Source organism: Lactuca virosa, chromosome 1 (assembly GCF_052849685.1).
Source record: "Lactuca virosa cultivar CGN04683 chromosome 1, Lactuca_virosa_CGN04683_v6, whole genome shotgun sequence".
Lineage (NCBI taxonomy): Eukaryota > Viridiplantae > Streptophyta > Magnoliopsida > Asterales > Asteraceae > Lactuca > Lactuca virosa.
In genome coordinates this window covers 315,451,353-315,739,710 of record NC_136426.1, presented here as the reverse complement: position 1 = coordinate 315,739,710, position 288,358 = coordinate 315,451,353, and the positions used below count along the sequence as shown (strand labels likewise).

At 37.9% G+C, this 288,358-nt stretch overlaps 2 protein-coding genes across 2 annotated transcripts in view; one reads left to right on the top strand and one right to left on the bottom strand.

Annotated features, from left to right (window-relative positions):
* The window catches only part of ADT1 (arogenate dehydratase 1), a 6,098-nt gene extending 4,526 nt beyond the window's left edge, over nt 1–1,572 (bottom strand). The window contains exons 1-3 of the mRNA XM_079087186.1: nt 974–1,572; nt 210–277; nt 32–124 (exon numbers count right to left, since the gene is read on the bottom strand). Of these exons, the coding sequence (XP_078943312.1) occupies nt 32–124; nt 210–277; nt 974–1,271 (459 nt within the window). The 5' untranslated portion in view covers nt 1,272–1,572. The remainder of the gene's footprint in view (nt 1–31; nt 125–209; nt 278–973) is intronic.
* Nucleotides 1,573–53,485: 51,913 nt separating this feature from the next.
* LOC145131092 (uncharacterized) lies at nt 53,486–54,172 on the top strand. Its single transcript, XM_079065831.1, has one exon. The coding sequence runs from the start codon at nt 53,486–53,488 to the stop codon at nt 54,170–54,172; it is 687 nt and encodes a 228-aa protein (XP_078921957.1).
* Nucleotides 54,173–288,358: the final 234,186 nt, after the last annotated feature.

Below are 288,358 nucleotides of genomic sequence, written 5' to 3'. Positions count from 1 at the left end.
TCAGACAAAAGGAAAAGAAAAAAGATGAAACCTTGAATACGGATTCAAATTGGTCACATGGGACTGTTTCACATTTTGGGTATGCTTTAAGAGCAGCAGCTTCACTATATGCACCTGGCAAACCCTATTGTAACACAAAAAACAAAAAATATTACAACAAAAACAGGATTCATTTAATATCAAATAATAATATATATTATTATTGTTACCTGATAAGCAACTCGTACTTTTGATCCATCATTACCAGAAGAGACAGGATCTGTGGCCGATAAAGGTTCTGCAATTTGTACATTCATTACATTAATATTATAATTTATAACACCCTACTTTCTTTTTTCCTATTACAACATTGTACTTTGAATATAATTGGGTAGATGTTTCAGAATATAATGTCCGAATAAGAAAAAAATTGGAATATAAGGCTATAATCAAGTAGATTTACATGATACAATTACTTAATAAGACAAAAAAGAAAGTACAATCACATAAATAACTGAACAGTGTATTACTATTTCTTGCATTTAAAAAAATTAAACACCATGTCTCGCTTTTTTATGCAAGAGAATAAGTTGTAATTGCTACACCACGACAGTCAATTAATACACTTCTATGCAACTTCACATCAAAAAGATACTGTAGCCAACTTCACATCAATATTATTTCATTAAAAGTGAATAATCTTTCTGAACAAGCGTAATACCACCAGTACTTTTCTTGAAAAGTTATCAATTTTATAAGATTAAATGTAACATTAAAGTAAAGGTGGTAGCTTTTTGTCGAATTGATGAATGGATTATAAAATTAACAAGAAAAACCCAGCACAAATTACCAACTTTCTTTAGATAAATTTCTATATAAACCGAATTTGATTGAGCTAAATTGGGGAAAACCAACTAAAAATCCAAATGTTCCTAAGCAAAAAACCTAAAGTTACAAACACAAAACGCAATCTTTGAAATGCAAGTTAACTTACTTGGCAAAGAATTCAAATCTTTATGAAATCCTGAGGATTCCGTGATCTGGGTCTCTTCAATTCCCCCATCTGTAGAATTCGAACCTAAATCAGATGGACTCAAAGTCTTCTCACCTTCAACATGTGTTTGTGCCCTATCGGGTTCGGCCAATTTCAAACCCAAACACTCCCATTTCCTCAATTTTGCAACATTAACCCTATAAGAACTAAAAGGGGGAATTCTTTTCTTGTTTTGAACGAAATCACAGAGACCCAATTCAGAAAACGAAACACAGATTGGTACAGCCTTTAAAGCCATTTCTTTTTGTACCAATCTTTAAGATTTTCGACAATGTTGTAAATTTGAAGTCTCATTTTCACAGAGGTTGCTTTGTGAAACCTGAGGCCTGTTTCAACGACATTATCAATAAGGGAAATCGTTTTCTGTTTTTGTGATGGTTTTGTCTGCAATACCCTCTTGCGCTGGAGCCTACAACTGGGGTTCTACCAGAAATTACAGTATATATATATGTGAAAGAGAGAAAGGGGTGTCAGATAAACTTAAAACTTGGACCCCCGGGTGGGGTGGGGGAGTAGGTGAGCAGGAGAATCGAGAGAGAGAGGGAGAGAGAAATTGCGTGTATGCACGTATTATTGTATTTAGAGTAAATTATATAAATGGTCTCTTGTTTTTCATAGATTTGCTCTCTGAGTTCAGCTTTCAAAAATTTGGCATTGATACTCTTTAAGTTTCAATTTCTTACTAACACCGTTAGATAACATCTGTTAAATGGTGTCAAATGACCAATTTCCTCATGTTTTGTCTTTAGGATTTCTTCATTTTATAATATACTCCACTTTAAATATTGAGGTCACACCTCTAACCCTAACACCACTCTCTTCTCATACCTCTTCACCATCCCTCCACCCTTACCATTTAGGTTGTCGATGAGCTTCTCCTCCTCTACACCATTTGTTCCACCAACGAAAGAAACCTAAAAACCTCAAAACAAAATTGCAAATACTCTCCATTGAAGACTTCTGATTACACTATCTATGTTTACCATTGGTGGTCCTCTTTATTGTTCCATATTTTGCTACCAAATGGAATTGTATTCCTTAAGAATAAAAATATTCAAAGAGAGTAAAACCCCGTTTGATAGACATTTTTCCAGTTCTAAACAGATCTTTCTGGCTGAATGAGCCAGAAAGACTGTTTGATTTGCAAAAAAAAAAATGGTCTTTCCCGGTAATATATGTATTTCTCATAAAGCCCTAAAACCATATATTTTTGGCTGAATGGGTCGGAAAGAGAATTATGCCCCAAACCTCACATCTTTCTTTCTTTTCTTCTAACATAAGATTTAGGAGAACCATTTCATATATAATATTTCAATCACAACAATAGAGTAATATGGTCATTTTTCATCATTCAACAAAGTCAGTCAGATATACAATCAAACAACATGGTTTCTTTCTCAGTCAGTAAACTTTCCCAAACAACACTTTCCCAAACAACACTTTCCCAGATGACAACTATCAAACGGGGCCTAATATAGTTACTCAATAATCAAAAGCAAGAATTGCAGAAAATCTATATAGTTGATGAATCTTTTTATTGAATAAGTGATATCCGACAATAGCTAGGAGTCATGTACACCATTCCTTTCCATTTTTGAACCATTTGAAAGGGCTTCAATATGTTTCTTTTTATTAAAATTTTATTCTATATGTTAGAATTCAATATATGATAACTTGGTATAAAAGAATCATGAATAAAAATGGTTGAACTGCTCTCTATAAATAAATTGTTTTAGTATATTAACATAATCTCACCTAACCATTTGTCTCTATATCTTGTAGTTCCCCATAGAAACATCTATTTGCATACTTCTACTTTGGATGGGGTAACAGTCTTTTTGAGAACCCCTAAGCGGAGGTTGATAGAGAACAAATCTATAATATTGTGGGAAGGAAGGGGTGGTGGTGTTGGAAACAAAGGATAAACAAATTGCCCTAATTGGATTCTCTAAAATGAGGTAAAGATTGTCTACATGAAAATAAAAAAGAAGAAATTACAAGAAGAAAGGAACTATGCTTTTTATATGAAAAATAATAACTTTTCAGCATTACAAGACTCTGAAATAGAAAAAATCAAACACAACTTAAGCTGTAAAATAAGACATGTAAAGTCCCAAATTTTAAACCAAAATTTTCAATTTTAAATAAGAATAAACATCTCAAACCATTTTCCAAAAGTATAATACAATATCAATTTGTTCAAGACATAACATATCGAGTACCAAAACTAAGTAATAATAACTCATAGTAAAATGATATAAACGGAAGTCTCCAAAACAATTTCCATGGATGTGATACAGTCACGTCGCGCCTTTTCCCTTGCTATAAAAAACAATCTGAAACATTTGAAATTCAAACCGTAAGCACAAAGATTAGCGAGTTTTCCAAGATACCACATGCACATGTGAATGTTATGGTCCCCCTATAGTCTTACACTTATTTCTGCTTGCTACAGTCCCCCTGCAGTCTTTCCTGCTATGCCCCCCACCCCCATAATGTCACACCCCCGAACCAGATGGCGGAAACGTCTGGGGGCTTGTGCGTGACTTCATCTTGAAATATCATTACAGTGAATATAAATGAAACATACATCATCATCACCATGCATAATATAATACAACTGCCATTGTTTACATCAAGTACAATCTTTTAAATTACATGACCAAAACATTCAATGTATGATGTTTAACAGTACACAAAACAAAATCCCATATCTTCCGCTTAACGAGTCCCTGAGAATATAAGTTATTTTGAAAACGTCAACATATATAATGTTGGTGAGTTCATAAGCATATTTGATTGAAAAGTTTTGTATGGTTCGTAAAACACCAGAAAATCCGATATTTTCTGTATAGTAGTTTGAAGGTAATGTGTGAAAATCAAGTATTAATGCATGCGTGTTTGCTGCTTTTGGAATGTATAAATAACAATGTAATCCAGATAAAAACCATGTATTTTCTGATGTAAGTAGAAGGCAATGTATAAATGTATTTCTCCCAGAAAATCCGATATTTTCTGCTTATAAATGTATCGTAATCATAAAATTTCCAAGACCGAGTATCGATGTATGTATGTTTTTAGTATCGTCTAGATTTGTATATATATACCGAAATCTTTGATGAAGTTAGTCTCTAAGTGAGTCGTTACAACCATGCTTGATAATGACTAATTCGCCTGTCTTGGCATTTTCAGGCGCCAGTTTTGATGTAGGTAAAGTTTGTCGCCCTAAACTGGCCTAGTCTAGCTGAAGCGAACAGCTAAGGCGTGGGGGGTCACCCCGTAGAGATCTATACACAAACTCCCGCTCTCCCTCCAGGAAACTCTGGTTATAACTACAGGCTACGATCATACACTCAAAGCTGTCAACCGACAAATCTCACTAGATTCTCAACTTGTTCACGAGTAATGTATTTCACCAGGTAAAATGTTTACGTGTATGTTTTAAGTTTTCAAATCTAAAAGTATGTATATGAATATATGAAGTTTAATAAATATGTAGAGGTATAGCTAAGATCCACTAAGCATGTGATTTTCAGTCCAAGCCCAATTAGCATGTAAATGGACCACTAAGGCCCAATAAACATGTAAAAGGGTAATTTAGGCCCAATAGGCATGTAAATGGACCACTAAGACCCAATAAACATGTGTTCCATAGTTTAGGCCCAAATTAACATGTAAATGGGCCGCAAGGCCCAATAAGCATGTCATGGAAAATATTAGGCCCAATATACACTTAAATGGACCCTTAAGGCCCATTGGCCATGTAACGAGAGTATTAGGCCCAATAAAAACTATTATCGATGTATTTCGTCCATTCGTTATTATTTCGTTGTTTATTTTAGCTCGAGGTTTACCAAGACAACAAAAATATCTAATTTTTGTAATAGTGACACTTTTGGCTCACTAGACTGAAAATATACATTTTCAGCCCATTTTTCACCGAAAATTTTATTTTTAACTCTTGTTTAAATAAAATGACATTTTTGGTCCTTTTTGGTGAAAATAACATTTTTAGCCCATTAGACCATCAAACTTAGCATTTTTGGCCCAATTATAAATTTGTTTTACAATTTCGGTCCAAAATACGTTTATTGACATTTCCAGCCCTTATTTTGTAAAAATTTACATTTTTGGCCAAATTTCCGAAAACTTTACATTTTTGGCCCAATTTAGAAATAGGTGTCATTTTTAGCCTTTATTTTTGTTCATTTCTTGTTTTTGGCTCAAGTTTTGATTAAATAACATTTTAACCCCTAAAAACTCACATTTTTCGCATTTTGGGCCCAAAACCGTAAGGCCCAATTTTTAAGCTCATTATGCTAAAATTTACCCCTTTGGTCCTTTGAAAAGTGTGATTATCATAAAAACCCAATTTTATGCACATATGAACTTTTTGATCCTTATAAAAACTGTAAGTGGCAAAATTTTCCAACTCTTTTGTTTACTTGTCAAAAATGATCCTTATACAAGATGTTTGTTTTGTTTTTCACATCTTAGGCATGTATAACACTTTTATCCTTGTAGTATGATGTTTAGAGTGTTTTAGTTTATGAATCTCACCCATTTTTGTTATAGTGTTCGAGATTCATCAAGATTTATCACATAATCACAACATAAACCAAGAAAATCACACATAACATGCATAAATACATAGATCTACACATAAACACTTGTATTCTCCCCCAAAAACATGTAAAAACCGAAAACAAGGGGGTATGAACTCACCTTGCTTGTTTTGTTCTCGGTTTGGTGAAGATAAGTGTCACAACTAGCATTTTAGCTAAAAAAATTCTATTCTTGTGTAATCATTCAACCATTGTAAAACATATACTCTAAGTAAATATCACCCAAGGCTCATTTAAATTCACCTCTCACGTTCAACAAAGAGTCTGAAAACCCTAAGAATCCCGGTTTAAGTCCATATTGGATTAGGATTTCCTTATTGGGCCTAATGGGCCAATAAGCATTCAATTCAACTATTTTGGGCTTGGAAACCCTTTTTGGATTCTAAATGGACCCAATTCACAAATCTATAACATTTTGGACCATTTGGGCCTAGAGTGATTCATTCTAACCCTAATGGGCCTTATTGGGCCATAACCAATCCAATTAACCCTAGTAAGCCATAAATCCATTCTTTTATGCCATTTTGTGCCGTGAACTACCCTAAAGGCCCAATGGGCCGAAAACTTCTCTACGGGCCTCATAATTTCGAGTAAGGATCAAGATTGGGCCAAAAATAATTCATCTTCTCCTTCTTAATTTAATTCTCGGCCCATAAGTAAAAAAAAAAGAGAAATGACTAATTAATCCAAACCTTGACACATCACTTTTGTTTAAAGGATAACCAAGCTTAATGCATCACATACATCTAGACAAGTCCCATATATCCATGCAAACTCTTCTCTTTCCTCTCTTCTTCTACTCACGGCTGAGAGGCAAAAGACACACACACACTCTTTCAAATCCTCTCCAAACACTCTCCAAGATTATCCTCCTTCCTCCAAGATCTCAAAATTTTGCTTGAGTTCTAAGGATCTTCATCAAGTATTTCCAATCTTTGGTAAGTTATTATCAAACACAAACATCTCCTTTCATTTTAACATGAAAAATTCCTTCTTACATAGCTTTATTCCATGATCACACTCTTGGAAACTTCTTAAGCTCGAAATCTACTCAAGGAGCTTGCTAGAGCCAAAAATCACATCAACTTCTTCCACTTCTTCTTCAAAACCGAAACATCAAAGCAAAGGTGAGTTCATACCCCCTTGTATTCGGTTTTTACATGATTTTTGGGGGAGAATACAAGTAAAATGTGTAGATCTATGTGTTATATGCATGTCTTGTGTGATTTCTTAGTTTATTTTGTAAAAATATGTTAGATCTTAACATATCTCGACCTCTTAAGCAACATTAAGTAAAAATTCTATGAACTAAGACATCTTCTACATCATATTATCAAGCTAAAAGTGTTCATATGTTTAAGACATAAAAACTTAAGGCAAAAACCTTGTTAAGGGTCAAAATTGTCAAGAAAACAAAAGATAAGGACAAAAAGTGACATTTATGTGTTTATAAGGATCAAACAGGTCCTACTATATAAAAATGGATTTTTATGATAAACATGCTTTCCAAAGGGGCAAAAATGTAAACTTTAGCTTAATGGGCCAAACATTTGGGCCTCACGGTTTTGGGCCCAAATTTGCGAAAAAAATGAAAGTTTTGGGATTAAAAATGTTATTTGGCCAAAGTTTGAGTCATAATTGTAAATAAACCAAATTGAGGGGTGAAAATAACATTTATTTCTAAATGGGACCAAAAATGTAACTTTTATCAAAATTGGGCAGAAAGTGTCAATTTTTACAAACAAGGGGCTGAAAATGCACTTTTCTGCAAAACTGGGCCAAAAATGTCAAAATATAAATTTTTGGACTAAACCCGTGAATTTCTAAACATTTGGGACTAAATTACAAATTTTTATAAATTATGGACTAAAGTGTTATTTTTACAAAACTTTGGGCCTTAATTGAAAATTTGAGGCTTATTGACCAAAAATGTCGTTTTTACAAAAAGAAGACTTTTTATAATCAATTTGGTAAACCTCGAGCTAAAACAAACAACGAAACAATAATGAATGGACAAAATACATCGATAATAATTTTATTGGGCCTAGTATTCACATTACATGACCAATGGGCCTTAAGGGCCCATTCAAATGTATATTGAGCCCAATATCTTGCATGACATGTTTATTGGGCTTTGCGACCCATGTACATGTTAATTTGGGCTTGAGCTATGGGTCACATGTTTGTTGGGCCTTGGTGGTCCATTTACATGCCTATTGGGCCCAAATTACCCTCTTACATGTTATTGGGCCTTTGTGGTCCCTTTACATGCTAATTGGGCTTGCACTGAAATTCACATGCTAGGTAGATCGTAACTCTATCCTTTACATAATTATTGAACTTTGTATACTTATATATGTACCTTTGGATATGAAAACATGCAACATACACGTAAACATTAAACATAGTGAAAAACATAACGAACATGAAAGGTTGAGAATCTAGTGAGACTTGTCGGTTGTCACCTCTGAGTGTACAATCGTAGCCTGTAGTTATAACCAGAGTTTCTGGAGGGAGAGCGGGAGTGTGTGTATAGATCTATACGGGGTGACCCCCCTCGCCTTAGCTGTTCGCTACAGCTAGACTAGGTCAGTCTAGGGCGACAAAACATTGAGCAAATACCGGCATTTGAAAAAATGCCAAGACAAGCAACCTAGTCATTATCATGTATGGTTATAACGGATCATATGGAGATCCAATACCAATTTAACATTTCAGAGATTAACCCTTTGAGTGTGTCAATACAAAACAACTTATTTAACGATACAAGAACCTCGACATTATTATAAATTAGAAAATATCAGATTTTCTGGGGAAATATTAATATTCAATTATCACTTACTTACAATACAAAGAAATCTAAACTAGATTCATATATGTTACTACTATGAAATTCACACATACATCTATACTTGATTATCACATCATTTTCAGACTTTTTTCAGAAAATATCGGATTTTCTGGGCTTTTACAAAAGATACAAAGACTTTTATTCAAACATACTTATGAACTCACCAACATTATATATGTTGACCATTTTCAAAATAACTTGTATTCTCAGGTAATCGTTAAGCAGGAAGATTTTCAAGTATGTATGGTTTTATTTTATGTAACATCACTCATTGTACTATTAATACTTTGAACTTATGTACTTTATAACAATGTACTTGATGTGAACAATGATGGTTGTTATATGTAATGTTGGGATGAATGTGTTATGTTTCATGTATATTCATTGTGATGATAATTCAATTGTTAGTCACCCGAGCCCCCGGACGTTTCCGCCGTCTGGTTCGGGGGTGTGACAGGTTGGTATCAGAGCAATGTTTATAGTGAACTAGCATATCTAACCATATATGATATGCAACTATAAACACACTGGGACTAAATAACTCTGAACAAATCAAAAATTTCACACTTATGTGCGCATATTAGAATAATAACCTAACAATATTTAATAAAAGCTTCTGGAGGAAATTGAACACTATGATTAAACCTGGGCAGTTATGTAGTCATATTAGGGATGAATATAGCCTGATCAACTATATTTATTCAGAATATGACCAACATGTGTTCGGGAGTAATCATAGCGGGAAATGAATCCAAAAGCCTACCTCACTCTCCAATAACTCTAGGGAACCCAAACTTAAATAACTAAAAATATACTATAGGGATAATCAAAACGTGATTTATTTATGCACTCTTGTGCCGTCAGTATGGCTGGTTTCCACCTCCCCGAAGATCCTTATTTCCCCAATCAGGGAAATAACGGATGGCTAGAAGAATCTGAAGAGGAACCTGAGGAAGAGGAAGAACCAGAAGAAGAAATCGAAGAGGGACCTGCAGAACCTGTGGCAGATGTTGAAGAAGAAGAGTCTGGGGACGACAACGATGATGATTCGGACGCAGAGTCCGTAGTCATCAACCCACCGTACCCCGTGAGGGTGCCAGCTCACCGAATGGGCCCTAGTGGCCCTACACCTCCCTATCGACATTTGGAGGTGGAGCAGACAACAGGGACAGCGACCCCCATTTGGCATGGCTCGAGAGTTCTATGACTTGAGGGATGGAGGACCAGCTGACCGAACACTTCCAGTCATGGTGAGACGATTGAGGGATACTGGCGATCTGGCTCAGAGCACCGCCGATCAGATGCACCAGATGCGAACTAGGGTTGCGAGGGCAGAGCAGGAAACACGAGAGGTTATCCGGGAATTCCACATGAGGCAGGTGAGGTGGGAGGCTCGACTTCGAGACGCGGAGCGACAGGTGGGTCACCTTCAGGGAGCATCCACTTCCTCAGCACCACCCCCTGGACCATCCCACCATGACTAGGACCAGCCGTATCTTTCGTTAGTATTATGTTTATGTGATCTATGCTATGTACTATCGACTCTATGTTTAAGTGACCACACTAGTCATAGGGTCATCATGCTGCCAGATTTTATATTTCCCCATGTACTGTATGCCTTCTGGCAAATTTTCATGTATCAAAACTATTAGTATTAATGAAAATGCTCTATGTTTTATCATGACGTTGTCATCTTCTATGTGTTTTATTTCCTTGTTTTATGTTAATGTATGAAATTACTTAAATACACACACTATACGCCTAGTCTATGGGATTCCAAACACGCAAAACAATAGGCACTCAACATCTTTCCGTTCCATGACAGAAAGATGCCTCAAAGACCCAACCATGGAAACAACGTAACCCTGACCCCACCTGAGATAAACTCAGTTGCATTCCAGGCAGCAGTGTCCGCTGCGGTCACTGCAGCACTTGCGTAGATTCGCAATGGAAACAACGGAGAAGGCAACGGACAGGGAGCCGGAAGCACAAATCAAGGAACGAACCACGGAGCCGCTCGAACATGCACCTACAAGGACTTCACCAATGCCAAACCTCGAACCTTTAATGGGACAGGAGGCGTAATAGCCCTGAAGCGATGGATCGAGAAAGTAGAATCCGTTTTTGAAATCTGCGGGTGTCCAGATGAGTGTAAGGTCAAGTTCGCAGCCTGCACATTCATTGACCAAGCAATCTCCTGGTGGAATGGCCACATAGAGGCCATGACACTCCCGGTGGCAAACGCGATACCCTGGGAAGAGCTTAAGGAAATGATGCTGGCTGAATACTGTCCAAGAGGCGAAATCCAGAAGATGGAACAAGAGTTGTGGAACCTCACGGTTCAAAACTCCGATATCGACACATACATATCCAGGTTCAGTGAGCTATCTCTTCTGTGTCCCGGAATGATCACCTCAGAAGGGAAAAATATTGAGAGGTTTATCTGGGGATTGACTGCACATATCCAAGGGAATGTCATTGCAGCAAACCCTGAGACGTTTGATAGCGCCAAGAGACTGGCCAAGAAATTGTATGATCATGGCAACAAGAAGGGTGCCAAAACAGCAGAAGCGGAGGTCAAGAAAGAAGGTGAGAACAAGAAAGGGAAAAACAACAAGCGAAAGGGAAAGCAAAACTCAGAATCATCTAAGAAGCAACAAACTGTGACTGTCCATGCTGCAACTCAAGCTACCACCACACCACATGCTCCAGCCTCATCCACGCCAAACGCTCCAAAGCAGTATTCAAGAAATCTCCCCAAGTGTAAAAAATGTAACTTCCACCATCACGGGGAGTGCAGAGAGATGATTTGCACAAGGTGCAACCGGAAGGGCCATACAACCAAGTATTGTAGGGCTCAGCTTCAACAGAACCAGATGACAACAACAACAACAACAGCAACAACAATAACAATAACACCAACGCTGGGGCCAGTTATACCTGTTATGGATGTGGGAAAACCGGGCATTTCAGGCGAAACTGCCCCAACACAAACAATCAAGGGGCAGGAGCAGCAGGGAGATTGCTGACAATGGGTCAGGGTGAAGCAGTGCAGGACCCAGCCGTTGTCACCGGTACGTTCCTACTTAACAACTCGTATGCATGCATCTTATTTGATAGTGGGGTGGAACGAAGTTTCGTTAGTAATAAATTCAAATACTTGCTAAATCAACAACCCCAGAAGCTCAACGAAGCCTTTACCGTGGAAATGGCTAATGGGAAAACGGAAACAACCAAAGATATCTATATAGGATGTACATTAGCACTAAACAACCACTCTTTCCAAATAAATTTGATGCCCGTAAATATTAGGAGTTTTGATGTGATCATCGGCATGGATTGGTTAAGCCCCCATCATGCCGATATTATGTGTCACGAGAAGGCCGTTCACCTTCATCTTCTCAATCACGAAACCCTAATAATCTACGAAGATTAACCTGGCGCAAACCTTCGCCTTATCTCATGTATCAAGGCACAAAAGTGTCTACAAAAGAAGAACTACGCATTCCTTGCTCATGTGGTGGATAAAACCAAAGAGGAAGCGAGCATTCACAACATCCCAATGGCGTGTGACTTCCTGGATGTGTTTCCATAAGATCTTCCGGGAATACCTCCAGAACGACAAATCGAATTCCGAATCGACCTAGTGCCTGGAGCCACTCTAATCGCCAAATCACCCTATAGGTTGGCTCCTGCTGAAATGCAAGAATTATGAAGCCAACTAAGCGAACTCCTGAGTGAAGGATTCATCAGACCCAACTTCTCGCCATGGGGAGCTCCGGTTCTTTTTGTTAAAAAGAAAGACAGATCCTTCAGGATGTGCATCGACTATAAGGAAATAAATAAACTCACCATCAAAAACCGGTATCCACTCCCACGAATCGATGATCTATTTGACCTGCTTCAAGGGGCTAGTTACTTTTCAAAGATAGATCTGAGATCCGGTTATCATCAACTCAAGGTACGACATGAGGACATTCCTAAGACTGCTTTCCGAACTCGTTACGGTCATTACGAATTCGTCATAATGCCCTTCGGTCTAACAAATGCCCCGCTGCATTTATGGACCTCATGAATCGAGTCTGCCGCCCATTCCTTGACAAATTCGTAATCGTTTTCATCGATGATATTCTCGTATACTCTCGAAGCGAAGAAGATCATAGCCAACACCTCCGACAGATTTTAGAAACCCTGGGGGCTGAAAGGTTGTATGCGAAACTCTCCAAGTGTGAGTTCTTGCTCCGCAGTGTGAACTTTCTGTGCCATGTAGTCAATCAGGAAGGGATACATGTGGACCCCTCCAAGATCAAAGCAATCGAAAACTGGGCAAATCCGTCAACGCCAACAGAAATTCGCCAATTCTTGGGTCTTGCAGGCTACTATCAAAGATTCATTCAGAACTTTTCCAAGATAGCCAAACCCCTCACCACATTGACACAAAAAGGCGTACCCTTCAACTGGACCGAGAAGCAAGAGCTTGCCTTCCAAACCTTGAAACAAGCCCTCTGTAGTGCTCCAATGCTATCCTTACCGGAGGGAACCGAAGATTTCATAGTTTACTGTGATGCTTCGAATCAAGGTCTAGGATGTGTCCTTATGCAACGCGAGAAAGTAATTGCATATGCATCCATACAACTGAAAACACATGAAGTAAATTATACCACGCATGATCTCGAACTGGGGGCGGTGGTCTTCGCCTTAAAAATTTGGAGGCACTACCTATTGTTGGATTAGTTGATGGGTTTTGAGCATTCTAACACTCCTATGGTGTACATGCAACCCTAGAAACCTTGGATCAATGTTTGACTAAGATACATGCAAATAATTATTTTTCCAAGGTTCTTATCCTAACTAGCATGGCATGGGATACTTGAATCAAATAAAGCTAGTAGAATTACTTACCTTGTAGTTGTAGTTGATTGCTTGGAGTTTTAGAGCCTAGCACCAATAGTGTGGATGCCTCAAATGGAAATCACAAATCACCACAAACTTGGAACTTTGAGAGAATAGTAATCACCTTCTTGAAATCGGCCCTCTTACTTTACTCACCACAACTCATGTGATTTCAAGAACCAAAGCCTCCTTTATATAGTGTGGTGGATTAGGGTTACATTCATGTAAACCCTAATACCCATGTCTTTTCATTTCCATGAGATCCATGGGTTAAAGCTCCATGGAGTATCCATGGACTTTCCATGCAAGCCTAGCCCATTCCAAATAAGCATTAGCCCACACTATATAAATACAAGAGCCCATATTTAATTAGTCATACTTTTGATCTCTAAATTAATTCTAGATTAATTATAGATCAATACTAATTAAATAATATGATTTTATATTAATATATTAGGACTTATAATATATTAATAAATCATAACTTATACTATTCTCAAACGATTATCCATAAATTGTTCGGGTGAAGTGCAACCCAAATGGACCATGCCGGGTCGGGTCAAGTACATACCAAATATAGTTATGGACTTAGACACTATATCCAACAGTCTCCCACTTGGATAAGTCTAATAACTATAGTTGCAAGTATGACTTCAGGAACCGATCAGCAATCGTAGCTCTTTAAACTCTGTTGAACTATGAAGCACCATTTTAGATAAGTGATCATATAATCCTCTGTTCTAGATATCAGCCGGACAAATACATGGAACATGGTCTTGCTTATTGTCCAGCATTTGTTTCCCGATTTCCGATTTGTTTGACATAGAACTTAACTGAACACATCTTTAGTTCTGACCGGGCCCGGTACATAGGTCAAAACAAAAGCATCGAGGGGCCCAGATATCGCTTCTAATCCTAGAAGGAACAGATAAACTTCGACTCATATGTTTGCTCTACTACTTGTTGAATTACACACAAAAGCACGGTTTATAACATCGAGTTACCAATGCGTTTTCGTGCAATCAATGCATAACCAACTCATAGGCAACAAATCATATCTCTAGGTTTAAAGACTTATATGATATTACCGTCTCACGATCACTCGAGATAAATTTCATGAAGTGATACAAGTGAGCGTGGGTTGAATCCAATACTCAGAACTTATGAGCACTCATGAGTGCTGTAGCCCCGCTTTGTCTAACATCTTAGACCTCTACAAGCCAACCCATGACAGTCTTGATTCATATCTACTTCCAACATATGACCGACTGTGGAGAGTTTGAATAATATGATATAAACCATAACATAATTATTCTGGAAGTCAAAACATGCAAAAAGAAATAATAGTAAACGATTGACAAGAGATAGCAACACTTTACTCATAAATAACAGCTTTTATTTATCATCAAATGTCAATTACATTTTACAAATTTCAAGATTATCTAACTACTAAAACTAATATCATCCTTCAGCCCTATGCTCCGAGCATGCTGGAGATGCTTAGCCCGAGTCAGTCCCTTCGTGAGGGGATCTGCTGGGTTCTCATCCGATGATACCCTCTTTGCCACGAGGATTCCTTCTTCTATTCGATGTCTAATGAAGTGATATTTTCTGTCAATGTGTCTGGATCTCCCATGATCTCTTGGTTCCTTGGCTAAGGCAACCGCACTATTGCTGTCACAGAAAAGCTCCATTGGCTCCTTTATAGCTGGTACAACTCCAAGGTCTCCGATGAAGTTCTTTAGCCATATAGCCTCCTTTGCTGCCTCGCTTGGTGCTATATACTCTGATTCACAAGTGGAATCAGCCACTGTCTCCTGCTTGGAACTTTTCCAAGTAATTGCCCCTCCGTTTAGAGTAAAGATCCAGCCCGACTGAGAGCGGAAATTATCCCTGTCAGCCTGAAAGCTAGCATCACTGTACCCTACAACTCTCAAGTCCTCACTGCCACCGAGGGTAAGGACCCAGTCCTTAGTCCTCCGTAGGTACTTGAGGATATTCTTTACCGCAGTCCAGTGTGCCTTGCCAGGGTTCCCCTGATACCTGCTAACCATGCTTAAAGCAAAGCCTACATCAGGTCGAGTACACGTCATAGCATACATGATCGATCCTACAGCTGAAGCATAAGGTATTCGACTCATTTATGCTATCTCAGCCTCAGTACTAGGGCTTTGTGTCTTACTCAATCTGGCGTTACTCTGGATGGGTAACTCTCCTTTCTTGGAGTTATGCATGTTGAACCTTTTCAACACTTTGTCCACATAGGTGCTTTGACTAAGTCCAATTAGTCTTTTACTCCTGTTTCTCAAAATCCTTATCCCTAGGATATAGGCAGCTTCTCCAAGGTCCTTCATAGCGAAACACTTCCCAAGCTAGGACTTTACTTCCTGCAGGGTTGGGATGTCATTTCCTATGAGTAGTATGTCATCCACATACAGTACCAAAAAGCTGACTATACTCCCACTAGCCTTGATATAGACACAAGATTCATCTTCACTCCTTGAAAAGCCAAATTCTTTGACTTTCTCATCAAAGCAAAGATTCCATCTGCGAGGTTTTAATCCATAAATGGATTTCTCGAGCTTACACACTCTACTGGGGTACTCTGTACTGACAAAACCCTCTGGCTGAACCATGTAAACATCTTCAGCCAACTTTCCATTAAGGAAAGCGGTTTTGACATCCATTTGCCATATTTCATAATCATGAAATGCAGCAATGGCTAACAGAACCCTAATAGACTTAATCTTGGCCACTGGTGAAAAGGTCTCATCATAATCAACTCCCGAAGTTTGAGAATAACCCTTTGCAACCAGTCGTGCCTTATAAGTGTGTACATTACCATCCATGTCGGTCTTCTTCTTGAAGATCCATTTGCACCCAACTATCTTATGATCAGGTACATTGTCAACCAAGTTCCAAACTTGATTGTCATACATGGACTGTATCTCGCTATCCATAGCCTCTTTCCATTTAGCAGCCTCAGGGCCTGCCATGGCTTCCGTGTAGCTGTTAGGCTCATCCAGATTTACCAGTGTGTTATCACTGATAAGTGTCTCACCTTCTGCAGTAATATGAAAACCATAATAATGCTCAGGTGCATTCCTAACTCTGGTGGAACGCCTCAGAGGTATAGATTCTTCAGTCGGCTCAACAGGAGTTTCCTCCTCAGGTTGAGGGCTAGGGTTTAAGGTTCCTTCACCACTTGACTCTTGAATTTCCTTAAGGTCAATTTGCCTCCCACTGTCTCCTTGGTTCATGAATTCTCTCTCTCGAAAGAATCCTCTTCTTGCTACAAAGACCACATTATCAATGGGTCTATAGAAGATGTAACCAAAGGATTTCTGTGGGTAGCCGATGAAAATACACCTTTCGCTTCGGGGTTCGAGCTTATCGCGAGTCTCGCGTCTCACGAAAGCCTCGCAACCCCAAATCTTGATGTGGTCTATATTGGGAACTTTTCCAGTCCACACCTCGTGAGGTGTTTTGGCAACCTTCTTTGTAGGGACTAGATTAAGGATATGGGCGGCAGTCTCTAAGGCATACCCCCAAAATGAGATTGGTAGCGAAGCTCGACTCATCATGGAACGAACCATGTCTAACAAGGTCCGATTGCGCCTCTCAGCTACACCATTCAACTGTGGTGTCCTAGGAGGTGTCAATTGTGAGACAATCCCACATTCCTTAAGATAGTCAAGGAACTCAATACTAAGATACTCACCACCACGATCGGATCGAAGCATATTAATGTTCCTGCCCAACTGATTCTCCACTTCTTGCTTAAACTCTTTGAATTTCTCAAAGGTTTCTGACTTATGCTTGATTAAGTAGACATATCCATATCTACTAAAATCATCAGTAAAAGTCACATAGAACCGATTAGCATCTCTTGTGGCGGTTCTGAAGGGTCCACACACATCCGTGTGTATGAGGTCCAACAAACCTTCACCCCTAGCACAAGTGCCAGTAAAAGGTGACTTTGTCATTTTACCAAGCAAACAAGATTCACAACTATCATCTGACTTTAGGTCAAATGACTCCAAGACTCCATCCTGTTGGAGTTGGCCAATGCGTTTCTTGCTTACATGTCCAAGACGACAATGCCATAAGGATGTTTTATCTAAGCTAGTGGAAGAGTTAATACACAATACATTATTTCCTAGATTATCTACAACAGATACAGTTTCATACACGCCATCACAAGGTAATGCTTTAAAATAAAGAACATTATTAAAGAAAGCATCAATACTACCATTATTATTATCAAAATAAAAGGTAAAACCTTGTTTATACAATGCATGAAAGGAAATAACATTTCTTGCCATTTCTGGCGAATAATAACATTTATTCAAATCTAATGTAAACCCACTATTTAGCACTAAGGAATAAACTCCTATCTTGGTGACAGGTGAAGCTTTCCTGTTTCCCATGATCAAGTTTATCTTTCCCTGCTCCACATTCTCACTTCTTTTTAGTCCCTACAAATCACAACATATGTGAATACCACAACCTGTATCAAGGACCCAAGACTTAGAATGAGGTGAGTTATTAGACAATATAGTGTATATACCTGCATGGTTGGGTTTTACTTTCCCATCCTTCAAATCTTGCTGGTACTTTGGGCAGTTTCGCTTCCAGTGCGACTTTTCATGGCAATAGAAGCATTCAGCCTCATTAGGGTTAGCAGAAGGAGTGACAAAACCTTTCTTGGTTTTGCTTGAAGATGAGCCTTCAAGGATCTTACCCTTGGTACCATTAGAAGGGTTCTTTCTCTTCTTCCCTTTGCCATGCCCGATTGCCAAGACATTGGCCGCAGTTGGAGTAGGAGTAGGAGTAGTAACAACCGACTTACCCTTTAGACCACTTTCGGCGGTCTTAAAGAGTCCTTGAAGTTTGCTGAGGGTGACTTCTTCCTTGTTCATGTGATATGTCATGCAGAATTGATCATAAAACGATGGCAAGGAGTGCAAAATGATGTCTATCGCTAACTCCTCAGGGAAGTTCACATTCAGCTTCAGTAAACGGTCCACATACATTTGCATTTTCTGCATGTGGCCCGTGATGGGTTCACCATCCTTCATTCGGGTTGTTATCATGGAGGAGATTATTTCATATCGCTCTTGACGAGCACTTTGATGGTAGCGGTCCATCAAGTCCTGGTGCATCTCAAAAGGATAATAGTCCTCATAGGACTTTTGGAGCTCGACTGTCATGGTGGCCATCATGATGCATGCCACTTTTGTAGCATCTCTTTCATGTACCTCATATTCAGCAAGCTCTTCAGGAGTAGCAGTTGGCTCGGGTACCTTCAGCTCCTTGTCGAGAACATATTCTTTGTTCTCATACCGAGTGACCATCCTGATGTTTCTGATCCAATCTGTAAAGTTGGACCCATCAAAGATGACTCTCCCACAAAGATTCATGAGAGAGAAGGAGCTAGTAGGGTTTGAGCCAGAAGCATTGTTATTGGAAGACATCTGAAAAGAAGAGGGAATATATTAGATTAGATATAGAGATAGTCCTTAACAAAACACCCAAATGTAATATTAAGGCTAGGACCCAACACAATATTTTATAACTTAGAAGAGGGATGCCGCAATCTAAGCTATAAGATATTTGAAGGTAGGTGAATGACGATTCACCAATTTCCACCATGAAAAACGAAATATTTAATTAGGTTTTAATTGGTTTAGAAACTCCTAGATTCTTTGAGATTCATTGAACTTTCTTCAATGGCATGTTTCAATCTCGAGTGTGCTCTTCAAGTTTTGTGACTGGGATGCCGAGGATCACAAAACAAGGTGTGAAGTAACCATGCAAATTACTTGGTACCCTTAATGTATTACCCCTCAATCGATGTGTCGGTTAACCACACACGCTCCATCGATACTATGATAAACATTAAGTCACCCTTTACCTACCTTGTTAAGTTCAAGTTAGTGTGCCGGTTAACCACACACGCTCCACTAACGACTTAAACAAAGTGTAAAGTGTAATTTCATGGATTAGCACCTTATTCACATTTTCCTAAAATAACTAAGATTGGGAATTCAATAAAGTTTAGTTACTTTAGTATTATCATTATACTTTTAATGAGAATTTATAAGTCCTTGTCCTACCCGTTCGGCTAACGACCCTCCACCGATCAAGGAAGCGGTGGGTGAGAGTGGACACCCATTAAGTTGCCATTTTATAGGCAACAACCTTATACCCCCCTTATAGACTGGCTTCGTGAATGAGGCGTACTAGCGGTAAGACGACTTGATCTTATACATATATAAATATTATTAAACTTATAATATTATAAAGTATAAGGGTTGAATTTTAACTTTTAAAATTCTAGGGGTTGGAACTAAAGTTTTTAATATGACTTTACATGTTCCAAAACTTGAGGGCAAGTTTTGTAAACTTTCAAAACTTTTCATTTCTCATAACTTATGAGTTGATGGTTATTAAAAATGAAGACTCTTCATTTTTTGTAACCTATGTGTTCTTTTAATGGTTATTTATAAATGTGACTTTTGGTTATCCATAACTTAAGAACTATTTATGGACTCCATTAAAACACATAAAGATCAAGAATTAATCTAATCAATTATTAGCACATAATTTCTATGATCTTCTAAACTCATATGTTTATGAATGTTCATATAAAAAATTTCAAGAATCGTAAGTACATATACAAAACTTGAAATTTTGATACGAGCTTTTGAACAAAACTTCGATTTTCAAGTTTTTTTTTTTTTTTTTTTTTTTTTTTTTTTTTTTGCATCAAGTATCAAATAAACAAACCATGCTCTGACACCACCGATGGGTTTTGAGCATTCTAACACTCCTATGGTGTACATGCAACCCTAGAAACCTTGGATCTATGTTTGACTAAGATACATGCAAATAATTATTTTTCCAAGGTTCTTATCCTAACTAGCATGGCATGGGATACTTGAATCAAATAAAGCTAGTAGAATTACTTACCTTGTAGTTGTAGTTGATTGCTTGGAGTTTTAGAGCCTAACACCAATAGTGTGGATGCCTCAAATGGAAATCACAAATCACCACAAACTTGGAACTTTGAGAGAATAGTAATCACCTTCTTGAAATCGGCCCTCTTACTTTACTCACCACAACTCATGTGATTTCAAGAACCAAAGCCTCCTTTATATAGTGTGGTGGATTAGGGTTACATTCATGTAAACCCTAATACCCATGTCTTTTCATTTCCATGAGATCCATGGGTTAAAGCTCCATGGAGTATCCATGGACTTTCCATGCAAGCCTAGCCCATTCCAAATAAGCATTAGCCCACACTATATAAATACAAGAGCCCATATTTAATTAGTCATACTTTTGATCTCTAAATTAATTCTAGATTAATTATAGATCAATACTAATTAAATAATATGATTTTATATTAATATATTAGGACTTATAATATATTAATAAATCATAACTTATACTATTCTCAAACGATTATCCATAAATTGTTCGGGTGAAGTGCAACCCAAATGGACCATGCCGGGTCGGGTCAAGTACATACCAAATATAGTTATGGACTTAGACACTATATCCAAATATTCTATAGCTTGGTGGAAATTGGTGAATCGTCATTCACCTACCTTCAAATATTCTATAGCTTGGATTACGGCATCCCTCTTCCAAGTTATAAAATATTGTGTTAGGTCCTAGCCTTAATATTTCATATTGGGTGTTATATTAAGGACTTTAAATAAACTATCTTGAATTTATCCCAAAAGATGTCTAGTTCAGACATCTATGATCTTCCCAAATCTCTTGGAACTTCACTTCCTCCAACTCCTCCAATTATTCTCCCTAACCCACAAGTTCAAAGTCACTCAAGCCCTATTGGCAAGCAAAGTATATGTGTGCTCACATCTTGGAGATGAAGTCACATATTGACAAGCCGGGAGAGTTGGGTGTCAAAGTCTTAAGAAAGTTGGATGTTCAATCACTTTCTAAGTCACATGGTGAGTTCCTTTGGGACTACTATGAAACAGACTGTGACATGACCCTTAATGATCTTATCTATTTGCTAGGTGCTGTTGAATCAGCAATGATTTGGAGCACTGGTAAAGCAAATTTGATTAGAAGATCAACTTCCCAAACTTCCAAGGACATTGACAATGGTAACATTGAAAATCCAGAAAAGCTTTCTCTTCCCAATGGAAAAGGATCGACCATAGTCAACTCAGTTGACCAAATGGTAAAGAGAAAGGCTAAGTCTCAGACAGTCTCGTGTACCATTCTAAAAAAAGGTCCATATGCTTCTATTGCCAAAGGAATGTGCATCAGTTGCGAAGCTTCCCTAACTACCTGAAAGATCTGAGAGATGGTCTAGTCAAAAAGTTTGACTCTACTTCAGGTAAGTCCACTATCTAACTCTATGAAGTTCCTATTTGGTGATTCTTATTACATGATGTGACTGGGTCACATTTTGAAGTTTTAAGAATCTAAGAAAGGAGAGGAAGCTTAAGTTGATTCTGATCGCGAAGATGGATTTCGATCGCATGGTTCGGTGATCAGAAATTTGAGCTGTTGCTTAAGAGTTGTGATAGATTGCTTAGGAATAAATAACAACATAGTTTTCGTATGCATCTGCATTGTAAGGATAAGTTTTTCCGCAAGTTTTAAAATAAAAGAAAAGTTTTGATTTTATTTATTTTAAGTATCCTTACAATGGCACTTGTGAAAAATTGTTGTTTATATGATTCCATTGATAGCAACATTGGAAAATGAATTTGATTTTGTCGTTTGTGGTAGTGTCATAATTTACCAAATAAGGAAAGATTCTCATCAACCAAGTTTCAGTTGGATAGAAATTTGGAATCATGCAAGTTGTATAGTATGGTGAATGAGAATTTTCATCTTTGGAAAATTAAGACTAATACCTTGTTCACATGTATATGTGAGTCAAGTGAAGGACTAAGGGATCGAGTACACATTCTGGTGCACTGATCAAGTCCACCACAAAAGATCGATAAGACTATTCGTCATGATTTACTAAAGTTTAGTAAATATGGTTATACTTACTAGTTTAAGTATAATTCTGAAACGTTGGAAAAAGTTTCGATGTATGGCAGAACGAATGAGAAGAATCAAATCAGGCAGAAGAATAAAAGTCTCTCAAATCTAAAAGATGGGAGAGTACTTTAGTATCATGTTTTGTGATTATCTTAATGATTTAGAAATCATGTCACAATTAGTCCTCTAAGGACATCTTAATGCATTCATATGGATAAGAAGAGGAATCAAGAATTATGGAAATGGTTAAATCAAGAAGATGATTCATACTTCGTTCCAAAACAAGTCTTAGAGTCATACTCCAAGACTGTAAGTTGAGTAACATATCTTAAAGAAAGGTTTATAACACTTGTCAAATGTAAGAGTAAAAGTGTCCTACTCTTGTACATTTGAAATTGGTAAGTTGTGATGTTTTGGATAAAACAAAGACCAACTTAGGCCAATTGTGTGAAGTGTCTGTCTTGATAAAGAGTCCGCACTATCTCTTGAATATTTGACAAGTGAATCTTATATGTCAAGAGGACAGTGGGAGTCTTAGAGATCTTGGAAAAACTTCAAGATCTAATCAAGAATAAAACCTGTAGTTCGTCACTAGTACACGACTTGAGGTTTATAACCTATCGTGTTGACATATTCCTACTTCTGTGCCCATTCCATTGAAAGTTGGCTTTGCATATGAGTTCTGAGAGTTCTCAATTGGTTGCGTAACAACTTGGAAGCAATGGCAGACCCCTGTGCTGCCAGGTGGCAAGAAATTAAGATTGAGTTCGGTCCATATGAGTTTAGATTTGTCACTAACCTTGTCTTGTGATTATGGTTTGACAAATTCACATGGATAGGAACACATACACCATAAAATCTAATTGTCATAAGGTTTCTCTCCGATTCATGAAAATGATGGTGAGGAAACACTTCCACCAAGTAGATTTTAAGTAAGATAGCAATTGTGATCTTTGCATTCTCAAAGTCGTTAGTAGAGCATGCGTGGTTAACCAGGCACACTAACATGGACTTATGAGAAATGGCAAAAGTCTAAAAAATTGAGACTATGATTACGGCATCCCTTTTCATAGTTCTGAAATTTTTTAGACACACCTGTGAGCTATCTAAGATAAGGTGTATGATTTTGATAAAGTCTTATCAAAGCAATCTCGTATCAGAAATCTGAACTTTGGTAAGAAAGTCAATAAAGTATTGATTTCTAGATACATGTCAAAGCTAGTGGGAGCATAAGTATGTTAGTGGGAGTGTGATAATTATGACAAGTATTGCAAGTTAGCATTGTTAATTATAGAAAACAAAAGTTTCAATTCGTGAAGTTACAGGGGTTGAAAAGTTGTTTTGCTATAAGTAAGGGAGAGGAAATTGTACTTCATTTCAATTCTAAAAGCTTAGATTGAGGTTTTAGTCATATTTAGTCAAGGATATATATATGAATTTTGTGTTGGAATGACTAAACATAAGGAAATTATATATATTGGTCCATTATTTGCGTTCTAAAATTCGATTATGATTACGGTATCCCTTTTCATAATCTGAATTATGAGAACTTGGCAAATAGAAATAGAAATATTGTAGCAAAAGACTGGTCTAGAATCATGTCTTTATGTGAGACATCATGAATCGTGTCCTATTTGCTTTGGGTACATGATCGATTGCATGTGCTATAATATTTGTCCTTTCTAAATTTTCCAAATGCCCAGAGGCATTAAGAAGGGAAAAGGTCTAGAATTGGATATGACTAAAATGGTTAAGCAATTGTCGAGGACAATCTAAGGTTTACCAAAGATTGGTTGCTTAGGGACAGTTGGAAGTATAGTGCTAATTTTGGAAGGACCATATTGACATATTCTGAAAAGAAGCATCTCTTGTTCAGAAGTGATAGTCAAAACATGAGAATATGGAGTTGTCTCCATAGGTGGAAGTTATCTGTGTAAGATTAGAAAACTTAATGCAAGAAGCATGTTCAAAGCAATGTACTTTGAATATGAGACTTAGTTTCCATGGAGTTGATCTCCATTACCTTATAATGACTGTTGACAAGTCTTTGTGACTTTGTACATATTCATTACAAGAGGGTCAGTGCATATAAGTTTAAAATCTAACATATTTCGGTAAATGATAGGAATTTGGAATTCTTACATTTTCGATAAGGATTTGGGAGTGTGAAACTAGAATCATTGAAATTATGTTCAATTGGTTTATTTCACAAAGTAAGGATCATAGACAAACAAAGAGTGCTTACATGGTGTATGGCAAAGCTATTGTTTAGAAGAACATAGTGTACATGCTTGGAGCATGGGAGAACTAGTGTTTTTTTTAATTCAAGTATAAAGTTGATAAAAAAACCGAAACAATGAATAATGAGTAATTAGTATGGTGATAAATAAAAAGTGTTCTATTTTTATTCATAGGTTTTGATACCATACTAGAATAAATTATTCTTGTGTTTCATTTTTGCATGTTTTGACTTCCAGAATAAACTAGGTCATTCTTCCCGAATGACTAAGTTATTCAAACCATCCACAGTCGGTCATATGTTGGAAGTAGATATGAATCAAGATCGTCATGAGTTGGCTTGTAGATGTCTAAGATGTTGGACATAGCAAAGAGGTGCTACAACACTCATGAGTGCTCATAAGTTCTGAGTATTGGATTCAACCCGCGCTCATTTGAATCACTTCATGGATTTTATCACGAGTGATCATGAGATGATAATATCTTATATTCTTCAAACCTAGAGATATGAGTTATTACTATGAGTTGATTGTACATTGATTGCGCGAAAACGCATTGGTAACTCGATGTTATAAAACGTGCCTTTGTGTATGATTCAACAAGTAGTAGAACAAGCCATATGAGTCGAAGTTTATCCGTTCCTATTACCTTCGGTATAAAAGCGATATCTGTGGGCCCCTCGATGATTTAGCGATGACACATGTGAGTGCTTGGCCAAGCCAGGACTGATTTGATTTGTTCAATCAGTCAGTCATCATAAATCAGAAATCGGGAAACAACAAATGGACTGAGAGAATGATTGATAATCCATGTCTCAGTCCATATGATATCTAGAATGGAGGAATATATGATCCCTTATCTAATGGACAAGTCATTGACGAGATCAGAGTTCAGTTACAACGTCAGAGTTCGACAGCGGCTTAAAGAGCTACGATTGTCAGTCGGTTTTTGAAGTCATACTCAATAATAGTTTTAGACTTATCCAAGTGGGAGACTGTTGGATTAGTGTCTAAGTCCATAACTATATTTGGTATGTACTTGACCCGACTCGGCATGGTCCATTTGGGTTGCATGGCATCGGGACAATTGGATAGACAAGATGAGGAAAAAAACTAGCGATTTATATTAATATAGTATAAGTTCTAATATATTAATATATAATCATATTATTTAATTAGTATTGATCAAGGATTAATTTATAATTAATTAAATGATCAAAAGGAACTAATTAAATATGGACTCTTAGATATATATGTGTAGTGGGCCAAGTTCATTTAGGTTGGGCTAAGCTTTCATGGATAGTCCATGGAGCTTTAACCCATGGATACTATGGAAATGAAAGGTCATGGGTATTAGGGTTTAACCCTAAACCTCCACACTATATAAAGAGTCCAATGGTGCATAAAATTGGTGCTAAGAAAATGACTAGTTCATAGTAGTGAGGGCATAACCGATTTTATGAGATGTAAACCAAGTATCCTTTATTCCTTAGTTATTCCAAATGTTCATGGTGTTATGTGAACCATTTGAGGTGTCACACTTGGGGCACTCGGCTCTTAAGCATCAAGGAATCAAGCTACATAAAAAAGGTATGTCTTCAAACTTGTTTTATTACCCAAGTATCAAAGATTGTATGCTAGATAGGGTAATACCTTGGAATAATCATATTTGCATGTATAATAGAGAAAACATTGATCCAAGGTATTTAGGGTTGCATGTACACTTAGGAGTGTTAGAATGCTCAAAACCCAACACCTATATGGTACCGAGTGCACCATATTTACAGACCACAAGAGCCTCCAGCACATTCTAAATCAAAAGGAACTAAACATGAGGCAGCAGAGATGGGTTGAACTGTTAAACGATTATGAGTGCGAGATCAAATACCATCCAGGTAAGGCTAACGTAGTAGCCGATTCCCTGAGCCGAAAGGAGTATTCAAGTCGTCGTGTGAAGACTCTATCAATCACCATCCAATCTCATCTAGCCTCACAAATCAAGGAAGCCCAATTGGACGCATTGAAGCCGGAGAATGTCGCTAGTAAATCACTACGTGGAATGGAGAAGGAGCTCGAAGTTAAAAACGACGAAACTTACTACTTCATGAATAGAATATGGGTTCCCAAAATTAGGGGATTCAAAGAGGTAGTCATGCATGAAGCCCACAAGACGCGATATTCTATTCATCCGGGGTCAGATAAAATGTATTTGGATATCAAGCAGCATTATTGGTGGCCTAATATGAAGGCAGAGATAGCCACTTTCGTGGGCAAGTGTCTTACTTGTGCCAAAGTGAAAGTGGAATACCAAAAGCCCTCAGGACTATTGCAACAACCGGTGATACCCGAGTGGAAATGGGAAAGGATTACTATGGAATTTGTGACCAAATTGCCAAAAACAGCAGACCGATTAGATGCCATCTGGGTAATGGTCGATAGATTAACAAAATCCGCTCATTTCCTGCCAATAAAAGAGTCCTACAAGATGGAAAGGCTGACCCGAATCTACGTCAAGGAGGTTGTGAGACTCCATGGAGTGCCAGTATCTATTATCTCGGATCGAGATAGCAGATTCACTTCAAGATTCTGGCAATCTCTTTAGAGGGCAATGAGAACACAGCTAGATATGAGCACTGCCTACCACCCACAGACGGATGGTCAGAGTGAGCGTACCATCCATACACTCGAGGATATGCTCCGAGCTTGCGTGATTGATTTCGGCAAATGATGGGATGCCCACTTGCCTCTGATCGAATTTTCTTATCACAACAGTTACCACACGAGCATCAAGGTTGCTCCCTTCGAGGCTCTTTATGGTCGTAAATACAGATCGCCCTATGCTGGGCCGAGGTGGGTGACACTCAACTAGAAAAAAGGGAAATCGCCGGCCAGTGCTCTTACAGGACCCGAAATCATCCGCGAAACGACCGAAAAGATAGTCCAAATCAAAGCTCGACTTCAGGCATCGCGAGACCGATATAAGAGCTATGCTGACAAGCGACGAAAGCCATTAGAATTTCAAGTCGGGGATCGCGTGTTGTTAAAGGATTCTCCTTGGAAGGGAATGATTCGCTTTGGTAAACGAGGAAAATTGAACCCGCGATACATTGGACCGTTCGAGATTCTTGCCCGGATTGGTCCAGTGGCTTACAAGCTGCAGCTACCTGCCAAGCTCAGCAACGTACACCCAGTGTTCCACATCTCGAATCTGAAAAAGTGTCTATCGGATGAAACCCTTGTCGTTCCTTTGGAAGATATTGAGAGAAACGAGAATCTCTTGTTCGTCGAAGAACCAGTCGAGATTATGGATAGGGAGGTGAAGCGTACAAAGCAAAGTCGCATTCCGATTGTGAAGGTTCGATGGAGCGCTAAACGTGGACCGGAATTCACGTGGGAACGTGAAGACCAAATGAAGCAAAAGTACCCTCACTTATTCTTTTCTTCACAACCCTAGTTTTCAAAAGAATTTCGGGACAAAATTCCCTCTAACGGGGGGATGATGTCACAACTACCATTTTAGCTAGGAAATTCTATTCTTGTGTAATCATTCAACCATTGTAAAACATATACTCTAAGTAAATATCACCCAAGGCTCATTTAAATTCACCTCTCACGTTCAACAAAGAGTCTGAAAACCCTAAGAATCCCGGTTTAAGTCCATATTGGATTAGGATTTCCTTATTGGGCCTAATGGGCCAATAAGCATTCAATTCAACTATTTTGGGCTTGGAAACCCTATTTGGATTCTAAATGGACCCAATTCACAAATCTATAACATTTTGGACCATTTGGGCCTAGAATGATTCATTCTAACCCTAATGGGCCTTATTGGGCCATAACCAATCCAATTAACCCTAGTAAGCCATAAATCCATTCTTTTATGCCATTTTGGGCCGTGAACTACCCTAAAGGCCCAATGGGCCGAAAACTTCTCTATGGGCCTCATAATTTCGAGTAAGGATCAAGATTGGGCCAAAAATAATTCATCTTCTCCTTCTTAATTTAATTCTCGGCCCATAAGTAAAAAAAAGAGAAATGACTAATTAATCCAAACCTTGACACATCACTTTTGTTTAAAGGATAACCAAGCTTAATGCATCACATACATCTAGACAAGTCCCATATATCCATGCACACTCTTCTCTTTCCTCACTTCTTCTACTCACGGCCGAGAGGCAAAACACACACACACACACTCTTTCAAATCCTCTCTAAACACTCTCCAAGACTATCCTCCTTCCTCCAAGATCTCAAAATTTTGCTTGAGTTCTAAGGATCTTCATCAAGTATTTCCAATCTTTGGTAAGTTATTATCAAACACAAACATCTCCTTTCATTTTAACATGAAAAATTCCTTCTTATATAGCTTTATTCCATGATCATACTCTTGGAAACTTCTTAAGCTTGAAATCCACTCAAGGAGCTTGCTAGAGCCAAAAATCACATCAACTTCTTCCACTTCTTCTTCAAAACTGAAACATCAAAGCAAAGGTGAGTTCATACCCCCTTGTTTTTGGTTTTTATATGATTTTTGGGGGAGAATACAAGTAAAATGTGGAGATCTATGTGTTATATGCATGTCTTGTGTGATTTCTTAGTTTATTTTGTAAAAATGTGTTAGATCTTAACATATCTCGACCTCTTAAGCAAAATTAAGTAAAAAGTCTATGAACTAAGACATCTTATACATCATATTATCAAGCTAAAAGTGTTCATATGTTTAAGACATAAAAACTTAAGGCAAAAACCTTGTTAAGGGTCAAAATTGTCAAGAAAACAAAAGATAAGGACAAAAAGTGACATTTATGTGTTTATAAGAATCAAACAGGTCCTACTTTTATAAAAATGGATTTTTTATGATAAACATGCTTTCCAAAGGGGCAAAAATGTAAATTTTAGATTAATGGGCCAACATTTGGGCCTCACGGTTTTGGGCCCAAATTTGCGAAAAAATGAAAGTTTTGGGATTAAAAATGTTATTTGACCAAAGTTTGAGTCATAATTGTAAATAAACCAAATTGAGGGGTGAAAATAACATTTATTTCTAAATGGGACCAAAAATGTAACTTTTATCAAAATTGGGCCGAAAGTGTTAATTTTTACAAACAAGGGGCTGAAAATGCACTTTTCTGCAAAACTGGGCCAAAAATGTCAAAATATAAATTTTTGGACTAAACCCGTGAATTTCTAAACATTTGGGACGAAATTACAAATTTTTATAAATTATGGACTGAAGTGTTATTTTTACAAAACTTTGGGCCTTAATTGAAAATTTGAGGCTTATTGACCAAAAATGTCGTTTTTACAAAAAAAAGACTTTTTATAATCAATTTGGTAAACCTCGAGCTAAAACAAACAACGAAACAATAACGAATGGAGGAAATACATCGATAACAATTTTGTTGGGCCTAATATTCACATTACTTGGCCAATGGGCCTTAAGGGCCCATTCAAATGTATATTGAGCCCAATATCTTCCATGACATGTTTATTGGGCCTTGCGACCCATGTACATGTTAATTTGGGCCTGAGCTATGGGTCACATGTTTTTTGGGCCTTGGTGGTCCATTTACATGCCTATTGGGCCCAAATTACCCTCTTACATGTTATTGGGCCTTTGTGGTCCCTTTACATGCTAATTGGGATTGCACTGAAATTCACATGCTAGGTAGATCGTAACTCTGTCCTTTACATAATTATTGAACTTTGTATACTTATATATGTACCTTTGGATATGAAAACATGCAACATACACGTAAACATTAAACATAGTGAAAAACATAACGAACATGAAAGGTTGAGAATCTAGTGAGAATTGTCGGTTGGCACCTCTGAGTGTACAATCGTAGCCTGTAGTTATAACCAGAGATTCCTGGAGGGAGAGCGGGAGTTTGTGTATAGATCTATACGGGGTGACCCCCCACGCCTTAGCTGTTCGCTATAGCTAGACTAGGCTAGTCTAGGGCGAAAAAACCTTGAACAAATACCGGCATTTGGAAAAATGCCAAGACAGGCAACCTAGTCATTATCATGTATGGTTATAACGGCTCATATGGAGATCCAATACCAATTTAACATTTCGGAGAATAACCCTTCGAGTGTGTCAATACAAAACAACTTATTTAACGATACAAGAACCTCGACATTATTATAAATCAGAAAATATCGGATTTTCTGGGGAAATATTAATATTCAATTATCACTTACTTACAATACAAAGAAATCTAAACTACATTCATATATGTTACTACTACGAAATTCACACATGCATCTATACTTGATTATCACATCATTTTCAGACGTTTTACAGAAAATATCGGATTTTCTGCGCTTTTACAAAAGATACAAAGACTTTTATTGAAACATACTTATGAACTCACCAACATTATATATGTTGACCGTTTTCAAAATAACTTGTCTTCTCAGGTAATCGTTAAGCAGGAAGATTTTCAAGTACGTATGGTTTTATTTTATGTAACATCACTCATCGTACTATTAATACTTTGAACTTATGTAATTTATAACAATGTACTTGATGTGAACAATGCTGGTTGTTATATGTAATGTTGGGATGAATGTGTTATGTTTCATGTATATTCATTGTGATGATTATTCAATTGTTAGTCACACGAGCCCCCGGATGTTTCCGCCGTCTGGTTCGGGGGTGTGACAATAAGAGAGAGGTTTTGGCTTTAGCAAGCCTTCCTTTAGTAGATCTCGAGTTCAAGAAATGATGATTTTTGATGAAAATTCCCTTGAAAACACTCTAAATCTTTGAAAATTTGGAGAAGGAAGGAGGTTTTCTAGAGAGAGTTTCTTAAGAGATTTTTTTAAAGAAATGAGGTGGTGAGAAGGGTGGTTTGGCCGAGAGTAATAAGAAGAAAGGAGAATAGGGGATTTTGCATGGAGATATGAGAAGGCATTGTTACATGGTGGGTAAATAGCTTGGTTACCCTCTAAATAAAAATGAGGTGTCATGCATTAGATTAATTAATCATTTTCTCTTTTTTTTTACATAGTTGGGCTGAGAGTGGCTAAGAAGAGAGGAAGGATGAGTAGCTTGGGCCTTACATGCTTGGTCATGATCCTATGTGGTCCAAATAATTAGCTCTCGACGCAGTGGGCCCCGTTATGGGAGTTCACGGCCCATTAGAATAAAAGGAGTGGAGTTTATGGCCCACTAGGGCTATTGAAATTGTTATGGCCCAACATGGCATAATAGGGATAAAATGGATTATTTTAGGCCCACATGGCCCTAAATGCTAAAGTTTTATGAATATGGTCCATTTAGAGCCCAATTAGGATTCCTAGGCCCAAAGTAGTCAAGTTGAAAGTTTATTGGTCCATTAGGTCCAACAGGAGAGTCCTAGTCCATAATGAACTTGAACTGGGATTTCTAAGGTTTTCAACCCTTAGTTGAACACATGAGATGTATTTGAATGAGCATAGAGTATGATATTCTATTAGAGTACAAGTTATTACACTAGGTGAATGATTACATGAGAGTAGAATTTCCTAGTAAAAATGCTAGTTGTGACATCATCCCCCCGTTAGAGGGAACTTCGTCCCGAAATTCTTTCGAAAGATAGGTTCATGAATGAGAGAATAGGTGAGGGTACTTCTGCTTCATCTGGTCTTCGCGTTCCCATGTGAATTCCGGTCAACGCTTAGCGTTCCATCGAACCTTCACAATCGGAATGCGACTTTATTTAGTACGCTTAACTTCCCTGTCCATAACTTCGACCGGTTCTTCGACGAACAGAAGATTCTTGTTTATCTCGATCTCTTCCAAAGGAATGACAAGAGTTTCATCTGATAGGCACTTTTTCAGGTTCGAGACGTGGAACACGGGGTGTACGTTGCTGAGCTCGGCAGGTAGCTGCACCTTATAAGCCACTGGACCAATCCGGGCAAGAATCTCGAACGGTCCAATGTATCGCGGGCTCAGTTTTCCTCGTTTCCCAAAACGGATCATCCCTTTCCAGGGAGAGACCTTCAACAGCACCCGATCTCCGACTTGAAACTCCAGAGGCTTTCGCTGTTAGTCAGCATAATTCTTCTGTCAGTCTCGTGATGCTTGAAGTCGGGCTTTGATTTGGACTATCTTTTCGGTAGTTTCACGAATAATCTCGGGCCCTGTTAATGTACTGCTCGGTGTTTGCCCTTTTGCTAGCTGAGAGTCACCTACCTCAGCCCATCATAGAGGTGATCTGCATTTGCGACTGTAAAGAGCCTCGAAAGGAGCAACCTTGACGCTTGTGTGATAATGTTGTTGTGTGAGAACTCGATTAGCGGTAAGTGGGTATACCATGACTTGCCGAAGTCTATCCCACATGCTCGAAGCATATCTTCAAGTGTCTGGATGGTTCGTTCACTTTGACCGTCAGTTTGAGGGTGGTAAGCAATGCTAATGTGTGGCTGTGTTCCCATAGCCTTCCGAAGTGACTGTCAAAATTCTGAAGTAAATCCGTTATCCCAACCCGAGATAATAGATACTGTTACTTCATGGAGTCTCACGATCTCTTTGATATAGATCCATGTTAATCTTTCCGTAGTGTTTGATTCCTTTATTGGCAGGAAATGGGCAGATTTGGTTAACCTATCGACGATCACCCAGATAGCGCCCAATTCAACTCTTATAATAATAAGCTTCGTCTTGTGACTTCGAGAGTTTTATCCCATCCACACAGTGCTTCCTCTACGATATTCTCCGGCTTTGATGCCTTCAAGGCCGGTCGTAAGTGTTGACAGTGTTTTGTTCTTATTTCGTGAGCAGCCGAGTATGTTATAGATGAAATTAATTAAAAGGATGACTAGGAATTGTTGGGAAAACTCGGTTCGTAGGGTCCATGAATACCGTGGGGGCATTCGTTAGACCGAAGGGTATCACAAAGAATTTGAAATGGCCGCACGAGTTCGGAAAGTAGTTTTTTTTGGAATGTCCTCTTCTCGGACTCAGAGCTGATGATAACCGGATCTTAGATCTATTTTGGAGAAGCAACTAGCTCCTTGAAGCTGGTCAAATAGGTCATCAATCCGAGGAAGTGGGTATCGGTTTTTGATAGTGAGCTTATTCAATTCCCTAAAATAGCTACACATTCTGAAGGATTCGTCTTCTTGACGAACAAGAACGGAGCTCCCCAGGGTGAGAAGCTTGGTCCGATGAATCCTTTGCTCAACAATTTTTCTTAATTGACTGGATAACTCCTGAATTTCGGCGGGAGCTAACCTGTAGGGTGAATTGGCAGTTGATGTGGCTCCTGGTATGAGGTCGATTCGAAATCCAACCTGTCTTTCTGGAGGTATTCCAGTAAGGTTTTCAGGAAATACATCCGGAAAGTCGCCTGCCATTGGGATGTCTTTAATGTTGATTTTCTTCTTTGGTTTCATCTACAACATAAGCGAGGAACGCATAGTTCTTCTAGCGCAGACACTTCTGTGCCTTGATGTACGAGATAAGACAAAGATTGGTGCCAGTTTTATCACCATAGATTATTAGAGTTTCGTGATTGGGGAGGTAAAGGCAAACTACCTTCTCGTGGCACATAATATCGGCACGGTGGGGGTTTAACCAATCCATGCCGATGATCACATCAAAACTCCTAATATTTAATGGCATCAAATTTATTTGAAATGAATGGTGGTTTAGTGTGAAGGTGCACCCTACATAAATATCTTTGGTTGATTCGGTTTTCCCACCAGCCATCTCCACCGTGAAGGCTTCGTTTAGCTTCTGGGGTTGTTGTTTTAGTAAGTGCTTGAATTTGTTACTAATGAAGCTTCGCTCAGCTCCACTATCGAACAAGATGCAAGAGAAAGAGTTGTTAAGTGGGAACGTACCGGTAACAACAGTCGGGTCTTGAATTGCATCGCCTTGACCTAGGGTTAGGACCCTTCCTGATCCTCCTGCCCCTTGATTGTTAGTCTTGGGGCAATTGCGTCGGAAATGGACGGTTCCTCCACACCCATAGCAGGTGTGACTGTCCCCAACATCGATGTTGTTGTTACTGTTGTTGCGATTGTTGTTGTTGTTGTTTGGCTGCTGATTCTGTTGTGGATAAGTTCTACAGTATCTGGCAGTGTGACTCTTTCGGTTGCATCTATTACAATACCGCTTCTGGCAGGCTCCCTTATGATGGAATTTGCACTTGTTGCATTTTGGAAGGCTTCCAGCATATGGTCTCGCTGGTGTTGATGTAGTAGGTGTCATGGTCGCATGGACAACCATAACTTGTTGCTTCTTCGAGGACCCTTGAGTTGACTGTCCCTTTCTCTTACTTCCAGACTTTCGCTTCCTGCTCTTAAGTTTGGGGTTTGGAGTGTCTTTCCAAGCTGTCACTCGTTGGTTTTCGGGGCTGCCACTTCGGCTGGAGTGGTCGACACTATTTCCACCTTTATTGGTGTTGTTAGCATTGATTTGTGCCATAGAAACGGTTACGGCAGCTGTTACAGCAGCTTGGAATGTAGCAAAGTCCATCCGTATGATTGGTGTCTCACAAGCATGCTTGTTATCTTTGTGGGATGACATTTTCTGCTGCATGATGATAAGTAAGATCGTAAGTAACGATGGTCATTTCTGGTTGTACTTTATAAACTTCGCGTTTCGTCGTATGATTCACAATGTTCCCACCTACATCCCTATGATGTATTTATGGTAGCGGGTAATCGTAGAGTTGGCACAAATATTAAGTCTATCCATAGAGTATATAGGTTGTTTTGGTTTTGAGGTCCTTGAGCATCTAGCGGTTTCGGGGCTTTCGATTGTGCATATAAGTGGATTCATGCAATAACACGAAATAAGAAGAACAAATAGTTGTTTCATTAGTGAATACCATCTTAGTACACGAAAGAGAGTCATAACGGATAGTAGTGGGGAGAAAAGAAAAGGCTGATCCTAATTGTGGCGGAAAGTGTCTGGTGGTGGTGCTGATGAAGTAGATGCACCCTGCAGATGAGCTACTTGTCGCTCGGTGTCTCGTAGTCGTGCCTCCCAAACTGACTGTCTCGCTTGGAAGTCTCTGATCACTTCCTGTGTTTGTCTCTCATCTCTATCAACAGCAGCCCACATTTGGTCCGTTTGATTTGGGGTGTCCTGAGCTTAGTTGTCAATATCTCGTGTGCACCGGACCATGTCTGAGAGGGCCCGGTCAGCTGGTCCTCCATGACTAAGATCGAAAAGACCTCGGTTCATACCGTAGGGCGGTTGCATCCCCCGCTGGCGACTCCATCTCCAATATCGTGTTACCATGAGGCGTGGGTCCATCGGGGCTCATACGATATGCCGGTACTCTGGCCACGTATGGAGGATCAATGACCTCGGACTCTGCATCCGAGTCATCATCGTCATTGCCCTCGAGCTCTTCCTCTTCGAGGTCCACCACTGGCTCGATGGGTCCATCTGCAAGTTCTACTTCATGTTCCTCCTCTGGTTCTTCCTCTGAATCTCCTTCTGGGTCTTCCTCTGGGTCAACCACCTTGCCTTCCCCTGACTAAGGAGATAGGGGTCTCCTGGCTAATGGTACCCGTCCATAGTGTCTGCACGAAGGTGTATAAATACTAGAAACAAATAGCACACCAAATACTCCTATAGTATTTTATTTTTTGTTTAGGTTTGGTTCTATAAGCCCTTTGGATAATTAGGTGGTAAGCCTTTGATTCATTGCCCATCACAATTACTCCCGAACACATGTTGGTCATATTTTGAATGAATGTAGTTGATCAGGCTACGTTCACCCCCAATACGACTACATAACTGTCCGCGTTTAATCGCGATGTTCAAATTCTCCAAAGACTTTTACTATTCTTGTTGTGTTATTACTCTAAAATGCACACATAGGTATGCATTTTTAATTATTATGTTCAGAGTAGTTTAGTCCCATTGCATTTATAGTTGCATATCCTGTATGATTAGATATGCTAGTTCACTATAAACAATGCTCTGATACCAATCTGTCACACCCCCGAACCAGACGGCGGAAACGTCCGGGGGCTTGTGCGTGACTTCATCTTGAAATATCATTACAGTGAATATAAATGAAACATAACATAATCATCACCATTCATAATATAATACAACTGCCATTGTTTACATCAAGTACAATCTTTTAAATTACATGACCAAAACATTCAATGTATGATGTTTAACAGTACTCAAAACAAAATCCCATATTCTTGTTGATTCTTCCGCTTAACGAGTCCCTGAGAATACAAGTTATTTTGAAAACGTCAACATATATAATGTTGGTGAGTTCATAAGCATATTTGATTGAAAAGTTTTGTATGGTTCGTAAAACACCAGAAAATCCGATATTTTATGTAAAGTAGTTTGAAGGTAATGTGTCAAAATCAAGTATTAATGCATGTGTGTTTGCTGCTTTTGGAATGTATAAATAACAATGTAATCCAGATAAAAACCCTGTATTTTCTGATGTAAGTAGAAGGTAATTTATAAATATATTTCTCCCAGAAAATCCGATATTTTCTGCTTATAAAAGTATCGTAATCATAAAATTTCCAAGACCGAGTATCGATGTATGTATGTTTTTAGTATCGTCTAGATTTGTATATATATATATATATATCGAAATCTTTGATGAACTTAGTCTCTAAGTGAGCCGTTACAACCATGCTTGGTAATGACTCATTCGCCTGTCTTGGCATTTTTAGGCGCCGGTTTTGATGTAGGTAAGGTTTGTCGCCCCAGATTGGCCTAGTCTAGCTGTAGCGAACAGCTAAGGTGTGGGGGGTCACCCCGTATATATCTATACGCAAACTCCCGCTCTCCCTCCAGGAAACTCTGGTTATAACTACAGGCTACGATCATACACTCAAAGGTGTCAACCGACAAATGTCACTAGATTCTCAACTTGTTCACGAGTAATGTATTTCACTAGGTAAAATGTTTACGTGTATGTTTTAAGTTTTCAAATCTAAAAGTATGTATATGAATATATGAAGTTCAATAAATATGTAGAGGTATAGCTAAGATCCACTAAGCATGTGATTTTTCAGTCCAAGCCCAATTAGCATGTAAATGGACCACTAAGGCCCAATAAACATGTAAAAGGGTAATTTAGGCCCAATAGGCATATAAATGGACCATTAAGGCCCAATAAACATGTGTTCCATAGTTTAGGCCCAAATTAACATGTAAATGGGCCGCAAGGCCCAATAAGCATGTCATGGAAAATATTAGGCCCAATATACACTTAAATGGACCCTTAAGGCCCATTGGCCATGTAACGAGAGTATTAGGCCCAATAAAAATTATTATCGATGTATTTTGTCCATTCGTTATTATTTCGTTGTTTGTTTTAGCTCGAGGTTTACCAAGACAACAAAAATATCTAATTTTTGTAATAATGACACTTTTGGCCCACTAGACTGAAAATATACATTTTCAGCCCATTTTTCACCGAAAATTTTATTTTTAACCCTTGTTTAAATAAAATGACATTTTTGGTCATTTTTGGTGAAAATAACATTTTTAGCCCTTTAGACCATCAAACTTAGCATTTTCAGTCCAATTATAAATTTGTTTAACAATTTCGATCCAAAATACGTTTATTGACATTTCCAGCCCTTATTTTGTAAAAATTTACATTTTTGGCCCAATTTCTGAAAACTTTACATTTTTGGCCCAATTTAGAAATAAGTGTCATTTTTAGCCTTTTTTTTGTTCATTTCCTGATTTGGCTCAAGTTTTGATTAAATAACATTTTAACCCCTAAAAACTCACATTTTTCGCATTTTAGGCCCAAAACCGTAAGGCCCTATTTTTAAGCTCATTATGCTAAAATTTACCCCTTTGGTCCTTTGAAAAGTGTGATTATCATAAAAACCCAATTTTATGCACATATGACTTTTTTGATCCTTATAAAAACCGTAAGTGGCAAAATTTTCCAACTCTTTTGTTTACTTGTCAAAAATGATCCTTATACAAGATCTTTGTTTTGTTTTTCACATCTTAGGCATGTATAACACTTTTATCCTTGTAGTATGATGTTTAGAGTGTTTTAGTTTATGAATCTCGCCCATTTTTGTTATAATATTCGAGATTCATCAAGATTTATCACATAATCACAACATAAACCAAGAAAATCATACATAACATGCATAAATACATAGATCTACACATAAACACTTGTATTCTCCCCCAAAAACATGTAAAAACCGAAAACAAGGGGGTATGAACTCACCTTGCTTGTTTTGTTCTCGGTTGGGTGAAGATAAGAGAGAGGTTTCAGCTTTAGGTAGCCTTCCTTGAGTAGATCTCGAGTTCAAGAAATGATGGTTTTTGATGAAAATTCCCTTGAACACACTCTAAATCTCTGAAAATTTGGAGAAGGAAGGAGGTTTTCTAGAGAGAGTTTCTTAAAAGATTTTTAAAAGAAATGAGGTGGTGAGAAGGGTGGTTTGGCCGAGAGTAATAAGAAGAAAGGAGAAGAGGGGATTTTGCATGGAGATATGAGAAGGCATTGTTACATGGTGGGTAAATAGCTTGGTTACCCTCTAAATAAAAATGAGGTGTCATGCATTAGATTAATTAATCATTTTCTCATTTTTTTTACATAGTTGGGCCGAGAGAGGCTAAGAAGAGAGGAAGGATGAGTAGCTTGGGCCTTACATGTTTGGTCATGATCCTATATGGCCCAAATAATTAGCTCTCGACCCATTGGGCCCCGTTATGGGAGTTCACAGCCCATTAGAATAGAAGGAGTGGAGTTTATGGCCCACTAGGGCTATTGAAATTGTTATGGCCCAACAAGGTCTAATAGGGATAAAATGGATTATTTTAGTCCCACATGGCCCAAAATGCTAAAGTTTTATGAATATGGTCCATTTAGAGCCCAATTAGGATTCCTAGGCCCCAAGTAGTCAAGTTGAAAGTTTATTGGTCCATTAGGTCCAATAGGAGAGTCCTAGTCCATAATAAACTTGAACCGGGATTTCTAAGGTTTTCAGCCCTTAGTTGAACACATAAGATGTATTTGAATGAGCATAGAGTATGATATTCTATTAGAGTACAAGTTATTACACTAGGTGAATGATTACATGAGAGTAGAATTTCTTAGCAAAAATGCTAGTTGTGACACATAGTCTTTCATGCAAGTGTCATGGTCCCCCATAGTCTTTCATACAAGTGTTTTGGTCCCCCATAGTCTTTTCATTCAAGTGTTATGGTTCCCTCATAGTCTTTCATACATGTCACAAAGACAATCTATCATATCATGACACATAGCTTCCTACATAGTATAGAGAGAAATCTCACCCGAGTCTAGCAACAAAATATCAACAGAAGCCTTTGCAACAAAACTGCTAGCGCAACCATATAACATCCCAAAACTCATAGAAATATTTTCAATTTAAAATAACAAAACATCGAATGTATTTTTCATAAAAGATCATCATTGTCAACAATGTTTCCAAAAGAAGATCAGAGTATCACTACAAGAAAAACAGCCTTTTACGACACGCAATGTGTGTCGTAAAACGCTTAGACGACACACAAATGCGTGTCAAGGAAGACCCTGTTGTAACACCGTAAAATTTAAAACCAAATTTTCATTTCAAAACACAAATAAACATATGTCACATTTCCTCAAAATCACTAGTAACAAATTATCAACACATTTTTATTTAAAATCGTTTATCACAAATCCAGGATCCTTCAAAAATAACTATTTCTCTTCTTTGTACAATCAAGCCGGCTCCTTCCCGATATCATGAAAGGTACCTGAAACACATATCACATAACACGGTAAGCACGAAGCTTAGTGAGTTCCCCAAAATACCACACACATCTCAGTAGCCTCTCATGGCTATACTCAGATAAGAGCCCCCGGTCAATGTGTCTCAGTGGGACCCTCCTGTCCCATAACTCGGGTGGACCCTCCGGTCCTAACTCTGGAAGCTCATATTAATAATACTCAACATAAATCACAAAGACATAATGCAGAATATCACAATACACAGATAAGCACATAAGACATCTCAGTCGCACAAAGATACCACACATGGTAAGTATAGTGAGAAGACTCACCTCGAAAGCTAACAAGTAATAATCTCGTACACGGAAATATTGAACTAGCCTCCGCCTATCTAATAGGATAAATATCTCTACTTAATACTCTATTCATACTCAATACCAAAAGGTTTCCCTCTATTTCTCTTCTAACTCTTGGATTGGGTAAAAGACCATTTTACCCCTCCATGGTCTCCATTACTCATGTATGACTAAACCCTAAAGTCAACAAAAGTCAAACTCGATTCAACAGTCCATGTTTGACCCGAATCGCCGAGTGCATCTATGTGACTCGTCGAGTCCCCTTGTTTCTTCTGTCATATCGCGAAAGTCCACCTTGACTCGTCGAGTTGTCTCGCCAACTCGCCGAGTCACCCATGTCCAGACTCTTCGGGGAAAAACCCCAGCCGACTCGTCGAGTCAGCTCATAGACTCGGCGAGTCCCTTCGATCTGATTTCTCATTCAGACGATTCAAAGCAGCTCTACTACTCCAAACACTAGATCTAGCATCCCAAGACTCCATTGTCACGTAAAGCTTCAATCTTTACGTTCATGCATGGTAGTTTTGCTCCAACATACCAAAACATGCTATCACAATTTGTTAAGCACAATATCCTTCATATGGGTGAATAAAGTTGGGACTTTTGGACTCTAGGGACCTCACAAGGTCCAGATCTGAGGTCTAAACCTCAAGACAACTCTGTAAGCTCGAAATCCCAAATAAAGGTGGCATAAACCCTAACCTTCCAAAATCAGGAGATATAACCATAAGAATGATAAAGGTATGAACTTTTCACATTTTATAGAAGCTCTTGGATGACAAGCAACAGATCTAACAGCCTCTTCTCGTTCCTTGCTTGAATTCCTTCTCTTCCCCTCCAAAGATGCACCAAAATACTCAATATAAGCTCAACATTCTCTCTTTTAGCTCAACAAGGCGACTAGGGTTTCTCTCAATGAAGTTGGGCAACTCATGAGCCGAAAATGAGGCTATGAGTTCCCATGTATAGGCCCCAAACTCTGTGATTTAGGGTTCCACTACAAAGCACCTACTCGGCGAGTCGGCTCTCCGACTCGTTGAGTCCGCTCATTAAACCCACACAGTCAACTCGACTCTATTCGATGAGTTGGACTCACAACTCGTCGAGTCACTCAATAAACCCCAAAATAAACACACCATTAATATACCTAGGATTCTGGATGTTACAATTCTCCCCCACTTGAATTAGATTTCGCCCTCGAAATCTCGCTCCTCAACAACACATAGATCGAATCGAATAACCCGAAAAGCACCAACGAAGGATCTCATACCACATAACTATCTTCCTCCAAGGACACCTTAACCCAACCAGGAACTCCCAATTCCGAAAAGGACAGACCCCTCTGTCGCTACGAAACCCGTTCTGATTCTCCAGAACCTGGGAACTCTAGTGGTCTGTCTCACTGCCAGACCGCCCTAACAAGATATCACCATGCTAATTGTTCCTCGAATAACAGACCCATATAACTCACTGCCCATCTGATTCTCTTGATGCGACTGATAGAATCAAGTCATTGACCAAAAATTGGCCACCGATCACTCATACCAGATATACTAATTGATCCAGATCATACTCCAAAGGAACGAAAGGGTCACATCTCACCAGGGAGTTATCCTCTGAACTGCTATCAGAACCCATCTGAACAATGAACTCTTAACACCCTGTCCTCAGACACAAGAAAATGATCATGCTCGCTCAGAAGTATCCACTGCCATCTAAAATCATAATCCCCAGCTTCCTCTCAACACTTGAGCACCAGGTCAACTACCGACCCAATAGTTGAACCTCCAAAGATTACCCATTGCATACCCAAAACATCTCACTAGCTTCCTTCTCACAATAACTATCTCGGCCCACTCTGACACACAAGTGACGAAGTCCGCTTTACCCCAAGCGAATACTAAAATCCCAACTGAAATCGTCTCATCCTCGACCTCTGTCGTCTACTACTCATTAGTTCCATGCGTCTCTCGGTCCTTCCCATACCAACGAACTGACCCACTCAGGTCTAAGACGTCAGATGACAAAAAATACCCCTCAAAATGAGACTCATCTCTGAATCCGGAATCTCATTTCTCCTACTCAGTACACCACTAGAGAAAAACTCAAACTCGAGAGTCTGATCCGACACAGAATTGGAACCACTCGTCCCTATGAAGCACTCAAATCATGATCCATGACCCGCTATCCACGCGTACATCACTTCTCCAATTTCTTCCGATTGCGATAACCACACCTTAACTCAGACTATAATGATTCCCGACCAATATGGAGACCCCAGTCTCGCCCCCGGTCCGACCACCAAGTTCCCGAAAACTCAAATAATTAGGCTACCCAAGCCTAAAAACTCTTCTGCGTCATGCTCTGACTAGCGAATAATACGGTTCCCCGTAGTATTATAACATTCCCTCTCATTAACCCGAGGAGGCTACGGCTCCCCGCAGGCCTACGACACTCTCTCACTGACTCATGAATACTACGACTCCCCGCAATATCACAACACTCTCTCGCTGACTGATAAACACTACGACTCCCCGCAGTATCACAGCACTTTCTCGCTGACTCACCATGGGCTCACTCCATGGTTTTTCCTGATAATGCAAAGTGATTACTCCCACTCATATCCACTCACCCTCTTATCACCCTATAATCTCATTCTCGAGTCATCACCCCACTGAGTTTACTATCGAATACTCCACGGTCCTACATAGATAGGTACACACACCCACCCGGGTTAAGCAACACCACTCCTGACGACAACCGTCGTGACCAAACACTTTTCTCGCTGTAATTTACACTCTTGGATACTCCCGTTTGATGACAATAGCTGAAGGGCTCCCGCTGGAACCATAGTCACTTTATGCTCCACTTGCTATCTCATAACTCAAGTCTCAAAATGATCCGAAATTCAGGGCATCATACTCGGATACCTCGGTACACCATCACAGAACTGTTGGATTAGGTGTCTAAGTTCATAACTATTTCTAGAATGTACTTGACCCGGTTGGCATGGTCCATTTGGGTTGCATGGCATTGCAACACTTGGATAGACTAAATGAGAGAAAGGACACTTATGGTTTATTAATATATTATAATTTCTAATATATTAATAATATTATTTAATTAGTATTGATCAGGAATTAATTTAGAATTAATTTGGTGATCAAAATTGAGACTAGTTAAATATATGGGGTTGATTGTGTAAATCATCCATTCTAATATAGTGGGCTAATGATCCATGGTTTATTAAGTTGGGCTAAAACCCATAAGGTGCTCCATGGATAGTCCATGGAGGTTATAAACCCATGGATCATGGAATATGAAAAGCCATGTCAATTAGGGTTTACATGGTGTAACCCTACTTGTGACACAACTATAAAAGGACCCCATGGGCTACCAAAATCGGCACTATGTGTAGAACAAGAGGGCTAGCCGAATTTTGGGTGATAGTGTACTTCTCTCAAAGTTATTCCAAGTGTTGTGGTGTTGTGTGAAACATTTGAGGCATCACACTTGAGGTGCTAGGCTCACAAGGTTCTCAAGGAATCCAAGCAACAAGAAAGGTATGTTCTCCTACTAGCTTTATGTTTCAAAGTTCCCCATGCTATGCTAGTTAGGTTAAGAACCTTGGAAAATCAATTTTGCATGTATCTTAGTAAAACATAGATCCAAGGTTTCTAGGGTTGCATGTACACCTTAGGAGTGTTAGAATGCTCATAACCCTTCAGTGGTATCAGAGCCTAGGCTTGTTTTCTTGATACTTGATGCAAATTGTTGAAAAAGCTCAAGATTTCTGCATCCTGCTGAGTGAACTCGCCGAGTCCATGGGGGGACTCGACGAGTCCATGTGTTATTTCATCCTACTCGTCGAGTAGGTTCTTGCACTCGATGAGTAGGAGGCCCTGGATGCAGATTTTCGAGTTTTGCTGCTGGAAATGGACTAGAAACATTATCCTAAACTGTTTTGGTCTTATAAAACTTGTTTTAGATGGTGTAATGGTTATGCTAATCCATTTACAATGGCTATTATCAAAATTTCAAGTTTTGTATGTGTTATTTATGATTCTTGAAATTTTGTTGATATGAATGTTCATACACTTATGAGTTTAGAAGATCATAGGAATTATTTGCAAATAGTTTGATAGTTTAATTATTGATCTTGATGTGTTTTAATGGAATCCATAATTTGTCCTCAAGTTATGGATTACCAAAAGTCATTCTTTTAAAGTCCATTAATTAAACACATAAGTTACATAAAATAAAGAGTCTTCATTTTAATAAATCATTAACTCATAAGTTATGAAAGTTCAAAAGTTTTGAATAGTTACAAAACTTGCCCTCAAGTTTTGGAACATGTAAAGTCACATTTGAAAACTTTAGTTCCAACCCCTAGAATTTTAAAAGTTAAAATTCAACCCTTATACTTTATAATATTATAAGTTAATAATATATATATATATATATATATATATATATATATATATATATATATATATATATATGAGAACAAGTCGTTTTACCGTTAGTAGGCCTCATTCACGAAGCCGGTCTATAAGGGGGGGGGGTATAAGGTTGTTGCCTATAAAATGGCAGCTTAATGGTTGTCCACTCTCACCCACCGCTTCCTTGACTGGTGGAGGGTCGTTAGCTGAACGGGTAGGACAATGACTTTAAATCCTCATTAAAAGTATGATGGTTAATTAAGTAACTAAATGTTTTTTATAAATTCCCAATCTTAGTTACTTCAGGAAAATGTGAATATGGTGCTAAACCATGAAATTACACTTTGCACTTTGCTTTAGTCGTTAGTGGAGCGTGTGTGGTTAACCGACACACTAACCTGGACTTAACAAGGTAGGAAAAGGGTGACTTAAGGTTTATCATAGATCGAAGGAGCGCGTGTGGTTAACCGGCACATCGGTTAGGTGATAAACATTAAGAGTACCAAGTAATTTACATGGTTAATTCACACCTTGTTTTGTGATCCTCGGCATCCCAGTCACAAAACCTGAAGGGCACAATCGAGATTGAAACATTCCATTGAAAAGTTCAATAAATCTCAAAAGAATCTAGGAGTTTCAAAAACCAATGAAAAACCTAATAATTTATTTCGTTTTTCATGGTGAAAATTGGTGAATCGTCATTCACCTACCTTCAAATATTTTATAGCTTGGATTACGGCATCCCTCTTCTAAGTTATAAAATATTGTGTTGGGTCGTAGCCTTAATATTACATTTGGGTGTCTTATTAAGGACTATCTTTATATCTAATCTAAACTTGTTCTTCTTTCTTTCAGATGTCTTTCAACAATGCTGCTTCTGGCTCAAACCCTACCGAATCCTTCTCTCTCATGAACCGTGGGAGAGTCATCTTTGATGGTTCCAACTTTATGGATTGGATCCAGAACATCAGGATGGTCACTCGTTACGAGGACAAGGAATATGTCCTCGACAAGGAGCTTAAGGAACTTGATGAGTCGTCTGCTACTCCTAAGGAGATCGCTGAATATCAGACTCATGAGAGAGATGCCACCAAAGTGGATGTATCATGTTGGCCACGATGACAGGCGAGCTCCAAAAGTCCTATGAGGACTATTACCCTTTTGAGATGCATTAGGACTTGATGGAACGCTACCATCAAAGTGCTCGTCAAGAGAGGTATGAAATCATCTCCTCCATGATAACAACCCGGATGAAGGAGGGTGAACCCATCACGGGCCACATGCAGAAAATGCGAAGGTATGTGGACCGTTTGCTGAAATTGAATGTGAACTTCCCAGAGGAGTTGGCAATTGACATCATTTTGCACTCCTTACTTTCGTGTTATGATCAATTTTGGATGACATATCACATGAACAAGGAGGAAGTTACACTCAGCAAACTTCAAGGACTTTTGAAGACCGCAGAAAGTGGTCTTAAAGGTAAGTCGATTTTTACTACTCCTACTCCTACCGCGGCCCCTGTCTTGGCAATCGGGAAAGGTAAAGGGAAGAAGAGGAAGAGCCCTTCGAAGGGTACCAAGGGAAATTCCCTTGATGGCTCCTCTTCGAGTGGAACCAAAAGAGGTTCTGTCACTCCTTATGCTAACCCTAAAGAGGCTGAATGCTTCTATTGCCATGAAAAGTCGCACTAGAAGCGAAACTGCCCAAAGTATCTGCAAGATGTTAAGGATGGGAAAGTGAAACCCAACCATGAAGGTATTTACACTATATTGTCTAATAACTCACCCTATTCTAATTCTTGGGTCCTTGATACAGGTTGTGGTATTCACATATGTTCTGATTTGCAGGGACTAAGAAGAAGTGAGAATGTGGAGCATGGGAAGATAAACTTGATCATGGGGAATAGGAAAGTTACACCTGTCACCAAGATTGGAGTTTATTCTTTTTTGCTAAGTAGTGGGTTAAATTTAGATTTGAATAAATGTTGTTACTCGTCTGAAATGGCGAGAAATATTATTTCCTTTCATGGTTTGTATAAACAAGGTTTTACCTTTTCGTTTGATAATGAATGTGGTGGTATTAATGCTTTCTTTAATAATGTTCTTTATTTTAAAGCATTACCTTGTGATGGTGTATATGAAACTGTGTCGGTTGTAGATAACCTAGGAAATAATGTGTTGTGTATTGATTCTTCCACTAGCTTGGATAAAGCATCATTATGGCATTGTCGTCTTGGACATGTAAGCAAGAAACGCATATGACAACTCCAAAAGGATGGAGTCTTGGAGTCATTTGTCCTAAAGTCGGATGATAGTTGTGAATCTTGTTTTCTTGGGAAAATAACAAAGTCACCCTTCACTGGTACTTGTGCTAGGGGTGAGGGTTTGTTGGATTTCATACATACTGATGTGTGTGGACCCTTCAGAACCGCCACAAGGGATGCTAACCGCTTCTTTGTGACTTTTACTGATGATTATAGTAGATATGGATATGTCTACTTAATCAAGCATAAGTCAGAAACCTTTGAAATAGGAAGTGGAGAATCAGCTGGGCAGGAACATTAAGATGCTTCGATCCGATCGAGGTGGTAAGTATCTTAGTATAGAGTTCCTTGACTATCTTAAGGAATGTGGGATTGTCTCACATTTGACACCTCCCAGGACACCACATTTGAATGGTGTGGCTGAGAGGCGTAATCGGACCTTTTTGGACATGATTCGTTCCATGATGAGTCGAGCTTCGCTACCAATCTCATTTTGGGGGTATGACTTAGAGACTGCCGCCTATATCCTTAATCCAGTCCCTACCAAGAAGGTTGCCAAAACTCCTCACGAGATGTGGACTGGAAAAGTTCCCAATCTAGACCACATCAAGATTTGGGGTTGCGGGGCTTTCGTGAGGCGCGAGACTCACGATAAGCTCCAACCTCGAAGTGAGAGGTGTATTTTCATTGGATACCCATAGAAATCCTTTGGTTACCTCTTCTATAGACCCAACGATAATGTGGTCTTTGTAGCAAGGAGAGGAGTCTTTTGCGAGAGAGAGTTCATAAGCCAAGGAAGCAGTGGGAGGCAAATTGACCTTGAAGAAATTCAAGAGTCAAGTGGTGAAGGGACCTCAAACCCTAGCAATCAACCTGAGGAGGAAACTCCTGTTGATCCGACTGACGAGTCTGTACCTCTGAGGCGCTCCACGAGAGTTAGGAATGCACCTAAGCATTACTATGGTTTCCATATTACTGCGGAAGGTGATACACTTATCATTGATAACACACTGGTAAGTCTGGATGAACCTAACATCTACACGGAAGCCATGGCAGGCCCTGAGGCTGCTAAATGGAAAGAGGCTATGGATAGCGAGATACAGTCCATGTATGACAATCAAGTTTGGAACTTGGTTGACAATGTACCAGGTCGTAAGACAGTCGGGTGCAAATGGATCTTCAAGAAGAAGACCGACATGGATGGTAATGTACACACTTATAAGGCGCGACCGGTTGCAAAGGGCTTTTCTCAAACTCCGGGAGTTGATTATGATGAGACCTTTTCACCAGTAGCAAAGATTAAGTCTATTAGGGTTATGTTAGCCATTGCTGCATTTCATGATTATGAAATATGGCAAATAGATGTCAAAACCGCTTTCCTTAATGGAAAGTTGGCTGAGGATGTTTACATGAGTCAGCCAGAGGGTTTTGTCAGCGCAGAGTACCCTAATAGAGTGTGTAATCTTGAGAAATCCATCTATGGTTTGAAACAAGCACCTCGCAGATGGAATCTTTGTTTCGATGAGAAAGTCAAAGAGTTTGGTTTTTTGTGGAGCGAAGATGAATCTTGTATATATGTCAAGGTTAGTGGGAGTATAGTTAGCGTTTTGGTATTGTATGTGGATGACATACTACTCATAGGAAATGACATCCCAACTCTGCAGGAAGTGAAGTCCTGGCTTGGGAAGTGTTTCGCTATGAAGGACCTTGGTGAAGCTGCCTATATCCTAGGGATAAGGATTTTGAGAGACAGGAGTAAGAGACTATTTGGACTTAGTCAGAGTACCTACTATAAAAGGACCCCATGGGTTACCAAAATTGGCACTATGTGTAGAACAAGAGGGCTAGCCGAATTTTGGGTGATAATGTACTTCTCTCAAAGTTATTCCAAGTGTTGTGGTGTTGTATGAAACATTTGAGGCATCACACTTGAGGTGCTAGGCTCACAAGGTTCTCAAGGAATCCAAGCAACAATAAAGGTATGTTCTCCTACTAGCTTTATGTTTCAAAGTTCCCCATGTTATGCTAGTTAGGTTAAGAACCTTGGAAAATCAATTTTGCATGTATCATAGTAAAACATAGATCCAAGGTTTCTAGGGTTGCATGTACACCTTAGGAGTGTTAGAATGCTCAAAACCCTTCAAGAACCTCACGATGTCTTTCCTTCACCATTGACCTCCTACTCACGGAACCATACTCAGATACCGCAATGCATCCTTTCGGAATCCCACAACAGATCTTCTTCTCACACAACTCGTAACTTCGAAATATTCCAACTCTCAATTTGAAATACGGAGGAATCGTCAATGACTCAGAACATTTTGACGACAATCCGAGACTCCCTCCTCTATTGCTCAAAAACCATGCAAAAATACTCATACCGACCCTGAAGTTGGTTGCCCAATGAACTTCTGCCCTTTCCAAAGTGCATATAACAACCCATACGTTGAATAAGAAGTTCTCAACCGCCGAAACCATCTTTTCGAGCCAACCACCCCGAATTTACCATTACAACCTCGAAGAATTTCTTACCACCACAAGGTCTCTAACCAACGGCCACCTGCCATGGAGACACTCATCCTTTCCTGAACACGTACAACATACAACATACATTATCTCGCTCTGCACCTCGCCTCGACCACCAATAAACCCTGGTCTCATATATCCGTACCGCAGGTCTCTATATCCAGTTCTCTAACCGCCCTTGAACAAATCTCTGATCCTTTCAATAAAATACCCAGATCTCCCCCACTCAGGGTTCGAACCATCACCATAGGCATACCAACAATCTACTCCATAGACTTTTTTACCAGGTATATCACACTTGACTCTTGAAACGTACCACACAATCACTCAAAGATTCTTCCCGATGGAAACCAAGCAACTCCAAATATCCCGTATCTCAGACAACAACCTCAGAATCCTCCCAACGTGACTGCCTCTAGTCATCTAGAATGCCTCAGACCGATACACCGCTGGATACCCCGACTGTTCCGAAACATTCCTGACTCTCAATCTGGAAATAATGCACTATCACACACCTTGTCTCTGATTCCTCGACCAGCCTCCCATCGTGGGAAATTATAAAAGCAAGAGACCTCACTCTCACAGTCGATACACAATGTAGACAACGAGGGCCACCGCCCCGATGTACTCCTCTTGATCGCCTGGAACTGCTGCTAAAAACATGCCTCACACATAAAGGCACCTTTCTAGTCTGTCCCATCTCAGTCTCACTAATGACTCTCTCATGGTATAAGAAATACCTCGCAGTAACATACTGCCCAAATACTATGACGGAAAGGTTGCAACCCTGTGCTACCTCACGGGGCTTGCCTCCAAACTCTGAAACCGGAACTCACTATCTCTTTTGCTTCTCCCACGAAACGAAGACAAAACAACTTTTGTAACAGGAGGTGACGTCTCATCTATCGGTCGATTGCTCAACTCAGACCGCGATCCTTCGATAAGCATCAACTCTACTTATCCTTGAGTCTTGCAACTATAACTGGCATCTCACCAAAAATCTCTCGGAAACTAACTCGATTTCCCTCTCAAGGTATGCTTTATTGAAACTCGTTCGACATGGCCCTCTGGCCACACACTCTATCATATCTGCTCTCAGACTGATCAATCACAACGGGATAACTGATAAACTCTGAAGCACTAATCGCCACGAACCATGGTACTCGAACCATATTATCACCTCTCAATCTACCACGAATCATGGTAGCAGAACCATGTTATCACCTCTCAATCTGCCACGAATCATGGTACCCGAACCATGTTATCACCTTTCAATTCGCTACGAATCATGGTACCTGAACCATGTTATCACCTCTCAATCTGTCACGAATCATGGTACCCGAACCATGTTATCACCTCTCAATTCGCTACTTAGAACCTCTTGAATTCTCCCTGTTTCGAGTACGGGTCCTCTGCTTTCAGTAGTACGGGCTCATACTGCCACATCTACCCATACTTTCCACACAGATCGTCCCAAATTTCCTAAGTAGCAGCTCAACCATTCTCGATCACCAATCCCGATATACTCGGTCGCTACCCAGCAAATACTCTCCTCTATCAGCATACTCTTCTGACTACATACACTCCCTAGGCTCTTCCTAGGTTCTCACACTTCTCGGCCATCAGCTGCTGAAGAAATCCTTATGATGCCAGCCATCTACCTCCTGAATATCGTCATATTCACTTAGTAGATGACTCCAATCATGAAGAGTTCCACAAAGCACAAAGCAAGCATCATTCAGGCGTCGAATAATCTCCACCAACACGTAAAACCACTCTAGGTTACAACTCTATTTGCTCTACTTGCTATCAAAAGGCAGCACTGAACTCAGGCTACCTCACCTATCGTGGTATCTAATTGCTCTTCTCAGTAGACTCCTCAATGCTCATCTAGGTATCTCTCCTAGATTATCTATCGACTCAGAACTTCTCTCTAAGTGATTCCTGCTAGATACTCTTACTCAGCACATACTCAAAGCACATAACAGATAACGACAATCCCTAGGCTAAGGCATCACAAATCAAGCAACTCTAGCCCAAATATATGAAATACCTAGCCTATCTTCTAGTATGCATCACTAATATCTCAATAATAACTCATAACACAAATAAATAAGGGTATTTTGGGAAATCACCGTTCGGGCTCTGGCTGATTGTACACACTGCTTCTTCTCGTTTTTCTCTTAGAACTCTTACTCGTTTCAGAAAATCTTTTCTTTTTAAAACTTTTCTAAAATCCTCAGTTTGAGTCCAGACTGTCACAACTAGCATTTTAGCTGGGAAATTCTATTCTCATGTAAACATTCATCTAGTGTAATAACTTGTAATCTAAATGAATATCATACTCTATGCTCATTCAAATACATCTCATAGGTTCAATTAAGGGTTGGAAACCCTAGAAATCCCGGTTCCAGTTTAATATGAGCTAGGATTCTCTTATTGGGCCTAATGGACCAATAAACCTTCAACTTGACTATTTTAGGCCTAGGAATCCTAATTGGTCCCTAAGTTGACCAACATTCCTAAGATTTTAGCATTATGGGCCATGTGGGCCTAGAATGAACCTTCTTATTTCTAATGGGCCGTGAACTTTTTAATTGGGATTCATTGGGCCGTGAACCCTCATAAGGGCCCAATGGGCCGAAAAATTGAAGGGTCTTATTTTGTGGTTTGGACTAAGCAACTGATTGTATAGATGTTATAGGGTTTTTGCTTATGTTGATTGGGTTATTTTAGGGCTTATAGTGTGTTTACGGTTTACTGTGACCGTAAACCTGTTTACGGTCTGCTGACCGTAATCAGGTTTACGGTCTGTCCTCCTATATATAGATTGTCAGAGTCTGTCAGAAGTGGTTGTCAGAAGTGCTGTCAGTATGTAAGTCGAGTTTACGGTCATCGAGTTGTACTTGACGTTTTCAGTTATTAAACGTGTGCAAGATTGATCCTTATTCTTTTTCTACTCATTTCTTATTGTTTGATTGATCACTGGTTAAGATCCTTGTATTGAGGACCTTACAATTGGTATCAGAGCTCAAACTGGTGTCAATTCATTTCTTTTCACGATTACGGTCTCAATCAGTTTGTGTTTATTCGCATTTGAAGCTTGGTTAGGTGTTTTCATAGCGTGGGGAATCAATTCAGCATTAAAATCTGTGTTTTCATCGAAATTTGGGTGTTTACGGTCAAATTAGTTCCAACCGTGAACTCTAATTCAACCGTAATCTCATGTTCTTCATCAACCGTAATCAGACAATCTTCATCAACCATAATCAGACAATCTTCATCAACCGTAAACTCCAACCGTATTCTCAACCGTGAACTCATACCGTATTCTCAACCGTGAACTCATACCGTATTCTCAACCGTGAACTCATACCGTATTCTCAACCGTGAACTCATACCATATTCTCGACCGTAAACTGTGTTTACGGTCAAAAGTTCTTCAACCGTAAACTAGTCTTTTGATTAAATTTTTCTTTATTTTCAATTAAAAAAATGGAATCTCAAACTATGTCTGCTCATCATGAATTGGATGCCATCATGGGTCCCACCTCACGCATTCCTAGACTGTTATCCGCTGATGGTTTTCCTGAATGGAAGTATTGCATTGAAAAATACATTAAGATGAAAGATTTCAAGATTTGGAGAAGTATCTTGAGAGGACCAATTCGCATCACCACAACACTTGAAGATGGAACTGTTACAGACAAGCAAGTTGAAAACTATACTGATGATGATTTTGAAAAAGTTGAAGAACAAGAAAAGGCACTTGCCACTCTTACCATGGCTTTGTCCCCAGAAATTGCACAGGGTTTTCGTGAGTACACTTCTGCAAAAGCGTTATGGGAAGCGTTGATTGAAGTATATGAAGGGAATGAAGATATGAAGCAAAGTCGTCAAGACATGTTGAGACAAAAGTTCAACATGTTCAATCATGTATTGGGGGAATCTCTTGAAACTCAACTGCAAAGGTTCATCACTCTCACTACTGAGATGAATTCTGCTGGTGTTCTGGTTACAAAATCCGAAATAAACAAGAAATTGCTGAATTCGTTGCCAAAATCTTGGGATATGAATGTATCTGTGATAAAGAAGACTAAAGATCTGAATCGGTTGAGCCTAGCTGAGACAATGGCGATTATTAAATCTTGTGATCTAGATGACAAGCAGAGAGAAATTAATCACGTTAATTCATAGTCTTCTGCTAATCTTGGCATTCAATCCAACAATGCCTTTTCATCCTTCACTACTCCTCAAGTTCAGACCTTCCCTGCTCATCAGCCCATATCATATGTCATTCCATCTATGCAAAACGTTCAAGTTTCTCACACTCCAACTCCTTTTCAACAAGTTGGTTCATCTTCAATTGCATCTGTTCAGATTCCTGGAAATACTTCTCAAGTTCCGGTATCCAAAGAAAATGATGAAAATCTGGCCTTTGCTACTGGAATTGTGAATTGTTATAATGCATTTGTAGCAGGAGAACTTTCCCCTCAATTGTCGTTTGCTGATCTGGATCAAGTTCATCCAGAAGATGTTGAAGAAATGGATATCACGTGGCAAATGGCAATGGCTGTATTTAGAGCAAAACAGTTTGCAAAGAAAACCGGAAAGAACAACTGGGGAGTGAATTCTGACAAGAAGGTGGGATTTAATAAGGGAAAGCTGCGGTGCTATAACTGTCATGAACCTGGACACTTCGCCAGAGAATGTCCAAAACCAGATAGAAGAGAAAATACTGAACGAACTCTGGTGCCGGTGAACAACAGGGGATCTACTATCAACAATCAGACAACAAATCTTGCTATGGTGGCTCAATCATTTGATTGGGAAGATCAAATTCAAGCCCTGAACATTTCAGGACCTGAAAATGCTCATCTTGCCCAGATCAATGATGGTGCGGAAGAAGAAGCTGAAATGGATCCTGATGCGGAAATGATGAATCTTTAATTTGCATTCATGGTTCAGTCCACACCAGAGTCTGCTAAACCCGAGGTTAGTGAACTAGGTTGCTCTCAATCTTGTATTAAAACTGTTCAATTCTTACGTGACCAAATTGAGATAATTAAGAGAGAGAATGAGGACCTTAAGTATGAAGGCTATACCCTCAGGAAAAGTCAAAAACCTCTGAAAACTCAATTAGAAAACAAAATAAAAGATTTCAAGAAATTGCAAGAAGATTACAGCAACAAGTGTGAGAATTATGATCATATTAAAAGAAAACTTGCTGCTGTAACCGCTGAACTTGACACATTGAAAATCCGTTTTGAAAATGCTGATTTTAATTTTAAAAAATTCGATGTGTCAAGCGAAAGGGTTGCAAAAATAATCGAGGAACAAATGCAATGGAGGGACCAAAGACAAATAGGAATAGGATATGAGAGTGTCCCCCCTCCATTTAATCATTCATATTCTGTTACTCCTTTATCCAAAGAAGAGATCGACAGAGAACCTTATATGGTTTATGGCAAACCTGCTGCTGAACAGGCTACAGGACCCAGTGTTAGGGTTTTGGATACTAACATTTCTACTTCAAGTCAGATGTGTCAGTAATCCAGGGGGAGCAAGAGGCTGAGAAGTTTGAGTCAAATAATTTGGTGTCTAAGTTTGGTGTTCAAATGTGTGATTAGTCTGTGTCAAATTCTAAAACTGATGATTTTGTTTGTGATAATGTGATGTCTCCGACTAATGTTTGTGATGAGTCTGTATCAAGTTCTAAAACTGATTCGAGTGCATCTACATCTTCTACATCTGCTACACAATCTAATACATGTACTTGCAAATGTGGAAATGTTAGAAAAGATAATAAAAACCTGAAATCTGATAAGAATGGTACCAAGTCTAGTAATAATAAGCAAATCTGCTTTAATTGTGGTACTTCAGGTCATATTGCTCGAAATTGTTTCAATCGAATGTTTGTGCATTTCTTGTCCCCAAGAGGAGAGAACGAATCTCATGGAAGGTCTTTAACTAGAAAGTCCTTGAGATCTCGTCCTCGAGATGATGAATGGAAGGTAAATAATAATACAAAAATGGCAGTTTTTCAACAAAACAGACAGGTTTTTAAAAATAAAGTCACAAATAATTTGCCAAAATCGAACAAAGCTAAGCCGAGATCGGTTTCGTCAAAAGGAGGATCTGGATTTTCAACCAGTAATGGTCAAAACTCCAAATGCACAGAGCAAAAAGGAAAGAAAAACATTTCAAAATCACCTGTGTCTTTTCAAAAACCTAAAATTCAATGGGTGCCCAAATCTGTTTCCAGCCAATCATCATCAACCTCTAAAATTGTTTTAAGTGAAAATTCAAAAACAAAAGTCTCAAAAGATGAATTTGTAATTGTCAAGGGTAAACCCAAGGTTGTAATGACCTGGGTCCCCAAATCTCAATAATCCCGCTCATTTTGCAGGGACAATTGCGGAGGAATGTCGTCAGACCTTAGTATGTCGACAGTGGCTGTTCCCGGCATACGACAGGAGACATCTCCCAATTGAACAACATTCAGACTTTAATGGGGGCTTTTTTTCCTTTGCGGGCGGAGAAGGTGGTAAAATCACTCAAAAATGAACCGTGTCTAATGGAGTGCTTAGTTTCGAGAACGTCAACTATGCTCCCGAGTTAAAACATAGCTTGTTGAGCGTTTCTCAGATATGCGACAAAGGATATTCAACCCACTTCACTGATAAGGAATGTCTGATCTTAAAGCCTGGCATTGTCATCCCGGAAGAATGGATTCTTGTTAAATCAAAGCGAGATGGAAATGCCTACATAATTGACATGAATAGCAACGTCCTTGATCAAGTCACTTGCCTCTTTTCAAAGGTCTCCGAACAAAATGCTATGCTGTGGCATCGAAGACTCGGGTATGCCAATGCAAAGAACCTGAATCGTCTTGCGAAAAACGAAATGGTCCGCGGTCTTTCAGTCAGAGACTTTATAACTTTTGAGAAATGTATGTCATGTGCTCAGGGTAAACATCATCGAAAACCACATCTGCCAAAACAGGTTAACTCAATTAGTCAAGTGCTCCAATTGTTGCACATGGACTTATTTGGTCCGGTCAATGTCCTCAGCATCAATAGAAATTCATATTGTCTAGTTGTGATAGATGATTTCTCACGTTTTACATGGGTCTTCTTCTTATCCAACAAAGCTGGGATTGCTGATCTGATCAAGAAGTTTATTGTGATGATTGAGAATCAAACGAACCACCGGGTGAAGGCGCTACGAACTGATAATGGAACAGAATTCAAGAATGCCGTTCTTGATCACTTTTGCGTAGAAAAGGGAATTGTACGTCAATATAGTTCCGTTCACACACCTCAACAAAATGGTGTTGCTGAGCGGAGAAATCGAACGCTACAAGATCGATGCTCTGTGATTCCAAACTTCCTGTCTTCTTTTGGGCTGAGGCGATCAACACTGCATGCTATGTTCAAAATCGTGTCTTGATCAACAAAGCCCAGATGAAGACTCCGTATGAAATTTTATATGGACACAAGCCATCAGTCAGCCATTTCCGCGTATTTGGTTGTCCTTGCACCCTTCTTCACCTGGAGTCCAACCCTAAATTTAATGCCAAAGCCGATGACTGTTATTTCGTGGGGTATGCTGCTCGCACTGCCTACAAGGTCTACAACAAAAGAACAAAGCAAATTGTAGAATCCTTCGATGTGCGCTGGCTGGAGAGAATGAAACAGATGCTAGAGTGGGTCCTGATTGGCTGTTTGATTACACATCTTTGTTCAAATCGTTCAATATGTGTTCAGATAGTGTCTCTGGTTCTACTTTTGGTTCGAAGTTTGTACCTGAAGATGAAGACGAAGAAGTTGTCTACAAACCGCCGATAGTTTCTTCTGCAATTCCTTCGGTGGAGTCTTCTGTTCTAATTCCTTGTCCAGAATCTCCTAGTCAACAACAAACTCCAGATGCTGATGCCACTCCTCTTACCCCTGATAAAAGAGAGTTCATGTCACGAGATGCTTCCGCTGTAACTCAAACATTTATGGAACTACTCTTTCCTGAACAAATTGCTGATGAGTTTGTGGCAAATCCATCTAATGAGACTGATTCATCTGCAGTGGATTCCTCAACAAATGATGGAGCAATCAACATTCATAATCTTCCTGTTTCACTCAATGATATCAGTCAGGAGATCCCCTCTCGTATTCAACGCGATCATCCGATCGAGAATGTCATTGGCCAACTAAGCGATGGTGTGAAAACAAGAAGTCAGAGTGGAGATGTCAACACATGTCTCTATTCTTGCTTTATCTCTCAAATTGAGCCAAAGAATGTAGAAATGGATTTGAATGACCCAAGATGGGTAGATGCTATGCATGAAGAGCTGAATCAATTTGAAAAGCTTGGGGTTTGGACGTTGGTTGAGTTACCCAAGGGCAAGAAGTCTCTTGACACACAGTGGGTTTTTCGTAATAAGCAGGATGATTCAGGGATAATTGTTCGCAATAAGGCTAGGTTGGTTGTTCGTGGGTTCAGACAGATCGAGGGTCTTGATTACACTGATGTCTATGCTCCGGTAGCACGCTTGGAGGCTGTCCGTATCTTCCTTGCTTATGCTTCCTATATGAACTTCACTGTATATCAGATGGACGTCAAGACTGCTTTCTTGTATGGCAAGGTGAAGGAAGAAATCTACGTTGATCAACCCCCAGGGTTTGTTAACTCGAAGTTTCCCAACCATGTCTACAAGTTAGACAAGGCTCTGTATGGATTGCATCAAGCTCCTAGAGCATGGTATGCGACTCTCACAAAGAATTTGCTCGAACATGGCTACTCGCGAGGAACAATCGATCAAACCTTGTTCATAAAGCATGTTGGTGCGGATCAAATCTTGGTGCAAATGTATGTTGACGACATCATCTTCGGGTCTACGTGTCTGCAGCTGTGCAAAGAGTTTGAAGGTGTTATGAAGAAGAGGTTTGAGATGAGTTCGTTGGGAGAAATGACCATGTTTCTGCGGCTTCAGGTCCAACAAAGATCAACCGGGATCCTGCTCTATCAAGCTAAGTACGTGGATGATATGCTTGAGAAGTTTGGTTTTAGAGATACAAAACCTGCCCTGACACCGATGGCGGAGAGACCCCTGCTGACTCCAGATACTGATGGCGAATCTGTAGATCAAACTCACTACAGATCGATGATCGGTTCGTTGATGTATTTAACTGCAAGTCGTCCAGATATTATGTTTGCAGTTTGTCAATGCGCGCGTTATCAGGCTAATCCTAAACTTTCACATCTTATTGCTGTCAAAAGAATTTTTCGGTATCTTAAAGGCAGCCCAAAATTGGGTCTTTGGTATCCGAAAAATTCTGAATTTGATTTATATGCTTTTGATGACAGTAATTATGGAGGCTGTGAGCTTGATAGGAAATCAACTTCAGGAGGGTGTCAATTCCTTGGTGACCGGCTGGTGTCATGGCAGTGTAAGAAACAACACACTGTCTCAACCTCAACAGCAGAAGCGGAATATGTTGCTGCATCTGCTTGTTGCTCTCAAGTCATGTGGATCCAACATCAGCTGTTGGATTACGGTTTGAATTATCAAGAAACCACTATTTTTTGTGACAATGAGGCTACGATTCAGATTGCTAAAAATCCAGTCCAACATTCAAAAACCAAGCACATTGACATCAAAATTCACTTTATCAGAGATTGTTATGAGCGATCGCTCATTCGGCTAGAACAGGTTCCCACTGCTAATAATGTGGCAGATCTGTTCACAAAGCCGTTTAACAAAGCTCGATTTGATGTGCTTGTAGGATTTTTGAAAATGATTCGTTTTGAGGATTAAAATTTTGTTAGGTTAGTTTAAATTTGCGCATGTTATTTTCATTCTCACCCATGCACATATTTAGGGGGAGAAATAAACAAAAACCAAACAAAAATATTAAAAACTTAAAAAAATCCAAAAACATTAAAAATTCAGAAAAACAAAAAATATTTCTGATAGTTTCTTTTTGTAGGAGATGTTTTGGGATGTGATATCAATTAAGTGATAACAGACAATCTGAATATGTGTAAGGTACCAAAACTGAATTGTCCAGGCTCTGTGTTCGATGCGCTGGTAGGCACGAAAGATTTATATGGACTTGACTAGGATCAGATGAACTTAAGAAATCCAGAGACTTGACAAATTCTGACCTAGATAGCCCTGTTTAGCCTGACAATACAACGCTTGGATAGGTTGAGCAGGGAGATATACATGGAATCTGCGGATACATTAAATCACCTATATCTAGAACTGTGGATTAACCTTTCCTCGATGTGCGGACTTTGTCCTTAATTCTGGTTTTGACGGGGCAACTGGGGAATTCCGATAAATTAGGTCTGTAGAAAATTGTTTTCTTTCTTTCTTTCTGGTAGTCATATGTTGCTTCCTCTGTGTGATCGAAAGATCCGACATGGACTGTAACATATGCAATTATATCTCTCTGCATCTTCTTATCTATGCAATTCTTTCTATCTGTTAGCCATATGCTGTCTCCTTTGCGTGACTAATAATCCGACCTGGTACACAGCATATGCACCATTCTACTTCTCAATCCCTCTGAATCTGGTTAGTCGTATGTTTCACCCTTTACGTGATTGGAAGAGATCCGACCTGGGTGTACAACATATGCATTCTAAATCTATCCTCTTTACGAATAATTGTCTGCTCACCTAAAGTAAGGAGTATCTCGGAAGTCCTTGATTATTAGGGTATACTAGGAAGCGGGAAACATGTTCTAGTACAACTAAAATTGAACAATTATAGATTGTCTGTAGATCTCGCTGCTCAATTTAGGTGGACAACAATATCCTTGGTCGTCGTCAACTGAATGATCATTTAGGAATAGTATTTAAGTTCATAGGATCTAATGCCTTGTCACTTATAAAATATCCAAATTTTGTCACTTTCTTTTGTACTTAAGTGGACCACAATACCAGCGATCGACCAGACATCGACATGAAATTAAAGGCACTGATAAACGGATAAAAGCTGTCTAACAACTTTGATCCCACATCATAATTTTTTTTAAACAGTAGTGAAAGTGTAATTAGATTTAATTTTCAATTTTATTTCTATTTTTTATTTTTTATTTTTAGGGTGATAAAATTAAATTTTTGTTAGAAATTTTTATTTTTAGGATGATAAAATTAAATTTTTGTTAGAAATTATTTTATTTTTCATTGATTTTATTTTTATTTCAGTTTTATCTCATTAGTCCTCAAAATGAATTATTTTTTAAATATCCTTTAGTTTTATTTTGGACTCTATTTTTGCTTTAAGGCTTGCAGCTCATTGGTCTTTGGGCCAAGTATATAAAGGAAATTGACTCATCCGTAAACCCTTCCTTCTCATTTTCTGAATCTCCAACCGTGAACTGTTTTTTGCTCTCTAAATTTTTTTTTCGATTTTTGTGAAATTGATCCACTAATCTCAAAGGTATATAGATTTTGATCATTGGAAAGTTTGTTTCGCATCAAATCGTTGTGTAATCAGAGTTTAATCGAAGAAAATTGCATTTCGGCGAGTTTACGGTCTGACCAAGCTTACGGTCCAATCGGCTTACGGTCAAGCTGTTTACGGTCCATCGGCTTATGGTCAAGCCGTTTATGGTCCAATAGGCTTATGGTCTAATCAGCTTACGGTCAAGCCGTTTACGGTCTAGATGGCTTACGGTCTGAGCTTATGGTCTTGACTATCTTGACCGTAAACTCATTTTTTTTTGACTAATAAAATTTGATTTTTATCATTTATTTCATTTCAAAGGCCAATTTAACTTGTTTCAATGAGTAAAACAAAAATTTTAATTGATAAATAAAACGTTTTCTCACTTGGCTTGGTTTGTGCAGGATAAGATGGCAAGCATGAAATTCGCAGACAGTCACAATGTGGCCATCATCTTGGCTGACCCTCCTGCTTCTCATGCAGAGTTTGGATCAATGATGAATGGTTTAAGGAATTGCTGCCTGGCTACTGCACTACCATAAACCCAACCATCTTTCAAGGCCTGATAAGAGAATTTTGGATTTCTGCAAAAGTAATGCAAGGATATGGTGGTGTGACTTCTATTCAAGCCAATGTAAAAAATTTCAAGGTGATAATTACTGAGCAGTTCATCCGGGATGCTCTCAAGATTGATGATCAATCTTCCTTTCCTACTGAAATCGAGGCCAGCCAGATTGAAAGATTTTTAATCAAGATGGGTTATGAAGGCGACTTTCCACCAACATTCATGAAGCTGCTTCCACCTTATTGGAGGTTTTTGGCTCATGTGTTCGTGAGCTGCATATCTGGGAGAAAGTCAGGGTTTGATGAGATTTCATCTCGTAACACTCAAGCCATCATTGCTCTGGCTGCAGGGATTAACTTCAATTTCTCAAGGTTCATATTTGAAGAGATGTCTGCCAATGCCAACGGAAAGGTCAGGGAGAAATTCTTGTTGTATCCAAGATTTATTCAAGAATTTATTGATGAACAACTTCCGGAGATTATCAAGGCTGGAGACACTCTAGACATGAAGTCCCTTGGACCGAACACAGTAGGTCTTATCAAGCAAAACAGGAAAAAAAAGATCAACTTTCAAGGAAAGTATCCGCTTGAAAAGTTTGGTATGTTTGCTGAATCTGGTGAGGCTTATGAATTTCATGAATCATCAGAACGTGTCTCAACTGAAGAAACTGTCATTCCAGAAGATGATGTGATTTCAGTTTCTGATAAGGAAGAGGATTTGGTCACTCCTAGTGCTATTGTGGCCGAAGAACATGAGTTACAATCTGTGCGGGGTGATAGTGACTACAGTGAAGGAACTATGGAGGTCATGACTGAAACTGAAGAAGGAGAAGATGATTCTTTTGAAAATATTGATTTATCGGGTTTTGACAAAGATGACATTCCTATGATTTTTGGAGTCAATGACAACCCTTTGCCAAATGACGAATTCGACAACTTTTTTGACAATATCGATGATGTTGTTCATCAAACAACGGAGATAAGGGAGAAAGAAAATGTTCAAGAGACGACGCCTCCTACTCCCATCCAGATGGCCGATACTTCAACTCCAATGGATACATCATCAGGGTTTCCTCCCCTTGATAATGTTGTTCCTACCACTGAGCCTCTCGAGAGTGATCCATTGACAACTCTGACCTCCCAGCCTCCTTTGAAAAGAAGAAGACATGATCTGAGACCGGGAGTGCTCACTCCTGAACAAGCTCAAGCACCTGCGATTCCTATGTCAACTACTTTTGTCTCTACATCATCCGTTTCAACACAAGGAGGTCCAAGCTCAATTCATGAAGTTGGCGGTTCATCAGCCGGTCAGAGATCATCTCCTCCTAGGCCTGAACATGATGCTGCTTCTGTGAGGCTGGATATGCATTTGGATAAAGAACAAAGCTCAATTCCTTCTCCATGAGCTAAAGGAATTTCTATTGGAGAAGGCCACTCTAGAGAAGATGATCCCACTATCCTTGAGCTTCAAAAGGAAATAAATGTGCTCAATCAGAAAAATATTGAGCTTGACATTCGGGTAGTGTATCTTATGACTGAGAATACCAAGCTCAAGATTCAAGTTGCTGATCTTGAAGAGGACAAGACTCTAAAGACAAATCAAATCACTGATCTTCAGACTCATTTTGGTCTCCTCACTGCCAGCTTCTTTGATCTAAAGAAGAAATTGGAAGAGGAATTTGGAGATAAGTTCAAATCATTTGTTGATGATTCAAGGATGTATCTGCTTTCTCAAGCTCCTCCGGTTGTGCCACCGCCTGTTCAAACATCTCGAATTGTGGATCGCTTTAAAAAGAACCAGCTCAAGCTCCAAATGTCACATCTCTGAAACGCGCCAAATTTGCCAAACCAGCTGCGAAAGGTCAACTTTTGTTTAAGAAGAGCTCAGATCAAAATGCTCCTGGAGATCAGCCCAAGATCACCGTCACAGACCTTCAAGAAAAACGTTTTAGAGACACCTATGGTGATAGGTCAGGAATCGTCTCATGGGGCTTTCATGATAAGCTAGACATGTGGATCGTGAGACGCAAGAGCGGTAACACAGAATATTATAAAGATTTTCATGATTTCCATTCCTGGACCAGGGTTGATCTTTCAGAATTGTCGAATGCTCCTTTTGCAAATCCTTCAAATGATCCCAAGGCAGCACATTTCAAGTTAAAAGGGTTTTTCCTGCGATGAAGACTGCAGAGTCAATCATCAAACAATACCCCAATGTACTTGATCCCAAAACCAATCTTTCTCTTCAAACTGTGATGTGGCCTGCCACTAGTCAAGTTAAACAGATTCATGTGCTTCTGAATTATCCAGATGGATCATTGAAGTCCATGCTCTTCTGGGTATTTGATGAAACTACAGCCTCTGCTGTCATAAAACTTTAAGATGGATGCATTCGACTATATGACAAAAGAGATCTGTTTCAGTGAAAAAGGGTTTTTCCTGCGATGAAGACTGCAGAGTCAATCATCAAACAATACCCCAATGTACTTGATCCCAAAACCAATCTTCCTCTTCAAACTGTGATGTGGCCTGCCACTAGTCAAGTTAAACAGATTCCTGTGCTTCTGAATTATCCAGATGGATCATTGAAGTCCATGCTCTTCTGGGTATTTGATGAAACTACAGCCTCTGCTGTCATAAAACTTAAAGATGGATGCATTCGACTATATAACAAAAGAGATCTGTTTCAGTTTGGGAGATGGGATATTCATCAGTTGAGCCTTCATCAGATCAAGGTTGCAGAAGACATTTTTGAGCTAGCTGCTAAAGAATATACTTCCATGGTTGCTGATATCATCAACAAAAAGATGTGGAACGGGGCGATGGGCAACTCAGATGTTCTTCTTGTTGAAAAGGACTAAGTCAAGCTAGTCCCAAACCAAGGGGGAGATTGAAGGGTCTTATTTTGTGGTTTGGACTAAGCAACTGATTGTATAGATGTTATAGGGTTTTTGCTTATGTTGATTGGGTTATTTTAGGGCTTATAGTGTGTTTATGGTTTAGTGTGACCGTAAACCTGTTTACGGTCTGCTGACCGTAATCAGGTTTACGATCTGTCCTCCTATATATAGATTGTCAGAGTCTGTCAGAAGTGGTTGTTGTCAGTGGTTGTTAGAAGTGCTGTCAGTCTGTCAGTCGAGTTTATGGTCATCGAGTTGTACTTGACGTGTTTTCAGTTATTAAACGTGTGCAAGCTTGATCCTTATTCTTTTTCTACTCATTTCTTATTGTTTGATTGATCACTGGTTAAGATCCTTGTAATGAGGACCTTACAAAAAGTTATTTTTGGGCTTTATGAATTCGAGCAATTCAAGTAAAGGCTCAAATCTCCTAAATTTCTTTCTTCCTAGCCCAAATCTCGGCCCAACCCACATTATGCATATAAACAAAAAAAAAGAAGAAGAAATGAAGGATTTATTTGGCTTTGACACCTCATGTTTGCATGGTGGGTATCCATGCAAACATCACTTCAAATTTTCTCTTCCCCCTCTTCTTACTACCCTCGGCCGAACCCTCCTCCCTCACACTCCCATTTTCTTTCAAAAACCTCTCAAGCAATCTCTCAAGAACACCTCCTTCCTCCTCTTAGTTTTCTAGATTTTGTGAGTGTCTTCAAGAGGATTTTTCATCAAGATCATCATCCTAGGTAAGATCTTACCAACCTAAGTTGATTTACTACATCTTTACACTTAAATCACTCCTCTTACACCCATGTTTTTGTGGATCATGTTTCTTAGAACCATCCAAGTTCGAAATCCTTCTCAAGAAACTTCCTAGGGCCAAGATCTACTCATTTTACCACCAAGAACCGAAAACATCAAAGCAAAGTGAGTTCATACCCCCTTGATTTTGGTTTGACTTTGTTTTGGGGGGAGAATACAAGTACATATGTGTAGATCTATGTGTTAGTGCATGTTATGTGTGATTTTCTTGGTTTATGTTCTGAAAATGTGATGAAATGTGATAGATCTCGAAATCTATAACAAAATAATGTGAAATTTATAAGCTATAACACTTTACACACCATAACTTGGAAATAGGGCCATTTTTCCAAAACTTGGACCGAAATGCCATTTTTTTTTTATCAAAAATGGGCTGAAAATGTAAATTTTGGTAAAAATGGGCAAAAAAAGATATTTTATATATATTTGGACCAAAAATGTCAATTTCTATAGAAATGGGCCTAAAATAATTTTTAACATATATTTGGGGCCACAAAAGCAAATTTCGTGATATTGGGTCTAATATATCCATTACATGTCCATTTGGGCCTTTGTGGCCCGTTCACATGTTTGTTGGGCCTAATATGATTACCACATGTTAATTTGGGCCTTTGTAACCCATTAGCATGCATAATGGGCCAAGTCTATACATCACATGCTTTGTGGGCCATAACTGCTCCCTTACATGTCTGTTGGGCCTTATACATTCATATACCTATTTTCTGGGCTTTGCAAATCTTAACTATATACACGAAAACATTATACATAGCGTAATTCAATACTCGTGTGAAAACAATAAATGATCTAGTGAGACTTGTCGATTGACACCTCTAGAGTGTATGATCGTAGCCTGTAGTTATAACCAGAGTCTCCTGGAGGGAGAGCGAGAGTTTGTGTATAGATCTATACGGGGTGACTCCCCACACCTGAGCTGTTCTTTACAGCTAGAGTAGGCCAGTCTAGGGTAACAAACCTTACCGTAAATCAAACCGGCGCCTAAGAACGCCACGACAGGCGAACTCGTCAAAAATCAAGTATGGTTAAAACAGTTCACTTAGAAATCTTCTCCAACATAATTTTATAAAATACCTATAAAATCTTGTGGATACAAAAACATACATATACTGTCATTCGGTCTTGGGGTTGAGACCACAACACTTTTATAAACAGAAAATATCGGATTTTCTGGGGTATTAACTCTTAAACAATATCTTTTACATACTACAAAAAATACAGGGTTTTTATCTGGATTAATTTTTTTTATACATTCCAAATATAGAAAACACACATGCATTAATATTTGATTTTGATACATCACGTTCAAACCATTTTCAGAAAATATCGGATTTTCTGGTGTTTACAAACAATTCAAAGCTTTTCATTCAAATATGCTTATGAACTCACCAACATTATATATGTTGACGTTTTTCAAAATAACTTGTATTCTCAGGGAAACGTTAAGAAGAAAGGTCAGCAGGAAATGGTGGAATCTGTTATATTTTGTTATCAACATACATTAAATATTGTGAACATGTAATTTATGATATTGTACTTGATGTAAACAATGCTGGTTGTATTTGATATGCATGATGATGATGTTGTCTTGTTTCAATTATACACAATTGTGATGATATTACAAGATGAAGTCACACGCAAGCCTCCGGACGTTTCTGCCGTCTGCTTCGGGGTGTGACAGATTGGTATCAGAGCATTGTTTATAGTGAACTGGCATATCTAATCTTACTTGATATGCAACTATAAATACAATGGGACTAAAACAATCTGAATAAAATGCATACCTAGGTATACATTAAAACTATAACACTAAAAGTCTCTGGAGGAAATGGAACGCTGTGATTAAACCCGGGTAGTTATATAGTCATATTGGGGATAAATATAGCCTGATCAACCATATTTATTCAAAATATGACCAACATGTGTTTGGGAGTAATCATGGCGGGAAATTGACCTAGAAACTTACCTCGTGTCCAAAACTTCTCAGGAACTCAAACACAAATAATTAAAATACTATAGGAGTATTTTGGAAATACTATATGCATACATTTTATTACAACGTCTTACACCCCTCGTGCAGACGCTATGGCCGGATTTCATCATCCTGGAGATCTCTATTTTCCCAATCAGGGAAATGGTGGATGGTTAGAACCCGAGGAAGAACCCGAGGAAGAACCCAAAGAAGAACCGAAAGAGGAGCCAGTGGAAGGACCGACAGAACCGGTATCCGACTCGGACAAGGAGGAGGCAGAGGGCAGCAACACAGATGACTCGGACACAGGGTCCGAAGTCATCGATCCCCCGTACATGGCCAGGGTGCCCCCATACCGGATGGGCCCCAATGGACCTACGCCCCCATGGGCACACAACATCTGGAGATGGAGCCGCCATCAAGGGGTGCGACTCCCATTTGGTATGAACCGGGACTACTACGACTTGAGTCACGGTGGACCCGCCGATCGAGCCTTGCCTGTGATAGTGAGGAGGACTCGCGACATCGGCGAGCAGGCGCAGGCGCAGGCGACTGCTGGCCAAATGGTGGCCATGAGAGCCGCAATGGAGCGCATGGAGAGGATAACGCACGAGGTAGTCATGGACTACCAGATGCATCAGGCAACTTTGGAAGCCCGACTTCGGGACGCCGAGCGCCACTTGGCTAGACTTCAGCGCGCATGCACCTCATCGTCAGCACCACCAGCCCCACCCCGTCGCGACTAGTACCTATTCATGAACTATCATTATGATTTCCTTATGTGTATTATTCTATGTACTATCGACCATATGTTTAAGTGATTAAACTACTCATAGGGTCGTCATGCTGTCGGATCATGTGTTTCCCCATGTACTGTATGCCTTTTGGCAAATTTTCATGTATTAAAAACAATTATTATTAATGGAAATGCTCTATGTTTTTATCGTGATGTTGTTATCTGCTATGTGTTTTGTTTCCTTGTTTTATGTTAATACATGGAGTCACTTAGATGCACAAAATCGATTCGCCGAGTCTGTGAATTCAAAACTCGGAATGCGATATGTACTTAACATCTTTCCATTCTTTGACAGAAGGATGCCTCACAGACCCAACCGTGGAAACAACGGAACACCAACCCCACCAGAAATAAACTTAGTTGCATTCCAAGCAGCAGTGTCCGCTGCGGTCACTGCAGCACTTGCGCAGATTCGCAACGGAAACAACGGAGAAGGCAATGGACAGGGAATTGGAAGCACAAATCAGGGAACAAACCACAAAACCACAAGAACCTGCACCTACAAGGACTTCACCAACGCCAAACCTCGACCCTTCAATGGAACAGGAGGCGTAATAGCCCTGAAATGATGGATTGAGAAGGTGGAATCAGTTTTTGAAATCTGCGGATGTCCGGATGGGTGCAAGGTCAAGTTTGTGGCCTGCACATTCATTGATCAAGCTCTCTCCTGGTGGAATGGTCACGCAGAGGCCATGACACTCCCGGTGGCAAACACAATGCCATGGGAGGAGCTTAAGGAAATGTTGTTGGTTGAATACTGTCCAAGGGGAGAAATTCAGAAGATGGAACAAGAGCTGTGGAACCTCATGACTCAAAACTCCGACATCGATGCACACATATCCAGGTTTAGTGAGCTGTCTCTCTTGTGTCCCGGAATGATCACATCTGAAGGGAAGAAGATCTAGAGGTTTATCTGGGAATTGACCGCGCCAATCCAAGGGAATGTAATTGCAGCAAACCCTGAGACGTATGATAGTGCAAAGAGGCTGGCCAAGAAATTGTATGATCATGGCAACAAAAAGGGTGCCAAAACAGGAGAAGCGGAAGTTAAGAAAGAAGGGGAAAAACAACAAGCGGAAAGGAAAACAAAATTTTGAATCATCAAAGAAAAAACAAACTGTGACTGTCTATGCTGCAACTCAAGCTACCACCACACCACATGCTCCAGCCTCATCCACACCAAATAATCCCAAGCAACACTTAGGGACCCCACCTAAGTGCAGCAAATGCAATTTTCACCATCAGGGAGAATGTAGAGAGATGCACTGCACAAGCTGCAACCGAAAGGGTGACACTGCAAGGCACTGCAGAACATATCTGCAACAAAACCAACAGTCAAGCAACAACAACAACAACAACAACAACAACAACAACAACAACAACAACAACAATGTTGGGGCCAGTTACACCTGCTATGGGTGTGGAGAAACCGGCCATTTCTGGCATAGCTGCCCCAAAGCAAACAATCAGGGGGCACGAACAACAGGAAGAGTGTTGACAATGGGTCAAGGCGAAGCAGTGCAGGACCTAGCAGTTGTTACTGGTACGTTCCTACTTAACGACTCGTACGCATGCGTCTTATTTGATAGTGGGGCGGAGCGAAGTTTCGTTAGCAATAAATTCAAACACTTACTAAATCAACAACCCCAGAAGCTCAACGAAGCCTTCACAGTGGAAATGGCTAATGGGAAAACTGAAACAACCAAATATATCTATGTAGGGTGCACATTAACACTAAACAATCACTTCTTTCAAATAGACTTGATGCCAGTAAATATTAGGAGTTTTGATGTGATAATCGGCATGGATTGGTTGAGCACCTACCATGCTGATATTATGTGTTTCGAGAAGGCCGTTCGCCTTCATCTCCCCAATCAGAAACCGTAATAATCTATGGCGATAAACGTGGCGCCAACTTTCGCCTTATCTCGTGTATCAAGGCACAAAAGTGTCTACACAAGAACTACGCATTCCTCGCTCATGTGGTACATAAGACCCAAGAAGAAGTAAACATTCAAGACATTCCAGTGGCATGTGACTTCCCGGATGTATTTCCATAAGATCTTCCGGGAAAACCCCCAGAAAGACAGGTCGAATTCCGAATTGACCTAATACCAGGAGCCACACCAATTTCCAAATCACCGTACATGTTAGCTCCCACCGAAATGCAGGAGTTATCCAGACAAATAAGCGAGCTGCTGAGCAAAGTTATAGCCTACTAGAAACTTGGAAACAGATAGAAACAATGGATGGTGTACTTAGATTTCACCTTGATATGTGAATTCTACATCTACTAAGCTGTAGTGACTATCCATATTTGGATCACTCTTTGACTCGAACAATATTTCATGAATCATGTACACACATCATGCACTTGACCTAGAAGTAGAAGTTAGTTCAAAGTCTCATAGAAACTTAAGTCAAATTTGAAGACTAGGACTAGTATACTTGATTCCTCAATTTCGCTTGAATCTCGGAATCACTACATAGAATGCCAATAAACCGATAAAAATAAATTACAAACATTATTTATAACTACAAAAGAGTTATAATACCATAAGATAATTTAAAGTCTCAAATATTCTATTTATTTTGATATTCAAAGTTTATTAAACTCCAAAACCCTAAAAGCCCTAAAAACTCATATTTATAAACTTTAACCTTAAAAATCCTATAAAAACAATTATGAACCTTATAATATTATCTTATCATAATAATTATTATGAAATAAAATTCAATGAAAAATAAAGATTTAGTTATTAACATTTACCCTTGATTTATAAGTCAAAAATCAAGAGTTTTATGCATAAAAACTAGGTTAAGGTGCACATTTAATAAAAAGTTGGATATTTTTATAAAAGATTTGAATTTTTTTTAAAAGAAACAAGAGAGAGAGAGCCTCTCCTCCCCTAAAATCGGATCCCTCTCTCCCCATATCTCTCTCACACTCTCATTCTCCAACACACACACATCTCTCTTCTTTCTCTCTCTAGAAAACTCTCTCTACCTTCTCTCTACTTTTTCTCTCCAAACACCACTCCATTCTCTCTTCCTCCCTCTAAGAACCAAGATATTTTCCAGAAAACAAACCCAAGAACACTCCTCAAACTCGAAATCTTCATCATCTTGTGGTATTCTTGAAGGTAAAATCGATTTCTACTTCACTTTTCCTTCAAGTTTTGCTCTTTTTCTTACACTTTCTCCTTCTTCATCTTCTTCAAACTTGTTTTCTTTTTGTTAAAATGGTTTTTACAACATGATGGATGTGTTTTAACACCATGCATGTATGATAAACAAGGTTGCATGTTCATGATCTTAGTGCAAAAATCGATTTTAAGGAGTAAAACATCAAACTCAAGTTAAGAGTTTTTGAGAAACAAAATTTTGTTCATAAATGCATGTATACATTTTGATAAGTTTTAATCTTTTGATCTCTGGAAACATGACTAAAATATGAGTTTATCATGATATATTTAAAATACTTGAAAAGATTTACTCAAGGAAATGATGAAAACCCACTTTTCTAACCAATCATCATGCATGCAATCTGCCAGATTTCTTTACCTGACTTTAAACTGTCATATCTCACTCATTTCTTAGCCAACATCGTGATTCTTTTTCTGAAATATAATATTTTGAGTTAGCTTTCAAACCCATCTGACCTCACTGGAAAATTCCAATATTTCGATTTTTACCAATTTTTACAAAACTGTTGCTCAAACAGCACTTTCCTTATGAACATTTGTTTTGTGTTGCATGTTCAAAGGACTTATTCATCACTACAAATCATTCAAAAATTATTTTAAACTCTTAATATCATGTATTAATAGGAACAAAAAGATCTTGATTCAAAAGTCTTTGTAACATGTTGCAAAAATTGTCAAAGTAACATCAATAATCTTTACATAAATCACAAGAACCAAGTTTTCTCTATACATTTTATTGAGTCTTTAGGCATGGTTTTCAACATCAAAAATAAGAAAATAATTTTTCATTGTTGTTAAATTGTATGAAGATGCATTCTGGAAATTTTCAGCTCAATATATATTTTCTTTTATTTTTATATGAAAATAATAAGAAAATAGAGTGTTAAATCATATAAAATACTTAAGCTAGTAAATAAATTCTGGAAATATTCTTGGATGATCCTTTAAGTTAATAAACATCTCCCATTAAGTTTCATCCAATTTTGTTACTGTTTAATATGGTTTTGAATTTTCTTTTTGTTTAGCTCTAATAAATCATAAAACCGCATTAGGGAATATAAAAATGGTATCTAATAATTTTCGCAGCTTATACTCTCTGTGGAAGACTTAGAAAAATATTTTCAGAATTTTTCATAATGTATTCCTATTTTTCTCCGATTTTTGTATTTATAATGGACTAAAAGCAGGAAAAATAGTTTTACTCATCCAAAAATTATGAAAATTTACCAGAACACCTTGTAATATATTAGGATGCTACATAAAAATTTTGATGATTTTTCTCTTATGTATACTATTTTTCTTCTATTTTCCCAAGATTAAATACACTTAAACCCAATTTTTATTAGAATAAATACACAAAAATCATAAAATTAGGATAAACAGTTTAGAAATTCATTTTTATATTTTTCCTAGCTTAATAATGACTAATAACAGCGTTACAAAAAGTTTGGGTAATTTTGGAAACTGTTTTCTATTTATCCCCATTTTTATTAGAATAAATGCATAAAAATCATAAAATTGGGTTAAACAGTTTAGAAACCCCTTTTTATATTTTTCCCAGCTTAAGTATGTGTAATGACATTGTTATAAAAAGTTTGGGGTATTTTCATAACTGATTTATATTTTTAATGAATTTCTATCTATTTAGAGAATTAAATATGTGAAAAATGGTTATACATATTCATAATCCATGAAAATTTATCTAGAAGTCTTTTAGTACATTTAGAACCGAAATCTGAAGTTTGGTAATTTTTATTAACTGTTTAGTATTTTTCATGATTTTATGGTTATTCAAGAAACTAAAATCGTGAAAAATAGTCAGACAAATCAAAAATTCAAGAAAATTTATCTTAAGGTGTTTGACATCAATTAAAACTGAAATGCAAAGTTTGGGAAAGTTTAGAACTAAATTGATTTAGTTTTGAATATTTAATCATTAGAACACCTCTAAAATGTTAAATATTAACATTTCAATAATGGAAATTTTCCACTTAAATTGTTATATAACAATTGATTCTTTGAAATTTAATTTTCACAGAAAAATGTTTGTAACTTATCAATATTAAATTTTGACACAATATTGGCATAATTCTATTGTAGTAGTAAGTATACTAGTGTTAGATTTCGATTAGAGACTCACTAGCGAATACCATTATTGTAGGAATCGGTAGTGGTACACGTGGAACGTAGTTCAAGGCATCATTTGCATCATCTCAATGCATTGTGAGTTTTCACGCACTCCCCTATTTTCAGTTTTTATGTTTTGGGGTGGAAAAGCATGTCCCGAAAAACTATTATTTGAATGTTGTATTTAAATTGATTTGTATCAAACATGATTGCTATTTTATTGCTATGTCTCTCTATGTATGTCTATGCAACACGGAACATGAGAACTTATCGTACTAAGGCCCTTCCCTTATCTCTAACCATTAACTCTTTGAGCCAATGGTCATTGTGGATAGCGCTATTAGGAATTGACAACTCCTCACTCGCCCTATTGCTGGAGTGCATGATACCATATTCATCTATGGAACGATAAGCATAGATCTTGATAGGGCTTCAGTCATAGGTTTGGTTGAGACTCATTGTTTGCTCATACACATACAAACTCGTTACTTATTATAGCAATAAACTTGTTTATTAATTATAGCAATGAACTTTGTTTCTCATTACAACAACGAACTGTTATTACTGAAAACTTATATACATGTTTTAGCAATGAAATTGTTTGCTCCTTGTAGCAACGAAATTGATTGCTCATTTTAGCAATGAAACTTGTTTACTCGTTTGAGTAACGAACTTTATCTTCCATGAGAATATGAATGTTGCATCTTATTTGGGCAACATACCTTATCTCCCATGATGACAAAGAACTTTGTTTTTACAAACTTATTTACTCATCTTAACAATATACTCTTATTATTGGAAACTTTTATCAAAACTTTGATTTCAATTCATGGAACCAGTATTATTTTGTTTATCTGTGAGTACTCACCAACTATTTTTATAGTTGACGCTCGTTTTACATGCTTTTTCAGGAATCATCGAGTAAGTGGCACTTAGTGACACATCATTGTTAGGAACATTAGCATGTGTTGTATTTCAATTTACATTGTTATTTCTTTTAAAATTTGTTCAAACCATTGTAAATTTGTAAAGATTTTTAATACTATGGTTGGTGTTGTCTTCTAACTTTTGCTATGAAACCCTTTATACTGCCATGCCTCGTGTTTCCGCTTTAGCGGGGTGTGACAGAAAATGGTATCAGAGCCGAAGGTTATAGAGAATACCGGTTTTCCTTTGGAGAACCACAACTATAGCCAAAAAATTTCTAAGCGTTTTTAAAATACTGAACATACTACTGGTATAACTAATTCGAGTACGCATTATCAGACTTTAATTAAGTATAGCCTGGCCAACTATGCTTAATTAAGGAAAATTAATGCGAGGCTGGAAACGGTTATAGTAGAATTATGTTCAAAACGATTTTTAGCTTGAACTTTTGAAAAACAAAGTTTTTCGGTGTGCGTACGGGCATTGCATATTATAGGCATTCATCTAGATACACTTAGAAACTAAGTGCACTTTTATAACAATGCCTTTATTTAGAAATAATCTTATCCCTTATCAAGTGCTAGGTTAACCACTTAGGTTATATCACTAGCCACTCTAGGAGCAATGCACTTAGTACTGAGAATGAGTATTCCTCGGTAGCTGTTGACTTTAGATGTAAGGTTAGTAGCTAGATACACACTAGTAATAATCTTTAGTCGAAACCTATACCAATTATACCTCAGTACCTCTTCATCGTCTTTGTACCATAGTTACAACTAGGAAAGCTTTCCGATACCGACACAGATGAAAATTGGAGCATCATGTAAGGAGGTAGATGAGTCGCCACTAAGTAATCACTTGGATACCATTGGCAGGCATTCCGGGTTCGACTCATGAGGAGACACGGAGGTTTAACCCATACGTGAGACTTCTCTACTACGCTACGAATTTAGCTTTAGGTTGTTTCCACCTTGAGCTTAAAACTTAACATAGGATATCCCTTTGGCATCTATATTAAAAACGTTTTACAAACAATTTTTCTTGTCCTTTATTTTGGGGAAAAGACATCGTTACTCGCCTTGTACTCGCCTTAGTATTTAGGTACGATCAGCTACACTAATATACTTATTCCTTACTTCTTAATCTTCCATCGAAAAATTATTTCGCTTCATCGGTTTTATTTATCATCAATAAAATATTTTATAACCACTTCAATCAACTTAGTATACATTTCCTAACAATTTAAGCCATATTCTCGCTAAAACTCTTTTGACAACTTGCTTTAACTTAACGCTTTTCTTCAAAACTCAATTTAACCAATATTGGTTTTTAACATTGCTATTTCAATTTCAATTCAAATCCATTTCAATGGATATATATGCTTTTAAGGGCATATAAACCATTTTAAACCTTGCTTACCATTTTGACACATTTTCGTAAAACTTAGAAACATTTTCTTTTATAAAAGTGTTTAAACTCTATGCTATAAAACTTAAACATATGACATTGAAGTTCATATTATGTGAAAAAGTTTCATCGAATCTTCAAAACACTTTTATTTGACTTTTTAACAGCTTTCTCATTTAGACATTGTAATTTACTTTAATGTGTTTTCTCGAAACCCAACATGATATTTATGAAAATTTCTACTTCAAACATGTTTATAAGACATCTCTAATGCTTGTATTTCAAAACATAGCTTATTTGTGTACTTTGCTTCAATATGGTTTTATAATCTATAACGTTTTTCAAATTTATAGCATTTGAAAACTTAGTGCTCACTTTTAAAATTCCAGTGACGCACTTTCGACAATGCACAATTATTCATCTAAATATGTAAGTTTTTACATTATCCGTTTTAACCATTGTTGGACCCCAGTCAAAAAAAAAAGTCAAAATTGTCAGATTTTCAATTGCCATTTGTAAGGCTTTTTTTTTTTCACAAATGGAGTTTAACTTAATATGTAACTTATGAATTTTTAGCAATCCTTAGCAAACACTTTAGAACTCCCACATGTCTATTTAATCATCAATATACATCAAATATTGAAGTTTGAAATATATCTCAACTTGGTTTTTAATCTACCTATAGGTATTGTTCTTATAATTTTAACAATAACAATCATTGCCGCCGCTACCTTCCTTTTTCTTTCCCCCGCACTTGATTTCTTGCTCTCCTTATGATTTTAGATCTCGCACGCCCATAATAGTAACATAATACATTGTCTAATTTTGTTTCTTTCTATTTTGCTTCTCCTAGTATCATGTTCGTACACATACAGACTAGAAGTCTACCCTTTTCGTTTTGAGCGATTTATACGTGTATAGTCGTGAGACATAATTTTGATTTAGTCAACTTTGATATATTCAATTACGCCTTTTACCATATACATCTTGTTTTTATTTTGAAATCTACAATAAACAAGTATTCCTTATTTACATTTGCCATTTCGTTCTAAATTCGGAAACTTGATTTAAAATGCAAGTTTCATTGTATTTTTCCTTATAAGTAATACAAAGATGAATACCCTTATGCTTATAATTTTTCTATATCTAAAAAATATATGTGAAGGATATATTTCCTTATGTTCTTCTTTTCTTTAAATACATCAAGAGTTTTGAATTTTACGATTATCTATTCTCTAAATGATTGTTTTTGTAGAAACACTAAACTATGAATGCACTATTTTCAAAGATTGACATTTTTACACCTTTCTTAAAATAGTATTTTACTTTGCAATTTTCAGTGAGTTCCTAAACTCTCAACTTTGTTTTCATAAATAGTCTGACCCGTAAGCTTGAATTTGTCCTGACTTAGACAATTGGACAATTTCTCAAAAGTTTAATACAAATATTTCTATACAAATTCCTTTAATGACGACTTAAACCTTTAACCTTAATTAATCTTTATATTATTTTACTACTTTGTTGGATCGCCACACATGTATCTTCATTATCTTGGAATTATTACACATTTTGATAATAGTGAGATTAATTATAATTTTTAAACACAGATTTTGATAACAGTGAGATTTTTATCACTTCTAAACACTTAAAATGCTATCTACACAATGTGATTTAACTTATCATAAACTTTCATCGCTTCCATTTGCAACAATGACTCTCTAAATATATTTATTCTTCGAATAAGGTTTTATTATTGTAAGAGTAACCGTAGTAGTAATTATAGCCTCAGAGATGCTCAATCATTTCGTAATTTATTTTGTCGACGACACTTAATTAGCCTTTACATTTGAGATGTACCAAAACTTCGTTGCCTACCCTTACTACGTATTTTTAGGAACTTACCCTCGACCGCTTCTCTTTCATTCGTGGTACCCCTTCTTATTTTGGAATATATCTTTTCCAGATTTAGTAGCCAACCCGAAAGTGAACAAATTGTTCCTAATCTCTTTTTTTTAAGCGGCGAAGTTACACTTAGTGTTAATTTAGAATGCGACTTAAGCATCAATGTGGATTTAACGCTCAGTGTAGTTGGTGCTTCAGCAAAACTTATAACGTTCTTTTAAGTTAGATAATATCTAACTATATAATCTTTTTCAACTAGGTCGCCATGGTTGGATCATGATTTCCATGATCCTAATTTCTCGCAATCTAGACTGTAGAACTCGAATTAGGGAACCATTAATTTGATTATAGCTAAAGAGTTGGGCTGTTCCCTTGAGGAATTAACCCAAAATAATCAAAGAGCTCTTCAAGTCATCATCTCTCCAATTATACAATTGTATTCGGCTGAGTTCTAATAGAATGTGTCACGAATTGAATTTCGGGACGAAATTCTTTCAACCAGGGGAGACTGTGACAACCGTCAAAATTCGAGTTAGTTCTAGATTTGATAAACTTAGTTGCACATATAGGCACAACACATATTATACTTAGTAATTAGAAGCTAAGTTATAACCTACTAGAAACTTGGAAACAGATAGAAACAATGGATGATGTACTTAGATTTCACCTTGATATGTGAATTCTACATCTACTAAGCTGTAGTGACTATCCATATTTGGATCACTCTTTGACTCGAACAATATTTCATGAATCATGTACACACATCATGCACTTGACCTAGAAGTAGAAGTTAGTTCAAAGTCTCATAGAAACTTAAGTCAAATTTGAAGACTAGGACTAGTATACTTGATTCCTCAATTTCGCTTGAATCTCGGAATCACTACATAGAATGCCAATAAACCGATAAAAATAAATTACAAACATTATTTATAACTACAAAAGAGTTATAATACCATAAGATAATTTAAAGTCTCAAATATTCTATTTATTTTGATATTCAAAGTTTATTAAACTCCAAAACCCTAAAAGCCCTAAAAACTCATATTTATAAACTTTAACCTTAAAAATCCTATAAAAACAATTATGAACCTTATAATATTATCTTATCATAATAATTATTATGAAATAAAATTCAATGAAAAATAAAGATTTAGTTATTAACATTTACCCTTGATTTATAAGTCAAAAATCAAGAGTTTTATGCATAAAAACTAGGTTAAGGTGCACATTTTATAAAAATTTGGATATTTTTATAAAAGATTTGAATTTTTATAAAAGAAACAAGAGAGAGAGAGCCTCTCCTCCACTAAAATCGGATCCCTCTCTCCCCATATCTCTCTCACACTCTCATTCTCCAACACACACACATCTCTCTTCTTTCTCTCTCTAGAAAACTCTCTCTACCTTCTCTCTACTTTTTCTCTCCAAACACCACTCCATTCTCTCTTCCTCCCTCTAAGAACCAAGAGATTTTCCAGAAAACAAACCCAAGAACACTCCTCAAACTCGAAATCTTCATCATCTTGTGGTATTCTTGAAGGTAAAATCGATTTCTACTTCACTTTTCCTTCAAGTTTTGCTCTTTTTCTTATCCTTCTTCATCTTCTTCAAACTTGTTTTCTTTTTGTTAAAATGGTTTTTACAACATGATGGATGTGTTTTAACACCATGCATGTATGATAAACAAGGTTGCATGTTCATGATCTTAGTGCAAAAATCGATTTTAAGGAGTAAAACATCAAACTCAAGTTAAGAGTTTTTGAGAAACAAAATTTTGTTCATAAATGCATGTATACATTTTGATAAGTTTTAATCTTTTGATCTCTGGAAACATGACTAAAATATGAGTTTATCATGATATATTTAAAATACTTGAAAAGATTTACTCAAGGAAATGATGAAAACCCACTTTTCTAACCAATCATCATGCATGCAATCTGCCAGATTTCTTTACCTGACTTTAAACTGTCATATCTCACTCATTTCTTAGCCAACATTCGTGATTCTTTTTCTGAAATATAATATTTTGAGTTAGCTTTCAAACCCATCTGACCTCACTGGAAAATTCCAATATTTCGATTTTTACCAATTTTTACAAAACTGTTGCTCAAACAGCACTTTCCTTATGAACATTTGTTTTGTGTTGCATGTTCAAAGGACTTATTCATCACTACAAATCATTCAAAAATTATTTTAAACTCTTAATATCATGTATTAATAGGAACAAAAAGATCTTGATTCAAAAGTCTTTGTAACATGTTGCAAAAATTGTCAAAGTAACATCAATAATCTTTACATAAATCACAAGAACCAAGTTTTCTCTATACATTTTATTGAGTCTTTAGGCATGGTTTTCAACATCAAAAATAAGAAAATAATTTTTCATTGTTGTTAAATTGTATGAAGATGCATTCTGGAAATTTTCAGCTCAATATATATTTTCTTTTATTTTTATATGAAAATAATAAGAAAATAGAGTGTTAAATCATATAAAATACTTAAGCTAGTAAATAAATTCTGGAAATATTCTTGGATGATCCTTTAAGTTAATAAACATCTCCCATTAAGTTTCATCCAATTTTGTTACTGTTTAATATGGTTTTGAATTTTCTTTTTGTTTAGCTCTAATAAATCATAAAACCACATTAGGGAATATAAAAATGGTATCTAATAATTTTCGCAGCTTATACTATCTGTGGAAGACTTAGAAAAATATTTTCAGAATTTTTCATAATGTATTCCTATTTTTCTCCGATTTTTGTATTTATAATGGACTAAAAGCAGGAAAAATAGTTTTACTCATCCAAAAATTATGAAAATTTACCAGAACACCTTGTAATATATTAGGATGCTACATAAAAATTTTGATGATTTTTCTCTTCTGTATACTATTTTTCTTCTATTTTCCCAAGATTAAATACACTTAAACCCAATTTTTATTAGAATAAATACACAAAAATCATAAAATTAGGATAAACAGTTTAGAAATTCATTTTTATATTTTTCCTAGCTTAATAATGACTAATAACAGCGTTACAAAAAGTTTGGGTAATTTTGGAAACTGTTTTCTATTTATCCCCATTTTTATTAGAATAAATGCATAAAAATCATAAAATTGGGTTAAACAGTTTAGAAACCCCTTTTTATATTTTTCCCAGCTTAAGTATGTGTAATGACATTGTTATAAAAAGTTTGGGGTATTTTCATAACTGATTTATATTTTTAATGAATTTGTATCTATTTAGAGAATTAAATATGTGAAAAATGGTTATACATATTCATAATCCATGAAAATTTATCTAGAAGTCTTTTAGTACATTTAGAACCGAAATCTGAAGTTTGGTAATTTTTATTAACTGTTTAGTATTTTTCATGATTTTATGGTTATTCAAGAAACTAAAATCGTGAAAAATAGTCAGACAAATCAAAAATTCAAGAAAATTTATCTTAAGGTGTTTGACATCAATTAAAACTGAAATGCAAAGTTTGGGAAAGTTTAGAACTAAATTGATTTAGTTTTGAATATTTAATCATTAGAACACCTCTAAAATGTTAAATATTAACATTTCAATAATGGAAATTTTCCACTTAAATTGTTATATAACAATTGATTCTTTGAAATTTAATTTTCACAGAAAATTTTTTGTAACTTATCAATATTAAATTTTGACACAATATTGGCATAATTCTATTGTAGTAGTAAGTATACTAGTGTTAGATTTCGATTAGAGACTCACTAGCGAATACCATTATTGTAGGAATCGGTAGTGGTACACGTGGAACGTAGTTCAAGGCATCATTTGCATCATCTCAATGCATTATGAGTTTTCACGCACTCCCCTATTTTCAGTTTTTATGTTTTGGGGTGGAAAAGCATGTCCCGAAAAACTATTATTTGAATGTTGTATTTAAATTGATTTGTATCAAACATGATTGCTATTTTATTGCTATGTCTCTCTATGTATGTCTATGCAACACGGAACATGAGAACTTATCGTACTAAGGCCCTTCCCTTATCTCTAACCATTAACTCTTTGAGCCAATGGTCATTGTGGATAGCGCTATTAGGAATTGACAACTCCTCACTCACCCTATTGCTGGAGTGCATGATACCATATTCATCTATGGAACGATAAGCATAGATCTTGATAGGGCTTCAGTCATAGGTTTGGTTGAGACTCATTGTTTGCTCATACACATACAAACTCGTTACTTATTATAGCAATAAACTTGTTTATTAATTATAGCAATGAACTTTGTTTCTCATTACAACAACGAACTGTTATTACTGAAAACTTATATACATGTTTTAGCAATGAAATTGTTTGCTCCTTGTAGCAACGAAATTGATTGCTCATTTTAGCAATGAAACTTGTTTACTCGTTTGAGTAACGAACTTTATCTTCCATGAGAATATGAATGTTGCATCTTATTTGGGCAACATACCTTATCTCCCATGATGACAAAGAACTTTGTTTTTACAAACTTATTTACTCATCTTAACAATATACTCTTATTATTGGAAACTTTTATCAAAACTTTGATTTCAATTCATGGAACCAGTATTATTTTGTTTATTTGTGAGTACTCACCAACTATTTTTATAGTTGACGCTCGTTTTACATGCTTTTTCAGGAATCATCGAGTAAGTGGCACTTAGGGACACATCATTGTTAGGAGCATTAGCATGTGTTGTATTTTAATTTACATTGTTATTTCTTTTAAAATTTGTTCAAACCATTGTAAATTTGTAAAGATTTTTAATACTATGGTTGGTGTTGTCTTCTAACTTTTGCTATGAAACCCTTTATACTGCCATGCCTCGTGTTTCCGCTTTAGCGGGGTATGACATCTTCATCGATGATATTCTCATTTACTCTCGAAAGAAAGAAGAGCATGGTCAATATCTCCGCCAAATCTTGGAAACCTTAAGAGCTGAAAGACTTTATGCGAAACTTTCCAAATGAGAATTCTGGATCCGCAGTGTAAACTTTTTGGGTCATGTAGTGAGCAAGGAAGGGATTCACGTAGATCCTTCCAAGATAATGGCCATTGAAGGTTGGGCTATCCTGAGAACCCCAACAAAAATCCGTCAATTCTTGGGTCTCGCAGGCTACTACAGGAGGTTTATCCAAAATTTCTCTAAGATAGCCAAACCCCTTACCACGTTGACACAAAAGGGTGTGCCTTTCAATTGGATAGAAAAGCAAGAAACCGCCTTCCAAACCCTAAAACGAGCCCTTTGTAGTGCGCCCGTGCTATCCTTACCAGAGGGAACCGAAGCTTTCGTAGTCTACTACGATGCTTCGAATCAAGGGTTGGGTTGTGTCCTCATGCACCATGGGAAGGTGATAGCCTACACATCCAGGAAGCTAAAGACACACGAAGTAAATTACACCACTCATGATCTCGAGCTGGGAGCGGTGGTCTTCGCCATAAATATTTGGCGGCACTACCTCTACGGTACAAAGTGCACCATTTTCACTGACCACAAAAGCCTCCAGCACATTCTGAATCAGAAGGAATTAAACATGAGGCAGCGAAGATGGGTTGAGCTGCTAAATGACTACGAGTGCGAGATCAAGTACCACCCGGGAAAAGCTAATGTGGGAGCCGACGCCCTGAGCAGAAAGGAATACTCAGGTCGCCGAGTGAAAACCTTAACAATAACAATCCAATCCCACCTAACCTCTCAAATCAAGGAAGCCCAAACAGATGCGTTGAAGCCGGAGAACGTCGCAAATGAAATGCTGCGTGGGATGGACAAGAACTTTGAGGTCAAGAAGGACGGAGCTTACTATTTCATGAACATAATTTGGATCCCTAAACTTGGGGGATTCAGAGGAATGATCATGAATGAATCCCACAAGACGCGATATTCCATCCATCCGGGTTCAGATAAGATGTACCTGGACATAAAGCAACATTATTGGTGGCCAAATATGAAGGCAGAGATCGGCACTTACATGGGCAAGTGTCTCACTTGCGCCAAGGTGAAAGTGGAATACCAAAAGCCCTCGGGACTATTGCAACAGCCAACGATACCCGAGTGGAAATGGGAAAGGATTACTATGGACTTCGTGACCAAATTACCAAAGGCAATAGACGGATTGGATGCTATCTGGGTAATCGTCGATAGGTTAGCAAAATCCGCTCATTTCCTGCCAATAATAGAATCCTACAAGATGGAAAAGCTGACGTGAATCTATATCAAGGAGATCGTAAGACTTCATGGCGTACCAGTGTCTATTATCTCGGATCGAGATAGTAGGTTTACCTCAAGGTTTTGGCAGTCACTTCAGAAGGCAATGGGAACGCAATTAGACATGAGTACCGCTTATCACCCTCAAACCGATGGCCAAAGTGAAAGAACTATACAAACACTCGAGGACATGCTACGAGCCTGTGTGATTGATTTCGGCAAATCATGGAATACCCACTTGCCCTTGGTTGAATTCTCATACAACAATAGTTATCACACGAGCATCAAGGTTGCTCCTTTTGAGGCTCTTTATGGTCATAAATGCAGATCGCATCTACGCTGGGCTGAGGTGGGTGACACTCAACTAGCGAGAGGACAATCACCAGACATCACTCTCACAGGGCCAGAGATCATTCGGGAAACGACCGAAAAGATAACCCAAATCAAAGCCCGACTCTAAGCATAGCGAGATCGACAGAAGAGCTACGCTGACAAACGAGGAAGCCCCTAGAATTCCAAGTTGGAGACCGGGTACTATTGAAAGTCTCTCCCTGGAAAGGAATGATCTGCTTTGGGAAACGGGGAAACGGAACATGCGATACATCGGACCGTTCGAGATTCTTGCCCGAATTGGTCCGATAGCCTATAAGCTGCAGCTACTTTCGGAGCTTAGCAATGTACACCCCGTGTTCCATGTCTCGAATTTGAAAAAGTGCCTATCAGACGAAACTCTTGTCATTCCTTTGGAAAAGATCGAAATAAATGAGAATCTCCTGTTCGTCGAAGAGCCAGTCGAGATATTGGATAGGGAAGTGAAGCGTACGAAGCAGAGCCGCATTCCGATTGTGAAGGTTCGATGAAACGCTAAGCGTGGACCAGAATTCACATGGGAACGCGTAGACCAGATGAAGCAGAAGTACCCTCACCTATTCTCTCATTCTTAAGTCCATCTTTCAAAAGAATTTTCAGGACGAAATTCCCTCTAACGGGGGGATGATGTCACAACTAGCATTTTAGCTGGGAAATTCTATTCTCATGTAAACATTCATTTAGTGTAATAACTTGTACTCTAAATGAATATCATACTCTATGCTCATTCAAATACATCTCATAGGTTCAACTAAGGGTTGGAAACCCTAGAAATCCCGGTTCCAGTTTAATATGATTTAGGATTCTCTTATTGGGCCTAATGGACCAATAAACCTTCAACTTGACTATTTTGGGCCTAGGAACCCTAATTGAGCCCTATGTTGACCCACATTCCTAAGATTTTAGCATTATGGGCCATGTGGGCCTAGAATGAACATTCTTAATTCTAATGGGCCATGAACTTTTTAATTGGGCTTCATTGGGCCGTGAACCCTCATAAGGGCCCAATGGGCCGAAAAAGTTATTTTTGGGCTTCATGAATTCGAACAATTCAAGTAAAGGCTCAAATCTCCTCAATTTTTTCTTCCTAGCCCAAATCTCGGCCCAACTCACATTATGCATATAAACAAAAAAAAAGAAGAAATGAAGGATTTATTTGGCTTTGACACCTCATGTTTGCATGGTGGGTATCCATGCAAACATCACTTCAAATTTTCTCTTCCCCCTCTTCTTATTACCCTCGGCCGAACCCTCCTCCCTCACCATCCCACTTTCTTTCAAAAACCTCTCAAGCAATCTCTCAAGAACACCTCCTTCCTCCTCTTAGTTTTCAAGATTTTGTGAGTGTCTTCAAGAGGACTTTTCATCAAGATCATCATCCTAGGTAAGATCTTACCAACCTAAGTTGATTTACTACATCTTTACACTTAAATCACTCCTCTTACACCCATGTTTTTGTGGATCATGTTTCTTAGAACCATCCAAGTTCGAAATCCTTCTCAAGAAACTTCCTAGGGCCGAGATCTACTCATTTTACCACCAAGAACCGAAAACATCAAAGCAAAGTGAGTTCATACCCCCTTGATTTCGGTTTGACTTTGTTTTGGGGGGGAGAATACAAGTACATATGTGTAGATCTATGTGTTAGTGCATGTTATGTGTGATTTTCTTGGTTTATGTTCTGAAAATGTGATGAAATATGATAGATCTCGAAATCATAACAAAAGAATGTGAAATTTACAAGCTATAACACTTTACACACCATAACTTGGAAATGAAAGTATACATATGTAATGATTGTTGAAAAAATGAAACAAAATCTTGAAATAGGGCCATTTTTGACAAATAACCAAAAAGACGAGACTTTCTAGGCATTTACGGTTTTACAAGGACTAAAGGAGTCATTTTTATAAAAGAAATAGCTTTTTACGATATTTTGGTGATAAAGGGGCTAAAAATGTAAATTTTTGTATAATGGGCCTTAAAAATGAGCTTTTCGGTTTTAGTGGGCCAAAGTTGTAAAAATTCCGATTTTCATGGATTAAATTGCTATTTTACACAAGTTTTTGAGGCTAAAATGTAAAACTTACGGTTTTATGGGTTGAAAATGCCACATTATTTGGATTTGGGCTAAAAATGCAAAATTTTCCAAAACTTGGACCGAAATGCCATTTTTTTTATCAAAAATGGGCTGAAAATGTAAATTTTGGTAAAAATGGGCCAAAAAAGATATTTTATATATATTTGGACCAAAAATGTCAATTTCTATAGAAATGGGCCTAAAATAATTTTTAACATATATTTGGGGCCACAAAAGCAAATTTCGTGATATTGGGTCTAATATATCCATTACATGTCCATTTAGGCCTTTGTGGCCCGTTCACATGTTTGTTGGGCCTAATATGATTACCACATGTTAATTTGGGCCTTTGTAACCCATTAACATGCATAATGGGCCAAGTCTATACATCACATGCTTAGTGGGCCATAGCTGCTCCCTTACATGTCTGTTGGGCCTTATACATTCATATACCTATTTTCTGGGCTTTGCAAATCTTAACTATATACACGAAAACATTATACATAGCGTAATTCAATACTCGTGTGAAAACAATAAATGATCTAGTGAGACTTGTCGATTGACACCTCTAGAGTGTATGATCGTAGCCTGTAGTTATAACCAGAGTCTCCTGGAGGGAGAGCGAGAGTTTGTGTATAGATCTATGCGGGGTGACTCTCCACACCTGAGCTGTTCGCTACAGCTAGAGTAGGCCAGTCTAGGGTGACAAACCTTACAGTAAATCAAACCGGTGCCTAAGAACGCCACGACAGGCGAACTCGTCAAAAATCAAGTATGGTTAAAACGGTTCACTTAGAAATCTTCTCCAACATAATTTTATAAAATACCCATAAAATCTTGTGGATACAAAAACATACATATACTGTCATTCGGTCTTGGGGTTGAGACCACAACACTTTTATAAACAGAAAATATCGGATTTTCTGGGGTATTAACTCTTAAACAATATCTTTTACGTAGTATAGGAAATACAGGGTTTTTATCTGGATTAATTTTGTTTTATACATTCCAAATATAGAAAACACACATGCATTAATATTTGATTTTGATACATCACGTTCAAACCATTTTCAGAAAATTTCAGATTTTCTGGTGTTTACAAACAATTCAAAGCTTTTCATTCAAATATGCTTATGAACTCACCAACATTATATATGTTGACGTTTTTCAAAATAACTTGTATTCTCAGGGAATCGTTAAGAAGAAAGGTCAGCAGGAAATGGTGGAATTTGTTATATTTTGTTATCAACATACATTAAATATTGTGAACATGTAATTTATGATATTGTACTTGATGTAAACAATGCTAGTTGTATTTGATATGCATGATGATGATGTTGTCTTGTTTCAATTATACACAATTGTGATGATATTAGAAGATGAAGTCACACGCAAGCCCCCGGACGTTTCCGCCGTCTGGTTCGGGGTGTGACACATTGGTATCAGAGCATTGTTTATAGTGAACTGGCATATCTAATCTTACTTGATATGCAACTATAAATACAATGGGACTAAAAAAATCTGAATAAAATGCATACCTAGGTATACATTAAAACGATAACACTAAAAGTCTCTGGAGGAAATGGAACGCTGTGATTAAACCCGGGTAGTTATGTAGTCATATTGGGGATAAATATAGCCTGATCAACCATATTTATTCAAAATATGACCAACATGTGTTTGGGAGTAATCATGGCAGGAAAATGACCTAGAAACTTACCTCGTATCCAAAACTTCTCAGGAACTCAAACACAAATAATTAAAATACTATAGGAGTATTTTGGAAATACTATATGCATACATTTTATTACAACGTCTTACACCCCTCGTGCAGACGCTATGGCCAGATTTCATCATCCTGGAGATCTCTATTTTCCCAATCAGGGAAATGGTGGATGGTTAGAACCCGAGGAAGAACCCAAATAAGAACCGAAAGAGGAGCACGTGGAAGGACCGACAGAACCGGTAGCCGACTCGGACAAGGAGGTGGCAGAGGGCAGCGAAACAGATGACTCGGACACAGGGTCCGAAGTCATCGATCCCCCGTACATGGCCAGGGTGCCCCCATACCGGATGGGCCCCAATGGACCTACGCCCCCATGGGCACACAACATCTGGAGATGGAGCCGCCAGCAAGGGGTGCGACTCCCATTTGGTATGAACCGGGACTACTACGACCTGAGTCACGGTGGACCCGCCGATCGAGCCTTGCCTGTGATAGTGAGGAGGACTCGCGACATCGGGTAGCAGGCGCAGGCGACCGCTGGGCAAATGGTGGCCATGAGAGCCGCAATGGAGCGCACGGAGAGGATGACGCACGAGGTAGTCATAGACTACCAGATGCGTCAGGCAGCTTTGGAAGCCCGGCTTCGGGACGCCGAGCGCCACCTGGCTAGACTACAGCGCGCATGCACCTCATCGTCAGCACCACCAGCCCCACCCCGTCGCGACTAGTACCTATTCATGCACTATCATTATGATTTCCTTATGTGTATTATTCTATGTACTATCGACCATATGTTTAAGTGATTAAACTACTCATAGGGTCGTCATGCTGTCGGATCATGTGTTTCCCTATGTACTGTATGCCTTTTGGCAAATTTTCATGTATTAAAAACAATTATTATTAATGGAAATGCTCTATGTTTTTATCGTGATGTTGTTATCTGCTATGTGTTTTGTTTCCTTGTTTTATGTTAATACATGGAGTCACTTAGATGCACAAAATCGATTCGACAGTGTGTGAATTCAAAACTTGGAATGCGATATGTACTTAACATCTTTCCATTCTTTGACAGAAAGATGCCTCACAGACCCAACCGTGGAAACAACGCAACACCGACCCCACCAGAAATAAACTTAGTTGCATTCCAAGCAGCAGTGTCCGCTGCGGTCACTGCAGCACTTGCGCAGATTCGCAATGGAAACAACGGAGAAGGCAACGGACAGGGAATTGGAAGCACAAATCAGGGAACAAACCACAGAACCACAAGAACCTGCACCTACAAGGACTTCACCAACGCCAAACCTCGAACCTTCAATGGAACAGGAGGCGTAATAGCCCTGAAACGATGGATTGAGAAGGTGGAATCAGTTTTTGAAATCTGCGGATGTCCGGATGGGTGCAAGGTCAAGTTTGCGGCCCGCACATTCATTGATCAAGCTCTCTCCTGGTGGAATGGTCACGTAGAGGCCATGACACTCCCGGTGGCAAACGCAATGCCATGGGAGGAGCTTAAGGAAATGTTGTTGGTTGAATACTGTCCAAGGGGCGAAATTCAGAAGATGGAACAAGAGCTGTGGAACCTCACGACTCAAAACTCCGACATCGATGCATACATATCGAGGTTTAGTGAGCTGTCTCTCTTGTGTCCCGGAATGATCACATCTGAAGGGAAGAAGATCGAGAGGTTTATCTGGGGATTGACCGCGCCAATCCAAGGGAATGTAATTGCAGCAAACCCTGAGACGTATGATAGTGCAAAGAGGCTGGCCAAGAAATTGTACGATCATGGCAACAAAAAGGGTGCCAAAACAGGAGAAGCGGAAGTTAAGAAAGAAGGTGAGAACAAGAAGGGGAAAAACAACAAGCGGAAAGGAAAACAAAATTCTGAATCATCAAAGAAACAACAAACTGTGACTGTCTATGCTGCAACTCAAGCTACCACCACACCACATGCTCCAGCCTCATCCACACCAAATAATCCCAAGCAACACTTAGGGACCCTACCTAAGTGCAGCAAATGCAATTTTCACCATCAGGGAGAATGTAGAGAGATGCACTGCACAAGCTGCAACCGAAAGGGTCACACTGTAAGGTACTGCAGAACATATCTGCAACAAAACCAACAATCAAGCAACAACAACAACAACAACAACAACAACAACAGCAACAACAACAACAACAACAATGTTGGGTCCAGTTACACCTGCTATGGGTGTGGAGAAACCGGCCATTTTTGGCATAACTGCCCCAAAGAAACAATCAGGGGGCACAAACAACAGGAAGAGTGTTGACAATGGGTCAAGGCGAAGCAGTGCAGGACCTAGCAGTTGTTATTGGTACGTTCCTACTTAACGACTCGTACGCATGCATCTTATTTGATAGTGGGGCGGAGCGAAGTTTCATTAGTAATAAATTCAAACACTTACTAAATCAACAACCCCAGAAGCTCAACGAAGCCTTCACAGTGGAAATGGCTAATGGGAAAACTGAAACAACCAAAGATATCTATGTAGGGTGCACATTAACACTAAACAATCACTCCTTTCAAATAGACTTGATGCCAGTAAATATTAGGAGTTTTGATGTGATAATCGGCATGGATTGGTTGAGCACCTACCATGCTGATATTATGTGTTTCGAGAAGGCTGTTCGCCTTCATCTCCCAAATCAGAAACCCTAATAATCTATGGCGATAAACCTGGCGCCAACTTTCGCCTTATCTCGTGTATCAAGGCACAAAAGTGTCTACACAAGAAGAACTACGCATTCCTCGCTCATGTGGTGGATAAGACCCAAGAAGAAGTAAACATTCAAGACATTCCAGTGGCATGTGACTTCCCGGATGTATTTCCATAAGATCTTCCAGGAAAACCCCCAGAAGGACAGGTCGAATTCCGAATCGACCTAATACCAGGAGCCACACCAATTGCCAAATCACCCTAATGGTTAGCTCCCACCGAAATGCAGGAGTTATCCAGACAAATAAGCGAGCTGCTGAGCAAAGGGTTCACCAACCAAGCTTCTCACCCTGGAGAGCTTCGGTCTTTTTTGTCAAGAAAAAGGAAGGATCCTTTAGAATGTGCATCGATTATAGGGAACTAAATAAGCTTACCATCAAAAATCGGTACCCACTTCCACGAATCGACGATCTATTTGACCAGCTTCAAGGAGCTAGTTATTTCTCAAAAATAGATCTGAGAGCCGATTATCATCAACTCCGAGTTCAGGAAGAGGATATTCCCAAAACTTCTTTTCGAACACGATACGGTGATTACGAATTTGTCGTGATGCCCTTCGGTCTGACAAATGCCCCCAATGCATTTATGGACCTCATGAATCGAGTCTGCCGCCCATTCCTGGATAAATTCGTGATTGTCTTCATCGATGATATTCTCATTTACTCTCGAAGCAAAGAAGAGCATGGTCAACATCTCCGCCAAATCTTGGAAACCCTAAAAGCTGAAAGACTTTATGCGAAACTTTCCAAATGAGAATTCTGGATCCGCAGTGTAAACTTTTTGGGTCATGTAGTCAGCAAGGAAGGGACTCACGTAGATCCTTCCAAGATAAAGGCCATTGAAGGTTGGGCTATCCTGAGAACCCCAACAGAAATCCGTCAATTCTTGGGTCTCGCAGGCTACTACAGGAGGTTTATCCAGAATTTCTCTAAGATAGCCAAACCCCTTACCACGTTGACACAAAAGGGTGTGCCTTTCAATTGGATAGAAAAGCAAGAAACCACCTTCCAAACCCTAAAACGAGCCCTTTGTAGTGCGCCCGTGCTATCCTTACCAGAGGGAACCGAAGCTTTCGTAGTCTACTGCGATGATTCGAATCAAGGGTTGGGTTGTGTCCTCATGCACCATGTGAAGGTGATAGCCTACGCATCCAGGCAGCTAAAGACACACGAAGTAAATTACACCACTCATGATCTCGAGCTGGGAGCGGTGGTCTTCGACATAAATATTTGGAGGCACTACCTCTACGGTACAAAGTGCACCATTTTCACTAACCACAAAAGCCTCCAGCACATTCTGAATAAGAAGGAATTAAACATGAGGCAGCGAAGATGGGTTGAGCTGCTAAATGACTACGAGTGCGAGATCTAGTACCACCCGCGAAAAGCTAACGTGGTAGCCGACGCCCTGAGCAGAAAGGAATACTCAGGTCGTTGAGTGTAAACCTTAACAATAATAATCCAATCCCACCTAACCTCTCAAATCAAGGAAGCCCAAACAGACGCATTGAAGCCGGAGAACGTCACAAATGAAATGCTGCGTGGGATGGACAAGAACTTTGAGGTCAAGGAGGACGGAGCTTACTATTTCATGAACATAATCTGGATCCCTAAACTTGGGGGATTCAGAGGAATGATCATGAATGAATCCCACAAGACGCGATATTCCATCCATCTGGGTTCAGATAAGATGTACCTGGACATAAAGCAACATTATTGGTGGCCAAATATGAAGGCAGAGATCGACACTTACATGGGCAAGTGTCTCACTTGCGCCAAGGTGAAAGTGGAATACCAAAAGCCCTCAGGACTATTGCAACAGCCAACGATACCTGAGTGGAAATGGGAAAGGATTACTATGGACTTCGTGACCAAATTACCAAAGGCAAAGACGGATTGGATGCAATCTGGGTAATCGTCGATAGGTTAACAAAATCCGCTCATTTCCTGCCAATAATAGAATCCTACAAGATGGAAAAGTTGACGCGAATCTACATCAAGGAGATCGTAAGACTTCATGGCGTACCAGTGTCTATTATCTCGGATCGAGATAGTAGGTTTACCTCAAGGTTTTGGCAGTCACTTCAGAAGGCAATGGGAACGCAATTAGACATGAGTACCGCTTATCACCCTCAAACCGATGGCCAAAGTGAAAGAACTATACAAACACTCAAGGACATGCTACGAGCCTGTGTGATTGATTTCGGCAAATTATGGAATACCCACTTGCCCTTGGTTGAATTCTCATACAACAATAGTTATCACACGAGCATCAAGGTTGCTCCTTTTGAGGCTCTTTATGGTCATAAATGCAGATCGCCTCTATGCTGGGCTGAGGTGGGTGACACTCAACTAGCGAAAGGACAATCACTAGACATCACTCTCACAGGGCCAGAGATCATTCGGGAAATGACCGAAAAGATAATCCAAATCAAAGCCCGACTCTAAGCATCGCGTGATTGACAGAAGAGCTACGCTGACAAACGAGGAAGCCCCTAGAATTCCAAGTTGGAGACCGGGTACTATTGAAAGTCTCTCCCTGGAAAGGAATGATCCGCTTTGGAAAACGGGGAAACTGAACCCGCGATACATCGGACCATTCAAGATTCTCGCCCGAATTGGTCCGGTAGCCTATAAGTTGCAGCTACTTTCGGTGCTTAGCAATGTACACCCCGTGTTCCATGTATCGAATTTGAAAAAGTGCCTATCAGACGAAACTCTTGTCATTCCTTTGGAAGAGATCGAAATAAACGAGAATCTCCTGTTCGTCGAAGAGCCAGTCGAGATATTGGATAGGGAAGTGAAGCGTACGAAGCAGAGCCGCATTTCGATTGTGAAGGTTCGATGGAACGCTAAGCGTGGACCAGAATTCACATGGGAACGCGTAGACCAGATGAAGCAGAAGTACCCTCACCTATTCTCTCATTCTTAAGTCCATCTTTCAAAAGAATTTTCAGGATGAAATTCCCTCTAACGGGGGGATGATGTCACAACTAGCATTTTAGCTGGGAAATTCTATTCTCATGTAAACATTCATCTAGTGTAATAACTTGTACTCTAAATGAATATCATACTCTATGCTCATTCAAATACATCTCATAGGTTCAATTAAGGGTTGGAAACCCTAGAAATCCCGGTTCCAGTTTAACATGATCTAGGATTCTCTTATTGGGCCTAATGGACCAATAAACCTTCAACTTGACTATTTTGGGCCTAGGAACCCTAATTGAGCCCTATGTTGACCCACATTCCTAAGATTTTAGCATTATTAGCCATGTGGGCCTAGAATGAACATTCTTAATTCTAATGGGCCATGAACTTTTTAATTGGGCTTCATTGGGCTGTGAACCCTCACAAGGGCCCAATGGGCCGAAAAAGTTATTTTTGGGCTTCATGAATTCGAACAGTTCATGTAAAGGCTCAAATCTCCTAAATTTCTTTCTTCCTAGCCCAAATCTCGGCCCAACCCACATTATGCATATAAACAAAAAAAAAAAGAAGAAGAAATGAAGGATTTATTTGGCTTTGACACCTCATGTTTTCATGGTGGGTATCCATGCAAACATCACTTCAAATTTTCTCTTCCCCTTCTTCTTATTACCCTCGGCCAAACCCTCCTCCCTCACCATCCCATTTACTTTCAAAAACCTCTCAAGCAATCTCTCAAGAACACCTCCTTCCTCCTCTTAGTTTTCGAGATTTTGTGAGTGTCTTCAAGAGGACTTTTCATCAAGATCATCTTCCTAGGTAAGATCTTACCAACCTAAGTTGATTTACTACATCTTTACACTTAAATCACTCCTCTTACACCCATGTTTTTGTAGATCATGTTTCTTAGAACCATCCAAGTTCGAAATCCTTCTCAAGAAACTTCCTAGGGCCGAGATCTACTCATTTTACCACCAAGAACTGAAAACATCAAAGCAAAGTGAGTTCACACCCCCTTGATTTCGGTTTGACTTTGTTTTGGGGGGGAGAATACAAGTACATATGTGTAGATCTATGTGTTAGTGCATGTTATGTGTGATTTTCTTGGTTTATGTTCTGAAAATGTGATGAAATATGATAGATCTCAAAATCTATAACAAGAGAATGTGAAATTTACAAGCTATAACACTTTACACACCATAACTTGGAAATGAAAGTGTATATATGTGATGATTGTTGGAAAAATGAAACAAAATCTTGAAATAGGGCCATTTTTGACAAATAACCAAAAAGATGAGACTTTCTTGGCATTTACGGTTTCACAAGGCCTAAAGGAGTCATTTTTATAAAAGAAATAGGTTTTTACGATATTTTGGTGGTAAAGGGGCTAAAAATGTAAATTTTTGTATAATGGGCCTTAAAAATGGGCTTTTCGGTTTTAGTGGGCCAAAGTTGTAAAAATTACGATTTTCATGGATTAAATTGCTATTTTACACAAGTTTGAGGCTGAAATGTAAAACTTACGGTTTTATGGGTTGAAAATGCCACATTATTTGGATTTGGGCTAAAAATGCAAATTTTTCCAAAACTTGGACCGAAAATGCCATTTTTATCAAAAATGGGCTGGAAATGTAAATTTTGGTAAAAATGGGCCAAAAACGATATTTTATATATATTTGGACCAAAAATGTCAATTTCTATAGAAATGGGCCTAAAATAATTTTTAACATATATTTGGGGCCACAAAAGCAAATTTCGTGATATTGGGTCTAATATATCCATTACATGTCCATTTGGGCCTTTGTGGCCCGTTCACATGTTTGTTGGGCCTAATATGATTACCACATGTTAATTTGGGCCTTTGTGACCCATTAGCATGCATAATGGGCCCAGTCTATACATCACATGCTTAGTGACCCATTCACATACTCGTGTGAAAACAATAAATGATCTAGTGAGACTTGTCGGTTGACACCTCTAGAGTGTATGATCGTAGCCTGTAGTTATAACCAGAGTCTCCTGGAGGGAGAGCGAGAGCTTGTGTATAGATCTATACGGAGTGACTCCCCACACCTGAGCTGTTCGCTACAGCTAGACTAGGCTAGTCTAGGGTGACAAACCTTACCGTAAATCAAACTGGCGCCTAAGAACGCCACGACAGGCGAACTCGTCAAAAATCAAGTATGGTTAAAACGGATCACTTAAAAATCTTCTTCAACATAATTTTATAGAATACCTATAAAATCTAGTGGATACAAAAACATACATATACTGTCACTCGGTGTTGGGGTTGAGACCACAACACTTTTTTATACAGAAAATATCGGATTTTCTAGGTTATTAATGATGGGTTTTAGCCAAAAGAACATCCTATGTGCTCATGCAAACCCTAAAGCTTGGATCTAGGCTTCTGTATTGTACATGTAATTCATCCACGACTTTCTAACCCTAGATCTAGCATAGATGATTTGAAATTAACATAAGAATACAGATCTAGATAATTACCTCTTGAACAATAGCTTGAATCTTCTTGTCTTGGAGCTTAAAGTCAAAAGTGTCACTCCTTTAATGGCTTACAAACACCAAGGAAGCAAGAGGATGATATTGAAGAGAGGTAGAGGCACAATTTCGGCTATGGAACTCTCTAGGGTTTCAAGTGGCAGAAAATTGGATGCCTTGGGGTCTTATTTATACTGGTGCTGCTAGGGTTTCAGCCTAAAACCTAATAGACATCTTAGGCCTTAAGCTATCCAAGGAAGCTTCTGGAATAGGGCCGTATGGCTGAAATTATGGATGGACACATCCTAATTTCGTCCATGCCTAGCCCAAGAGGCTCCTCAGCCCAATACTCCACTATCACACATTTGACAGTTTAAGTCCCTGTTATTAAATTAATACCTTTTAGCCACAAAATTAAATTCTTAATTAATTCTTGTCTGATATTAATTCAATTATATGATTTCTCTTTTAATATATTATTCATATAATATATTAATAAACCATATTAACCTCTCTATTCATAAATCACCCTGACAAGTTGCTTTTGGTGAAGGCAACCCAAAAGGACTATGCACAACCGGGTCAAGTACTTACCAAATATAGTTATGGGCTTAGACACTAATCCAACAGTCTCCCAATTGGATAAATCTAGTAACTACAAATGCAAATACCATCCAATTAGCAATCGTAGCTCTCAAAGACGCTGTCGAACTCTGATCTTATCAGTAACCTGTCCTCTAGATAAGGGATCGTATAGTCCTCCGTTCTAGATATCGTGTGGACAAATACATGGAACATAGTCATACTTATTTGTCCAACAATTGTTTCTCGATCTCTGATTCTTCTGACATAGAACTTAATTGAACACATCAATTCAGTCCTGACCGGGCCCGACACATAAGTCAAACAAAATCATCGAGGGGCCCTGATATCGTTTTACCCTCTTAGGATAAAAGGAACAGATAAACTTTGACTTATATGCATTTACTATTCACTAATCAAATCATACACAACAATGCGTTTTATAACACCAAGTTACTGATGCGTTTACGCATTATCAATGTACAACCAACTTGCAAACAATAAACCATATATCTATTTTTTAAGACCATATGATATTATCGTCTTGCGATCACTCGTGGTAAATTCCATGAAGTGATTCCAGCAAGCGCGGGTCTAATCCAATGCTCAAATCAAACTCATAAGCACTCATGAACGTTGCAACAAACCTTTGCTATGTCTAATACACTTTAGACAATCTACACACCAATTCATGACAATCTTCTTTCATACCTACTCCCAAAGTATGAGCGACTGTGGAACATTCGAATAATCTTATTATTCAGGAAGTCAAAACATGCAAAATGAAACAATAGGCAAATAATTAACATAAGACAGTAACATTACTTATAAATAATACTCTTTTATTTAATCATCATATGTCAATTATATTTATCTATTACATGTTTCTAAACTATCTAATCTAAACTAATATCGTCCTTCAGTCCGATGTTGCTAGCATGGTGCAAGTGCTTAACCCTACTCAGTCCCTTCGTAAGGGGATCTGCAGGGTTATCTTCTGACGATACCCTCTTCACTACGAGAAGTCCTTCCTCCACCCGATGTCGAATAAAGTGATATTTTCTGTCGATATCTGCCATGATCCCTCGGTTCCTTGGTCAAGGTAACCGCTCCTTCATTATCACAGAAAATTTTCATGGCCTCCTTTATGGCTGGCACAACTCCAAGCTCTCCAATGAAGTTCTTCAACCATATCGCCTCCTTGGACTCTTCGCTCGCCGCTATATACTCTGATTCGCACTTTGAATCAACTACGATCTTCTGCTTGGAACTTTTCCAAGTCACTGCTCCTCCATTTAGGGTAAAGACCCAGCCCGACTGCGAACGGTAGTTGTCCCTGTCTGTCTGAAAACTGGCGTCACTATACCCTCGCACCCTTAAGTCATCACTCCCACCGAGGATTAGAAACCATTCCTTGGTCCTCCGAAGGTACTTAAGAATATTCTTGACTGCGGTCCAATGTGCTTTGCTAGGGTTCCCTTGATATCTGCAGACCATGCTCAAAGCGAAGGCCACATCAGGGCGAGTACAAGTCATATCATACATAATCGAGCCAACTGCGGAAGCGTATGGTACTCGGCTCATTTCTGCTATCTTGACTTCGGTACTCGGGCTTTGAGTCTTACTCAACTTCGCATTACTTTGGATCGGTAACTCCCCTTCTTTGAATTCTCCATACTAAAACGTTTTAGTACCTTGTCCAAGTAAGTATTCTCACTAAGTCCTATTAGTCTCTTACTTCTGTTTCTCACTATCCTTATTCCCAAAATATAGGCAGCCTCTCCGAGGTCCTTCATAGCGAAGCACTTCCCAAGCCAGGACTTGAATTCCTGCAGCGTCGGGATGTCATTTCCTATGAGTAGTATGTCATCGATATACAATACGAGGAAGCTTACTATACTCCCACTGGCTTTAACATATACACATTATTCATCCTCGCTTCGCAGAAAACCAAACTTTTTGACTTTCGCATCGAAACAAAGATTCCATCTGCGAGATGCTTGTTTTAGTCCATAGATGGACTTCTCAAGCTTACACACTCTATTTGGATGCTTCGTATTGACAAAACCCTTTGGCTGAGCCATGTAAACATCCTCAGCGAACTTCCCGTTAAGGAAAGCGGTTTTGACATCCATCTGCCATATTTCATAGTCATGAAATGCAGCAATGGCCAGCATCACCCTGATAGACTTTATCTTCGCAACTGGTGAGAAGGTTTCATCATAATCAACTCTAGGATTTTGAGTGAAACCCTTCGCAACCAAGCGTGCCTTATAAGTGTGCACATTCCCATCCATGTCAGTCTTCTTCTTGAAGATCCACTTGCACCCGACCGTCTTACGACCTGGTACATTGTCAACCAAATTCCAAACTTGGTTGTCATACATGGACTGAATCTTGCTGTCCATAGCCTCTTTCCTTTTTGCAGACTCCGGGACCTGCCATGGCTTCCTTGTAGCCGTTTGGTTCGTCCAAATTCACTAGTGTACTATCACTAATAAACATATCACCCTCACTCGTTATATGAAAACCATACAACACGGGCGGAACACTAACTCTACTGGAACGTATAAGAGGTAAGGACTCGTCAATCGGTTCAACCGGAGTTTCCTCCTCGGGTTGAGTGCCAGTGTTGGAGGTTCCTTCATCGCTCGACTCTTGAAGCTCTTCAAGATCGATTTGCCTCCCACTGTCCCTTTGGCTTATGAGTTCTTGCTCTCGGAAACCCCCTCTCCTCGCAACGAAGACAACATTGTCACTCGGTCTATAGAAGAGATATCCAAAGGACTTCTGCGGGTAGTCGATGAAAATACACCGCTCACTATGAGGTTCGAGCTTGTCGTGAGTCTCTCGTCTTACGAAAGCCTCGCAACCCCAAACCTTGATGTGTGCCAACGAGGGAGCTTTCCCTGTCCACATCTCGTGAGGTGTTTTGGCAACCTTCTTCGTAGGGACTAAGTTAAGGATATGGGCGACAATCTCTAAGGCATACCCCCAGAATGAGATAGGTAGTGAAGCACGAGTCATCATGGAACGAACCATGTCTTAGCAAGGTTCGATTACGCCTCTCAGCCACACCATTCAACTGTGGTGTCCTACGTGGCGTTAATTGTGAAACAATTCCGCATTCGTTGAGGTAGTCGAGTAATTCAAGACTTAGGTACTCTCCACCTCGATCTGATGGAAGCATCTTCATTTTCTTGCCCAACTGATTCTCCACTTCTTGCTTGAACTCTTTGAATTTTTCAAAGGTTTCTGACTTATGCCTGATTAAGTAGATATACCCATATCTACTATAATCATCAGTGAAAGTCACATAGAAGCGGCTCGCATCCCTTGTGGTGGATCTAAAGGGTCCACATACATCTGTATGTATGAGATCTAATAAACCCTCACCCCTCGCACAAGTGCCAGTGAAGGGTGACTTGGTCATCTTTCCAAGTAAACAAGACTCACACACATCATCGTCCATAAGGTCGAATGACTCCAACACTCCATCCTTTTGGAGTTGGGCTATGAGTTTCTTCTTGACATGTCCATGACGACAATGCCACAAGCATGCTTTATCCAAATCATTGGAAGAATCAATACACAACACATCATTTCCTAAATTGTCTACAACCATCACAGTTTCATATATTCCATTACAAGGCAATGCTTCAAAATAGAAAACACCATTAAGATAAGCATTAATAGAACCCTTTTCATTATCAAATGAATATCTAAAACCCTGTCTATACAAACCATGAAATGAAATGATGTTTCTTGCCATATCTGGCGAATAGCAACAATTATTTAAATCTAATCATAATCCACTACTTAGCACTAAAGAGTAAACTCCGATCTTGGTGACAGGCGACGATCTTCTATTCCCCATGATCAAGTTTATCTTCCCATGCTCCACATCCCTATTTCTTCTTAGGCCCTGCAAATCAGAACAAATGTGAAAACCACATCCTGTATCAAGAACCCAAGAAATAGCATGTGATGAATCATTAGATTTAATAGTGTAAATACCTGCGTAGGACGGCTTGATCTTTCCATCCTTGATGTCTTGCAGATATTTCGGGCAGCTTCTTTTCCGATGCCCTATTTCATGGCAGTGGTGGTACTCTGCCTCCTTGGGGTTGGAGTTGGGTTTAGCAGAACTAACCTTGGTTCCACTAGAAGAGGAGCCATTTTGGGACTTTCCCTTATGGAGGCTTTTTGAGGGAGCCTTCCTCTTTTTACCCTTCCCTTGCCCAATTGCCAGGATTGGGGCATCAGTAGGAGTTGGAGATGATGCAACAAATTTATCTTTGAGGTTGCTCTCAGCAGTCCTCAACAATCCTTGAAGCTTGCTCAAGGAGACCTCCTCCTTGTTCATGTGGTAGGTCATGCGGAACTGGCTATAGCAGGGAGGCAAGGAATGAAGGATGATGTCAATTGCCAGCTCTTCATCAAAGTTAACATTTAGCTTTAGCAGGCGATCGACATATCTCTGCATCTTTTGCAGATGAGCAGTAAGGGGCTCTCCATTACCCATTTTGGTAGTGATCATTGAAGTGATGATCTCGTACCTTTCTTGCCTGGCGCTTTGGTGGTACCGGTCCAACAGATCTTGATGCATTTTGTAACGCCCGCAGATCCGGGCTAGTCAATTTAGAGACGATGAGTATCAAAATAGAGTTTTTGATGGAAGATTATTTAGAAGGATTAATCTTAACCAAGTTTTAGTATATATGTTACAAGGGTTCCATACATATAAAGAACGCCGAAATCCGAGTTATAACGAAGAAGTTATGGCCCGTTGAAGTTTTACGGCAAAACCGACACGGCACCAGGAGACGTAAATAGTGAATTTACGGTAGAAGACTTTTTAGCCTTAGTGATCTAGACAAAATTTGTAGTATACGTTAAACCGAGAACATACAAAAAAAGAACGCCCAAATCTGACTTCGTATGAGGAAGTTATGAATTTTCTAAGATTTGGCATAGCAATGCACGAACCGAAACTCGAAATTTAGTTCGAGCAGTTTTTGGCCTACGCGACCTAAATGAGAGTTGAAGATCTCATTAATAGGAACTCGACGGTCGAAAGAAAGACGAAAACGGAGCCCGTATGTAGAAGTTATGAATTTTACGCGGACATTTAACAGTATAATCTCCTCCTACTATTAAATTTAAGAGCGGTCGAGAATTAGCCGACAGAGTATAAATGAAAGTTTTAGATCTTGTTTTTACCTATGCGTGGATATAAAGAATGTCGAGAGTAGAGCTCGTATGTTAAAGATACGGACGAAACTTGGTCCCTACTCTTCAAGCGCGATAAATTCGATACAGTTTTGTAAATCTGAGATAGAATGAGAATTAGTTGACGACGTCTAAATGAAAGTTGTAGTACTCATAAATACCAACGCATGGATATAAAGAACGTCAAAAATGGAGTCGTATGAACGAGTTACAAATTATGATAGCATATTTACGTATTAAAATAAAGTATAAATCATATATACGTACACCTATATATACAAATGTATATATCATTAGAAAGGTATCGACGAGGCGGCTATTATAAGACTAGTGTTGAGTAATTTCGACATTAGTTTAGTACAAATATCGTTAAATCTATTTAAAATAGTATTATGAAGGGGTGTTTAGTCGTTTATATAACTATAAGGTCATTAAGTAATTATGGAGGGTAGTTTTTGTAGATTCAATTACTATAAATAAGAGGCTTGGACTCTCATATTTCTTGCACCATTCTCTTGATTCAAGAGTCTTTCTCTTCTTATCCCCTGAGCATTTCGGTCCTTCGTGATTTGACTTCTCTTTCTGTAGTTTTAGTATAGTAAGGTGAACGCTGAAGCGCTGCACGAATCTTTCTTAGAAAGATTCAGCGACGAAGTTCTGCCCCTGCAGAGCCCGACTCCTAGCTAAAACCCCCTTGTAAGTAAGTTATGCTTACCTATTTTAATATAGCTTATATTTCAAATTAGTATTGTTATTATGAACTTATAATAAATATTTGAGCTATTATTATGACTTATATAAGTGTCGTTATAATATCTTTTTAACTACTCGCGGTACGGGGAATCTGATTTAAAGGGCCGCATAGGGTTGTTGGATTTCAGAAGTGCTATATGCCAAAATGGTCCTGCCCTCCGGTGTTTTATGTCTGACCCGTGTCTGTACATAGTGGTTGGAAAGTATTGTTTAAACTCTTATATAATGATAATAATAATAAGACTAATAATTAGTCACGGTAAATATTAGACTAAAATCTAGTGGTAATAATACTAGGTTTCGTCGAAGGAAATTATTTTAAAGTAAACAAAGCGTTGTCCGAGTACCGAGTCACCACCTTATCAAGTGAGTGCATAGTTACTTTCATCTTACACATAAATATGAAGTATTTTATATAAACTACGTGCTATGTGTGCATATTATCTGAGTACTTGCTGTCTATGCTGGATGAACGATTTTATACATGTTTTAAATGATTTAAACTATATATATATATATATATATATATATATATATATATATATATATATATATATGTTGGGTAAAACATGGGTAGATGTAATAGATGGAATATGAGTTGGATGATGAGTTGAGAGGTGTTATAGACCACGAGGTGAGTGTGAGAGGTGGACGATGTGAGAAGCCTTTCCCAAATGATGGCCCCGTCATCTAGCAGAGTATGGATGACAACCACAGACTATTCTAGACAGTCCAGTGGAACACTAGCAGGCTCGCAACCTGTAGGTGTTGTGAACGATGTGTTCACCCGGTGTACTCTAAACCCTGGCGATGATGCAGACTTGGTGCCTAAACCTTGGCGATCATGCAGACTTGGTGCCAAAACCATGACGACTATGCGGACTTAGTGCCTGTTGTATAAACCCTGGCGACTATGCAGACTTAGTGCCAAAACCCTGGCGACTATGCGAACTTAGTGCCTGTTGTATAAACCCTGGCGACTATGCAGACTTAGTGCCTAAACCCTGGCGACTATGCGGACTTAGTGCCTGTTGTATAAATCCTGGCGACTATGCAGACTTAGTGCCTAAACCCCGGTGACGATGGACTTCGTGCCGATTCCTTAGGATGATCCTTAGGAATGAATGAACGAGGAATAGTTGATTGTTAGGGTAGATCCTTAAGAGTAAAGAAGATAATGGGATGGATAATTGGGTTGATTGTTTGATGTTTAAACATAATAATTATATTATTGTGGGTTGAAAACCCTATGTACTCACCAGGTTTCCCAACCTGACCCACTCCAACTTATTTCTATCACAGGTGTCGATATGAAGCTACTTTACACTGAGAGATTCAAAAGAGATGTAGATCACTAGTGTAAATGAATGTAAGTTCTGTTTATGCTTATGTTTCTGTATTGACGATGACATCCCAAATGTTTTGAAAGTGAATAAAAATACATTTCTTCGGAAATTCTTTGATAACGTATTTATCATGTTTTTCTGGGAACAAATTCCGCAACATTTTTATTAAAAGAGGTACTCTGATTTTTATAAAGCATAAACAAAAATCGGTCTTTTCTGGCCGTGAAAATGGGGATGTCACAGTTGGTATCAGAGCATTAGTTTAAGCGAACTAGGAATATGGATTTATTTCTAGACTTAAACTTAGAATGCTAAGCAATGATCGTGAGGAGTGTGTCTAATAAAATTTAGGTAAGACACCAGAATAGACACAAGCACTAGCTAATTTAGGGAAAATGCCTAACATGCTTTTATGTGCTAAACGATTTATGATGCTTTATGATGCTATCGTATGATCGGATCTGTGGTCTGTTGCCGACCGGAACTGGAAATTTTATGTGTTTAGATTTCTAAAAGTTTAATTACGGTATTAGAACTGGCATGCAACTTTTCGGAGTAATAAGGAGTATTACACGTCTAAATCTTTTCTATCTATATTCTCGTCTTGATGCGTTGGACGCATGCTTCCGTGAATGTAACGCCATGGTGAAGGCTCGTAGAAAATTGATTAAACGGAGGAAACGAAAAGGCTTATGATAGTGAATGACACCTATCGGAAGATATCGTAAGAGTGGTACCTTGCCTTTAGAGTACGTCAGGAAAGATAACAATACGTTTGGAGGAGTACGATACGTCCGAAGTACACCTTCGATTGGCGGGATGATGAAACGATTGGCGTAATTCCTAAAGTTATCCTACCCTCTGGCATTTTCACCACCGAGTTGAAGCAGAATTGATTATTAAAGATACACATGGAAGAAATCCTAGTAGAGTCTAGAGAAAATTTTATGATTGATTGCACACATTTTTATGTGTTAGAATTGTTTTTGTGATAGTAACTTGGAAAGCTGCGAGACAATACTTGGGACGAGTATGAATAGGTGTGAATGGTAGTAGAGGCCTATACTACCGGAAGCACAAGACTCGCACTTGGATCAGGGAAAGTCACAAGGTTACCAAGAAGCTAGTAATTGATTCATTTTTGTTCATAAATATTGTTACCATCGTTTCGGTAATGACTAAGAAGATGATTGTTATTCCGACCCTAGTGGTCATATCAAGTTGAGTCCGACTACGACGAGTATGTTACTTGGTTCCGAGAACCAAGTTCGATGTAGTACCTGACTTAAGCCGGAAGAATTAATCAAAGCGATCAGTAGAGGTATCGCCACAGTTGCTTGTAGCTAGAAATGCTACCTTTTAAGATGAGATTAGAACAGGAAGGAAAGTATAGTCGGTTCTGGAAGACTCTAAGAGACCTAAGTCTAAGCGTTTCAACATACGATGATGGGTCATTAGAATATGATACATCATTACATTGTAGTAATAAAAGAACTTATCTTAAGTTCGTATCCAGTGAGGATCGAGATTGTGACTTGAAGGTCATAATTTGGAGTCTAACGTGAGATAGGGAGCAAGTGCAAGATCGAGCACCGCCTGCAGTCAAGAAGTCAAAGACTTAGATACACATTTGAAGGAACATAGAAGTTACGATTATTACATAGGATAAAGAGATAACATACGGAGTCATTATACAGCCCTGTTTCGTTGATGATTCTGGGACGTAATCATCCTAAGGGGGAGATAATTGTAACGCCCGCAGATCCGAGCTAGTCAATTTAGAGACGATCAGCATCAAAAATGAGTTTTTGATGGAAGATTATTTAGAAGGATTAATCTTTACCAAGTTTTAGTATATGTTACAAGGGTTCCGTACATATAAAGAACGCCGAAATCCAAGTTATAACGAAGAAGTTATGGCCCGTCGAAGTTTTACGGCAAAACTGGCACGACACCGGGAGACGTAAATAGTGAATTTACGGTAGAAGACTTTTTAGCTTTAGTGATCTAAACAAAATTTGTAGTATACGTTAAACCGAGAACATACAAAAAAATAACACCCAAATCTGACTTCGTATGAGGAAGTTATGAATTTTCTAAGATTTGGCATAGCAGTGCACGGCCTGAAACTCGAATTTTAGTTCGAGCGGTTTTTGGCCTACGTGACCTAAATGAGAGTTGAAGATCTCATTAATAGGAACTCAATGGTAAAAAGACAGACTAAAACGGAGTCCGTATGTAGAAGTTATGAATTTTACGCGGACATTTAACAATATAATCTCCTCCTACTGTTAAATTTAAGAGCGGTCGAGAATTAGCCGACGGAGTCTAAATGAAAGTTTTAGATCTTGTTTTTACCTATGCGTGGATATAAATAATGTCGAGAGTAGAGCTCGTATGTTAAAGATATGGACGAAACTTGGTCCCTACTCTTCGAGCGCGATAAATTTGATACAATTTTGTAAATCTGAGATAGAATGAGAATTAGCTGACGGCGTCTAAATGAAAGTTGTAGTACTCGTAAATACCAACGTGTGGATATAAAAAACGTCAAAAATGGAGTTCGTATGAACGAGTTACAAATTATGATAGCATATTTACGTACTAAAATAAAGTATAAATCATATATACGTACACATATATATATACAAATGTATATATCATTAGAAAGGTATCGACGATGCGGTTATTATAAGACTAGTGTTGAGTACTTTCGACATTAGTTTAGTATAAATATCGTTAAATCTATTTAAAATAGTATTATGAAGGGGTGTTTAGTCGTTTATATAACTATAAGGTCATTAAGTAATTATGGAGGGTAGTTTTTGTAAATTCAATTACTATAAATAAGAGGCTTGGGCTCTCATATTTCTTGCACCATTCTCTTGATTTAAGAGTCTTTCTCTTCTTATCCCCTGAGCATTTCGGTCCATCGTGATTCGACTTCTCTTTCTGTAGTTTTAGTATAGTAAGGTGAGCGCTGAAGCGCTGCACGAATCTTTCTTAGAAAGATTCTGCGACGAAGTTCTGCCCCTGCAGAGCCCGACTCCTAGCTGAAACCCCCTTGTAAGTAAGTTATGCTTACCTATTTTAATATAGCTTTTTATTTAAAATTAGTATTGTTATTATGAACTTATAATAAATATTTGAGCTATTATTATGACTTATATAAGTGTCGTTATAATATCTTTTTAACTACTCGCGGTACGGAGAATCTGGTTTAAAGGGCCGCATAGGGTTGTTGGATTTCAGAAGTGCTATATGCCAAAATGGTCCTGCCCTCCGGTGTTTTATGTCTGGCCCTGTCTGTACATAGTGGTTGGAAAGTATTGTTTAAACGCTTATATAATGATAATAATAATAAGACTAATAATTAGTCACGGTAAATATTAGACTAAAAGCTAGTGGTAATAATACTAGGTTTCGTCGAAGGAAATTATTTTAAAGTAAACAAAGCGCTGTCCGAGTACCGAGTCACCAACTTATCAAGTGAGTGCATAGTAAATAATTTGAAGGTAAGTGAATGAGGATTCACTAATTTCCACCATGAAAAAAAATTATAGCTAAGTTTTAAATGTATTGAAAATTCCTAGATCTTTTGAGATTCATTGAACTTTTCAATGACATCTTTAAATCTCGATATGCCCCTCTATTTTGTGACTGGGATGCCAAGGATCACAAAGCGGGTGTGAATAACCATGCAAATGTACATGGTGCCTCATTGTTACAATCACCTATTCGATGTGCCGGTTAATCACACACGCTCCATCGAACTATGACAAACAATGAGTCATCCTTTGCCACCTTTGCTTGTAACCCAATTAGTGTGCCGGTTAACCACACACGCTCCACTAACGTCTTAGCAAGGGTACAAAGTGTAATTTCATGAAATTGCATCAATTCACTTTTGCCTAAAGTAACTAAGATTGAGAATTTTGTAAAAACATTTAGTTACTTTTATAATTTCATTATACTTTTAATGAGGAAATGGTTGCCCTATCCTACCCGTTCGGCTAACGACCCTCCACCAATCAAGGAAGCGGTGGGTGAGAGTGGAGACCCATTAACCGGCCATTTTATAGGCCATAACCTTATACCCCCCTTATAGATCGGCTTCGCGAATGAGGCCTACTAACGGTAAGACTAGCATTTAAGTTATATATATATATATATATATATATATATATATATATATATATATATATATATATATATATATATATATATATATATATATATATATTATAAAGTATAAAGTTGAATTTTAAACTTGTAAAATTCTAGGGTTTGAAATTTAAATAGTTCAAATTAAACTTTTAATCAAAATTTAAATTTCAAAACTTGAGGGCAAGTTTTAAACTTTTCAAAACACATAGGATCAAATATTATCATATAAGGAATTAATCATTCAAATAATTGGTAATTATCTTTTGTTTTGGTAAAGATAAACATATAACAACAATAAAATTCAGATTTTATTTGTCAAAACTGATTTTGGTAATTACCCTTCAGCAAAACAACAAGAAATCCTGAAAATCCCTCTGTCTAACGTCTCGAATCGCCGAGTCCCCTTATGGACTCGTCGAGTTCATCCTACTCGTCGAGCCCACTTTGGGACTCGCCGAGTTTGTCAGTCAGGGGCCAAAAATCGATTTCTAGAGCAAGAATGAAAACACAAAGCATCAATACAATAGAAGCCAATGAAGGCTCTGATACCACTGATGAGTTTTAGCCAAAAGAACATCCTATGTGCTCATTCAAACCCTAAAGCTTGGATCTAGGCTTCTCTATTGTACATGAAATTCATCCAAGACTTTCTAACCCTAGATCTACCATACATGATTCGAAATTGACATAAGAATACAGATCTAGATAATTACCTATTGAACAATAACTTGATTCTTCTTGTCTTGGAGCTTAGAGTCACAAGTGTCACTCCTCTAATGGCTTACAAACACCAAGGAAGCAAGAGGATGATATTGATGAGAGAAAGAGGCATAATTTCGGCTATGGAACTCTCTAGGGTTTCAAGTGGCCGAAAATTGGATGCCTTTGGGTCTTATTTATACCGGTGCTGCTAGGGTTTCAGCCTAAACCCTAATGGACAGCTTAGGCCTTAAGCTATCCAAGGAAGCTTCTGGAATAGGGCCTTATGGCCGAAATTATGGATGGACACATCCTAATTTCGTCCATGCCTAGTCCAAGAGGCTCCTCAGCCCAATACTCCACTATCACACATTTGACAGCTTAAGTCCCTGTTATTAAATTAATACCTTTTATCCACATATTTAATTTCTTAATTAATTCTTGTGTAATATAAATTTAATTATATGATTTCTCTTTTAATATATTATTCATATAATATATTAATAAACCATATTAACCTCTCTATTCATAAATCACCCTGACAAGTTGCTTTTGGTGAAGGCAACCCAAAAGGACCATGCACAACTGTTAAGAAGTTACGAGTTAGACACTAATCCAACAATTAACTGTTAAACAATATCTTTTACGTACTACAGAAAATACAGGGTTTTTATCTGGATCACATTTCTTTATACATTCCAAATATAGAAAACACACATGCATTAATATTGATTTTGATACATCACGTTCAAACCATTTTCAGAAAATATCGGATTTTCTGGTGTTTACAAACAATTCAAAGCTTTTCATTCAAATATGCTTATGAACTCACCAACATTATATATGTTGACGTTTTTCAAAATAACTTGTATTCTCAGGGAATCGTTAAGAAGAAAGGTCAGCAGGAAATGGTGGAATTTGTTATATTTTGTTATCAACATACATTAAATATTGTGAACATGTAATTTATGATATTCTACTTGATGTAAACAATGCTGGTTGTATTTGATATGCATGATGATGATGTTGTCTTGTTTCAATTATACACAATTGTGATGATATTACAAGATGAAGTCACGCGCAAGCCCCCAGACATTTCCACTGTCTGGTTTGGGGGTGTGACACAGACACACCCGAAGGTGCACCCGAATCTCTCAAACCAAGGCTCTGATACCACTTGTAACACCGTAAAATTTAAAACCAATTTTTCATTTCAAAACACAAATAAACATATGTCACATTTCCTCCAAATCACTAGTAACAAATTATCAACACATTTTTATTTAAAATCATTTATCACAAATCCAGGATCCTCCAAAAATAACTCTTTCTCTCGTGTGTACAATCGAGCCGGGGCCTTCCCGATATCATGAAAGGTACCTGAAACACATATCACATAACACGGTAAGCACGAAGCTTAGTGAGTTCCCCAAAATACCACATATATCTCAGTAGCCTCTCATGGCTATACTCAGATAAGACCCTCTAGTCAATGTGTCTCAGTGGGACCCTCTAGTCCCATAACTCGGGTGGACCCTCCGGTCCTAACTCAGGAAGCTCATAATAATAATACTCAACATAAATCACAAAGACATAATGCAGAATATCACAATACACAGATAAGAACATAATACATCTCAGTCGCACAAAGATACCACACGTGGTAAGTATAGTGAGAGACTCACCTCGAAAGCTAACAAGTAATAATCTCGTACACAGAAATCTCGAACTAGCCTCCGCCTATCACATAGGATAAATATCTCTAATTAATACTCTATTCATACTCAATACCAAAAGGTTTCCCTCTCTTTCTCTTCTAACTCTTGGATTGGGTAAAAGACCATTTTACCCCTCCATGGTCTCCATTACTCATGTATGACTAAACCCTAAAGTCAACAAAAGTCAAACTCGAGTCAACAATCCATGTTTGACCCGACTCGCCGAGTGCATCTATGTGACTCGTCGAGTCCCCTTGTTTCTTCTGTCATATCGCGAAAGTCCACCTTGACTCGTCGAGTTGTCTCGTCAACTCGCCGAGTCACCCATGTCCAGACTCTTCGGGGAAAAACCCCAGCCGACTCGTCGAGTCAGCTCATAGACTCGGCGAGTCCCTTCAATCCGATTTCTCATTCAGATGATTCAAAGCAGCTCTACTACTCCAAACACTAGATCTAGCATCCCAAGAATCCATTGTCACGTAAAGCTTCAATCTTTACGTTCATGCATGGTAGTTTGGCTCCAACATACCAAAACATGCTATCACAATTTGTTAAGCACAATATCCTTCATATGGGTGAATAAAGTTGGGACCTTTGGACTCTAGGGACCTCACAAAGTCAAGATCTGAGGTCTAAACCTCAAGACAACTCTGTAAGCTCGAAATCCCAAATAAAGGTGGCATAAACCCTAACCTTCCAAAATCAAGAGATCTAACCATAAGAATGATAAAGGTATGAACTTTTCACCTTTTACAGAAGCTCTTGGATGACAAGCAACAGATCTAACAACCTCTTCTCGTTCCTTGCTTGAATTCCTTCTCTTCCCCTCCAAAGATGCACCAAAATACTCAATATAAGCTCAACATTCTCTCTTTTAGCTCAAAAAGGCGACTAAGGTTTCTCTCAGTGAAGTTGGGCAACTCATGAGCCGCAAATGAGGCTATAAGTTCCCTTATATAGGCCCCAAACCCGGGGATTTAGGGTTCCACTACACAGCACCTACTCGGCGAGTCGGCTCTCCGACTCGTCGAGTCCGCTCATTAAACCCACGCAGTCAACTCGACTCTACTCGACGAGTTGGACTCACAACTCGTCGAGTCACTCAATAAACCCCAAAATAAACACACCATTAATATACCTAGGATTCCGGATGTTAAACCTGTCATAGAAAAAGACGACACGCTTTTGTGCGTCGTCTATTTACGACACGTATTTACGACGCGCAGTTACGACACGCATTTACGACACGCAATGCATATCAAGGAAGGCCCTGTCATAAAGGAAGACAACACACATTTGCGTGTCGTAACCTTACGACACACATTTATGACTCGCATTGCGTATCATTAAAGCCCCTGTCAAGAAAGGTCATGTCATAAATGAAGATGACACACATTTTTGCGTATCGTAATTTTAAATGTTTAAAAAAAAATTATTTATAGATTTACTAATTTTCAAATTAAATTTGCATTTAATGTCTCATAATAGAAAATAAAATATCATATACAAAAAATATAATCCATTGCATAAAATTTAATGTCATACAAGTAATCATTCCATGGTATGATAAAACAAATCAATAGAAGTTGTAATAGAAATTTACAAACTAATTAGATACAAGAAATATGAAAAACTTGAAATCCCTGAGATTAATAGTTCTAACAGAAGCTTCACGTGAGATACATATAGTTGGACCAGTAAGCAAGGATGTTCCCGAATCGACAATAGCAGCACAAGAACACGTACACGATATCTTCTGCTAGAAGGTGTCGATCCAAAACTACTGTGCTTCTATCCTGCAAAAAAGAAATGTAAGGGTAAAATGGTCATTTAGTGATTTAGACTCATACAAACACTTTCTTGTACCAGGGATGAACTTTCCAACAAAACCAAACTTTAATGACCACATGTGAAAGAAATGAAATATTTTGACTAAACCCATAACTTTTGACATACCACGGGGACTAAACTTGTAATTTACTCTAAAGAGTTTGTCTGGTGTGGTCATGTGTAATAAAAGCAAAGATTCTAGTTTTGATCTCATTTATAAGTATAATGTTGTGTTGATGAACTTACAGTTTTTAGTTGTTCATGAACAAAGTGTACAAGTTCCTGGCTTGACATGCAGTCCCTGTATAATAATAAACAAAAAAAAAACTTTAAGTAATACATGTATTTTATAATATATTGGTTATGAGATCTGGAAAAATGCAAATCATGTTATATGGACCCACAATCATAAGCATTTCATCAGCAAATTTTATGTTTTTAAGCAACTTATGATGCTAATTGCTACCTACGTATGGCCTAAAAAATCATAATGTCAATGCTTCAACATATCATGTTTATATCAGGATTTGCAGTTAGAATTTGTTTTTCAGGGGGAAGTGTTGTATCTTTTTTCAGCTCTATATCACCTGAACGATATAATAGTAATCAGAAAGGTTTTCTAATGCAGACAGCCAACCTGAAACAATGAACTTAGCAGATTAAGTTGACCGTGCACCACTACCAACCTGAGATTTTCTTTCATTTCTTTGAGACTCCTGTTTTTCCTTTAGTTTGATGTCATACCTTCAATCAAAATTCAAAAGAAAAATAAAATCATGGGTATATATATATATATATATATATATATATATATATATATATATATATATATATATATATATATATATATATATATATATATAATTGGATTATTATTATAATTTCTTACAGTTTTGCTCTTAACGTTTAAAGCGCCCGTTTTTTATTTTTAAATTGACTCCTTTCTTCTGTGCAAAAGATTCTGATTCCAGTTGGCTTGTGGAAAAGATCCACTGCTGTTTCAACCTTATTCACGTTTTGACCTGCAAAGTCAAATAAAAAATTACATGACTCAATGAAAATAACAACCTACTTTTTTCATTACAGGAAATATTATTATTATTATTATTATTATTTTTATTATTATTATTATTATTATTATGTTTCTTGACTTAATATATAATAATAGTAATAATAATACCTCCAACACCACCAGACCTTGCAGTTGTAAGTTCAATTTCTTTTGGATCAATCATCACATCCACCTCTTCAGCCATTCAATAATCTCTGATGGTTTAATACAACTTGACAAATTTTAACATTTTCAAGAGACAAGTCTCAAATGCTACAGATTTGTGCTGATTTCATATCCCCCATAGCTTTAATCTCCTGCAGTGTTTCCATAATCATACTAATTTTCAAGTTTTGTAATGTAACCGGTCCATTTTACAATGTTATTATGTTACAATGTTATAAGATCTCTCCCTATGTAATGAATAAACAAATATAGACTTTACCAATTTCTTCAACTTCATGAGCAACAATTTATGAGGGCACATGAACAAAAAGAGCTTAATGAAATCAGGAAAAAGAAAAGTATATTGATTCGTGAACACATGATCAAGAAAAGCACAACTAAAAGCAGATCGATTGTTCCAAGGAAATTTGATAAAGATAAGAGATTTACATATGAAAGAATGGGGAGACAGTTGTCATCATTAGGGCTTGATATATATACAAAGCACATGGTCACTCCACTATTATCATAATATAATCACAATAAAAATAATAGTTAAAAGTCCTTTGATTGATAAAATGGTAAAAGTACATTGTGTTTTCTCTATTTTACCATTTTCCCTTATCTGCAAGCTATCATCTACACCCTTTGCATGTGCTGCACAGGCTATAGAATTAAAGTAGCCAGTGACTGCAGCCACTACGAATTATGCAACAAAATTAGGAAGGCCTCTCACTGTATAATGAGACATCACTTCTCTATTGAAAAGAGCCCATGTATGCCAAGCTTTCGCCCACTTTGTGGCACAATGAGTCGCATGCTTGATGAACCAATGAATCGATTATAAAATGAATCAGAGTTTAAATTGAAGTAGGAATGTGAGATTGAACACCGGATGTAAATATGATCTTGTTTCAGCTCTATTACGCTTTCGAATGTTTACAGAGTACAAAGACAGGTCTGTAAAAACTCTTATCAAACTCTAGTAAATATCCCTATTTATAGGAAACGGAAAGCGTACAAAAAATACTAAGGCATAGACACTTAAGCTTCGTATAAAAGCGCCCTAGTATAATAGATTACAGAACATACGAAGAGTACAAAATACACTTCGACTAATTACAACATATTTGACCCTTACAATCTCCCCCTTTGTAATCATAGTCGAACATCTTAATTTGTAAGAAGCTGGATGGAATACATCATCACTCTTCGAATTTCCGTGTACCAGGATATTATCTTCTTTAGCTCTTTCTTATCTCCTTCATTGTTCTTCTTACAATGATTCATACGAACAATTAAGTTCGTATATTGAGACGTTGAATATCGCTCCACTTCGCATGCCTGGAACAAGAAACGTTTTGCTTTTCCAGCCTTGTCCTTTCTTGCGAAGACTAACACAAAAGGCTTCAAGCAGATTTCCCCATCAGCATACTTTTTTAAATCAGCTTGAGTCTTCGTAGGTGCCATTGGAGCTTTTATTTCCAAACCTTTAGTTGTAGCTAAGTCCACATCAGTTAGAGCTAAGCACTCATAATAATGTTCGATGAAAATCTTGATGTGAGCAATCCCAAGCTTAAATTCATCAGGTTCAGTGTTTTGAAGATATGAAAAAGATTTGTCTTTCTGAATCAATGCAACTTGTATAAGATCATACAAGTTCATTAATGGAAAATCTACAATTGTGAAATCGCAAATATTTCCATTTTCCATGACCACCACGTATTTGATATTTTGGACTGTGTTTTCGAACACCACATTATTCTTCATACTGATAACTTTGTTGATCTTCACCAAACACCAAACTTCCTCAGGGGCTTTTGCAAGAACAGCGTGAAATCTAATCTTCATGTGAGTACCATCATCCTTTACTTTGAAATTTCCTTCTGCTTTGAATTGTGGCATGATGAACATCATCCCATTTACTAGAAAGTCAAGTTGACTTGTATCAGTATTCGTAACCATGTAACTCTGCTTTGGTTTCTTCTCAAACGAATACATATGATTATATGCAACCTTGGATTCAATTGTTTCGTAATTGTAGTGTTTGGATGTATTTTCTTCACTTTCTCAGCAAAATCAGTCCTTTTTCGAATTTGGGCAAAAACTGCCAAATTTACGAAACTCCAGGGACTAATTTCGACAATTCTGCCCTTTGTTCTCCAAACATTCAAAAAATACCCCAAATGTCAAAGTTGGGTATAAGTTGCCAAAATGACGAAACATCAGGTGTTGTTTTCGAAAATTCTTCATTTTTCTTCAAAACTAACGAAACTATACACCAATTGTCAAAATTGGGTGAAAGATGCAATTTCGTTAAAAGATTAGATACCAATTTCGCAAGTTTCATGTTCTTCTTCCCAAATTCGTTTCACATTAACAAAATTCACTTTTCGTTAATCAGCAAGGAAAAATTTTCGTGATCAAAATCTTCGTTCTTCCCGATCAAAAATTTTCGTTAGTCCACATCTATTCCCAAATCTTCGTTAGTTGACACCAATTCTCACAGACAAAACTTTCGAAATTTCCCCAATCCAATTTTCGACATTAAATCAAAAGCTTCATCAGTAACCCAAAATCTTCGTTCTTTCAGTTCTTCCAAAATCATCCACCATTAATCCTTCGTCCTTCACTTTTCATGACTGAGAGCCCCAAAATCGAATTCCCTCAGTTGTTTTCTAAATCTATGGCTTTGATTGTTGAATACATTGTTAATCAACAAACGAACATCATTTTTCAGACCATTCGACATCTAAACACTGTGATCCCAAAATCAGTTCAATAGCAAACCATATCCTTACAACTAAGGTCATCTTAAATCGTCCAATAACAAATTGATATTCGACATTCCAACCGATTGATCAAATCTGTTCAAAACTTTATTCGACGTCATCTTGTGTTCTTCCCCAACTCACAATCAAACACCATCCAATCGTCGATCCCAAATCCAAAATACGATGACTTTTAGTTGACAATTTCTCAAAACTATTTCGATTCAAACAGTAAACATTCAGACGAATCTATATGCGACTCACAATTGACTCCATCCAAGAACAATTTCAGTCAAAATCAAAGTCGACTCTAGCATATACATTGATTTTGACTTTTCTTTTTGACTTTTCATTCACCAGTCATATCTGTTCTTGAGTTGTTCATCATCATCATCGAATATCAAATACAAATACTCAATTCATTCATGAAATTGAGTTCCATTTTCGAGTCCATCATAAAAAAAACTTTATCGATTTCGAATCAATCGACAATCAAAAATCGATATACAGACATCGATCTTAAGAACTAGTCAAAATCGAACAATCATCAAATACAATTTTGAATCAAATACGACTTGCATTCAATCGATGATCAACAAAGTAAAAGTCGATTCCGAACTCGATCCATATCGAGTTTTCGATTCAATCAAGAAAAAAATAAGAATGAAGAACAACCGAATATAGAACGGACCATGGAGTATTATCAAAATAATCAGTGAATTAATTGTCATTCTGGGCATAAAAAATAGCTTTTGATTATGGGCCCAAGAATGAAATTGAGAATGAACAGTATTAGATTTGATAAAATGGGCTCAAATCAATGTATATTATAGAATAAATTTTGGCTTGAATATTAGATCGGTGAACAGTAACTTCGAAAAATTTTGGAATTTTATTTTATTTATGAACTTTTGATCTAAGCAACAATAAATGGATCAATCAATGGGGTAAAAACCAATTTTGATCCATTGAGACAAAATGATCAAACAATCAAGAACGCAATGCACGATTTAATGAAATTAAGAGAGATCATAGAGAGAGACTCACCAAAATTGCTCAAATTGTGACAAATATTGCCAAACCGAGAATCGTCCTTCAAAAATCACGTTGATCTTGAAGACCCGCTCTGATACCAATTGATGAGAATTATGAACATGGTTTGGCATGCGGAATGAAAGATTGCACAATGAACATGTTGATTTGGGTATTCAAGAGATGTATTCATTATATATTGTGTTACAAAAAGGGACATAGATCTACATCTACATAAATAACACACACTCACACACTCAACTTTTACATCTCTCAAGCACACCTCTACAAGTGGACTAAACCCAGCTTATATAGAGGTGTTTACATGTCTCTCTCTCACTCTCTATCACATGTCAAAAGGCTAATACACCACATGCAAGCGGGTCTACAAAAGTCAACACATTACAAAGTCATACATGGATAACTTTCCACCCCAACAATGCTTGAACGAGCTAAGAATTTCTAGAAAACAAAATTTAAAAAACATAATATAATCACATCATCTCATGGCAAAAAAAAACTCAAAATTTGTAACTACCTTGTATATAATCATCACCAAGACCAGGGGAAAGAGCCCATTGCCATTCCCCGAGTTTCAGAAATACACGTGCCATAAGCGATACATTTGAAACACCTCCAAAGCCAGTTGGTGTAGATACTTGAAGACCAGAAGAACTTGAAAGCTCTATTGCTAGATCCTATAAAAGAAGTAAAAAAGAATAAGCTGATTATTACTTATAATTTATAAAATTACCTTAAGTAAAAATGATTAACCTACCCGGGAAAGAGCTTACTTCAGATGCATACATGAACATTGGCTTTAAACAGAAAGAAAAGTTGGTAAAACGAGAAACGTTGTCTTCAGTATTTTCTACTTACCGTGGTCTGTAGTCATCTTCATTGGATCTTTCTCATTGTTCCCTTTTGAAAAATACAAAGCAATCAATCTGTAGCACCAATTTTACCTTGAACTTCCAATTTCTGATCTTCGACATGTGAATGGTTCAAAAGCGCTACTTAGAAATTATGAGGATATGGCAGAAATTGAACTCCGACATGGGAGTGAGGGAGAAAACGAACTCCCATATGGGTTTCATTTTGAAAAACAGGTTCGTGGAATGTTGGAGAAATCAAACCAGGTTTTAGGGAGAAGTTTTTGAGCCGATAACCTAAATAGTGACGAGTGAAGTTGGAATTAGGAGAAGTCGCACCAGGTTTTAGGGGAGAAATCAAACTAGTTTCTTCCTTATTTTGGGAGGACGGACCTAAAGAGATCAAGAAAAAAAATCCCTAGTTGGATGATTTTATGACGAGGAGGATGGACGCGGGGAGGTGATCCTATGCTGACCGGAGAAGAAGTAAGCCTGAAGTGAGATCGTCGATTGTTGCAGAGGTCTGGGAGAACCGATCGAGAATCGGAGACAGTTTTGAATTTTCTAGAAAAAGCCCTAGGTAGAATGGTTCTTGAAAAAGCCCTAGGAATGAGTGAATGAAGGGAGATACAGAGGGGAGATTGAAGAAGCGGGCACTTCAAAATTTTAGAATTTTAGAGGATTTCATTTTTGCCCTTTAAAAATGCGCGTTTGATAAATAAAATATAAAGCAACATTTCTAGAGGACACACATTTAAAATAAGTGCCCTCCGTGTTTGTATTTTTTTGTTGGACATTAATTTTAAGGCACACAAAAATGCGTGTCCTCTATCCTTCAAATTTTGGAAAGCTGACATTATTTTTAAGATACACAAAAAATGTGTATCGTAAATCAGTGCGTGTCATTGTTTGCGTGTCATTAAAGGGTTGTTTTCTAGTAGTGTATCAAGAAATTATAAATGTAAATCTCTAGTGGATGCGATGCAATCATGTCGGACCCTTCCCTTTCGAACTGGAAGTACCTGAAAATGTTAAACCACAAAACCGTAAGCACAAAGCTTAGTGAGTTTTCCCCAAAATACCACATGTCATATAAATGGGCCCAGCCTATCACATTACTAAATGGGCCCAATCTAGCATACATAAATGGGCCCAGGCCAATATAATCATTGGCCCAACCTAACCTACATGATAATGGCCCCAACTCAACATGTATTATAATGGGCCCAACCCAACAAATATAATGATGGGCCCAACCCAACATATAAATGGGCCCAACCCAATATAAATAATAATGGACCCAACCCAACATATAAATGAGCCCATCCGAATATAAATAATAATGGGACCAACCCAAAATAAACATGTAAGAGTCACAATGACAACTAACACAATCCAATGGGACGGCATTGGTGCCTTCGATCCATGAGTACAATGAGAAGACTCACCTCAATCTGATGTCAGACAAATGAATCATACACCCGAGCTGCCTAAATTGAAATTCCCCACACTGAATAACACATCATAAACCCTACTTACAATTAAGTAATAGCTCCAAACACAAGTCTTGCTTCTGATTGACCTACTTGGGTCTTTGTCTTTCAGTCGAGAATCGCAATCGATCTCTCTACGTAGTTTAGACACTCATCAACCGGAATGTAATCCAAGGGAACCACTACTGAATCATCTGCCAAACACTTCCTCAACTGAGAGATGTGGAAAGTTTTGTGGATCTGATTGAGCTCATCTGGTAGGTCCAAGCGATATACAACCTTGCCCACCCGAGAAATAATCCTGAAGGGTCCAATAAACTGGGGGCCTAACTTGCCCATTTCCGGAATTGAATGACACCTTTCCAAGGTGACACCTTCAAAAGCACCGGATCTCCTACCTGGAACTTGATGTCGGATCGTCGCCGATCACCAAAGCTCTTATGGCGACTCAGCGTGGTTCGCAGCTGATCGTGCACATGCTGAATCAACTCGGTAGTCTTGAGTACTACCTTAGTACCCCCCATAAATCGATTCTCGACCTCGCCCTAGCAAACCGGTGTCTGAAATCTCCTCCCACAAAACATCTCGAAGGGTGGTCGATCTATACTGGTGCGGTAGCTATTATTGTAGTATAACTCGGCCATTTGAGATAAGTATCCCAACTCTTGCCAAAATCTATCACACACGCCCTAAGAATATCTTCGAGCGTCTGAATCGTCCGCTCACTCTGCCCATCGGTCTAGGGGTGGTATGTTGTACTAAAATTCCGTTGAGTACCCAACTCCTCATGAAATTTCCTCCAAAACCTTTGAGGTGAAGCGAACATCTCGATCTGAAACCACAGACACTGGCACCTCGTGCCGTACCACCACCTCCCTGATGTAGATGTCAGTCAATTTCTCGTCAGAAATGCTCTCGGAAATAGGTATGAAATGAACACTCTTGGTCAATCTATCCACGATGACCCAAATAGAATCAAACCCACGTTTCATCCTCAAAAACTTTGTGATAAAATCCATAGTTATCTCTTCTCATTTCTACATAGGAATAGGTAATAGATGCATCTTGCCATGGGGTCTCTGATGTTCGGCCTTGACTTTCCGGCAAGTCAAACACCGTTCCACAAACCAAGCTACCTCCCTCCTCATACAGGGCCACCAATAATCCAATCTCAATTACATCTTCGTGGCTCTCGGATGTCTCGAAAACTCCGACTTATGTGCCTCTTCCAGTAATGTCTACCCAGGGCCGACTTTGCCTTATTCAAAACCAGGAAAGGGCTTTGGGCCCCCAATTCTAAAGGGCCCCTCGATGCTAAAGCTAATTCTAGTACTGAAATTCAGAAACGATTCCTACGCACGATACATTAAAAAAAATTCCACAACCACAGCAAAGCAGCCTTATGTTCTTCTTCCTTCTCGGCTTCTATTCTTCTTCTTTCTTGCCTTCAGCCTTCTGTTCTTCTTCCTTCTCTCGATTGGACAAATCAGGGGCGGCAGGCGGCTCAACCTCAACTGAAACGGTATGTATTTTCCAGTTTAGAGTTTTCCATTATCTCCTTAACTGATTCTGTACAATAGCCGATTAGAATTTTTTTTTTACACTATCCATTGTCCATTGATTATAGAATATAGAATCAGGGGCCAAGGGTTGGACAATATGAGTAAGTTATATAACTAACATTCTCTCATGAAACTTGAAAGGCAACAAACATATATGGAACTGGTTATTAAATAATAAATCTTGATTGCCCTTTTAGGTACATTTGAACTTGTTGTGGTAAATTTATATTCCTTTGATGAAAAAGTCACTTCTACCACTGGAGTTACATTTGATGATGAAATTGAAAACATTGATATTTGTGGCCCTACAATGATATCAACAACAATGATTTCTTTATAAATTTATTTTCTGTGAAACGGAATCACAAGGATGTCTTGGTTGTAGTTGATACACAAGATTACCCTTTAGATCAACTCCTTAAATCCAACAAAGATGACCAACAATTTAAAAGAAAACTCGCATGGAAAGCTTTCCAACACGTTGCTTCTTATGATTCTGCAATTTCTGAGTGGTTATGGAAACAAATAGGTGGTACTCTCTTATATTTCGTTCTTCAAATTGAATTTAAGAATGTACCCTTTTTGTGTCGTGTGGTGTTAAAGATAGATCACCCACATCAAAAAGTTTATATTTTTACATAATTCATCAAAAAAAATTAACTCTGCCATTTATAAAGTTTTTAGTTTATTATTGTTGGTCCTAAATCCGGATAAAGGAGGAGGGTTTATAACAATAAGTATAGTAAAGGCCAAAGGGCCCTAAAATTTTGGTTCACTTAGAGCCCCAAATCTGGTTGAGCCGCCCCTGTGTCTACCTAACCCCGCCAACAACTGGAACCCAAACTATGCCGCACTTAGTCAATAACTCGCGACTACCCCTGATAAACAATGGAACCTGACCCCTAATCCTCTCTTCCTTCCAAATTCCCTCTTCAATCCCTTCTCTTGCGCCTTCTTGATCAATTCCAACCATGGCGAGACAATAACCATCCTAAGACATATATCTCTAATAGGTGCACTCATTGCCTTGTGGCCCAAGGCATCAGCCACAACATTGGCCGTTCCAGAATGATACAAAATCTCACAGTCATAATCCTTCACCACTTTCAACCACCTCCACTACCTCACATTCAGATTCGACTGGTCCATCAGATATCTCAAGCTGTTGTGATAGTGCATCTAACCCTATACAAGTAATGTCTCCATATTTTGAGGGCGAAAATCATGTGTAGGGTAATTCACCTCATGAGGCTTCAGCTGCCTCGAAGCGTAAGCAATCACGTGGCCTCTCTACATGAGTATAACTCCCAACCCCAAGATAGACGTGTCATAATAAACCACAAAATCATCCATACCCTTGGATAGAGTGAGAATAGGGGCCTCACATAACCTCTGCCTCAGAGTCTCAAAGGCTACCTGTTGATCAGGCCCCCATTGGAAAGTGACATTCTTCTTCGTCAAACGGGTCTATGGTACAACGATCTTGGAGAAATACTAGATAAACCTCCGATAATAACCCGCCAGACCAAGAAAACTCTAGATCTTAGATGGTGTCCTTGTCACCTCCTAGCTTATCACCACCTCAATCTTGGTCGGATCGGCCAATATACCCTTCTAGTTGACGATGTGCCCCAAGAACTGCACCTCACGCAACCAGAACTTGCATTTGGAGAATTTGGCATACAACCTCTTCCTTTTCAATGTCTCTAAAACCTCTCGAAAGTGCTCCTTGTGCTGCTCCTTGGTCTTGGAGTAGACCAAAATATTGTCGATAAACACAATCACCGACCGATCCAACATCGGTCTGCATACTCGATTCATGAGATCCATGAACGTTGTCTGTGCATTGGTGAACCCCAATGGAATCACCACGAACTCGTAAAGACCATAACGAGTTCGGAAGGCATTCTTCTGCACATCCTCCTCGCTGAACCTCATATGATGATAATTGGACCGCAAATCAATCTTTGAGAACCAAGATGCACCCTGAAGTTGGTCAAATAAGTCATAAATTCTCGGGAGTGGGTAACGGTTCTTCACCGTTAGCTTATTCAACTCCCGATAGTTAATGCACATCCTGTATGAGTCGTCCTTCTTTTTCACGAACAAGATTGGTGCTCCCCATGGCGAACTACTCGGTCTGATAAAACCCTTGTCTAGCAGCTCCTGGAGCTGCATAGACAACTCCTGCATCTCCGAAGGTGCTAATCAATATGGTGCTTTCTCTATCGGCGCCGCACCGGGAACTAAATCAATTCGGAACTCAACTTGCCTCTCGGGAGGAACTTCAAGTAAATCCTCAAGAAATACATCAGGAAAATCCCGAATGATGGGCACATCACTCATGGTTGTCGTGACCTCAACTTGAGTATCCGCCACATAGGCCTAAAATCCAGAACAACGCTGTTGAAGATATCTTATAGCCCTCGCGGCTGAACAGAGAGCCGGTCCGCGCTGAGCACCTTCGCCATGAATAATCAGTTCTCCCCCACTTTGGGTTTGAACTCTTACTAAATGGTGCTCATAGTCAACCATGGCCCCATTAGTACCCAACCAATCCATCCATATGATAACCTTTAACCCTCGTAGAGGAATCGAACCGGATAAATAAAATATCTATCCCTGAACATGTTCAGAACACATCCTCGATGAACCCTCGAAGCCATCACAGAATGATCATTTCCAATCTCCACCTCTAATAGATAATCCAGAATCTCAGGAGCATCGCCAAACTTATTGTTAAGCACAAGAGATACAAAAGATCAGGTAGCACCCGAATCAAACAAAACATGATGTCACACCCCCAAACCGGAACGACGGAAACGTTCAGGGGCGGAGGACGTCATGTACAGTATCACAACGGTTGTATAATAGTAATCAAAGCAACAAAAACCATTGTATTGATAACATAGTATTTACATTGTATTCATAACATTTCTTGTTTAACATTAATAGTATAGCAAAAGATAAGACGAGATGCTACTATGCTTCGTTTTTAAAACGCCTGAGAAGGTACCTGTCTACTAACTTTCCTGAGAATACAAGTGGTTTAAAAAATGTCAACATTAAAGTTGGTGAGTTCATAAGTATTTTGTTTGAAAATGTATGTTCTTTGTTATTGAAAATGTTACCGTGTTCTTCTAGAAAAATCCAATATTTTCTTAGTAAATAAATCGTAGTCTTAGTACTTTGAGAACAAAAAGTATATAAGTTCTTTATGTTTATAATCTGTGATTCAAGGTTCTGATTCATGTAACTGGTATGCCCCATACTGTTACCTCCTATGATTACTTAGTGTATACAAATTATATATAAATAAAATCGAACGGACAGTCGATTGGGTGATTCTGCCCTAAGTCCACAACCAAACAAGGAACATGAAGAAAGGTGGAAATCACACATTCCACTGCCTATCACATATTTATTATATATAATCCTAACGTATACATTAAGTAATCATAGACTTTAATGAAAAGAATACTCGATATATGTTTTTCTAAAATTCTATTTGTACCATATAATGTTTTGCTTTTCGTATAACTGTATATAAATCTAGAACTTTAGTACGTGCGAATAATGTACTATAGTTTTATTATTTAAATAAAACCTTTGAAAGTATATTTGCCCTAAAATCCGAATGTAAGGTTAATAATCAAATAAATTTATTTGAAAATATATTATTCGTAAATATGTCGTTGTTTTCTCCTTGTGAGTTCTTATAACCATACTAACCCAGTCGGCCTGATCGCGACGTTTTTCAGATGTCGGAATGTTAACGACATTTGTCACCCCAGGCCTGTCGGCCTGACTCTAGCTAACAATCGGGATGTGGGATTGTCAGTCCCAAATAGATCTATACACAAATATCTCGCTCTCCCTACAAGAGATTCTGGTTATAAGGCAAGACTTTTACCCATACTTAGATAAGTACACAAAGATGTCTCAGAAATTGCTTCAACGTTTTTACGAGTAATAACTGAAAACCCTTCAAATTGCTTCATTTCTTCCTTAAGGGAGTGATTTCGGTCATTCAACACCGAAAACACCTTTTGAACTTGACTTAAAACCGAAAAATACCTTTCCTAAGATTCCTTAAATCTAAAACACCATGTTTTCTTGAATTCTTGGGTCGAAATTTAATATATTGTGGTTTATTTCATGGCTTTGAGTTTAAACTTTTAATTTATATTTATTTATACTAACCTAAATTAACTTAGGTGTCAATCCATGCTTAGTTACAAGCTTATAAACATGTCCACTTGGTTATAGATGATACATTGTTACTAGGATTGCAAAGTGGTTTCACTTGTACTTGGTTAGGGTTTAGATCTTGCTTGATCTAAAATTTTCCAGTTGTGACATTATCCCCCTGTTAGAGGGAATTTCGTCCCAAAATTAGAATCTCTGAGTGGGACCTCAATGGTTTGGGAAAGGTGTGGGTTATGTTCACCTGTCTACGTTCACTCGAATGGTAGCTTTTCCACTCGTAGTTTTGGGCAGCTTTGTCCTGAAGTTCCTGGTAGAATTCATACCTGGTTCATCTATCATCGCCTCGTGTATACAAGTCTTATATAATTAAGATTGAAAAGACATTCAGATGGGTGGCTCTGCCCCAAGTCCACAACCAGACAAGGAACATGAGGTAGGGCGGAATCACACATCCTAAATCTGTAGAATCTTAATTATATACCACCCTCATGTATACCCTTAGTAGTGATAGGTTTACCATATGGGTCCTTAGTATCTATTCTCGAACTTGACTTGCTATACAAGTGGTATTCCCGGGAGGTCTGCTGAGGATACCTCGGGAAAGTTAGGGACTTTCAGAACATCCTCGGTGTTTTTCGCTCCAAGTTTCTTGTCTACGGAGTAAGTTAGGAAGACGTGGTACCCCTCGCAAGGGTACTTCTGAGTTTGAAGTGAGAGATGTTACATAGGTTTATGTCGGATTTATCGTTATAGGTTGAAAAGATTTAGTTAGACGGTCGGTTAAAGCGAAGAGTCTTTCCGTAGCACATGGAGTTGGTATGGTGAAGACCAAGTCAATCCATTTCTAAGGTCGGCATCAGAACTTCTTATCGTAATGGATGTTAAGTCGATTGGGAATAAGTGTTTGTTTAGAGCGATAGCGTATTCTATGTATATGTCTTTAGTGCCTTCTGTTTTATTCTTGTTATTACTGTTGCGAATATTTTGTGACATCCCCATTTTCACGGCCAGAAAAGACCGATTTTTTTTGTTTATGCTTTATAAAAATCAGAGTAATTCTTTTAATAAAAATGTTGCGGAATTTGTTCCCAGTAAAATATGATAAATACGTTATCAAAGCATTTCCGAAGTAATGTATTTTTATTCATTTTAAAACATTTGGGATGTCATTGTCAATATAGAAACATAAGCATAAACAGAACTTACATTCATTTACACTAGTGATCTAGACCTCTTTAATCTCTCAGTGTAATGTAACTTCATATCGACACTTGTGATACAAATAAGCTTGAGTGGGACAGGTTGGGAAACCTGGTGAGTACATAGGGTTTTCAACCCACAATAATATAATTATTATGTTTAAACATCAAACAATCAACCCATTTACCCATCCCCATTATCTTCTTTACTGTTAAGGATCTACCCTAAGAATCAACTATTCCTTGTTCATTCATTCCTAAGGATCATCCTAAGGAATCGGCACGAAGTCCATCGTCACCGGGATTTAGGCACTAAGTCTGCATAGTCGCCAGGATTTATACAACAAGCACTAAGTCCGCATAGTCGCCAGGGTTTAGGCACTAAGTTTGCATAGTCACCAGGGTTTATACAACAAGCACTAAGTCCGCATTGTCGCTAGGGTTTTGGCACTAAGTCTGCATAGTCTCCAGGGTTTATACAACAGGCACTAAGTCCGCATAGTCGCCAGGGTTTTGGCACCAAGTCTGCATGATCGCCAGGGTTTAGAGTACACCGGGTGAACACATCGTTCATAACACCTACAGGTTGCGGGCCTGCTAGTGTTCCACTGGACTGTCTAGAATAGTCCGTGGTTGTCATCCATACTCTGCTAGATGACGGGGCCATCATTTGGGAAAGGCTTTTAATATCGTCCACCCCTCACACTCACCTCGTGGTCTATAACACCTCTCAACTCATCATCCAACTCATATTCCATCTATTACATCTACCCATGTTTTACCCAACATATTATCGTAGATATATATATATATATATATATATATATATATATATATATATATATATATATATATATATATATATATATATATATATATATATATATATATATATATATATATATATATATATATACAGTTTAAATCATTTAAAACATGTATAAAATCATTCATCCAGCATAGACAGCAAGTACTCAGATAATATGCACACATAGCACGTAGTTTATATATAATACTTCATATCTATGTGTAAGATGAAAGTAACTATGCATTCACTTGATAAGGTGGTGACTCGGTACTCGGACAGCGCTTCGTTTACTTTAAAATAATTTCGTTCGACGAAACCTAGTATTATTACCACTAGATTTTAGTCTAATATTTACCGTGACTAATTATTAGTCTTATTATTATTATTATTATATAAGCGTTTAAACAATACTTTCCAACCACTATGTACAGACAGGGGCCAGACATAAAACACCGGAGGGCAGGACCAATTTGGCATATAGCACTTCTGAAATCCAACAACCCTATGCGGCCATTTAAACCAGATTCCCCGTACTGCGAGTAGTTAAAAAGATATTATAACGACACTTATATAAGTCATAATAATAGCTCAAATATTTATTATAAGTTCATAATAACAATACTAATTTTAAATATAAGCTATATTAAAATAGGTAATCATAACTTACTTACAAGGGGGTTTTAGCTAGGAGTCGGGCACTACAGGGGCAAAACTTCGTCGCTGAATCTTTCTAAGAAAGATTCGTGCAGCGCTTCAGCGCTCACCTTACTATACTAAAACTACAGAAAGAGAAGTCGAATCACGAGGGACCGAAATGCTCGGGGGATAAGAAGAGAAAGACTCTTGAATCAAGAGAATGGTGAAAGAAATATGAGAGCCCAAGCCTCTTATTTATAGTAATTGAATTTACAAAAACTACCCTCCATAATTACTTAATGACCTTATAGTTATATAAAAGACTAAACACCCATTCATAATACTATTTTAAATAGATTTAACGATATTTGTACTAAACTAATGTCGAACGTACTCAACACTAGTCTTATAATAACCGCATCGTCGATACCTTTCTACTGATATATACATTTGTATATATATATGTGTACGTATATATGATTTATACTTTATTTTAATACGTAAATATGCTATTATAATTTGTAACTCGTTCATACGAACTCCATTTTTGACGTTCTTTATATCCACGCGTTGGTATTTACGAGTGCTACAACTTTCATTTAGACGCCGTTAGCTAATTCTCATTCTATCTCAGATTTACAAAACTGTATCGAATTTATCGCGCTCGAAGAGTAGGGACCAAGTTTCGTCCATATCTTTAACATACGAGCTCTACTCTCGAAATTCTTTATATCCAAGCGTAGGTAAAAAAATATTTGAAACTTTCATTTAGACTCCGTCGGCTAATTCTCGACCGATCTTAAATTTAACAGTAGGAGGAGATTAGACTGTTAAATGACCGCGAAGAATTCGTAACTCCTTCATACGGACTCCGTTTTCGTCTGTATTTTTACCGTTGAGTTCCTATTAATGAGATCTTCAACTCTCATTTAGGCTGCGTAAGCCAAAAACCGCTCGAACTAAAATTCGAGTTTCGGGCCGTGCACTGCTAAGCCGAATCTTAGAAAAATCATAACTTCCTCATACGAAGTCAGATTTGGGCGTTCTTTTTATGGATGTTCTCGGTTTAACATATTCTACGAATTTTGTTTAGATTACAAGGTCAAAAAGTCCTCTATCGCAAATCCGCTATTTACGCTTCCCGGTGCCGTACCGGTTCCGTCGTGAAACTTCGACGGGTCACAAATTATTCGTTATAACTCGGATTTATGCGTTCTTATATGTACGGAACCCTTGAGACATATTCTACAACTTGGTTAAGATTAATCCTTCTAAATAATCTTCCATCAAAAACTCTTTTGATGCTCATCGTCTCTAAATTGACTAGCCCGGATCTGCGGGCGTTACAATTATCTCCCCCTTAGGATTATTACGTCTCGGAATCATCAACGAAACAGGGCTGTATAATGACTCCGTATGTTATCTTTTTATCCTAGGTAATAATCATAACTTCTATGTTCCTTCGAATGAGTATCTAATTCTTGGACTTCTCGATTGCAGGCGGTGCTCGATCTTGCACTTTCTCCCTATCTCACGTTAGACTCCAAATTATGACCTTCAAGTCACAATCTCGATCCTCACTGGATACGAACTTAAGATAAGTTTTCTTTTATTACTACAATGGAACGATGTGTCATATTCTAATGACCTATCATCATATGTTGCAACGCTTAGACTCAGGTCTCTTAGAGTCTTCCAGAACAGACTATACTTTCGTTCATGTTCTAATCTCATCTTAAAAGGTAGCATTTCTAGCTACAACTTTTGCGATACCTCTACTGATCGCTTTTTATTTCAATCTTCCGTCTTAAGTCAGATGCTACATCGAACTTGATTCTCTGATCCACATAAGATACTCAACGTAGTTGGACTCAATTTGATATGACCACTAGTGTCGGAATAACAATCATCTTCTTAGTCATTACCGAAACGATGGTAACGACATACTTGAATAAAACGAAATCAATTACTAGCTCCTTGGTAACCTTGTGACTTTCCCTGATCCAAGCGTGAGTCCTAAGCGTGAGTCCTGTGCTTCCGGTAGTATAGGCCTCTACTACCTTTCACACATACTCATACTCGTCCCAAGTATTGTCTCGCAGCTCTACAAGTCATTATCACAAAAACAATTTTAAAACATACAAATGTGTCCAAACAATCATATAATTTTCCCTAGACTCTACTAGGATTTCTTCCATGCGTATCTTCAATCATCAATTATGCTTCAACTCGGTTGGTGATGGAAATGCCATACGATGGGACAACTTCAGGAATTACGCCAATCGTTCCATCATCCCGCCAATCGAAGGTGTTCTTCGGACGTACCGTACTCCTCTAAACGTATTGTTATCTTTCCTGACGTACTCTAAAGGCAAGGTACCACTCTTACGATATCTTCCGATAGGTGTCATTCACTATCATAAGCCTTTTCGTTTCCTCCGTTTACTCAATTTGTTACGAGCCTTCACCATGGTGTTACATTCACGGAAGCATGCGTCCAGCGCATCAAGACGAGAATATAGATAGAAAAGATTTAGACGCGTATTCCTCCTTATTACTTCAAAAAATTACATGCCAGTTCTAATATCGTAATTAGATGTTTAGAAATCGGAACACATAAAGTTTCCAGATCCGGTTGGCAACAGACCATAGATCCGATCAAACGATAGCATCATAAAGCATCACAAATCATTTAGCACATAGAAGCAATTTAGACATCTTCCCTAAATGAGCTAGTGCCCGTGTCTATTCAGGTGTACTTCCTAAAATATATTAGACACACTCCTTACGATCATCGCTTAGCATTCTAAGTTTAAGTCTAAAAATAAATCCTTATTCCTAGTTCGCTTAAACTAATGCTCTGATACCAACTGTGACATCCCCATTTTCACGGCCAGAAAAGACCTATTTTTTTTGTTTATGCTTTATAAAAATCAGAGTACTTCTTTTAATAAAAATGTTGCGGAAGTTGTTCCCAGTAAAACATGATAAATACGTTATCAAAGCATTTCCGAAGTAATGTATTTTTATTCATTTTAAAACATTTGGGATGTCATTGTCAATACAGAAACATAAGCATAAACAGAACTTACATTCATTTACACTAGTGATCTAGACCTATTTAATCTCTCAGTGTAATGTAACTTCATATCGACACCTGTGATACAAATAAGCTTGAGTGAGTCAGGTTGGGAAACCTGGTGAGTACATAGGGTTTTCAACCCACAATAATATAATTATTATGTTTAAACATCAAACAATCAACCCAATTACCCATCCCCATTATCTTCTTTACTCTTAAGGATCTAGCCTAAGAATCAACTATTCCTCGTTCATTCATTCCTAAGGATCATCCTAGGGAATCGGCACGAAGTCCATCGTCACCGGGATTTAGGCACTAAGTCTGCATAGTCGCCAGGATTTATACAACAGGCACTAAGTCCGCATAGTCGCCAGGGTTTAGGCACTAAGTCTGTATAGTCTCCAGGGTTTATACAACAGGCACTAACTCCGCATAGTCGCTAGGGTTTTGGCACAAAAAGTCTGCATAGTCGCCACGGTTTATACAACATGCACTAAGTTCGCATAGTCGCCATAGTTTTGGCACCAAATCTGCATGATCGCCAAGGTTTAGGCACCAAGTGTGCATGATCGCCAGGGTTTAGAGTACACCGGGTGAACACATCATTCACAACACCTACAGGTTGCGAGCCTGCTAGTGTTCCATTGGACTGTCTAGAATAGTCTGTGGTTGTCATCCATACTCTGCTAGATGACGGGGCCATCATTTGGGAAAGGCTTCTCACATCGTCCACCTCTCACACTCACCTCGTGGTCTATAACACCTCTCAACTCATCATCCAACTCATATTCCATCTATTACATCTACCCATGTTTTACCCAACATATTATTGTAGATATATCTACAGTTTAAATCATTTAAAACATGTATAAAATTGTTCATCCAGCATAGACAACAAGTACTCAGATAATATGCACACATAGCACATAGTTTATATAAAATACTTCATATCTATGTGTAAGATGAAAGTAACTATGCATTCACTTGATAAGGTGGTGACTCGGTACTCGGGCAGCGCTTCGTTTACTTTAAAATAATTTCCTTCGACAAAACCTAGTATTATTACCACTAGATTTTAGTCTAATATTTACCGTGAATAATTATTAGTCGTATTATTATTATTATTATATAAGCGTTTAAACAATACTTTCCAACCATTATGTACAGACAGGGGCCAAATATAAAACACCGGAGGGCAGGACCATTTTGGCATATAGCACTTCCGAAATCCAACAACCCCATGCGGCCCTTTAAACTAGATTCCCCATACCGCGAGTAGTTAAAAAGATATTATAACGACTCTTATATAAGTCATAATAATAGCTCAAATATTTATTATAAGTTCATAATAACAATACTAATTTTAAATATAAGCTATATTAAAATAGGTAATCATAACTTACTTACAAGGGGGTTTTAGCTAGGAGTCGGGCTCTGCAGGGGCAAAACTTCATCGCTGAATCTTTCTAAGAAAGATTCGTGCAGCGCTTCAGCGCTCACCTTACTATACTAAAACTACAGAAAGAGAAGTCGAATCACGAGGGACCGAAATGCTCGGGGGATAAGAAGAGAAAGACTCTTGAATCAAGAGAATGGTGCAAGAAATATGAGAGCCCAAGCCTCTTATTTATAGTAATTAAATTTACTAAAACTACCCTCCATAATTACTTAATGACCTTATAGGTATATAAAAGACTAAACACCCATTCATAATACTATTTTAAATAGATTTAACGATATTTGTACTAAACTAATGTCGAACGTACTCAACACTAGTCTTATAATAACCGTATCGTCGATACCTTTCTACTGATATATACATTTGTATATATATGTGTACGTATATATGATTTATACTTTATTTTAATACGTAAATATGCTATTATAATTTGTAACTCGTTCATACGAACTCCATTTTTGACGTTCTTTATATCCACGCGTTGGTATTTACGAGTACTACAACTTTCATTTAGACGCCGTTAGCTAATTCTCATTCTATCTTAGATTTACAAAACTGTATCGAATTTATCGCGCTCGAAGAGTAGGGACCAAGTTTCGTCCATATCTTTAACATACGAGCTCTACTCTCGAAATTATTTATATCCAAGCGTAGGTAAAAAAAGATTTAAAACTTTCATTTAGACTCCGTCGGCTAATTCTCGACCGATCTTAAATTTAACAGTAGGAGGAGATTAGACTGTTAAATGACCGCGAAGAATTCGTAACTCCGTCATACGGACTCCGTTTTCGTCTGTCTTTTTACCGTTGAGTTCCTATTAATGAGATCTTCAACTCTCATTTAGGCCGCGTAAGCCAAAAACCGCTCGAACTAAAATTCGAGTTTCGGGCCGTGCACTGCTAAGCCAAATCTTAGAAAAATCATAACTTTCTCATACGAAGTCAGATTTGGGCGTTCTTTTTATGGATGTTCTCGGTTTAACATATTCTACAAATTTTGTTTAGATTACTACGGTCAAAAATTCCTCTATCGCAAATCCGCTATTTACGCTTCCCGGTGCCGTCCCGGTTCCGTCGTGAAACTTCGACGGGTCATAAATTCTTCGTTATAACTCGGATTTATGCGTTCTTTATATGTACGGAACCCTTGAGACATATTCTACAACTTGGTTAAGATTAATCATTCTAAATAATCTTCCATCAAAAACTCTTTTGATGCTCATCGTCTCTAAATTGACTAGCCCGGATCTGCGGGCGTTACAATTATCTCCCCCTTAGGATTATTACGTCTCGGAATCATCAACGAAACAGGGCTGTATAATGACTCCGTATGTTATCTTTTTATCCTAGGTAATAATCATAACTTCTATGTTCCTTCGAATGAGTATCTAATTCTTGGACTTCTCGATTGCAGGCGGTGCTCGATCTTGCACTTTCTCCCTATCTCACGTTAGACTCCAAATTATGACCTTCAAGTCACAATCTCGATCCTCACTGGATACGAACTTAAGATAAGTTTTCTTTTATTACTACAATGGAACGATGTGTCATATTCTAATGACCTATCATCATATGTTGCAACGCTTAGACTCAGGTCTCTTAGAGTCTTCCAGAACAGACTATACTTTCGTTCATGTTCTAATCTCATCTTAAAAGGTAGCATTTCTAGCTACAACTTTTGCGATACCTCTACTGATCGCTTTTTATTTCAATCTTCCGTCTTAAGTCAGATGCTACATCGAACTTGATTCTCTGATCCACATAAGATACTCAACGTAGTTGGACTCAATTTGATATGACCACTAGTGTCGGAATAACAATCATCTTCTTAGTCATTACCGAAACGATGGTAACGACATACTTGAATAAAACGAAATCAATTACTAGCTCCTTGGTAACCTTGTGACTTTCCCTGATCCAAGCGTGAGTCCTAAGCGTGAGTCCTGTGCTTCCGGTAGTATAGGCCTCTACTACCTTTCACACATACTCATACTCGTCCCAAGTATTGTCTCGCAGCTCTACAAGTCATTATCACAAAAACAATTTTAAAACATACAAATGTGTCCAAACAATCATATAATTTTCCCTAGACTCTACTAGGATTTCTTCCATGCGTATCTTCAATCATCAATTATGCTTCAACTCGGTTGGTGATGGAAATGCCATACGATGGGACAACTTCAGGAATTACGCCAATCGTTCCATCATCCCGCCAATCGAAGGTGTTCTTCGGACGTACCGTACTCCTCTAAACGTATTGTTATCTTTCCTGACGTACTCTAAAGGCAAGGTACCACTCTTACGATATCTTCCGATAGGTGTCATTCACTATCATAAGCCTTTTCGTTTCCTCCGTTTACTCAATTTGTTACGAGCCTTCACCATGGTGTTACATTCACGGAAGCATGCGTCCAGCGCATCAAGACGAGAATATAGATAGAAAAGATTTAGACGCGTATTCCTCCTTATTACTTCAAAAAATTACATGCCAGTTCTAATATCGTAATTAGATGTTTAGAAATCGGAACACATAAAGTTTCCAGATCCGGTTGGCAACAGACCATAGATCCGATCAAACGATAGCATCATAAAGCATCACAAATCATTTAGCACATAGAAGCAATTTAGACATCTTCCCTAAATGAGCTAGTGCCCGTGTCTATTCAGGTGTACTTCCTAAAATATATTAGACACACTCCTTACGATCATCGCTTAGCATTCTAAGTTTAAGTCTAAAAATAAATCCTTATTCCTAGTTCGCTTAAACTAATGCTCTGATACCAACTGTGACATCCCCATTTTCACGGCCAGAAAAGACCTATTTTTTTTGTTTATGCTTTATAAAAATCAGAGTACTTCTTTTAATAAAAATGTTGCGGAAGTTGTTCCCAGTAAAACATGATAAATACGTTATCAAAGCATTTCCGAAGTAATGTATTTTTATTCATTTTAAAACATTTGGGATGTCATTGTCAATACAGAAACATAAGCATAAACAGAACTTACATTCATTTACACTAGTGATCTAGACCTATTTAATCTCTCAGTGTAATGTAACTTCATATCGACACCTGTGATACAAATAAGCTTGAGTGAGTCAGGTTGGGAAACCTGGTGAGTACATAGGGTTTTCAACCCACAATAATATAATTATTATGTTTAAACATCAAACAATCAACCCAATTACCCATCCCCATTATCTTCTTTACTCTTAAGGATCTAGCCTAAGAATCAACTATTCCTCGTTCATTCATTCCTAAGGATCATCCTAGGGAATCGGCACGAAGTCCATCGTCACCGGGATTTAGGCACTAAGTCTGCATAGTCGCCAGGATTTATACAACAGGCACTAAGTCCGCATAGTCGCCAGGGTTTAGGCACTAAGTCTGTATAGTCTCCAGGGTTTATACAACAGGCACTAACTCCGCATAGTCGCTAGGGTTTTGGCACAAAAAGTCTGCATAGTCGCCACGGTTTATACAACATGCACTAAGTTCGCATAGTCGCCATAGTTTTGGCACCAAATCTGCATGATCGCCAAGGTTTAGGCACCAAGTGTGCATGATCGCCAGGGTTTAGAGTACACCGGGTGAACACATCATTCACAACACCTACAGGTTGCGAGCCTGCTAGTGTTCCATTGGACTGTCTAGAATAGTCTGTGGTTGTCATCCATACTCTGCTAGATGACGGGGCCATCATTTGGGAAAGGCTTCTCACATCGTCCACCTCTCACACTCACCTCGTGGTCTATAACACCTCTCAACTCATCATCCAACTCATATTCCATCTATTACATCTACCCATGTTTTACCCAACATATTATTGTAGATATATCTACAGTTTAAATCATTTAAAACATGTATAAAATTGTTCATCCAGCATAGACAACAAGTACTCAGATAATATGCACACATAGCACATAGTTTATATAAAATACTTCATATCTATGTGTAAGATGAAAGTAACTATGCATTCACTTGATAAGGTGGTGACTCGGTACTCGGGCAGCGCTTCGTTTACTTTAAAATAATTTCCTTCGACAAAACCTAGTATTATTACCACTAGATTTTAGTCTAATATTTACCGTGAATAATTATTAGTCGTATTATTATTATTATTATATAAGCGTTTAAACAATACTTTCCAACCATTATGTACAGACAGGGGCCAAATATAAAACACCGGAGGGCAGGACCATTTTGGCATATAGCACTTCCGAAATCCAACAACCCCATGCGGCCCTTTAAACTAGATTCCCCATACCGCGAGTAGTTAAAAAGATATTATAACGACTCTTATATAAGTCATAATAATAGCTCAAATATTTATTATAAGTTCATAATAACAATACTAATTTTAAATATAAGCTATATTAAAATAGGTAATCATAACTTACTTACAAGGGGGTTTTAGCTAGGAGTCGGGCTCTGCAGGGGCAAAACTTCATCGCTGAATCTTTCTAAGAAAGATTCGTGCAGCGCTTCAGCGCTCACCTTACTATACTAAAACTACAGAAAGAGAAGTCGAATCACGAGGGACCGAAATGCTCGGGGGATAAGAAGAGAAAGACTCTTGAATCAAGAGAATGGTGCAAGAAATATGAGAGCCCAAGCCTCTTATTTATAGTAATTAAATTTACTAAAACTACCCTCCATAATTACTTAATGACCTTATAGGTATATAAAAGACTAAACACCCATTCATAATACTATTTTAAATAGATTTAACGATATTTGTACTAAACTAATGTCGAACGTACTCAACACTAGTCTTATAATAACCGTATCGTCGATACCTTTCTACTGATATATACATTTGTATATATATGTGTACGTATATATGATTTATACTTTATTTTAATACGTAAATATGCTATTATAATTTGTAACTCGTTCATACGAACTCCATTTTTGACGTTCTTTATATCCACGCGTTGGTATTTACGAGTACTACAACTTTCATTTAGACGCCGTTAGCTAATTCTCATTCTATCTTAGATTTACAAAACTGTATCGAATTTATCGCGCTCGAAGAGTAGGGACCAAGTTTCGTCCATATCTTTAACATACGAGCTCTACTCTCGAAATTATTTATATCCAAGCGTAGGTAAAAAAAGATTTAAAACTTTCATTTAGACTCCGTCGGCTAATTCTCGACCGATCTTAAATTTAACAGTAGGAGGAGATTAGACTGTTAAATGACCGCGAAGAATTCGTAACTCCGTCATACGGACTCCGTTTTCGTCTGTCTTTTTACCGTTGAGTTCCTATTAATGAGATCTTCAACTCTCATTTAGGCCGCGTAAGCCAAAAACCGCTCGAACTAAAATTCGAGTTTCGGGCCGTGCACTGCTAAGCCAAATCTTAGAAAAATCATAACTTTCTCATACGAAGTCAGATTTGGGCGTTCTTTTTATGGATGTTCTCGGTTTAACATATTCTACAAATTTTGTTTAGATTACTACGGTCAAAAATTCCTCTATCGCAAATCCGCTATTTACGCTTCCCGGTGCCGTCCCGGTTCCGTCGTGAAACTTCGACGGGTCATAAATTCTTCGTTATAACTCGGATTTATGCGTTCTTTATATGTACGGAACCCTTGAGACATATTCTACAACTTGGTTAAGATTAATCATTCTAAATAATCTTCCATCAAAAACTCATTTTTGATGCTCATCGTCTCTAAATTGACTAGCCCGGATCTGCGGGCGTTACAATTATCTCCCCCTTAGGATGATTACGTCCCGGAATCATCAACGAAACAGGACTGTATAATGACTTCGTATGTTATCTCTTTATCCTAGGTAATAATCATAACTTCTATGTTCCTTCGAATGAGTATCTAATTCTTGGACTTCTCGATTGCAGGCGGTGCTCGATCTTGCACTTTCTCCCTATCTCACGTTAGACTCCAAATTATGACCTTCAAGTCACAATCTCGATCCTCACTGGATACAAATTTAAGATAAGTTTTCTTTTATTACTACAATGGAACGATGTGTCATATTCTAATGACCTATCATCGTATGTTGCAACGCTTAGACTCAGGTCTCTTAGAGTCTTCCAGAACAGACTATACTTTCGTTCATGTTCTAATCTCATCTTAAAAGGTAGCATTTCTAGCTACAACTTTTCGCGATACCTCTACTGATCGCTTTTTATTTCAATCTTCCGTCTTAAGTCAGATGCTACATCGAACTTGATTCTCTGAACCACGTAACATACTCAGCGTAGTCGGACTCAATTTGATATGACCACTAGGGTCGGAATAACAATCATCTTCTTAGTCGTTACCGAAACGATGGTAACGACATACTTGAATAAAACGAAATCAATTACTAGCTCCTTGGTAACCTTGTGACTTTCCCTGATCCAAGCGTGAGTCCTGTGCTTCCGGTAGTATAGGCCTCTACTACCTTTCACACATACTCATACTCGTCCCAAGTATTGTCTCGCAGCTCTCCAAGTCATTATCACAAAAACAATTTTAAAACATACAAATGTGTCTAAACAATCATATAATTTTCCCTAGACTCTACTGGGATTTCTTCCATGCGTATCTTCAATCATCAATTATGCTTCAACTCGGTTGGTGATGGAAATGCCATACGATGGGACAACTTCAGGAATTACGCCAATCGTTCCATCATCCCGCCAATCGAAGGTGTTCTTCGGACGTACCGTACTCCTCTAAACGTACTGTTATCTTTCCTGACGTACTCTAAAGGCAAGGTACATCTCTTACGATATCTTCCGATAGGTGTCATTCACTATCATAAGCCTTTTCGTTTCCTCCGTTTACTCAATTTGTTACGAGCCTTCACCATGGTGTTACATTCACGGAAGCATGCGTCCAACGCATCAAGACGAGAATATAGATAGAAAAGATTTAGACGCGTATTCCTCCTTATTACTTCGAAAAATTACATGCCAGTTCTAATATCGTAATTAAATGTTTAGAAATCGGAACACATAAAGTTTCCAGATCCGGTTGGCAACAGACCATAGATCCGATCAAACGATAGCATCATAAAGCATCACAAATCATTTAGCACATAGAAGCAATTTAGACATCTTCCCTAAATGAGCTAGTGCCCGTGTCTATTCAGGTGTACTTCCTAAAATATATTAGACACACTCCTTACGATCATCGCTTAGCATTCTAAGTTTAAGTCTAAAAATAAATCCTTATTCCTAGTTCGCTTAAACTAATGCTCTGATACCAACTGTGACATCCCCATTTTCACGGCCAGAAAAGACCGATTTTTTTTGTTTATGCTTTACAAAAATCAGAGTACTTCTTTTAATAAAAATGTTACGGAATTTGTTCCCAGTAAAACATGATAAATACGTTATCAAAGCATTTCCGAAGTAATGTATTTTTATTCATTTTAAAACATTTGGGATGTCATTGTCAATACAGAAACATAAGCATAAACAGAACTTACATTCATTTACACTAGTGATCTAGACCTATTTAATCTCTCAGTGTAATGTAACTTCATATCGACACCTGTGATACAAATAAGCTTTAGTGAGTCAGGTTGGGAAACCTGGTGAGTACATAGGGTTTTCAACCCACAATAATATAATTATTATGTTTAAACATCAAACAATCAACCCAATTACCCATCCCCATTATCTTCTTTACTCTTAAGGATCTACCCTAAGAATCAACTATTCCTCATTCATTCATTCCTAAGGATCATCCTAGGGAATCGGCACGAAGTCCATCGTCACCGGGATTTAGGCACTAAGTCTGCATAGTCGCCAGGATTTATACAACAGGCACTAAGTCCGCATAGTTGCCAGGGTTTAGGCACTAAGTCTGCATAGTCGCCAAGGTTTATACAGCAGACACTAAGTCCGCATAGTCGCTAGGGTTTTGGCACTAAGTCTGCATAGTCGCCACGGTTTATACAACAGGCACTAAGTCCGCATAGTCGCCAGGGTTTTGGTACCAAGTCTGCATGATCGCCAAGGTTTTGGCACCAAGTTTGCATGATCGCCAGGGTTTAGAGTACACCGGGTGAACACATCGTTCACAACACCTACAGGTTGCGAGCCTGCTAGTGTTCCACTGGACTGTCTAGAATAGTCCGTGGTTGTCATCCATACTCTGCTAGATGACGGGGCCATCATTTGGGAAAGGCTTTTAATATGGTCCACCCCTCACACTCACCTCGTGGTCTATAACACCTCTCAACTCATCATCCAACTCATATTCCATCTATTACATCTACCCATGTTTTACCCAACATATTATCGTAGATATATCTACAGTTTAAATCATTTAAAACATGTATAAAATCATTCATCCAGCATAGACAACAAGTACTCAGATAATATGCACACATAGAACGTAGTTTATATAAAATACTTCATATCTATGTGTAAGATGAAAGGAACTATGCACTCACTTGATAAGGTGGTGACTCGGTACTCGGACATCGCTTCGTTTACTTTAAAATAATTTCCTTCGACAAAACCTAGTATTATTACCACTAGATTTCAGTCTAATATTACCGTGACTAATTATTAGTCTTATTATTATTATTATTATATAAGCGTTTAAACAATACTTTCCAACCACTATGTACAGACAGGGGCCAAACATAAAACACCGGAGGGCAGGACCATTTTGGCATATAGCACTTCTGAAATCCAACAACCCTATGCGGCCCTTTAAACTAGATTCCCCGTACCGCGAGTAGTTAAAAAGATATTATAACGACACTTATATAAGTCATAATAATAGCTCAAATATTTATTATAAGTTCATAATAACAATACTAATTTTAAATATAAGCTATATTAAAATAGGTAATCATAACTTACTTACAAGGGGGTTTTAGCTAGGAGTCGGGCTCTGCAGGGGCAAAACTTCATCGCTGAATCTTTCTAAGAAAGATTCGTGCAACGCTTCAACGCTCACCTTACTATACTAAAACTACAGAAAGAGAAGTCGAATCACGAGGGACCGAAATGCTTGGGGGATAAGAAGAGAAAGACTCTTGAATCAAGAGAATGGTGCAAGAAATATGAGAGCCCAAGCCTCTTATTTATAGTAATTGAATTTACAAAAACTACCCTCCATAATTACTTAATGACCTTATAGTTATATAAAAGACTAAACACCCATTCATAATACTATTTTAAATAGATTTAACGATATTTGTACTAAACTAATGTCGAACGTATTCAACACTAGTCTTATAATAACCGCATCGTCGATACCTTTCTACTGATATATACATTTGTATATATATGTGTGCGTATATATGATTTATACTTTATTTTAATACGTAAATATGCTATTATAATTTGTAACTCGTTCATACGAACTCCATTTTTGACGTTCTTACTTCTTCGTTATAACTCGTTAATACGTAAATATGCTATTATAATTTGTAACTCGTTCATAACTTCTTCGTTATAACTCGGATTTATGCGTTCTTTGTATGTACGGAACCCTTGAGACATATTCTACAACTTGGTTAAGATTAATCCTTCTAAATAATCTTCCATCAAAAACTCATTTTTGATGCTCATCGTCTCTAAATTGACTAGCCCGGATCTGCGGGCGTTACATATTTGCACCACATTTAGCTAATATAGGTAGTAAGAGTACTTAGATAATTACTGGTGAAATCTCGTAATATGGTTCCCTACAAAGTCCCTTTATAATCTCTTAGTGTATACAGATCATATATAGTTAAGATTGAGAAGACATTTTACTGAGTAACTCTGCACTAAATCCACAATCAAACAAGAAACAGGAAATGAGGCAGAATCACTCACTCTAAGCCTGCAGAATCTTAACTATGTATGACTCTAATGTTACACTAAGCCATCATAGCTCACCTGTAAGGATCCTTAGTTTTTATATGAATGATGTATTTCATTTGAATGAGAAAGCAATTTATGATTTTGATATTAATTGTCAAAAACTTTTGTGAAATTTCGATGCTTAATTATTGCTATTTGGAAAACGTACCAAAAATCCCAGTAGGTTCCTCGTTGCTCCTTTATGTTCTGTCGTTAACCTCCTACCTCTCCTTCGTCATTCCTCTCTGTTGGACAATCTCTCTTGAAATGTCCTATTTCACCACATGCATGACATACTTGACTTGTACTAGCATCGGTGGTTGAGGTGATGTGTTGGGCTAGAGTCCTACAAAAACGAGTAGAGTGTCCATTCCTGTTGCAGTTCTTGCAATGCAACTCCCGTCAGACTCCCTTGTGATGGTAGTCACACTTGTTACACTTTGGTAGCGTTCCAGCATATCGGTTGGCTAGTAACGGAACGGTAGATGTTGTGGCTGCAGAGGCTGCCACAGGTTGCTGTCTCTTGGTAAGTCTTTGAGATAATTTGCGCTCCTTTTTGTTCCAGAACTTTTGTTTCTTGCTCTTAGGTTTATGGGTTGGGGTATCCTTATAGGTAGACACTCGTTGGTTTCCTTGGTTGTTACTACGGTTTGAATTGTAGACCCTGTTTCCACTTTTGTTTGTGTTGTTAGCGTTGAATTGCGCCATGACAACTATCACGGCAGCTGTTACGGCGGCTTGGAATGTAGCGGAGTCTATATGTAGAATCGGGGTTTCGTCGGTTGGCCGATTATTTCCATGTGAAGACATGATTCTGTTGCATGATGTGAAACGACTTTGTAAGTAATTCTGTTGCATGATGTGAAGACATGATTCGGTTGGCCGATTATTTCCATGTATTTTATCTATTTATATATACATATAAATTTTCTCGTTTTGTTGTGCAATTCTGAATGTTTCAACCTACATCCTTATGATGTATTCATGGTAGTGAGTAGAAATAGATATTGTACAAAGGTTAAGTTCACTTATCCTAGTACTACTCTCGTTCAAGCATGCTTAACTGTGGAGTTCTGATGTGATCCGATACATTAGTGCTGGTATGATCGCACCCTATAGGTCTACGGGAAGGCATATTTCTACCATAAGGTTTAAAAGAATGAAACGGTAGTAAGTCTTTAGTAGTGGATATAACTCGTGTGTCGCTTGAAATATGTTATATTGGTTCTATGCATATCATGTTCTGACTTTTATAGAGTTTTGTAAACAATTCATAACAGAAGTCAATATAGAATAAACTTATGAATTTTTAATAGTTATCGCCCTTAAACGAAATTTTATGACTTGTTGTACTAGTATTTGTTGTGACGACAGAAGTGATAAACCTAACACATAGTGTGAGTAGTGTAATCACTAATCCACTAAGTTATATCAGTTTATAAATTACTATAGTGACGTATAGAGTGCTTTCTGGTTTACTTATGATAGGGTAAGGTTCGTTAACGATCTTTCTAATGCCTTTCTCTTCGTTCGGTACTTTCTTAGAATTCTCTTCATGAACCCTCTTTTGGTTCTTCCTCAACTCCTATGATGGCTATTGTAATGGAGTGGTTACATCTACCTTTGTTGTTCGTGCGAGAATTGGAGTGTCTAAAGAATCTACGAGATTAATAAAACATTTCTATTAAAAATAAATTTTTACGAAGGTGATCCTTACCGGGTCTTTCTATAATTACGTAGTGTATACAGATTATATATAACCAAGATCAAATAGACCTTTGAATAAGTGATCCTACTCTAAGAACACAACCAAACAAGGAAAAGGAAGTAGAGCGAAAATCACAAATTCTAAGTTTATAAAATCTTAATTATATATAACCTTAATGTATACACTCAGTAATTATAGACCTACCAGTAAGGGTCCTTTATTTTTCACATAAGTTAGTTATAGTGCCTAAAATACTCTTATAGTATCTTAATTGTATGTTTGATTCTAGAGCTTCTTAGTATATGAAGTTGATAAGTTTTTAGACTTGTTGTTATTGTATAGTATCATAAAATACTCTTATAGTATTTTAAACTTTATGTTTGGTTCTAGTATTCCTTTGTATATAGAGTTGGTAAGTTTTAGACTTGTTGCAACACCACTATCACTTCCAAAGACATGTTGGTCGTATCTCAAATAAATATAGTTGATTAGGCTATATTTATCCCATATATGATTACATAACTGTCTAGGTTTGACTATAGTGTCCAACATCTAAATACTTTTGTTTTGTTCTTCGTGTGATACTTATTTTAGTATATATATGTATGTATGTATACTTTCATAAAAATATTAATATATTTTAAAAGTATAATTCTTGGTCAGAGTGTTTTTATCCCATTGCATTTATAGTTGTATATGTTTTATAGGTTGATATACTTAGTTCACTATAAACAATGCTCTGATACCAATCTCTCACACCCCCAAACCAGAACGGAGGAAACGTTTAGGGGCGGAGGACATCATGTATAGTATCACAACAATTGTATAATAGAAATCAAAGCAACAACAACCATTGTATTGATAACATAGTATTTACATTGTATTCAAAACATTTCTTGTTTAACATTAATACTATAACAAAAGATAAGACGAGATGCTACTATGCTCTGTCTTCGAAACGCCTGAGAGGGTACTTGTCTACTAACTTTCCTGAGAATACAAGTGGTTTAAAAAATGTCAACATTAAAGTTAGTGAGTTCATAAGTATTTTGTTTGAAAATGTATGTTCTTTGTTATTGAAAACGTTACCGTGTTCTTCTAGAAAAATCCAATATTTTCTTAGTAAATAAATCGTAGTCTTAGTACTTTGAGAACAAAAAGTATATAAGTTCTTTATGTTTATAATCTGTGATTCAAGGTTCTGATTCATGTAACTGGTATGCCCCATACTGTTTCCTCCTATGACAACTTAGTGTATACAAATTATATATAAATAAAATTGAGCGGACAGTCTATTGGGTGAATCTGCCCTAAGTCCACAACCAAACAAGGAACAGGAAGAAAGGTGGAAATCACACATTCCACTGCCTATCTCATATTTATTATATATAATCCTAACGTGTACATTAAGTAATCATAGACTTTAATCAAAAGAATACTCGATATATGTTTTTCTAAAATTCTATTTGTACCATATAATGTTTTGCTTTTCGTATAACTGTGTATAAATCTAGAACTTTAGTACGTGCAAATAATGTAATATAATTTTATTATTTAAATAAAACCTTTGAAAGTATATTTGACCTGAAATCCGAATGTAAGGTTAATAATCAAATAAAGTTATTTGAAAATATATTATTCGTAAATATGTCGTTGTTTTCTCCTTGTGAGTTCTTATAACCATACTAACCCAGTCGGCCTGATCGTGACGTTTTTCAGACGTCAGAATGTTAACGACATTTGTCACCCCAGGCCTGTCGGCCTGACTGTAGCTAACAGTCGGGATGTGAGATTGTCAGTCCCAAATAGATCTATACACAAATATCTCGCTCTCCCTACAAGAGATTCTGGTTATAAGGCAGAACTTTTAACCGTACTTAGATAAGTACACGAAGACGTCTCACAAATTGCTTCAACGTTTTTACAAGTAATAACAAAAAACCCTTTTTGTTTACATGTTAGCCTGTACTTTGTAAAATAGTTCATTTGTTCCATAAACTATACCCATTATAGTTTATAAGTTTGTTTCCGTGTTGTAACCTGAACTTTGTAAAATAGTATCTTTGTTCCATAAACCATACCTATTATAGTGTATTTGTTTGCTTCTGTGTTGGTGTGAAAACCGTTGCATCTTAACATGTTTTGTAAATCATTTGTAAATTCAATAGTAACGATATTTTGCGTATTTAATAAATTTCACGTTTAAATTCTTATTAACGGTAAGAAAACATAATAATAAATTTATATTTTTAAACACAATGTTTCTTGTGTTTTACTTGTATTCCCCCCTACAACAAAATAAAAATTGTGAAAACGTAGGGGTATGAACTCACCTTATGTGCGTTTTTAACTAGATATCGGGATGAAAGCGGTGACCCTCGATTTAGAGTACGTAATGATAGCAGTATCCTAACATTTTTAAACACACAATAGTGTGTGAATAAGATGGTATAATGGTTTGAAGTGTTGAATAACTACTTAATAAAAAAGAAAAGAACTTACAGTCTAATATATAAGAGCTTTGAAGAACTTGGTTTATGGGAAATGTTGAAGGGAAATGGATTCGAATATTTGAGAGAGAAATATGAGATGAAAGTTTATTGATTGTGAGAAATAAATATGATTAATATGTTGTATCTTAATTAGGAAGTAAATAAATAAGAATTTGATAGGATGGTTACGTTGGTAAATGTATCATATCGTATTGGGAAGCTGAAATGATAAATCAAGTGGCACCGTATCTAATTGTTAAAGTAGATTTCGGCCAACATGGAAGGGATTTCGGTCTATCATGACCGAAATCAACTTGTTTACTCTTATAAATATAGATTTCGGTTCTTAGCATATGTGTTTTAGGCAATAATGGGTCATAACAAATAGATTTCGGTCATGGCTTCCTTAAGGGAGTGATTTTGGTCATTCAACACCGAAAACACCTTTTGAACTTGACTTAAAACCGAAAACTACCTTTCCTAAGATTCCTTAAATCGAAAACACCATTTTTTCTAGAATTCTTGGGCTGAAATCTAATATATGGTGGTTTATTTCATGGCTTTGAGTTTAAACTTTTAATTTATATTTATTTATACTAACCTAAATTAACTTAGGTGTCAATCCATGCTTAGTTACAAGCTTACAAACATGTCCACTTGGTTATAGATGATACATTGTTACTAGGATTGCAAAGTGGTTTCACTTGTACTTGTATAGCGTTTAGACCTTGCTTGATCTAAAATGTTCCAGTTGTGACAAATGAGCCGTCATACCATTGACTAAGAAAGTCCCTATACACGATCAAAATATGTAAGCATACATAAAGAAAGCAGTAAAATATATGGTAAATATACGTACCAGTAACCAAATCCGATGCTACTCGAGCCACATCGGTAGTCATGTGGAATGCCATGCTCTTCACCATAGGTGCCTCCGCCTTGCCCTGGCTGCAATCAATGATTCTCAAAGTGCCTGGCACAGGCGCCGCCACTGCCCCTCTTGTTAGCCTCGGACAATCGGCCTTTTTATGGAATGTTTGAGTGGAGTGGAAATATATCAATGCTTTACGGGGGAAATCCATACTGAGATGGCCCGATTGGAGGCATCAGAAACAACTTCCCCTTTCTCACAACATACTCCCTCATGATTCTTCCCACACTTGGCACAACGGCCCCGACCCTGCTTCCCCCTCGGTCTCATGTCAGCGGTCTTGGGCCTCTTATCCTGACCCTCTGACCTTCGCTTCCCCAGAAGCTCCAAATCAATCTCACTCTCCCATGCTCTAGAAATCATATCATTCAGGGTTTTGCACCCTGATAAACTCACAAACTCACGTATATCATCCCTCAACATGTCATGGTATCTCACCTTCTTCGTCTCCTCGTCAAGGGCATACTGCGACATCAATAGAACCCTCTCCCAGAACTTGGCGGCGATCTCTGCCACAGCCTGCGTGGTCTAGAGAAGGTCCCGAAACTCTCTTGCCACATGTTGTACCTCAATCGCCGATGTAAACTCCTCCTGGAACCTCATCACAAACTCCTCCCAAGTCATGGCCACCACAGTTGCAAACCCCAATGCATGACCGACCTACTCCTACCAATCACGGGCTCGGTCCCTTAGAAGGCAAGATCAATTCCCACATTCGTCTCCCTCAGGGAAGAAGCTCGTTCGTTGAGCATTCTCCATGTCAGCGATCCATCGGTGGCTAGAAATGGGGTCCTTAGCCCCAAAGAACTCTGGAGCTCCACAGGCCTTGAACTCCCGAAAAGAAGGAGTATGTGCTCCGAACTATCCTGCCGCGATCTCGTCCCGGAAGGCACCAAGTTACTCATCCAGAAGCTCCATAATCCCCTCCTTGATGGTACTGAAAATCATAGGGGTGGCCTCCACAATACAGTGAGTAATCTCCGATGTGGTAAACTCACGTAATCGCTCAACAATCGGTTTTGGATGAGAGCCATAACCGGAACCAGAAGCTCCTCCTCGAATGGTCACCTTATTGAAATACAAACATACAAACGATCAGAATAACTCGAGAGAACTCCAACTCCACAGGCTCTTTGGAATCCCCGAGACCGTCCTTGATCCGAGTACAAATCCTATGATTTCAGTAGTACTGGCCCAATACTACGTTCCACTCTTATCAATACTTTCCTCAAAAACCGTCCTGATTCCTCCGATTCATACCACTAAAACCATACACACAATCCCTATGTTAGGCAGCATACATATCCCACCATGACATTTCCTAGGCTCTCCTAGAAATTCTTAGTTCGCCAACCTCTACACTACTAAGAACCTCAACCAACACCGCTGGTTGCCTTATGTATGAAAATTGTACACAAAATGGGACCTCATAGACTGTCGAATAATGATTCTAACCAAAGCCCACAACCATACAAGGAACATGAAATTAGACCGAACCAATCATTATAGGGCTATATGATCCTAATCATATACAATTTTTAAAGCATACACTTAGCAATTAACTGAGTCGATATAAATTATGAGTAATACATAGTATCCAATCCTCCTAGGCTATAAGGCATCCCACAAATTAGGCAATTCTAGCATGCAATTATTAAAGGTATCCTTAGCCCTACCCTAGCATGCAATTCACATATCAAGCATACTAGTAATAATACATTGGTATGAGTATTTTGGAAATCACTTACTCGAGCTCGGATGATTGCACGCATTGCACCCCTTTTCTTTATAGAGTCTTTTTAGAAAAAATTATTTTCCATTTTCATAAAAATTACCAAATCCTCAGTTTGAGTTCAGACATACCTGAGAGTGTGCCCAAATCCCTCAAACCAAGGCTCTAATATTGACTTGTAATGTCCCAAAACTCATAGAAAAATTTTCATTTTAAAATAATAAAACAACTAATGTATTTTTCATAAAAGATCATCATTGTCAATAATGTTTCCAAAAGAACATCAGAGTATTAACAAATCATAAATGTAAATCTCTAGTGGATGTGATGTAATCATGTCGGGCCTTTCCCTTTCAAACTGGAAGTACCTAAAAATGTTAAACCACAAAACCGTAAGCACAAAGTTTAGTGAGTTTTCCCCAAAATACCACATATCATATAAATGGGCCCAACCCAAAACATAACTAAATAGGCCCAACCCATCATACATATATGGGCCCAAACCAACATAATCATGGGCCCATCCTAACCTACATGATAATGGGCCCAACCTAACATAAACATGCAAGAGTCACAAAGACAACTAGCATAATCCAATCGGCTGACATTGGTGCTTTCGATCTATGAGTACAGTGAGGAGACTCACCTCAATCTAATGTCAGAAAAACGAATCACACACCTGAGCTGCCTAAAATGAAACTCCCCATACTGAATAACACTTCATAAATCCTAATTAGAATTAGGTAACATCTCCAAACACAAGTCTTGGTTCTGATTGACCTACTTGGGTAAAATACCATTTTACCCCTCCATGTTTACGTCCCACCCTACGAGACCTAACATCCAAAAAGAACAAAATTGGACTTTTGGGGTTATTCCATGTGTACCCATCCTCTACGCACCACACAGAGTCTTCTGAAGGAAAACGTGGCCAACGATTACGCCCTGCGTAATCTGGTTATTTGCGAACTTTCTTATTAAGATCTTAATGCCTTCAGTCCAAACATCTAACCCTCAGATCTCAACCTCATGGACGTATTAAATGATAAAGTCACAACCTTTATGCCTCTGCATTGCTACAAGGAGTAAAAAACCAAACCCTAAGTCGTAATCATGATACAAAAGCTTAATAGATCAACCATGGCTGAATGGTATTGACCAAGATCCCATTTTTATGCTTTACAAGGCTCAGAAATGATGAGAGACACTCCTCATGAGGTCTAGAGTTGCTCAAAATCCCTAGATCCAAGATTAAGGGACAAAAACTCATATACAATAACAACAAGCTAGATCTAACAAAATGATCAACAAGGTTTAGATATTATACCTTCTAGAAGATGTTGAAAAAGAGTAGAGTCTGGATCTACAAGCTATGGACTCCAAGCACACCTTCCAAGATCTTCTTCTTTACCAAAACACACCAAAATATCACTTCAAGCTTTCAAGGATCACACCAAAGACTAGGGTTTTGAAGTTAGAGAAGGAAATGGTGGAGGCTGAGCATGGGGAGGCTCTCAAGAGACTAGAGCCTTTAAATAGGGCTCATAACCCCACAATTAGGGTTATAACTTTGCACACCTACACCCTGCGTAACTAAAAGTTATGCCCTGCGTAGGGTGTAAAGTGGCTGCATGTACATAATGACTTACGCCCTGCGTAAGTTGTTATGTACGCCCCCGCGTGTAACACCCATAAAAATCATGATAAATTTAAACGTTTTAAATACAACCCAAAACCATAAAGTGTTTACAAAAATAGTTTTCAAACATTTCCGAAATCGGAGTTTTTTCCCAAAATCATAAATCATAACAAGAGGATGTGTACGGTCACTCCTTCGCCTTCCCGCGATCATCCGAAGTACCTGAAACATAGCCCAAAATTGTAAGCCAACGCTTAGTGAGTTACCCTAATGTACCAACACATAACCAAAGAACATATACAATAACAACATGTAATGGGTCTACAACCAAAATATTAGATTACCCCTGAGCCCTCAACATAAGTATCGCTTGCCTTCGGGGCCCACAACTTATGTCTGGCTTGCTCACTGACCAGTTCAGTCATCAGACCGAAATACCATCAAGCTCTCACTACGAGTTTGGCATACTACCCACTCCTCATCTCGTATCTGGAATGCTCATGAGCCCTCATTATGAGTCTGGCATGTTCTACCCGGCCCTCAGCTTATATCTGGAATGCTCCAGGGTTTTTTTGTTACCGCACGGATAATACAACCTCAAGCCAACACAATATGTCGACTTATACCAGATAATAAACATATATATGATCATGCAAACAGAATCACAGGTAGTCCTACAGATCTACCAGACTAGCATATCAGTAACTAGCATAATCATGCACATCTATTCTACACTCAGCATATCAGTGAATATCAACTAATGGGCCGAACATGGTACCTTCAACCCACAAATACAGTGAGGAAACTCACCTCATAGACTGTACAGTAGCTGATGAAGTCCCGACTCCAAATCTCAGCTCAAACTGTCACTTATCCACCTAAATGATCAATCAAAATCAAAATCCTAAAATACCTAAATTACCCTTAAGGTTATACTTGGTCAAATTCAAAGTCAAACTGGTCAAACCAATTAAGTCAATTAATTGAACCCAACCGAGTCAACTCAACTGAATTGACCCAGTATGAGTATGTGGGGCCTACACCGAAGGTATGTTGGGCAGACTCGAGTCCTCACATGTTGACCACAATCGAGGTGGCTGACCTTGTACGCAGGGCATACTCCCAAGAACTTTAAAACTCATTAAGTGCTTAATGGCTTAAGCACTTACGTCCATATTTCAGATCCATGGCTAAAATACACTCAAGAGTCATAAAGTTTCCAACTTTATGACTTGGCATTCCCATTAAGTGTTTAACTCGACTTCTTAATCCATTAAGACAATCTACAAGATGCATTGAGCACAACCAACCATTTTAAACCCATTTTTATGACTCAAGACCCTCCTAAGGGTCTGAAAGGACAACTTAATGGGTCAAGAACATGCTTTGTTCATGAAACACCACATATGGGAAAAAAAGAACCTACAACTAACCCAAAACAAGATCTACAAGAAACTACACCAAGTTCAGAACTTGATACTTTAAAATGGTGCCAAAAGGTGGTGTGATCCTGGATCTAGAGAGCTTCATTCCTTCAAGGTGGTTTCCTCTTCCTTCCTTCTTCTTCAAGATCACCAAAACACACACACAAGCTTAGAAATGGCTCCTCAATAGGATATTATGGTTGCAAACACGTATGAGAGGGTTGGAGGTACTTGAGGTGAAGGAAATGAGGCCATAAGAGTGCTTATATTACGAAAATGCCATTAAGGCCCTTTTGCATACATTTCTTGAACTTTGGGACCAAATGCAATTTAAATGAATTAAAGGGGGTTAAAATTAGAAGTACCTCACATTGGGATGTTACAACTCTCCTCACTTGATCTAGACTTCATCCTCGAAGTCGGCTACGGCGAATAACTCAGGATAATGCTCATACATCGCGGTCTCCAGCTCCTAGGTCCACTCGGAGCCTCTCTGATGCTGCCACTGTAGCTTTACCAAATGTATCTCCTTGTTGCGCAGGACCTTCATCTTCCTTTCTAGAATAGCCACTGGTCTCTCGACATAGTTTAGGTGTGCATTCACCTGAATATCATCCAATGGAACCACTGCCTCATCCTCTAATATGCATTTTCACAACTGCGAAACATGGAAAGTGTTATGAATCTGACTGAGCTTTTCAGGTAGATCCAACCTGTATGCCACCTTGACAACCCTGACAATCACCCAAAAAGGTCCAATATACCGGGGACCCAGTTTCCCCCTCTTCCTGAAGCGTATCACACCCTTCCAAGGTGAGAGCTCCAGAAGCACCATATCGCCGACCTGAAATTCCAACTCTAATCGGCGTCAGTCGGCATAGCTCTTTTGCCGACTCTGAGCGGTCTGCAGTCTCTGCCTAATCTGCTGGATCAGCTCCGTGGTATGAAGGACTACTTTGGTCCTTCTCATAATCCTGTGACCAACCTCACCCCAAAAGACCGGGGTACGACACCTCCGACCATACAAAAGCTCCAATGGCGGAGCACCAATGCTGGAGTGATAACTGTTGTTGTAAGATAACTCCACAAGAGGTAGATAGAAATCCCAACTCCCACCAAAATCGATAACATAGGCCTACAACATATCCTTAAGGGTCTTTATAGTCTGCTCGCTCTGGCCGTCGGTCTACGGATGATATGCGATGCTGAAATGTAGCCTCGTACCCAGTTCTTCGTGGAACTTCTGCCAGAAACAAGAAGTGAACCGAACATCACAATCCGAAATAATGGAGACCGAAACCCCATGACGAGCAACGATCTCCCGAACATACACATCAACCAACTTTTCGGCCGAAGAGCTCTCCCGGATAGCCAAAAATTGGGCACTCTTGGTCAATCGATCCACGATGACCCATATAGCATCAAAAACCTTTTCCTTCTTCGACAACTTGGTGATAAAGTCCATGGTGATCTGTTCCCACTTCCATATGGGAACCTCCAGAGGCTGCAACTTGCCATGCAACCTCTGATGCTCATTCTTAACCATCCTGCTGGTCAAGCATCTCTCGATATACAAGACTATCTCCCTCTTCATACATGACCACCAGTAACTAAATGTCAAATCCCAATACATCTTAGTGGCTCCAGGGCTCTAACACAATCTCTCTGACTCCACCTGAAACTGGGACCCAGACCCGACCACATCGGGTCAATAACCCTCCACTATCCGTGACAAATCTGTCAATCTCACCTCTGATCCTTTCCTGTTTCCAGTTCTCTTTTCTAACTCCCTCAACCTGAACCTCTATGATCTATCCCAAAAGCGGATAATCAACAGATATCCTCATACACATCTCCCTGATGGAAGACCCAACCGACAAGTGGCTCAAAGCATCCGCTACCACATTCGCTTTACTCGAATGGTAAAGGATCTCACAGTTATAATCCTTGACCACGTCCAGCCACCTGCGTTGCCTCATGTTCAGGTTCGGCCGGTCCATCATGTATCTCAAACTCTTGTGATCTGTGTAGATAGTAGAATGGACCCCATATTGATAATGTCTCCAAATCATGAGGGCAAACACCACTGCGCTCAATTCCAGGTCATGCGTGAGATATCGTCTCTCATGCGACTTCATCTGCCGCGAAGCATAAGCAATCAATCGTCCTCTCTACATGAGTACCGCCTCCAAACCAGTGATGGATGCATCACGGAACACCACAAAATCCTCGGTTCCCTCTATGAGGGTCAATATTGGGGCCTCACATAACCTCTGCCAAAGAGTCTCAAACGTCGACTGCTGCTCAGGGCCCCATCGGAAATCCACCCCCTTCCTCGTCAGATGAGTGGGTGGTACCACAATCTTGGAGAAGTCTTGAGTGAATCTCCGATAGTACCCTGCCAAACCCAAGAAACTCTTGATCTCTAAGGGAGATTTCAGAACCTCCCACTGCATTACAACCTCGATCTTGGCCGGATCGAACAAAATCCCATCCTGGTTAATGAGGTGCCCCATGAACTAGACCTCTCACAACAAAAACTTGCACTTCGAGAACTTGGCATAAAGCCATTCCCGCCTCAAAACCCCCAGAAGTTCTCGAAGGTGCTCCTCATGCTACTCTCTGGTCTTGGAATACACCAAAATAACATCAACGAACACGATAACATATTGGCCGACCATCGGCCTCCATACCCGATTCATGAGTTCCATAAATAAGCAGGCATATTGGTGATCCCAAAGGGCATCACTACGAACTCGTGATACCCATAACGAGTCTGGAATGTGGTATTCTCCAAGGCCTCCTCTCTCACTCTCACCTAATGATACCCAAACCTTAGATCAATCTTGGAGAGCCCATATGCACCCTGCAACTGATCAAAGAGGTCATCGATCTATGGAAGGGGATACCAGTTCTTCACCGTTAACTTGTTCAACTCCTGGTAATCCATGAACATTCGATGTGAACCATCCTTCGTCTTGACGAACAGTATCGATGCTCCCCATGGAGAACTGCTTGGTCTGAAGAACTACGTACCTAGCAGTTCCTGAACCTGAGATGACAACTCCTGCATCTCAGGCATTTCCAATCGGTATGACGTCTTAGCAATTGGAGCCGCACCTGGAACAAGATCAATCATGAACTCAGCTGCTTCTCAGGAGTCACACTGGGTAACTCCTCTAGGAACACATCCGCAAACTCCTTGATAATTGGAACTTTTGAAATAAAAATTATGATCCCCACCCGAGTATCAACCACATAAGCCAAATAACCTTCACACCCGTGCTGAATATACTGACGAGCCCTGGCTGCTGAGCAAAACCCATAACCAACCCTAGTGCCCTCTCGATAGATAACTAGTTCTCCCCCACTTGGGGTTCGAACCACCACTCACTGGCCCTCACAATCATTCATGGCACCAAATCTGGTTAGCTAGTCCATTCCACTATCACGCATACATCCTCCATGGGGATAGGGATCAAATCAATTGGATAAGGCACCCCGAAGATCTCCAATATACAATAATGATACACTGGGAATGCAGAAACCCCATGTGCGTTGGCGATGGAAACTCGCAACGGACACTCTAACTCCCCAATAGGCATATCAAACTCCTTACTGAATGATCGAGATACAAAGGACCAAGTCACGCCCGGGTCAAATAACACAAGAGCATGCCATGAGTTCACTAAGAACGTACTGGTCATGACATCTGGTGCCGACCTGGCCTCCTCTGTTGTGAGCTGGAAAGTGCGACCTCGAGCCCTTAGGGGCTCCGCCCTGCCCTGAATCCTATTTTTGATCCTCAGAGTAGCCGGCGTTGGAGCCTGTGTCGGACTAGCAGCAAGCAAGGGACAGTTGGCCTTCACATGGGCAACCTGGTCGCAACGGTAAAAAATGTTGGAGCTGAGTGTTAGGGCCTGCTGGCGGCAATACCTCGCGATATGGACCTATCGGCCATAATTGTGGCACCCAAAAGAAGATCAAAAAGCACCCTCATGAACCTTGCCGTACTTCCCTAGGGGTTGTGACTTCCCTGTTACGCGTACGGGTCCTGTGCTTCAGTAGTACGAGCACATACTACCTTCCACACCTCCTCGTATTTGTCTCAGAAGATCATCAGAACAACCCTAACAATACACACTACCATACACATACACTCAATCCTCACTCCCTAGAGGAAGGCTAATATTACGAAGCTAGCTGACTGACCCCACACAACGCATCCATGAAACTTCCACCAATCCTGCAACAGTCGTGTATGATAATCATACATAACACCGGATCCTATAGACAGTCGAATACCTGATTCTACCCTAAGCCCTTCATCAAACAAGAGCTGAAAATAAAGCCAAACCAAATATTCTCAGGCTATAGAATCGTTTTTATGTACAACTATGATGCATACACTAAGCAACAATAGTAATGATGTCAATTTCATATAGGGAAAACCTTAGGCTACCAGGCATCATATAATCATGCAACGCTATCATGCAATTCCTGAAGATCCCTAGCCTATCACTAGCATGCTATTCTAACATATCACAAGATCAAATAACTGTGTGGTAATTTGGGGTCTACTTACTGGCTCCGACTGATCGTACACATCGCGTCCTCTTGGATTTTTTTGAAAAAAATTTGGAAATTATTTAAAAAAATATTTTTCCTTAGTTTGAGACTGGATTCACATGAGTGTTCCTCCAATTCACTCAAACGAAGGCTCTGATACCAACTTGTAACAACCATAAAAATCATGATAAATTTAAAACTTTTTAAATATAACCCAAAACCGTAAGGTGTTTACAAATATAATTTTCAAACATTTCCGACATCACAGTTTTTCCCAAAATCATAAATCATAATAACAGGATGTGTACGATCACTCCTTATCCTTCCCGTGGTCAATCCAAAGTACCTTAAACATAACCCAAAACTAGTAAGCCAACGCTTAGTGAGTTCCCCTAAAGTACCGACACATAACCAAATAACATATACAATAATAGCATGCAATGGGTCCAAAGCTAAAAGACTGGATTACCCATGACTCCTCAGCATAAGTTTGGATTTTCCTCGAGGCCCACAACTTATGTGTGGCTTGCTCACTAACCAGATTAGTCAACATACTAAAATACCATCAAGCCCTCAGTACGAGTCTTTCATACCGCCCGGTCCTCAGCTCGTATCCGGAATGCTCATGAGCCCTCAGTATGAGTCTGACATGCCCTAACTTACCCTCAGCTCATATCTGGAATGCTCTAGGGTTTGTTGGCTACCGCACGGAGCTCATATCTGGAAAAACTGCCCAGCACGCTCCTACTCGTCGAGTGCATGATCCTACTCGACGAGTAGGAAGAATGTGTTCATGGACTCGGCGAGTCCTCCCCATGAACTCGGCGAGTCCAGTCGTCAGAGTGCAGAATTTTCGATTTTTAAGCAATTTTGCATCAAGTATACAGAAAACAATCCTAGGCTCTGATACCACTGATGGGTTTTGAGCATTCTAACACTTCCTAAATGTACATGCAACCCTAATAACCTTGAATCTATTTTTTCTCTATATACATGCAAATTTCGTTTTCAAGGTTATTTCCTAACTAGCATGGCATGGGGATTACATAAAACATAATACTAGTAGAAATACATACCTTGTTGTTGCTTGGATTCCTTCAAGACTTTGTGAGCCTAGCACCCCAAATGTTGTGCCTCAAATGCTTCACACAACACCACAAAACTTGGAATAACTTGAGAGAATAATTCTTACACTTGAAAATCGGTTATGCCCTCTCTAGAAACACTCTAGTGCCCATTTTGCATGCTATAGGGTTTCTTTTATAGTGTGTCATAATTAGGAGTTACAAATGTAAACTCTAATTGTCATGACTCTTCATTCCTCATGACCCATGGGTTTGTAACTCCCATGGACTATCCATGGAGCTCCATATGGTTATAACCAAACCCATAAACCATGGATCATTAATCCACCATACAAGAATTGATGATTGTCATAATCAACCCTATATATTTAATTAGTCCCACTTTGATCACCAAATTAATACTAGATTAATACTTGATCAATACTAATTAAATAATACTATTATTAATATATTAGAACTTATAATATATTAATAATCACAAGTGTACTTTCTCTCATTTTGTCTATCTAAGTATTGCAATGCCATGCAACCCAAATGGACCATGCCGGGTCGGGTCAAGTACATATCAAATAAAGTTATGGACTTAGACACTATATCCAACAGTCTCCCACTTGGATAAGTCTAATAACTATATTTGCAAATATGACTTCAAAATCGGACTAGCAATCGTAGCTCTTTCAAAGTCTCTCGGAACTGAGATGATGATGATACGCCATTTAAGATAAGTGATCATATAATCCTCTGTTCTCATGATATCAGCCGGACAAACACATGAAACATGGTCTTACTTATTGTCCATCATTTGTTTCTCGATCTCTGATTTGTTTCGACATAGAACTAAATTGAACACATCAATTAGGTTCTGACCGGGCCCGATACATAAGTCAAAACCAAATCATCGAGGGGCCCAGATATCGCTTCTATTTCTAGAAGGAACAGATAAACTTCGACGGATATGCTTGTACTAACTACTTGTTGAATTATTCACAAAGGCACGTTTTATAACATCGAGTTACCAATGCGTTTTCGTACAATCAATGAATAACCAACTCATAGTCAACAACTCATATCTCTAGGTTTGAAGATTTATATGATATTACCGTCTCACGATCACTCGAGATAAATTCCATGAAGTGATGCAAGTGAGCGTGGGTTGAATCCAATACTCAGCCCTTATGAGTACTCATGAATGTTGTAGCAACCATTGCATTGTCTAAAGCACTTTAGACAAATCATACAAGCCAAATTCATGACAGTATTGATTCATATCTACTTCCAACATATGACTGACTGTGGATGGTTTGAATAATATGATATATACCATAACATAATTATTCTGGAAGTCAAAACATGCAAAGTGAAACACAAGAATAATACTAATCTTATATGGCCCCAACACTTTGAGTGTAAATAAAAACACCTTTTATTTAAGCACCATATTGATTACTCATTATTTATGTTTCTATTAATCAACTTTATGCTTGAATTAAAACATTAGTTGTCCCATGCTCCAAGCATGTACACTATGTTTTTCCAAACAACAATTATGCCATACTCCAAGTATGCATACTATGTTTACATATAGATCAATTGACAATATTCCAATGATGCTCATTTCACAATTCCAATCCTCGTTGTAAATGCAAGAATACCAAACTCTTGCCATTTACTGTAATCTGTTAGATTCTAAACTTATATGCAATGATCCCCTTGTAATGACTATACACAGAAGTCATAAAGACTTGGCAACAGACATTACAAAGTATTCCAATGGAAAACAATTCCATGGAAATGAAGTCTCAAATTCAAAGTACATTCCTTTGAACATCCTTCTTAGCATTAAGTTCTTTAATCTTACACAGATTCAACGAATAACTTCCACCTATGGAGACAATTCCATATTACCATTTTGACCATCACTTATGAACAGGAGTTGCCTCTTTTCAAAATATGTCAATATGGTCCTTACTCTATACTTCTAATTGTCCATGAGCAACCAATCTTTGGTAAACCTCAGATTGTCCTCGACAACTTTGCTTAATCATTTTAGTCATTTCCAGTTCTATTCCTTTTTCCAACTTAATGCCCTGGGCATTTGGAAAATTTAGAATGGATGAATATTATAGCACATGTAATCAAACCTATACCCAAAGCATATGGGACATGATTTATGCTATAATTTTTTTTTATTTGCCATGTTTTCATAATTCGAACTATGAAGAGGGATGCCGTAATCATAATCGAATTTTGAGAACGCAACATATATAGAATTTCCTTATGTTGAACCATTCCAGCATAACATTCATATATATTCTTGACTAAAGTAGATTAAATTCTCAATCTAAGCTTGTAGAATTGGAGTGAAGTAACATATATAGAATTTCCTTATGTTGAACCATTCCAGCATAACATTCATATATATTCTTGACTAAAGTAGATTAAATTCTCAATCTAAGCTTGTAGAATTGGAGTGAAGTACAAAATCCTCTCCCTTAATTATAGCAAAACAACTTTTTCAAGGCGAATTGAAACTTTTGTTTTCTATAATTAACATCATCCTCCCACTAGCATAATGATTATTATCTTACTAGCATAACACTTATGCTCCCACTAGCTTTGACATGTATCCAGAGATCAGCTGGACTTTTAGAAACCAACACTTTATTGACTTTTCTACCAAAGTTCAGATTTCTGATACGCAATTTCTTTGATAAGACTTTATCAAAACCATACACCTTTCCTTAGATAGCTCACTTGTGTGTCTAAACAATTATGAAGAGGGATGCCGTAATCATAATGTTTAGACCTTTTGTCATTCTTACAATTGCTATCTACTCAAAATCTACTTAGTGAAAGAGTTTCCTTACCATCATTTTCATGAATCGAAGAGAAACCTTATGACACTTAGATTTTTATGGTGTATGTGTTCCTATCCATGTGAATTTGTCATAACCATAATCACAAGACAAGGTTAGTGACAAATCCAAACTCATATAGACTGAACTTGTTCAATCTTAATTTCTTGCCACCTGGTAGCACAATGCCCACCATTGCCTCCGGGTTGTTATGCAAACAATTGAGAACTCATAGAACTCACAAGCATAATCAACTTTTAACTGGAATAGACACAGAAATAAGAATATGTCAACACGATAGTTTACAAACCTCAAGTCGTGGGATAGTGATTAACAAAACTCTTGATTAGTTTTTGAAACTATTTCAGAATCTTTTAGACTCCCACTGTCCTCTTGACATATAAGACTTCTCTTTGTCAAGAACCATTTCTTGACAATACAAATATTCAAAAGCTAGTGCAGATTCTTATCAAGTTCAACACTTCTCACTATTGGTCTTAGCTGGTCTTTGTTTTATCCAAAACATCACAACTTACCAATCTCAAATGTACAAGAATAGGAAACATCTTACTCTACATTTGACAAGTGTTATGAACCTTCTAAAGACTATGTCACTCAAGTTACAATCTTGGAGTATTAATCCAGGATTTGTTTTTGGAACGAAGTATGAATTATCTTTTGATTTAACCATTTCAACAATTCACGATTCCTCTCCTCAGGCAACAAACACACTAAGGTGTCCTTAGAGGATCAATTGTGATATGGTTCCATAATCACTAAGATAATCATAAAACAAAATACACAAGTACTCCCCCATCTCTTTCAGATTGGAGAAACTTTTATCTTTCTACCTTATTTGATTCTTCTTATTCATTCTGCCATACATTGAAACTTTTCCAATGTTTCAGAATTATACTTAAACTCGTAAGCATAACCATATTTACTAAACTTTAGTAAATCATAACGAATAATCTTATCTACCTTTGTGGTGGACCTGACTGGTGCACAACTTAATGTACCCAATCCTTTAGTCCTTCGCTTGACTCACATGCGAATGTGAACAAGGAATTAGTCTTAATTTACCAAAGATGAAAATTCTCATTCATCACACAATACAACTTGCATGATTCCAAGTTTCTATCCAATTGAAACTTGGGTGATGAGAATCTTTCCTTATTTGGTAAATTATGACACTACCACTAATGAAAGAATCAAATCCATTTACCCATATTGTTTATCAATGGAAACATATAAGCAACAACCTTTTTCACAAATGCCATTGTAAGGATACTTAAAATAAAATCAAAACCATTTTCTTTTATTTTTAAAACTTTGCGGAAAACTTATCCTTACAATCCATATGGAAAACTTGTTGTTATCTATTCCTAAGAAATATATCATAACTTTTAAGTAACAACTCAAAATTCTGATCACCAAACCATGCGATCGAAATCCATCTTCACGATCAGAATCAGCATATACTTCCTTTAAGTTTCTTCACTCTTCTTTGATTCTTAAAACATCAATATGTGACCCAGTCACATCATGCAATAAGAATCTCAGAATAGAAACTTAATAAAGTTAGATAATGGACTTTACCTAAAGCAGAGTCAAACATTTGACTTTACTATCCTTATGGACTTTTAGGTAAATTTGGCAGCTTCACAACCAATGCCCTTCCTTTGGCAACATAAACATATGGACTCTTTGGAAACGGTACACAGACTTAGCCTTTCTCTTTACCATTTGGTCAACCGAGTTGACTATGGCCAATCCCTTTCAAGTGGGAAGAAAAAGTTTTTCTGGACCTCCAATGTTACCATTGTCAATGTCCATGGAAGTTTGGGAAGTTGATCTTCCAATTAAATTTTGCTTTACCAATGCTCCAAATCATTGCTGATTCAGCATCATCAAGCAAATAGGTAAGATCATTAAGGGTCATGTCGTGATCTGTCATCAGGGACTGACTGAAGAACCAAGTCAACAGCCAGCTACCCCGATACTTCGACACCCGGCTCTCCCGGCTTGTCAATATGGGACTTAATCTCCAAGACCTAAGCACATATAGACTTTGTTTGCCAATAGGGATTGAGTGACTTAGAACTTATCAGGTCTTGAAACTTGTGGGATAAGGAGATTTATTGGAGGAGGTGGAGGAAGTGAAGTATGATTTCCAGTCCCACTAATGCACAACAAAGGGATTGATCTTTCACCTTGGTTGCCATTTGGGATATCATCTTCATTAGGAAGCTTGTTCCTAAAGATTTGGGAAGACCATAGCTGTCTAAACTAGACATCTATAATGGGAGAAATTCAAGTTAGTTGATTTAAAGTCCTTAATATAATACCCAATATGAAATATTAAGGCTAGGACCGAACAACCTATTAATAACTGGAAGAGGGATGCCGTAATCCAAATTATAAAATAGTTGAAGGTAGGTAAATGATGATTTACCAATTTCCACCATAAAAACGAAATATAATTAAGTTTTTAATTGGATTTGAAACTCCTAGATCTTTTGAGATACATTGAACTTTCAATGGCATGTTTGAATCTCGATTGTGCCCTCTCAAGTTTGTGACTGGGATGCCGAGGATCACAAACAAGGTGTGAATAACCATACCAATTGACTTGGTACCCTCAACAGTATTACCTAATCGATGTGCCGGTTAACCACACACGCTCCACCGATCTATAATAAAGTCAAGTTACCCTTTGCCACACTTACTAGTCCATGTTAGTGTGCCGGTTAACCACACACGCTCCACTAACGACTTGGTAAGGTACAAAGTGTAATTTTATGGGCTAGCACCAATTTCACATTTTCCTAAAGTAACTAAGATTGGGAATTTATAATGTATAGTTACTTTATAATTCATTATACTTTTAATGAGTATTTAAAGTCGTATCCTACCCGTTCGGCTAACGACCCTCCACCGATCAAGGAAGCGGTGGGTGAGAGTGGACACCCATTACGTCACCATTTTATAGGCAGCAACCTTATACCCCCCTTATAGACCAGCTTCGTGAATGAGGCGTACTAACGGTAAGAATGACATATTCTTATACATATCTATATAATAAAATTATAATAATAGTATAAGTGTTGATTTTTAAACTTTTTAAAAATCTAAGGTTCAATTTGGAATTAAAGTATTAAAGTGTAAGACTTTTCAAATTCCAAAACTTGAGGGCAAGATTTGAAACTATTCCAAGTCTCTTCAATTTGTAACTTATGAGTTTTTAATGGTTCATAAAATGAAGACTCTTCATTTTATGAAACCTCTTTAGTTCTTTAATCACAATTTAAAGAAGTGACTTTTGGTTATCCATAACTTGAGGACAAGTTATGGACACCATCATTGCCATTAAGATCATGAATAAAACACACATGGAGGTTACACATAATTCCTATGATCTTCTAAAACTCATAAGAACACAAATTCATGTCAAGCAATTTCAAGAAATCATATAAACATATACAATACTTGAAAATTGATAAAAGTCATGTAAAATGGGTTAACATAATCATTATCCTTTTGAAAAACAGATTTTACAAGTCCAAAACAGATTGGGATAATGATTTTAATCCATTTCCAGCAACAAAACTCGAAAAAAAAACTGCCCAGCACGCTCCTACTCGTCGAGTGCATGATCCTACTCGACGAGTAGGACGAATGTGTTCATGGACTCGGCGAGTCCTCCCCATGAACTCGGCGAGTCCAGTCGTCAGAGTGCAGAATTTTCGATTTTTAAGCAGTTTTGCATCAAGTATACAGAAAACAATCCTAGGCTCTGATACCACTGATGGGTTTTGAGCATTCTAACACTTCCTAAATGTACATGCAACCCTAATAACCTTGAATCTATTTTTTCTCTATATACATGCAAATTTCATTTTCAAGGTTATTTCCTAACTAGCATGGCATGGGGATTACATAAAACATAATACTAGTAGAAATACATACCTTGTTGCTTGGATTCCTTCAAGACTTTGTGAGCCTAGCACCCCAAATGTTGTGCCTCAAATGCTTCACACAACACCACAAAACTTGGAATAACTTGAGAGAATAATTCTTACACTTGAAAATCGGTTATGCCCTCTCTAGAAACACTCTAGTGCCCATTTTGCATGCTATAGGGTTTCTTTTATAGTGTGTCATAATTAGGAGTTACAAATGTAAACCCTAATTGTCATGACTCTTCATTCCTCATGACCCATGGGTTTGTAACTCCCATGGACTATCCATGGAGCTCCATATGGTTATAACCAAACCCATAAACCATGGATCATTAATCCACCATACAAGAATTGATGATTGTCATAATCAACCCTATATATTTAATTAGTCTCACTTTGATCACCAAATTAATACTAGATTAATACTTGATCAATACTAATTAAATAATACTATTATTAATATATTAGAACTTATAATATATTAATAATCACAAGTGTACTTTCTCTCATTTTGTCTATCCAAGTATTGCAATGCCATGCAACCCAAATGGACCATGCCGGGTCGGGTCAAGTACATACCAAATAAAGTTATGGACTTAGACACTATATCTAACAAACCTAACACAATATGTCGACATATACCAGATAATAAACATATACAGATAATCATGCAAACAGAATCACAGGTATTCCTACAGATCTACCAGACTAGCACATCAGTAATTAGCGTAATCATGCATATCTATTCCATACTCATCATATCACTGAATATCAACTAATGGGTTGGCCTTGGTGCATTCGACCCGTACGTACAGTAAGGAAAACTCACCTCACAGGCTGAACAGTAGTTGATGAGGTCTCGACTCTGAATCTCAGCTCAAACTATCACCTATCCACCCAAATGACCAATCACAATCAAAATCCCAAAATACCCAAAATACCCTTAAGGTCAAACTTTTTCAAAGTCACTCAAACTGGTCAAACCAACTAAGTCAACCTAGTCAACCCAACCGGGTCAACTCAACCGAATTGACCCAGTGCGAGTACATGGGGCGTACACCGAAGGTACCATTGGCGTACTCGAGTCCTCGCATGTTGACCACCATCGAGGTGGTTAACCTTATACGCAGGGCGTACTCCGATGTCACAACTAGGAATTCTGATGCTTTGTAAACAATTAACAAGGATAACATTGTAACTAAAACTTGAAAGCATGTATGATGCTTATTCAATGACAACAAAATTCCATCAAACACTCCATACAAACACTCAAATAGTCTACAAAAGGTTGGAAACCCTAGAAACCCCGGTTTAAGTCCAATATGGACTATGATTTCCTTATTGGACCTAATGGGCCAATAAACTTCCAATGTGACTATTTTGGGCTTAGAACTCTTAAATGGGCTCTCATTGGGCCCACTCTCGTGAGACTTAACCTTTTTGGGCCTTATAAGCCTAAAATGGACTAGTTTATCTTTAATGGGCCTTATTGGGCCATAACAAATCCAATTAGCTTTAATGGACTCAAATCCATTCCTTTATACTAAATTTGGCCGCGAACACCCCTAGAATCCCAATGGGCCGAAAAATAGTTATTTAGCCTCATAATTTGGAGCAAGACTTAGAATGGGCCCAAGATGATTCTTCCCCTCTCTCCTTAGCCCAAATCGGCCCATGTTTAATAAAAAAAAAGATAAGAATGGAAAAAAAATTAAAACAAAAAGGGAAATTATGGAAAATTTTTGAGGATGCCACCTCCTTATTGCATGGTGGACATCCATGCAATGTCACCTCACTTCTCTTCCCTCCCTTCCTTCTTCTTCTCGGTCGAGAGCACCCAACACCCACACCAAATTCATTTTTTAAACACTCACTATTCTCTCAAGAACACCTCTCATTTCTTCATCAAAATTTCTAAGATCTTGAGCATTTCAAGTAGGATCTTTCACAAGAATCATCATCCTAGGTAAGTTAATGCTTGGATCCATAATCTAGTCTCTTTATTTCATCAAGAATCTCTTCTAAACTCACACAAACTCATGATCATCATCCTAGAAAACTCTAAGTTCGAGATCCACCCAAGAAGGCTTGCTAGGATCAAACTCTTCCATTTCTTTCTTCAAAACCGACAACAACAAGCAAAGGTGAATTCATACCCCTCTATTTTCGGTTTTCACATGTTTTATGGGGGAGAATATAAGTAAAATGTGTAGATCTATGTGTATTTGTATGTTATGTGTGATTACTTGTGTTTATGGGGTAAATATGTGCCAAAAATGAAAGATATTTCAAGATCTATAGTTCAAGAAGGAAAAATATGTGATCTAGGATGTATTACACTTAACAAGTTAAGAAAAACTACCATATAAGGTTTATAATAAGCATGTTACAACATAAAACTCATTATTGGACTATTTTTGTCAAATAAACAATAGTCGGGGAAAAAGTTGTCATTTACGGTTTTTACAAGGCTCAAAAGGTCAAAACAGTTTAAATAGAAGTTTTTATGAACATTATGCTTTTCAAAGGACTAAAAATGGAAATTGTAGTCTATTGGGCTAAAATTTTGGGCTTTTCGACCCATAGGCCCAAATTTGCAAAAAATATGGTTTTCAGGGGTTGAAATGGTGAATCTCTCAAAACAGTGGGTAGAAAAGTGAATAAATCTATTTCAGGGGTTAAAACGACCTTATTTTCCAAAAAGCATTAAAACTGTAAAGTTTTTAAATTTTGGGTAAAAAGTGTAAACTTGCGAAAAGTGTGGATTTAAATACAAATCTTTTAACTAAGGGGCTAAAACTGTCCAAAAATAAAACTTTGGGCTTAAAACATTATTTAAATAAGTATTTAGGCAAAAAATGTCAAGAAAAAGAGTTCAAGGACCTAATATGTCATTTTTCATAAAAAGGGCTAAAAAGCGCCAACTTTACCAAAATAAGGGCTGAATAGGTCAAACTAATATTTTTGGTCAGTTATGCTAATAATAAAATAATTGGGTCAAAATACACAAAACTTTATAAGTTATGGGTTTTAAATATCAAAATAACTATTTTTATAAATCTATGAATCGTTATAAAACAAATTCGTGCTTTTTACGACATATCGATTAAACAACTTCGCAACCAAATACTACACAAAACAAGTAAACATTCTAATGGTTGGGCTTGAGAGATTCTAATCATGCTTATTGGGCCCTCTTGACCCATTAACATGACTTTTGGGCCCAACATAAATAATACATGTTATTGGGCCTCCTGTGACCCAATTACATGCTTAAGGGACCCTCAATGGTTTTTACATGCTATTGAGCCTCAGTGGCCCATTAGCATTACTAGTAAGGTCCAAATAAATCATATGCGAAATGGGCCAACGCGCCTTTCGTATACTCGACATCCTTAAATAACATACGAAATTAGTAGGGCCTAGTAGTCCTCTTCTCCTCGTCTGTTAGGCTTACCTTCACTTCAAGTAAACTGAAATCAGGTCATTAATCAAGGTTAATCAAATTCATATGGATTAAGTGAGTAATAACGGGTGACACCAATAAGTGTCGGTCGTAGTCTGTAGTTGTAATCAAAGTCTCCTGGAGGGAGAGCGAGAGTTTGTGTATAGATCTATACGGGGGTGACTCCCCCACACCTAAGCTGTTCGCTACAGTTAGACTCGGCCAGTCTAGGGTGACAAAATCTTAAGATCAATCCCGGTGTTCATTAGAATGCCAAGACAGACGAACTAGTCATTATCATGCATGGTTATAACGACTCACATAGAAATCCGATATCATTTAAGTAATCAGGGGAAATCATATTCATTCACTGTGACGATACAATAATACAAAACAATCGTAACTTTTTATCGGAAAACATCGGGTTTTCCAGGGAAACCAATCTTATTCACTTGTACTTTCAAAAACTATAATGCAAAACTACTCATTTATACACGTTTTGAAATCATTCACGCATATACTTACAGGATCATCACAACATTTTCATGAAAAGTCTTATTACAGAAAATATTGGATTTTCTGGGTTTTATGAACGACATAAACTATTTTACATCAAACACACTGATGAACTCACCAACATTATATATGTTGATCGTTTTCAAAATAACTTGTATTCTCATGTAATCGTTAGAACAAGGAAGCATCCAGTGTGTTGAAAGTTTCTTTTGTAGTTGCTAATCACCAAACACTTTATATTTTGGGATCATGTAATGTAAACCATGTACTTGATGTAAACAATGCCAGTTGTACTATGTAATGTTTGGTGATGAATGTGTTATGTTTCATGTATATTCATTGTGATGATATTTCAATTTAAGTCACGCGAGCTCTCGGACATTTCCGCCGTCTGGTTCGGGGGTGTGACAGGTTGGTATCAGAGCTCTGTTTATAGTGAACTGGCATATCTAACCACACATTGATATGCAACTATAAACCCAGAGAAGGACTAAATAACTCTGAAAAAAACAAATAAAATATACTAATAAACACTCTTACTTGTGCGACTTAGAAAAATGAACATAATAACAAATCAAAGAAGATGATTGGGAAAAACTTGACGTCCCGGTTAAGCCAGAACTGTTTACGGTTGTATTTGGGATAAATGTAGCCTGATCAACTACATTTCTTCAGAATACAACTATCACATGCCTTGGGGCGATCACAATGGTCAGTAAACCTAAGGTATACCCTCTGGTTAAACAGGAGGAGAACATCAATCCAATTTTATAACAACTAAAAATATCTTAGGAATAATGATAGTTTCTTTACATACTCTCCTTACGTGTTCCTCATCACAGTTACCATGGAAGAGGAGCATCAAGGCATTCAGTTTCACCAGGTCTTGGTGGACCACGTAATGATTGAAGACGACCCCGAGGAAGGACGAGGGGCAGCACATGACGTAGGACCCGAAGCGGAACAGGAAGAATATGTGGTAACTGATTACGAATATGACGAATCTGACCAGGAATTAGATGAAGAGAAGGACGTAGAGGAGGCACGTAGTGAACCCCACCTATCGAAAGCCCCATCAGATCCCCGCACGGTTCAGAAGGGTGATACAGACTATCTACGCTCTCTCGAGGAAGCAATTATCAGCCTCAAGCTTCAACTTTTCGCGGCCGAAGCAAGGGCTGTACGAGCCGAGAAAAGGGTAGTGGTAATCACCCAAGAGGCGGATGAACTGACTGAACTCCTGATACGTAAGCTCGACGATTGAGTGTCATCGTCATCTCTACTATTAGGACTTGCTCTACTACTTGCTATATAGGCCTCACTGTAAGAGGAACAAGCCGTATCTTTCGTCAGTATTATGTTATATGATCCATGTTAAGTACTACCGACTCCACGTTTAAGTGATTACACTACTCATAGAGTCGTTATACTGCCGAACTTTATACCCTTATGTATGCTCCTTAGAGCAAATTTTCATGTATCAAGTACGAATATTATTAATGGAAATTATGTGTTGCGAGAAGGCCGTTCGCCTTCATCTCCCCAACCACGAAACCCTAATTATATATGGGGACAAACCCAGTACGAACCTTCGTCTTATCTTGTGCATTAAGGCACATAAATATCTACAAAAGAAGCACTTGGCGTTTCTGGCTCACATAGTGGATAAGTCCAAGGAAGAGGTCAATTTTCGAGAGATCCCAGTGGCTTACGATTTCTCGGACGTCTTTCCTGAAGATCTTCCGGGGATACCCCCAGAAAGACAAGTCGAGTTCCAAATTGACCTGGTGCCGGGAGCTACGCCCATTGACAAATCACCCTATAGGTTGGCTCCTGCGGAGATGCAAGAACTGTCAAGTCAACTTAGCGAACTCTTGAGCAAAGGATTCATCCGACCTAGCTTCTCACCCTGGGGAGCTCCGGTCCTCTTTGTTAAGAAAAAGGACGGATCCTTTAGGATGTGTATTGATTACAGAGAACTGAACAAGCTCACTATCAAAAATCGCTACCCACTTCCGCGAATCGACGATCTATTCGACCAGCTCTAAGGAGCAAGTTACTTCTCTAAGATAGATCTGCGATCCGAATATCACCAACTCAAAGTCCGGGAAGAGGATATCCCCAAAACCGCTTTCCAAACTCGCTATGGACATTACGAATTTGTTGTAATTCCCTTCGGTCTAACGAATGCCCCTGCCGCATTCATGGACCTGATGAATCGAATCTGCCGACCATTCCTCGACAATTTTGTCATTGTTTTCATCGACGATATCCTATTCTATTCTCGAAGGGAAGAGGAGCATAGCCGACATCTCCGGCAAATCTTGGAAACCCTACGAACCGAAAGGTTATACGCAAAACTCTCTAAGTGTGAGTTCTGGCTCCGTAGCGTAAACTTTTTAGGTCATGTTGTCGGTCAAGAAGGGATACATGTGGACCCTTCTAAAATCAAAGCCATTGAAGGATGGGCAGTCCCAACGACACCCACTGAAATTCGTCAATTTTTAGGTCTTGCAGGCTATTACAGGAGATTCATTCAGAACTTCTCCAAAACAGCCAAGCCACATACCATGCTTACACAAAACGGCGTGCCATTTGAATGGACAGAAAAGCAGGAGGTTGCCTTCCGAACTCTGAAGCGAGCTCTCTGTAGTGCACCAGTGCTATCATTACCAGAGGGAACAGAGGACTTCGTAGTTTACTGCGATGCTTCGAATCAGGGCTTAGGCTGTGTACTCATGCAGCGTGGAAAGGTGATAGCCTATGCATCCCGACAACTAAAGACACATGAGGTGAATTATACCACCCATGATCTCGAATTAGGAGATGTGGTCTTCGCCTTGAAGATATGGAGGCACTACCTTTATGGTACAAAGTGCACCATTTTCACCGACCACAAGAGTCTCCAACACATTTTAAATCAAAAAGAGTTAAACATGAGGCAGCGAAGATGGGTTGAGCTACTAAACGATTATGAGTGCGAAATCAAGTACCACCCAGGCAAGGCTAACGTGGGAGCTGATGCCTTGAGTCGGAAAGAATACTCAAATCGTCGTGTGAAGACTCTTTCAATAACCATTCAATCCCATTTGTCCTCACAAATCAAAGCAGTCCAGTTCGATGCCATGAAGATAGAAAACAGAACAAGCGAAGCGTTACGTGGAATGGAAAAGAACTTCGAAGTAAAAGAGGACGGAGCATATTATTTCATGAACCGAATTTGGATCCCTAAACTTGGGGGATTCAGAGAGGTAGTCATGAATGAAGCCCATAGGGCACGATACTCCATCCATCCGGGTTCAGATAAAATGTACTTGGATATCAAGCAACAATATCGGTGGCCTAACATGAAGGCAGAAATTTCCACTTACGTTAGCAAGTGCCTCACTTGTGCTAAAGTGAAGGTAGAATATCAGAATCCCTAGGGACTATTACAACAACCGGTAATACCCGAGTGGAAATGGGAAAGGATTACTATGGACTTTGTGACCAAATTACCCAAGACAACAGATGGATTGGATACCATATGGGTAATAGTCGACAGGTTGACGAAATCTGCTCATTTCCTGCCAATAAAGGAGTCATACAAGATGGAACGATTGAAAAGAATCTACATCAAGGAAATCGTAAGACTCCATGGAGTACCAATATCTATCATCTCAGATCGAGATAGTAGATTCACTTCACGCTTTTGGCAATCGCTTCAGAAAGCTATGGGAACACAACTGGACATGAGCACTGCCTACCACCCACAAACCGATGGTCAAAGTGAGCGAACCATTCAAACGCTTGAAGATATGCTTCGTGCATGTGTGATAGACTTTGGAAGGTCGTGGGATACCCACTTGCCTTTAATTGAGTTTTCGTACAACAACAGTTATCACTCAAGCATCAAAGTTGCTCCTTTTGAAGCGTTATATGGGCGTAAATGTAGATCACCGTTGTGTTGGACTGAGGTAGGTGACACTCTGCTAGCAAGAGAACAGACACCAAGCAATGTATTAACAGGACCAGAAATCATACGCGAAACAACGGAGAAGATAGTTCAAATCAAAGCTCGACTTCAAGCATCACGAGACCGACAGAAGAGCTACGCTGATAAACGGCGAAAGCCCTTGGAATTTCAAGTCGGGGATCGGGTGTTGTTAAAAGTCTCTCCCTGGAAAGGGTTGATTCGTTTTGGGAAACGGGGAAAACTAAACCCACGGTACATTGGACCATTCGAGATTCTTGCCCGAATCGGTCCAGTGGCTTATAGACTGCAAGTACCTGCTGAACTCAGCAGTGTACACCCCGTGTTCCATGTTTCCAATCTGAAAAAGTGCCTATCCGACGAAACTCTCGTCATTCCATCGGAAGAAATCGAAATCAACGAGAATCTCCTGTTCATCGAGGAACCAGTTGAAATCATGGACAGGGAAGTGAAGCGTACTAAGCAAAGTCGCATTCCGATTGTGAAAGTTTGGTGGAACGCGAAACGTGGACCGGAATTCACATGAGAACGCGAAGACCAGATGAAGCAGAAGTACCCTCACCTATTCTCGCATTCTCAAATCTACCTTCAAAAATAATTTCGGGACGAAATTCCCTCTAACGGGGGGATGATGTCACAACTAGGAATTCTGATGCTTTGTAAACAATTAACAATGATAACATTGTAACTAAAACTTGAAAGCATGTATGATGCATATTTAATGACAACAAAATTCCATCAAACACTCCATACAAACACTCAAATAGTCTACAAAAGGTTGGAAACCCTAGAAACCCCAGTTTAAGTCTAATATGGACTAGGATTTCCTTATTGGACCTAATGGGCCAATAAACTTCCAATGTGACTATTTTGGGCTTAGAACTCTTAAATGGGCTCTCATTGGACCCACTCTCATGAGACTTAACCTTTTTGGGCCTTATAAGCCTAAAATGGACTAGTTTATCTTTAATGGGCCTTATTGGGCCATAACAAATCCAATTAGCTTTAATGGACTCAAATCCATTCCTTTATACTAAATTGGCCCGCGAACACCCCTAGAAGCCCAATGGGCCGAAAAATAGTTATTTAGCCTCATAATTTGGAGCAAGACTTAGATTGGGCCCAAGATGATTCCTCCCCTCTCTCCTTAGCCCAAATCGGCCCATGTTTAATAAAAAAAAGAGATAAGAATGGAAAAAGAATTAAAACAAAAAGGGAAATTATGGAAAATTTGTGAGGATGCCACCTCCTTATTGCATGGTGGACATCCATGCAATGTCACCTCACTTCTCTTCCCTCCCTTCCGTCTTCTTCTCGGCCGAGAGCACCCAACACCCACACCAAATTCATTTTTCAAACACTCACTATTCTCTCAAGAACACCTCTCATTTCTTCATCAAAATTTCTAAGATCTTGAGCATTTCAAGTAGGATCTTTCACAAGAATCATCATCCTAGGTAAGTTGATGCTTGGATCCATAATCTAGTCTCTTTATTTCATCAAGAATCTCTTCTAAACTCACACAAACTCATGATCATCATCCTAGAAAACTCTAAGTTCGAGATCCACCCAAGAAGGCTTGCTAGGATCAAACTCTTCCATTTCTTTCTTCAAAACCGACAACAACAAGCAAAGGTGAGTTCATACCCCTCTATTTTCGGTTTTCACATGTTTTATGGGGGAGAATACAAGTAAAATGTGTAGATCTATGTGTATTTGTATGTTATGTGTGATTTCTTGTGTTTATGTGGTAAATATGTGCCAAAAATGAAAGATATTTTGAGATCTATAGGTCAATAAGGAAAAATATGTGATCTAGGATGTATTACACTTAACAAGTTAAGAAAAACTACCATATAAGGTTTATAATAAGCATGTTACAACATAAAACTCATTATTGGACTATTTTTGTCAAATAAACAAAAGTTGGGGAAAAAGTTGTCATTTACGGTTTTTACAAGGCTCAAAAGGTCAAAACAGTTTAAATAGAAGTTTCTATGAACATTATGCTTTTCAAAGGACTAAAAATGGAAATTGTAGTCTATTGGGCTAAAATTTTGGGCTTTTCGACCCATAGGCCCAAATTTGCGAAAATTATGGTTTTAAGGGGCTGAAATGGTGAATCTCTCAAAACAATGGGTAGAAAAGTGAATAAATCTATTTTAGGGGTGAAAACGACCTTATTTGCCAAAAAGGATTAAAAATGTAAAGTTTTTGAATTTTGGGTAAAAAGTGTAAAATTGTGAAAAGTGTGGATTTGAATACAAATCTTTTAACTAAGGGGCTGAAACTGTCCAAAAATAAAACTTTGGGCTTAAAACATTATTTAATTAAGTATTTAGGCCAAAAATGTCAAGAAAAAGAGTTCAAGGACCTAATATGTCATTTTTCATAAAAAGGGCTAAAAAGCGCCAACTTTACCAAAATAAGGGCTGAATAGGTCAAACTAATATTTTTGGTCACTTATGCTAATAATAAAATAATTGGGTCAAAATACACAAAACTTTATAACTTATGGGTTTTAAATAGAAAAATAACTATTTTTATAAATCTATGAATCGTTATAAAACAAATTCGTGATTTTTACGACATATCGATTAAACAACTTCGGAACCAAATACTACACAAAACAAGTAAACATTCTAATGGTTGGGCTTGAGAGATTCTAATCATGCTTATTGGGCCCTCGTGACCCATTAACATGACTTTTGGGCCCAACATAAATAATACATGTTATTGGGCCTCCTGTGACCCAATTACATGCTTAAGGGACCCTCAATGGTTTTTACATGCTATTGGGCCTCAGTGGCCCATTAGCATTACTAGTAAGGTCCAAATAAATCATATGCGAAATGGGCCAACACGCCTTTCGTATACTCGACAGCCTTAAATAACATACGAAATTAGTAGGGCCTAGTAGTCCTCTTCTTCTCGTCTGTTAGGCTTACCTTCACTTCAACTTAACTGAAATCAGGTCATTAATCAACGTTAGTCAAATTCATGTGGATTAAGTGAGTAACAACGGGTGACACCAATAAGTGTCGGTCGTAGTCTGTAGTTGTAATCAAAGTCTCCTGGAGGGAGAGCGAGAGTTTGTGTATAGATCTATACGGGGGTGACTCCCCCACACCTAAGCTGTTCGCTACAGTTAGACTCGGCCAGTCTAGGGTGACAAAATCTTAAGATCAATCCCGGTGTTCATTAGAATGCCAAGACAGACGAACTAGTCATTATCATGCATGGTTATAACGAGTCACATAGAAATCCGATATCATTTAAGTAATCAGGGGAAATCATATTCATTCACTGTGACGATACAATAATACAAAACAATCATAACTTTTTATCGGAAAACATCGGGTTTTCCGGGGAAACCAATCTTATTCACTTGTACTTTCAAAAACTATAATGCAAAACTACTCATTTATACACGTTTTGAAATCATTCACGCATAAACTTACAGGATCATCACAACATTTTCATGAAAAGTCTTATTATAGAAAATATCGGATTTTCTGGGTTTTACGAACGACATAAACTATTTTACATCAAACACACTTATGAACTCACCAACATTATATATGTTGACCATTTTCAAAATAACTTGTATTCTCAGGTAATCGTTAGAACAAGGAAGCATCCAGTGTATTGAAAGTTTCTTTTGTAGTTGCTAATCACCAAACACTTTATATTTTGGGATCATGTAATGTAAACCATGTACTTGATGTAAACAATGCCAGTTGTACTACGTAATGTTTGATGATGAATGTGTTATGTTTCATGTATATTCATTGTGATGATATTTCAATTTAAGTCACGCGAGCCCTCGGACGTTTCCGCCGTCTGGTTCGGGGGTGTGACATCCGAGTACACGGGGCGTACTCCCAGGAAATTCAAAACTCATTAAGTGCTTAATGGCTTAAGCACTTACGTCCATATTTCAGATCCATGGCTAAAACACACTCAAGAGTCATAAAGTTTCCAACTTTATGACTGTGCATGCCCATTAAGTGCTTAACTCAACTTCTTAATCCATTAAGACATTCTACAAGATGCATGGAGCAAAACCAACCATTTGAAACCCATTTTTATAACTCAAGACCCTCCCAAGGGTCTCAAAGGACAGCTTAATGGGTCAAGAACATGCTTTGTTCATGAAACACCACATTTGGGACAAAAAGAACCTAAAACTAACCCAAAACAAGATCTACAAGAAACTACACCAAGTTCATAACTTGATACTTCAAAATGGTGCCAAAAGGTGGTGTGATCCTGGATCTAGAGAGCTTTACTCCTTCAATGTGGTCTCCTCTTCCTTCCTTCTTCTTCAAGAGCACCAAAACACACACACACAAGATAAGAAATAGCTCCCCAAGAGGATATTAGGTTTGCACACACGTATGAGAGGGTTGGAGGCAGTTGAGGTGAAGGAAATGAGGCCATAAGAGTGCTTATATATGAGCCAAACCCTAAAGATTAGGGTTTCCTCATCTGGCAAATACGCCCCACGTACACTGATGTATGCCCAACGTACACACGTACGCATGGCGTACTCCCTGAAGGCCAATATTACGAAAATGCAATTAAGGCCCTTTTGCATACATTTCTTAAACTTTGGGACCAAGTGCAATATAAATGAATTAAAGGGGGTTAAAATTAGAAGTACCTCACATCGGTATGTTACACCACGTAACCTTAAAATCTTCACAATTTAAACTTAATTAACTTAATGAAATGTACCTGGGAACTAGGTGTTACAAACCACCTAATATCAAATTGAGACCAAACCACAATTTAAATACTCAAATCCATCAAAGTTGACCAAAATTCGAACTGCTCAAAAAGTCAATGGTCAACTGGTCAAAGTCAATGATCAATAGCCTTCCGCACACGACTAACCCTTGGTCGTGTCGCTACATTCAATTTTAGCCGCAATTGATCACTGAAAGTAGTGTCGCGACACTCTATGGGTCGCGCCGCTAAATATGTCCACACAATGTTTCCATTAGGTTGTTAATCCTTTAATTTTAGAACCCATAACTTTATATCTAATCCTCCTAAATAAGTTAATTGATAAAGTTTCCAACTTTATCTATTTCCATAAACCAATCAAACTCAACCTCAAACCCTAACTTGCAAGATGTCCAAAATAGCTAACGTCTTCATGCATAATGCGAAGGGACTTAGACAAACACTACAAGAAACTCCCACAAGTCCATAAAACACCAATTTCTTGTTGGATTAAGTGTTGAAGGTCTTAACTAAATTGATATAATCTTATTGAATAAAATTAAAGTCCTTTTTTGGTTGCCCTCATAACCAGGAAATGACTTGGATTGATACTAAGAGAAAGAGAGAGAGAGAGAGCGAGAGAAAGAGAGAGCGAGAGAGAGAGAGAGAGAGAGATAAATGATTTATTAATATATTATTTAGAAATAGTTAATAATTAAATAAGAATTAATCAAAATTAGTTGGAATTAAGTTTGGGTTAATTAAAATTAATTAAGGGTAAAAGGGTTGAATTGCAATTGTTCAATACATGAGCAAGGAAGGCAATTTTAGATCCTTCCTTTCCATGTATGATTTTAGAGAGCTTAGGAAAGTGTTATGGAAGCCTCCTGAATCAGATAAGGAAACTGTATTTGAATAAGGTTAAAATACTATTATTCTAATATTCAAATCTAGGGTTTCAGGGTTATCTGGAAACTATATAAATGGTCATAACCCTTGTGAAAATCGATCCATTACCCTCTCATAAGCAGAAATCGAATTTCACTTCTCCCCTCTCTCCTAAATATTGATCCTATGGTTTCCTAGGATTTTGGGTGTGAGATATTAGTGGCTACCACACTATTGGAGCTAGGCTTTCCAAAGAGATCTTCAAGAAGGTTTCTATCATCAATTATTTGTTGCTAAAGGCATACTTCTAACCTTACTAAATTTCAATTTTAATAGGTTAGATGTTGTTGTAAGATCTTGTATGCCTAAGATTCACTATAGAATGATCTTACTAATAACATATGATCCTATAGGGTCACATCTTATAACAAGTTACCACTAACTGATTATTTATTAGAGTAATTTTGATTATTAATAAATATCAACACTTGTATTTAGTTGGAAAAACATTATTTTGTAAAATAGTATTTTACCAAAATATGGAGAATTATTATTTCTAGGAAATCCTCTCGAATAAATGAAGATTTTTTTTTTCCACTAGTCATTTTCTCAAAGCTTTTGCCACATGTCATTATATGAGATTTTACAATTATATATTTAAATTCCACATGTAATTATGTGATATCTTTATTTTTTCATTAATAAATAATCCATTCCACTAATTAATGAGTCTACTATTATATATGTATAGTATTCATTCTATTTAAATGTTTATTAATCTACAAATATATTTGAATTCAAATGGATGCTGTAATGACACAATTAATGTCGTGTATTGATGATATATTTGAATTCAAAACATATCTTTAATTTTTTGGACTTTTAATTTGAATTCTAACATATTTATTATTTATTCAAATTTTATAAATAAATATGTGTGTATAATACATCTCTATCTCTGCCCTAATAAATGAAAAAGAACATCATCTTCAAAGAAGTCTTTGAAAATTGTGATTCATAACAACTATTTACAATATGTCAATGAAGTTTTTTTATTAGTATGAATTCAATAACTATTTATTCATCATTTCGTTTGTATTTATTTTGAAAGTTAAAATTTAAAAATATTTAATGTTTACTTTTTAATTTTCAACATCAGTATTTAAAATATGTCAGTAGTTTCTTATTAATATAGATCGAATTTCTTACTTATTCATTATATCTTCGTATTTATGTAAAAGTATTTTTAAAAAAAATATATATTTAATATTTACACATTGATATTAAACTTTTATTTTTAATAAACTCGTGTAGTACACAGGTCTCACACCTAATAATAATAATAAAGATAACAAAACTAGCTTACTATCATATGGTATGATTATTAATGTTGTGTACAACTTTTTGGTCACTTAGAGTAACCAATTGGTTACATCTCTAACTAGTTAGTTTGCATAAAGTAATGAACACTTGGATTTTGTATCCTTTCTCTTACATGGTCGAAAATCATAGAGGCATGGGGGAACATGCTTATGAATTGTTTATTACTTAATTCCATGCTTGTAAGAAAGCCTTACCTCTTCACTTTTTGGTCTTAACTTTTATATACATTTGATGGTATATAAAGAATGAATTTACTAGTTATTTGGTTGGTCTTTTTGCTCACTAGAATCCTCTCAATTGGCTGCAGTAGGAATTTACTAGTTAATTTAGAGCTTAAAGTCATCTTCATCAACTTTGTAATTACCAAAAGGAACCAAAGTCTTCAAATGTTGTTTTACTTTCTTCTTCTTTGCTTATGTTTAATGTAAGTTCTTGCAAAATGATCCTTGGTGGGTATAAAAATGGTTTTAATTTATTCAAACAAAAATGCTTCCGTTGTTAATTACATCTAATATTGTGACTATAATTGGACTATTTTTGAATAAAAACCCAACAGTTGTTTCATAAAGTATGTTGTTATAGCTATAGAAAATGCCATAGAGTTCTAGGTTTTATGTGCACATAACTGTTTATGATCAAAATCCATTGTGCAAATCTTTTTGTTGTAACCTGAAAAACCCTTCAGTGGTATCAAAGCCTATGATTTTCTGTTATTAGTGCATGTTATGAAATTGGAACTCGATACAAAGAAACTTGTCAATCACACCATGTGGCACGCCTGTAGCTTGACGCGATACGGTTGCTTGACAGACTACCTGGTTTGTTAGACTTATGGCTAATTTCTTGGAAATGTCGTAGGTGTTGGGCCTGGAAGATGTAACCATCTCTTGTATTTGAGGGGTCAGACCCTTTATGTACCTATCGATCTTCTTGTAATCCAGGGTTACAAAACTCAGGCATAGGATTGCGAGATCGTTGAATCGAGAGGTGTAGGATAAAATATTTGTTCCCTTCAAGGTTAAGTTCTATAGTTCTTGCTCCAGTTTTCGTATTTAATTTATGGGGCAGTATTTGTCTATGCGCATCAACTTTAGTTCTTCCCAAGTTGTGGCATAGGTTGAGTTAATGCCCATGGTCTTTGTATAGTTGTTCCACCAGGTAAGGGATGTGTCCATGTTAATACGCTGTCGCAGGCATCTTAAGCAAATAATAATTTCACTGCTCAAATGCACTACAAGGATAACACATGGAAGCAGGGTCGAATCCTCAAGGACACAATCTAATGGTCAATGCCTCTTTACGTAAGGCACATACTAGTAAAAACAAATAAATATAAAATGGGATTTTTTTGTTATAACTAAATTAAAAATTGCAGTGAAAATAACTAATTAAAATTCAGTAATAAAAGTGAATTCAGTTTTGTTGTGTCTTTCCTGATCATACAATCAACATGAACCTGATTATTCAAAATGTGTTCTATCTAAGCTAGTATTGTGAGCAACTAATAAGCTCTAGTACATTATCTTTTACCTAATTAGTTAACCAAAACAAGCTCTTCAATTAACCCTAACTTTTCACTGATCTAATTAAACAAGCTCCTAATTAAATTCAGAAAAGCAACATCATGATCCGTGTAAAATTCCCAACAATATTCAATAATTCTCACAAGCTCAGAAGCATAAAAATATAAAATTTCAGTTTATATCAGAGTTAAATCCCAACACGAAACCAATATGATACTTTTTACTTATTACCAGTTTATCAAAACAATTACGGATTTCAGCAACTGATTAACTAGAATGACTAAACCCTAATTAGGCGATCAAGCTAAAAGGAATCAAAATCAAACATTCATTAAGCACAAAACTAAAATATCTAGATAGAATCACAAATAAAAAACTAGGTCTAATGATTGATTACATGAAAAGTACTAATCTGTGCATAATTGAAATATAGGGTTTAGTCAGACATGGCTAAAAATGAATCTAGAATAGTAAAAAGAGACATTAAACTAATAAATCTTACTAAACTAAATATATGAGATGATCCACAACCTTCAGATCTTTAGAAATTGATGAAAATGAGCAAAAATCGCCTAAAAATCGACCGAAAAGGGGATTTCATTGTTTGGGAACGTCTAGGCTTCAAACCGATCAGAGAGGTCGAAATTATATGCAAGCCTATGACTTCTGGTGAAAGAAAGAGTAAAACACGATCAAATTTATTAAAAAATGATCAAATTTTTTGGGTTTTGATTGTGTCAGACTCGTGTTAGGCAATAAACTGGTTTTTAAAGATTTCGGAACTACGACATGTTAGCACGATCGTGTTTTGTAGTATAGCGCGATCGAATTTTTTGTGTTTCTTAGTTAAGCTTCAAAATGTAGCAACCAATCTTCGAATGATCAATTCGATCGTGTTTCTAGAGGAAGCACGATCGAAATTTGTGTTTTTCGCATGAAATGTTCGTTTTTCCTTGATTTAAGCACCTTCTAATTGTTCCTCAACACCCTTCGTAAGTTCCAAACACTAATTTAGCTCCAACGCTCCATCAAACGCATCCAAAGCTACTCCCAAAGTACCGCTCCACTCGAATTATCTGAAAATGACTTAACAAAATGAGTAGTATGGGAATTCCGACGAAAGACATGAGCTGAACATTATTTAAACTAATGTATCCACAAATGCAAAAATTATGATGCAAAATGTTAATAAAAAACTATCGTAAAAGATGCATAAAATGGCATCCATCAAATTTCCCCAAGCTTAAACCTTACTTGCTCTCAAGTAATAAAAAGCTTAAACTTTATAAACAAAATGAAAAGATATAGATGACCTGAAAAGGAACGTAGAATAAAAACTAAAATAAAATTAAGGAAAGTTAAAACTTGAACTTTAATAAGTCAAACAATTCACTTTTTGTCTTTTTCTTTTACTTTACTTTTTTTTTCTTCTTCACATGACCAGACTTTACATCGAGGAAGCTCCAATGGAATCACTACCTATGAAACCATTGCAATACCTTCCATATTTCATAAACTCCCAAATTTAAGAAGAAGCTCAACGATGTGAACCAATAAGCCAATTGCAACTTTTATTTAAACTTTATACCTTAATTAGCCTTGCAAGCAAAAATAACATATTTCAGAATTTCATGTCCCCAAGACTAGATAATTAAGAACTAGAATCGACACTTTCTTAGGAACTCGACACGGCCGAATCAACTTTCGTTTAAGAAGTCAACCCTCCCATAGGGGTTAGAGCTCTATGTTTTCACTCTTTCTTAGAACGACAAATATCATATCACATAGGTCTTGAATTGCCATATTTGTCTTTGAGATGGATTGTAACATCCCGTTTTAAAAAGAATAATTAAATAATAGACTCGAGACCCCGAGAAGTAATTTTTTTATTATTTTATATTATTAGAGCCCAAAAATCAAATAATAATTACCAGGGTGTTGGTTTCGGGAAGCCAAATGACAAGAATGGAAGTTCCGGGGGCTAAAGTGTAATTTCAGGATTTATTTTGCAAAGGAAATTAGAAGTCAGGGTGCGTTTTGTATCATTTGGACGTAAATTGTAAAGGATTTCAGTAGGCAGGGTGTAAATGGTAAAATATGGACCTAGTGTGAAAGAAAAAAGAAACGGAGGGGCTAATGTTGTCATTATGGGGTATAGTTTAGAGAGGAACCAGGTATATAGACCTTGCGGGAACCCTAACCCTAGGAGCAAGTCCAACCGCCACCTTTAATCTTCAGCTGCCACATCTCTTCACCTTATGCCTCCCTCTTCGTCTCCGGCACCGTTGCCACCCTTAAGCCTCCACCACCAGCGTTGTCTGCTGCCGCCGAGGAAGTTGAGCCACCACCCGTGACCTCTCCAGTCGCCAGCATGGAGTTCCTCAGCCGCCAAGCCGACCACGAACCTGCTGCCGGCGAATCACGGATCGGTCGCTGTCTTCTTTCCTTCGCGTGCTGCTTCCCGCCACCCTTCGTTGTGGGTGCCATGGCAGTAACCACAATCGCATCTTCTTGCGGTTCCCCGCTCATTAAGCTCAGCTATGCTCTTCGCCACCGCAACTCCAGGTGACGATCTCCTTCAGCGCCCCGGTTGTCGTCTGCCACCAGTTGTGGCTGCGTGGATGCCGTCCAACGGCCTTGTTCTGGCGGGTGGTCTCTGATAGCCGAGTACATTTCTGAATGCACTCGTTTGGCCGGAATCATCATGGGAACCACCATGGCAGCCCACCATGGTGGTCGTTACCTTGCTGTCGCCTCCGTACGCCGCCGTGAGGTGGGTGGTCACGTTCATTTCCGAGCAAAAGTCATGATTAATGTGTGTATTCTGTTGTGTGGGTGTTAGTTGGCCGGGAAAGCCACCGCCACCACCGTGAGGTGGTGGCTGCCACCCTCTACCGCCGCCGGCCATCACTAGGGTGGTTGTGTGTGTGTGTTAAAAGCTTGTAATTGTAATTAGCAAAAGAGTAATGAAAACAACCATAACCACCACCGTAAGGTGGTGGCCGCCACCGTGAGCCGCCATTGACCACCACTACCCGAGGTGGTAGTGGGTGGTGCCCAACTAGCAAAACCCTAATGGACCTAGCAAAACCCTAATGGGCTTAAAGATTAATTTTGGGCCTATTAGGCCATTTTGGGTGGAAACCCTAATTAGGGTTTAGAAAACCCTAATTGTGAGTATTTGGGCCTTGGACTTATTGGGACCAACCTTTGGGCCATTGGGATTGGATTGTGTATTAAGTCCAAATTATTCCATATCATTTATCTAGTAGAGTAAAGGGCTTAATGGATTAAGTCCTTAATGGGTTAAGTGAGAAACACTTAACCCTAATCGTCATTTTATGTAAAACCCTAATTTCACTTCGACCTTGAGTTGGGCTTTCCTATTGGGCTTTGGTAATTAGGCCAATATGGGCCATCCAAGAACAATCAAATGGACTAGAATAATTTAATGGGCGTTAGGGTAAGGCCCATGTGAGGGTTTGGGCCCAATTTGGAAAATTGGGCCACAGGAAGGCCACAGTTTGGGCCTTGATGACTATGAGATGTTGGACCATGAGAATGTCAGATGTCGGACCAAGAATAAATGATTGGGCCTTAAGGGAAGACCATGTAGTGGTTAGGCCCAATTTGGAAAATTGGGCCATAGTTGGGCCTTGGTCCATTATTAGACTTTTGGGCCTTTGGATTGGGTTTTGGGCTTGAGTCAAGCTAAGATAGGGGTAAAGTAGTCTTTTACCCCAAGTATGGACTTATGGTTATGAGTTGGAACCCAATTATTAATTGGGTGTTATGTTGATATTGACAGATCGGGAATCTGTCATCTAGCAGCTATGGTTTTGTGAGCAGGACTTCAGCAGTGTGAGGTGAGTCCTCTTCCAGTAGGAACGGGTCTAGGGCCACAATGACGACCCGTTTAAATAGTTGTTGTATGCCGGGGTAAGCCCGATGCAGTTTATATGTTTCCGGACTTCGGTCCGATGCCGGGGCGGTCTCGAGAAGTAGTTAATTATGTGTGATGTCTTTGTGATTCATGCAGGTTATATGATATGTGCTATGTGTTCCGGAATTCGGTCCGACGCCGGGGCAAGCCCGATGTATGTTAATTTACATGTTGTGTGTTATGTGTTCCGGGGTAAACCCGATGCCGGGGCAAGCCCGATGTATGTTAGTTATTATGCCATGTGTTATGTATTCTGGGGCAAGCCCGATGTATGCTAGTTTATATGTTATATGTTATATGTTCCAGGCTTCGGTCCGATGCCGGGGCAAGCCCGATGCAAATTATGTGATTATGTTATGTGATATATGCTATGTTGTGTATGTGCCGGGGTAAACCCGATGTCGGGGCAAGCCCGATGTCGTGGTGAGCCCGATGCCCGATGCGGTCGGATGCCGGGGTGAGCCCGATGTCGGGCAGGAGTCCGATGTCGGGTAAGCCGATGTCGGGATTCATCCCGAAGCAGTTGGGAGTAGTCCCAGAGTTATATTTATGTTATGTGTTTATGTTATATGCATTGTCGATATGTTTATATGTGTACCGAATTACGGTCTGATGCCGGGCAAGGCCCGATGCAGTGGGCTAGGCCTAAGTTATGTGATTATGTGTATGGTATGTGGTAGTTTGGGGAGACTCACTACGTTTCGTGCTTACAGTTTTCAGTTTTGGTTTCAGGTACTCAGTTTTCAAAAGAGGAGCTCGGGAAGATTGCAGTGCACACACCACTTGTTTAGCCTGGGACGTTTATACTCTGATATATTTTGAAATGTGACTTTGATACATGACTTATGATTATTAAATGATGAGGATATTTATGGTTTTACTAATGGTTTAAAACGAAATTTTCAGACTGTATTTTTGGGATGTTACAAGTTGGTATCAGAGCCTTGCTTTGAGGGATTCGGGCACACTTTCGGGTGTTCCTGAACTCAAACTAAGGAATTGGTATATAAATTTTCAAAAGGAAAATCAATTTTTGTAAGAAGGATTTTGAGGAAAGAAAAGAGTTTTAGAAAAAGAAAAAAGAAATTTTAGAAAGAAAAGAACTTTGAAAATAGAAAAGGATGTGGTGCATGCAATCAGCCGAGCTCAAGTAAGTACTCCCAAATTACCCATACAAGTTTATGCTATGTTATGATTATTAGGTTTATTAGAACAACATGCTATATTAGGACTAAGGATCTAGGAAGGATGCCTTATGTGCCTGTATTATGTGTATCAGCTTTATGAATTGCATGCTAGTACAGATCAGACAATGTGATAGCCAGAGTAGTATGTGCTTGATTATGTGTACTCAATGCCCGAATGCTGCTTGCTTTGTGCTTTTAGGAGTTCTAGTTGTATTTCACTAACTAGTAAACGAATATGTTAAATTACATATTGCAAGGACTAAATAATTTCAGAAGGTTAGGTCTAGCTATATTTCATAGCTCTTGTTTGAATCCAACCGTTGTAGGGTAGGATCTCTCATTCGAAAAATTATCTAGTCTGAGTAATATGTAACAGTATTCGCAAGCTAGTTAGGGGAAGAAAGTAGGGACTTCTTATGCAGTTGATGGCGGAGAATGAGTTGGTGATTACCCTAGGGCAAGCCTAGGATGAGAGTAGCAGAGAGTAGTAGCAGTAGATGGGATTTGGTGGAGTCAAGGCAGTTCTTGAGGAAAGTACGGATAGATGTGGAAGGTAGTATGGGCCTGTACTACTGAAAGTAGAGGATCCGTACTCGAATTAAGGAGGGCTGAGATAAGACCAGGGAACTTCTAGTGTGTGAGATCCCTCGATTTTTGATGAGTATTGTGATGTTAGTGAGGGTATATTACCGAGTATAGTGACGCTACGTAGTAGACCAGATGGTAGTTCTGGTGTCGACGAGGGATCAGGCTCGGACTCTGTAGCCGGGTAGCTCGATGATCAGATGAAGGAGTTCATTCCGTTTGAGATTACGCGCAGTATCATTGACCAGACTCTTGTGATCCTCAGTATGATCAAGGAGGGCATTATAGAGATTTGTGATGAGAGGCCGAGTGCATTCTGCATTGAGGTAGCAGTCATGATAGGGACCCGTACTTGATGTTTCGGGCATTCAGAGTTTGTGAAGCTTCATATTGTCATGGGGTTAGGGACCCCATTGTTAGTAGAAGATGGTTGGCAGATGTCACCAACACTTTTCGTACCAGACGTTGTTCCGAAAGGAGGCAAGATCCGACTTACTTCCTGTCTCCTGAGGGATAGAGCACGAGATTGATAGGAAGAGGTTGGTAGAAGGTTGACTGATGATGCAGTTGATGCTATGTCATGGGATGACTTTTAGACCAGATTCTCGGCAGAGTGTGCCTAGGCGATTGAGGCGCAGCATTTGGTGCAAGAGTTGTTAGCTCTCCACCAGACGACTGAGACTGTGGCATAGATCACTGCCAAGTCTCGGGAAAGAGTTTATATGGTACCACAATATGCAGCAGATGAGGAAATGAAGAAGGTAAGTTATCAGAACATACTGTAGAATGATAGCAGGGAGATCGTAAGTATCTCGGGGTGCAAGACCCTGAATGACGTGACTTCTAGATCTTGAGAACGGGATATGGACTTGGAGCACATTGGTAAGAAGGAACCATATTAGTTGCTTATATTGAAGGGTCTCGGGAGGAGACCCTAGATTTAGGATTAGCTTTCGAGAGACCAGCAGGACCAGATTCGGCACAGCACTTGCGGGAAACTGCACAAGGGAGCCTTTCGTTCCAAGGGTTTGAGTAAGTGTGACTCTGGGTTATCCTCTGTTTGTGTTTCAGTTATACTTCCAAGAAATGGCATATGATAATTGCATACCAAGAATTATTAACGGATAGCGAAAGATCATTTCCCAATTGCGGGATTGGGAGAGTACAACGTCATCTTGGTTTATTCCAAGACTGAGGAGCAGCACGAGAAGCACCCGAGGGAGGTGCTAGAGACTTTAAGGAGGGATAGACTTTTTGCAAGGTACTCCAAATGTGAGTTCTGGTTGCGAGAGGTGAAATTTCTTTGGCACCTTGTCAATCAGAAGGGTATTCTAGTCGATCCGTCCAAGATAGAGGCCGTGATACAGTGGGAGATTCTGAGGTCTCCAATTGAGATTCAGAGCTTCCTGGGTCTAGCGGGTTATTACCGGAGATTTATTCGGAATCTTGGAGGTGGTGTGATCTTTTGGACTGGCTAGTATTGAAACACTAGCAATGGTAAACGTGGTTTTCAGCAGATTGGGCATAGAATGGTAAGAAGGTTTGAGAATTGTTCCAGTATGGTGTGTTGTAAGACGTTAGTTGAATCAAAGTGGGGGAGAATTATCCAAGGATTCAGAAGTAGGAGCAATTTTGAAACTGGGATAAGTTTCGCATCCTTGTATGGAAGGAAGACAGCCCAAGCGGTTGTATGGTTTGAGGATAGTGTGAGATGGAAGTTCGGAAAAACTTGCCATTAAGGAGATCGCGTTCCCATAATGTTTGCTAGCAAGCCTTAGGGAATCAGGTTGGGGATTCCAGTCAGAACACGAGTTCAGTTGAGTGTAGGTCAAAATGCGTATTCGGCCTAGTATGGAGAGTGTTGTAAGTCTACAGGTGTAGTCGTAGCATTCACTAGCAGCCAGATAGTGTTAGAGTGTTGTAAGTCTGCGGGTGTAGCCTTAGCATTCACTAGCAGCCAGATAGTGTTAGAGTGTTGTAAGTCTGCAGGTGTAGCCGTAGCATTCACTAGCAGCCAGATAGTATTAGAGTGTTGTAAGTCTGCGGGTGTAGCCATAGCATTCACTAGCAGCCAGATAGTGATAGAGTGTTGTAAGTCTACGAGTGTAGCCGTAGCATTCAATAGGTTGGTAGATAGCGTGAGTGCGTTGTTAGGGCACAGAAAGAACAGTAGTACCCACCAGTTCGGGTGTAGCAGTGAGGATATGGAAATCCACGGATTGGATTTCGGAATTACCCAGACGGATTAGACCTGGTTAAGCAAGTGATAAGACTATAGAAGCCCCACTACGGCTACGAGAGCAAGGAGACAGTGGACTGCTTAAGGTCATTCATGACATAAGGCAATCACTTTTAGCCTTGGGTTTGGTGACGTCAGGACTCAACGTATGGACCCGATCAGTTAGATCAGAAAATCGTTAGAGCCGCAGTGGCAAGATAACTAGTGGTAATTGTTGACAGAAGAGGATAGTGTTCGAAAGTCGTGTGGGGACGATTGTGTGGGAGTTCTTTTGGCTCCGCAACCGGGCCGGGACCCGGTATTTCAGATGTCTGGTTAACGAGTTGAGATCAGGGAGGTCTCGATAGATTTTGGAAGGCAGCCAGGGTGCGACATGGTGTTTCAGGCAGTTCAATGTTTCAGACAGTTCATTGTTTCATGAAGTTCAGTGTTTCAGGCAGTTCAGTGATTCAGAAAGTTCAGTGTTTTAGGCAGCTCAGTGTTTTAGGCAGTTTAGTGTTTCTGGCAGACCAGTGCTTCGGGAAGTTTAATATTTCCGGCAATGCGGTGTTATGGGTACTTTTAGAGTATCAGAACACCGTGAGAGGTTGCAGAGTAGTTGGCCGTAGCGGACTTCGAGGACAAAGTCTAATTTAAGGGGGGAGGGGGAGAGTTGTAACATCCCGTTTTAAATAGAATAATTAAATAATAGACTCGAGACCCTGAGAAGTAATTTTATTATTATTTTATATTATTAGAGCCCAAAAATCAAATAATAATTACCAGGGTGTTGGTTTCGGGAAGCCAAATGACAAGAATGGAAGTTCCGGGGGCTAAACTGTAATTTCGGGATTTATTTTGCAAAGGAAATGGTAAATTGTAAAGCATTTCAGTAGGTAGGGTGTCAATGGTAAAATATTGACCTGTTGTGAAAGAAAAAAGAAAAGGAGGGGCTAATGTTGTCATTATGGGGTATAGTTTAGAGAGGCACCGAGTATATAGACCTTGCGGGAACCCTAACCCTAGGAGCAAGTCCAGCCGCCACCTTCAATCTTCAGCCGCCACATCTCTTCACCTTATGCCTCCCTCTTCGTCTTCGGCACCGTTGCCACCCTTAAGCCTCCACCACCAGCATTGTCTGCTGCTGCTGAGGAAGTTGAGCCGCCACCCGTGACCTCTCCAGTCACCAGCATAGAGTTCCTCAGCCGCCAAGCCAACCACAAACCTGCTGGCAGCGAATTACCGATCGGTCGTTGTCTTCTTTCCTTCGCCACTGCTGCTGCCCGCCACCCTTCGTCGTGGGTGCCACGACGGTCACCACAGTCGTATCTTCTTGTCGTTCCCCGCTCATTACGCTCAGCTATGCTCGTCGCCACCGCAACTCCAGGCGACGATCTCCTTCAGCTCCCCGGTTCTCGTCTGCCACCAGTTGTGGCTGCGTGGATGTCGTCCAGCGGCCTTGTTCTGGCGGGTCGTCTATGATAGCCGAGTACATTTGTGAATGCTCTCGTTTGGCCGGAATCATCATGAGAACCACCATGGCAGCCCACCATGGTGGTCGTTACCTTGCTGTCGCCTCCATACGCCGCCGTGAGGTGGGTGGTCACGTTCATTTCCGAGCAAAAGTCATGATTAATGTGTGTTATGGGCTATGTGTTCTAGACTTCGGTCCGATGTCGGGGCAATCCCGATGTATGTTACTTTACATGTTGTGTGTTATGTGTTCTGGGGTAAGGCCGATGTCGGGGCAAGCCCGATGTATGTTAGTTATTATGCCATGTGTTATGTGTTCTGGGGCAAGCCCGATGTATGCTAGTTTATATGTTATATGTTATATGTTCGAGGCTTCGGTCCGATGCCGGGGCAAGCCCGATGCAGATTATGTGATTATGTTATGTGATATATGCTATGTTGTGTATGTGCCGGGGTAAGCCCGATGCCGGGGCAAGCCCCATGTCGGGGTGAGCCCGATGCCCGATGCGGTCAGATGTCGGGGTGAGCCCGATGCCGGGCAGGAGTCCGATGCCGGGTAATCCGATGTTGGGATTCGTCCCGAAGGAGTTGGGAGTAGTCCCACATTTATATTTATGTTATGTGTTTATGTTATATGCATTGTGGATATGTTTATATGTGTACCAGATTACGGTCTGATGCCGGGCAAGGCCCGATGCAGTGGGATAGGCCCAAGTTATGTGATTATGTGTATGGTATGTGGTAGTTTGGGGAGACTCACTAAGCTTCGTGCTTACAGTTTTCAGTTTTGGTTTCAGGTACTCAGTTTTCAAAGGAAGAGCTCGGGAAGATTGCAGTTTTCAAAGGAAGAGCTCGTGCTTACAGTTTTCAGTTTTGGTTTCAGGTACTCAGTTTTCAAAGGATGTTACATGGCTTTTTATTTAATTGAACTTAAGTTCTTGTATCTTTGTCTTCAACTTTGAGTTCTTCAACTTTTGCACATATTTATGAATCAGCAAATTACTCAGGTACCAGATTTGACAGTTTGCACCCGTGACGAGCTCAGATATAACAATTTTGATCACTTCTTCATTTCTTTGTTGGCTATGTGGATCTAATATGTGGTTCTCTATTACGACGAGGGAACACGTGCCAAAAAACAGGGCTATGTCTGTGTGTCCAAACTTGTCGATCAAGGTTCTTTTAAACATTCAAAATAAAATAATTCTGAAACTATTATTACCTCCCACATAGTGTTTCGGTACGCCATTCTTTTTATTTTTTACATCCGCCGTCTTAGATCACGATTTTTGAAACCTCTAGTTATGAGAACTATTATTGAACTTCCCACTATTGATGTGTGTAACGACGTAAATTTTCAAAACAATTTTTCATTTTAAAATCATATTTTCAATCATCAAAACAATATCCAACAAACTGTATCCAATGTCATCATAACACACAAATCCCAGAATCTCAAAACATAATCTCTATGAGTGTGTACGGATCATGCCAGCGCCTTCCCGCGATCCTCGCTAGTATCTGAAACACATAACATAGCAACTGTAAGCATAAATGCTTAGTGAGTTCCCCAAAATACCACATACAGCACATACGCCACTCGAGGCTACAGTACGACCCTCCGGTCGATGTGTCTCAGCGGGACCCTCCAGTCCCGTAGCTCGTTGGACCCTCTGGTCCGGTCATAGATTGTCGGACCCTTCGGTCCAGTCTGTGTCGTTGGACCCTTCGGTCCGGTCTATATCGTTGGGCCCTCCGGCCCGGTCTGTTCAACACATTGCATATATATAACACAATGTACATAATTTCATGTATACACATAGCATACAAGACCCTCCGGTCTACACATAAATACCACTCTAGGTAATGTATAGTGAGAAGACTCACCTCAAAGAAGTCGGATAAACTCTCGTGCTCAACGTCCCGACCTAGCCTCCTCCTATCATTCAAATAACATCCCCGATCAATACTCTCTCATATTCTCATCTCTAAAGATTGGGTAGAAGGCCATTCTACCCCTCCCTGAACTCTCTTGACCAGAACCCTAAGGTCAACGAAAGTCATCAGTCAAACTTTGATCCGAATCGTCGAGTGCACATGGGCGACTCGGCGAGTCCATGCGGGTCCTCTGAAACCTTCTAGCCTCTCATGGCACGTCGAGTCATCCCTCAACTCGACGGGTTCCTCCTGACACGAATCGCGGGGTAATCCCGACTCGACTCGTCAAGTCCACTTATGAACTCGGCGAGTTGCTTCCATGTTCATACTCAAATGACCTTCTAAGGTCAGATCTGCTTCTCTAATCTATAGATCTGACCTTCCCAAGCATGATAATCATGTAAAGGTCGAATCTTGGTACACATGCAACATACCCAAAGCTTCTTTTGGTGAAATAACCTCTAAAATGGCCTCCTAGGCTGATAACTCAAAAGGTATGGCATAAAGCAGAGTGGTAAGGACTCTCTGGACCTCTTAAGGTCCAGATCTATGAACCATTTCGCCTTGGGACCTCAAATAATCCAGATTCAACTAAAAGAGGCATAAAGAAAACCCTAGATTTCACTAGAATCATTATAAACATGAGAATGGCACAGATTGTTACCTCCAACAGCTTCCTCTGATCAAATAGAAGTGGATCCAAGCTCCTCAACCCGCTTAGCTTGTTCTACCTTCTTCCTTCTTGCTAAAACACACAAGAAATGGTGAATTAGCCTTCCTCTTGCACCACAAACGATCTCTCTGCTCTCTAGGGTTTCTCAGGGGTGAAGTGGCTGCAAATGGAGGCCATAAAGGCCTTTAAATAGGGCACAGACCCCGAGAATTAGGGTTTCAATCCACAACACGAACTCGTCGAGTCCACCCTTTCCGACTCGTCGAGTCCGTTCATTAATCCAGTCAGCACACGCGATCCTACTCGACGAGTCTACGCCTAAACTCATCGAGTCCCTCCCTTTTACTCAAAAGAATAAATGATCAAACATAATACCTGGAAATCCGGATGTTACAATTCTCCCCCACTTAAATTAGATTTCGCCGTCGAAATCGCTCCTCCACATACATATCGAATCCCATAACCAAATGGCACCATCGATAGGATCTCATGCCTCATAGCTTCCATCCTCTCTGGACACCTGGATCCCAACAGGGATTCCCAATCCCGAAGGAAAACCAACCCTTCCGATTCACGACCCAAGAAACGGAAGGGTTCACGTCCGAGCAGGGCTCATCCACTGAACTACTATCGGAACCCAACCGAACAAAGAATTATCAACTCTCTGCCCTCAAACCCAAAAGAATAATCGTGCTAGCTCTGAAGTGTCCTCATACATCTAAAAAAATCATAAGCCTCAACTCCATTCTCGCATCCCTTTTTAACACTGAGTACCAGGTCTGATCTCAACCCAATAGTTGAACCTCTAGGGTCATCCGTTGCATTATCCCAACCGTATCCATGGTTTCCTTCTTACTATAACCACATCGGCCCAATGTGACACTCGAGTAATGAAGTCCGCTTAACCCTAAGCGAATGCTACCTTCGCAATTGAAGATCGACTCAACCCCGACCTCTGTCATCTGTTACTCATAGTTCCATGCAACTTGCGGTACCTCCCATACCCGAGTACTGACCCACACAAGTCAAAGACATCAGATGATAAACAACACTCCTCAACATGGAACCTATCTCAGAATCAGAACCTCATCTCGCCTATCCAAAGCACCACCAGAGCCAAACTCAAACTCAGGAGTTTGGTCCGACCCAGAGTTGGAACCACTCGTCCCAACGAAGCACTCAACTCAGAACTCATTTCCCGCACCCCATGCGTACCTCACTTATCCCATTCTTTCAGATTGCAATGACCACACCTTACTCAGAACATAATGATCCCTAACATTGAGGAGACCTCGATCTCGCCCCTGGTCCGACCACCAGGTTTCCAAAAACTCACCAATCAGGGCCACCCCATGCCTAAACCTCTCTGCGCCATGCTCTGATCAAAGAGTACTTTATCATAACAACTTCTCACTAACTAGTGTGTACTACGTCTTCCCGTAGCACCACATCAACCTCTCACTGACTGGTGAGTACTACGGCTTCCCGCAATATCACCACAACCTCTAACTGACTGGTGAGTACTACGGCTTCCCGCAGTATCACCACAACCTCTCACTAGTGAGTACTGCGGCTTCCCGTAGCATCACAACAACCTCTGACTAGTGAGTACTACTACTTCCTGTAGCATCACAACAAACTATGACTAGTGAGTACTACGGCTTCCCGTAGCATCACAACAACCTCTGACTAGTGAGTACTACGGCTTCCCGAGGCATCACAACAACCTCTGACTAGTGAGTACTACGGCTTCCCGTAGCATCACAACAACCTCTGACTGAATCACACACTTCGCGGACCAATAATGTATAGGTGCATGCACTTACCCAAATTATGAATCACTATATCTGGCAACAATCGCCATAATAAAACACCCTTCTCTGCTGCAATCCATAATCTTGGACAATCTCACTTTCTGACATTAACCGAAAGGACTCCCATTGGAATCATAGATGCTTAACCTACCACCTGCCATCTCCACTCAAGACTCAAAATCATCCGAAATCCAATGCATTAAATTCGGATACCTCGATACACCACCATAGAACCTCACGACATCTCGTCTCATCCACTGATCTTCCTGTTCCACAACCTAGAATTGGTTGTCTAATCAACTTCTGCCCTTCCCAAGCTGACTAACAGCCCCATCATTGAACCAGAATTTCTCAACCGTCGAATTCACCCTACGAGCCATCCATCTCGAATTCACCATTTTGACCTCGAAGAATTTCCGTTCACCCCAAGGTCTCCGACCAACGGCCAATTTCCATGGAGACACTCATCCTTTTCAAACATAACACCTTCATTATCTCGCTCTGCACCTCGTCTCAATCACCAATAACCCTGGGCTCATGCGTTCGTACTGCCGATCTCTCCGTATCCAGATCTCTAACCATTCTCGATCGAATCTATAATCCCCTCAATAAAATACCCGGTTCTCCCCCACTTAGGGTTCGAACCAACCCCAATCGGCGCACCAGCAATCGATCCCACAGGCTGTTTCCACCAGTGACATCGCACCGAATCTTGGAAGGTGCTACACAACGCTCGATGATCTCCTGACAGAGATCGAGCAACTCGAATGCCCCGAAACTCAGATGAAATCCTCAGAACTTCCTACCATGACTGCCTTTAGTCATTCAGAATCTCACACCATTCCATCACCGGACCTCCCAACTGATTAGTATTAACCCTGACTCTTAGTCTGGAAGTAATGATCTACCGTACTCCTTATCATCGAATCCTCAACCAACGTTCCATCACGTCACTTAGCATAAGAGCAGAAACCATATTTCCACTCTTAATACCCATCAAAGACAATAAGGGCCACCACCCTGATATACTCCTCTTGATCGTCCGACGTTGCAGCTAACACATGCCCTACTATACTCAATTAGGGTGTCTCCTGGTCCTTGACCATCTCAGTCCCCACTGACGACCTGTTCAAGCTATATCTTTATCTCGCGGCAGACCTACTGCCACATACTCTGGTTGAAGATCACCATCCATGCAATCCCATAGGGCTCACCCCCAAACTCAAAACCGAAACCTCAACACCTCTTATGTCTCCCACAGGAAATGGATATAGCACCACTCGGGTCACAAAAAGTGACCTCTCCACTATCGGCCGGTCGCCCAGCCCATACCGTATTCTCCCATAACGCACCATCCCTACTCATCCCTGAGTCTTGCGACTCCAATTGGCATATCACCCACAATCCCTCGGAGCTCACTCGATTTCCCCTTTCAAGGGATGTTCCACTAAAACTTGTTCATCATGGCCTTCTGGCCCCACACTCATTCACTTCGATCTCAGTCTAGACAATCCCCACGGAATAACTAGTAAAAACCAGAACACTAACCGCCACATGTCATGATACTCAAACCACGTTCCCTCTTCTCAATCCACCTCAAATCATGGCACTCGAACCATGACATCAACTCTTGACCTGCTACAACTCATGGGACTCGACCCATGACATCACTTCTTAATCAGCTACTTATCATGGTACTCGAACCATGACATCACTTCTCAATGCTCAAATATCGTCTCATGCGTGCCTGCTCAGACGACACGTGCTCAGGGCAAAACAACGCCCTCTCGTGAAACATCCGTGTAATCACTGTCACGGACTCCGTCCCCTGCTTGAGGGACAAGAACTCCTGTGCCAACCGTTCCCGCTCCACCGGGGGAACATACTCGTCTTTGAACATGGTGGTGAACCTCTCCCAGGTCACATCCAAAATCTCTGCAAGAGTGAAGTTCGCCGCCACGAACTTCCACCAGTCCTTCGCCCCCAAGCGAAACTGTTTCAGTGCAAACCGAACCCTCAGATGCTCCGGACACGAATAGGTGTAGAAGCATCCCTCGATATCAGAAATCCATCTCATCGCCGCAATCGGATCCTGCGTCCCATCAAACTCCGGTGACTTCGTGTTGCTGAACTCCCGGAACAGCATCGAGTCACCTCCCCTGAGGTCTAGCAGCAGCCACAACTGCAGTAGCTGCAGCAGCCGCAGCCTCAGTAACCGCTGCGTATCTTTCGTCAAACGTCTCAATCAAATTCGTCTTGATAGACCCAAACATCCCCGGTATCTCTGCGCGGATAGCCGCAGCCCCCCTCACCGTGGATCATCTGACGAAGCTCCTCATCACTCACGCCACTGGTCTCTGGTCTGTGGCGTGTCTCAACCATGATGTCTCCGAAATACAACATAAAAATATCAGAGACTCACTCGAGTGTACTCGCACTCGATAACTCAGCCCTACTTGTTCCTTAGTACCCTAAGTATTCTTACTTGGACTGCGCACTGATCCGGTGTTTTCAGTAGTACGGGCCCAATACTTCCTTCCACACCGCATCAACATTCATTCCAAGTCCTCCTCCTAGGATCCCAGATCACAAGTACTCTACATCTCGCTAAGCATAGGCTACCCTTCGGTAGACTTCTCATAAGCTCCTCACTGCTACCTACTCACTCTCGAAGCATCTCATAGCAGCAGTAATCTCCTAGCCTAAGGCATCACAAATCAGGCCACTCTAGTCCTAATATGAATACCTAGCCTACTCTAGCATGCATAACATATCATATCATATCTCATAACACATAATGTAAGGGTATTTTGGGAAATCACCGTTCGGGCGCTGGCTGATCGTACACACTGCTCTGTTCTGCCTTTCTGAAAATCTTTTACTCTTTTAGAAAAATTGTTTCTTTTCTGAAAATTTTCCTCAAATCCTCAGTTTGAGTTCAGATACCAACTTGTAACGACGTAAATTTTCAAAACAATTTTTCATTTTAAAATCATATTTTCAATCATCAAAACAATATCCAACAAACTGTATCCAATGTCATCATAACACATAAATCCCAGAATCTCAAAACATAATCTCTATGAGTGTGTACGGATCATGCCGGCGCCTTCCCGCTATCCTCACTAGTACCTGAATCACATAACACAACAACTGTAAGCATAAATGCTTAGTGAGTTCCCCAAAATACCACATACAACACATACGCCACTCGAGGCTATAGTACGACCCTCCGGTCGATGTGTCTCAGCGGGACCCTCCAGTCCCGTAGCTCGTTGGACCCTCTGGTCCGGTCATAGATCGTCGGACCCTTCGGTCCAGTCGGTGTCGTTGGACCCTTCGGTCCGGTCTATATCGTTAGGCCCTCCGGCCCGGTCTGTTCAACACATAGCATACATATAACACAATGCACATAATCTCATATATACACATAGCATACAAGACCCTCCGGTCTACACATAAATACCACTCTAGGTAATGTATAGTGACAAGACTCACCTCAAAGAAGTCGGATAAACTCTCGTGCTTAACGTCCCGACCTAGCCTCCTCTTATCATTCAAATAACATCCCAGATCAATACTCTCTCATAGTCTCATATCTAAAGATTGGGTAGAAGGCCATTCTACCCCTCCCTGAACTCTCTTGAATCAGTCTTGACCAGAACCCTAAGGTCAACGAAAGTCAACGGTCAAACTTTCACCCGACTCGTCGAGTGCATATGGGCGACTCAGCGAGTCCATGCGGGTCCTCTGAAACCTTCTAGCCTCTCATGGCACGTCGAGTCATCCCTCCACTCGACGGGTTCCTCCTGACACGAATCGCGGGGCAATCCCGACTCGACTCGTCGAGTCCACTTATGAACTCGACGAGTTGCTTCCACGTTCATACTCAAATGACCTCCTAAGGTCAGATCTGCTTCTCTAATCAATAGATCTGACCTTCCCAAGCATGATAATCACGTAAAGGTCGAATCTTGGTACACATGCAACACACCCAAAGCTTCTTTTGGTGAAATAACCTCTAAAATAGCCTCCTAGGCTCATAACTCAAAAGGTATGGCATAAAGCAGAGTGGTAAGGACTCTCTGGACCTCTTAAGGTCCATATCTATGAACCATTTCGCCTTGGGACCTCACATACTCCAGATTCAACTAAAAAAGGCATAAAGAAAACCCTAGATTTCACTAGAATCATTATAAACACGAGAATGGCACAGATTGTTACCTCCAACAGCTTCCTCTGATCAAATAGAAGTGGATCCAAGCTCCTCAACCCGCTTAGCTTGTTCTACCTCCTTCCTTCTTGCTAAAACACACAAGAAATGGTGAATTAGCCTTCCTATTGCACCACAAACGATCTCTCTGCTCTCTAGGGTTTATAAAGGGTGAAGTGGTCGTAAATGGAGGCCATAAAGGCCTTTAAATAGGGCACATACCCCGAGAATTAGGGTTTCAATCCACAGCGCGGACTCGTCGAGTCCACCCTTTCCGACTCGTCGAGTCCGTTCATTAATCCAGTCAGCACACGCGATCCTGCTCGACGAGTCTACGCCTAAACTCGTCGAGTCCCTCCCTTTTACTCAAAAGAATAAATGATCAAACATAATACCTGGAAATCCGGATGTTACAGTCGCTTCAGACTTTGATTTTCCATTTATACAGAGCTATCGAATGTAAGTAATGTCATCATATCATGTAACTTTTTCCAAAATTGTTTTTTTCATTTTTTTTCAATCAATTTTTTTTATATATGTCACACCCCCAAACTAGACGGCGGAAACGTCCAGGGGTGGAGGACTTCATTTGTAGTATCACAACACATGCATTATAGTAATCAGAGTACAAACAACCACTGTATTTAAAAAGTATAAGTATTCACATGTGTTTCATCATAGTATACTGAAACCAAAAAGTTATACAAAAGAAGAAGACAAGATATAAATAGCTCCATCTTCTCAAAAGCTCGGGGAGTACCTGTCTACTGGTTCCCTGAGAATACAAGTAATTTGAAAAGAGAGTATCAACATAAAGTTGAGTGGGTGCATAAGTATTTATGTTTGAAAGGACGTTTTCTGTTTCTTGAATATGTAACTGTTCCAGAAAATCCTATATTTTATGCTGTATATGAAAAGTAGTTTTTGTTACATAAAAATGTTCTATTTGTAAACCAATGTTGTGTATTTGTAATCCTTTTGTAAACTTGTATCTGAGAGTATGTCTGATTTCATCAATTGTTATTGTAAACTGTAATGTAATACTATAAACTGTATCTTGTAAACTAGTACTTTGAAAATGTACTTAAGTTTAGTTAATTATACACTAACGTATTGTTAATATCTTTTATATGAGTTATTATAACCATACTGACTAGATGGCCTGACCCAACGCTATGAATGCGTTGAAAACATGTTGATAACAATTTGTCACTCACAGGCGTGTATGCCTGACTATAGCTAGCAGTCCGAGTGCGGGGTTGTCAATCCCGATATAGATCTATACACACATTGTTTCGATCCCCGACTGGAGATTCTGGTTATAATGTCAGGACTTTACTATATTGTTTAAATGAATCAAACAACCTGTACTACTTAAATCATAAAAGCATATAAACGTTACATGTATAATAGTTATGAAATAAAAACCCAATCATATTGAAATAAATGACTAACTGTATGTTCTTGAATTAGTATGCTTAACATGTATCTGAAAGATGTATACTCTTGATTAGTTTTGAATCAAACCTTTGTTCTTGTAAAACAATGTACTTTAGTATATTTGAATCGTGAATTAATGTTCTGTGAATCATAAATTATACCTCTTAAAATTTATATGTATTTTCTGTATTGATACCGAGTATTCATGAATGTAACCCCTTGCTCAACATGTTACAAAGGGTAATTGAAACTTAATGAACGAACTTTTATACTTGTATACATATACAATTATATATAAGTAAAATTTAAATGACACTCGGACAAATAACTGATGCTTATAAAAAGATTTAAAAGAAATTTGATATTTTGAAATTCATTTTGGTGACTTGATGTCATTTTGATACAATCATTGAAAACCATTTGATAATGAAATCTATTTTGATAAGATATTTGAAACCATTTGTTTCTAACATAAATTCTTTGTGTTAGACTTGTACCCCCCCTCTTAAAATAGTAAAAAGTATGAAAATACGGGGGTATGAACTCACCTGTAGTAAGTTATTCAAATGTGAGATCGGTGTAGGATGTTAAGTCTCAAGTGAAGTCTTGAGCACAAACAGATCCTAATAGCTTACAATGACACATATATGAATATAATTAGTGTTTAAACAACTGTTTTATCCAGCTAAAGGTTTTCATATTTTGTTTTCAAATCTCTTTTAAAGTACCAAAGTCTCTTTTAAATTACCAAGCTTTTGTCAAAGCCTTTTAAACTTATATTCTTGATAGATTCATGTCTATATAGATATAGTTATATAAGTAGGGTTTGAAGGACTTAGGACTGATAACCCGCTTTATTTCCTGTTCCTTGTTTGGTTGTGGACTTAGAGCATCCGGCTATTTGTCCGAGTGTCGTTGAAATCCTAGTTATATATTATGTATATCTGGTTAGACATTAAACCTCTTACTCAAGTTCAACACCTTTGGGTAGCAAAGGCATCTAGATAACCTCTCAAGTAAACTATAATAGGTATAGTTTAGAAACCAACCATAACTTTCATGAAGGAGAACTTAGTTATATCTATATTCTAAACACTTGTACTTATAGTAAAAAGAAAGGTATATAGAAAACAAAACACGAGATACATCCTCATGACACGGATTTCACCGTTGTCGAGTGGTAACCAGAGTCTCCTGGAGGGAGAGCGGGCATTGTGTGTATAGATCTATATGGGATAGACCATCCCACATCCTGACTGCTAGCTATAGTCCCGGCCGACCAAGCCAAGGGGTGACAAATGTCACATTCATTCCGACGCCAGCAGGTCGTCATGTTTACATCCGTCAATCAGTATGGTTACGAGTATCTTTACATTTACCTTATAATTCATGGCCTTAAGGTAATAAGTGTTATCACAGTATTTTCTACATATAAAATCCTCATGATGTATTTTCCTAGTTATACACTAGACCATATTTTAAACCTTTAAACTAACCTACTTAGGATTAAAGGCTACCTTATACTCTCCGAGGCGTATTGTTCACTTAATACCACCTGGAGTCTGTATTTCATTCCTTTAGACTCTCCGAGGCGTATTGTTCACTTAATACCGCCTGGAGTCTGTATTTCATTCACTTAGACTCTCCGAGGCGTATTGTTCACTTAATACCGCCTGGGGTCTATACTTCATTCCTTTAGACTCTCCGAGGCGTATTGTTCACTTAATACCGCTTGGAGTCTGTATTTCATTCACTTAGACTCTCCGAGGCGTATTGTTCACTTAATACCGCCTGGGGTCTATACTTCATTCCTTTAGACTCTCTGAGGCGTATGGTTCATTCGATACCACCTGGAGTCTATGTTTTATTCACTTTTAGTCAGCAGCGTTACTGCTGAGGCAAAATAGTATTTTCCCTATTACTTTTACTTGTGATCTTCTCACATATTCCTTAAAGTATAAACTATATTTTGATAATGATAGTACCTTTAGGGGAAAAATACTCTTTAAACATAAAATAGTTGAGTTTTGGTGGAAACTATGTTTATTAGAAAATATAGGATTTTCTGGGAGAAATACTAATACTCTGTAAAATCATATCACCATCATCTAGTGAGATTAATTTGAAGAAAAACATGTATTTATACCAATGTCATTAAATACTTATGAACTCACCAGCATTAAAATGCTGATACTCGCTTTCAAAATAACTTGTATTCTCAGGTCGTCAGTAGACAGGTACACTCTGGAAGCTTTTGTGAAGACAGCCTTGTACCTAGCTGCATTTTATATTATTCTCTGTATTTACTTTTGATGTTGTTGCTAAATATAACCTATGTAAAAATTATTACTATTAATGCAATGGTTGTTGTACTTTGATTACTATACTGCATATGTTGTGATACTTGACATGACGTCCTCCACCCCAGAACGTTTCCGCCGTTCCGGTTTTGGGGTGTGACAGATTGGTATCAGAGCATTGTTTATAGTGAGCTCAGTATATCAAATCATAAAAGATATACAACCTATAAATACAATGGGATAAAAACACTCTGACCAAGAATTATACTTTAAAATATAACCATATTTTACAAAAGTATAAGAACATCCAGAATATATAAAAACCCAAGCAAGTATCACAAGAAGAATAAGAATAAAAGTCTTTGGATGTTGAGCATTACCGTCAAACCTGGGAAGTTATGTAATCGTAAGCTGGAATAAATGTAACCTGATCAACTACATTTATTCGAGATGCGACTAACGTGTGCTTGGGGGTGATGGTGGTGTTGCAACGAATCTGAAACTTACCAAATAGGAATGCTAGAGCCAAACATTAAGTTTAAAATACTATAGGAGTATTTTATGATACTAAAAGAGTAACAATAAACCCAAAAGCATGTTCAGAAGTTTTAGAATCAATCATGTAATTAAAATACTATGGGAGTATTTTAGGAACCATAAATAACCTTGCGTGAAAACTAAAAGAGATCCTTATTGATAGACCTATGATTACAAAGTGTATACTCCCAAGGTTATGTATAGTGAGGATCTCATAGGCTAAGAATATGTGGTTTCGCTCTACTTCCTTTTCCTTGTTTGGATGTGGATATAGGGTAGTATCACATATTTGAAGGCCTATCAGATCTAAGTTATATATGATTTGTGTACACTATGTAATTGTTGCCGAACTCGATATGGATCACCCAGTAAAATGTTTTAATAATCTCTTAAGATTCGTTAGACATTCCCATTCTCGCACAAACCCCTTTAGGAAACCCTATCCACTTCAGTAATCAGCAGAGGAGTCGATAAAGACCCAGAAGAGGTTCATTGAGAAAGATTTCCAAGTAGGAAGTAAACGAACAGTGATGAGGCTATTGAAATCACCATGTGCCTATACCCTTTAGGGACATCGGTGGGGAATTCGCCTGAACTTCTGAGATTCCAGTCATCCATTATGAAGTGATGACCCTCAGAATCGGAATCAGAGGTAAGGCAGAGTAGAAATTCAATATGTCTACGAGAGCAGAGAACCCTATATAGATACCCGGAGGAAACCAACACTTGTTCCAGTCAGGGATAAGAGGTGGACAGAGGGAGCCAATGCATGGGACCCGAGAAGTGTTTCTACCTCTTTAACGTCACGCTAATAATCCATAAAATAATACAATTTAGTGAGCTAGTGATTACACTGCTCACACTATGTGTTAGGCAAATTCGTCTTTCCCGTCGCGATTAATATAATTAGATCGGAACCCAAAACCTCGATTGAGAGTGTTTAGCCATAAACTTTGATGTCTTTTTCTTGTGTAATCATCGTTCCGAAGCTCTTCCAAATCTTTTCAAAGCCGAAGAGTGTGCCTCTCCAATTTAAAGATAACTTAGAGGAACGACACCCATTTTATGGCTTTCCGATACACTTACTCCTACTCTTTAACCCAGACTGCATCATAGGGATGTAGGTCGACGCTCAGATAACCATAAATCAAGGCGCGGGAAAAATTTATGCCTATCATAGTAAAGAAAGATACGTCTAGGGTTAACCATCGTTTCTCATAAACTTGTGTTCCTTTTCGTGTAGGAAGAACCATGCCTCCAAAGAAACATAACCAACCCGCTGGTAAGACACCGATTCTTCAAATCGATGAAGCTACGTTTCAAGCTGCAGTTTCAGCAGCCGTAGCAGCTGTCATGGCTCACCTGAACGCTAACAACGCCAATGTTAGCAGGAGCCCCATCGGGAATCCCGATCATAGCAATGGACAGCAGCAACCAGCACCGGTGTGTAAAGCCACCCAAGAACTCCAACCTAACTCACTGAAAAGGAAGTTTGGGAACGAGGAGGGAAGTACCTCGACTCAAGGACTCTCTGAGGGGCAGCAAGGTGAGGTGATCAATACCCCTGTCGACCCACCTGCCTCGACACCAAGAAGACCATACCTAGGAAACCTCCCCCACTGCAGCAAGTGTGACTACCATCATTATGGAGTCTGTCGAGAACCCTTTTGTGTTAGGTGCAACATGAAGGGGCATACCGCTCGCAACTGCAGAACCCCGGTTGAGTTTATTACATCAACCACCAATGTTGGGACCAGTCCAATATGCCACCTTTGTGGTGAAATTTGGCACTTCAAGAGGGACTGCCCAACTGAAAGAAATGACAAGGGCGTATGAGGAGTTTAACCCTAATGCCTAAGGGGAAACATCAGGGAACCCGGTAGAATTTTGGTACGTTTCTCAATCCTAAGTAGCTAACCGAAAAGTTAAATTAATCAATTCTAATTGTAATTACTCCCTCGTTAAGGCGAAAGTCGCAACACTGTTATAAAACTTAAAACCCCATCAGGTAAAGCTATGATGGCTTAGTATATACGTTAAGACCATTTATAATTAAGATTGATAGACCTCGAGTGGTGATGCTGCCTTATCTCCTGTTCCTTGTTTGGTTGTGGATTTAGGGCTGGGTCGCTCAGTCAACAGTCTTTTTTTTATCTTAATTATACATGACTAGTGTATAGTAGGCGGTTATAGAGAGGCCTTGTGAGAAACCCATTCATGAAAAGTACATTATTCCGAAACATCAGGACCCTTAGAGTTCAGCGTCAACCATGTCGGTCCAAGTATCCACGATAGTGATACCCTGGACGAAACCCGAGACGCTAAGAACTTGTGTGCCCTGTTCAGCACACGGTCCTATCGATCTTTATTCCATATCATGTCGGTGGTTGTAAATTTCGACACTACCGTCAGCCATGTCTTGACTTGGTTCAACCATGCAAAAATTCCTAGTGCTGTGTAAAAAGAACTTTCACCGTATTCTGTGCATCGAATAAAGGTTATTTCGAACCTAATAAGGAAAACCTAATGCGAACCGTCAGTCGTATCTCTCGTCCAACCTTCAGAAGTACCCACGAGAGGGGTACCGCGTGCTGTTAACCAACCCCGTTAGACTTTAAAACCAGAAACGAAAGGCACTGCAGATATTCCGGAAGACAATAACCGCCCGAGGCCTACTCAGTGGAACCCCCAGAAAGACCATTAGCACCGCACAACCAGGTTCGTGAACCAAGAGAAAGAACTCATGGGATTAACTTACTACTATTGAGTATATGCATTAGAGTGGTATATGATTTAGATCGATAAGATTTAAGATGGATGCTTCCTCCCTACTCCCTGTTCCTTGTATGGTTGTGGGTTTGGGGTGGGGCCACACATCTGAACATCCTGTAAATCTCAATTATATAAGACTTTCATACACCTAGTATTTGTGATTGAGCCGAGTATGAGGTCTACCACGAACCTTATAATAAGACCCTTCATCCTATCCCATAGAAAAGGAGCCGGAGTCAAGAGAACCACTGTGGGTTGAGCTACTAAAATGACCACGAATTCGAAATTTGTTGTCATCCCGGTTAAGCCAACATAGTAGCTAACACCCTCAGTTAGGAAAAGTAACTCAAGTCGTAAGAGTCAAAAACATTGACTACGACCATCCATTCACGCTTAATCCCACGAATTAAGCATCTCAGCAGTGGGCCCAAAAACCTGAAAGCTGTGACAGGTTAAACTCTGAGAAGAGTGGATGAGGAAATTAGAGGTTCTGAGTGACGAAACCCTATGCTATCTAGATTTAATCTAGATAGAGAAAACTCAGTAACACCGGAAGAGTAGTTGCAAGGGATACTCGCACTACTCAGGCACTTCGTCCATCCAGATACAGACGAGAAGTGCCTAGGACGGTAAACGGATGAGACAGTGCCCCCCTTATGCGAGAAAAGTCACCAGCGCCCTATACACGATAGATCGCATCCTCCAAAGTTAATACTAGAATGCTGAGAACCACATGATTACCTCCGCGGCATAATACTTGAGCAAAGTAGACGGTAAGTTGCATTAAGCTTTATAACCCAGGTCATAAGGGAAATGTGGACGCAACGCCAGTTTAGGTATTAGTCGAAGGGTTATGCAAGAACCCGCGCTTCCTGCGAACTGGAGGGAGCAGACACAATGGAGAGTGGAGCATGTCATAGAGATTTGTTAGACTATTAGGTGTCCCAAAGAATACTATCTCTAAGGAGATAATAGAACCATCTCCTGAAATAGTCAATCACTTCAGAAAATCTCTAAGGGCGAAGCTAGCCCCGATCAGAGACTGCTATCCAGGAAACATCGAATCAAGTGAGAGAATAATTCTCTCCGATTAGGGGTCATGCTGTGAAAGCATCTATTAGACGATGATGAAAATTGAAATTTTCTAAACATCGCCTGGTAAAACCCTCTATCACATTGACTTTGAGAGTTTCTGTTAGAAACACCTCAAGAGTCAGAAGTGCAGGTCTATTTTGCACTAGGTCGAGATAGATGCCACGTAACCAATAGATGCCACGTAACCAATAGATGCCAGTATATAGCCAAAACCTCCAATGATCCAGAAAACCTCCGAAAGCCAATCAGTAGGAAATACGAATCCGAAGACGACCTAAGCCTTCTAAGAACCAACCCGGGGACTACACCTTCAGTAAGGGAGAACTTTGGAACTTCAAAAATGGTGATCACGCAAAGTGTTGATCTCACCATGGAAATACATTATGTTTTAGTTACCGGAATGTCCTATCTTCCCAGGAACTTAGGACCACCGAAGATTCATGATGTTGGTCCAGCTTCCGTCGGACCTCAACTATTTCAGGGATTCCATAATTCCCACCCTAATCTGCCCATGTCTCAAACTTGAGAAAGTGCTTGTCCGATGAGACTCTCGAAATCCCACTCGTCGAGATCGAAATCAATGAGATCCCCAACTTAGTGTAGGAACCTATAGAGATCATGGACCGAGGGGTCAAGCGAACAAAGCAAAGCCGTATCCCGATAGTGGAGGTTCGCTGGAACGCTAAGCAAAGACCTGATTTCACTTGGGAGCGAGAGGATCTGATGAAGCTAAAGTATCCTCATCTTTTGCTTCGCTAAACTGTAACTGCGCGTGTGCTTGAACTCTAATTTCGGGACGAAATTCCCTCTAACGGGGGGATGATGTAACAACCCGAAATTTTCATTGGTATAAACTCCGCAGTCAAGCACATCAAATAATAGTCAAATTCATCCCAGTACATTTTTGGCCGGTTTTAAGTCCGTTTGGGTGTTTTTATTTTTAATTTTCGTCAAACGATCAAATAAATGGAAGTGCTTTCTAGGTGCAATGTGTAACAATAAAACAACCAACACCTTAGTGTGGTGTTTACGGCCAAACAATAGGAGTTTGGGTTGTAAACTCCTCTTCACCTTGAACTCATGCATATAACATGAGTTTACTCCCCACTCCTTCATTTTACACTTCCAACTTCAAGAACACCCAACTTTTCTCTCAACTATCATAATATCATCTCTTCAAATCCGCCAAAATGTAAGTGTTTCCTTCCTAGATTCGAACATGCAACACTTAATCTAGTGTTTATACATCATTTCATCCATGGATTCTTCATCTTTTCTTAGATCTTCAAGTGTTCTTCAAAACACCAAGAACACACACTAGTGTTCTTGGCCCATAAACACTCCTACAAGCTTCCTATATGTAAGTACACTCCTCCTAACTAGTTGTTTGCTTAGAATACATGTTAAACCCTTGAAGAACATCAAAATCAACAAGAACATATGTGTTTACGGTTCAAGAAGATCTCCTTGGACCGTAAACACCTTCAAGTGAGGTTTAGGTGCCCCTAATACCTTCTATGGCTTGTGTAAAGGACTAGAACCTTGCATGCATGAACTAGAAACCCCAAAACACAAAAATATGGAAGTGACCAAGAGTTTACGGCCATAAACTCATGGGTTTACGACCGTAAGCTCCCAAGGAGTGGTCCAAGGACCGTAAACTCCAAAGAAGGGCCATTTCGAGCCCTAGCCACTTCCTAAGCCTTGGATTCGAGTCTAGCTTACTTCCTTGTGTTATGTAGGACCTTAAAACACCCAATGGCACCATTGCCATGAGTTTACGGCCGTAAACTCATGGGGGAAATGGTCCCAGAACCTTAAACCCATATGGTGCTACCATATGGGGAGTAAACTCCAATGTGAGGCCATACTCTCTTAAGATGCAACCCTTAGCACTCCTAGCACTTGAAACAAAGTGTTTTCATGTATTTGAGTGTCTTTACTTGCTTAATTAGTTATTAAATGACTAATTAAATACATAAATGTATCATTTCATGCTCAATAGGATCCGCGCATGCGTTCAAGTCCTCACTTGACACTTAGCATCCTATACCACCCGTTCATCCGAATCACCCACTTCAGGTGAGTTCATACCCCTTAATCAACCATTAAAATGATTTTAAATGCTTTTATGGGGGGGGGGGAATACAAGTTGAACTATAAAGTTATTATATCAACCACATGTGATTAATAACTGTATAGCAAAAAGACTTCTGCATGTTAAACTGTTTTATCCAGCTAAAGGTTTTCATATTTTGTTTTCAAATCTCTTTTAAAGTACCAAAGTCTCTTTTAAATTACCAAGCTTTTGTCAAAGCCTTTTAAACTTATATTCTTGATAGATTCATGTCTATATAGATATAGTTATATAAGTAGGGTTTGAAGGACTTAGGACTGATAACCCGCTTTATTTCCTGTTCCTTGTTTGGTTGTGGACTTAGAGCATCCGGCTATTTGTCCGAGTGTCGTTGAAATCCTAGTTATATATTATGTATATCTGGTTAGACATTAAACCTCTTACTCAAGTTCAACACCTTTGGGTAGCAAAGGCATCTAGATAACCTCTCAAGTAAACTATAATAGGTATAGTTTAGAAACCAACCATAACTTTCATGAAGGAGAACTTAGTTATATCTATATTCTAAACACTTGTACTTTTAGTAAAAAGAAAGGTATATAGAAATCAAAACACGAGATACATCCTCATGACACGGATTTCACCGTTGTCGAGTGGTAACCAGAGTCTCCTGGAGGGAGAGCGGGCATTGTGTGTATAGATCTATATGGGATAGACCATCCCACATCCTGACTGCTAGCAATAGTCCCGGCCGACCAAGCCAAGGGGTGACAACTGTCACATTCATTCCGACGCCAGCAGGTCGTCATGTTTACATCCGTCAATCAGTATGGTTACGAGTATCTTTACATTTACCTTATAATTCATGGCCTTAAGGTAATAAGTGTTATCACAGTATTTTCTACATATAAAATCCTCATGATGTATTTTCCTAGTTATACACTAGACCATATTTTAAACCTTTAAACTAACCTACTTAGGATTAAAGGCTACCTTATACTCTCCGAGGCGTATTGTTCACTTAATACCGCCTGGAGTCTATATTTCATTCCTTTAGACTCTCCGAGGCGTATTGTTCACTTAATACCGCCTGGAGTCTGTATTTCATTCACTTAGACTCTCCGAGGCGTATTGTTCACTTAATACCGCCTGGGGTCTATACTTCATTCCTTTAGACTCTCCTAGGCGTATTGTTCACTTAATACCGCCTGGAGTCTGTATTTCATTCACTTAGACTCTCCGAGGCGTATTGTTCACTTAATACCGCCTGGGGTCTATACTTCATTCCTTTAGACTCTCCGAGGCGTATGGTTCATTCGATACCACCTAGAGTCTATGTTTTATTCACTTTTAGTCAGCAGCGATACTGCTGAGGCAAAATAGTATTTTCCCTATTACTTTTACTTGTGATCTTCTCACATATTCCTTAAAGTATAAACTATATTTTGATAATGATAGTACCTTTAGGGAAAAAATACTCTTTAAACATAAAACAGTTGAGTTTTGGTGGAAACTACCTTTATTAGAAAATATAGGATTTTCTGGGAGAAATACTAATACTCTGTAAAATCATATCACCATCATCTAGTGAGATTAATTTGAAGAAAAACATGTATTTATACCAATGTCATTAAATACTTATGAACTCACCAGCATTAAAATGCTGATACTCGCTTTCAAAATAACTTGTATTCTCAGGTCGTCAGTAGACAGGTACACTCCGGAAGCTTTTGTGAAGACAGCCTTGTACCTAGCTGCATTTTATATTATTATCTGTAGTTACTTTTGATGTTGTTGCTAAATATGACCTATGTAAAAATTATTACTATTAATGCAATGGTTGTTGTACTTTGATTACTATACTGCATATGTTGTGATACTTGACATGACGTCCTCCACCCCAGAACGTTTCCGCCGTTCCGGTTTTGGGGTGTGACAGTATGCTAGTTAGGTTGATGCTTTGAAATATTGAATGTATGCATGTATAATAGAGAAAACATAGATCCAAAGCATCTAGGGTTGTATGTACACCATATGAGTGTTAGAATGCTCAAAACCCAACAGTGGTATCAGAGCCTAGGGTTGTTTTCAATTATACTTGGTGCTGCTTGTTGTTTAATCTTGGAAATTCAATTTTCTGCTATTCTGGACAGTAGACTCGCCGAGTCCACTGGGGGACTCGCCGAGTCCAAGCACAATTCTGACCAACTCGCCGAGTTTGTTCTTGCACTCGACGAGTTGATGCTCCAAAATGCAGATTTTCGAGGTTTTTGGCTAGAATTGGACTAGGATCATTACCCTAAGCTGTTTTTGAACTTATAAACCTGTTTTTGATGTGGTAATGATCATGCTTATCCAATTTATAAGATAATTGTCAAAGTTTCGTGTTTTGTATTAGTTTATATGATTATGCTAATTACATGAAATTTGTTTGATACGAATTATCTTTTTCATATGAGTTTAATCTAGATCATGGACATTATTTGACATGCTTGTTAGTTTATTTGATGATCTTTATGGCCTTTAATGTACTCCATAACTTGTCCTCAAGTTATGGAAAATGAAAAGTTTTTCTTTTAATACTTCATTAAACTCCTAGGTTATGGTCTTGAAGAGTTTTTCCATAAATGTTTTTTTATGAGCTCCATAACTTGTCCTCAAGTTGTGGATTTTCAAGAGTCTTTTCATTAAAGCCTATATTAAACTCATATGTTATGGATTCCAAAAGTTTTTGAAAAGTTCAAAACTTGCCCTCAAGTTTTGGAATTTGTAAATGTACAGTCTTCTTTTGTCACATTTAGTTCCAAACCATAGAATTTTAAAAGTTTAAAATTCAAGCCTTATATTATTATAATATTATAGGTTTAATATTTATGTATATGTATAAGAGTAAAGTCAGTCTTACCGTTAGTAGGCCTCATTCACAAAGCCGGTCAATATGGGGGTATAAGGTTACTGCCTATAAAATGGCAGTTTAATGGGTGTCCACTCTCACCCACCGCTTCCTTGACTGATCGAGGGTCTTTAGCCGAACGGGTAGGATATGACTCTAATTCTCCCTTCATTAAAAGTATAATGATAAATATAAAGTAATTAACACTTATAAATTCCTAAATTTTAGTTACTTAGGAAAATGTGAATATGGTGCTAACCCCTGAAATTGCACTTTGCACCTTGTTAAGTCGTTAGTGGAGCGTGTGTGGTTAACCGGCACACTAATATGGGATTGACAGTGCATGGCAAAGGGTAGCTTGATGTTAATCATAGATCAATGGAGCGTGTATAGTTAACCGGCACATTGATAAGGTGGTTGTAACATTGGGTGTACCAAGCTAATTTGCATGGTTATCCACACCTTGTTTGTGATTCTCGACATCCCAGTCACAAACTTAAATGGCACAATCGAGATTTAAACATGCCATTGAATTGTTCAATGAATCTCAAAGGATCTAGTAATTTCAATCCATTTAAAACTTAATTATCAATTTCGTTTTTCGTAGTGAAAATTGGTAAATCATCATTTACCTACCTTCAAATATTTTGCGATTTGGATTACGGAATCCCTCTTCCAGATTCTAAAATATTGAGTTGGGTCCTAGCCTTAATATTTCATTTGGGTGTTATATTAAGTACTTAAATCAACAAACTTGAATTTCTCCCGTATAGATGTCTAGTTCAGACAACTATGGTCTCCCCAAATCTTTGGAATTGGTTTTCCTCATGAATATGATATTCCACAAGACAATCAAGGTGAAAGATTAATACCTTCTTTGTGCTATAATGCAACTTCACTTTCTCCGCCTCCTACAATAATTCTCCCTAACCCACAAGTTCAAAGTCACTCGAGCCTTATTGGCTAATAAACACTAACATGGAAGGTCTGTGTGTGCACATGTCTTGGAGATGAAGTCACACATTGACAAGCATGGGAACGTTGGGTGTCGTTTTCCCGAGGAAGTTGGCTGTTGACTTGGTTCTTCAATCACTTCCTAAGTCATATAGCGGGTCTTTAAGGACTACTATATGGGAAATAACGACATGACCCTTATTGATCTTACCTATTTGCTTGTTGTTGCTGAATCAGTAATGATTTGGAGCACTGGAAAAGCAAATTTGATTGGAAGATCAACTTCTCAAACTTCCATGGACATTGAGAATGGTAAACATTGGATGTCCAGAAAAGATTTCTCCTTCCAAGGGAAATGGAAAGGCTAAGTTTGTGATTGTCCCGTGTACCATTCCCAAAGAGTCCATATGTTTCTATCGCCAAGAGAAGAGGCATTGGTTGTGAAGCTGCTGTATCTACCTGAAAGACCACAAGGATGGTAAAGTCAGAGTGTATGACTCTACTTCAGGTAAAGACCACTGTCTAACTCTATTAAGTTCCTATTTGGAGATTCTTAATACATGATGTGACTAGGTCGCATTTTGATGTTTTGAAGAATTGAAGAAATGGAAGGGAACTTAATGGAAGAGTAAGCTAATTCTGATTGTGAATAGATGGATTTCGATCGCATGGTTCGATGATCAGAATTTTGAGCTACTGCATAAGAGCTATGATAGATTGCTTAGGAATACATAACAACATAGTTTTCATTTGTATTTGCATTGTAAGGAAAAGTTTTTCCGCAGTTTTATAAATAAAAGGAATTTTTTTTTGATTTTTTTTTGATTTTTAAGTTTCCTTACAATGGCATTTGTGAAAATTGTTGTTTATATGTTTCCATTGACAGCAATATGAATTTGATTCTTTCGTTTGTGGTAGTGTCAAGATTTACCAAATAAGGAAAAGATTCTCATCACCCAAGTTTCAGTTGGATAGAAACTTGGAATCATGCAACTTGTATTGTATGATGAATAAGAACTTTCGTCTTTGTAAATTAAGACTAATTCCTTATTACATGAATATGTGAGTCAAGTGAAGGACTTGGGGATCAGGTACACTGGGTGTGCACTGGTCAGGTCCACCACAAAGAATGAAAAGACTATTCATCATAATTTACTAAAGTTTAGTAAATATGGTTATGCTTACAAGTTTAAGTGTAATTCTGAACATTGGAAAAGTTTCAATGTATAGCAGGACGAATAAGAAGAATCAAATTAGGCAGAAAGATAAAGGTTTCTCCAATCTGAAAAAGATGGGAGACTAATTTAGTATCGTGCTTTAAGATCATCTTAATGATTTTTAAAACCATGTCAGAATTGATCCTCTAAGGATATCTTAGTGCATTTGTATGGCTAAGAAGAGGAATCGTGAATTGTTTGAAATGGTTAAATCAAGAAGATGAGTCATACTTCGTTACAAAACAAGTCTTAGAGTCATACTCCAAGATTGTAACATGAGTGACAAAATCTTAAGAAGGTTTATAACACTTATCAAATGTAGAGTAAAATGTTTTCTACTCTTGTACATTTGAAATTGGTAAGTTGTGATGTCTTGGATAAGACAAAGACCAACTAAGACCAATTGTGTGAAGTGTTTGTCTTGATAAGAATCCGCACTAACTCTTGAATATTTGATTGTCAAGGAATGGTTCTTGACAAGAGAGTCTTAAAGATCTTAACAAGTTTCAAGAACTAATCAATAATAGAACCTATTGTTTATCGCTAGCACATGACATGAGGTTTGTTACCTATCGTGTTGACATGTTCTTATTTCTGTGCCCATTCCAGTTAAGTTGACTATGCATGTGAGTTCTATGAGTTCTCAGTTGTTTGCATAACAACTTGGAAGCAATGGTAGGCCCTTGTACTGCCAAGTGGCAAGAAATTAAGATTGAACAAGTTCAGTCCATATGAGTTTGGATTTGTCACTAACCTTGTCTTGTGATTATGGTTATGACAAATTCACATGGATAGGAACACATATACCACAAAATCTAAGTGTCATAAGGTTTCTCTTCGATACATGAAAATGATGGTGAGGAAACGCTTTCACTAAGTAGATTTTAAGGAGATAGCAATTGTGATATTTTCATTCTCAAATTTGATTATGATTACAGCATCCCTTTTCAAAATTCGAATTGTGAGGAATGGCAAAAGGTCTAAACGTTTCAGACTTATTGCTGTAAGTTCTTAAATTGTTTAGACATACATGTGAGCTATCTAAGGAAAGATGTATGAGTTTGAGAAGCCTAGATAAAGTCTTATCAAAGCATCTCGTATCAAAAATCTGAACTTTGGTAATGAAATTCAATAAGTATTGATTTCTAGAAGTCCAGCTAATTTCTGGGTCAATATCAAAGCTAGTGGGAGCATAAGTGATATGCTAGTAAGATAATAATTATTATGATAGTGGGAGCATAATTATTATGGTAAGTGTTGCAAGTTAGCAATGTTAATTATAGAAAACAAAAGTTTCAATTCGCAAGTTGCAGGGTTTGAAAAGTTGTTTTGCTATAGATAAGGGAGAGGAATTATACTTCCTTTCAAATCTAAAAGCTCAGATTGAGATTTTAATCATATTTAGTCATATATATATATATATATATATATATATATATATATATATATATATATATATATGAATGTTATGTTGGAATGGTTCAACATAAGGAAATTCTATATATGGAAATGTTAATTGCATTTTCAAAAATTTGACTATGATTACGGCATACCTCTTCATAGTCAAAAGTTTTGAGAACATGGTAAATAGAAATATTATAGAAAAAGACTGATTGAGTATTATGTATTTATGTTAGACATTATGAATCGTATCTCATATGCTTGGGTTATAGGATCGATTGCATATGCTATAATATTCTCGTGCTCTAATTTTCCAAATGTCTAGGGCATTAAGAGGGAAAAAGGAATAGAACCGGATATGACTAAAGTGGTTAAACAACTGTTAAGGACAATCTAAGGTTCGCCAAAGATTGGTCGCTTAAGGACAGTTGGAAGTATAGTAATGGATGCACCATATTGACATTATTATGAATAGACAGGAGTTTATTAATAATGAGTTGTCGTATGGAAAATATGGAATGTTTCCATCTTGGGAGTTGAAGAATAGATGAAAAAGTTAGAAACTTTTATGCAAGAAGGATGTTCAAAGGAATGTACTTTGAATTTGAGACTTCATTTCCATGGAATTGTCTTGTAACAATCTCCAAAGGAATATTTTGTAATATCTTTGGTCAAGTCTTTGTGACTTTTGGCACCTAGACATTACAAGAGAATCTTTGCATGATAGTTTAGAATCTAACACTTTCTAGCAGTGACAAGAATTTGGAATTCTTACACTTGCAATAAGGATTTGGAATTTTGAAATGAGCATCATTGAAATGTTTTTCAATGGATCTATTTCACAAAGTAAGGACCATAGACAAACATAGTGTGCATGCTTGGTGCATGGCATAACTATTGTTTGAGACAAACATAGTGTGCATGCTTGGAGCATGGCATAACTATTGTTTTAATTCAAGTATTAAGTTGATTATTTGAAACATCGTACAATAAATAATGAGTAATCAATATGACTCAAATGTTTTTGGGCCATATAGGATTAATATTATTATTGTGTTTCACTTTGCATGTTTTGACTTCCTGAATAACTAGGTTATTCAAACCATCCACAGTCGATCATACTTTGGAAGTAAGTATTGAGGCAAGACTGTCATGAATCTGTAGAGGTGTGTTAGTCATAGCACAAGTTTGCTACAGTGTTCATGAGTGCTCCTGGAATAAGATTCGAGTACTGGATTCAACCCACGCTCATCTGAATCACTTCATGGATTTTATCACGAGTGATTATGAGACGATAATATCTTATATTCTTGAAACCAAGACGTGAGAGTTCTAGTTGCAAGTCGGTTGCACATTGACATATGTAAACGTACCAGTAACTTGGTGTTATAAAAAATATCGTTGTGTGTAATTCGATGAGTAAGTACAAGCGATCATTTGGGTCAAAGTTTATCCGTTCCTTTTATCCCATGTGGATAAAAACGATATCTGTGGGCCCCTCGATGACTTAGTGATGACATCAGGCCTGGACTGATTTGATTTGTTCAATTAATCGGTCGTCATAAATCAGAAATCGGGAAACAACAGATGGACAGAGAGTATGATTATAATCCATGTCTCAGTCCATATGCTATCTAGAATGGAGGAATATATGATCCCTTATCTAATGGACACGTCATTGACTAGGTCGTACTTGCAATAATAGTTATTAGACTTATCCAAGTGGGAGACTGTTGGATTAGTGTCTAAGTCCATAACTATAATTGGTATGTACTTGACCCGAGAGTAGCATGCTCCATTTGGGTTGCATGGCACCGGAACAATCTGAAGGATGGATAATTGAGAAGAGGTTATTTATGGTTTATTAATATATTATAAGTTCTAATATATTAATATGAAATCATATTATTTAATTGGTATTGATCAAGAATTAATTTGGAATTAATTTTGTGATCAAAAGAGAGTAATTAAATATATGGGGATTGATTATGTAAATCATTCATTCTTATAATGTGGGCTTATGATCCATAGTTCTTCATGTTGGGCTAAACCCATGTGGTGACCCATGGATACTCCATGGAGGTTTAACCCATGGAGCATGAGGGATATGGAAAGTCATTAGGGTTTAGATGGTGTAACCCTAGTTTGCCACACTATATAAGAAACCCCAAGGCTATGAAATCGACACCTAGACCTAAGAGAGTAGAAACACAAGAGGGCAAGCCGATTTTATGAGTGCAAGTGACATCTTCTCAAGTTCCTCCATTTGTTGGTGGTGTTGTGTGATTCCATTTGAGGTGCAACACTTGGGACACTAAGTTCTTAAAGGTCCAAGGTTTCAACTACACTAAAAGGTATGTCATCTAACTTGTATTTCATGTTGTTTATACTCCATTGTATGCTAGTTAGGATGATGCTTTAGAATATTGAATGTATGCATGTATAATAGAGAAAACATAGATCCAAAGCATCGAGGGTTGTATGTACACCGTAGGAGTGTTAGAATGCTCAAAAACCAACAGAAAGAGCTTTCGCTTTCTCAGTTTTGACCGCAAGTTTATCCTTGATTTTATTTTCTATAGACAGATCCTCCTGTAGCTTCTCAATCTTTCAAACGATGGAGGCACTCATCTCTGCATTATCCACCCTGAGTTCTGAACAAACCTTAGATAAAGCTTATTTCTCCGTTTGAAGAGTGGCGCCAAGACTGGTGATAAATTTATTAGCAGATGTAGTATTTTGGTCCAAAGATTTTCGGAATTCTGCCATAAACTGCGTTACCTCAGAAAGTAGTTTTTCGACTTTCTCGGTCATATCCCTTACAGTTTTCTCGGAATTTTCACCTGCTTTTGTAGAGGCATCGAGACTTATGGCATGCTCCTTGGTGAGAGTCCCAATTAACACTTTGTGTGCCTCAAAGGAATACTCACTATTGGATGACTCAAGCAGAGTATCCAATTTTTGATTGAGGTCCTTGAACTGCGCTTTCGTCATTGGTGCATCGTCATCATCACTCTCCTGATGAACATTGAATGGGTTGTAATGGAAATCTTGAAAGTCATCCCGATCATCCCCAAAAACCATATCAGGATCATCATTCCTTAAGGGAGAGATTGGGGTGGAACTCTGACCGACTATAACACCAAAAGCACCTGCCCCCATATCAGATACGTTGACAGCCACTTGAGGTGTACGTGTAGTAGTGGTTGTTGTTGCGGTGGATTCGGTGTATAATGGAGTGGTTTGAGTAACCGATATCTGTAGTTGCGAAACCCCAACAAATACATTTGGATAGGAAGCTATGGTGATGGTGTTGGATTAATGTCTAAGTCCATAACTATATTTGGTATGTACTTGACCCGACCCGGCATGGTCCATTTGGGTTGCACTTCACCGGCACAATTTATATGGATAGTCTTTTGAGAATAGTATATTTATGATTTATATTAATATATTATAAGTTCTAATATATTAATATGGAATCATATTATTTAATTAGTATTGATCAAGAATTAATTTAGAATTAATTAAGTGATCAAAAAGAACTAATTAAATATGGATTCTTATATATATGGAATGGGCCAAGTTCATTTAGGTTGGGCTAAGCTTTCATGGATGGTCCATGGAGCTTTTAACCCATGGATCCTATGTAAATGAAAGGTCATGGGTATTAGGGTTTACATGGATGTAACCCTAATCCTCCATAATATATAAAGGGGTCCTTGGCTCACAAAATTGGCACTAGTGTGTGAAAATAAGAGTGGGCCGATTTTAGTGTGCATACATATTCTCTCAAGTTCTTCCAAGGTGTTTTGGTGATTTGTGATTCCATTTGAGGCTTCCACACTATTGGGGCTAAGCTCTTAAAGCTTGAAGACATCAAGCTACATCAAAAGGTATGTTATCTAACTAGAACTTTGTAGTATAGGTGCTTCATAACATGCTAGTTAGGATGAAACCTTGGAATAGTTAATATTTGCATGTATAATAGAGAAAACATAGATCCAAGGTTTATAGGGTTGCATGTACACCATAGGAGTGTTAGAATGCTCAAAACCCAACAATGGTATCAGAGCCATGGGTTGTTTTCTGTTATATTGATGCAAATGTTTTATTTTCAAGTTGAAAAAAAAAGAAAAAAAAAACATGACGTTTGTCAAATTTTAAGATAATTACTTGTTTTGTGAAAAACGAATTATTTGTAAAATTTGAATCATTTGTTATATGAGTTGAATTAGGTCAAATTTAGTAAAAGATCATTGCTGATTCAGCAGCACTATCGTTCCAAATCATTGCTGATTCAGCAGCACCAAGCAAATAGATATGATCATTAAGGTTCATGTCATAGTCTGTTTCATAGTAGTCCCAAAGGAACTCACTATGTGACTTAGAAAGTGATTGAACATCCAACTTTCTCAAGACTTTGACACCCAACTCTCCCGGCTTGTCAATATGTGACTTCATCTCTAAGATGTGATCACACATAAACCTTTCTTGCCATTAGGGCTTGAGTGACCTTGAACTTGTGAGTTAGGGAGAATAATTGGAGGAGGTGGAGGAAGACAAGTATGACTTCCATGAGCCAAACTCGGGAAGTCATATTAATTAGGAAAGCTTGGTTTAGGAAGATCATTGTTGTCTAAACCAGACATCAACAATGGGAGAAATTCACGTAAAGTTGATTTAAGTCCTTAATATAACACCCAATATGATATATTAAGGCTAGGACCCAACAAACTATTTTATAACTTGGAAGAGGGATGCCGTAATCCAAGCTATAAAATATTTGAAGGTAGGTGAATGACGATTCACCAATTTCCACCAAGATAAACGAAATGTATTATTAGGTTTTAATTGGTTTTGAAACTCCTAGATTCTTTTGAGATTCATTGAACTTTTCAATGGCATGTTTCAATCTCGATTTTGCCCTTCAGGTTTTGTGACTGGGATGCCGAGGATCACAAAACAAGGTGTGAAGTAACCATGCAAATATACTTGGTACCCTTAATATTTACCCCTCAATCGATGTGCCGGTTAACCACACACGCTCCAACGATACTATGATAAACATTAAGTTACCCTTTGCCTACCTTGTTAAGTCCAAGTTAGTGTGCCGGATAACCACACACGCTCCACTAACAGCTTAAACAAAGTGCAAAGTGTAATTTCATGGATTAGCACCTTATTCACATTTTCCTAAGTAACTAAGATTGGGAATTTATAAGTGTTTAGTTACTTAGTATTTATCATTATACTTGTAATGAAGGGAGAATTATAGTCCTTATCCTACCTGTTCGGCTAACGACCCTCCACCGGTCAAGGAAGCGGTGAGTGAGAGTGGACACCCATTAAACTGCCATTTTATAGGCAGTAACCTTATACCCCCCTTATAGACCGGCTTCGTGAATGAGGCCTACTAATGGTAAGACGACTTGCTCTTATACATATAATATATTAAACTTTTAATATTATAATAGTATAAGGGTGTATTTTAGACATTTAAAATACTTGGTGGTTTAATCTATTAATTAAACTAGACTTTTAATTTAATTAAACTCAAACCATATATTTATGGATTAATAATACCCTTTTAATTAAACGCCTTAATTAACTATTAATAAAGTCCATAAGAGTTAATTTGAACTATTCAACAAAACATCATAATTCCAATTATTGAATTCAAACTTAAAACCATTTAATTAATTGTTTAAGTTATGAACCCAAGAGTTTTAGAATTCAATTCTTTTTTTCATAAAAAACTTTTCTCAAATTCCAAAACTTGAGGGCAAGTTTTGTAATTCTTGAAAACCTTTGGATTCCAAAACTTATGGAATTAATGGTGTTTTATGATGAAACTTTCCATGTTCCCAAACGATAGTAAAGCAAATTTGATTAGAAGATCAACTTCCCAAACGATAGTAAAGCAAATTTGATTAAAAGATCAACTTCATTATCAAGAACCCTCGATTTCATTCAACAAACCCACATCGACTTCTCGACTAACACCAATACAGCCTTCGGAAATCCCTTCCATTTTCTTCGTTATCATTCAAATTCAAATTTGCAAACTCGATTCACATAACTAACGAATCCAAGTTAACGAATTCCAATTCCAGTCTTTGAATATTGACTTATTCAAGTCAATTTTGACCAACAATCGATCAAAAATCACATCCGACCAACGATTCCAAGTCCTTTCTTCGAAGATCGACTCTAAATCTTCCCAAACAACATTCATCGACATCAAACCAGTTAATTCCAAATCTTCTCATTCAATTGAAATCGAAACAGATGAAATAGATTCATCTGTTGAAGATCCTGAGTACAAGAACCCAGATTGATAACATTCTAATGTTCGTTTTGAAGACATCAATCAAGATTCAGTTTCATTTTAAAACCTAAGAATTTATCAACGAATATCTTGATTAAGAACCAAAGAGTCTAGAAGTCGATCAACTAGGAAAAATTATAAGAACTCAGATTTGTGACCAGTTTAGAGAAGAGGATTAGGCCAAAGATGAACAGTGACAAACTTAAAAATTTTGGGCTAAATCGTGTTTGATGAACAGATGTGAAATCAATTTTGGGATCAAAATCAAATAGTAACGATTTCAAGAAGTTTGGGCTTGGAATGAATAGTGAACGATAAAGGAATATATGCTCAAATGATATTCAATTAGTTAACAAAAATATCGAATGAATTTAATAACTGATTTGAAATTGATCTATGAAAGAAAATAGATTGGATCTTCAATTAGGCTTGAAACAAATTCGATCCAACCGAGACAAAACGATCAAACAATCAAAAACGCAATGCACGAATTCAATGAAATTAAGAGAGATCATAGAGAGAGACTCACCAAAAATGCTCCAATTGTGACAAATGTTGCCAAACCAAGAATCGTTCTTCAAAAAATCACGTTGATCTTTGAAGACGTGCTCTGATACCAATTGTAGTGATTATAGAACATTGTTTGGCATGCGGAGTTAAAGATTGCACAATGAACATGGTGATTTCGGTGATTAAGAGATGTATTGAATATGGATGGTGTTACACAAAAAGGGACATAGATCTACATCTACATAAATAACACACACTTACACACTCACTTTTACACCTCTCAAGCACACCTCTACAAGAGTTATGAACCCACCTTATATAGAGGTGGTTACATGTCTCTCTCTCACTCTCTATCTCATGAGTCAAAAGGCTAATACACCACATGCAAGTGGGTCTACAAAAGTCAAACCATTACAAAGTCATACATGGATAACTTTGTACCCTAACATTCGTCCTTCAGCGAGCAGAATTCCTTCAGCTCTTATCTCCTTTCAGTCATGTGACGCGAACATTCACCATCAATATACCATTCCGAGTCGTACTGTTCGTCACAAATCACCTACACAATTCAAAGAGATTTTGGAACCTAAATTTGTTTGGGTCCTCGTGAGGTTTTCTTAAGAATAGGAAAAGTTATGGCTTCATCAACCAAATAAGATCTCTTTATCAAAGTGGAATTCTCTCCTTTCGTGATTTTAAAAACAACAATCCTCTTATCTTTCGGACTCTTTTCTTTAAAAAGATTTTGTCTTTGTTTAGATTCTATGTGTTTCCTGGCAACCTTTTTCTTAGACAACTTTTCCTCCTTTTTCAAAGTTTCTTCGGAATCCTTGAAGGAAATTTTAGGTTCCGAAACAACTTTTCCTTTGCCGTTAACATCTTTTGATGTATTGACAGATTTAGAAACATTCGTTTTTGGAGAAAAATTAGGTTTTGTCTTTTCCCATGTTTTCAAAAAGGATTTAGGTTTCTGAGTTGATGTCTGTGGTTTTGAAAACGATTTAGGTTTCAGATTTGAAGAGGGTTTCACATTTTGATTCGCATATCTTTCTGGGTTAACAGAATTGGAATTTTTGGATTTCCAGAATCACTTTCTTTCTTTTAAATTTTTCAGATATCTAGCATTTAATTGTCTTTTCTTAGTGATATGATCCTCAGTCGACTTATAAATATTGGCTCTAGGTTTCTGCTTTCTAACAGATGTGGTTGTTTGCTCGGAGGAGCTTTCACTCGGGATATCCTTAGTGCCACTAGGTCCTGCCTGCTCATAACGAAGGTCAACACGATTCAGAGGTTCCGAAACGTATTTTCCTTTCGTTTTCCAAGAGGTCATTTCAAAAAGACATTTTGTTTCGTCCGAATTATCTATTGGACCAGACCAGAAAAATTCATCACATCCATCAACATTATCATCATTTACAATGGACGTTAGTTCTGATGTGTTGTTTTTATTCAGTCCAGTTATTACAAAAACTTGATTACGGACGGTTGTTACTTTCGAAAATATTGTAGCTATTGCATTTAAAACATCCGAACCCTTATTTTCAACAACACGAACATATTCAATTGAGTTTTCAGAAATCAACTTTTTCTTTGGTTCAGACTCATTTTGTACAAATGCTGAACAATCGATCTCATCCTCTACAAAAATCTCACTCATGTCACTTTTTTCAAATTCAGATACATTTCTACCATCGAAAGTGTTTTCCAAACTCAATTTTGTGCATAAAGAGTCAAATTTTTGCACAGTATCAGATTTAATATGTTCTTTATCATTTTCATCCAACATTCCCTTTAAGGTGCTTTTATGTTTATTGGACTGAATATATGCTTCAATTTTGTCAAGTACAATTTTGTAAGATTCAAATACATCATCGGAGGATATAATGGATTCACACTTATAGCACTCTGTATCGATTTCATCCTCTTTCAGTTCGAGAAAGGGTAAAATCATTTTGTGTATATTTTTACCTATTTCACAATCAAGATGCAGTTAAGTAATGTTAAAATATAACCGTTTTGAAATTAAACAAAAAATATTTCGCTGTTTCAACAAAGCAAGATTGTCTCTCTTAAGATAAATGACATCATCCCTCGACCTAGTTAACTCTAATTCCAACTTCTCTAACCACATCCTCCTCTATTCACTTTTATTTGTTACCCTGATGATTTGATCGCTTTGGTTAGAATTATTTAAACGAGTTCTTTTTTAAACTATCGCTAAAATTAGTGAAAGTAAAATTAAGATCGTCTAATTCAGTTTCGTAATGTGTAACAAGAATATCAAGAGATTGGAGTATAGAGTGTACCTTACTGATGACTTTCTCGCATTCATTGACCTGTTCAGAAACAGGTCTTGCAACAAAATAGTTGTCAGAGGCCTAGCCGCTATCAATGGCATATCCTCTCTACCCCGAGACATCACTGCGAACCATCAAGCATCTTACCTCGTTCTCAGGAACTCCAAACTTCACTACGAAGCATCCACCATGTATGGGCTTCCGAACTTCCTTGTCTTCCGAATCTGTTGACCAGACTTCAACACGTCCAAACTTTTTATCATCCTCCTACACAATCAAAGCAGGCTTAACTCTATCAGCACTCTTTTTCTTTCTGAGCTCTTCTATCTTTTGAAGATAGTAAGCTTCATATTTCTCTTCTTCCTTCTTTTCACTTATCCTTCTAAGCATACACTCTTTGGCAAAATGGTTCTTGCTATGGCAATAGTTACAATCATACCAAGAGTCTCCTAGCAGCTTCTTCTCCTGTTTATCTTCATCCTTTTGGGAGATTTTGAAGCTTTCATCTCTCGAATTTTCAGAACTGAAGTTTCCTGCTCTATTTCTGCCTTTAAACCGACCAAAGTTCTTTTTGATGAATCGTTTCAGATTAGAAACCATCATAGCATATTCTTCCTTGGTAAATTCAAAATCCGAGATGTCAGATTTTGAATCTTCTTTAGCAACCTTTTTACCCTTCGTAACCAGGGCCAATTATCCTATGCTGGAGACAAGCTTAACATCGTTTGTTACTTCATCTTCGTGGGACCTCAAAATTCCCACCAGCTTTGCCAAATAATAACTTTTAAACTATTCATGAGCTTTAACCATGGACACAAAAACTCTCCACTCTGATCTCAAACCATTTATAAACATGACATTTTGCTCTATCAATTCACGCCCAATCTTGTGTTTTAGCATTCTGCTCAAGAGATGATTAAAACGATTGAATGTTTGATAAAGTTTCTCATATTCCCTTTGAACAAAGGCACCAAACTCTGATAAAAGCAAAGTTTGTACAGAATGTTCTAGATTTGCATCGTTTGAGTAGAGTTCCTTTAATCTATCCCATATCTCCTTCGCTGTATCACATGCACTTACCAGACGAAAATTGTCTAGTGGAAGAGCGAATATGATAATTATCAGCGCCTTGACATTGCTTAACAACTTTTCTTTCGCGTCTTGATGAGTATCTTTATGATCGACCATAATAACGTTGTATTCAGCTTCAGTTTTAACGAACTTCCTCGTACCTGTGTAAGAGAAGGTTTGATGCGTCATAGCCTCCCATATGGTTGAACTGTATTCTTCCAAACCTAGAACATAGTCTTCAAAGTGTAAGGCCCATACCTCATAATCTTGAGTGAAGAGGATTGGGATCCTGGTAGTAGACCCAATGTTGTTGGATAGATTAAAGGAAAGAGTATGAGGATCTTCTGGTTGCATGATATCGATTCACAAAAACATGTTTTGAATCAAATGTGTAAAACAATAATCGAGTCTAGGGCACAATAAGGATCAAGATTCAACGTCTACAATGTATGAAAATGATGAAGACAGCAAGAACAGATCCAGCAAAAGCAGAAAACCCTAATTACACTCGACAGAATAATTGTGTATGGTTTACCCAATCTCCTGATCTGATACCAATCGTTGAAACAATAAAAGATAGATCGATAGATTCTAACAACTGTAATCAACCAAACAATAAGAACAATGAATATCAAATCATGCCGAATGCTTAGATTCAATAGCCTTAGAAGAGTTCAACAAGAACTTCTCTGTAAAGACTACGTAGGGCAATACAACTTGTTAACCCTAAAACGGTGCAAGCATGCACTATAAATAGTCTAACCCTAATATCATTAACACTCGGGTGGACAGGCCCAACCCGTTACATTATGGACTATTCAAGTACAAAACAATATTGACACAATACATTAAATACCCCAACATTTATTATGTCTTCCAAGGCCACGCTGGAGCTGCCAGATTGTTGATTTGAAGGTTGCTGAAAATTTTGTTGGTTATAATTTTACTGCTGCTGATTATGGAAATTCTGATGTTGATTCCGCAAATAATTTTGCAGCTGGAAACCAGGAGGATGTTGAAATTGCTATTTTTGCTGATAATTTTTGTTTTGGTAATAATTTGGAGGCTGATTAATTTTTTCTGTTGCTGGTATCCTCCAACAACTTTTACTGGAGCAACATCCTCTTGTTGTAGTGGACACATATCAGTAGAATGTTCAGTCTTTAAGCATATTCAACACTGTTTTTTCGTAGCTGCTTTTTTTATCAGCAACAACACCGTTTTCGTTAGTTCAGAAATTTCGGCTTCTAGATGATGTGCAGTGACTTCTTTGACACCCCTTAGAAGGTCAAGATACCACTTTTCTTTGTTACCAGAATGTTTTGACTCAATAGACAGCTTTTCTATCAGCTCCCGAAATTTAGTTGGCGTCACGTTGCTTAAAGACGCACCACTAGATTCATTTATCATCATTCTCTCTATTGCTGTCAGACCTTCACAAAACACTGGTCAAGCTGGTAATCGTTGATTCGATGTTGCGGGAACCGAAGGAGAACCTTTTTGAAATGTTCCCAATACGTGTGTAAGGCTTCTCGTTTTCCTTGTTTGATAGCAGGGATCTTTCTGCGAAGGTTTAAGACTCATGCTTCCAGAAAATATTTTTCTAAAAATAATTTTGCGAGCTCGTTCCACGTGCTTATGGAGCCGGATGGCAGATCATAAAGCCACTCTTTCGCCGAGTCCTGAGCTGAAAAGGGGAATGCCCTTAACTTTATCTGATCTTCTGTGATGACATGCAACTTTATTCTGGAACAAACCACATGAAATTCCTTGAGGAATTTATGTGGGTCTTTATTTTCAAGGCCTCTGAACGTGGGAAGCAGGTGAATCAGCCCAGATTTGAGTTTGAAATTTTAGGCTTCAGGGAAGGTGATGTAGAGAGGTTGATGAGTAACCTCTTGGGTGCCCATTTTCTGAGGGTTTTCTCTTTGCCGTCTCCGTCAGTCATGGCTTATTTTTCAGATTTAGTTTCAGAAGAGTCTGTAGTTTCATATTCTTCAAAAGATGGTGGAGAATATTTTTTTGAAGGGGCTTTGAGAAGGTGAGGATGGGAGTGCTTTCAGGAATGATGAGATGGTGATTTCTGGTTCGTTCCACAAGGGACTGCCCTGTGGTGTGGTGATTTCAGGTGGTAATGAAAAGGATGGAACCGAGAAACCAGCTTGTTGCTTCCGAAGTTCAACTATCTTATTTAGCCTCCTCGCGGTTTTCTCAATTTTTTGATCGAATGCCAGAGGTGTACCTGTACGAAACGTTCTGAGCATACAAACAATTAGCAATACCATGTCCCCGACAATGGCTTCGATTTGTTAACACGTTGTCGCGAGCGTCTTAAGCAGATAATAATTTCACTGCTAAAATGCACTAAACGGATAATACATGGAAGCAAGGTCAAATCCTCTGGGACACATCCTAATGGTCAATGCCTCTTTGCGTTGGGCACATAGTAAACAACAAATATATATATATATATATATATATATATATATATATATATATATATATAGGAGATTTTTGATTATAACTAAACTAAAAATTGCAGTGAAAATAACTAATTAAAATTCCGTAATAAAAAGGAAATTCAATTTTGCTCTAACTTTCCTAATCATGCAATCAACGTTGACTTGGTTATCCAAAATATGTTCTATCTAAGCTGGTACTGAGAATAACCAATAAGCTCTAGTAAATTATATTTTACCTAATTCGTTTACCAAAACAAGCTCTTCAATTAACCTTAACTTTTTTCTGATCTAATTAAACAAGCTCTTAATTAAATTCAGAAAAGCAACCTTATGATCTGTGTAAAATTCCCAACAATATTCAATACTTCTCACAAGCTCGAAAGCGTAAAAATATGAAATTTCAGTTTATATCAAAGTTAAATCCAAACACGGAACCAATCTGATACTTGTTACTTATTACCAGTTTATCAAAACAATTACGGATTTCAACAACTGATTAACTAGAATGACTAAACCCTAATTAAGGGATCATGCTAAAAGAATCAAAATCAAACATTCATTAAACACAAAACTGAAATATCTAGATAGAATCAAAAATAAAAAACTAAGTCTAATGATTGATTACAAGAAAACTACTAATCTGTGCAAAACTGAAATCTAACCTTTAGCCAGACATGGCTAAAAACGAATCTAGAACAGTAAAAAGAGACATTAAACTAATAAATCTTACTAAAAGTTCACTTGATCGGATACAAACAAGTATAAACACAATGAAAGAAGAACAAAAGAATAGAAGAACAATGATTATCACAAAGATGGTTTTTCACTAAGAAAAGCGTTCTCACAAAGAGAACGGTGCACAAAGTGGTCACAAAGACGGTCACAAAGATACATTCGGGTTTGGCCCTAATGCATGACTGTATACAATTAAAATAAACAGAAATCCCTTTATTTTAGGGATGTAATATAATCTACGTATAGTCTGATCCTAATCTCTAAGATTACGGATCAGATATCTATTTTATAAATACAAAACTATCTATAATTACAATATATCTAGCCGACTAATATACAAAAGAATCAGACTTTATACAAAAGATCATGTTGTCGTTGAAGCTGTGTAGACGCTGGCGCTACTGTGTAGACACTGGTGCTTGCGCTGACGCTGAACCTTGTGGAGAACATGTAAATGATGTTTGACTCATCAGACTATAAGGCGTGACCTTACAATCTCCCCTATCTGATGATGTCAAAACTAAAAAATTTACTTTAAGGTGCATACTTGAGCCCCCCCCCCCCTGAGAAAATGAATGCTTCTGAGACACTTTGAACACTATTGTTTATAGCTCTCCCCTGAGAAGGTGTACGTCTCTCCTTCATTTTTGCATCAGCTGAAAATCCAAAAGACATAGAATTATCATAAAATTAAGGTATCAGTAAGACAAAAGTACAATCTCTCCACTTATCATCATTAGTTAATGTGGGGAGGTCATGGCAGAATGACCAACCTCTTCACTATTGTCCACAATGGTTAAAATGCATTTAATATTTGCCACATCAGTTTCAATTTTACTAAGTTGTTGCCCCAAGGACTCTGTTAAATTAACAAAAGTCTTAAGCTGAGAAAGAATTGAGGTTGAAATTTTGAAGAGCTAGACTCCCCGTAAAAAGTAGTAACCGTTTGAAGAGTAAGGGATCAGAGGGATAGAAACAACAGTTTGTCGTGGATATGATAAAGGAATTTCAGTGGTAGATTGAACAGGGGATGACTGTAAAAGAGCAGTATCACCTTGAGGTGAAGGCTGTTCTTGCTTTGAAACCTTAGAAGGAGGAGAGGATGAAGGAGAATACGATAGAAATCGTATGTGCTTGTTCGAACTTGAAGGTGGAATGTCTACTTGTGTTTCAGTAGCTTGGACTGAAGCATCAATCATTACAATATCAGTGCCAACATTGGACGATCTAGATTCCTCATCATCGGAGTCTTCATCATTATTACTAGTGTCGTCTGAAGAGTTGATGGATTCATCATCATTAGTTTAGACTCTAATATAAGGTTTTCTTAATGTTCCTTAACTTCATATGGATTCTCAATCCAAGCCATCATTAGATTAGACAAGTGAGGATCTTCATCGACGGGATCATCATTAGTGATTCTTGAGGATAGAACATGAATTGGAATATATTCTCCATGATTTACATTGTATCCCATACCAACATCTGTCGGGAACAATGCTAGCCATCTTGGATATGGCAGATATGTTTCTCTCTTTTTGCCGTTGATACATTCAACCGATTGATCAAAGAAAAGTTGAGCGAAATCCAATTTCTTGTCTCGAGCCAAAGCATACAGAATGCATAGTTCAAGCGCATTCAAATGGTCTAGACTACCAATTTTATAACCAAGACATTTTCCAATCACCCCTGTAACATACTTCCAGCCAGCATGAAGACGCTGGCGAAGAACATACTTAGAGTCACGTTTGCTATCCTAGCAAAAGAAACCATAATTAAGATGAGGTAGGATTGATCAACATCTGGCTTCAGAAGGGTTTCTTTCATAGTCCACCATGTGAGGAAGACGAAGAACTTAACGAATAGTGGTCGTTGAGACGTGAACCCTATAATGACCATCTCCAACAGTTCCAGAGATAGTTTGGCCACTTGCATCCACAGTGAAAGAATAGTAAAACTCGTATACTTGTTTTGGGAAGAAGGGCCCAGGAACATCACTAAGTGCATAACGCAACAAACAACTTTTGAAGAAATTTGTAACACTAGTCAAAATAGGTCAATAGACAATCACATGTGATTATGCCAATCATGTAATGTGATTATGTTAAACTAGTAATGTGGTAAGAGTGTTATGTAGTTCATGATAAATTCTAATACAAATATGAACCTTCTTTATGATACAACTCAAAGTATATGTCCATACGATTCCAAAAATATAGAGAATGTTTGGATCTGACTTCGCATGAAGAAGTTATGATAAACCGAACACTATAAATCTCTATAATAAGAGGAATTTAAAATAGACTTAGAATTATCTATTGGAGTCTAAAAGAGAGTTGTAGTGCCCGTAAATACCTACGCGTGCATATAAAGAACGTCAAAAACGGAGTTCGTATGCAAAAGTTATGGCTTTCCGAAGATGTCGTTGTCAAAAACCCTAATTTGACCGAACTCACGACGTGAGCATAAAAACTCACGACGTGAGCATAAAAACTCACGACGTGAGGACTCAAACCGCCACATTTCGGATCTAGAAGGTGTGACGAGGCTGCGAGGGGATAAGATCCAAACTCACGACGTGAACAAGGAGTTTTTCACAACGTGAGGAGTCACATGGCCACCTTCGGAAGCTAGGGACGCAAATGGCAAGTCTACGGGATGAACATGCATGACTCACGACGTGAGCCTTATAAAACTCACGACGTGAGGTTCTAAAATCATTACTATAAATAGCAGGTCCGACTTCAGCCATTCTTACACCTAAACTTCTTCACTTTCTCTCCTTTGCTGAGGCCCTCTTGGATCCCGAGCCCCGACGACCTCGTACACTGACCGTTTTTGCTTAGATAACATAAAATCACGCTACTAGGGTGAGTGTCACGGCCCCACTTTCTAATATTTCGGGGGAAAACGTATGCTAGATATTATATATATGTTATTATTATGTCTATATGATAGTATATAGTTATAATAGTCGGGGTATAGTTGTTCTAAATATAGTATTTTGAATATATACAACTATTATCAACTTATCAGTATGTTAATTTACTAATGTAGATCTTGAGTTATACTTAACGTTCTATATATATGTTGTGTGCGATATAGTTCCGAAGTTATATTCGGAAGATTTATATGTTAAGTTATAAAATATGTTGCTATTAATAGTTTTATGTCAAGATAAAACTGGATATGTTATACGTTGTTATTGTTAGTTTTATGTTAAGATAAAACTTGGTATTGTTATTGATAGTTTTATGTCAAGATAAAACTAGGAATGTTATATGTTGTTATTATTGGTTTTAGGTCAAGATAAAACCTGGTTTTACTTCAAGATATAGCTGTTATACTGCCTAAATATTATGAAGTTAGGAGTAATGTTTAAAAGCATAGTCTAGTAACTTAGTGTTTTAGACATAAAGATGCTTTTGTTGTTAGAGCTATAGGAAGCCGTCAAAGTCTACATGAGTAATTGTATTCATCAACTAAGATTGGGGATCTTAGTGGAAATCCTCTGAACTGTAACCGTTAATCCCGTGTGAGCGAGGAAGTCGTGTATAATTAGTATACGGGTTGACCACCCCACTTGTGACTGTTAGCTACAGTCAACCAAAAGCAAGTGATGAACTATCCTTTTATTTGTTATTGTTCTGACGTCGATGAAGCGTACGGTGTGTTTCTCATGGTAAATCATGAGTGTGTTTGTTTCTCATGGTAAATCATGAGTGTGTTCTATCAGAGGTATTATGTCATAGCAGCAGTTACAGGCTCATGGTAGCAAATTGTTAGAAACATTATACTTTGTCGTATACAAGTATTAATGTTAAGTATAAGTTTCCCCTACTTATACCTTAGGATTAAGGAATGTTTAGGTATAACACTTAATTGATAAGTAAACTATTATACCTAATATACATACTAAATGTTGGAGAGTCAAAATGATACTTTCAAAAACTATACTTTTGAATGTGGAAAATGTATTATTTTATGGAGTCAAAACCTGTGGACTCACCAACTTTATGTTGACGTATTTTAAAATGCATGTCTTTTCAGGAACTTGAAAAGCTGGTATGTATTCGAACAGAAGAAGTTTTACTATTACCTTTCTGTTCATTAAGAAGTATGCCATAGTCGGATATTATGTAATAGGTTCTCGAAAAACAGTTATGTAACTTTCAGTTATCGATAAAGGAATGTATTTTCTTTAGTACTGTTCAATGTATGTTATATAACTGTGATACGAAGAATAACGTTACACTACCCGGTGTTTCCGCCGATGGCTGGGGGTGTGACAGAAATTGGTATCAGAGCTATTAACTATAGTGAACTAGTACTTTCTTAGGAAAGCACGTCTATAGTTTAGGACTTACTCTATTAGGTTTAGGTATATCCCTTAGCCTATAAATAAAAAGTATTATTAATTATTCTACTGAAGGACTACTTACGGGAGCGGTGACAAGGATAGACATGTCGATTTGGGTTGCTGGATTTCAGAACGGCTATATGCTAAAATGATCCTGCCCTTTCGACTGTCCTGACTAGCCGGAGCCTTATCAGATAGACCTGAAGTAACAAACAATAATTAAAGCATGAATACAATAAATAAGAATATAGAGTCATATGTAAAGACTCAGACCCGCGATGAGAATACACCTTAATACCCGGAATGTTTTTGATCTCAAGGATTTAGATCAAATATTCCAACTAAAGTTTATATGTGCATATATCCTATCACAACTAGGTGTAGGTGCGCAACTACATTTTATTATGATCAGATCATATGAACTATTTAATTTGGGAGTAATATTTGATAGACTAAAACTTTTTGGTGATCCAAAACGTATAGGAATTCGGCATGGCACATTCAAGACAATGGATAATCATCGAGGACACGGATGAAGAAGAGGAAGTTTCATTCCCCATGATGGTAGGCGATCCTTACTACCCTATAAATCCAACCACCTTTCATCCAATACCTTTTGACGATGGAGCACCTTTACCCTCCAACGAATGGGAAGAGAGTGAACCAATGGAAGGAAGTGAATCCATGGAGGAGACAGAGTCGGTGACATCATCTTTACCACCACTGAACACTCTTTACCGTAAAGTTCCAGGAGGAGTAAAAATGAAACGCACGGCACGTAAATCCATACCGATATGGCAAAAGATTAAGAAGAGTCAGAAGGCGACATCTTCAGGAAGTCATAGAGTTCAAGATGAACCTGCACGGATCGCACAAACCGTTGATAGGTGGGTGGCGGAAGAAAGAGCTGCCAAGATGTATGAGACTGGTCAATCATCTCGACCACATCTCCCACATTCTTCTGAAGATAACACTTTATCTCAATTGTTTGAGAAAAATGTCAAAATTGCAGACAAAATGGAAATTGTCGAAGGGAGGGCTACTCATCTCTCTGGAAGAGTGTGAAGGCTAGAAGGACAAAGGACATGAGATCAGGAATCGGTGATGGATGTCCATCATCGTATAAATTTTGCTTATAATGACATGATTACTCACGATGCCAGGATTGCAGAGTTAGAGCTCTACAATCAAACCTCAAGAAATGAAGAACGCACGGGAAGTCTTGAGCAGAGAACTCAAGCACTTGAAGAGCAAGTGGTTAATGTCACTGATGTGCTGGGTCATCACTTAGGTTTCTGGTAGATAAGCTCCAAATAGTGGTTATGTAAATAGAGAAAATCAGACTAGTTAAGGCGAAAAGAGGAACGTTTATAGCAAGGATGTAGAAAACCTTGAAAATTTTGCAATGTTTATAGAAACTTTTCTCTTATAACCTAAATAAACTGATGTAACCATTAGTAATAATATGAAGCATATGTTACAGTAATCATTGTGTTGTCTATTACGTTTTACACTGTGAATAATAACTGGAGTATTTAGTACTCGTGTATTAAATGATTAACAAAACTCATAAAATTCTTATTATTTATAATAGGAACTAAAACAAAATGCCTAGAAGGAGTAATCGGCTAAACCCTAACCGACCATCAGCACCACAACAACAACAACCGCAACCACCACCAGAAATAAACCCCTCAATAAGTACAGTACAACTTGAAGAAATCATAGCTCAAAGAATTGATGCGGCTCTATCTATTGTCACAAGAGATGAAGTTAGAAATGAAGGCCATGTAGGGACCACTAGAACATGTACCTACAAAGATTTTATGAATTGCAGGCCAAAAAGCTTTCATGGAAATGAAGGGGTAGTTAATTTGACGAGGTGGATAGAAAAGACAGAGTCCGTCTTTCAAATAAGCTTCTGTCCAGATGATTGTAAAGTACGATTTGCAGCATGTACTTTCGCTGATGCAGCACTCACCTGGTGGAACAACCATGTGAATACCATGGGAATTGATACTGCAAATTCCAAGAAATGGGAGGAGCTAAAAATGATGCTAGTAGAGGAGTATTGTCCTAGGGAGGAGATACATAAACTAGAACAAGAACTGTGGACCCTAACCATGAAGGGTTCAGAGATAAAAGCTTATACCGCCAGATTTAATGATCTTGTTGTAATGTGTCCAGCACTTGTAACCCCTGAATATAAAAAGATTGAGCGATATATCTGGGGTTTAGCATCGCAAATTAAAGGCATGGTGATCGCATCAAAGCCTACTACTTATGACAGTACCAAGAGGATAGCTCATCAGCTAACCCTCACAGAGATCCAAGGAACAGAAGTGGTCTCAAAGGCTGAGTCTCCCAAATCTAGAACAAACAAGCGCAAGTTTAATAGGAAGAATCCCAAGCAATCATCTGAGAAAAGACAAGAAGTGGTAACCAATTATACAGCCACAACAGCAGTACCTAGAAAACCAAAATCTTCATGGTGCAATCATTGCAACCGTCATCATCTAGGTGACTGTTTTGTCTGCATGAAGTGCAAGAAAAAGGGGCATACTGCTAGTTACTGCAGGAGCACAACACCTGCAACAGTCGATCAACAAACCAATAATGGGACAGGCCATGGTGAAGGAAGAAAATGCTACGAGTGTGGGGAGGTTGGACATATCAAGAAAGAATGTCCAAAGTTAAGGAGTCAGGGAGGCATAGGACGTGGCATGGTGTTTGTGATTGGAAGCAGAGAGGCTATCCAGGACCCTTCGGTCGTATCTGGTACGTTTCTTATAGATAATTTATATGTTTCTATACTCTTCGACTCTAGAGCAGATCGAAGTTTTATAACTCCAACATTTAGAAAATTGTTAAGTCATAAGTCTAGCAGATTAAAAGAAATCTATGAAGTAGAAATCGCTAACGGTCAAACTGAGAAAACACATGAAATCCTAGAAAACTGTATGTTAACTCTTAATAACTACCTTTTTCACGTCAACCTCATGCCAATGCCTATCGGTAGTTTTGATGTCATAATTGGCATGGATTGGTTATCTTCACACCACGCCGAAATTCTATGTCATGAGAAAGCCATACGACTACCCTTACCAAACGGCGAAGCCCTGATTATCTATGGTGATAAATCTGGGAAGAACCTCAAAGTCATCTCTTGTACTAAGACCCAGAAATATCTACATAAGAAATATAGCGCATTCTTAGCCCACATTGTAGACAGGAAGAGTAAGACAAAAGAAATCAAGGACATACCTCAAGTATGTGATTTCCCTAACGTGTTTCCTAAATATCTACCTAGAATACCTCCCGTCCGACAAGTCGAGTTTCGAATCGACTTAATTCCAGGAGCAACCCTAGTAGCGAAATCTCCTTATCGGTTGGCTCCATCTGAAATGCAAGAATTGTCTAGCCAACTACAAGAGCTTCTTGACAAAGGCTTTATCCGACTAATTTTTTCACCTTGGGGAGCACCAATCTTGTTTGTCAAGAAGAAGGACGGATCCTTTCGAATGTGGATTGATTATCGGGAGCTAAACAATCTAACGATCAAGAATCGTTATCCACTTCCGAGAATTGATGATTTATTCGATCAACTGCAAGGATCCAGCTACTACTCAAAGATAGATCTTAGATCAGGATACCATCAAATCAGAGTACAAGAAGACGACATTCCAAAAACAGCATTTAGAACACGTTATGGTCATTATGAGTTCTTAGTTATGTCTTTTGGATTAACCAATTCCCCAGCAATGTTTATGGATCTCATGAATCGTGTTTGCAAACCATACTTGGATAAATTCGTGATCATATTTATCGATGATATATTGATATATTCACGAACCAAGGAAGAACATGGTCAACACCTGCAAATAATCTTGGAACTACTAAGAAAAGAAAAGTTGTACGCTAAATTCTCCAAATGTGAGTTTTGGATTAGAGAAGTACAATTTTTAGGTCATGTAGTTAGCAACGAAGGAATTCATGTTGACCCATCCAAAGTTGAAGCAATCAGGAATTGGGAAGCACCAAAGACGCCAACAGAGGTGCGTCAATTCCTAGGACTTGCTGGCTATTACCGTAGATTCATAGAGAGTTTCTCCAAAATAACCAAGCCACTTACAACACTAACCCAGAAGAATACGAAGTTCAACTGGGAAGACAAACAAGAAGCTGCTTTTTAGAAACTGAAGCAAATGTTGTGTAGTGTACCAATCCTATCCCTTCTAGATGGAACAGAAGATTTCGTTGTATACTGCGACACGTCAAATCAAGGATTGGGATGTGTGTTGATGCAAAGAGGAAAAGTTATCGCCTATGCATCACGACAACTTAAGATGCATGAGAATAATTACACTACCCATGATCTTGAATTGGGAGCTGTAATTTTTGCACTAAAAATTTGGAGACATTACTTATACGGTACTAAGTGTACTATTTTTACCGACCACAAGAGTCTCCAACACATCTTCAACCAAAAAGATCTTAATATGAGACAAAGAAGATGGGTTGAATTGTTGAATGATTACGAATGTGAGATTCGTTATCATCCCGGAAAGGCAAACGTGGTAACAGATGCCTTGAGCCGGAAAGAATATATTAAACCCCGACGAGTACGAGCATTAACTATAACTATCCATTCTAACTTTACCGCACAAATTAGAGAAGCTCAGCTTGAGGCTCTAAAAGAAGAAAACATTAAGAACGAAGCTTTGCGAGGAATGCAAAAAGCAACTTATACGAAAAGATGACGGAATACAATACTTTATGAACCGAGTTTGGACGCCTAGGTTCGGTGGAGTCAGGGACTTGGTCTTAGAAGAAGCCCACAAGTCCAGATATTCCGTGCATCCAGGTTTTGACAAAATGTACTTAGATTTAAAAGTACATTATTGGTGGCCAAACATGAAGGCTGAAATTGCTACTTATGTGAGCAAATGTTTGACTTGTTCTAGAGTAAAGGCAGAACATCAAAAGCCTTCAGGTTTACTTCAACAACCGGAAATACCTGAATGGAAATGGGAGCAGATATCAATGGACTTCATCACTAAGTTACCTAAAACTCCTAGTGGGTCCGACACTATTTGGGTGATAGTCGATAGGTTGACTAAGTCCGCCCATTTCTTACCAATTAAGGAGAACAACAAGATGGAGAAGCTGACTAGAGTTTATCTTAAGGAAATTGTCAGATTGCATGGAGTTCCAAATTCTATTATTTCTGACCGAGATAGTAGATTCACTTCACGATTTTGGCAATCTCTACAAAAATCCTTAGGAACACGTCTAGACATGAGTACCACTTACCATCCACAGACTGATGGTCAGAGTGAGAGAACCATTCAGACTTTAGAAGATATGCTCCGAGCCTGTGTAATAGACTTTGGAAATGCATGGGATACTCATTTACCGTTAATTGAGTTTTCCTACAACAATAGTCATCACACCAGCATCAAGGTTGCACCATTTGAGGCTCTTTATGGACGAAAATGTCGTTTCCCAGTGTGTTGGGCAGAAGTTGGAGATACGCAGATGGCCAGAGAACGTACAGGAGATACCTTACGTACTGGACCAGAAATAATCCACGAGACAACTGAAAAGATCGTGCAAATTAAGGATCGATTAAAGGCTGCACGTGATCGTCAAAAGAGCTATGCTGACGTAAGACGTAAGCCTTTAGAATTCCAAGTTGGAGATAAAGTAATGTTGAAAGTCTCTCCTTGGAAAGGTGTAATTCGATTCGGGAAACGAGGCAAACTAAACCCACGATATATAGGACCTTTTGAAATTCTGGCAAGAATTGGTTCTGTCGCATACCAACTCAAGTTGCCTCAAGAACTAAGAAATGGGCACGATGTTTTTCACATATCAAACCTCAAAAGATGTCTATCCGATGACACTCTTGTTATACCTCTCGAAGAGATACAAGTCAATACGAAACTCAACTTTGTAGAAGAACCTGTTGAGATTATGGATCGAGAAGTCAAACGATTAAAGCAAAGTCGTATTCCCATAGTGAAAGTGCGATGGAACTCTTTGCGAGGACCTGAATTTACTTGGGAACGTGAAGATCAGATGAAAGAAAAATACCCCCAACTGTTTAAACGAAACCCCATCCATAAGATAAATTTCGGGACGAAATTATTCTAACGGGGGGAGAATGTAACACTAGTCAAAATAGGTCAATAGACAATCACATGTGATTATGCCAATCATGTAATGTGATTATGTTAAACTAGTAATGTGGTAAGAGTGTTATGTAGTTCATGATAAATTCTAATACAAATATGAACCTTCTTTATGATACAAATCAAAGTATATGTCCATACGATTCCAAAAATATAAAGAATGTTTGAATCTGACTTCGCATGAAGAAGTTATGATAAACCGAACACCATAAATCTCTATAATAAGAGGAATTTAAAATAGACTTAGAATTATCTATTGGAGTCTAAAAGAGAGTTGTAGTGCCCGTAAATACCTACGCGTGCATATAACGAACGTCAAAACGGAGTTCGTATGCAAAAGTTATGGTCTTCCGAAGATCTCGTTGTCAAAAACCCTAATTTGACCGAACTCACGACGTGAGCATAAAAACTCACGACGTGAGGACTTAAACCGCCATATTTCGTATCTAGAAGGTGTGATGAGGCTGCGAGGGGATAAGATCCAAACTCACGACGTGAAAAAGGAGTTTTTCACGACGTGAGGAGTCACATGGCCACCTTCCGAAGCTAGGGACGCAAATGGCAAGTCTATGGGATGAACATGCAGGACTCATGACGTGAGCCTTATAAAACTCACGACGTGAGGTTCTAAAATCATTACTATAAATAGCAGGTCCGAATTCAGCCATTCTTACACCTAAACTTCTTCCCTTTCTCTCCTTTGCTGAGGCCCTCTTGCATCCCGAGCCCCGACGACCTCGTACGCTGACCGTTTTTGCTTAGATAACATAAAATCACGCTACTAGGGTGAGTTTCACGGCCCCACTTTCTAATATTTCGGGGGAAAACGCATGCTAGATATTATATATATGTTATTATTATGTCTATATGATAGTATATAGTTATAATAGTCGGGGTATAGTTGTTCTAAATATAATATTTTGAATATATACAACTATTATCAACTTATCAGTATGTTAATTTACTAATGTAGATCTTGAGTTATACTTAACGTTCTATATATATGTTGTGTGCGATATAGTTCTGAAGTTATATTCGGAAGATTTATATGTTAAGTTATAAAATATGTTGCTATTAATAGTTTTATGTCAAGATAAAACTGGATATGTTATACGTTGTTATTGTTAGTTTTATGTTAAGATAAAACCTGGTATTGTTATTGATAGTTTTATGTCAAGATAAAACTAGGAATGTTATATGTTGTTATTATTGGTTTTAGGTCAAGATAAAACCTGGTTTTACTTCAAGATATAGTTGTTATACTGCCTAAATATTATGAAGTTAGGAGTAATGTTTAAAAGCATAGTCTAGTAACTTAGGGTTTTAGACATAAAGATGCTTTTGTTGTTAGAGCTATAGGAAGCCGTCAAAGTCTACATGAGTAATTGTATTCATCAACTAAGATTGGGGATCTTAGTGGAAATCCTCTGAACTGTAACCGTTAATCCCGTGTGAGCGAGGAAGTCGTGTATAATTAGTATACGGGTTGACCACCCCACTTGTGACTGTTAGCTACAGTCAACCAAAAGCAAGTGATGAACTATCCTTTTATTTGTTATTGTTCCGACGTCGATGAAGCGTACGGTGTTGTTTCTCATGGTAAATCATGAGTGTGTTTGTTTCTCATGGTAAATCATGAGTGTGTTCTATCAGAGGTATTATGTCATAGCAGCGGTTACAGGCTCATGGTAGCAAATTGTTAGAAACATTATACTTTGTCGTATACAAGTATTAATGTTAAGTATAAGTTTCCCCTACTTATACCTTAGGATTAAGGAATGTTTAGGTATAACACTTAATTGATAAGTAAACTATTATACCTAATATACATACTAAATGTTGGAGAGTCAAAATGATACTTTCAAAAACTATACTTTTGAATGTAGAAAATGTATTATTTTATGGAGTCAAAACCTGTGGACTCACCAACTTTATGTTGACGTATTTTAAAATGCATGTGTTTTCAGGAACTTGAAAAGCTGGTATGTATTCGAACAGAAGAAGTTTTACTATTACCTTTCTGTTCATTAAGAAGTATGCCATAGTCGGATATTATGTAATAGGTTCTAGAAAAACAGTTATGTAACTTTCACAATAAAGGAATGTATTTTCTTTAGTACTGTTCAATGTATGTTATATAACTGTGATACGAAGAATAACGTTACACTACCCGGTGTTTCCGCCGATGGCTGGGGGTGTGACAAAATTGATGAAATCTTCCATGCCAAAATCTTGATGTTGAGGAGGAATAATGTCGGAGAAGGAGACATTGTTTGCTTGAACAACAATTGGTGTCTCAGAGGTGTTTAGGGGATTTGACAACATTGGCAATAGAAATGAAGACAAATAAAAGAGATGGAGCCATTGATGATCTTCAATGTAATTTTAACAAATTTGTAGCACTTGATACAATGAAGAAGATGACCAAGATAAAAGCTTTTTATTGAAAAAACATCCCACTCTCCACGTAACGATAACCGGTAGAGAAAATGTCGTTAAAGCCTCGAATCCCACAATGATGGTTGAATTTATTATAGTAAACATTAAAAAGTTACCATTAACATTGGTGTGTCATGATGTCAACAGGACTAACATAGCAACATGAAGAATCAACATATCAGGGATTGTAGTGAATGGATAGATAATACTGTGATGTGTCCTGATAACATGTGATTTTGCTACGAATCATTGACATAGTATTGCAAAGTTTTATCAGTGTATGGTTTGTCATGCTGAATCATAAACTTCTTTTATTAAAATAACATGGACAAGAGAGGAGAGATGAGTGCAATACACTTTGGTGCTTTAGTCTACCCATCGGCATAGAGTGTCGAAGTTTTATTTGTGTATGGCAAATATAATCAATCATTAACCTCTTTGATAGAAGATTTTTAGGGCGAGAATGGAGAGGTGTGTGTAATACATTATAGTAAATGATATACCCATCGACAAAGATTGGTCAAGTTCTCATCCGTGTTTGGTATTGGACGTTGAATCATAAAACTTTAAAGAAGAAGATAGGGTAAGAAAGGATTGGCGCGTGTGATAAGCTATGGTACATAGCCTAATCATCAACATAGATTTTTCAAGCTCTCATCAGCGTCTGTTTCATGCGCTGAATCATAAAGCTTTAAAGAAGAAGATAGGGAAAGAAATTGAATGTTTTAATCACGCCGAGGTGAAATCAGCTTGAATCATAAAGAATGTCAGCTCATCAACAAGAAATGGTTTAACTTTCGTATCATAGAGCTGAGTTGCAGTCTAGAATCAAAGATTCACCATTAATTCCTTTAATGAGGTACAATAAAAATAAATAAATAAACAGATAAAACAAAAAAATTAGTCAAATAAGGAAGATTTTCAAAACGATAACCATGCAACCTTTTCAGAAAAGTAATAAAGACCGATCTAACAAATCTTTTGACTTTAAGGGCCATTATTAAGCTTCCTTTCTCCGAGATATCTACCCCTTAGCCCAGTCTATAAAAGAGATAAAAACAAGATCAGGAAAATCACAAAAAATCACAAATCCTAGAGAAATGTCTCAAGTCATTGAAGTTCTGAAGATGGATTCCAACCTTCATGCTCACCAAGAACAGAAGAGATCCAACCAAGCAGTCTTTGTAACCAACGGGTTATTGTTAGATTAAGATATCTAAGCCAGTAAATAAATTGGTATATTCTTGTAATTAGCAAGGTTGTAAAAATCGCTCGGCGGTAGCTCGACGGTCGACTGGGGTCAAGCGATTAATCGGTTTGGCGGAGATTAATCGGAGAATTAATCGGCGACCAAAAATTACTAATAAAACTCTTTTAAAACTTAATATATCCTAAGAAAAAATAGTATTTGAAAATTTCAAAATTTTAAATTTTGAAATTTTCAAATATTTGGTATAATATTTGAATATTTGAATATTTAAAAATTTAAAAATTTGAAGTTTTGTAAATTTTGGTGTGATATTTGAAAATTTGAAAATTTGAACTTTTTAAAATCTTACCGCCGAGGGCCGCCAAGGACCGCCTAGCCCGAGTTTGACTGATATTGACCAATTTCCGCCAAACACTCCTAATCGTAATCAGTTGCAGACCGCCTAGCGCCTAGGCGCCGCCTAGGCGGCCGCCTAGGCCGATATTTACAACACTGGTAATTAGAAACAAAGTGCTTTTTGTGTTGCCCTCATAACTCGAACATGGTTAGAATGACATTTGTAGAGAGATGATAATTTATTAGATTATTATATGATTGATAAATGTTAGGATTAAAACCCTAATTGTGATTTGAAGAACAAGATGCGGAAAATAAGAATAAACACAAATATGAATATATGTCGAATGATCACTAGACTTATTCAAAACATGAGGAATAGATTACACTTTCAGAATAGATTAAAGAATCTAACTCTACATAAGCAACGTCACAACGTGGCACCTACATTTTGCCTCACTCTTAACCCTAATTATGAATAATACATGACTATTTATAGGGATAAGACAAGTCTTGGACTTTTAACCTAGACTTCTGTTAGATAAGGTGTCTAAGTCCATAACTATATTTGGTATGTACTTGACCCAGTTTAGCATGGTCCATTTGGGTTGCATGGCATCAGAACAATTTGGATAGACTTTTGTGAGAAGAGGATATTTATGGTTTATTAATATATTATAAGTTCTAATATATTAATGTGAAATCATATTATTTAATTAGTATGATCAAGAATTAGTTTGGAATTAATTTTGTGGTCAAAAGAGACTAATTAAATAAATGGGGATTGATTTGATAAATCATTCATTCTTAATATAGTGGGCTTATGATCCATAGTTTTTCATGATGGGCTAAACCCATGTGGTGACCCATGGATACTCCATGGAGGTTAAAACCCATGGATCATGAGGAATATGGAAAGACATGAGTTACATGGTGTAACCCTAATGTGCACACTATATAAAGAAGCCTCATCCAAGCAAAATCGGCACTTAAGTGATTCTAGTGAAGGCTAGCCAATTTGGTGCATATCAATCTTCTCTCAAGTTATTCCAAGTTGTTGGTGGTGTTGTGTGAAGCATTTGAGGCATCACATTTGGGGTGCTAGGCTCACAAGGTCTTAAGGAATCCAAACTACAAGAAAGGTATGTCATTCTACTAGTTTTATATTACATATACCCCAATCATATGCTAGTGAAGATGAAACCTTGGAAAAATAAAAGTTTGCATGTATAATAGAGAAAACATAGATCCAAGGTTTCTAGGGTTGCATGTACACCATAGGAGTGTTAGAATGCTCAACACCCATCAGTGGTATCAGAGTCTGGTGTGTTTTCAATTATACTTGATGCAAATTGCTAAAAAAGTCGATTTTTTTGCTCACTGTTCAGTGAACTCGCCGAGTCCATATGAAAACTAATCCTACTCGTCGAGTAGGTTCTTGCACTCGACGAGTAGGAGGCCGAGAGTGCAGAATTTCGAGTTTTGTTGCTGGAATTGGACTAGGATCATTACCCTAAACTTTTTTTAGATTGTTAAACCTGTTTTTGATGTGGTAAGGATTGTGCTTATCCAATTTCAATGATAATTGTCAAAGTTTTAGGTTTTATATTAAGTTCATATGATTCTTTAAAATTGTTGATATGAATTACGCATGCTTATGAGTTTGTTAGATCATAGAAGTTATTTGACATGCTCGTTAGTTTAATTGGTGATCTAAATGCTTTTTAATGGACTCCATAACTTGTCCTCAAGTTATGGAATTCCAAGAGTCTTTTCCATTAAAATCATTAAAACTCATAAGTGATAGAAATTAAAGGTTTTGAATAGTTTCAAAACTTGCCCTCAAGTTTTGGAATTTGTAAAGTCACTTTAGAAAACTTTAATTCCAAACCCTAGAATTTTAAAAATTTAAAATTCAACCCTTATACTTTATAGTATTATAAGTTAATAATATATATATATATATATATATATATATATATATATATATATATATATATATATATATATATATATATATATATGTATAAGATCAAGTCAGTCTTACCGATAGTAGGCCTCATTCACGAAGCCGGTCTAAAAGGGGGGTATAAGGTTATTGCCTATAAAATGGCAACTTAATGGGTGTCCACTCTCACCCACCGCTTCATTGACTGGTGGAGGGTTGTTAGCCGAATGGGTAGGACAAAGACTATAATTCTCATTAAAAGTATAATGATACAGATAAAGTAACTAAACCTTTTATAAATTCTCAATCTTAGTTACTTTAGGAAAATGTGAAATTGATGCTAACCCATGAAATTACACTTTGCACCTTGCTCAAGTCGTTAGTGGAGCGTGCGTGGTTAAACGATACACTAACTTGGACTTAACAAGGGTGGCAAAGGGTAGCTTAATGTTTATCATAGATCGGTGGAGCGTGTGTGGTTAACCGGCACATCGATTAGGTGGAAAAATTAAGAGTACCAAGTTAAAACCTAATAATCTATTTCATTTTTCATGGTGGAAATTAGTAAATCGTCATTTACCTAGCTTAAAATATTTTGTAGCTTGGATTAAGGAATCCCTCTTCCAAGTTATAAAATGTTGTGTTGGGTTCTAGCATTAATATTTCATTTGGGTGTCTTATTAAGTACTCTTTATCTAATCTAAACTTGTCTTTCTTCCTTTTCAGATGTCTTCCAACAATGCTTCTGGCTCAAACCCTTCTGGCTCCTTCTCTCTCATGAACCTTTGTGGGAGAGTCATCTTTGATGGTTTCAACTTTAATGATTGGATTAGGAACATCAGGATGGTCACTCGTTATGAGGACAAGGAATATGTCCTAGACAAGGAGCTAAAGGAAATCGATGAGTCTTCTGCTACTCCAGAGGAGATTGCTGAATACACTAGCCATGAGAAGGATGCCACAAAGGTGTCTTGTATCATGTTGGCTACCATGACAGCAGAACTCCAGAAATCCTATGAAGATTTCTACCCTTATGAGATGCACCAGGACCTGATGGAAAGATACCATCAGAGTGCTCGTCAAGAGAGGTATGAAATCATCTCTTTCATGATAATTGTTGGATTAGATGTCTAAGCAATAATAGTTTTAGACTTATCCAAGTGGGAGACTGTTGGATTATATGTCTAAGCCCATAACTATTATTGGTATGTATTCGACCCGAGAGTAGCATGGTCCATTTGGGTTGCATAACACCAGGACAATTTGTTAGGATGGACTCTTGAGAGAAGGTTATATATGATTTATTAATATATTATAAGTTCTAATATATTAATATGAAATCATATGTTTTAATTAGTATTGATCAAGAATTAATTTGGAATTAATTTAGTGATCAAAAGAGACTAATTAAATCTATGGGGACTAATTATGGTAATTAGTTATATTTATATGTGTTGGACTTATGATCCATGTTGGACCAAGTTTATGTATGGATACATAAAGAGTTGGGCCACATGAACCATGGATCATAATACTCATGGGTATGGATTTGGGTTATACCCATGACCCTTGAAATGCCACATATAAATACATATTCCATTGCCCAAAATTGCCACTTGAGAAAAACTAGAAGTTCTTAGAGAATTATGGTGTTTTTGGTGCATGAAGTTTCACTCTCAAGAGTCACCTTTGTTATAGGTGAGTTGTGATTCCATTTGAGGTGCAACACTTGGGGCACTAAGTTCTTAAAGGCCAAAGTCTTTCAAGCAACACCAAATACATCAAGACTTCAAGCCACATAAAAGGTATGTTACTCTAACTAGTATCTTGTATTGTTTATGACAATTTGCATGCTAGTTATAGGTTTAATGCCTTGAAACCATTTGCATGTATAATTAGTGAAAACATAGATCTAAGGTATTTAGGGTTGTATGCGCACCATAGGATGTTGTAGTATACTAAAACCCATCAGTGGTATCAGAGCCAAGGCTTGTTTTCAATTATAGATGCAAATGGCTGAAAAACGCAGTTTTTTGCTGTCTGGACAGGGGACTCGACGAGTCCATTGAGGGACTTGATGAGTCCATGTACAAAATCATCCAACTCGTCGAGTTTGTTCTTGCACTCGACGAGTTGGACCCCCTGACAACATATTTTCAAGTTTTTTGGCTGGAATTGGACTAGGAACATTACCCTAAGCTGTTTTTGAACTTATAACCATGTTTTTAATGTGGTAATGTTCATGCTAATCCAATTTCAAAGACAATTGTCATAATTTCAAGATTTATATTAGTTTATATGTTCATTCTAATTTCTTGAAGATTGATGATATGAATTATCTTGTTCTTATGAGTTGATTTAGATTAATAGAAAAATTATGTGATAATTTGTTTTCGATCCAAATTGATCTAAAAGTTGTTCATAAAATGTGTTTTTGTAACTTGTTCTCAAGTTATATGAAAAGTCTCATTTATGATTTTTAAAAACTCATAAGTTTTCCATAAGTTATGAAAATGAAGAGTCTCATTTTTAAATGTTTTAAAGTCTTCCATAACTTGTCCTCAAGTTATGGAACTTGAAGAGTTTTTTCATTAAAACTACTTTAAACTCATAAGTTATGGAAACCAAAAGTTTTTGAATTGTTCAAAACTTGTCCTCAAGTTTTGGAATTTGTAAAGTTTCCCCCGCATAAATACTTTAATTCCAAGTAAACCCTTATCTTTTAAAAGTTAAAATTCAACCCTTATACTATTAGAATATTAATAGTTAATAGTTATATATATGTATAAGAACAAATTCAGTCTTACCGTTAGCAGGCCTCATTCACGAAGCCGGTCTATAAGGGGGTATAAGGTTACTGCCTATAAAATGGCAGTTTAATGGGTGTCCACTCTCACCCACCGCTTCCTTGACTGGTGGAGTGTCGTTAGCTGAACGGGTTTGACAAGACATTAATTCTCCCTTCATTAAAAGTATAATGATAAATACTAAGTAACTAAACACTTATAAATTCCCAATCTTAGTTACTTAGGAAAATGTGAATTTGGTGCTAACCCATGAAATTACACTTTGTACCTTACCAAGTCGTTGCTGGAGCATGTGTGGGTAACCGACACACTAACATGGACTAGTAAGAGTGGCAAAGGGTGACTTAATGTTTATCATAGATCGGTGGAGCGCGTGTGGGTAACCGACACATCAATTAGGTGATAAAGATTAATGGTACCAAGTTAATTTGCATAGTTATTCACACCTTGTTTGTGATCCTCGACATCCCAGTCACAAACTTGAGAGGGCACAATCGAGATTTAAACATGCCATCGACATCCCAGTCACAAACTTGGTGGAAATTGGTGAATCGTCATTCGCCTACCTTCAAATATTTTATAGCTTGGTTTACGGCATCCCTCTTCCAAGTTATAAAATGTTGTGTTGGGTCCTAGCCTTAATATTTCATATTGGGTGTTATATTAAGGACTTAAATTAACTAACTTGAATATCTCCTATTTTAGATGTCTGGTTCAGACAACTATGATCATCCTAAATCCCTTGGAACAAGCTTTCCTAATGAAGATGATGTCCCGTGATTGGATCATGGAAATCATACTTCAATTCCTCCACCTCCTCCAATTATTATCCCTAACCCACAAGTTCTTGAATAGTTCAAGGTCACTCAAGCCCTATTGGCAAGCAAAGTCTATGTGTGCTCACATCTTAGAGATGAAGTCACATATTGACAAGCCGGGAGAGTTGGGTGTCAAAGTCTTGATGAAGTTGGTTATTGACTAGGTTCTTCAATCACTTTCTAAGTCACACAGTGAGTTCCTTTAGGACTACTATATGACAAATCATGACATGACCCTTAATGATCTTACCTATTTGCTTGATGCTTCTGAATCAGCAATGATTTGGAGCACTGGTAAAGCAAATTTGATTGGAAGATCGACTTCCCAAACTTCCACGGACATTGACAATGGTAACATTGGAAATCAAGATTAGATTTCTCTTCCCAATGGAAAGGGATCGGCCATAGTCAACTTGGTTGACCAAATGGTAAAGAGAAAGGCTAAGTCTGAGATAGTCCCGTGTACCATTCCCAAAGAGTACATATGTTTCTATTGCCAAAGGAAGGGGAATTGGTTGCGAAGCTGCCCTATTTACCTGAAAGATCATAAGGTTGTTAAAGTCAAAAAGTTTGACTCTACTTCGGGTAAAGTCCACTATCTTACTCTGTTAAGTTCCTATTTGGATATTCTTATTACATGATGTGACTAGGTCGCATGTTGATGTTTTAAGAATCAAAGAAAAGAGGAAGCTTAAAGGAAGAATATGTTGATTATGATCACGAAGATGGATTTCAATCGTATAATCTGAAGATCAGAATTTTGAGCTGTTGTTTAAGAGTTGTAATAGATTGCCTAGGAATAAATAACATCGTTGTTTTCATATGCATTTGCATTGTAAGGATAAGTTTTTTCCGCAAAGTTTTAAAATAAAAGGAAAAAGTTTTAATTTTATTTATTTTAAAATATCCTTACAGTGGCATTTGTGAAAAATGTTGTTTATGATTCCATTGATAGCAATATTGAAAAATGGATTTGATTCTTTCGTTTGTAGTAGTGTCATAATTTACCAAATAAGGAAAGATTCTCATCACCCAAGTTTCAGTTGGATAGAAACTTGGAATCATGGAACTTGAATTGTATGATGAATGAGAATTTTCATCTTTGGGAAAATAAGACTAATTCCTTGTTCACATGTATATGTGAGTCAAGTGAAGGGCTAGGAGATCGGGTACACTTGGTTGTGCGCTGATCAGGTCCACCACAAAGAACGAGATAAGGCTGTTCGTCATGATTTACTAAAGTTTAGTAAATATGGTTATACTTACAAGTTTAAGTATAATTATGAAACATTGGAAAAGTTTCAATGTGTGGCAGAACGATTGAGAAGAATGAAATTAGGCAGAAAGATAAAAGTTTCTCAAACCTGAAATGATGGGAGAGTACTTTAGTATCATGTTTTATGATTAAGATACCATATCACAATTAATCCTCTTAGGACATCTTAGTGTATTTGTAACTCGAGTGACATTATCTTAATAAGGTTTATAACACTTGTCAAATGTAGAGTAAAATGTTTTCTTACTCTTGTACATTTGAAATTGGTAAGTTGTGATGTTTTAGATCAAACAAAGACCAACTAAGGCCAATTGTGTGAAGGGTTTATCTTGATAAGAATCCGCACTAACTCTTGAATATTTGTTTTGTCAAGGAATGGTTCTTGACAAGAGAATCTTATATGTCAAGAGGATAGTGGGAGTCTTAAAGATCTTGAAAAGTTTCAAGAACTAATCAAGAATAAAACCTGTTGTTTATAACTAGCACACGACTTGAGGTTTATAGCCCATCGTGTTGACATATTCTTGTTTCTGTGCCCATTCCAGTTAAAGTTGACTGTGCATGTGAGTTCTATGAGTTCTCAATTGTTTTCATAACTACTTGGAAGCAATGGTAGGCCCTTGTGCTGCCAGGTGGCAAGAAGTTAAGATTGAACAAGTTCAGTCCGTATGAGTTTGGATTTGTCACTAACTTCCTCTTGTGGTTATGAAAAATTCACATGGATAGGAACACATACACCATTAAATCTAAGTGTCATAAGGTTTCTCTTCGATTCATGAAAATTACGATGAGGAAACGCTTTCACTAAGTAGATTTTAAGTAGATAACAATTGTGATATTTTCATTCTCAAAGTAGTTAGTGGAGCGTGTGTGGTTAACCGACACACTAACATGGACTTGTGAGAAATGACAAAGGTCTAAACAATTGAGACTATGATTACGACATCCCTTTTCATAGTTCTAAAAATTGTTTAGACACATATGTGAGCTATCTAAGGAAAGGTGTATGATCTTGATAAAGTCTTACCAAAGCATCGCGTACCAGAAATATGAACTTTTGTAAGAAAGTCAATAAAGTATTGATTTCTAGAAGTCCAGCTGATTTCTAGATACATGTCAAAGCCAGTGGGAGCATAAGTGTTATGCTAATAATTATCATGTTAGTGGGAGCATGATTATTATGTTAAGTGTTAATTATAGAAAACAAAAGTCTCAATTCGTGACTTTGCAGGGTTTGAAAAGTTGTTTTGCTATAATTAAGGGAGAGGAAATTATACTTCATTTCAATTCTAAAAGCTTAGATTGAGTTTTAATCATCTTCAGTCAAGGATATATATATATATATATATATATATATATATATATATATATATATATATATATATATATATATATATATATATATATATATATATATATATATGAATTTTATGTTGGAATGGTTCAACATAAGGAAATTCGATATATATTGCGTTCTCAAAATTCGATTATGATTACGACATCACTCTTCATAGTCGAATTATGAAAACATGGCAAATAAAAAAAATATTGTAGCAAAAGACTGGTCTAGGATCATGTATTTATGTGAGAGATCATGAATCATGCCCCATATGCTTCGGATATAGGATCGATTACATATGCTATAATATTTATCCTTTCTGAGATATAGGGAAAAAGTACTAGAACTGGATATGACTAAAATGATTACGCAATTGTCGAGGATAATCTGAGGTTTACCAAAGATTGGTTTCTCATGGACAATAGGAAGTATATTGTTAATTTTTGAAGGACCATATTGACATATTCTGAAAGGAGGTAACTCTTGTTCAGAAGTGATAGTCAAAATGAGAATGTGGAAATGTTTCCATAGGTGGAAGTTATTCATTAAATCTGTGTAAGATTAGAATAACTTAATGCAAGAAGGATGTTCAAAGGAATGTACTTTGAATTTGAGACTTCGTTTCCTTGGAATTGCTCTCCATTGGAATACTTTGTAATGTATGTTGCCAAGTCTTTGTGACTTTTGTGCATAGTCATTACAAGAGGATCATTGCATATAAGTTTAGAATCTAACAGATTTTAGTAAATGGCAAAGAATCTTGTATTCTTACCATTGAGTTAAGGATTTGGGATTGTGAAATGAGCATCATTGGAATCATGTTCAATTGGTCTATTTCACAGAGTAAGGATCACAGACAAACATAGTGTGCATACTTGGAGTGTAGCATAACTATTGTTTGGACAAACATAGTGTGCATGCTTGGAGCATGGCATGATTATTGTTTTAATTCAAGTATTAGGTTGATAAATCGAAACATTATACAATGAATAATGTGTAATCAATATGGTGATAAATAAAAGGTGTTTTATTTATATTCAAAAGTTCTGAGACCATATTGGATTCAATTATTCTTGTATTTCACTTTGCATGTTTTGAGTTCCCGAATAACTAGGTTATTCAAACTCTCCACAGTCAATCATACTTTGGAAGTAGGTATGAGGCAAGACTGTCATGAATGGGTCTGTAGTTTGTCTAGGTGGCCTAGACATAGTTACAGTATTCATGAGTGCTCCTAGAATAAGATTCGAGTATTGGATTAAACCCACACTCATTTGACTCACTTCATGGATTTTATCACGAGTGATCATGAGACGATAATATCTTATATTCTTCAAACGGAGACGTGTGAGTTGTATTTGCGCATCAGTTGCACATTGACATATGTAAACGCAACTAGTAACTTGGTTGTTATGAAACATATCGTTGTGTGTAATTTGATGAGTAAGTACAAGCGAACATTTGGGTCGAAATTTATCCATTCCTTTTACCCTTAGAGGGATAAAAGTGATAACTGTGGGCCCCTCGATGATTTGGTGATGACAAACGTAAGTGCTCGGCCGGGCCTGGACTGTTTTGATTTGTTTAATTAGTCGGTCGTCACAAATCGGAAATCTGGAAACAATAAATGGACAGAGAGAATGATTATAATCCATGTCTCAGTCCATATGATATCTAAAATGGACAAATATATGATCCCTTCTCTAATGGACATGTCATTAACTAGGTCAGAGTTCGACAACGGCTTTTAAGAGCTACGATTGCTAGTCGGGATCTTGGAGTCATACGCAATAATAGTTTTAGACTTATCCAAGTGGGAGACTGTTGGATTATATGTCTAAGCCCATAACTATTATTGGTATGTATTCGACCCGAGAGTAGCATGGTCCATTTGGGTTGCATAACACCAGGACAATTTGTTAGGATGGACTCTTGAGAGAAGGTTATATATGATTTATTAATATATTATAAGTTCTAATATATTAATATGAAATCATATGTTTTAACTAGTATTGATCAAGAATTAATTTGGAATTAATTTAGTGATCAAAAGAGACTAATTAAATCTATGGGGACTAATTATGGTAATTAGTTATTTTTATATGTGTTGGGCTAATGATCCATGTTGGACCAAGTTTATGTATGGATACATAAAGAGTTGGGCCACATGAACCATGGATCATAATACTAATGGGTATGGATTTGGGTTATACCCATGACCCTTGAAATGCCATATATAAATACATACTCCATTGCCCAAAATCGCCACTTTAGAAAAACTAGAAGTTCTTAGAGAATTATGGTGTTTTTGGTGCATGGAGTTTCTCTCTCAAGAGTCACCTTTGTTCTAGGTGAGTTGTGATTCCATTTGAGGTGCAACACTTGGGGCACTAAGTTCTTAAAGGCCAAAGTCTTTCAAGCAACACCAAATACATCAAGACTTCAATCCACATATAATGTATGTTACTCTAACTAGTATCTTTTATTGTTTATGGCAATTTGCATGCTAGTTATAGGTTTAATGCCTTGGAAACCGTTTGCATGTATAATTAGTGAAATCATAGATCCAAGGTACTTAGGGTTGTATGCGCACCATAGGATGTTGTAGTATACTAAAACCCATCAATAACAACCAGGATGAAGGGTGTTGAACCCATCACGGACCACTTGCAGAAGATGCAAAGGTTTGTGGACTGATTGCTTAAGTTGAATGTGAACTTCCCTGAGGAGCTGGCTATTGATATCATACGACACTCCTTACCTCCATGTTATGATCACTTCCGTATGACCTATCATATGAACAAGGAGGAGGTCACACTTAGCAAACTTCAAGGACTTTTGAGGACAGCCGAAACTGATCTCAAAGGTAAATCGATTGTATCTACTCCTACCACAGCCCCTGTTCTGGCAGTCGGGCAAGGTTAAGGGAAAAAGAGGAAGACCCCTTCGAAGGGTACCAAGGGAAAGTCTCTTGATGGCTCCTCTTCGAGTGGAACCAAAGGAGGTTCTTCTACTCCCTTTTTCAACCCGAAGGATGCACAATGCTTCTACTGTCAGGAAAAGAGGCACTGGAAGCGAAGCTGCCCCAAGTACCTGCAGGATGTTAAGGATGGGAAAGTAAAACCTACCCATGTAGGTATTTACACTATATTGTCTAATAACTCACCACATACTAATTCTTGGGTCTTCGATACAGGGTATGGAATTCACATTTGTTTAGATTTGCAGGGCCTAAAAAGAAGTGAGGATGTGGAGCATGGGAAGATAAACTTGATCATGGGGAATAAGAAAGCTTCACCAGCCACCAAGATCGGAGTTTATTCTTTATTGCTTAGTAGTGGGTTAATGTTAGATTTGAATAAATGTTGTTACTCGTCTGAAATGGCGAGAAATATTATTTCCTTACATAGTTTGTACAAACAAAGATTTACTTTTTCATTAGATAATGAATGTGGTGGTATTAATGCTTTTTATAATGGTGTTCTTTATTTTAAAGCATTACCTTGTGATGGTGTATATGAAACTGTGTCGGTTGTAGACAAATTAGGAAATAATGTTTTGCATATTGATTTTTCCACTAGTTTGGATAAGGCATCCTTGTGACATTGTCGTCTTGGACATTATAACAAGAAGCGTATAGGCCAACTCCAAAAGGTTGAAGTCTTGGAGTCATTTGACTTAAGGTCAGATGATAGTTGCGAATCTTGTTTACTTGGAAAAATGACTAAGTCACACTTCACTGGTACTTGTGCTAGGGTGACGGTTTGTTCGATCTCATACACACCAATGTGTGTGGGCCCTTCAGAACCGCCACAAGGGATGCTAAGCGCTTCTATGTGAGTTTTACTGATGATTATAGTAGATATGGCTATGTGTACTTAATCAAGCATAAGTCAGAAACCTTTGAGAAATTCAGAGAGTTTAAACAGGAAGTGGAGAATCAGTTGGGCAGGAAGATAAAGATGCTCCGATCCGATCGAGGTGGTGAGTATCTTAGTATCGAGTTCCTTGACTATCTTAAGGAATGTGGAATTGTTTCACAATTGACACCTCCTAAGACACCACAACTGAATGGTGTGGCTGAGAGCGTAATCGAACCTTGTTAGACATGGTTCGTTCCATGATGAGTCGAGCTTCGTTACCAATCTCATTCTGGGGGTATGCCTTAGAGGCTGTCGCCTATATCCTTAATCTAGTCCCTACCAAGAAGGTTTCCAAAACACCTCAAGAGATGTGGACTAGGAAAGTTCCTACTTTAGACCACATCAAGATTTGGGGTTGCGAAGCTTTCGTGAGGCGCGAGCTCACGACAAGCTCGAACCTCGAAGTGAGCACTGTATTTTCATCAGCTACCCATAGAAATCCTTTGGTTATCTCTTCTACAAACCGAGTGACAATGTTGTCTTCCAGGCGAGGAGAGGATTCTTTTGTGATAGAGAATTCATAAGCCAAGGAAACAGTAGGAAGCAAATTGACCTTAAAGAACTTCAAGAGTCAAGTGGTGAAGGAACCTCAAACACTAGCAATCAACCTGAGGAGGAAACTCCTGTTGAATCAATTGATGAGTCCGTACCTCTGAGGCGTTCCACGAGAGTTAGTAGCACACCTGAATTTTATTATGGTTTCCGTATTACTACAGAAGGTAATGCATTTATCAATGATAGTACACTGATAAATTTGGATGAACCTAACAGCTTCAAGGAAGCCATGGCAGTCCCTGAATCTGCCAAATGGAAGAAACTATAGACAGCGAGATTCAGTCCATGTATGACAACCAAGTTTGGAACTTGGTTGACAATGTACCGGGTCGTAAGACAGTGGGGTGCAAATGGATCTTCAAGAAGAAGACCGACATGGATAGGAAAGTACACACTTAAGGTGCGACTGGTTGCGAAGGGCTTTACTCAAACTCTGAGAGTTGACTATGATGAGACCTTCTCACCAGTAGCGAAGATTAAGTCTATTAGGGTTGTGCTAGCCATTGCTGCATTTCACGATTATGAAATATGGAAAATGGATGTCAAAACCGCTTTCCTTAATGGAACGTTGCTGGGGATGTTTACATGAGTCATCCAGAGGGTTTTGTCGATGCAAAATACCCTAATAGAGTGTGTAAGCTTGAGAAATGCATTTATGGATTGAAACAAGCATCTCACAGATGGAATCTTTGTTTCAATGAGAAAGTAAAAGAGTTTGGCTTTTCGAGAAGCGAGGATGAGTCATGTGTATATGTCAAGGCTAGTGGGAGTATAGTTAGCTTTTTGGTATTATATGTGGATGACATACTACTCATAGGAAACGACATCCCAACCTTGCAGGAGGTTAAGTCCTGGCTTGGGAAGTGTTTCGTTATGAAGGACCTTAGAGAAGCTGCCTATATCCTAGGGATAAGGATATTGAGAGACATGAGTAAGAGACTAATTGGACTTAGTCAGAGTACCTACTTGGATAAGGTGCTGAAAATATTCAGCATGTAGGATTCCAAGAAAGGTGACTTATCGATCCAGAGTAACGCCAAACTGAGTAAGACTCAGAGCCCGATTACAGAGGCTGAGATAGCTGAGATGAGTCGAGTACCACATGCTTCCGCTGTAGGCTCGATCATGTATGTTATGACTTGTACTCGCCCTGATGTGGCCTTTGCTTTGAGCATGGTCAGCAGATATTAGGGGAATCCTGGCAAGGCTCACTGGACTGTGGTGAAGAATATGTTGGATTAGATGTCTAAGCCCATAACTATTATTGGTATGTACTCGACCCGAGTGTAGCATGGTCCATTTGGGTTGCATATCATCAGGACAATTTGTTAGGATGGACTTTTGAGAGAAGGTAATTTATGATTTATTAATATATTATAAGTATAATATATTAATATGAAATCATATGTTTTAATTAGTATTGATCAAGAATTAATTTGGAATTAATTTAGTGATCAAAAGAGACTAATTAAATCTATGGGGACTAATTATGATAATTAGTTATATTTATATGTGTTGGGCTTATGATCCATGTTGGATTAAGTTTATGTATGGGTACATAAAGAGTTGGGCTACATAAACCATGGATCATAAAACCTATGGGTATGGATTTGGGTTATACCCATGACCCTTGGAATCCACACATATAAATACATGCTCTTAGCCTCAAAAACGCCACTTGAGTCATTCTTGGAGTTCATGGGTGTTTTTGGGTGCATGGAATTCTCTCTCAAGTCCTACCTTTGTCCATGATGTGTTGTGACTTCATTTGAGGCTTCCACACTATTGGGGCTAAGCTCTTTAAGGCCAAATACACCAAGACTTCAAGCTCCATCAAAAGGTATGTTATCCTAACTAGTATCTTATATGGTTTATGTCAAATGTATGCTAGTTATAGGTTTAATGCCTTGGAAACCATTTGCATGTATAATTAGTGAAAACCTAGATCCAAGGTATTTAGGGTTGTATGTGCACCATAGGATGTTGTATTATACCAAAAATCCAACAGTGGTATCAGAGCCATGGATTGTTTTCTATTATATTCATGCAAATGTTTTATTTTCATGAAAAAAAGGAAAAAAAAACATGGCGTTTGTCAAATTTTAAGATAATTAGTTGTTTTTGTGAAAAACTAATTATTTGTAAATTTTGAATCATTTGCTATATGAGTTAAATTAGGTCAAATTTAGTAAAAGATAAAATGATATGATTATTTTATTAGTTTTAAAAGTTTGATCTAAAGAGTTTTTTGAAACCTCCATAAGTTATGGATATGAAAAGGTTTTAAAAAAAAATTGATTCAAAGTTTTTTATGGAGTTAGAAAACTTGGTCTTAATGTTTTAAAGAATTTCATAACTTGTTCTTAAGTTTTGGAACATGAAATGTTTTTTTTGTGTTACCTTGTTTTATGAGTTAATTTAGATTAATGAAAAAAATTTTGTGTTAGTTGTTTTCAATCCAAATTGATCTAGAAATAGTTCATAAAATGTGTTTTTGTAACTTGTCCTCAAGTTATATGAAAAGTCACATTTATGAATTTTAAAACTCATAAAAGTGTCATAGGTTACAAAATTGAAGAGTCATCTTTGTCATAAATAGTTTTATGAACTCCATAACTTGTCCTCAAGTTATGGATGTTCAAGAGTCTCTTCATTAAAGTCTTTAAAACTTTAATTAAACTCATAAGTTATGAAAATCCAAGAGTTTTGAATAGTTTCAAAACTTGCCCTCAAGTTTTGGAATTTGTAAAGTTTTCCCCATGAAGACTTTAGTTCCAAGTTAGCCCTTAGAATTTTAAAACTTAAAATTCAACCCTTGTACTTTATAGTATTATAAGTTAATAATATATATATATATATATATATATATATATATATATATATATATATATATATATATATATATATATATATATATATATATATGTATAAGAGCAAGTCAGTCTTACCGTTAGTAGGCCTCATTCACGAAGTCGGTCTATAAGGGGGGTATAAGGTTACTGCCTATAAAATGGCAGTTTAATGGGTGTCCACTCTCACCCACCGCTTCCTTGACTGGTGGAGGGTCGTTAGCCGAACGGGTAGGACAAGGACTATAATTTTCCCTTCATTAAAAGTATTAATGATAAATACTAAGTAACTAAACTTTTTATAAATTCCCAATCTTAGTTACTTAGGAAAATGTGAATTTGGTGCTAACCCATGAAATTACACTTTGCACTTTGCTTAAGTTGTTAGTGGAGCGCGTGTGGGTAACCGACACACTAACCTGGATTTAACAAGGTAGGCAAAGGGTAACTTAATGTTTATCATAGTATCATTGGAGCGCGTGTGGTTAACCGGCACATCGATTGAGGGGTAAATATTAAGGGTACCAAGTATATTTGCATGGTTATTCACACCTTGTTTTGTGATCCTCGGCATCCCAGTCACAAAATTTGAGAGGGCACAATCGAGATTGAAACATGCCATTGAACAGTTCAATGAATCTCAAAAGATCTAGGAGTTTCAAATCCAAGTAAAACCTAATTAAATTATTTCATTTTCATGGTGGAAATTGGTGAATCGTCATTCGCCTACCTTCAAATATTTTATAGCTTGGATTACGGCATCCCTCTTCCAAGTTATAAAAGTATCGTGTTAGGTCCTAGCCTTAATATTTCATATTGGGTGTTATATTAAGGACTTTAGATCAACTATCTTGAATATCTCCCAAAAGATGTCTAGTTCAGACATCTATGATCTTCCCAAATCTCTTGGAACTTCACTTCCACCACCTCCTCAAGTTATTCTCCCTAACCCACAAGTTCAAGGTCACTCAAGCCCTATTGGCAAGCAAGGTCTATGTGTGATCACAGTCACATATTGACAAGCCGGGAGAGTTGGGTGTCAAAGTCTTGAGAAAGTTGGACATTCAATCACTTTCTAAGTCACATAGTGAGTCCCTTTGGGACTATTGTGAAACAGACTATGACATGACCCTTAATGATCTTATCTAGTTCCTTGGTGCTGCTAAATCAACAATGATTTGGAGGACTAGTAAAGCAAGTTTTATTAGAAGATCAACTTCCCAAAAAAGGCATTGGTTGCGAAGCTGCCATATTTAGCTGAAGGATCATAAGGTTGGTAAAGTCAAAGAGTTTGACTCTACTTCAAGTAAAGTCCACTATCTAACTCTATTAATCTAACTCTATTAAGTTCCTATTTGAGATTCTTATACATGATGTGACTAGTTCACATGTTGATGTTTTAAGAATCAAAGAAAAGAGGAAGCTTAAAGGAAGTATATGCTGGTTCTGATCGCGAAGATGGTTTTTGATCGCATGGTTCGGTGATCAGAATTTTGAGCAGTTGCTTAAGAGTTATGATATATTGCTTGGGAATAGATAACAACAAGTTTCATATGCATTTGCATTGTAAGGATAAGTTTTTCCGCAAGTCTTAAAATAAAAAAAAAGGGTTTTAATTTTATTTATTTTAAAAATCCTTACAGTGGCATTTGTGAAAAATGGTTGTTTATATGATTTCATTAATAGCAAGAGTGGAAATATGAATTTGATTCTTTCATTTGTGGTAGTGTCTAAATTTACCAAACAAGGAAAGATTCTCACCCAAGTTTCAGTTGGATAGAAACTTGGAATCATGCAAGTTGTATAGTATGATGAATGAGAATTTTCATCTTTGGAAAATTAAGACTAATTCCTTGTTCACATGTATATGTGAGTCAAGTGAAGGACTAAGGGATCGAGTACACATTCTTGTGCACTGATCAAGTCCACCACAAAAGATCAATAAGACTATTCGTCATGATTTACTAAAGTTTAGTAAATATGGTTATACTTATAAGCTTAAGTATAATTCTGAGACATTGGAAAAGTTTCAAATGTATGGCAGAGCGAATAAGAAGAATCAAATTAGGCAGAAGGATAAAAGTTTCTCAAATCTGGAAAGATGGGAGAGTACTTTAGTATCATGTTATATGATCATCTTAATGATTAAGAGACCTAACCACAATTTATCCTCTAAGTGCATTCTGATAGCTAAGAAGATGAGTCATGAATTGTTGAAGTGGTCAAATCAAGAAGATGAGTCATACTTCGTTCCAAAACAAGTCTTAGAGTCATACTCCAAGATTGTAACTTGAGTGACATAATCTTTAGAAAGTTTAGAACACTTGTCAAATGTAGAGTAACATGTTTTCTTACTCTTGTACATTTGAAATTGGTAAGTTGTGATGTTTTGGATAAAACAAAGACCAACTAAGGCCAATTGTGTGAAGTGTTTGTCTTGATTAGAATCCACACTATCTCTTGAATATTTGACAAGAAAGTCTTATAGGTTAAGAAGACAGTGGGAGTATAAAAGATCATGAAATAGTTTCAAGAACTAATCAAGAATAAAACCTGTATTTCATCACTAGCACACGACTAGAGGTTTATAACCTATCGTGTTGACATTTCTGTGCCCATTCCAGTAAAGTTGGCTATACATTTGAGTTCTACATGTTCTCAATTGTTTGCATAACTACTTGGAAGTAATGGCAGGCCCTGTAGTTAAGATTGCACAAGTTCAATCCATATGAGTTTGAATTTGTCACTAACCTTGTCTTGTGTCTATGGTTTTGACAAATTCACATGGATAAGAACACATACACCATAAAATCTAAGTGTCACAAGGTTTCTCTCCGACTCATGAAAATGATGGTGAGGAAACACTTTCACTAAGTAGATTTTAAAAAGATAGCAACTGTGATATTTGATGTTCTCAAAGTCGTTAGTGGAGCGTGCGTGGTTAACCGGCACACTAACATGGACTTATTAGAAATGGCAAAGGTCTACACAATTGAGACTATGATTACGGCATCCCTTTTCATAGTTCTGAAATTATTTAGACACACCTGTAAGCTATCTAAGATAAAGTGTATGAGTTTGATAAAGTCTTATCAAAGCAATCTCGTATCAGAAATCTGAACTTTGGTAAGAAAGTCAATAAAGTATTGACTTCTAGAAGTCCAGCTGTTTTATGGACTTCTAGATAAAGTGTATGAGTTTGATAAAGTCTTATCAAAGCAATCTCGTATCAGAAATCTAAACTTTGGTAAGAAAGTCAATAAAGTATTGACTTCTAGAAGTCCAGCTGTTTTCTGGATACATGTCAAAGCTAGTGGGAGCATAAGTGTTATGCTAATAATCATCATGTTAGTGGGAGCATGATAATTATGATAAGTATTGCAAGTTAGCAATGTTAATTAAAGAAAACAAAAGTTTCAATTCGTGAAGTTGCAGGGGTTGAAAAAGTTGTTTTGCTATAATTAAGGGAGAGAATATACTTCATTTCAGTTCTAAAGGCTTAGATTGAGACCTTAATCATCTTTAGTCAAGAATATATATATATATATATATATATATATATATATATATATATATATGAATTTCATGTTGGATTGGTTCAACTTAAGGAAATTCTATATATTGCGTTCTCAAAATTCGATTATGATTACGACATCCCTCTTCATAGTCAAATTTTGAAAACATGGCAAATAAAAATATTGTAGCAAAAGACTGGTCTAGAATCATGTCTTTATGTGAGACATCATGAATCGTGTACTATTTGCTTTGGGTACAGGATCGATTGCATGTGCTATAATATTTGTCCTTTCTAAATTTTCCAAATGCCCAGAGGCATTAAGAAGGGAAAAGGTCTAGAATTGGATATGACTAAAATGATTAGGCAATTGTCGAGGACAATCTAAGGTTTACCAAAGATTGGTTGCTCATGGACAGTTGGAAGTATAGTGCTAATTTTGGAAGGACCATATTGACATATTCTGAAAAGAGGCATCTCTTGTTCAGAAGTGATAGTCAAAATGAGAATATGGAGTTGTCTCCATAGGTGGAAGTTATCTGTGTAAGATTAGAAAACTTAATGCAAGAAGCATGTTCAAAGCAATGTACTTTGAATATGAGACTTAGTTTCCATGGAGTTGATCTCCATTGGAATACCTTATAATGACTGTTCACAAGTCTTTGTGACTTTGTACATATTCATTACAAGAGGGTCAGTGCGTATAAGTTTAAAATCTAAACAGATTTCGATAAATGATAGGAATTTGAAATTCTCACATTTTTCGATAAGGAGTTGGGAGTGTGAAAAGAGAATCATTGAAAGTATGTTCAATTGATCTAGTTCACAAAGTAAGGATCATAGACAAACATAGAGTGCATACTTGGTGTATGGCAAAGCTATTGTTTTGAAAAACATAGTGTACTTGCTTGGAGCATGGGACAACTAGTGTTTTTTATTCAAGTATAAAGTTGATAAAACCGAAACAATGAATAATGAGTAATCAGTATGGTGATAAATAAAAGTGTCTTATTTATATTCATAGGTTTTGATACCATATTGGATTCAATTATTCTTGTGTTTCATTTTGCATGTTTTGACTTCCAGAATAAACTAGGTTATTCTTCCCGAATGACTAAGTTATTCAAACCATCCACAGTCGGTCATATGTTGGAAGTAGATATGAATCAAGACTGTCATGGGTTGGCTTGTAGAGGTCTAGGATGTTGGACAACGTGGTGCTACAACACTCATGAGTGCTCATAAGTTCTGAGTATTGGATTCAACCCACGCTCATTTGAATCACTTCATGGATTTTATCACGAGTGATCATGAGACGATAATATCTTATATTCTTCAAACCTAGAGATATGAGTTGTTACTATGAGTTGGTTATACATTGATTGCATGAAAACGCATTGGTAACTCGATGTTATAAAATGTGCCTTTGTGTATGGTTCAACAAGTAGCAGAACAAGCCATATGAGTCGAAGTTTATCCACTCCTTTTACCCTTAAAGGGATAAAAGCGATATATGTGGGCCCCTCGATGATTTAATGATGACACTTGTGAGTGCTTGGCTAAGCCAGGACTGATTTGATTTGTTCAATCAGTCAGTCGTCATACATCGGAAATCGGGAAACAACAAATGGACAGAGAGAATGATAATAATCCATGTCTCATTCCATATGATATCTAGAATTGAGGAATATATGATCCCTTATCTAATGGACGCGTCATTGATTCGTTCAGAGTTCGACAGCGGCTTTAAGAGCTACGATTGCTAGTCGGGTTATGAAGTCGTACTTGCAATAATAGTTTTAGACTTATCCAAGTGGGAGACTGTTGGATTAGATGTCTAAGCCCATAACTATTATTGGTATGTACTCGACCCGATTGTGGCATGGTCCATTTGGGTTGCATATCATCAAGACAATTTGTTAGGATGGACTTTTGAGAGAAGGTAATTTATGATTTATTAATATATTATAAGTTATAATATATTAATATAAAATCATATGTTTTAATTAGTATTGATCAAGAATTAATTTGGAATTAATTTAGTGATCAAAAGAGACTAATTAAATCTATGGGGACTAATTATGATAATTAGTTATATTTATATGTGTTGGGCTTATGATCCATGTTGGATCAAGTTTATGTATGGATACATAAAGAGTTGGGCCACATAAACCATGGATCATAAAACCCATGGGTATGGATTTTGGTTATACCCATGACCCTTGGAATCCACACATATAAATACATGCTCTTAGCCTCAAAAACGCCACTTGAGTCATTCTTGGAGTTCATGGGTGTTTTTGGGTGCATGGAATTCTCTCTCAAGTCCTACCTTTGTCCATGATGTGTTGTGACTTCATTTGAGGCTTCCACACTATTGGGGCTAAGCACTTTAAGGCCAAATACACCAAGACTTCAAGCTCCATCAAAAGGTATGTTATCCTAACTAGTATCTTATATGGTTTATGTCAAATGTATGCTAGTTATAGGTTTAATGCCTTGGAAACCATTTGCATGTATAATTAGTGAAAACCTAGATCCAAGGCATTTAGGGTTGTATGTGCACCATAGGATGTTGTATTATACCAAAAACCCAACAGAATATTCTCAAGTAACTGCGGAGGACTAAGGACTGGGTCCTTACCCTTGGTGGGAGTGATGACTTGAGAGTAGTGGGGTATAGTGATGCCAGCTTCCAGACTGATAGGGATAATTTCCGCTCTCAGTCGGGCTGGGTCTTTACCCTAAATGGAGGAGCAATTACTTGGAAAAGTTCCAAGCAAGAGACAGTAGCTGATTCGACTTGCGAATCAGAGTACATAGCAGCAAGCGAGGCGGCGAAGGAGGCAATATGGCTGAATAACTTCATTGGAGACCTTGGAGTTGTACCAGCTATTAAGGAGCCTATGAATATTTTCTGTGATAACGAGAGTGAAGTTGCCTTAGCCAAGGAACCAATGGATCACGGCAGATCCTGGCACATCGACAGAAAATACCACTTCATTAGACATCGAATAGAAGGACTCCACACGACAAAGAGGGTATCATCAGATGAGAACCCATCAGAACCCCTCACGAAGCGACTGTGTAGGGTTAAGCATTTACAGCATGCGAGGCGCATTGGGCTGAGGGATTATATTAGTTTTAGTAATTAGATAGCTTTCGAAACTTGTAATAGTTGAAATGTAATTGACATTTGATGTTTAAATAAAAGGTGTTTTTATTTACTAGTATGGTACTGTCTTGTGTCAATCATTTACTATTCTTTCATTTTGCATGTTTTGACTTCCAGAATAATTATGTTATGGTATATCATATTATTCAAACTGTCGACAGTCGATCATACTTTGGAAGTAGGTATTGAAATAAGACTTTCATGAATTGGGTTTGTAGATTTGTCTGAATTGTATTAGACATAGCAATTGTTACTACAACATTCATGAGTGCTCATAAGCTCTGAGTATTGGATTCAACCCACGCTCACTTGTATCACTTCGTGGAATTTATCTCCAGTGATCGTGAGACGGTAATATCATATAAGTCTTCAAACCAAGAGATATGAGTTGTTGACTATGAGTTGGTTGTACATTCATAGTACGAAAATGCATTAGTAACTTGATGTTATAAAACGTGTTGTTGTGTATAATTTGATGATTAGTTAGTACAAGCATATGAGTCGAAGTTTATCAGTTCCTTTTAGTCCTTGGAGGATTAAAAGCGATATTTTGGGCCCCTCGATGATTTTGCTTTGACTTATATGTCGGGCCGGGTCAGAACTGAATTGATGTGTTCGATTAAGTTCTATGTCAAACAAATCGGAAATCGGGAAACAAACTACTGGACAATAAGTACGACGTTGTTCCATGTATTTGTCCGGCTGATATCTTGAACAGAGGATTATATGATCACTTATCTAAAATGGCACAACTTAGTTCCACGAGACTTTGAAAGAGCTACGATTGCTGGTCGGATCCTGAAGTCGTACTTGCAGCTATAGTTATTAGACTTATCCAAGTGGGAGACTGTTGGATAAGGTGTCTAAGTCCATAACAATATTTGGTATGTACTTGACCCGGTTTAGCATGGTCCATTTGGGTTTCATGGCATCAAAACTATTTGGATAGACTTTTGTGAGAAGAGGATATTTATGGTTTATTAATATATTATCAGTTCTAATATATTAATGTGAAATCATATTATTTAATTTGTATTGATCAAGAATTAGTTTGGAATTAATTTTGTGATCAAAAGAGACTAATTAAATAAATGAGGATTGATTTGGTACATCATTCATTCTTAATATAGTGGGCTTATGATCCATAGTTTTTCATGATGGGCTAAACCCATCTGGTGACCCATGGATACTCCATGGAGGTTAAAACCCATGAATCGTGAGGAATATGGAAAGACATGAGTTACATGGTGTAACCCTAGTGTGCACACTGTATAAAGAAGCCTCATCCAAGCAAAATCGGCACTTAAGTGATTCTAGTGAGGGCTAGCCAATTTGGTGCATATCAATCTTCCCTCAAGTTATTCCAAGTTGTTGGTGGTGTTGTGTGAAGCATTTGAGGCATCACATTTGGGGTGCTAGGGTCACAAGGTCTTAAGGAATCCAAACTATAAGATAGCTATGTCATTCTACTAGTTGTATATTACATATACCCCAATCATATGCTAGTTAGGATGAAACCTTGGAAAAATAAAAGTTTGCATGTATAATAGAGAAAACATAGATCCAAGGTTTCTAGGGTTGCATGTACACTGTAGGAGTGTTAGAATTCTAAAAACCCATCAACTTCATCAAGGGGTCCCATTGCCATAATGCATGGAGTACTTTGAAACGCTACAATCTCCCCCTCAAAGTATGGAATGTATGACAATACTTCAACTTCCAAAACAAGCATCTAGCAAATAAGAAATGATCTCGCGACGAGGAATATTTGAAGCAATCCACGAATCTTGATTCTTCAGTACTCTTCAAAAATGGGTTCTAGGATATATAAACCACGCACTGAAGTAATTTCTTTAAACTTCATTTTCTAATGTAATCCCAAAGATCTTCAATAAAGCCAAACCCGTCATAAAAACCCATTTCAGAATTAAGAAACCAAATCACTTCTTGTCTTTGAAGAACTCCCTCTCCAAGTCACAATGATCTTCAAATAAGCTAATGATATAAGCCACCAAAAATTATCATGTAACAACCCAAATTTTAAGATTTGTAACGCCACTTTGATCGAGAAAATACTAGAAGTCGGAGATATAACAAGTCCTTAGAAGAGCTCGATGAAGAACTGCTACTATAAAGGACACTTCTCTGTAAAATCTTTAGAAGAGCTCGATGAAGAATTGCTACTGTAAAATCTACATTCATAATTCTACTACAAGCTTTATCAAAAATCTTCAAATTTGAAAAGTCACAAATCCAATTTCGAATGGCCATACCAAATTGTCCCCCGATTTATAATAAAAAATGTGATTATAAAGCCTTCAAATGGTCATGATAATGATCTTGAATGGATAAAAAATTACTATGCTCCCCGCGACAAAAAATGATATAACCGATGAAGTATAAAATCCGAAATAGTCGAAAAAATTTGACGTTATCAAGAAAAACGACTTTTCGAACCGCCAAGACTTGATGGAATCCTTATTTTTCTGTTCACGAAAAAGTATGTGCGTTAAAAAATCCAAAACTGTTCACTAGCCCTTAAATTTGCAAGCTTTTCGAAAAATGGGCTGAAACTTTCACTTTTCTGAAATTCTGGGACTGAAAATGTAACTCTGCATCAATTTCCCTTTTAATAGTAACAATTTATGGAATTGGTCCAAAACTGCCAAGCTGTGAAAATTTCAGGGACCAAAAGTGTCAATTTGCTGAAGTTGTAGGGACCAAAAATGTAACTATGTTATCTTCTTCCCCAATAAATCGACGAATGAATGAACACAACGACTTTATACAAATCCAAGAAATCAACAACCATTTACACTTTCGTTCCAAGCATAAGACGCGAATCCAAGCACATTCTTAGTTGAAACGAATTCAGTGCTCAAAACGAATCTAGTCTAGTCAATTTCCAATTGCGAGAGGAGTACGAATCTTGACCCAATTCCAACTGCGAATCCACCCCATTCGCAGTTCCATTTGCATTGCACAAACTCAACCACTATTCCTTGACCTTTCGCTCAATCGATAATAGCCCAAAGCGAATCTCCAGAAAAACCGAATCCAAGCACATTCGCTTTTGACGTTCGTAGGGGAACAGAGTGCGAGCCCAGAATTCCATCCTGATTCCTAGATCGATCGCTTCGAATCAATTCCAAAATCTGAACAACCCAATCAACGAGCACTTGGTTCCAAAAATAGGTTCCCGTTTAACGATTGTGGAAGTTACGAATATGCGATTAGTCAAGAATCCAACAACGAACCCGTTCATTCAAATCGATCAAACACAGCGCCAATTCCGAGCCGAACGTTCGCAGGTAACATAATTTTGACTTTCGCATTGACCCGTAAGAACATCTGTTCAATTTCCGATGGCAGATGAAAGATGCGCTTCCGATACCTGTACTTCAAATCTGATTACACCGTTCACAGATCAACAATTCCAATTTTGACCTTTTTAGTTTGACTCGAAAGAAGACCCTTACCAACGCGATTTCATTCCATTAAGTTCCTGTCACGATTTCATTCGCTCGTACAACCTGTGAATTAAATTAACCATTCGGAACCCAGTACATCAAAAACACCAAAACGAGATACGGTGTTGTTCATCAATTCATCATCAGTTCATCATAAGAATTCGAAATATCCATTGGACAAACACCCAATCAAGATGTGGAACAGATTAAGCAAATTGATTCAAACACCATAATCAAATAAAATCAAAATCGATTTTGTGAATGAAACTTGTTTAGCAACTTTGACTCAAGAACAAAAATAGATAAAAAATGATTAAATAGAGTCGCGAATCATGAATTCAATCAGAATACGAGAACGAATTGCGAAATCGAGATGCAACATTCATAATTTTGAGATGTGTCGACGCGTGAATCAGAACGTGCGATGTCAAAGAACAAGTCAAGGGCTTAAACCAGTGAACTCGGTTGAATAAAATAAAATCAAATACAATTGGGCCACAATTGACGGAATAAACGATTTTCAGATCCAAAACTAAATACAGTGAATACGATGAACAGGAACATGATTATTTGGGCTAAAACATGGATCGATAGAAAATTATTGAATCAAAAGACTTTAATCTTAAAACAAATAAGATCCATAGAAAAAATATGAATTAAATGAGAATCGGATTGGAATTACCATGATGAACAGTAACATAATACATAAGTCTCCATGAACAGTAGATCGAACAAAAATCTTGATTCCATGTCGCCAAAACACCAAAAATCTTCAATAATATGTGCTGAAAATCATCAAATCAAGAACCGATACTTCAAAAATCAATAGATCTTCAAAGACCCGCTCTGATACCACTTGTTAGGAATAAAACCCTAATTGTGATTTGATGAACAAGATGCGGAAAATAAGAACAAACACAAATATGAATATATGTCGAATGATCACTTGATTTATTCAAAACATGAGGAATAGATTACACTTTCAGAATAGACTAAAGAATCTAACTCTACATAAGAAACCTCACAACATGGCGGCTACATTTTGCTTCACTCTTAACCCTAATTAGGAATAATACATGACTATTTATAGGGAAAAGACAAGTCTTGGGCTTTTAACCTACACTTCATCAAGGGGGCCCATTGCCATAATCCATGTAGTACTTTGAAACCCTACAATAAACTAATTAGAAACTATGAGGAACTAATTTGTTAATTTATTATGTTATTAATATATTAATTGGAAATAGAAAAATGATTTTTTAATTTATTATGATTAATAAATTAATATGCAATCAATTAGAATTCTTTAATTATTGATCAGAATTAATCTTGAATTAATTCAGGATTAATTGGAATTAATTAAAGACCCAATAGTTGAATTGTAATTGTTCACACTTGAGGAATGAATGAAGATTCTAGAACCCATATAGGTGGTGAACAAAATTAGGAGGGATTGAAGGGTTTCCAAAAGCCTCCTGGTTGTAAATAAGGAAATGATTTAAACTGGGATTAAATCTATTATTTAATCATTCAAATCTTGCATTGTCCTGAGTTACCTAAACTCTAAATAGGACCCCAAGGCCTATTATTTTCATCCATAAGATTCCTTAAAGAATACACTGGCCGAAAATATCCTCTCCCCTCTCTCTTTTTGTCTTCTAGTTCTAGGGTTTGGGTGTGATCCATTAGAGGCGTCATACTTTTGGTGCTCTATTAATTGTTAATTGTTTTCCGCATTGTATAATTTTGTTTCCTATAAAACCCATCAGTGTAATCAGAGCTTATGTAATGCTCGAAGATCTGACTAGTGAATTTAGAGATAATAAGCGTTAAAAATGACTTTTGGATAGAAGATTATTTAGGATAAATTATCTTAACCACAATTATAGTATATGTTACAAGGATTCCGTACACATAAAGAACGCAGAAATCCAACTTATAACGAAGAAGTTACGACCCATTGAAGTTTCACGAATAAACCGGCATGACTCTACGTATCGTAAAAAGTAAAATCTTGATAAATTACTTTTTAGCCTTAGTAATCTAAATGAAAGTCATAGTAGTCGTTAAATCGAGAGTGTGCATATAGAGAACATCCAAATCTAACTTCATTTGAGGAAGTTATGATTTTTCTAAGATGAAATGTAGTAGTGTACAGCCCAGAAATCGAACATTAGATCGATTGATTATTAACTGACACAATGTAAACGAGAATTGAAGATCTCATTAATAGGAGCTCAATGATATAAAGACAGTCGAAAACGGACGTCGGATGACAAAGTTATGAATTTTCAACGGACTTTAGCTGTCTAAGCATGTTAAAATAAAAATTTAATAATAAATTCAAAAATAGCTGACAGAGTCTAAACGATATCGGCGACAGCTACACATGGATATAAAGAACGTCAAAAACGGAGTGCGTATGCGAAAGTTATGGATTTTACAAGATAATTAATTTTCTGATTAACAAGAGAGCGACACGTGTAGCGATCTGGTGCACCCCCTTCCTCCCCACGGCTTGCCACCAGATGCTGAAATGTGCAAAATTACACCCAGTGTAATGTTTATGTATGCCTAGTGTAGCCCAGTTTAACCCATTATGCCCAACGTACTGGGCACATTCCAACCTATAAATAGAGGTCGAATTTCACTCTTTTTCTCACACCTTTCCATTCTATTCTCTCCCAAACCCCCCCAAGGCATCAATGCCTTTCTCTACCACATCCTAAGTGTTAGTAGCGAAGCTCCGGAGCGCCAGAAAGCACCGTGAAATAGAGTTTTTAATTTAGAACTTTTTCCCGCACAAAATTTGGTTTTTCGCTAAGCCACCTATAAGTTGAGTTATGCTTACCGTGCTTTAAGTATAACTTATGTTTAAATTCTTTATCGTTATTATTAACCTATAAACAAGATTTATCAGTGATTGCAATTCATTATATTGATTGATCTATTTATGGGCATGATGTCTAGGTTGGATTTAGTGAGGTGTTTAAAGTGAGATTTCTAAAAAGTATACAATGTATACCAAACGTACCCAACCTCCGATATTATCCTACCTGGTTTTCCCTTATCAACTATAGATCATTAGACTTTGAATTAATGATGAATCTAGACTAATATTTAGTCTCAAAAAATATTAGCCTAAGACTTAGTGATAATGATATAGGGGTACATCAAAGGAAAAGACAGTTGCTAGATGCGAAGCGCTGTTCGAGTTTCGGGTCATCACTTTAACAAGTGAGTGCATAGTTACTTTCATCTTACACATAGATATGAAGTATTAAATATAAATTACATGCCATATGTGCCTATTATCTGTGTTCCTGATATCTTTGATTGATGAACGATTTATACGTGTTTTACTTGATTTAAACTATATATGTATTTTATACATATAAATATGTTGGGTAATGATGGGTAGATGAAAGATGATATAAATGATGAAAGATGAATGATGAGATAAATAATGAGAGACCTTGACTTTAAAGATGATCCGGTCATCTAGCAGAGTATAGATGAAGACCACAGACTATTCTAGACAGTCTAGCGGAACGCTAGCAAGCTCGCAACCTGTAGGTGTTTATGAACTAAGTGTTAACCAGGTGTACTCCATCCCCCTCGTGGTTGCCTTACTGGCATATATTGCTAAGGAATCCCTTAAGAATTATTGTCTATCTGAAGATAATCCTTAGGATAAGTCCCTTGAATTAGATGCTTTAGGGATTGAAGGTGAGGATAATAGGAATGGGTATTCAGGTTGAACAATTTGATGAAAATAAAGAATTTAATTATTCTGGGTTGAAAACCCTATGTGCTCACCAGGCTCCTAAGCCTGACCGACTCTGTTTATTTTAGTATAGGTTGTGCCACAGGAGCGTAGGTGTGATGATCAAATGAGCGATTTATGGATTATAGGCCAGTAGAATAATAGATGTTTGTAAGGCCTATGTTATTTCCGTTTAAGCTTATGTAATCTATTGACGATGACATCCAAACGTTTTTAATATAATTAAAATACATTTCTTCGGAAATGCTCTGATAATATCTTTATCATATTTTTGGGAACAAATTTCGCAATATTATTCTTCAAAAGGATACTCTGATTTTTATATAAAGCATAAATAAATCGGTCTTTTTTGGCCGTGAAATTAGGCATGTCACAGTCGGTATTGGAGCATTGGTTTAAGAGAACTAGTAATTGTTGGATTTCTAGACTTAAACTTACAATGACAAGTGATGATTGTGAGATGAGTGTCTATTATATTTAGGAAGTATGCATGAATAGACGCGAGCACTAGCTTGTATAGGGAAGATACCTAAATTTCTTTTATGTACTAAATGATTTATGTATAGCTATAAAATGCCTTAGAGAACTTATGATGCTATTATTTGATTGGATCTATGGTCTATTGCCGATCTGATCTGGAAATTTTATGTGTTAAGATTTCTAAACATTTAATTATGGTATTAGAATTGGCATGTAACTTTTTGTAGTGATAAGGAGATTTATACATCATTTATAAATAAAGCTTTCCAATATTAATTCTCGTCACTGTATACCGAACGCCTGCTTTCGTATATAAATCGACATGGTGAGAACTCGAATCGGATTAGGAAATGGTAATCAGTAGTCCGAGTCACGAGTGATTGAGCGTGCACCAGAGGTAGAAGCTGCAGCCGAGCCAATCACGATGGTAGGAGTACAAGCAATGATGCAGATGATGTTGGATCGTCAGATGGAAGAGACAAGGCGTCTACTTCAACAAAATAGGGATGAACCTACTGATGGGTTTTATACAAACAATCCTATGTGTACATGCAACCCTAGATACGAATCTATGTTTTCACTATTAGTTATACAACATTATGAACACAAAAGAAACCTAACATGCTCCTAGGTAATTTCGAAAATCATAAAGGAGAATGGAATACATACCTCTTGTTGTTATGTTGTAATAACAACTTGTATCTTGAATCTTCTTGTCTTTGAAAGAAAGTATCACAAGTGTAGTACCTCTAATAGCTCACAAACACCAAGAGTAAATGGAGAGGCAAGAGAGAGAGAGAGAGGGGAGGTATGAAATTCGGCTCTAGGAACCCTAGGTATCAAGTGGCCGAAATTCTTATGCCAAGGGATCTTTATATAGGTGTAGGAATTAGGGCTTCAGTCCTTATCCTTATCTGATTGGTTAGCCACCAAGCAGCCCAAAGGATAACCCTAGAAACTTTATCATGGACGAATTCTAAGGCCTTATCCCCTTGAATTCGTCCACCCTATCATATAGGGCATCCTTTGCCCTACTTTACAACTATCACATAATTACAGTTCAGTCCCCCTAGTTTAATTAACTTATTTTGATCACAAAATTAATTCTTAATTAATTCTCGACCAATGTTAACTAAATAAATATGATTTCTCTTTTAATATATTATTCATATAATATATTAATAAACCATAATAACCTGTTTGTCTATTATTTCTCCAGTCAAGTTGCTTTGGTGAAGGCAACCCAAAAGGACCATGCACAACCGGGTCAAGTACTTACCAAATATGGTTACGGGCTTAGACACTAATCCAACACCTACTACTACATGTTGTGCAACTTGAGTTGAACGAAAAATAGTCTGAGGAGGAAAACTACAGTCAGACTGTTAGCCAAGCCGAGCCAAGAGTGGTTAGAAGGAACTAACCAAATGAAGGAGACGATGGACGTGGATGCAGGTACAAGGACTTCATGGCAACCAAGCCACCAACTCTTTCTGGAAGCCCAACACCGGTGGAAGTCATAGATTAGATCTCCAAGATGGAGATGGTGTTTGAAAGTTGTGACTGTAGCAACAAGCAGAAGACCGTTCTCGCGATTAGAAAGTTAAAGACAGGAGTATTAAGATGGTGGAAGTTATTGGCTAATACCATGCCCTAGGGAGAAGCTAGTAACATGTCTTGGGAATACTTTTTGGTACAACTAAAAATGCAATACTGCTGAGCAGGATCTTCTGGAGATCAACAACAAATTCCATAATCTGAATAAAGGAATGATGAGTGTCAAAGAGTAAGCTGTAAGTTTTACGGAGAAAATCAAGTTTGTTCCTTATTTTGATCCAACTGAACTCTCCAAGGTCAACAAGTTTGCTAATGGATTGCCAGCAGACTTTGGTCCAATGGTTAAACAAGAAACTGTTGGATTAGTGTCTAAGTCCATAACTATATTTAGTATGTACTTGACCCGATTTGTATGGTCCATTTAGGTTGCATGGCATCATGTGTTTGGATAGACTAAAATGAGAGAAATAACACTTAAGGTTTATTAATATATTATAAGTTCTAATATATTACTAAGATTATTTAATTAGTATTGATCAAGAATTAATTTGGAATTAATTAAGTGATGAAAAGGAGACAAATTAAATATATGGGTTGATTGTGTAAATCATCCATACTTGTATAGTGGGCTAATGATCCATGGATTATGAAGTTGGGCTAAAACCCATAGGATGCTCCATGGTGTTTTTCTACCCATGGATCATGGAAATGAAAGGCCATGACAATTAGGGTTTACATGGTGTAACCCTAATTGTGACACACTATCTAAGCATCTTATTCTTCCCAAAAATCGGCCACTATGAAGGAATGGTGAGGGCTAGCCGATTTCATGAAGTGTTCATTTCTCTCTAAGTTATTCCAAGTGCATTTGATGTTGTGTGAACCATTTGAGGTGTCACACTTGAGGCACTAGGCTCTTAAGCTCCATGGAATCAAGCTACATCAAAAGGTATGTCTTCTAACTTGTATTATTCCATATGAATCAATGTTGTGTATGCTAGTTAGGGTAATACCTTGGAATATTCATATTTGCATGTATAATAGAGAAAACATAGATCCAAGGTATTTAGGGTTGCATGTACACTTAGAAGTGTTAGAATGCTCAAAACCCAACAGTGGTATCAGAGCCTAGGCTTGTTTTCTTGTTATACTTGCAAAAATGGCTAAAAAATCGAAATTTGTTGCTGTCTGAACAGAAGACTCATCGAGTCCATGAAGGGACTCGACAATTCCAAGGCTAAACTCATCCACCTCGCCGAGTTGGTTCATGCACTCGACGAGTTGGACCCCCAGACAGCATATCTTCAACTGTTTTGGCTGGAATTGGACTAGGAACATTACCCTAAGCTGTTTTTCAACTTATAAACCTGTTTTTGATGTGGTAATGTTCATAGTAATCCAATTTCAAAGATAATTGTCAATAGATTCATGTTTTGTATTAGTTTAATGGTTAGGCTAATTACATGAAGAAGTTTGATTGAATTATCTTGTTCTTGTGAGTTGCTTAGATTAATAGAAAAGTTATGTGAAATTGTTGTTTTCAATCCAAATTAATCTAAGAGTTGGTTCTAAAATGTGTTTTTGTAATTTGTCCTCAAGTTATATGAAAAGTCACATTTAAGATTCATAAAACTCATAAATATTTCCATGGGTTATGAATAAAGAAAAGTCATATTCTTTTAATAGTTTAAAGTCTTCCATAACTTGTCCTCAAGTTATGGACTTGAAGAGTTTTTTGAATTAAAACTACTTTACACACATAAGTTATGGAATTGAATAGTTTTGAATAGTTTCAGAACTTGCCCTCAAGTTTTGGAATTTGTAAAGTTGTCCTCAAGTTATATGAAAAGTCACATTTATGAATTTTAAAACTCATAAAAGTGTCATAGGTTACAAAATTGAAGAGTCATCTTTGTCATAAATAGTTTTATGAACTCCATAACTTGTCCTCAAGTTATGGATGTTCAAGAGTCTCTTCATTAAAGTCTTTAAAACTTTAATTAAAATCATAAGTTATGAAAATCCAAGAGTTTTGAATAGTTTCAAAACTTGCCCTCAAGTTTTGGAATTTGTAAAGTTTTCCCCATGAATACTTTAGTTCCAAGTTAGCCCTTAGAATTTTAAAACTTAAAATTCAACCCTTATACTTTATAGTGTTATAAGTTAATAATATATATATATATATATATATATATATATATATATATATATATATATATATATATATATATATGTATAAGAGAAAGTCAGTCTTACCGTTAGTAGGCCTCATTCACGAAGTCGGTCTATAAGGGGGGTATAAGTTTATTGCCTATAAAATAGCAGTTTAATGGGTGTTCACTCTCACCCACCGCTTCCTTGACTGGTGGAGGGTCGTTAGCCGAACGGGTAGGACAAGGACTAGAATCCTCCCTTCATTAAAATTATTAATGCTAAATACTAAGTAACTAAACTATTATGAATTCCCAATCTTAGTTACTTAGGAAAATGTGAATTTTGTGCTAACCCATGAAATTACACTTTGCACTTTGCTTAAGTCGGTTAGTGGAACGCGTGTGGTTAACCGGCACATCGACTGAGGGGTAAATATTAAGGGTACCAAGTATATTTGCATAGTTATTCACACCTTGTTTTGTGATCCTCGGCATCCCAGTCATAAAATTTGAGAGGGAACAATCGAGATTGAAACATGCCATTGAACAGTTCAATGAATCTCAAAAGATCTAGGAGTTTCAACTCCAAGTAAAACCTAATTAAATTATTTCGTTTTCCTGGTGGAAATTGGTGAATCGTCATTCGCCTACCTTCAAATATTTTATAGCTTGGATTACGGCATCCCTCTTCCAAGTGATAAAAGTAATGTGTTGGGTCCGAGCCTTAATATTTCATATTGGGTGTTATATTAAGGACTTTAGATCAACTATCTTGAATATCTCCTAAAAGATGTCTAGTTCAGACATCTATGATCTTCCCAAATCTCTTGGAACATCACTTCCTCCACCTCCTCCAATTATTCTCCCTAACCCACAAGTTCAAGGTCACTCAATCCCTATTGGCAAGAAAGGTCTATGTATGATCGCATCTTGGAAATGAAGTCACATATTGACAAGCCGGGAGAGTTGGGTGTCAAAGTCTTAAGAAATTTGGATGTTCAATCACTTTCTAAGTCACATAGTGAGTTCCTTTGGGACTACTATGAAACAGACTATGACATGACCCTTAATGATCTTATTTATTTGCTTGGTGTTGCTGAATCAGCAATGATTTGAGGACTAGTAAAGCAAATTTGATTAGGAGATCAACTTCCCAATGGACAGTGATAATGGTAACATTGGATATCTAGAAAAGGCTTTCTCTTCCCAATGGAAAGGGATCGAACACAGTCAACTCAGTTAACCAAATGGTAAAGAGAAAGGCTAAGTCTGCGATAGTCCCAAGTACCATTCCCAAAGAGTCCATATGTTTCTCTTGCCAAAGGAAGGGGCATTGATTGCGAAGCTGCCTATTTACCTGAAAGATCATAAGGTTGATCAAATCAAGAAGTTTGACTCTACTTCAGGTAAAGTCCACTATCTAACTTTGTTAAGTTTTTATTCTGAGATTCTTATTACATGATGTGACTGGGTCACATGTTGATGTTTTGAGAATCAAAGAAAAGTGAAGAAACTTAAAGGAAGTATATGTTGATTCTGATCATGAAGATGGATTTCGATCGCATGGTTCGGTGATCAGAATTTTGAGTTGTTGCTTAGGAGTTATGATATATTGCTTAGGAATAGATAACAACAAGTTTTTCATATGCATTTGGATTGTAAGGATAAGTTTTTTCTGCAAGTTTTAAAATAAAAGAAAAGTTTTTGATTTTATTTTAAGTATCCTTACAATGGCATTTGTGGAAAATTGTTGTTTATATGATTCAATTGATAGCAACATTGGAAAATGGATTTGATTTTGTCGTTTGTGGTAGTGTCATAATTTACCAAATAACGAAAGATTCTCATCACCCAAGTTACAATTAGACTGAAACTTGGAATCATGCTAGTTGTATGATGAATGAGAATTTTCATCTTTGAAAATTAAGACTAATTCCTTGTTCACATGTTTATGTGAGTCAGGTGAAGGACAAAGGGATCAGGTACACTTGGTTGTGTGCTGGTCAGGTCTACCACAAAGACTATTCGTCATGATTTACTAAAGTTTAGTAAATATTGTTATACTTACCAGTTTAAGTATAATTCTGAAACATTGAAAAAGTTTCGATGTATGGCAGAACGAATGAGAAGAATCAAATTTGGCAGACAGATAAAAGTTTATCAAATCTGAAAATATGGGAGAGTCCTTTATTATCATGTTTTGTGATCATCTTAATGATTAAGAAACCATATCACAATTGGTCTTCTAAGGACATCTTAGTGCATTCTTATGGCTAAGAAGAGGAGTCATGAATTGTTGAAATGGTTAAATCAAGAAGATGAGTCATACTTCGTTCCAAATCAAGTCTTAGAGTCATACTCCAAGATTGTAACTTGAGTGACACATTTTAAAGAAGGTTTATAACACTTGTCAAATGTAAGAGTAAAATGTTTTCTACTCTTGTACATTTGAAATTGGTAAGTTGTGATGTTTTGGATAAAACAAAGACCAACTAAGGCCAATTGTGTGAAGTGTTTGTCTTGACAAAGAATCCGCACTATCTCTTGAATATTTGGCAAGATAGTCTTATATGTCAAGAGCACAGTGGGAGTCTTAAAGATCCTGAAAGAATATCAAGATCTAATCAAGAATAAAAACTTGTAGTTTGAAACTAGCACATGACGTGAGGTTTATAACCTATCGTGTTGACATATTTCTATTTATGTGCCCATTCCAGTTAAAGTTGGTTTTGCATATGAGTTCTGAGAGTTCTCAATTGGTTGCATAACAACTTGGAAGCAATGGCAGGCCCTTGTGCTGCCAGGTGGCAAGAAATTAAGATTGAGTTCAGTCCATATGAGTTTGGATTTCTCATTATCCTTGTCTTGTGATTATGGTTTTGACAAATTTACATGGATAAGAACACATACACCATAAAATTGAAGTGTCATAAGGTTTCTCTCCGATTCATGAAAATGATGGTGAGGAAACGCTTTCACTAAGTATATTTTAAGTATATAATAGTTGTGATATTTGCATTTTCAAAGTCGTTAGTGGACGTGTGTGGTTAACCGACACACTAACATGGACTTGTGAGACATGGAAAAGGTCTAAACAATTGAGACTATGATTACGGCATCCCTTTTCATAGTTCTAAAATTTTTTTAGACACACATGTGAGCATGATAATTATTATTAGTATTTCAAGATAGCAATGTTAATTATAGAAAACAAAAGTTTCAATTCGTGAAGTTGCGGGGGTTGAAAAGTTGTTTTGCTATAATTAAGGGAGAGGAAATTATACTTCATTTCAAGTCTAAAAGCTTAGATTGAGGTTTTAATCATCTTTAGTCAAGGATATATATGAATTTTGTGTTGGAATGTCTCAACATTAGGAAATTCTATATACGGGTCCATTATTTGCATTCTAAAATTCGATTATGATTACGGTATCCCTTTTCATAATCTGATTTATGAGAACTTGCCAAATAGAAATATTGTAACAAAAGGACTGGTCTAGTATCATGTCTTTATGTGAGACATCATGAATCGTGTCCCATATGCTTCGGATATAGGATCGATTGCATGTGCTATAATATTCAACCTTTCTAAAATTTTCCAAATGTCTGGGGCATTAAGAAGGGAAAAGGTCTAGAATTGGACATGACTAAAACGATTAAGCAATTGTTGAGGACAATATAAGGTTAACCAAAGATTGGTTGCTCAGGGACAGTTGGAAGTATAGTGTTAATTTTGGAAGGACCATATTGACATATTCTAAAAAGAGGCAACTCTTGTTCAGAAGTGATAGTCAAAATGGGAATATGGAAATGTTTCCATAGGTGGAAGTTATTCAATTTGTGTAAGATTAGAAAAACTTAATGCAAGAAGGATGTTTCCATGGAGTTGATCTCCATTGGAATTCTTGCATTTGCGGTAAGGATTTGGGACTATGAAATGAGAATCATTGGAATTATGTTCAATCGATCTATTTCACAAAGTAAAGATCATAGACAAACTTAGTATGCATACTTGGTGTATGGCATAACTAATGTTTAGACAAACATAGTGTGCATACTTGGTGTATGGCATGACTAGTGTTTAGAAAACATAGTGTACATGCTTGGAGCTTGGGACAACTATTGTTTTAATTCAAGTATAAAGTTGATAGTTGAAACATTATACAATGAATAATGGGTAATCAATATGGTGATAAATAAAAGGTGTTTAATTTATATTCATAAGTTCTGAGACAATATTGGATTCGATTATTCTTGTGTTTCACTTTGCATGTTTTGACTTCCAGAATAACTAGGTCGTTCTTCCTGAATGACTAAGTTATTCAAACTATCCACAGTCGGTCATATGTTGGAAGTAGATATGAATCAAGACTGTCGTGAAGCTAGATTGTAGATGTCCAAGGTATGGGACATAGCAAGAGTTGCTGCAACATTCATGAGTTCTCATAAGTTCTGAGTATTGGATTCAACCCACTCTCATTGGAATCACTTCATGGATTTTATCACGAGTGATCATGAGATGATAATATCTTATATTCTTCAAACCTAGAGATATGACTTGTTGCCTATGAGTTGGTTATACATTGATTGAACGAAAACGCATTTGGTAACTCGGTGTTATAAAACGTGCCTTTGTGTATGATTCAACAAGTAGTAGAACAACCATATGAGTCGAATTTTATCCATTCCTTTTACCCTTAAAGGGATAAAAGCGATATTTGTGGGCCCATCGATGATTTAGTGATGACACCCCGAAGTGCTTGGCCAAGCCAGGACTGATTTGATTTGTTCAATTAGTCGGTCGTCATAAATCGGAAATCAGGAAACAACAAATGGACAGAGAGAATGATTTTAATCCATGTCTCAGTCCATATGATATCTAGAATGGAGGAATATATGATCCCTTATCTAATGGACGCGTCATTGATTTGTTCAGAGTTCGACAACAGCTTTTAAGAGCTATGATTGCTAGTCGGGTTTTGAAGTCATACACAATAATAGTTTTAGACTTATCCAAGTGGGAGACGGTTGGATTAGTGTCTAAGTCCATAACTATATTTGGTATGTACTTGACCCGATTGACATGGTCCATTTGGATTGCATGGCATCATGCATTTGGATAGACTAAAATGAGAGAAATAACACTTAAGGTTTATTAATATATTATAAGTTCTAATATATTAATAAGATTATTTAATTAGTATTGATCAAGAATTAATTTGGAATCAATTAAGTGATCAAAAGGAGACTAATTAAACATATGGGTTGATTGTGTAAATCATCCATACTTGTATAGTGGGCTAATGCTCAATGGATTATCAAGTTGGGCTAAAACCCATAGGATGCTCCATGGATGCTCCATGGTGTTTTTGTACCCATGGATCATGGAAATGAAAGGCCATGACAATTAGGGTTTACATGGTGTAACCCTAATTGTGACACACTATATAAGCATCTTATTCTTCCCAAAAATCGGCCACTATGAAGGAATGGTGAGGGCTAGTTGATTGGATGAAGTGTTCATTTCTCTATAAGTTATTCCAAGTGCATTTGATGTTGTGTGAACCATTTGAGGTGTCACACTTGAGGCACTAGGCTCTTAAGCTCCATGGAATCAAGCTACATCAAAAGGTATGTCTTCTAACTTGTATTATTCCATATGAATCAATGTTTTGTATGCTTGTTAGGGTAATACCTTCGAATATTCATATTTGCATGTATAGTAGAGAAAACATAAATCCAAGGTGTTTAGGGTTGCATGTACACTTAGGAGTGTTAGAATGCTCAAAACCCAACAGCAACCACCTTGAAATCCGCCATCTGGGCCGCTAAGAACGTAGAAACCCAGATAAGAGAAAAAGGTATAGAAAAAGATAAGGAAGGAGAAAAGAGGAAGCTTGAGGGATCCTCAAGATCTGATAAGAAAGGAATATTCTCGAAGTCCAACCTGGACGACAAAAAACATGGGGTTAGTGGTGGAGCCAAGTGGTGTGAGAAGTGCAAGAAGAAGCACTATGGGAGATGCGACGGATAAGTAACTTGTTATAAGTGTGGGAGGATTGGTCACTATTCCAAGGATTGTACGTTTAATGATAAGGTATGCTACGGATGTGGAGACAAGGGGAATATGTCAAAAGATTATCCAAAGAAAAATGAAGCAGCAAGGCCGAATGCATCTCCGAAGCCAAAGGCAAAAGCATTGCAGATGATCCTTGATAAAGCAGGTGACGATGCAAGGGATCAGGAGTAAGGATCTATATATCTGAATATTGAGATATAAAGTAGCCATATAGATAGCATCATGTGGTGTAGCCTAATATAAGAGACATAATATAGGGTGAACTTAAATATCTATGTAATCGTTTCAAGAAATAATATAAACCTTAGTTATGTTATCCGATGTGTTAAATGACTATGTGAAATTCTTGTATGGTGACTTGGAAAACTAATAGGCAGTTCTTGGGACGAGTATGAGTAGGTGTGAAAGGTAGTAGAGGCCTATAATACTGGAAGCACAAGACTCACACTTGGATCAGGGAAGGTCACAAGGTTACCAAGGCATTTGTAGTTAAGTTTGTTTTGTGTGTTTCTGTCGTTACCATCGTTTCGATAATGATTAAGAAGATGATTGTTATTCCGAACTTAATGTCCATATCAAATCGAGTCCGGATAAGATAAGTATGTTACGTGGTTTAGAGAACCAAGTTCGATGAAGCATCTGACTTAAGCCAGAAGATTGAAGTGAAAGATAATCGAAGCGATCAATAGAGGTATCACGATCACCGTTAAAGTAAGAAGATTGTAGCTATAAGTGCTACATCCTAGAATGTGATTACACAAAATTAGAACATGAAGGTATCTTCTACTCTGGAATATGACTAAAAAAGACGTGAGTCTAAGCGTTGCATCATACAATGAGTGGTCATTAAAACATGACCCATCGGTCTGTTACAGTAATCAAAGTAAAGAACTTATCTTAAGTTAAGTATGTTTATGAAAGAACATGAGTCTCCAATAAGGATCGAGTTTGTATCTTGAAGGTTACAATTGAAAGTCCGACATAGGATAAAGAGCGGGTGCAAGATTGAGCACCGTCAGCAGTCAAGAAGTCCTAGACTTAGATACTCATTTAAAAGGACATAAGAATTACAATTACCACCTAGGATGGAAAGGTAACGTATGGAATCATTATACAAGCCCTATTTTGTTGATGATTCTGGGACGTAATCATCCTAACGGGGAGATAATTGTAACGCCCATAGATTCGAGCTAATTAATTTAGAGATAGTAAGTGTTAAAAATACAATTTTGATAGAAGATTATTTAGGATAAATAACGTAACCAAAGTTATAATATATGTCACAAGGATTCCGTACACATAAAGAACGCTGAAATCTGACTTATAACGAATAAGTTATGACTCGTTGAAGTTTCACGAATAAACTAGCACGACTCTGCGTATCGTAAAAAGTAAATTTTTTATAAATTACTTTTTAGACTTATTAATCTAAATTAAATTCGTATTATTCGTTAAACCGAGAGCGTGCATGTAGAGAACGTCCAAATCTGTCTTCATTTGAGGAAGTTCTGATTTTTCTAAGATTCAGCGTAGCAGTGTACAACTTGGAAATTGAATTTTAGATCGATTGATTATTAGCCGACACAATCTAAACGAGAGTTGAAGATCTCATTAATAGGCGCTCAACGATATACAGACAGTCGAAAATGGACGTCGGATGACAAAGTTATGAATTTTTAACGGACTTTAACTGTCTAAGCCTGTAAAATATAACTTTAAAAATAAAGTCAAAATTAGTCGACGGAGTCTAAACGGAAGTTGTAGAACTCGTCGATAGCTACACGTGGATATAAAGAATGTAAAAAATGGAGCTCATACGGAAACATTATGGATTTTACAAGATAATTAATTTTCGGTTTAACAAGAGAGAAACACGTGTCGCGATCTGGTGCACCCCCTTCTTCCCTGCAGCATGCCACCGGATGCTGACATGTGGCAAATTAAACCCATCATAATGTTTATGTACGCCCAATGTAAGCCAGTTTAACCTATTACGCCCAACATAATGTTGCGTACACCCAACGTACTGGGCACATTTCAACCTATAAATTGAGGCCGAATTTCACTCTTTTTCTCACACCTTTCCATTCTATTCTCTCCCAAACTAACCCAAGGCCTTAATGCCTTTCTCTACCACTTCCTAAGTGTAAGTTGAGTTATGCTTACCTTGCTTTAAGGATGATGTACTTACTGGTATTTATCAGTGATTCCAAGTCATTATACTGATTGATCTACTTACTGGGACGATGTCTAGGCTGGTGTAACAACCCAAAAAATAGGATAATTTTTTTCATTTTTAATTGAATTTTACAATCATAAGTTTGATTCCAAAATCCAATACATAAGCATCATCATATAAAATCATCAGAGTGATAATAACAGTGAATCCGAAAAATGGTGGAGAGTGAATGTTGCGCCATCAAGCCGGGCCCTTCCACTTAGAACGGGAAGCACCTGAAATCAAAATATAAACTGTAATCTAACTCTTAGTGAGTTTTCCCAAAGTAACACATACCAGTCATTCAAATGGTCCAAACCCTAGGGTTCATTCCAACCCAATAGCAGGTATAGCCTCGCCCTAGGGTATATTTCAAACCAAACATATCACAGTGGGCCCCGCCTTGGGGTATATTTCAACCTGTCATGCTTTATTGGGCCCCGCCCTGGGGTGTATTTCAACCCGATCACAACATATATCACACAACAACTAGCATACCACATAACCAGATAATAGGCCGACCTTGGTGACTTCGATCCGTAATGCCGGGAATAGACTCACTTCGATCTGCTGATGATAATAACTACTTGACTACCATTCCAGAAATCTCACATTGACTGCACACAAATTACCCTAATCAGAATTAGAACAAAAACCCAAATTATGGGTCCAAAGCCCCTAAGTCCAAACTCCTAAAATGAGGCCCAGAAGCCTTTCCCTTTAATGGGCCTAACCATAACCGGTCCATTCATAACAAAGGGCTCTATGACCCACAAGGCCCAGAATGATGTTCTGGTGGTCCAGCATGCAACCTTAAACTCCTATGGTCCAAAACGATACCCACTACCGAAGGCCCAAACAACGCAGCCCACTACTGAGTTCACGGAGCGTACTCAACCTGTTCGCTAAGAGTACACGCTTAACGGCCTGTATGTTGTGTGTATAAGCTTGTACGCCCAACATAATCCTTAGATGTGCCAACTTTGCTTTTTTAGCTCTTAATTGCTTAAGACGTTAGCCCCGAGACTTATATCTGATCTCCTTGAAGTGGTTTATCACGTAAAGTTGCCAACTTTACTTGCATGCAAGGCTCAATGAGGTCCTAAAGCTCAAAAGATATTAGTAAATGACTTAATACGTGCATGGGGTTCACAAACACCATAAATTTTGTACATTTACGCTTAAGGAGTCCACTAAACGTCCATGTCTACAAGATGGGCATCTCAAATGGTCTTAACTCTTCAAGACCAACCAAAAGGGACCCAAAAGGACCAAAACAAGCTTAAGAAGAGATCTATGCAATAGATAAGCAAGGTATGAACTTTATATCTCCAGAAGCTCCATAAGATGATGTGTATGCTAGATCTATAAGCTCAACCATGTCCAAGACTTGCACCACAAGATCTTCTTCTTGCAAACACACCAAAAATGGCTCCTTTTAGTTACTTCAAGCTCAAAATCACCTCTAATGGCTATTCAGGGTTTTTAGGGACGTTTAAAGGTAAGGAGGATGATAAAGGTGAAGGTCCAAATGTAACACCGTAATTTTTCAAATAATTTTTTTTTTCATTTTTAAATCACATAAATCTCATCAGCACATTTCACAAAATCCCCAATTGTCAAATTATTGAAAACACATTTTCATAATTGATGAATAAAATCCAGGATCCTGCAAAATGCATGACTCCATCTCGTGTGTACAATCAAGTCGGCGCCTTCCCAGAATCCTATGAAATACCTGAAACACATATCACATAACACGGTAAGCACGA

Excerpts from the sequence above, each read along its gene's own strand:
- LOC145131092 (XM_079065831.1), top strand. The coding sequence starts at position 53,486 with ATGTCTGCTCATCATGAATTGGATGCCATCATGGGTCCCACCTCACGC.